The 233682-nt window shown below is 42.4% G+C and overlaps 1 protein-coding gene and 2 long non-coding RNA genes across 4 annotated transcripts; 1 reads left to right on the top strand and 2 right to left on the bottom strand.

Annotated features, from left to right (window-relative positions):
- The first annotated feature begins 19640 nt into the window (after positions 1 to 19640).
- On the top strand, positions 19641 to 227575 carry dpp10 (dipeptidyl peptidase like 10). Of its 2 annotated transcripts, none has more exons than XM_032529936.1 (26): positions 19641 to 19864; positions 130300 to 130414; positions 133395 to 133490; positions 163773 to 163867; positions 163999 to 164073; positions 181980 to 182032; positions 183423 to 183504; positions 187942 to 188062; positions 189342 to 189496; positions 192272 to 192369; positions 194398 to 194521; positions 196945 to 196983; positions 202993 to 203100; positions 207519 to 207610; positions 209055 to 209102; positions 209671 to 209792; positions 212732 to 212776; positions 217070 to 217168; positions 217255 to 217324; positions 218462 to 218656; positions 220379 to 220433; positions 220641 to 220740; positions 221892 to 221950; positions 223046 to 223118; positions 223422 to 223495; positions 226058 to 227575. In XM_032529936.1, the coding sequence occupies exons 1-26, from the start codon at positions 19802 to 19804 to the stop codon at positions 226193 to 226195; spliced, it is 2394 nt and encodes a 797-aa protein (XP_032385827.1). In that variant the 5' UTR covers positions 19641 to 19801; the 3' UTR covers positions 226196 to 227575. The 2 variants fall into 2 exon arrangements, with proteins under 2 accessions (XP_032385827.1, XP_032385826.1); XM_032529935.1 differs by lacking the exon at positions 19641 to 19864 and adding an exon at positions 106315 to 106822.
- LOC116698150 (uncharacterized) lies at positions 58780 to 69886 on the bottom strand. Its single transcript, XR_004334133.1, has 3 exons — positions 69803 to 69886; positions 64750 to 64754; positions 58780 to 58793 (listed from the first exon to the last, which is right to left on the bottom strand). It is a non-coding gene; the product is annotated as an uncharacterized LOC116698150 (long non-coding RNA).
- On the bottom strand, positions 122980 to 133303 carry LOC116698151 (uncharacterized). Its single transcript, XR_004334134.1, has 3 exons — positions 133292 to 133303; positions 132362 to 132366; positions 122980 to 123062 (listed from the first exon to the last, which is right to left on the bottom strand). It is a non-coding gene; the product is annotated as an uncharacterized LOC116698151 (long non-coding RNA).
- Positions 227576 to 233682: the final 6107 nt, after the last annotated feature.

Raw genomic sequence — 233682 nt, forward strand, 5'->3', positions numbered from 1 at the left:
TGTCTGCCACAGTGCTCTCAGTTGTTGTGCTGGCCATCTGTAAAAACAGAATATGAAAATAGAGACAAATAAATTATCAATTTGATGTAAACACTGAATAATATAAGCAATATGGACCTGTTGTTCAGACACAATCTTTAAGATTAGATACATGCAAACATGTACCAGACTTCAGATTAATCAATCAAATTCAAAATAAAGTATTTCTTACTGGCAAGCCAAGCCCTGTTTTAAAATCACACAACTCAAACACAACAGGCTTTGTGGGGACATTTTACACACAATGGAACAGTGTCTAATGGGGACCATTTTGGTCTATTTTGGTCCAAAATGTTTCACACAGTTTTTAATTCAGAAACTGACCAAATGTGTGCTGTGGGGACGTCGTCAGTGTCCAGAAAACACTGATGATTAACCATGGAACAGACCCTCCTGAAGGTTAAAATCTGCCCTAACTTGTCTACTGTACTTCCACAAACCTTCTAGAAGCATTACATTAAACTGTTGAGTGTACTACTTCATACTAGAATATATTTCACTACACTTCCTTCCTCTTCTTACATACTTAAGATGTGAAAAAAACTAAAACCTGACATAAAGAGACTGTTCTATTAAATCTGAAGTGATGAACATGAATGTACCTTTTGAGGAGCTTTGTGTTGACCAGTGACATCAATCTGATTGTCTGACAGGGGCAAAGGTCTGGATCTGTCTGCAGCAATGCTGTCCCTTTCAATGCTGGATGTCTGTAAAAACATTTATGGTGGCAGAGTTTTAGAATATGAAAATAGAGACATAAATTATCAATTTGGTGTAAAGCCCTGTCTTTAATCACACAACTCAAACACAACAGGCTTTGTGGGGACATTTTACACACAATGTAACAGTTTTGTATGGGAACCATTTTGGTCCTAAATGTTTCACACAGTTTTTATTCAGAAACTGACCAAATGTGTGCTGTGGGGACGTCGTCAGTGTCCAGAAAACACTGAAGATTAACCATAGAACAGACCCTCCTGAAGGTTAAGATCTGCCCTAACTAGTCAACTGGACTTCCACAAACCTTCTAGATGCATTACATTAAACTGTTGCGTATACTGCTTCATACTAGAGCACATTTTATTACACTTCCTTTCTCTTCTTACATACTTAAGACATGACAAATACCAAAACCTTACTTATAGAGACTATAGCATGTAATCTGCAGTGATGAACATGACTGTACACTACCTGTTATTGAGTTTTGTGTTGACCAGTGATCTCATGAATGTGATTGTCTGACAGGGGTAACATTTTGGACTTGTCTGCCACAGTGCTCTCAGTTGTTGTGCTGGCCATCTGTAAAAACAGAATATGAAAATAGAGACAAATAAATTATCAATTTGATGTAAACACTGAATAATATAAGCAATATGGACCTGTTGTTCAGACACAATCTTTAAGATTAAATACATGCAAACATGTACCAGACTTCAGATTAATCAATCAAATTCAAAATAAAGTATTTCTTACTGGCAAGCCAAGCCCTGTTTTAAAATCACACAACTCAAACACAACAGGCTTTGTGGGGACATTTTACACACAATGGAACAGTGTCTAATGGGGACCATTTTGGTCTATTTTGGTCCAAAATGTTTCACACAGTTTTTAATTCAGAAACTGACCAAATGTGTGCTGTGGGGACGTCGTCAGTGTCCAGAAAACACTGATGATTAACCATGGAACAGACCCTCCTGAAGGTTAAAATCTGCCCTAACTAGTCAACTGGACTTCCACAAACCTTCTAGAAGCATTACATTAAACTGTTGAGTGTACTACTTCATACTAGAATATATTTCACTACACTTCCTTCCTCTTCTTACATACTTAAGATGTGAAAAAAACTAAAACCTGACATAAAGAGACTTTTCTATTAAATCTGAAGTGATGAACATGAATGTACCTTTTGAGGAGCTTTGTGTTGACCAGTGACATCAATCTGATTGTCTGACAGGGGCAAAGGTCTGGATCTGTCTGCAGCAATGCTGTCCCTTTCAATGCTGGATGTCTGTAAAAACATTTATGGTGGCAGAGTTTTAGAATATGAAAATAGAGACATAAATTATCAATTTGATATGAAGCCCTGTCTTTAATCACACAATTCAAACACAACAGGCTTTGTGGGGACATTTTACACACAATGTAACAGTTTCGTATGTTAACCATTTTGGTCCAGTATGTTTCACACAGTTTTTAATTCAGAAAGTGACCAAATGTGTGCTGTGGGGACGTCGTCAGTGTCCAGAAAACACTGATGATTAACCATGGAACAGACCCTCCTGAAGGTTAAGATCTGCCCTAACTAGTCAACTGGACTTCCACAAACCTTCTAGAAGCATTACATTAAACTGTTGAGTGTACTAATTCATAATAGAGTACATCAAGCAAAATAATTCCTACCTGTTCTTAGCTACTTAAATTTCTTAAAAATATCTGATTTGCCTGCAGTCAGAACATAGCCTTAGATTGATATTGTCTCAAATATGCTATTAGCTGGGCTGCAGCACAGCAATAAAACTTACAATTATTTATTGTCTTGAATACTCACGTTTTCTTGCATCTTGTAGCCACTAGCAACCTGAGCACATTTTGGTAATACAGCTTGGACTAGAGAAAACACACAGCAACAACAAAGTTGTTACTGTAAATACATTTAACGCAACCCTCTGAGTCTTCTTTTATCTTTTTCAATAACTGTCATCCCATTTTAGCAACTCAATTCCATGAGCATGCTTTGACAGAAGCTAGCTAACTGTTAAGTTTCCTTTAATAAAACGTACATGTGACTTCCTGTGGATTTCAAATTAAAAGCCCCAAAACGGAAACTACAGTCTGTTTTCATTTTCTTGTGAATTATCACTATTTGAGATTGCCCTGTGAAATATTGTCATTTAAATTACTTAAATATTTTTTGAAGCACCTCAGTCATAAGCCTCAATTTATGTTCAAATTTAGTACTTTATACATTCACTTAAATATACCATTTACAATGAATTGTAAACAAAAGCCAAAATGAGGCCTACACTCTGCATCTACAGGATAGTTAGCCTAATCTTAACTAGCTATTATGCAAACTAATTAGAACCAATTAACCTATTTTAGCACTAAGCACAGGTTGTATTGGTTCATTGCATGCCTTCAAATATCCCAATACCACAAAAAATTCACTTACCTTCTGTTTCACTTTAGTTTCTCTGTACAATTAATTAGCCCCATTAGCTATAATCTTCTGCAAACAATCTTCCTCATCCATCATGTGAATTGTGACCTTTAAGATGAGACATCCCTTCAATAACGTCTTTTTTTAGACTTGTTGTGAAAACAAAGTCCAAAATACAGATAGGAGCCTGGTTAGTTAGCTTCACCATCAGCTAACTGATATGAGCCGGGTTAGTTAGCTTCACCGTGAGCTGACTGATAGGAGCCTGGTTAGTTAGCTTCACCGTGAGCTGACTGAGGGGAGCCTGGTTAGTTAGCTTCACCATGAGCTGACTGAGGGGACAGTTTTGTGGGGAAAAATAAGCTTGAGGCAGCAGCAAGCATGGCCCTCTCCACCTTGACAAGGGTGGAGAGGGCCATGCTTTCTGTTATGAACTGTCTTGTTGTTGGTTATGTCGGTGACCTTGTACATGATATGCCAATGTTACTTGCAGGTGTAGGCCTTATATCCCTGCCATTGAGAAGTTGTGGCTTCAGAGCACAATTACACATTTTGGATAATATAATTACTATACAGTGCTAAAAAAATCTGAGCTGACTGATAGGAGCCTGGTTAGTTAGCTTCACCGTGAGCTGACTGATAAGAGCCTGGTTAGTTAGCCTCACCGTGAGGCTATATAATTTTCCATTCCAGCAACATACGTATATTAGCTGTGCTTAGACTCTTACACTGTCAATTGTGACGGCCTCAGCTTTTGAGATCCAGAGCATACAGTGCCTTGCGAAAGTATTCGGCCCCCTTGAACTTTTCAACCTTTTGACACATTTCAGGCTTCCAACATAAAGATATACAATTTTTATTTTTTGTGAACAATCACCAACAAGTGGGACACAATTGTGAAGTGGAATGAAATCTATTGGATATGGTGCGTGCAAAATTATTCGGCCCCTTGCGTTAATACTTTGTAGAGCCACCTTTTGCTGCGATTACAGCTGCAAGTCGCTTGGGGGACGTCTCTATCAGTTTTGCACATCGAGAGACTGAAATTCTTGCCCATTCTTCCTTGCAAAACAGCTCGAGCTCAGTGAGGTTGGATGGAGAGCGTTTGTGAACAGCAGTTTTCAGTTCTTCCCACAGATTCTCGATTGGATTCAGGTCTGGACTTTGACTTGGCCATTCTAACACCTGGATACGTTTATTTGTGAACCGTTCCTTTGTAGATGTTGCTGTATGTTTGGGATCATTGTCTTGTTGGAAGATAAATCTCCGTCCCAGGTTCAGGTCTTTTGCAGACTCCAACAGGTTTTCATCCAGAATGGCTGCATCCATCTTCCCCTCAATTTTAACCATCTTCCCTGTCCCTGCTGAAGAAAAGCAGGCCCAGACCATGATGCTGCCACCACCATGTTTGACAGTGGGGATGGTGTGTTTAGGGTGATGAGTTGTGTTGCTATTACGCCAAACATATCGTTTTGCATTGTGGCAAAAAAGTTTGATTTTGGTTTCATCTGACCAGAGCACCTTCTCCCACATGTTTGGTGTGTCTCCCAGGTGGCTTGTGGCAAACTTTAGACAAGACTTTTTATGGATATCTTTGAGAAATGGATTTCTTCTTGCCACTCTTCCATGAAGGCCAGAGTTGTGCAGTGTCCGACTGATTGTTGTCCTCTGGACAGACTCTCCCACCTCAGCTGGAGATCTCTGCAGTTCATCCAGAGGGATCATGGGCCTCTTGGCTGCATCTCTGATCATCTTCTCCTTGTCTGAGCTGAAAGTTTACAGGGACGGCCAGGTCTTGGTAGATTTGCAGTGGTCTGATACTCCTTCCATTTCTAAATGATGGCTTGCACAGTGCTCCTTGGGATGTTTAAAGCTTGGGAAATCTTTTTGTATCCAAATCCGGCTTTAAACTTCTCCACACCAGTATTACGGACCTGCCTGGTGTGTTCCTTGGTCTTCATGATGCTCTCTGCGCTTTCAACAGAACCCTGGGACTATCACAGAGCAGGTGCATTTCTACAGAGACTTGATCACACACAGGTAGATTCTGTTTATCCCCATCAGTCAATTAGGACAACATTGGATCATTCAGAGATCCTCGCTGAACTTCTGGACTCTTGGAAACTTTTCAGTTTTTTATTTGCTAAAAAAGTTTAAATATCCAATAGATTTCGCTCCACTTCACAATTGTGTCCCACTTGTTGGTGATTCTTCACAAAAAATAGTTTGAAGCCTGAAATGTGTCAAAAGGTTGAAAAGTTCAAGGGGCCGAATACTTTCGCAAGGCACTGTATGCTCAGGATCTCAAAAGCTGAGGCCGTCACAACTGACAGTGTAAGAGTCTAAGCACAGCTAATATACATATATGGTTTTGGAATAGAAAATTATACTTTAGAAAGCTGCAACATCTACTGTTGTTCTTGTTCTGTGTCCATACAACTGTCTAACACGGGTTTTGTTGGTGACCTTGTACATGATATGCCAATGTTACTGCAGGTGTAGGCCTTATATCCCTGCCATGGAGAAGTTGTGGCTTTAGAGGAAAGTCACACATTTTGTATCATATAATTACCATACAGTGCTAAACAAATCAGTACATTTGGGATCCTAAAGTGGTTCTGAGTCCCTCAGGCTGGCAGGCATATACATATTTAGCTGTCAGTGGAGCTGCTTTCCCTTCGCCTGAACTACCAGCTTCTTTTCTGGTGTTAACTTAGGGAATTTGTATTGTTTTTTTATTTTTTCAAGGTATAAATCTCTTAGTGAAGATAATGTTTCACAGTGGAGGAGGAAGTGCATCTCTGCCTGACCCAGTTGGTGGTCACTGAGCCTTTATTTAGTCAGGATCTGTCTCTGGTATGGTCTTTTGAATGATTAGTTTTGTTCTGTTGTGTTGTTATGAACCAGTGCCGCCTCAAGCTTACTTTCCCCCACAAAACAGTCTGCTGTAGGTGAAGCTAACTAACCAGGCTCCCCTCAGTCAGCTCACAGTGAAGCTGACTGATAGGAGCCTGGTAAGTTAGCTTCACCGTGAGCTAATTGATAGGAGCCTGGTTAGTTAGCTTCACCATAAGCTAATTGAGGGGAGCCTGGTTAGTTAGCTTCACCATGAGCTGACTGAGGGGACAGTTTTGTGGGGAAAAATAAGCTTGAGGCAGCAGCAAGCATGGCCCTCTCCACCTTGACAAGGGTGGAGAGGGCCATGCTTTCTGTTATGAACTGTCTAGTTGTTGGTTATGTCGGTGACCTTGTACATAATATGCCAATGTTACTGCAGGTGTAGGGCCTTAACCCCTGCCTGGAGAATTTGTGGCTTCAGAGGACAGTTAAACTTTTTGGGAAATATGGATATAATTTTTTAAACAAATCTGAGCGGATGATAGGACCCCGGTTGTTGCTTCACCGGACGGGCCTGAGGGGAACCTTTTTAGGGAAAAAGAAAGCTTGAGGCACCCGGCAAGGGGTTCATCCCCCCTTTGGAGGAAGGTGCTTTTCCATACTTTCTGTAGGGGAAAAGGGTTGTGGCTCAGAGCACAGTTGTGATGGTCTATTCAATGGGGAAAAAACAGTTTTTGGGGCCCGGGATCTCAAAAGTAGGCCGCCAAAAATGCCCTTGAAAGGGAGTCTAAGCCCAGCTAATAACAAATTTTTGGGTTTTGGAATGGAAAATTATACTTTAAAAAGGGCTGAAAAAATTTTACTTTTGGGTTCTTGTCTGTTTTCCTTTAAAACTGTCAAACCCCGGGGTTTTTGTGGGTTGCCCTTTGTACATATATGCCAAGGTTTCCCTGAAGGTGTAGGGCCTTAACCCTGCCAGGAAAAAGTTTGGCTTTAGAGGAAAGTCACACATTTTGTATCATATAATTACCATACAGTGCTAAACAAATCAGTACATTTTGGGATCCTAAAGTGGTTCTGAGTCCCTCAGGCTGGCAGGCATATACATATTTACTGTCAGGGGCGCTGTTTCCCCCTTTTCCCTGAACTACCGTTTTTTTTGGTTTTAAAACGGGGGAAAATTTGTTTTGTTTTTTTTTTTTTAAAGGTATAAACTCTAGTGAAGTTTGGTTTCAAAAGTGGGGGGAGTGCATTCCCCCTGACCCATTTGGTGGCCCACGAGCCTTTATTTAGTCAGGATCTGTTCGGGTTTATGGTTTTTTAAAGATTAGTTTTTTTCTTTTGGGGTTGTTTAAACCCAATTCCCCCTCAAGCTTTTTTCCCCACAAAACAGTCTGCTGTGGAAACAAAACCGGTCCCCTCAGTCAGCTCACGGTGAACGGACTGATGGGAGCCGGGGTAAGAGTTCCCCGTGACAAAATGGGGGGAAAGGCCGGGTTTAGTTAGTTTCACCGTGACCCTGACTGAGGGGAGCCGGGTTTAGTTAGTTTCCCCGTGAGCAAATGAGGGGGGGGTTTAGTTAGCTTCCCCTTTGAGCGACTGAGGGGGCCTGGTTAGTTGTTTTCACCGGGAGCTGACGGGGGGACCCTTGGTTTTTAGTTCACCGTGAGCGGGAATGGGGGAGCGGGTAAGTTAGTTCACCGTGAGCGACTGGGGGACCCGGTTTTAGTTAGCTTCCCGGGAGCTGACTGAGAGGACCGGGGTTATTTAGCTCCCCTGGCTAAAACTGATAGGTTTTTTTGGGGGGAAAAGACAGCGGGGAGGCACCCAAAGCACGGCCCATCCCCCACCGTGTAAAGGGTTTCCTCTGCCATGCTTTCTGTTATGGAGAATTTGGGATCAGAGAAACATTTGGTGAGGGGCTATTCAATAGAGAAAAAGTTTCCCTCAGGATCTCAAAAGCTGGGGCCGCCAAAAACTGACGGTAAGAGCCCTAAGCACGCTAATATAAATTTGGCCCCAAAAAATGGAAAATTATACTTTAGAAAGCTGCAACATCTACTGTTGTTCTTGTCTGTGTCCTACAACGGGCAAAACCCTTTTTTTTGTCGTGCCCTTTGTACGATATGAAAGGTTACTCCCGGGGTAGGCCTTATACCCTCCCAGGAAAAAGTTGTGGCTTTGAGGACAGTCAAAACTTTCTGTATCAAAAAATTTAAAACCATCCCATTTGCAAACAAACCTACTTTTGGGATCCTAAAGGGGTTTGAGTCCTCAGGGGGCAGGCAATAAAATTTTTTTAGCGGCCCGTGGGGCTGCTGCCCCTTCTCCTGAACAAACACTCTTTTCTGTTTTTTAAAATTGGGGGAATTTGTATTGTTTTTTTATTTTTTCAAGGTATAAATCTCTTAGTGAAGAAATTTTTCTCAGGGGGGGGGAAATTGAACCCTCTCCCTGCCCGTTGGTGGGAAATGGCCTTTATTTAGTAAGGTTTCTGGTATGGTCTTTTGAATGTTGTTTTGTTTTGTTGGGGTTTTTATGAAACCCTGCCCCCCTAAGCTTACTTTTTTCCCCAAAAAAACGCTGCTTAGGTAACTAACCACCCCCCCTCAGTCAGTCACATGAAGGGGATGATAGGAGCCTGGGAAGTTAGCTTCACCTTTAGCTTTGATAGAGCCTGGGTTGTTAGCTTTCACCAAAGCTAAATTTAGGGGAAACCTGGTTAGTTAGCTTTCCCCTGAAAATGACTAAGGAGCCTGGTTTTGTTAGCTTCACCGTTTAGCGATGAGGGGAGCCTGGTTAGGGGGGCTTACCATAAGTTTAAATTTAGGGGGAGCCTGGTACGGTTTTCTTTACCCTAAATTAAATTTAGGGGGCCTTTTTAAGTTAGCTTTACTGTGGCTGAATGAGGGGGGCCTGGTTAGTTAGCTTTAAAACCCTGGCTGACTGGAAGGGGCCTGGGTTTTTACTTTCCCCTGGCGGATGATAGGAAAGGGGTTTTTTTTTGGGGGAAAAAAAAAACTTGAGGAGCAGCAAACCCTGGTCCCACCGTGATTAAGGTGGGCCCCTGGGCCCTGCTTTCGGTTTTTGGAGAAGTTTTTTGGATCAGGGACAGTTGTGATGGGTTAAATTTAAAGGGAGAAACAGTATGTCAGGATCTCCAAAACCCGACCCCCCACAAACTGAAAGGTAAGAGTCTAAACACAAACTAAATACCCTTTTGGGGGCCCCAAAAAGGAAAATTTTACTTTTTAAAAACGGGAACATCTCTGTTTTTTTTGGGTTGTGTCCATACAACGTTAACACGGGGTTTTTTCGGGTGACCCCTTTTACAGGGTAAAGCCCCCTTACTGCAGGGGGGGGCCTTTTATCCCCGCCATGGAGACGTTTTGGCTTCAGGGACGTCAACTTTTTTTGTGATATAAATTTCCCTACAGAAACTAAACAAATTCCCTTCAGCGGGGGGGGAAACGACCCGAGGGGGTTTTTTTGGCAGCCTTTACCTTTATGCCAATTTACCAGATGTAGGCCTTTTATTCCCGCCATTTTTTTAAAAAAATCCTTTTCCCTTAGTTTAAAAATCATTTTTATTACTTTGGGCCGGTAACTATTTGTTTGTTTTTCCCAGGAAAAAATCTCAGGGTATGTAGCACCTTGTACACAAACTTTTCCTTAACAAGCATTTCTGAAGAATGTTTTAAAGGGATTTTTTTATAAAAAAATAAAAAAACCCCCTAAATCATTCAATTTTCTGATTCATGTGACATTATAATCAAAATTATATGCCAAAGGGATGGACAGTTTTTGATATCCCAGGGAATGAAACAGATATCCCGACATCCCTTTTGGGATTTTTTTTTTTTTGTTATAAAAAGAACGAAAAAAAAACTTTTCACCCTTTCTTTTTTAATATTTTTAAAACTATCTACCCAAAAAAATATGCAACATTATTTTAATAAAAATTTATATAGCAAAAAATTTAAAATGCAAATTTCCAAAAACTTTCAAAACATTTTTTTTTTTCTTTGGTAAGAGTCGCTGAGAAAATTTTTTATTTTATATCTATTATTTTAAAAATTTTACCCTTTCACAGTACCTAAACACTGAAATAATTTTTGCTGTGAAATCCCCCTAATGAGGACCAGGAAGTGGGCGGGGGGACTAAACCCTATTTTGGGAAAATTTGTGTGTGAAAACAATGAGTGCATCCCCCTCTCAAAACCTTTAGGCGTGCTGGGAAACCACCGTTCCCCCACCACACTAAATGAAAAACATGTATTTGGGGGCAAGTTAAAATCACATAGGCACCTGTAGAATGCTTTGCATTCATTTAAAAAGGTTTCCTTTATGGGGACCGATTTTTCGTCCCCATACCGCAAGTGGTCCCCATGACGTGACTGTGTAAACAGATTCTTGTCCCCACAACGTGATGAATACCAGAACACACACTCTCTCTCATCTCCTCTCTCTCTCTCTCTCTCTCCCTTCAGGCATGACAGATTAAAGTGAACCTGAAGCTGATCAGATACCGTATCCTCGCCCCCTTTTGCATGAAATCGACTCCACACATTCACAATGAGCTAGCTGCACGGCCGATTACTTCATCCACCGATACACATCTGCAAATGGGAAGTAATCACCAGAAAGTCTAAACATGTACAAGCAACCGCCTAGAGTCATTACACCTGCATAAAATCAGCAGACCTTAATTAGCAGAGTGGATCCTGCTTCCAGTATTTCAATCCGGAGAGACTTTGTTGCAATTATGCAAAGATTTATTGTACGTATGCGTAATATGAAGCCAAGACACATCCCCCCAATGGAGCCTAGACATTGGTGATGGTGGAGAAGGAACCCAAAGACCTAATGAAGGAGCTGTCTGCTGCAAGGGGACTTAGGGTGCCAGGGTTGACAAGAGGTGGAAGGGGACTTAGGGTGCCAGGGTTGACAAGAGGTGGAAGGGGACTCAGGGTGCCGGGGTTGACTAGAGGTGGAAGGGGACTCAGGGTGCCGGGGTTGACCAGAGGTGGAAGGGGACTCAGGGTGCCGGGGTTGACCAGAGGTGGAAGGGGACTCAGGGTGCCGGGGTTGACGATGACCAGAGGGGAAGGGGACTCAGGGTGCTGGGGTGAAGATGACCAGAGGTGGAAGGGGACTCAGGGTGCCGGGTTGACTATGACCAGAGGTGGAAGGGGATTCAGGGTGCCGGTGTTGAAGATGACCAGAGGTGGAAGGGGACTCAGGGTGCCGGGGTGACCAGAGTGGAAGGGGACTCAGGGTGCCGGGGTTGACCAGAGGTGGAAGGGGACTCAGGGTGCCGGGGTTGACCAGAGGTGGAAGGGGACTCAGGGTGCCGGGGTTGACCAGAGGTGGAAGGGGACTCAGGGTGCCGGGGTTGACTATGACCAGAGGTGGAAGGGGACTCAGGGTGCCGGGGTTGACGATGACCAGAGGTGGAAGGGGACTCAGGGTGCCGGGTTGACTATGACCAGAGGTGGAAGGGGACTCAGGGTGCCGGGGTTGACCAGAGGTGGAAGGGGACTCAGGGTGCCGGGGTTGACCAGAGGGTGGAAGGGGACTCAGGGTGCCGGGGTTGACGATGACCAGAGGTGGAAGGGGACTCAGGGTGCTGGGGTTGAAGATGACCAGAGGTGGAAGGGGACTCAGGGTGCCGGGTTGACTATGACCAGAGGTGGAAGGGGACTCAGGGTGCCGGGGTTGACCAGAGGTGGAAGGGGACTCAGGGTGCCGGGGTTGACAGAGGTGAAGGGGACTCAGGGTGCCGGGGTTGACGATGACAGAGGTGGAAGGGGACTCAGGGTGCTGGGGTTGAAGATGACCAGAGGTGGAAGGGGACTCAGGGTGCCGGGTTGGACTAGACCAGAGGTGGAAGGGGATTCAGGGTGCCGGTGTTGAAGATGACCAGAGGTGGAAGGGGACTCAGGGTGCCGGGGTTGACCAGAGGTGGAAGGGGACTCAGGGTGCCGGGGTTGACCAGAGGTGGAAGGGGACTCAGGGTGCCGGGGTTGACCAGAGGTGGAAGGGGACTCAGGGTGCCGGGGTTGACTATGACCAGAGGTGGAAGGGGACTCAGGGTGCCGGGTTGACGAGACCAGAGGTGGAAGGGACTCAGGGTGCCGGGTTGACTATGACCAGAGGTGGAAGGGGACTCAGGGTGCCGGGGTTTGACCAGAGGTGGAAGGGACTCAGGGTGCCGGGGTTGACTATGACCAGAGGTGGAAGGGGACTCAGGGTGCCGGGGTTGACGATGACCAGAGGTGAAGGGGACTCAGGGTGCCGGGTTGACTATGACCAGAGGTGGAAGGGGACTCAGGGTGCCGGGGTTGACCAGAGGTGGAAAGGGACTCAGGGGTGCCGGGTTTGACCAGAGGTGGAAGGGGACTCAGGGTGCCGGGGTTGACGATGACCAGAGGTGAAGTGGACTCAGGGTGCTGGGGTTGAAGATGACCGAGGTGGAAGGGCTCAGGGTGCCGGGTTGACTATGACCAGAGGTGGAAGGGGACTCAGGGTGCCGGGGTTGACCAGAGGTGGAAGGGACTCAGGGTGCGGGTTGACTATGACCAGAGGTGGAAGGGGACTCAGGGTGCCGGGGTTGACGATGACCAGAGGTGGAAGGGATCAGGGTGCCGGGTTGACTATGACCAGAGGTGAAGGGGATCAGGGTGCCAGGGTGAGATGACCAGAGGTGGGAAGCGGACTCAGGGTGCCGGGTTTGACCAGAGTGGAAGGGGACTCAGGGTGCCGGCGTTGACTATGACCAGAGGTGGAAGGGGACTCAGGGTGCCTTGGTTGACCAGAGGTGGAAGGGGACTCAGGGTGCCTTGGTTGACCAGAGGTGGAAGGGGAGGACGAGAGTTTGCCTTAAAAGACAGCTGTCGATTTTTTAAATTTTTTAATCTGTTTATTGAGACCCTATGGGGAAATTACAATTTACACTCTGTGTCCACACTTGGTTAGTTTTACAAACAGTCCTGAACTACACACACACACTCAGGATCTATACATGCACTAATGGAGAGATGTCAGAGTGAGTGGGCTGCCAGCTGAACCAGCGCCCTGAGCGGTTGGGGGGGTACGGTGCCTTGCAAAACAGCACCTGGCAGTGCCCAGGAGGTGAAGTGTCACCAATCCACACTCCATACTCCATACTTTTGGTCCATACGGGGACTTGAACCAGTGGCCCTCCGGTTCCCAACCCAACTCCCTATGGACTGAGCTGCTGCCCCCCCAAAAATATGCTGCTGCAGGGTTTTAATATACTGCTCAATGTGGAGCTGCAAAGATTAGTGATTAGTTTTCAAAATATTAAATCACTGGAATTTTTTTTGATATTCCACTAATCGGTTTGAGTAATTTTCAAGACATTTTTATTGAATATTCTGAATAAAGGTGATTCAAGCTCTGTTAAAAATATCCAATTTTTAAAAATATTTCCTCAGTGTTCAGAAGTGAGCTCCAAAGATTATCCGATTTATCTATTAGTTGTGAACCAATAAATAAATCGTCAACTATTTAGATATTTTTAAGAAAAGAAGGTAAAATTAAAATTCTCTCCTTTTAGCCAGTTAACCTTGTGTTGTCTTCCCGTCAACTATGAAAAAGGTTATCGCTTTTTCTGACATTTTTGCCATTTTTTTAATGTTGTGGGTTCTTTTTTATGTTGTTATTTGATTATTTCTAATGTTGACATTTTCAGCTTATTTGGAAGGCCCATGTTTTGGGATGAAAAAACTGAAAATGGGTCAAATTTGACCCGAGGACAACATGAGGGTTGTATGTGATTTTTTTTTTTTTTCTTCTACTTTCTTCTCTCCTCTGTGACTGTAAACTAATATCTCTGAGGTGTGGACTAAACAAGACATTTGAGGACGACATCTTGGCCTTTGAGAAGCTCTGATCCATATATTTTTTACCATTTTCTGTCATTTAACAGAGCATCCAACTGATTGAATAATTACGAAAATAACTCACAGATTAATCAACGATAAAAATAATAATTATGGCAGTCCTAGCTGAGAAAATGAATACAAACAAATAGCATTATCTTGGGGGGGGGGGGTTCAGCCTCTTCTACAGACGTGGATATGCAGCCTCAGACACGAGCTAGTCCAGATGCATCGGACAGGTCTGCTGTTCAACATAATTCTAATGAACCCCCCCCAGATGACAGGATAACAATGCATGATGGGAAACAGATGTGCTACAATTGTTCAATTAAGCCCCAGCGTTTTGACACACAGGGTCCCTGCATGTATGACCTGCGACGTGTGGGACAAAGGAGACAAACAAAAGGATGAAAGACATTTTTTTTTTTTTTTTTTTTCATAGACAAAGAAGCAAAGCCGAAACGCCGTGACACCAGAGGGCCGCGCCGGGGTGATCTATCACCTTCTGAAGGCCACTGCAGACACATTACTCAACCCTGTCATGAAGACACATACCCCCCCCCCCCCCCCCCCCCCCCCCCCCCCCCACCCCGCGCCTGTAGAGTCCCCTCCTATCAGCGACAAGTTAGAGACTCCCCCAGCGGGTTGTAATAAGATGTGTCCTGTGTGTCATCCCATCATGATTATGGTTATATTTAGATATTACACAGCTTAGTTGAATCCTAATGTAGACTGTGGTCTGTTATTTTCTTGTTTATCACAACAATGCCATGGACGCAGCCCCTGTTCACTCCATCAATCCGCTGAAAGGGGTCCGGATAATTTCTCAGCGAGTGGCATCCCAACGTGGACGCAGTGATGCTAATGTGTTAGCTTAGCTAGCTTACATTGCAACCGGTTTAACGTTAACTCACAGGTGTGTCAACGTGCAGAAAGGAAACGAGATGAATGAGGACGTACAACGTCAACATGAAGATTCCCAAAGAAGACGATCACCGTGTCTCACTTCACCGTAATGTTCAGTTTAACGTGAATTAGAGCAGCCGTTAGCCCGCTAGCTCACTACGCCGCTTCGGCTAATGGTTCGGCCGTTTCCCGCCAGGGCGGGAAATCCGCACCCGCCACCTGCCAATGGAGGGTACTCTTTCAAAATGGCGGGTGGATTTTACAACATTCCTTGTAATGGATTGGACAGCTTTTGTCAAAAAGTACTGTTGCTAAGTAACAATAATGCTCAGTGGAGTTGCGTTACGTTACTGCTAACAAATCCCCGACATTTCCTGATTTTGCCGCTGCTTCACAATAAAAACATTCAAATACCAAAATAACGGAAGGCTTTTATTGTGAAGAACTTATAGGAAGTTAAACCGTCCATATTTCCGTCAACTCCAAACTTTTGTTGAGTGATTTTCAACGCTAGTTCATACAGCTGGGGGGACGGGACCCCCCCAGGAGCAGAGAGCCATAGAGCTGGGGGGACGGGACCCCCCCAGGAGCAGAGAGCCATAGAGCTGGGGGAGACGAGACCCCCCCAGGAGCAGAGAGTCATAGAGCTGGGGGAGACAGGACCCCCCCCAGGAGCAGAGAGCCATACAGCTGGGGGGAGGGGACCCCCCCCTGGAGCAGAGAGCCATACAGCTGGGGGGACGGGACCCCCCCCTGGAGCAGAGAGCCATACAGCTGGGGGGACGGGACCCCCCCTGGAGCAGAGAGCCATACAGCTGGGGGGACAGGACCCCCCCCTGGAGCAGAGAGCCATACAGCTGGGGGGGACGAGACCCCCCCAGGAGCAGAGAGTCATAGAGCTGGGGGAGACGGGACCCCCCCTTTGTGTCCATCTAATGAAGAATGTGTTTTTCATCCAAACCTGTGAATCTTTTATTAAGTATGACATAATAATCCTGGTTTGAGCTTGAGAAATTTGTTCAGGAGTGAAAATGTTTGGTAACCATGTTGACTGTAGATCGTCATCAACTCTGAAGATGAAAAGAAACCTTCTCCATCTCTTTACCTCTTAGAACAATGGATCCATTGTTGGTACTGCCTTAAAACCTTGGAGCTAAAATAAGTATTAATAATAAAAAATGAGGTATTGAAGCAATTTAAAAATGATAGTGCACTTTGCTTTATAGATTTGAATTTGAGTGAAACTGGGCATTTACCAGCCACTGGGGCTGGTGGGAAAAAAACCTTGATTCCTGCTGTGATTGAAATTGCAGCTGGATAATTTGGGGGGGGAGGCTGGCGTCTCCCTTAGAGATCGGGTGAGAAGCTCAGAGTAGAGTCGCTGCTCCTTCACGTCGAAAGGAGCCTGTTGAGGTGGTTCGGGCATCTGGTGAGGATGCCTCCTGGGGGGGTCCCTAGGGAGGTGGTCCAGGCACGTCCAGCTGGGAGGAGGCCTCGGGGAAGACCCAGGACTAGGTGGAGGGATGTCCAGCCTGGAGGAGGCCTCGGGGAAGACCCAGGACTAGGTGGAGGGACGTCCAGCTGGGAGGAGGCCTCGGGGAAGACCCAGGACTAGGTGGAGGGACGTCCAGCTGGGAGGTCTTGGAGAAGACCCAGGACTAGGTGGAGAGATTATCTCTCCAACCTGGCCTGGGAACGCCTCGGGACCCCCCAGTCGGAGCTGGTTGATGTGGCTCGGGAAAGGGAAGTCTGGGGTCCCCTACTGGAGCTGCTGCCCCCGAGACCTGATACAGGATAAGAGAATGAAGATGGATGGATGGACACAGAATTCCAACCGTAGACACGGAACAGACTATTTTCTTTAGCGGAAGCAATGCAATCATATTTAAACACCCAAATCCTGGTCCCCCTGTCAGGGGTTGCTATAACAACCACCTCTCTCTACATTATCTCTTCCTCATTGATGCACAGAGGGCCCGATTTAACCCTCGGTGCACGGCGTGAAGTGCATGGCACAGGAGCGTTTAGGGCGTGTCCAAATCCACGTTTGGTAGTTTAATGGCAGATAAAGGGTCCGTTCGCGTTGTGTTCATTAATTCTTAGGAGTGTTTGGGGCGGAACATGTAATAAACCCACCAGGTGTGTTTGTACCTCGGCGCATTGCTATTACGATGGCGGATTAGCACCGCTATATATTTGTTTGTAATTTTGTGCCTGTTTTGCGTGCTGCTGCACGTGCCTGTGTGTGTTACAGGCATAGTGTGTGTGTGCACCGTGCACAAGGCTAGGCTCTATTACCTTTAGAACAGGTTAGAGTGCAAAGATGAGCGCAGGTGCGTTTGCTATCTGAACTACATGGGCGCTGGACGCTCTTAAAGAAGCAGCTGGGTCCTAGACCGGGCCCATAGTGTCCTGTGTTGAATTCAGTACACACTCACTGTGTATCAGATTGGATTGTTCCTAAAGTTTGCCGTTCTAATGGCTTTCATGAAGAGGACTGAATTAATTCTCATTTTAGAAATGTAAAATGGTTTTTAACTCATTTACTGCTGGACATTGGAGCTTTACCTATGACCACAGCAATAATGCTGACACTGAAAGTTGAAAATACCACATGGCTGCATGACGACATGATGACAAAAAGAGTGAAAAAAGAGGTGGATGATATTGTATATTGTTGATATTGTGGGCCTTCAGAGGTGGGAAGAAAGCATCATTTTAAGCTGACTCTCCATCATGTGCTGCATAATTACGATGGGACCTGTGGTCAGCCTCGCGTGGGACAGGCTCCGCTGTGACGTCCGCCATCAGACCGAAGGGCAACCATCATCGATACGAGCCGAGCACTTTGTCTCGAGAATATCCGTTTGTTTCCATTATCTGACACCAACATGAATCATCATAGGAAGCTAAATTACAAAGAGAAGCACAATGGTAATAACTGTCCATTTTTAAGCACATCTAGGACTTTCTAGCCTGCTAGAGTGTGTATGTATGTTTGTGTGTGTGTGTGTGTGTGTGCGTGTGTGTGCGTGTGTGTGCGTGTGTGTGCGTGCGTGTGTGTGTTTGCATCAGCACTTATAATCTACTGTATTTATTATGCACCAAAGAGTAGTGTCAGATGATACAGATTTAAAATGGCAACGCAGTCCCATTGAGCGGGTTTGTGTGTCATATGAAAACTAAAGAACAGTTGGTTTGATTCCCTGGGACCGCAGGCTGATCACATGACAACGTTGACAGTGAGCTTTAGCCAAGATAAGGTGACTGGGAGCCCGACTCACGTGAGACCAGGTCGCCTCACTAGGTCGGTCTCACAGGCACTTATTCCAGTTCCTCCATACAAAAACTACTTTGGTCAGAAATCTTTTTTCTATCCATACACCAAGATTTGGAATAACATCTCGTATCACATCAGAACACTATCATCCATCACACATTTCAAAAAGCTCCTTCTTAACAGTTACTCTTGCACACATTGATTAATTTGCTCATGTATTGTTATTACTGGCCATACTTGTCCAGCCTACTGATATCTTGTATTAATGTCTTTGTGTATTGTTGTTGTCTAAATTTGTCTTTCCATATCGATGTCCTGTACAAATGTCTGTCCCGTCATCTAAGTACCATGTTTTATGTTTCTGCAGAACAGGAACCTGCTGAAATCCAGTTTTTAAACCGAGTCAGGCCCGTTTCTATTGTAATGTAATGTTACTTTTAGCGGTCCTATATAATAAATATGAATAAATGAATGAATGAACCATGAGGTTATGGTTGTTTCAGTGGCCGTTGCAGTTATTTTTAGCATTTTTTATTAACTTTTTTTGAATTTATTTTAACCAAGCTGACTGTCCTGTGGGGACAGCAGTTACAACACCGTCCCCCATTAGTAGTATTTCCGGGACACAAACACACGTTTTCTGGGCTTGCCCCCCCGTGTGTTGTGATTGGTCGTAGTGTTATCCAATCGCGTGCAGTGAGATTTTTAAATGCTTGCTTGGAGATGGGCGACTTTCATTAACCCATGCCGGGCCTTTTGGATCCGGGTCTGGATGTCCAGGCTACAGTACGCCATCAATATTACAAGATGTTATATTTGTGTGTGTGTGTGCTTTCAAAGTCGCAAGGCTGTGCAATTAATCCAATTTTAATCACGATTTTGGCTCGTAGCGATTACAAAAACAATGTAATAAAAAGTGATTTAGTCTTGTTTTCTGGATGAAAGAAAGGTCCTACGCTCTATAACAGCAGTTATAAACATGTGAGAGGGTTACCAAAAGTATGAAGGGAAACTTCACAGTTCAAGGTGAAATTCACTTGTTGTTTTGGCAGCAACTTTCCAAAAGTCAGTGAGTAATCATGTTAAATATTTGTGATTTCAATATAGACCAAAATAATCTTGTTTATGACTTATCCATAATGGAGCAGCCCTGGGGCCATAGAATCCATTTAATTTAATTCAATGCTTCTTATCTGATAACGTGAAAAATATTATTGTGTGTGTGTGTGTGTGTGTGTGGTGTGTGTGTGTGTGTGTGTGTGTGTGTGTGTGTGTAATGGCCTATAGGCTTTCTACATATCTGCCTGCCCTGGTGTGTTGCGCTAAGAGAAGAGAACAGTAATTAATGTTCGTGCTCGTTGACTCAGACATGAGTGTTATCGCTGAGGGGTTTCTCTCCCCTAGCCCCCCCCCCCGTCTGTAAATGTCTGCGGTCGCCCCTGGTTACCAATCATCACCGGCCATTTGTTCCCACACACACATACCATCGCGCTGCGCGAGGTACAGTAGCTGTCAGATGCGGTTGCGCGCTTAAAACGCACGGCGAACAGAGACCGAACGCACCGATCACCCCACGCTGTAGAGTTGTTGAAGGGGCTCGCGCTGCTTCTCTCCCCGGCTGTTTTTTTTTTTGTCTCACGTGGATAGGAGGACTGTTTGTGTAGGGGTCCCATGATGAACCAAACCGCCACCGTGTCGCATCAAGTCAAATGCCAGTCCACGAAGCCCATCAAGGTAAGCCAGGTGGACGTTACCCTCCGCTGGGAGGAACTTCCTTCAGTCTGATGGAGCTGTGGGTGCGCAGCAGCAGCTCCACGCAGCTCAGGACCGGAGTGCGGTTTGGGGAGCGGGTCTGCGCATTGACGCACAGCGCTCGGAGGGGGTTTGGGGACATGCATGGCAGCGTCCATCCAAAGCCCATGAAGTTGAAACAGTTTCATTGTCACATTAGGGTGAAGGAGTCCGCTGCTTCCTCTGGCCGTGTCTGGGTAGGAGGGCTCCATTTCTACACTGGCGCAGTGGCCAGATCTCATTCACATCACGTCGCGCTCCATGTTGTTGTTGTTGTTATTATTAATATTACTATTGCCTGTATGGGCTGACAGGAAATCATACCGGTTCCCTACAAACAGATCACTGGCAGTATACTTCCACCCGGTTACCTCGGTAACATATGTTGCAGTGATGGTGCATCAGTTGCTTAACTTTGCCGTGCACGGTGGAAGGAGATCGTCCTGGTTTCGACCTGTTGTTAATAAAAAGGAATCTTTAAGTGGCTGCAAAGACGCAGCAGGAGTGTGTGTGTGTGTGTGTGTGTGTGTGTGTGTGTGGGTGTGTGGTGGTGTGGACAGGTGATGTGAGATAATAAGAGGACAGGTAACGCAATTAACGTCTAACGTTTTCCATTCGAGTCTCGATCGAGAACCGTCTCCGCGCGGCAGCATCCGCATTGTCTTCATCATGTAGAGCACCTCAGCCTGAAGGAGCGCGGTGTGTGTGTGTGTGTGTGTGTGTGTGTGTGTGTGTGTGTGTGTGTGTGTGTGCGCGCGGTGGCTTCGGATGCTGTGTGTGTGTGTGTGTGCGTGTGCGCGCGTCTGCATTACGCATACTAGGTGCTTTCAATCCATTCAGCCTCTTTTTTCTTATTATTTTAAAACAACTGTTTGAATATATTTGCCTCTGTAATTTTTTTAGTTCATATTAATATTCAATATGTTTTCTTTTTTTTTAAAATGCACCAACCACCAAGGCAAATTCCTTATCAGTGTTACTTACTCTGCGATGAACCATTTTCTGGACTAGTTCTGGTCTTCTGTGTGTGTGTGTGTGTGTGTGTGTGTGTTATTGATTTTGCATCCCTCTCAGCCTCGAAGTCCCACCAGCGAAATCTAGCTTGGGGCAAACATTTCGATCCTCTCCCCCCCCATCCCAAAGGCACTGAGGTTTTTTTGGACTGTTTTTGAATTACTGGAGGTTAACTAAGGATGAAAACATGAAATTGGTCACTATGATCCCTTACTTCAGTATTTCAGGCAGTTAATGTGCAGGTGCACACTCCTCTGAGCTGCGAGTCATCAGCCGCCTGCTGTCCAGCCATGTGTGCTGGGTCCGCCTGGGTGACCCTGGTGCTGAACCAGCTCTTCATCTGTCATCTGTCTTTGTGGCGCTGATGTTCTCCGGAGCCGACCATTCAATAAAGCCTCAGAACCGGCATGGGCCGGGTTTAACATGAGGCTGCGGCGGTCACTCTGTACGTGTTTTGGTTGCAGGGCTTCATCGTGGGTTACATCCACGCTGTTCACTCTATGCCATACACGTATGTCTCAGAAATCTAACTTCGTCTTCGTCTTCAAATCTTCATCCAGACTTATTAATTGTACATTTTGTTGCAGTGTTTCCCCCTTTGTGTCATTGCTTCAGGTTAGCTAATGCTGCTTACATTGAATAACAATGATGAGTTATTAAAGGTCCCATGGTATGAAAATGTCACTTAATGAGGTTTTTTAACATTAATAGCCTGCCTAGGGACAAATGGTGATAGGTGCAAACCGAGCCCTGGGTATCCTGCTCTGCCTTTAGAGAAAATGAAAGCTCAGATGGGCCGATCTGGAGCACCTTTAACTTGTTAAAGCTGCAGCATGACCCATCCGTTTGATTTGGATTCTCCACAAACAGTTACATTGGGGGGGGAGGGTCCCGTGGGAGTTTTGGGACCGCTTCAGACCAATGAGGATCAATGAAGGTAACTAGACAAAAGAAGCTGATTGGCCTCAGCGGCCAGGGAAAAGAAAACCAGAGAGGGCAGAAATACCAGGTCTTCAGTGGTGGTATGTCACGATGTCACACAGTCTGAACACGGGAGAAAGGCAGTCTTAACTATCCTGATTGGTGGAAAATGAACGGGTGAAACAGAAGAAATACAGGTGTGTGAATGTGTGTGAATGGTTTCTGTGCTATGGAAAAGTGTTTTGAGTAGTCGGGACTAGAACAGCGCTCTATAACAACAGTCCATTTTTTTGTTGTTGACGTTTTTAGGGAAAGTGAACTTGAAGCGTCTGCTGCAGCTCAGCGTGATGGCCTTAGCCTTCAGCTCCCAGAGAACCTCAGACATCACACATCAGAGAAACAAGCAGGGATCCTAGTCAGGATTAAGTGCTTCAAAAACTCCCCGCTAATCTCTCCATGTCTGACCCCCCCGTCGTCTGGCACTGAGGTCTCAACAGCTCTGTTTTCCTCTTAAAGCTCCATTTCTGCTCATCTTCAGGTTCAAATTGTATTTTGAGGTTGGTTTCATTTTCAAAAAACACCATATTTTTGTTGTACTGCCCATTGCTGCGGATCCGGCTTTCACCCTGTGTGCTAAGGTCTCTGGTTTAGCTCAGAGTGAGACATCTCACTAGTTTTATACAGAGTGAGACATCTCACTAGTTTTATACAGGAGAATCGAGTTATACAATCTCACTAGTTTTATACAGAGAGAGACATCTCACTAGTTTTATCTACAGAGTGAGACATCTCACTAGTTTTATCTCCGGTGAGACATCTCACTAGTTTTATCTCCAGAGTGAGACATCTCACTAGTTTTATCTCCAGAGTGAGACATCTCTCTAGTTTTATCAGAGTGAGACATCTGTTTATCTCAAGTGAGATCTCTTAGTTACTCAGAGTGAGACATCTCCTAGTTTTATCTCCAGAGTGAGACATCTCTAGTTTTATACAGGGTGAGACATCTCCTAGTTTTATCTCCAGAGTGAGACATCTATCTAGTTTTATACAGAGTGAGACATCTCTCTAGTTTTATCTCCAGAGTGAGACATCTCACTAGTTTTATTCCAGAGTGAGACATCTCTCTAGTTTTATCTCCAGAGTGAGACATCTCACTAGTTTTATACAGGTGAGACATCCCTAGTTTATCTCCAGAGTGAGACATCTCACTAGTTTTATACAGAGTGAGACATCTCACTAGTTTTATCTCCAGAGTGAGACATCCCACTAGTTTTATCTACAGAGTGAGACATCTCCTAGTTTTATTCCAGAGTGAGACATCTCTCTAGTTTTATACCAGAGGAGACATCTCACTAGTTTTATACAGGGTGAGACATCTCTCTTTTATACAGGTGAGACTATCACTATTTTAGTCCGAGTGAGACATGCTCTAGTTAGTACAGAGTGAGACTCCCTATTTATACAGAGAGACATCTCTTTTTTTCTCCAGCTTTGGTCAGTCCAAGGCAAAATCAGCTGTGGGACTTCTTCTAGACCAGGGACACAACAGGGCCCACAGGGACAGGAAGAACAGGGATTCTGGTCAACTAGTGTGCGTTGGAGCAGTGTTTTGCCATTGAGAACGAGCTAGCATGCTACGGTTAGCCACCTTGTCTCTAGTGATGTAGAAACAGCTCACCTGGCACCTGGAGACAGAGGACAATCCTCTATGTGTGTAGGCTGTCTCAAACACTCCAGCTTCTCTCACTCAGCTGGTTCTGTGGGTATTTTTTTGAACATCTGAGTTGTATGTTTTCGATTTCTTTTTTGATGCCGTGTTTTTAACTCAGCCCTCACTTCTTCTACTCACTCCATTCAACAATATTTAAACCAAACTCCTGTGGAATAGCAGAAAAGATGCTTCTCTCCCTTCACATAAACAATTTCAGTAGTGATGTTGTAAATGCATGCACGCTTGTCACATTGAGATGGGTTATTTGCCCTAACTGATTCTCATCTCTTAATTTGTCTAATGTTCATGTAATTAAGTGAATTACTGCCATACATTGGCTGAAGTAGCACACGGCTTAGAGGAATAGCATGACATTTTGGGAGATATGCCTATTTGTGTATGGAAGCACCAAAGACACAAAATAACACCCCAAATCCCACAAAAAATGGATTTTTTTCATAATATGGGCACTTTAAATGCCCATTCTTTCTATCCTTGCCAAGATAAGAAATTCAATTATGACGTGGCAGCATATTTTGCGCAGGCCCTATAACTGCTGGGGTCTCGCTGAGTTTAACGAGGCAGGATGCAGCTCGGGGCTCATGTCACAAGCAGCCGTGGGAAGTGTCAGGCCCCCCCCCACACATGCAGATCGCAGCTTTGACATAGCAGGGAGCTGTGTCAGGGCTCCTAGGTCGCCAAAGAGAACATGCAGTAGTACTCAAGCTGTGCTGCAACATTGTGGATTTCCTCAGTAATTTATGCAAGTGCAAAGGACTGAGGATTAATTTTAGGATCCTGTATCAAGATGACAAGATAAAGTACATCTGAGCCTACCTCCAAGCCATTTATAGTCACTCTTAAGATTTGTGAGTGAGGAAAAAGCCTGGAAGTGAAACATTTAAGTGACATGAAGTATTTAAGCAGTGGGCAATACAGTCAGTCATTAAACCAGATGTTACTCTTGATAAAATCTCTAGCCCAGCAAGAAAGGACAGTTTCTGCACCAGCGGCCAGATGCATAAAACTCTAAAAGATTTTTGCATAATTGTTTTGGTGTACACAGATTTACAGCTGTGCATAGGCTTTCTGGTTTTTCAGCCAGTTATTCAGAACTCCCTCATCTGGGTTGTGATGTCTGAGAGGGTGCAGGGGGGGGGGTGTAAAAATGCACTCTAAGACCTTCTAATATATTCACATTAAATCCTCAACTGAGGATCTTGGAGCTGTTGGGATTCATAAATGAAAATGACTGACGTCTAGTGATGGCCAAATGAAGCTTCACCAAGCTTGTGTTGTCACTGGACGGAGCTCTTGGTTTCAGTCTACCTTCTGCTCATTGTCTGTTGCTTGCCTGTTTTTCTTGTGTGTTGACTTGTTTACTTTTTGTAGAAAATGCTGCTGTAACAAGGAAATGTAAAGCATATAAAGTAAATAAAGTATCAGCTAATCTAATCTAATCTAAGAAAAAGGCTCCGGGAGTGGAAATTCAGCGTGCTTTCACCCCTATGCTAACCAGAAGGCTAATCAGGTGGGCTCAGAAAAAAAGGAAATGTTTAAAGACGCTTCATGAAGCTTCATTTGGCCATCACTGCTGTAGTCGGTGGATCCTGATCAGCATTAAGGCGTGTGCATACCCAGACGTTTGTTTGCCGAATTTACCGGCCCGATTACATACAAAGTAAATAAGTGAGTAAGTAAACTTTATTTATAACGCACCTTTCACAGACAAGAAGGGTCACAAAGTGCTTTACTGTAAAAAACAAATAAAACAGAAACACATGAAATACTGAGCCATGTTAATAGTTAATAGCTTGTCTTAATAGACGTGTCTTGAGGTGTTTTTTAAAAGTTTCCACAGAATCCAAAGCTCTCAGAGCTAAAGGGAGTGAGTCCCAGAGCCTTGGAGCCACCACGGAAAAAGCTCGATCACCCCTGGTTTTAAAACCTGTTCTGGGGACAGTTAGAAGGTCTTGGTCTGAAGACCTCAGAGAACAAAGTCAACGCAAAGGAGCTAATAGATGCAAATTTCCAGTGGTTGGCGCAAATGCTGCGAATAGCACGATGTGAGTGCAAGTCAGTAGCATTCCTGTTATACACCTTTAAGCCTCTCTGCAGCACCACGACGCTAAACTCAGAATGGTTGTTTGCCACATAAAACTTAACAATATTGCACTAGTCCATATTGTAATCTGGATAAAATTCTGATTTTTCCTTCCGGCTCCGGGGGTTTTGATTGTCGACCACATCTTCAGTGGAAGACAAACACCTCATCAGGGAAGAAGTCTGACATCAAGCCTTCAGTTTGGCACTTTTTCTCGGATCATCACTATTTAGAAAAGCAAATTCAATGAGCTAATTGGATCCTGGTTTACCAATATTTATATGTTGAGTGTACTCTTTGTTCAGTCTTATCTGAAATATCATTAATTAGCATCTCCACATGACTACAAATGAACTGCTCTGCATGACATTGGCCAAGTGGAGCCACCATGCACCGGGTTGTCTGTCATGTAGTCTGATCTCAAAATAGAGCTTTCTTTGTCACTTGAGATATATTGGGAGTTTCAACACTGGCGTTGCTTTGATCAAGCTCAAAGAGCGCCTTACTTCAGATAAAGTACCACGGCTCAGATTAGAAAGATAAGCAATGAGGACAACGCTGAGCGGCAATCAAACTGTCTCGAATCGGGGACAAAAACAAGTCTTACATTCAAATATTCCCTGTCATGTCTGCTTCTGGAGCTTCAATGAGGTCGCTAAACGGTTTCACACACACCTGTCTGTCTTTTAAAAGTGATGGACTGCATAATCCCATCAGATATTCTGGGTATTAAACAATTTCAGGGATGCTGGCTAGATTCTGGTCAGTTCTCAGCCTCAGGTCTCTCGTGTGCTCAGTGTTGCGTGATGTGTTTGATTTTGATTTATTTTGTTTTCACAACAAAAACATTAAAACAGTGTTATATGTTTCACAAAAAAATGTGATGGACAATTGCCAAAAAAACCTCAAGGGGCTTATTAATAAGTGTCAATCTCCATAGAAACGATTACATTTAACAATTTGAAAACCATTTATATATGCGTGATGTATTTGTGGAACGGAAGGCAGAACAATGTAAAACGATGATTATTCAAAAAGACAAACTGAGATAAAACAAAAATATGCCTGGGTAAACAAAATATTGCATTCCAAAACATCTCACTTTGATTTATATTTCCCGTTGTGTGTACACCCCGGCTCGCTCAGACACACTTCTCCTCCGAGGGTTGTCCTATCGCTGGCAGGAAGACCAGGACTGTGTTTGCAATCTCTGTGCCAGCATGCGGCCCCGATAGCTCTCGTCTCTGTAACTCGGCACCCGGGACGCTCGACAACTCGGCCGGCGGGTTATTGAACCTGCGAGGCGTTCCCCTGCTCCCGAGATCTATCACATAAACAGTCTTTAAAAAGTGCTTGGGACCGGCTGGCTCTGGGAGTGATAGATTGCAGGAATCAGTCTCATAAGAAGGATTGCACCGGCTCTTGAGTCGCCGGGTCTATAAATTAAAGAGCTACGCCATCTGATCTCAATAGATCCTCCCCTACGAGTATATATCTCCCCCCCAAGCCTCGCCAAGGAGTACATGATGGATGTGTTGCTAATTTGTTTAGTGGTGGAGACGGAGCTGCCACTCATTTGCGTGAGAGTGCTTCCTCTCCTGAAGACTTATTTGTCCCTCTAAAGAAAAATGTAATGCGATATAACAAAGAAAACTCATTTATTACACTGTACATCGCACTAGTGGGTCCTCTAGACTCCTCACTTCAACATCGGGTTGATCCTGAGAACATAGTACAAGTAAGGCAGAAGCAATTAGACACTCAAACTGTCACAAGCTGGTCTCGCATTCCTAGACCTTACTCCACAGCGCTGTGGGGTAAGGTCCGGCCCATCCCAGATGCATTCTGGGATGGGAGAAAAACGCTCCGGGTTGTTTCTTTAAACCAATCACAGTTGTCTTGAGGGAGCGCTGAGGTCCAGACCAAGGAACGGGGGCTCGGCAAACTGGTCTCGGGAAGGAACTGGTTTTGGTGGGAGAGTTGCCCCCCCCCCCAAATAGAAAACGCCACAAACAATATTAAATGAAGTTAACTGTAGACACAATCCAGTGACTTGATCTACATAATTCTGCTGAATACATTGTTAAACCTGCAATTCTTACTAAAACGTCACCGTTAGAAGGTGAACGCTGTGAGAACCAAGCAGGCCTGCCTTGGTCCAGGAGCCCGAAACACTTGACGGTGTATGTTAAAAAAACAAAACAAAACGTTTGTCTTTTGCAAACACAATCACAAAGACAGATGAGTTCATTTGCATGCCGAGTTTGTGTCGTGTCATATTTTATTCAGCCTAAGCGCGCGGGGGTGCGGCGTCTGCAAATGAGAAAGCCCTGCAGAAGAAAACGCTATTTAGATGCAATTGAGTCCATTCATTAAAACTCTGTAGTGAAGTCTTTATTCATTGATGTTACTAACATTTAGGCAGAAGTTGTACCTGTCTGATCCGTAGCCGGGTCTGTGAAAGTCATGTCAGAGAGATTACGTCAGACCCAGATGGGCTTCAGAGCCCAATGTTCAGGGCAATAATTTTCTTTCAGGTGCAACTTCATTCAGAGTTAACAATCAAGTTTTTATTCAAGTGCATGATAAAAAAAAAGCTGATTATTTTGGTGATTATTGTGGCGGTATACTTAGGGGGTAGGGATGCTGGGATTAGATCAGTATATCCAATCCCCCTTGGGGTTTAGCTGCTGCTGCTGCTGGAGGTGGATGATGGATTGTGGAGCAGGACTGTGATGGGATGAAGACTGGAGGTGAAGGACTAGAGGAGGGTCGGTTACTGAAATGACACCTGACTGCAGCAGACAGGAAAAGGATTTTTAAAGTTGATTTTAAAGCAAAGATGGAAGATCGTGAGCTGGCTAAGAGAGATCGGGGCGATATCTGGTTGTAGTGCTCAGAGGGAACGCCCACAGAGTGTAAGGCAGAGAGAGAGAGATGAATGAATGAATGAGTGAGCTTCAGTAATGATAAAGATGGACCAGGTCAGCACTTAATTTGAAGGGCCACAAATAAGTAATGTTTAATTAATCATGATTACAACACTACAATTCAGTTTCTCAGCCTATGACTTTAACTACAGATTCACCAACGAAGAAGAGATGAACATCATTAATGAGTCAGAAATCCTGATAGTGCATTAATTACCATATTGTTCCTGCATTAAGTCATGCATGAGACACTATTACTTCTTGTACATTGATTGTTCATGAAGTACTAGAATTCCTGATCTTTAAGGCATGAAGTCATGATAATTCATGTACCCTTCTTATAAAGCATTACCCGTAATTGCGGGTCGTTATGAGCGGCTTGCATAATCGCCCCATATGGACGGCCTGTTTGTGAGACATCCTGTTACAGGACTGGGAACTTCTCCGTGGAGGCAGGAGGTGAGGAGGATTATGTCTGCCCCGGGGCAGCTGGTCAGAGACCTCTCGTCAGCTCGCTGACGTGGAAGTTTACTGCACCGTTATCTTTAGGAGGGAAGAGACATACCAGCTGGCAGAGTGGACTGGAGGAGAACTTCCTGGAGCGGGGTCATGGCCCCGGAGCAGCCTCCTGCAGAGAGGAACCTGCAGCCTCAGCTCTGGGTAGTTCATGTTGAGAGAACGGATCTCAGTGAGAATTCACCATTATGCACCATTATATTCCACTATTATTCTGAATATGACAATAGTCCGAATTTGATATGTAAACAACATATCCCGTCTGGATTATCTGATTTTTTGAATTTAGCATTTTCTGATTAAGAAGTGGGATATGCCGCTATTATGATGTTTAAGAAACCTTTTTTGAATACAGTGCATTCAGAGGAGTTGTTTAGTGGCGGTTGAATACGTGCTTATTGGGAAAGATCCATTGCTCGGTCTCTGGTCCTGCCTCTTGCAGCTTTCTGGAGAACAGCTCATCCAAACTTCACACTCAGCACTGCGCTTTCTAGGGTCTCTCTTAACAGCACTGGAGGGGGGGGGTCAAGATTTTTTTAAGCTATGTTTGTAGTGTTTTACATACAGTATATTACGTTATATACACCGCATGTTTTGCATAATTTTTAAGGGGGGGACAACCTCAGATGGGGTGGGTCCTGACCCCCCCGAACCCCCTGCAATTTCCACCTATGGTCTTAAACAATGCACCTGCCATAAAGTAGTTGCATCCCCTAGCAATGCTAGAGCATACGCATCGGTGATGCCCCTTTGGTGGCTATGAGTGTTCTTGCGGTCTACATTGAGGTGGTGTGGACTAACGTGGGCCTCCTGTTTGCAGGGTACCAGTTAGAGTATCTCAGCTCACCTGGGTCTGGTGTGCTCCTTAAGCTACAGTATCTCCTGTCTCTCCCCGCTCTCCCTGATGTCTCACACACACACACACACACACACACACACACTTGTCATGACCGGGCTAAAATGATCATAGCAAAGGATGAGACAACACTATTTTAAATGTATAAACAATACCAAATAAAGAATGGTATGTGGACGTCAGTGGAGTCAGTGTCGTAGGGTGTGTGTGAGTGAGTGTGTGTTGGTGTTGTAAAGTGTAAACCTAACCCTACAGTCACATTAGCTACAAGAGACCGCAACAGAGCAGCAGGCTGCCATTCATTTTCCATGGGAGTTGCCATTTGCCACGAGCAAGGCGGCGCCAAAAGAGACGAGAAGTCTATTTTATGCAAATGCTGAGAGATAGACAACGCGCCGAGGCAGGGTGACGGATGTACTTTGGTTGCTTGAATCAAAGAAAATCATTCAAGATGGTGGAAACGCATCAGGACATCATTTTTCTGCATATATGGCTTTTAATTGACTACCGGTCTTTATTTGAGGAATGACGGTAGTCATGTGGCAATATGCGTGAGCTGTGAGGATGCTTAGAGACTTATCCTCATAAAGGATAACCAACATCCAGACCTAATCATGGCTGTATAGCAGGGGTCTCAAACTCAACTTACTTGGGGGCCGCTGAAAGTAGAGTCTGGGTTTGGCTGGGCCGCATCAAGTATCCAAAAAAACCAAAACTATTTCCTCCAAACATTTGGCTTTAAGCCCCTAGATCTGATATGGTTGGTGAATTTCACAACAACAGACATCACATTGTCAAACCTCAGGCATTTGCCGCAACAAGTACTTAGCTAGCTTGACAAACGTTACGCCGCTGTCAGGAGACTACTACGGTAGCCCATAAGTGACAAGCGCAATGACAAAAAGTTTCAGAACGCGCGGGCCGCACTAACACTTAACTTTGATGTCAAGTAGGGGGCCACAAAATATCATCCCGCGGGCCGCAATTGGCCCCCGGGCCGCGAGTTTGAGACCCATGCTGTATAGGGACTCTACGAGTGCAGGCAGTGGAGAATAAGTAATAAAGAATACGTTGAACCAGTAGGGAGAAACAGGTGTTAGCATGTGTTGTCAGCTCAGTGTCACGGCAGTTAACATGGCCGGCGCCGGGCCGCCATGCAGGCCGGCGAGGGGCCGCCATGCAGGCCACCGGGGGGCCGCCATGCAGGCCGGCGAGGGGCCGCCATGCAGGCCACCGGGGGGCCGCCATGCAGGCCGGCGTGGCTCCAGATGGCTGTCTCCTGGCGCTAAAAGTAATTTATTAAGGTTTAATTCACAATGCTACTGTGAGCCTTAAAGGCTTTGACATTTCAATTTGCCTTCACTGAGCTATAGGGTGAAACATACATGCTCTTTTCTGCTTTCTTTCTTTCTTTTTTTCTTTCTTTCTTTCTTTCTTTCTTTCTTTCTTTCTTTTTTTCTTTCTTTCTTTCTTTCCATCTATGCATCTAAAAACAGAGAGGGCTTCGGTTCTAACACAAGGTGATTATAATAAAAGGGGATTGTAAAATATTACATTGAGGCCAGTCTTGAATGCCACGTGAGCCCTTTGGGAAGCATCCTGGTACATTGATCAAATCTGGAAGCCGACAGTTTATCGCCTGAAATCAAAGACCAGTAACTGCCTGGAACAGTTTTCAGATTTCTCCTGAACCCCAGCAGTGTAGAAACACTGAGACCACACGTCGTTTTCTCCTTCGGTTTGTTTCAGTCGAGAGTGTTTCTCCAAGAGCACACACACATCTCTGCTTTCCTAAAACATGGGCACAGATGGGAGCACAGGTGCCGGGTTAACCGTGACCACCACGCAACGTGAACTACAGATCATCATCACTACTAATACAACAACGTCCTTGTGTGTGTCCTGTCCAGTCTGGTCCTGTCAGTTCTGTTATCGTCCCGTCTCACTTCCCTCTGTTATCTGTCTTTCACCTTGTCGCATTTTATGTGTTATGCGTTGCACTCCTTACGTGGTGTTTTAATCCCCCCCACCCCCCCGCCCTTATATGGCTCCAGGGTCTCACTAACACAGAATCAGACCAGCTTTTTTTGCCAGGTATGAGGACACATACGAGGAATTTTACTTTGGAATTTTGTTTCTCACAATGTGCTTCCACATACAAAACAACCAAAACAATATATACACACTAATATGTACACAATTTAAACACACTCTAAACAGAAACAAAAACAATATAGAGGCATGAGTGCAATAACAATTAGTTAAATATGGCCCATAGTGCAAATGATGTTGGGATAAATAGTATTATGTTATTATATTACACTAAAAAAGGGTGAATGGTCACAGTAGGACAACAGTAAATCTACTGAAATTAAATGTAAATCTGAATGTAACATATTGTGTATATAAAAAATATTGCTTTTTACAAAATTAAAAAATTGCCCTCTCAAATAAACAAAAACAAAACCCTGTTCCACCGGATGTCCCTCATTTTATTTCATCCTTCACAGGGCTGGGACCACATCCTCACCGGCATGGTAACGCTCCCACATTAACCGCTGTATATGATATAAAGCACGTTATCCTTATTAGATCTGTTGTAGCATCTCACTGAAAATAAAATATACGCATGGTGCGTCCAGGGTTACGGCGCCATTGCGCACGTCATAGATTGCCAACGGCAACATGGTGATGTGTCACTTTGAATTTTTCTGCCGCAAGGACTCGTGGGACGGCATTTTCTTTCGTAAACGTTGCTCCAGTGCGTCCTATGATAAAGGAGGTAACAAAGGAAGCAGTGAAGCTCCTTTTCTAATCACTTAGACAACTCAAACGGCTCTCGTCATGGCAGCCAATTCAATTCAATTCAGTTTTATTTATAGTATCCATTCATAACAAGAGTTATCTCGAGACACTTTCCAGATAGAGTACTAGAGATAGAGCCACTCAACTACTTCTGGATCACTTCGCTCAGTTAGGAACCTTCCTAAGCAAATTTGACTATTTGCTATTTGCCAGAGTCTAGTTTTCAGCGGCCTTCTGACACATTCACACGTTGAATACGTGCTTATTGGGAAAGATCCATTGCTCGGTCTCTGGTCCTGCCTCTTGCAGCTTTCTGGAGAACAGCTCAGGCAAACGTCCCAGTCAACACTGCGCTTCCTTGGGCCTCTCTTAACAGCACTGGAGGGGGGGTCAAGGTGTTCTTAAGCTATGTTTGTAGTGTTTTACATACAGTACATTACGTCATATACACAGCATGTTCTGAATCATTTTTTAGGGGGGTCAACCTCAGATGGGGTGGGTCCTGACCCCCCCGAACCCCCTGCAATTTCCACCTATGGTCTTAAACAATGCACCTGCCGTAAAGTAGTTGCATCCCCTAGCAATGCTAGAGCATACGCATCGGTGATGCCCCTTTGGTGGCTATGAGTGTTCTTGCGGTCTACATTGAGGAGGTGTGGACTAACATGGACCTCCTGTTTGCAGGGTACCAGTTAGAGTAGCTCAGCTCACCTGGGTCTGGTGCGCTGAGGCTCCTTAAGCTACACTATCTCCTCTCTCTCTCTCCCTGATGTCTCACACACATTCTGCATGTTTTCTGGGATGTTTTCCGCTGTTATCCTTGGCAGAGAGGCAAGGTGTTGATTGGTACTGCACCGGGAGAATGATGTGTGGAAAAACATGTACAAGTGGTAAGAAAGCTACTGCACTGCCGTCGATGCTAAGGGACATGGGGGTTCAGTCAGTAGCACATAAAACCATAGCTGACATTTTGACAGCTTTAGAAATTAATTACTAAATGACCAATTGCATAGAACGAGTATATGTGATGGAGAATAACTGCATCCAGGCTGGTCTCATTAACCATTCGTACATAGAGCTATTAAAAGTAATGCACTGTAATTGATATGTATTCTATGCATGTATTACTGTATGAACCACATTTTCTGCAAGATCCACATAGGTGGATGGGTGGGTCGTAAAACCCAGCACTTTAAAGCTACCACTTAAGGGGACCGGTGTTTTAACCCAAACCACTATGTTTTTTTCCAGTTTCAACTAAATGTTTTGATGCCTAAACGTAGTCACTGGGTCTTTTTTTACAAATTCATTCATAACACTTTTCAATCATTTGGCAACGCCTAAAAGTTGAATCCAACACTGTTAATGAACGCTAATGTTACTCTGTTCACCGCTCCAGTGTGGTGACAGGGACACAATAATGGGAGCCGGACAAAATGAGACACCACACACACACACACACACACACACACACACACACACACACACACACACACACACGAGCTCGACCAAAACTTGAAATTGTTGCATTCTGTCTCCATCTTCAAGAAACGTCTCAAGGAAAAAAAATGTTCTTCATATTGTTGATTATTCTGTAAAAGCTACAATTTGTGCTGGGATCGTTTACCTGTTGTTTTGTTTGTTTATTATATTTTTTTGTATTTTGTATTTTTTTTTATGTATATATGTATGTGTATGTATATGTGTGCATATACATATATATATATATATATATATATATATATATATAGTGTGTACCTCATGAAATTGTGTTAAAATTTACAATAATGACATGTGAAATAAACAAACACACACTCACTCACTCACACACTCACTGACTTACTCACTCACTCACTCACTAACACACTCACACACACAGAAACGCTGGTCCAGAGTCCAGTTTGGATCGCCTGTTGGTTACCAGAGGAAGTGAGCGTGTGCAGGACACATTGGCCCTCATTTAAAAAAATGTGTGTCTGACGTTAAACAGGCGTAGGACGGGCGTCTGCCGATTCCTACGTAAAGCTCGGCATTTATCACTTTGAAGTTGAGCGTAGGCTGCAATAAAATCTCACGTCTGGTCTGACCTCGTGTACGCAAGTTTTCGAGTCAGTTTGGACTGGAGAAGGAGGAGTCATCAGCTGATCCTTTATGGCAGATCTGGCTCTTTTAGGAGACATGGATTGAATAAGGGCAGATGGCTCTGTCTTGCATCAGCGGGGGTGGGGGGGGGCACAGCAGAAAAAGTCTACAACATTGTTTCAGCCTGTGGGGTTCTGCACAACAGGAAAACAGGGCGCCATAAATGTAGTGACGGAGCCGCTGACCCGCTGCCCAGAGAACAGGGTCCAGCACAGCTCCAACTGGGGCTCTACCTAGACATCTAGGAGATCTTAGACATCTATATCTAGACAAGATACTGTTCCTCGCTTTTAAAAGGTTTAGTGTTATTTGTTTGGCAGTGATATTCAGCAAAGGAAACATGACTTGGCACAACATTTTTGTTTATTCTTCAGGTTTTTGTTTGTCTCTTGAAGTGTCGTTAATGGCCACAAGTGATCAATTTCTTTCTACCATTGACCGACATATTTGGGCTTGTTGTTCCAGCCCCTCTGCTGTCAGGAGACAGGGTCGGAGGGGGGGGTGTATAGGTACATAGGCCTACATTTAGGTCCAAGAGATTGCAATATAAGCCTGTATATTACTGTTAGGACTTCATTTCCTTCCTTCAATTCCTTCAATTCCAGTTTTCAAGCTGCCAAATAGTACACTCGTTACTGCAAATGAACCTGAGAGGTTTCAATCTCCACCTCTTCTTAGGCGGATTACTTCTCGCCATGTCGGACTTGTCTCGGTCTCGGCCACTGGTCTTGCCCAATGTGTCTTTTGGTCTGGACCAAGTCCAGCTGTCTTTATTATGTTGATAATAATATTGGAGGGAAAGTGAAACCCATTGTGATGGTCTTGAAACTGTCATCTCTCACAGGGCCCGTAGCAACACACGGCGTTGGATCAGTCGGCTTCTCGACCGCTTTGAGGTCAACTTGGTGTTTCAGGAGTCTAACACCATGGCAACGCCGTCAGCATGGTGTTTCTTCTGTCCTACGCGTTGGTCTGGTCGTAATAAGTCCGCATGGGAGCCTCAGCTTCACACTTCTAGCTTTACATGCTGCTGTCTTGCAGCGGCATTGCTTTCTGCGGTTCTGTATGTGCTTCTATATAAAGCTCATCACATGTGACTAAAGACATTAGAAGCTAACAAAACAGAGAACCATTCCACGCTAGATAATCGCTCCCCCGTCCACGTGCTCAGACAATTCCTCAGAAAACGAGCCAGTTCACGCTGCAAATGGGATTTAGCGGCGGTAATAATCTGCAGCAGCGAAACCCGACAGGTGATGCAATTTCCTGGGCCTTTGCCTTTCTTCTAATCTAGCGTAATAGGATGTGAAGCTTCACTCGTGCTTTAATCTCAGTGAACAGACCACAACTCTTTAGCATGTTCAAAGCCCAACTTGATATGTCAGGGTGCTCAGCAAATTATTTACTTGGAAAGAGATTACCGTGTGCTGAGAGGTGATGTAAGCTTAGCCCGGGATTGTTTTCGCCAGTGTTGTGCTCCTGGATGTTTCGGGGAGCTGACAGGGACACAGCACCGGCGGCTCATTGGTATTCTGGAGCCTCCCTGCCTGCCGTGCTATACTATACAATGCATAGACTTTGTGACAAAGTTGATGAAGCATGCATTTTCATCACAGTGCCGGGCCGGGGCCCCGACAGTGGAAGATGGAGGCATTGAGCAGGAGTGGAATAAAAAAGGTCTGAGTGAAGATAGCACCACACAACACACACACACACACACACACGACACACACACCAGAGGGTTATGCAATGTTTGAGAGATTGTACTACATGCCTGTTTGCTTGTATATTTTTGTACTGTATTTATACCTTATATGTCTTCTGATATATTTGCACAGACAGTCCCATGGCGGTAAACTGAGTGGGAGGATTGGCAGTGTGATATCTATATATGTAATGTGCATTTGCTCCATATTACTGATTAAGGATGACTTCTTTTGAATTAGACCAAGCATCTTACACACCGGCTCCTCATCGTACTATAGAATTAATTGTTGCCTATGTTGCCTATGGCCTGCAAAGATTAACTGATTATTTGCCAACTATCACATTGTTAGCGAGTTATTTCAAAAATATGTTTAAATAAAAAGTAAAACGTCTCTGATACCATCTAAATGTGAATCACTGATCCTCGTTTTCCACCATTTTCTGACATTTTAGAGACCAAACTACTGATCAAGATAATGATCGACAGATTAATCGACAATGAATTGTTAGTTGCAGCCCTGCAATGGCCTAAAACAAAGGTTTTCAAACAGTGGGGCGCACCCCCCCCATGGGGCGCAGGAGAGTTGTAACAAAGGGACAGGTGCAAAACAATGGGAAATTAGTTATTGTAATGTGGCCCACTGAGTATGGCCGCTCATCAGCAGCAGCAGCAGTGGCTGTGACACACAGCTCATGAACACAATTAAGGCACTTTAAAACTATTAGCTCCAAATTGCCACAATTTGCGTAGAAAAATGCTACTCCTTCTCTGCCAAATCGGAACAAAAATAAATGATACACAGTGAGAGGATATCACTCATCATCTCCAATGTAAATAAATCCTGCAAATACTGCTACTAACTGCTGAACCTGAGAATCCTCATGTTTTCACCTTATCTTCAGCATCAAAGTAATCCAGTGATACTTGTCTGGATATCCATGGGTACATTGCAGAAAGGAACTGCTAAAAGCTAATTCTAGATACTTTTATTGGTGCCAAGTTGACAAAATGGAAAGAAATACTGTACAGGCTAATAAAACGCCACAGGGTAACTCACGGAATTCTCCTCTTATCTGGATTTTGTCTGAAGGCCTTCTTAACGTGTCAGATTTTGGAAACTCCTGGTCTAAACTGCACCTTGCGTAGGTGATGAATTTAATAGGGCTGAGTATTGTTTGGATCTTTTCCGATACCAGTGCAAAAATGATACGTTTATATGATGCCAGTGCCAAAAAGGTGCCTGAACCCATACTTTTAACAAAAGGGCACAAAACAAAGGTCATTTGGTCGAAATGGTATAACTTATATCACCAGTCAATTGCTGTTCAAAGATATAAAGAAGAACCACCAGATGGCAGAAGGGTACTTTTCAACAACATTGAATGCACCAGGAGTTTACAAGGTGCAATTGAACTCACCATTACGTCCAGTGGGTGTCGGTGGCCATAGTGCAGCTAGTTTACTCTGTGTCTGTAGCTGCAGACTGTTGGACATCCCAGTGTTGGACTCCTCATCCAGTGAAATAAATAACGCTCTAAACACGTTTAGCTGTCAGCATTTGAACTGTCCCAGCCAGCTACAAGCTAACGGTAGGCTAACGTTACCTGCTGTCAACTGTAATGTTAACTAGTGTCACATGCAGTGATGCTAATGTTGCTCGTAACATCCGTTTTACAGACATCTGTGCAGGCATTTAACAAGCCCAGAAATGAGGAACCAAAATCACTTGGTCCGGTAGAGACGGGTTGTTAAAGCACCGGGTTTCGGTACTGAGCCCTAGTGATGAATATGTATTGATCAGTATACAAATATAGTCTAAGAATCTGATAACTCTGTAATTTAGTCTTCTAAGCTTTAAGAATGGTGACAACTGCCTGGGGCCGGTGCACATACACCACTCTGCCTGGGAAGAAAATCATGTTTTTGACAGAAATCTTTTTTGGGTTATTCATTTGGGGGCCTTTTAAAGGAAAGATAGGATGACTCTTCGGGTTATAAGCCTTCATGTAAAGCTGCTGCAAAATTTAGTTTGGGGGAAAAGGGGCCCCCCAGTGGGGGGGTGCTGGGGTTTGGGGGAAATGTTTACTGTAATTTTTAAGTTGGCTGAGGGGGGGTTTGGGGGGAAATGTCCCTCATTAGTCGTGGAAAGCTGTGTGTGTCCCAAAAAAAACCAAAATAAACCATTGGAAAAGGGGTTTGAAAACAGGGTTTAAATTCAGGGGTTTTTTTTAAAATTTTCAGGGGAGGGGCGGCGCAAATTTTTTTCTTCATTTATCATGTTTTTTTTCCTTTTTTTTAACGTCTGTGTTCGCTTGCATAGGGTTTTCACCCTGCCAGGCCCGGGTGGGTTTTTTTTCCTGGGGGGGATCGTGTCGGGGCTGGGGCTGCAATTTCCCATCCATCCGCAGTTGGAAAAATGTTACGTTACAGTTTTGGGCCAGTGCTTTAGTTATATTTATTAATAAGGATGGGCCCCGTCGGGGGAAAAAACTACCAAATAAAGACAAAGGGGAAAAAAAGATTCTTTTAAATTTTTTTTATGTATCAATTAAATTAACAAGATTTTATCTGAGACACTTTCCCAGAAGAGCAGGCCCCTAGACCACACTCCAAATTTACAAGGCCCCCAAAAGGTCTAGTTTTTCCTCCCGACCCGCGCAGTGCGATTTGTGCGTTTTTGGCATTTTAAAGCCCAAATTTAAAAATTTTAAAAACTTTTTTATTGCGATTTTTAAAATACCTAAAATTTTTTTTTGAATAAAACACTGACTATAAGGGGGGAAGCAATTATTATTATTATTTTTCTGTCCCTTTTTTGAAATTTTGCAGGCCAGAACTTTAAAGAAACAAAAACCCATCAAATGAAAAGAAAGTGCTTTAAAATCGGGTTTGGGGGTTCGGAAAAAAAGGCATTTTTCCCCTGTCATGGGGGTTGGGAAAGTTTTTGTTGGGTCTTTTTCTTCTTGTGTTGGCCCCTGTCCGTTTTTTTCCCCTGTGAGGGCCCCTTTTTCGTTTGTTTTCCTTTTTTTTTTTGGGTCTTGTTTGTTCTACCCTTGGGAAAAAGCTTTTTTGTCAGCCCTGATTGTCCCCCCCCGCCCGGGGATTTTGATTCCCCCTACGTTTTCCCCCTTTTTCCCCTTTACCTGGGCCCCCTTTTTGTTTAACCTCTTCTACCCCCAGACCTTAGTCGCTTCCACATGGTCAGCCCGGGGTTTCCTCCCCCTCCCCCCGGACTTTCCCGGGTGAGTTTTCCCCTGGTTATCCCTCGTATTTCCCCCCCGGGAGTTTCCCCCCCCTTTTTAATTTCCCCTTTCCCCTGGGGGTTGTTTTTTTTCGATTAAACCTTTTTTGGGGTTTTTTTGGGCCTTTTTTCTCCCCGTTTTTTGTTGGACTGAAAATAAATAAAGTTTTTTTTTGAAGCCCCCTTCCCCCCCTTCCCCTGCGATCCTCTGATTTTGGGTCCCCCTTCGTTCCCCGCAACGTTATCTCTCTTTAAGATACCAAGGTTGTAGACCTCCAGACCAGCTGAGTCTCCCGGTTGCTCAGCATTATAGACAAAAGGTAAGATGGGTTGCAAACTGTTGGTGTGGTAATGAATTATCCAATGTTTTGATGGCTGAGCTTAATTGAAAATGACAGGGCCACTAGAGACTGTTTTTTTTTCTATTCCTTGTTGCAATTTAGCTTAAGACATCAGTCAGTTATCCTCCTGGGACTCAAATGTACAGTAGTTACAGACAACAAAGGTGCGTTCTGTTGATTTACTAGTACTACTACTCAGCCGGTGAGAGCAGCTTCGTTAACTCTGAGTAAATGAAGTTGGTGATGTCATCAGGGTTGGGACTCTACAGATCGCAACAGAAAGCCCATACAGCTAAATGGGGGCATGTACTGTTAACCTTGCATGTCATCTAGATTTTCATAATATAAAGAGAGGCCCAAAGTGATGGCCAAATGAAGCTTTATGAACCATCTTCTTTACTTTCTGATGACTGTGGCAAGGAGTTTGCATCCAACGGCTTTGGAAACAGTGAGCCCCTTTTTGGCTCAGAAATAAAGAATGATTCAGAAGTTTATGCGCTTCTTTTCCCCTTCACTATCAAGATGCATAGATATATTGGTCAGGTTCTACGCGTCTGGTTTATCTGAGCACCGTGGCCCGACAGGTCTCTGGGAGCTAGTGAGCTAGGGGGGGGGTGTTGTGTGTGTGGGGAGGAGGAGGCACTGTTTTTAAAAACAAAAATTTGCGGCCCCAAAAAAAAGTAAGCTTTTTTTTTTAAATGAAAATAATTAATCCCCACTTTGTTAGTAATCGCACAAAGGACCTGTACATGCACCAATGCAGAGATGTCAGAGTGAGCTGCCAGCTGAACAGTTGGGGGGGGAATGGTGCCTTGCTAAGGAGCACCTGGCAGTGCCCAGGAGGTGAAGTGGCACCTCTCCAGACTCGACTTTTTGGTCCATATGGGGATTTCCATACACCCACTTAAATGCCCAATGACACTTAACAACATACTTTCCGTTAAATTTTTGATTTATTTTGAATTGTCATCTGTTTTAATTCTTCACATAGGCTAAATAAAGGTATTCCCACCATATATTGGTGCATAAAAGGATATCTAAACCCAGGAATTTAAGTCACTAATTATCAAAACTTCCCTTGGGAGGACACCCAGACCCCCCACTATGGGATGCCCCCCCCCCTCACTCAAAGGCAGATTCTGGCCACTACAATACATTAGACTACACCACTGAGTACTGTAACTTTATGGAAGGACAATGTTAGTGAGTCAGTCATTGGCGTGCCCCTCTAATATGAACAGTGGGTATGGATTACTGTATGGAAATAGAAATAATAACCCCGTGTCTGCCTCCTTCCCTCTGCACCCCCCGAGGGGCTTCCAGACCCCCTGCACCCTGAACATAAGCTCTATGGCGAGGGGATGAATTTTTCATATGAGAATTGTTTGCTGCATGTGTCTGAATGTTTTTTTTTTTCCCCTGAATCTGGAAAAAATCAAAACATTTCAACTTTTTTTAATGAAGTCTCCGGAGACTTATGCTGTATGTCCTGCACAGAACTGCGAGGATACATATCGATATTTAATTTTCTTTGCATAAGGCAATGAAGAGAGTTAAAATAATGGTGGGTAGATGGAAAATCATCGCCGGGTACTTGCAGATAGTGGTGTGTTGTCAGTAAAATCCATACAAAAATGGATTTGACAGAGATTTTTCAGTGTCAACATGTTGGGGCAGAGTCACTTTGAGTAGAATTGAAGTGAAAATGAGGCGCTCTGGTCACAGTGGAGTTTTCTGTGATTCTGCGATAGTCTTATAACATGAAATGTACTTCACTCCCACATCTCACTTACTCACTCACACTCACACTTTGTAACTTCAACTAAAACTCATCAAGAAGCCTTCTGTCAACCCCCCCCCCCCCCCACACACACACACACACACACGCAAATTTGTGATTTTAGAGTTGTTTGACTGATTTATTAATATTCTCTTAACATAGCTGATCAAAACAGGCGGGGGGGGGGGGGGGGAGACGCAGCTTGATAAATGTTTGGTGGAAATAAACAGACACCTGATAGGAAATGCCAACGGGAGAGATCCTGGCCGGAAAATAAAAAAATGCCTTCCTCAGCTCAGATAACACCTCAATTTGTCTCTTTTAAAGGAGCGAGAAGAATGGAGCCATACTTCCATTAAGGGGCACAACTGATTCGTTTTAATATCTTTGGAGAATAAGTGTGCCTTTGTGTCCTCTTTTCTGAATGCCAATTGCGTCTGTTGTTGCTGCCGCTCGGAGCAACAGTCAATATGGGAAGCAGGCGGGGACCGAATAGTCGCCAATAATCACTTTCCTCCTGGATTTGATTGCCAAACGCAGCAGATTGAACATGGAGAGCACCCCGAGCTGCTAACACGCGTCTTCAGTGGCTGGGAACACTGTTTAGTTCTCATTCTGCGCATATTAACACAACTGCTGACAACGACAGGATTAAATATAATAAAGACTCTCCTCCTGCATTGCAGAATATCCCATTCTTTCTTTCTTTCATTCACCGGCTCATGTGCAATTTCATCTTTGTGTGTTAGAATTATTTATGTGAGCGGCACAAATATAACAAATTAGATTCATAGACGCAGGATAAGCAAACCTTCTGTGATGGGGGATCCTTTCAGACGGGGCAGAGGGAGTACAGTAAGGTATGCATGTGCTGGGGGGGGCGGGTGACGATGTGTCACAGCTGTGTTGCTGATGTGTTTTGTGGGGGGGTTGAGCAGAGGAATCTGGTGCTGGGTAAGCCCACTGCTCATGCGTTACCTTCAGCCGGCCAGCAGACGTCAGCACCGTTCCACATGAAAACCCCGACCTGTACCGGAGGCAGAGAGCAGGGACTACAGGGAGGAGAGTTTCCACACTGGATGGAAGTAGAAAATCAATATGTGCATCTCCGAAGTGAGAGCGGCGCTGTGTGCATTCAGTCTGCAGGAGGCACAGCGGTGTGGTGACTTCATTAATTATTCATAACTATTATTTGGAGACACACTCTAATGGATCTAATTGAGCGTAGTTTTCTCCACTTAGGACAGGAGAGCTGTCAGATTCCATGTTTTGTGGCGACGTTTCTATTTCACTGCAAGTGAGAGGCAGATCTGTTAACGCTGGACAGTCAAATGTAGTTTTTTCCAATCCGGTCAGGTGTTTTGTGAAGGAGATTTCCAAACTATATTGTTAATATAGATAGTCTATACATCGGGTTAACATCACTATGCACAAACAAGCCAAAATTATAGTTTAATTTGCAGCAATTCACAATCGTCTGAAGTTTTTTTGCTTTTTCCCCACCAGTTGTCATGATTTGGCGTAACCAAAGAACAACTGCCGGGGTCATGCTGACTGAAACAGCATTCACAAGGTGCTTTGCATTGACTATTTATGGTTAAAAATGGGGGTGCACAGGGCGGGATGAGAGGCTGATTCACGTACGCACACTTGTGGGTAATCTGTGATTTCTAAAGGGAACATGGCTTACACATGTGTACACGCACGGCTTCGTTTGGCTCACGCCATTTTTGTCTTTTGGGGCGTACGCTTTTAGTAAGGATCCTACACATGGTTTTATACATGAGACCCCTGAATGTAGCGAAGTCACCGGTTCCACAGAGGAAGGTGGTGGGAGACAGCAGGAGAGGATCTACTGCACAACAAGAACATGTCACAGCGCACAATGAAAGATAATAGGAAAGCTTGTACTGTATGTAGCCATTAGATCGCACCTTGAGTTTGGTATTGCCTCTAGGTCTACACACACACATTCATACACACACATATTCACACACACACACACACACACACACACACACACACAGTCACAGACGCTGTGTTTCTGCTGGAGGATTTACCACCAGCAGGCCGGGCTAACGAGGGCCGACGCAGAGACCCCTCCTCCCAGCTTCATCATTACTCCCACCAGTCAATGCCAAAAAAAATCAATCTCTGATGCTGTGACACAGCAAGATGGAGGACCCCCCCCCCCCAATGTTTTCCCTCTGCTTTTACACAATACGACACAGCATGTCACGCAGAATGTTTGGAGTCGAGATGTAGAGTCGTGTGATGAATGAAAACAGTTATTTTCTTCCCCTCCGGCGATTTAAAGTGCGAGCATCGCTGCTTGGATATTCACGCGACCCCTCAGATTGCATCTCAAAGACGAGATGAAAATGATCCATCTTCATTTGCTGGTCTTCATATCTGCCTGGGCTGTTGCGAGCGTGTATATTCAATTGATCTGTTTATAATGTTATGAATTTATATAAGGCTCTCGCTCAGAATGAGTACCTATCGGCATTCCCCCCCGCGCTCCCATCTGCCTCTCATCTCTCACATATCACTATAATCAGCAAGTACAAGGCTGACATTCAGAGCCCTGACAGTAAAACAGTGGGGACTCCTCGGCATACTAATTCTCACAGAATATGAATATGAAACAATGCTTTGGAGCTCGTGATGCCTGGATGTGCATAATTACACAGCACAGGGGTTTTCTCACAGAGGTGCTCCATTGTCTGGAAATCGTTCTTCCTTTTGACATCCTTGTTGTATGCGGTGGTCTTTAGGAAGCAGCTCTCCCCACACACTGTGAGAGGAATTGAGAGGCATGTGCACTTAATGCAAAGAGTAAGGCTGTACTATTGTACTTTTTTATTCTTGTCATCAAAACCCACGAGAAGACCCAAACCCAAAAAAGTATACAAAAGTATTCTGTGTCTCGGAAAATGACATATCTCTGATACATCTTCTTCTGGGTATACGGCTAGCTTTGCCCTGTCTGAGAGTTAAAGAAAGTTGCCTAGGTAATATGAATAGCACCAATGGAAATGGTTTCTCTGCTGGTTGCCGGGCAACCTCAAGATGGCGGCAAGGCTCTTTAACATATGTATCATTTAATTCAATTCAATTCAATTTTATTTATAGTATCAATTCATAACAAGAGTTATCTCAAGACACTTTACAGATAGACCACACTCCAGAATTTACAAGGACCCAACAGTTCTAGTAGTTTCCTCCAGAGCAAGCAACAGTGCGACAGTGGCGAGGAAAAACTTCCTTTTAGGCAGAAACCTCGGTCAGACCCAGACCCAGGCTCTTGGTAGGTGGTGTCTGACGAGCCGGTTGGGGTTAGAATGAAGAGTGGCAATAAAAATAGAAAAAAATTAGTAGTTTGTAGAAGTTCATTGTAGTAGTTCATGGCAAAGCAGGACGCTGTGCGGCATTACTTAAATGTAGCATATGCATATATTTTATTTGTGCAGGAACAGCCTATGTTGTGTGTCTGTAAATATGAATGGTTTCTGTTTTTATATCCGTCCCAAAGGAATACTCATATCTGCACATGCTCCATACACTAATGTGTATCCTGTGTATTCTTGCTTCTCCAATTGCCTGTGTTTGAAGTTCTCATCTTGTATAAATATCAACCATCAAAGGACAGGCATTGAGTGCGGCTGCGGAGGAATTAATTACAGCATAAATAGTTGCTGGTGCACGGCAGAGAGAACCAATCAGGGTTGATTTGATCCCTGTGTTCAGCATCTGTATCTGATGATCCATGCGGCACGCTGCCTCATCAGAATAGGGACGTTGGTATGGGTTATTGATAGCCTGGTCAAAGAAACTGATATTAAATCCACTTTAGGGAAGGGAGTCATTTCATTAAAGATATTAGATTTTTCAATTAATATTTTTTTGTCTTAGGGCAAAACTAGGGCCCCTTAAATTTTTCCATATTTTTTCCTTCCTCTCCATACCCACTACTACATCCATACATCCTACTAAAAAAACCTGGCAACCGATTTTTAAACCTCTCTTTTTGATCCCATGTCTGACCACCCCCCTCTTTTGGGGGTTTTTCTTCTGTTTAAAAAAACAAAATTTGTTTTAAACCTATTGACCCCTTGCCAAAAATTGTCCTTCTTTGAAAATAAAAAATCAAAGCAACGTACCTTCACTGTGCCCCAAGATAAAGGGGCAGTCCGTGGTAGGGCCCCTAAAGACTCATCCTGCTCTGGGAACCACTGGTTTCCGGGCAGGGCTTTTAAATCCCTATAAAAATAAATTTATGATTTTTTTAAAATGAAGTTGATGGGTTCCCTGCCCTTTCCTTACAAAAAAAACCTATTCTTTTATATCAACAAAATATAATTAAAAAAATTTTTACATGCAGGTGGGGGAGGAAGTGTTATCTGCTGACCCTGAAAAAAACGGAAAGCCCAACATTAAACATCCCTGATATGCCCCATTTTACTGTCTTTGGGGTTCCATTTAAAAAATATGCCTTTTTAAATTAATTTGCATCCCTTTTTTTAAACTTCCAACGGGCCCAACCACGTTTCCGGGCCGGGAAATTTTTACCCTGGCCCGTGCCACAGATTCATCTGTATACAAGACCATATAGCGTGAAACCCATTGAAAAATCTGGTTTGAAATATTTTAAAAAAATGTAGTCTAAAATAAGGTTTTAACCATCGCTTGAAAAATTCTGTCATGAACCTCCTTGGGGGTTGGGCGCCCCCCTTTTTTTTTGGACACTTGCTTCACTTCTGTCGGATGCTGGTGTCCCTAGGCCGACCCCGGGTCCACAGTTTTTGGCGTGGGAAATCTATGTTAAAAACCCTTTGTGACCCTTAGTGCAAAAAAAGAAAGAAAAGCAGTTCCATCAGAAAAATTTTTTTATTTACATATAGTATAGCAGCATAGGTCCTGTACACCAGCCATATTTTTTAACCCGGATATTTTTGGGCCCCGCTGCTTTTTTGGCCCAAAAGGCACGCTGTGATTTTTGGAACAGAGCGAGGTCCCTGGGGTCCCTGTTGAGCATGAGCCCAAAAATCCATCTTCTCCCAAAATTTTTTCCATCCATTATTTTGAAAAAACCAAACATAAAATTTGTACGATTGCAAAAAAATTTTTAAAAAGATACTCAGTGTAAACTTTAACGGACAAGATTTCTCAAATTTTCCCCAGATCCTTTTTAAGGGAGACACAGCATCCACAGAAAAAGCTAGTGTAAACCAGTACGCAGCTGTGAGCAACCCCATTACCCCTTGCTGTTCCCCCCACTCCGCTTTAAAGATAAATGGCTAAAATGCGGTTTTCAATTTGGGTGCCTATCTTAAACCCGGGCCCAAGGATTTTGATTTTTTTGGCTTTTTTTTTATTACGTCCAAAAACAATTAAAAAAAAACCGAAAACGGATTCTTTTTTTTAACTAAACAAAACCTTTTAAAAATGATTACACAAAACCCTTTCAATGCAACAAAACAAACTCCCTGCACGCGCAAACAAAGGGCAAAATTTAAGCAATCCTTTAAAACCCCAACCCCTGGCCCCCGGGCCTTTGGGTTTTTTTTTAATGGGGAGTTTCTACTACGCCCTTTTATGATAGCAAACAAAATCAACATTTTTAAAAAACTAAGAAGGTCGCACCCAAAATGAAATTTACCCAACTCACCGGGGGGCCCAAAACATAAACCACATTGAGAACCATGGGTTTTTTGCACAAAAATTTTTTTAAACCCGAAAGACGGGGGGCAGCCAAATGCATGCCCACATAGCACAATGGGGGAAAGAGTTGAAAAAAATAAATAAAATTAGTTTTTTTACTTCACCAAACTTTTTTTTTGGGCAAACCCAAAAAAAACCCCAATTAAAAAACCCTACGAGGGAAAGAGGGTTTAAAGTTAAACCACAAACCCCCCATTACAAAAACCCAAAAACATCATTAACTGCAAAATATTTCGCTTCCCCCCTCCGACTTGGGGGCCCCGTGGGGCCCTCCCTGGCTTTCCCCCCTTCTTCTAACGGGGGAAACGGCTGCCCCAAGCGCGGGGCCCCCTACTGGGGTGGGGTTTTAACGGTTTTGGGTTTTTCAAACTGAATAAAAAATTTAAATTTTCTTTTTGTGAAAATCGGCCAGGATAATTCCCTTTTAAGTTTGTTTCAACGAAGACAAAAAAAACCGAAGTCAAGCAAAAAATACATTTTAAGCTAAAAATTTATATCACCCTTAAAAAAATTTTATGCTTTCTTTTTTTATAAATTTAAAATCATTTTTTTAGTGAATAAAACAAGGACCAAACCCTGCTACTTCTAACTCCGAAAAACCAAAAAAACCAAAAAGGGAACGTTTGGTTTTAAGGTACGGGGCAACCCCAGGGGGGCCCTTACCGTTGGTTGGGTTTTCTTAACGTTTAGAGAACGTTTTTAACCAGAGGGAAAGTTCCCTAAAAGTTGCTTTTTTGGTTTTTTGGGTTTGAACTAACCTTTAAAACCAAAAAAAAACGTTCCCCCAAATTTTCCCCAACGTTCTGTGTTTGGGGGAATGTAGTAACCCCTTAGATCGCACCTTGTTTTTGGGTTTTGCCTCTGGTCTACCACACACATTCATACACACACTATTTACAAAACACCACCCACACACCAGTCACCGACCTGTGGTTTTTGCTTGGGGGTTTACCACCACAGGCCGGGGTAACGAGGGCCGATGAGAGACCCCCCCTCCCCGCTTCATCATTACTCCCACCGGTCAATGCCAAAAAAAAAACAATCCTGATGCTGTGACACGCAAAATGGGGGCCCCCCCCCCCTGTTTTCCTCTGCTTTTACCAAAAACCACATGTCACGCAGAATGTTTTGGGTCGAGATTTGAGTCGTGTGATGAATGAAAACCTTTTTTTTTTTTCCCCCCCGGCCCATTTAAAAATGCGAAACATCCTGCTTGGGTATTCCGCGACCCCTCAGATTGCATCTCAAAGACCCAGAGAAAATTAAACCCTCTTTATTTGCTGGCTTCATATCTGCCTGGGCTTTTTTGCGAGCGGTATATTTAATTTTATCTTTTATAAATTTTTAAATTTTTATAAGGCTTCGCTCGAATGATACCTATCGGCATTCCCCCCCCCCGCCCCATCTGCCTCTCTCTTTTCACATACCCATAATCACAAATACCGGCTGCCTTCAACCCTGACAGGAAAACGGGGGACTCCTCGGCAAATAATTCTCACAAATAAGGGAAAATGAACAATGCTTTGGAAACTCTTTATGCCTGGGGTTGGGATAATTACACCCAGGGGTTTTCCCCCCAGGGGGTGGGCCCCCCCCAAAAATTTTTTTTCCCGGAAATCGTTCTTTTTTTTTGACCTCCTTGTTGTATGCGGGGGTCTTTAGAAACCGCTCCCCCCCACAAAAACTGGGAAAAGGATTTGGCATGTTCCCCTTAAAAGGGAAAGATAAGGCTGTACTTTTTTTTTTCTTTTTTTTTTTCTTTTCAAACCCAAAAACCAAGGGGAAACCCAAACCCAAAAAAAATAAAAAGTATTTTGTTCTTTGAAAATGACATATCTTGATTTCATCCCTTTTTTGGTTCCGGGTAGCTTTGCCCGGGCGAGGGGTTTAAAAAAAGTTTCCTAGGTTAAAATTTAAAAGCCCCCAAATGAAATGGTTCTCTGCTGGTTGCCGGGCAACCTCAAGATGGCGGCAAGGCTCTTTAACATATGTATCATTTAATTCAATTCAATTCAATTTTATTTATAGTATCAATTCATAACAAGAGTTATCTCAAGACACTTTACAGATAGACCACACTCCAGAATTTACAAGGACCCAACAGTTCTAGGACAACATGAGGACAACATGAAGACAACATGAGGGAAACATGAAGACAACATGAGGGCAACATGAGGGCAACATGAGGGCAACATGAAGACAACATGAGGGCAACATGAGGGCAACATGAGGGCAACATGAAGACAACATGAGGGCAACATGAGGGCAACATGAGGGCAACATGAGGGCAACATGAGGGCAACACGAAGACAACACGAAGACAACACGAGGACAACACGAGGACAACACGAGGACAACACGAAGACAACACGAAGACAACACGAAGACAACACGAAGACAACACGAAGACAACACGAGGACAACATGAGGACAACATGAGGGCAACATAAGGGCAACATGAGGGCAACACGAAGACAACACGAGGACAACACGAGGACAACACGAAGACAACACGAAGACAACATGAAGGCAACATGAGGACAACAGGAGGGCAACAGGAGGACAACATGAGGACAACATGAGGGTTAAAGTGAGTCCTATGTAATGCTAGATAATAAAAATGGCCTCCCTGCACCCAGCAGCAGTTAGACTAAAACGTCTAAGCACGGAGAACCCTTTGAAAGCAGCACTCTCTTCATTTAATCTTATTGCTCTCTAACCTGATTCCCCTTCATCCTCTCTGCCGTCCGCGGCCGGGGGAATCTAATTCACGAGAGGTCGATGACAGAATGGGGCCCGTGGTCCTGTTAAAAGGCTTTTGTGCTTTTGCCCGTGTGGAGAGATTAATGGGTAGTTAAAGCGGGACATCAAAGGAGGAGTGCAACATCGATTAGAGACAAGTTACTGAAATTGATACGAGCTCGAAGGAAAGTTATAAATGAAATCTGACAGGTTTTTTTGTTTGATCACCACAAAAACATCAGAAAACAGGATTTTAACTAAACTAAACGGCCACTGCAACAATGGGGATACATCCAGACTACAATGTATCAGGGACGGAGTTGGGCCCAGGAAGACCGGCCCACCTGTTCCGTGGTGGGGGAAATTGGATAAATGAAGCAACAGTTTAGCTCTTACTGTCCTGGAGTTTTTATTAATAGCATGCTTGGCTCAATAAATAATGTAAAGGTTAAATAATAATTCACTAAACTGTCAAGGTAACAAAGAATATTCCACTTTTTTACAAGGATAGGTTGGTAAATGAACAAAATCAGAAAGCATTTTTATGTAACCCACTCTTCATATAGAACTAATGTTTAGGCTTATAATGCTCTTTCTTACATGAAGTAACTTGAATCCCTATTGTTGACTCTGGTATCCTCTTTACCTGTCCCTGTAGTCATGCAGGTGTAGTGGTATTTGTTTACCCGTCCTACAGTGGCATATATACGCACTTTAATCCACTACAACAATCCTGGAGTTTTTATTAATAGCATGCAGGGCTCAATAAATAATGTAAAGGTTAAATAATAATTCACTAAGCTGTCAAGGTAACAAAAAATATTCCACTATTTTACAAGGATAGGTTGATAAAGTAACAAAAGCAGAAAGAAAGAAAGAAAGAAAGAAAGAAAGAAAGAAAGAAGGAATTGTAATGTCCATGCAGAGGCTGCGGTGTTAGTGTGTGGCTTACTTTTAGAGAAGATAGACGTGACATCCTCCCGATCCACGGCATCATGCTAATTATTGGTGATCCCTAATTTGTCAACCTGTTACACTATGTGTCCATCATATACCCACTGTGTTAGTTTGTGGTTTTGACAGTGTTAGGATAGGCTGTCTCCATTTGGACTGATGCATCTGCACTCACGTGTAGAAGTGCAAATTGCCAGACCACTTTTATGGCAAGTACCACCTACCTTTGTAAAATGACTAGTAGTTTATGTGCCCAGATTTTGAAATACTTTACCAACAGGACACTGTTTCTAGAAGCTGTTGCATTTGTTTAATGCTTTTGACATTTCTTTTACCTCCATTGTATTTGTGTGGATGCAGACATCCAGTATTAGATGGGTATCTAGCTATCTAACCAACAACCCTAAAGCCACAGGAAAAACTTTACAATGTTGGTAAACGGGCCAGTAATTCCCTAAATTGAAGATGTAGTTTGCTATTTAATAAATAAATAACTATCAGTCAAAACCAAAGCAGCAGAGGCAGATGATTAAAGGATCTGATGCTTCTTGCAGTCAGCACCGTTGGGGCAGTGTGGATACCGATGTTACCCGACTGGGGCCTAGGCGACTGTCCCAAAGGGTCTGGCTGGCAAGCTGCACACCTCCGAGATTTTGTAAAACGCTGATGCGGTTTCACATACCGCGTCGCAATGATTGGCTACAGCAGAGAAGAAGTCCGCTCTTGGAAAACCTTGACCACAATCAGTGTGAAGGACCAGTTATACTCTTACAAGTGGATCCTACATTTCTCATTTTGCAACTCGATGGCATCTCTTCACCTTCTCATGTCCAGGTTGTAACCCAGGCATTCGATTTGTTTTAAATCTGTAGTCTATGAGCCAAAGATAAGCCGACACCAAAAGGACCCAGATGAAATGATCAGGGTAGATCCTGCAGAGCAACAGAACGGGTTCTACAGGCTGAATAATACTCCCTATAATCAGTAAACTGAACTTCATGTTTACCATTGTTAGCGTCTCTATAATCCCTGTCCATGACTCTGTCTATCTCCTGGATAAACGGATGCAACGGCTGACAGAAGATGCCAGCTCATTTTCATTTCCATTGGAAGCATGACGCTGGAGCCTGCAGCACAGTGGAGCAGAACAACCTCCGGGGCATCATTCTGTTCTGGCAGTGGACCATTGGCTTTGGTCAAATGATGGTTCATATTTTGCTGCTATTGACCCGCCTGGGCTGCCCACAACAGCAACTCCTACCCCCCCTCCCGCCCCGCCCCGTCCCGCAGCATGACCACCCCTAGCCCAGGCATGAAATTTACCTTGGCCTGCAGGCTCTGCGCTGAGATAAGCCCAAACAGGCGCGATAAAACCCGATTCCCTGAGCACCTGAGAGGGCTGTGAGAGCGACCTTGGGGCCATGACGTCAGAGAGGTTTTATTATCGCCTCGCTGCGACAGAGCAAAGACACGCAGAGAGTCTGAACACTGCACGCCTGCCCACCTGCCCGCCATACTCTCGCATTATAAGTATTAAAATTCATGAGCTGCATTGGTTTGAATGCCAAGGTTTATGGCGGTGTTCTCCCTCTGCATAGGTCCTCGGGGATGAACACCGGGAGAGATTAGAGAAAGATGGTGCAGAGGCATACGGGATCAAGAGGGGAAAGGAGTGAGAGGCAGAGATATGGAGGATAGGAAGAGGTAAGGGAAGAATGGATGGAAATGATAGTGGAAGGAAGTAGGAGATCTCAGAATGTTGATGTGTTGGCATTTCCTCAAAACCCCAGATTACATTAAATGCCAGTCCATGTGAAATGAGTATTTCATCTAAAGGAGCAGAGCATAGCGAATATGGGATGTCTGTGGTGTTAACTTAACCCTCGTGTTGTCTCTCGTCAAAATTTAAAATCAACACTTTTGTCGACGCTTTTTATCGATGTTTTTAAACTTTTTCTCACGTTTTTGTCCCTTTTGTTTGTCTCTTTTTTGACGTTTTTAACACTGACTTATTAACTTTAGTTTTACAGTTATTTTGGGAATTTATGGTCAATAAACCTCATTTATAGGAAATTATACCTAATGTTTGAGGTAGAAAAGGAGAAGTTAAGAATTATTGAGACTAAAATTAAAGGAATGGATGTTGATGGATAATCACAGACTGGAATATGTCAACTTTTACTCACTCTAAGAAATAAATCCGTAAAATAACAGAAAAAAAGTCCTGGCAGCTCATTAACCGTAATTAAAAACAAAAACTGAAGTAAAAACTCAGAACATTTTCTATTATTTCAAATGTTATTTCACATTCTCTCAGATAAAGTCATTTTGACGCTGGTTTTAACGCTTCTTATTTACTTTTGGGCACTTTTTTTACACAACATTTTCAACGCTTTTTGTTCCACTTTTGAAGCTTTTTTGAGGCTTTTGACGCTCCCTTATCCAGGAACCTACTGGTAAAATGCAGACGGAGCACAGATAAAGTTCCCATAATGCAATCTGAAATATAAATGAACACAAATACAACTCTGAATCACTTTCAATGGACAATTTCTGTAAGAAAACACACAGTCACACAACTGTTAATAAACAGAAATTTCTTACAGTGTATTTCAAAAACACTTCAATTGGTTTTCAAATGCTATAAAATATAATAAGACGCCCTGAAAGTAATGAAAGTAGAGATTTCGACTTGGCAAAGAGCGTTGGGTGGAATCAATCGTGTTATTTTGGGGAATTAAAAAGAACATTGATATAGAAAAAGAGGTCAATTTGACCCGAGGACAACATGGGGGTTAATGGCAGGGATCACCCCTATTCCCAGTATTAGACGCTCTATGGGCCTGCCACCAGCACGAGCTACTTATTCATTTCTCTCCAGTGACCCCTGACAAGCAAAGAAAACAGGCTCGATACATCCTCCTAGGTCCTCCTGGGCCGAGGGGGGCTGCTGACAGGTAAAAACCTGACAACTGAGACGTGCACTGTGATGGATAGGAGGAAAGTGCAGGTGAGTGAGTGGGGGGAAGTGAGGTGTGCAAATAAGGAGAGAGGGATGGAGTGGAGTGAATGAGCCGACTGGCAGACTGCAAAGGCGAGGCACTGACTGAATAAGGGAATGGGACACGGCTGACTGACAGATAGAAAGAGGAAGTGGACGAGAGAGCGATTGGGTGACAGTCTTACTTAGGGAGACATCGGGTGGAGTGGGAATCACAGGAGCCATGCCGTGGAAAGACACAGGGGGGCAATGTTGCATCAAACACACACTCTACTTGTTCCTTGTAGTTTACAAGGTAACAGGTGGTTTTAACCCCTAAGTACATAGATACCACTGACCTGATCCGCTGGATCTGAATGATCTGGGACTGTCGGATGGTATTCGGGTCAAATTGACCCATTTCAAAAGAAAAATGGAACAAGTTACATTTTTTCTACCTGAAATCAGCGTCCTTTCCTTATTTCCTGTGATAAACATGTATTCCTGACTCAATTCAGAACATTATTCTGAATATTTTTTTTCCGTTGTGGATTTTTAACATGAATTATAACCTTATGACAAAAAATAAAAAACATTTCCATTTTTAATTGTGTTCTAGTAGAGACTGATGCATTCCCTGAACATATATGTCATCTCAATGGTTTGAAATTGAGATAAAGACAAAATTAATAGATTATGAAGTAACATTTTTGTTTTTAAAACCCCAAATAAGTCCCCGGTCAGTTTGACCCGAGGGACACAAAAGTGGAGACAACACCAGGGTTAAAATAAATCAAATAATAGTGAAACTCCCCCCCCCCAACTTTTCCAGCAGCACCTGATAGATTTGCCAAACCGCAAAAAACTTACACACAAATGGAAGTTTTTTGCGGTACATCAGTGTTGACCCCGGATGTGTTTAGCTGGGATGTGTGACACGCTTGCCAGGAAGTCCTCCTGGTGGTCTGACACTGTCAAGATAAACCTCTTTAAAGCACATTGTTATGCTTATTACCCCTCCACCTTGTGGGTCAAGTACAAAAAGGCGAGTTTCAATAAGCTGCGGGTCGCTTATGATGATTGTTTGCGTATTTTACTCAGGAAACCCAGGTGGTGTAGTGCAGGTGAATTGTTCCGTCATGAGTTATTAGTTTCTCTGCTTTACTGAGGAATCTGATGTGTAAATGTATCGGTCGCCTGAATTCTTCTTGTAACTGTCGTTTTACATCTGACTGACCCGAGGTCCAGTGCTTAGCGACACCAGTCCCCCTTATGGGATTACTGGTATCGCTGTCTTATTTAATTGGTCTCTGTCTTGTGTATCTGTATCTTTGTTGTTGTCATTGCGGTTTTTAATGGACCGTGAGTCTAATAATAAAGGCTATCTATAGCCTCCACACACCGTAGAGGGCTCCTACACTGGACACGGGAATTGAAGTCGTTAATACTGCTTGAACAAACTTCTGGGGGGTATTTCAGTTGAAGGACAGTCTCTTTAAAGGTGTTCTTGTAATTGGGGTTAAAGACAGTTCTGGTGGTGTATTATATAAGTAATTAAAGTTATAGCACATCTTTTTATAGCAACTTCTGGGTCATAAGCCACACTTGGAAATGTTATGAGGGTCGATAGTTCTGGCTTTGCGATCCTCCCCTACAGGTAAAATGTTCTGTTTTAAAGTTGTGATAATTAGAAAACGCTTACTTGGCTCTTGTCCCCAGAATATGTCTCTTAAGGCTGTTTAACACAGTTAATTGCGCCAATGACTGGTTGTTCCTTTCACCTTCCATCCTCCTTGTGCTTCTTTCTTCTTGTCTGTTTTCTCCTGTACTTAACAGCCGATTTCTAGCCGATTTCAACTTTTGTACAGCCTTTTAGTCACATTGTGCTGGGGAAATAGGACAATTTGAAGATCACTGACGTCAGGCTCAAACACCCTTTGTTGTCTTTTTTTCTTAATGGGTCTGTAATTTCTGTGTTAATTTAATGACCAGATCACAAACTCTGTATTGTGAAAAACTGGAACATGCTTTTTCATAACTTGATACTCAAATATGTTGTTTTGGCTCCTGTGTATAAGGGGTATTTAAATGGAAACCAAACCCAAATATTTCCATCTTCTATCACACAAAACAGTGTGAATTTGAACTATGAGTGTTTGTCCTTTGTACTCTGAGTTGGGAAGTGCGACAACTTCACAGTACCCCGAGCTCAAAATCCAACATGGCTGCCCCGTGCCTCAACAGTGGCAAAAGCTGTGGTAAGATACAGTTATTTGCACTTCTGTCTTTGTGTCTCACTTGATCATTTGTACACACAGTCCTGTCCAACTTCTATCTGTGGACATGTTACTGTTTGTATGCACAAAAACTGCATAATGCGTTGTTATTAACTGGTAATGTTAACAGTGGCTAACCTGGCTAGAGCTACCCCACAATGATTATTGGGGCGCTACAGCTAGTTAGCTTGGTTTGTAGAGCTGCTTTCCCATTTCAGTGATTCTTTACTGAATTAAACTGAGTACAGTCCGTACAACAAAATACACATGACCCAGAACAGAGAAAATGGAAAGAAACACGGAGATCAACTGTGATGACTCGTGCCATCCTTCTTTGCCAGTGTGCTAGCAGAACAGCTCTAGTCATTCACCACTTACCTCACCAAGCTTCTGGACCCCTAATGATGGCCAAATGAAGCTTTGTGAAGCTTCAAAAGCCAATTTCTGTATTTTCTGAGCCCACTAGACACGGCTCTCTGTTCAACAAAGGGTTGAAAGCACGTTAAATTGCCATTCCTTGAGCCTTGAACCAAGATTATTAAGAAAATGGTTAACGAGGCTTCCTGAAGCTTCATTTGGCTTCATCACTGGGAACCACATATTTTGTGAAACTGTGCAGATGAATTTCTCTGTGCGTCTTTCTGATGTGACAAGGCTTTTACTCAGAAAATTCACTGTGTCATTTTTTACGTCGGCTGCTTGCACGTGAAATTGCTTTCATGTACTTATGTTACATTATTTGGCGGAGGCTTTGTGGTACCACACCACAGCAGTTAAAAATTAGAGTGTAGCACTCATGGAGCCTTAAAGACTAAGGCTTTTGACAAATCTACCAATTCATTAGGAGAACACCGCTATCCCCGTGCCCACTTTAGTTTGTGGAGTGGTGTAGCCACTTAAGATCAGAGTGTTATTTCAACAGCTGAGTAAGTCCATCAGACGTTGATCTGAAATGTGTTTCTCTGGAAAGAGAGGACTGATGGGTCACAGCCCAACAGAGACGCTTTACCTTTTGAGTCTGCATGTGCCCCTAGTCTGGATCAATAGATGTACATTGCTGGGATAAAGCCTGATGTCCCCCCCCCCCCACTCGCTATCTCCGTTGTTTGGGCTTAGCGCCGTCCAGAACGGTTGTGATTGGTTACAAGAAACACAATTACTGCTTTTTTTGCCCCTGTCCTAGAATAGATGTAGGCAATGGAGCCAGACCATGCTCAGGCCATGGAGATCTGGTAATGCAGCACTGCCCTAGTCCCAACCGTTATGGCCTAAGGTGTCCTACTGCGCTGTACTGTAGGTCTCAGCTGATCAGGTGCTGGGAAAACTTTCATAAATCTGCACCCCAATTAAAGGCACGAGTAAAGGAGAGAAGCAACCCAAAGGTGATGCGATTTAAATAACTCCTTTTAATTGGCAGCGGCTCGGAGGGCTTCGCTGGCAATTATCACTAGTGACCCACAGCAATTATCACCTGCTCCCAGCAGACAAAAGGCAATTTCCGACTAATTTAGTGCTAAGCCACAGGAGTTGTGAGAGCTTGACCTTTCAGTGGTGATTTGGAGGAGGCAGGGGCACATTTCGAGGCCAAAGCGTCGTTCTAAGACTGTGACAGCCAACTGTACCATCTTGACCTTGATGTTGTGCTGAAAGCCCGGGGGACCGAGGTCGATTCAGTGTCGCATCACGTCTCTTAATCTGCTTAGTCAGGCAGATCTAATGGCAGTTTGAATTGCCTATTGTTTTCCCTGAGTGCTTGAATGTTGACTTAATCAATTGACTTTGCTGTCTGCCACCATAATATAATAAACATAATATAATATAAAAACAACATGCTGCATCACCTTTTGCTAGAGATTAGAGAAATGATCTCCTTCAGGCACACACATTATGGACACATATTTGTGCTAATAGGGTTGCAGTTATTGTCATTGGAGCCAGCCGCCATAACAAGGGCTAAATAGTGTGGACATTACATTTTTGATTAATTTGGCATCTTAATATTACAATCAGTTTAGAAAGTGAAGACATGCCATGCTGGTTTTGTGTCATGCCTTCCTCTGATGCCTGGTCAACTCAAGTCAAAACTTAAGCGGGTAAGCAGTAAACATTTGTGCGATCACAAAAATACTTGGAAGATGTAGGATAACGGGAAGCACGCTAACTTGTGACCGGGTCACCGGGTGTGCGGGGGTGCAGAGGACACTCATGGGGACAATGCAGAAGCATGATACTCTCCATCACTGGTTTCTAACCAGGGGTTCTTGCACCCCAGGGGGTACTTCTGCTGTTACCAGGGACCACGTGCAGAGACTGTGGAGCAGCTCAAATAGTTTTAAAAAATACAGATTTGATTAAAAGAATAAATCCACATATTACCAATAAGTCAACTGTAGCACAACATGTTGCAGGTCTGCACTAGTGTGTGAAAGGTTAGCAAGCAGGCACATAGGTTTAGCTAATAGTAATGAATAAATGGTAGAAATAACTAGTTAAAAGCAAAGACTTAACAGTTTGAATGAATAGCCAAAGTAATGGAGAAAACAGCTAGAAGTTGATGTAGCGAGAGGTTGAAATAGCTGAAAGTAATGGCTTAAAGTAACGTTAAAGGATAAATGGCTCAAACATTCAGCCTTTATTCCAAGTAGTAGTACTGCACCAAGGGCAACCTGCACAATTAGTTCATTTACATTTAGCATATTATTTAAGCAGTTGCACATTTTGTTTTCCCATCCTGTATATATTTATATATTTGTTCTTATATTTTATTCCTGTTGTTGTTATTAATATTATTGTATGTATACTGTATGTATATTTTTTCCTAGTATCTCATTCATATTTATATTCTGTGTTGTGTGACTAATGTGCGTGTGCTGCTGTAACAGCGTAATTTCCCATTTTTTGGGATCAATAAATATCTATCTATCTATCTATCTATCTATCTATCGATCTATCATGTCATCTATATCTATCTATCTATCACTATCATCTTCTATCTATCTATCTATCTATGTATCTCTATCTATCTATCTATCTATGTATCTATCATCTATCTATCTATCGATCGATCTATCACTTCTATCTATCTATCTATCTATCTATCTATCTATCTATCTATCTATGTATCTATCTATCTAGTCGAATCTATGTATGTGTTGATTATCGATCTATCGATCGATAATGACATCAATGTTAATTACATATCAATCGATCGCTTTATTATCTATCTATCACATCGTATCTATACATCGTTGTCATCTATTACCCACTATCTATCACTCTAGTCACTCTATACTACTACTACATATACGTAGCATAGTCATAGAATTATTCTAGCATAGTCATCTATCTGGATGTAGTGTATTCTATCTATCTATACTATCTATCTATCTGTATCTGCAATCTATCTATCTATCTATTATTCATATCTATCTATATATCTATCTCATCTATCTATCTAGTGCCAAGAAGCTGTAGCAGTTTAGTGGATTTCAGACCAAATCATCCTCAATAATGACATTTCAAATGTTGAGATATTACCAATACAAAATCGAATCTTTGGAAGCATCGTTCTCACATGTTTACACAAAAACAAAACAACATATACACACTATATATACACACTAACAATACATACTATAAACAAAACAATATAGAGGCGTGAGTGCAATGAAGAGTTCAATAAGAAAATTTAAATGTGGAGCATAGTGCAAAGGATACTGGGATAAATAGTATTATGTTATTATATTACAATATGAACATTATGGACATAGGAAATGAGAATGATGAATGAATAACAAATAATAAGTGAGATGTGAGAATGGGAATGATGAGTAAATAGTAAATAATGAATGACAATATTCACTTTTATGTAATGATGAGTGTTATACATTTGGAAGATAGATGACGGGCGGTGTGAGTGAGTTTATCTGACGGCGCTGTGGGGGGACCAAAATGGTTGGGAGCCACTGGTGTACATGACGGTCCTGGATCAAGGACAACTCCGCTGTGATGAGAGGTACGACTGTTATCTCATTTTTATGCTTCATGTGCTCAGCAGGACACGGCAGCAGGGCGATGCCCTGTAGCTTCTAAACACCACGTACCAGGGCAGGCACACTCTTAGAAAAGAGTCCAGGTTTATAAAAGAACCCGAGCCGAGCTCTGAAACGTCTGATGGTGTGTAATTGAAAAGGGCGTTCTGTGCTAGCAAAGTCTTTCATTTCACCCTAACTGGAGCCCGATGAAGAAGCTATTTTGGGCCTGCGGAGCGTGCTGAAGGTCAGCGGAGACCACGGGCTTTGATCCTGCAGAGAGATGCAGTCTGGTTTATGAATGAGCTGCTGCAGGGGTGCTTGCATCAAGGTCCCCGAAGTGGAATACAAACACCTCACAAGTACTCACGCTCATTATTGTACCATCAACTTTGTTATATATTTGTAGTTCTCCATGTCTCTCTTTGTCTCTTCTCTGTCTCTCTGTCTCTCTCTCTTTCTGTCTCTCTGTCTCTTTCTCACCCCAACCGGGGAGCCAACCGGGATAAATAACATCCCAGAGTCCGGTCTAGACCTGCTCTTTATGGAAAGACCTGGGAGATAAATACCATCCCAGAGTCCGGTCTAGACCTGCTCTTTATGGAAAGACCTGGGAGATTAATAACATCCCAGAGTCCGGTCTAGACCTGCTCTTTATGGAAAGACCTGGGAGATTAATAACATCCCAGAGTCCGGTCTAGACCTGCTCTTTATGGAAAGCGCAATGAGATAACTGTTGTAATGATTTGGCTCTATATGAATAAAATTGAATTGAATTGACTTGAATCATACCACTAGAGCAGAGATCTTCAAGAAGGGGTCCAGGACCCCTAGGGGGTCCTCAGAGTTACTGCAGGGCCACCAAATTATAATTTTTTTAAACGTCTTTAGATGATTCCAACATATTAGTAACAAATATAAATCAGCTTATGTGAAAATAAAACATTGATGATAGGTTGCCTATAGGTAAGATAGTCACTATCCATGGTTCATCCTAAGGATTCACTCTGCCACATGTTTAGCATTAAAACATTTATAAAACCAAATAAAACCGTCATTATTTTAATGATTTAGAGGCCTATGCCCTAAAATGTTGTGCAGGAAGGCCTTACATTACATTTAGCTGACACTTTTATCCAAAGTGACTTACAACCTCTATACATGTCAGAGGTCACACCACTCTGGGGCAACTAGGGTTTAAATGTCTTGCTCAGGGACTCATTGGTTGATGTATTGCTGTGGGAATTGAACCTGAGTCTCCCACACCAAAGGCATGTGTCATAATCACTGCGCCATCACCAGCCCTTTAGGCTACCCTACACGTTATTGGAGGCCCAGTTTAATAGGCAACCTCATTTTATACACTACATGGAGGGGTCCCGTCTCTCACTCCCAGGTATGGACACATGCATCTGTGAATTTAGATTGAAAAGAAAACAAATAAACAAAACCAAAGTAATATTTGAGATGAAAGAGAAATTCATAGGCAAAAGTAAAGATTTGTGTGATTTCCAGTCCTCAGACGTCAACGTGCTCCACATAAAAAAGGTATAGGAGTCGTGTGGAAGCATCCATTTGAAGTTACAGTGAGCAGAACGCATTGGGATTGTTACTTGCAGCAGATATCTTGGTTCTTGCCAGAAAACAACCTGTCACAGCACGTGCTCGAGGCGCCAGTCGTTCAGGACTGAGCGCATGTTTATGGTCCATTGCTCACGGGAAACAGTCGGCCCAGTCATCCTCTCTGTTGTGTGTGTGTGTGTGTGGTCAGCTCGGCTTGTGGGGTCTGGCTTGACTGACCAGTGATTAGGTTGTCGATTGCTTACAGTCCCAGAAGCATCAGACCATTTCACTTTAACAACGCGGTTACTGTTTTTGATGAAAAAGTTAAAAGAAATAAAAATAAAAGCTAACAATAAAAGGGAGTATATTGGCTTTTTAAAGGGGAGTCTACTCTGTGGATACATTAAACAGTCGTCAAGTCTTACAATTTGGAAGGATGCAGCACATTATTCCATTTCGCCTGTTTGTGACCTTTGCTTTCCGCTCTGCGATTCTTTAATTTGATATCTGCTATTGACACATCTGCAGTTGTCAGGGTTACATAGCTTCTCTCACACATAGCCACACATTCAACACTCCTGCGTCGAGTAACCCGCTTCTTTTCATGCTTCTCTACCTTTTCATACAGATGGAAAAGCTAAACAAAAAAAACATCTTTAATTGGTTAGAATGGATAGTATTGTGTTGACAGTCCAAAGCGGCTGCAGGAGTGTTGTGTTGTGTTTGCCTGCTCTGCTTCATGCATCTCACTCTGAGTATCTATTAGTCATAAGCTCCACTAAGCTTCCCAAGGTTTCTTGGAATATCCTGCATGGATGGTTTTCTGACATGGGCTTAATAACAGTGGCTCCGAGTGAAATATTTAACCTTTCGGGTGCACATGTTTCTGAATACGTGAGCGGAGTTCCTCCTCGAGAATCGTGTCCGTCAATCATGAGCAGGTGATGGACAGCGCTGTGTTTATTTCATTGATTAAAATCACCGGCCACGTCCCAATACTGCCAATCAGACAGCTGGAGGCAGATACAGATTCTGGGTTAGAGCCCACACTTCCTAATGTCTTGTGAGAAAGACCAACCCATTCTCACTCCCAGCTCATTAAATCCTGACGCTTGGTCGGTTTCTCTCAGATACAGACCCAAAAATCACCCTTTAGTGTCTGTACAGGACGCACCGGGGGGGCAGTTGCTCCACCACCGAGCTGTGAGATGATGAAACAGGAAATGAATGAAACTAAATTATGTTTCTTTTCCTAACCTTTATCTAAATCCTTTACTGCTTAAATTGTCTCTCATTGTCCGTAGTGTTGTACAGGAGAAACACACAATATTGGGGGGGGGGTGACATGTGGTAAATGGACTGGATACTCTCGCTTTTTCACTTCCTGCCTGAACGCCCCGTGGCTCGTGTGAAAATAGACCAGGCGTGTATCTTCAGCGTAGCGGAGAGCCGCTTCACGCAGTCTACGTGATACGCAGGTAAATGCAGCATAATCCCTTGGAAAGCTCCAGGATATCCATATACCCGCATACCCACTAAGGATGGTGGAGGCACAGCGGATGTCAAGAAAAGAGTGGCACTGGCAAGTGCACAGTTCAAAAGGCTATCAAACATATGGCAAGCCAGCGATATCAGCAGGAAGACCAAAACCTCCCTTTTCAAGAGCTTGGTCCTTTCGGTTCTGCTTTATGGATGCGAGACCTGGAAACTAACCAAGGGAGAAGAGAAGAAGATAGACATCTTCCAGACCAAATGCTTAAGGAAGATTTCAAGATTCAATGGCAACAACACGTCTCCAACAAGTCAGTTCTTGAGATGGCAGAAACAAAGAAAATCAGTGAGGAGGTAAGGAGACGGAGATGGAACTGGATCGGCCATGTGCTGAGGAAGGACAGAACGGACGACTGTGCTGTGGCCCTCGGGTGGATACCTGAAGGAAGAAGGAAAAGAGGGCCCAAAAACAACTTGGCGGCGAATGGTGGAACTAGAACGTAACGGTGCAGGCTGGAACACGTGGAATACAGCACGACGTGCAGCTGCAAACCGAACCCAGTGGAGGAGTGATGTCCAAGCCTTGTGTGCCTCCTGGCACGGAGAGAAATGATGATGATGATGCATACCCAGACCCCCACTTTGATAAAACCCCACCTTCCCCCAAAGACCCATTCTGACTCTATATATACATATATATATATAGACATTTATTGATCCTTTTGAAAATTCATCTTGCAACATACAGTTCATCAGATAGACAGACAACAGACAACACACAAGAACAGGACCACAACCCTCCCCCCCACCCTTGTACAACAACAATACACAAAACCAACTATTATATGTACCAACTATTATAAAATAGTAAAGTGCAGTGTCATTATCACCAATGTGCTATCAGTGATAAGGTGCATCATCAGTGCAGTGACTTTAATATTATACCAAAGTGTAGTATTATCACACAGATACACTATATCCACTACAATCGTTGTAACTACACCTCTGGCTTCATGCACGCGTCACGCATGCTTCTGGGAATCCGTGGTGGAATATCAAGCACTGACATTGAAGTCGCCGCCTCCAGAACACGCCCGGTGGAAAATAGGTGTTTTACATACTAACATGTTTTTAACATCACCATGTGTTGTTGTGAAACGACATCACCTAGTTTGTAACTTTTTATAACACCAGTCCAGAGTTCCCAGGACACACTGTATGACTGTATTGTTGATGTATTATTTTTGGGTTATTTTCTTCTATCCATTTGAGCCGAGTCTGGCAGCTGTGAAAATCATTTTGTGCAGTGGGGGTGGGGGGGTTACATGTTAGTGTGGATGCTTATTGATTACTCCGGGCCGAGGGTGATTAGAATCCTTCGAAGGGGAAAGACACTCACTTCAACCTTTCAGACGGTTCCCATGCTGTACATTTCAATCAGAAGTGGTCCGGTGCTGCTCGTCTGTCATGACACAACACAGCAGCTTGTATTCAACCTGACAATGACGGAGATGTGTGTGTGTGTGTGTGTGGTGGTGTGGTGTTGTGTGTGTGTGTGTGTGTGTGTGGGTTTGTGTATTGCGATAGCCCTGCTATGCCGAGATAAGCATGCCGCCTGCTGCCTCAGCTCTGATAATGTCCATCTGATACCTATCTCCGACTGCAGTCTCTCATCAATAACTTTCCGTCTGGTTTCACATGTCGGATCCTGTCGATTTGAATAATGGATTAATTTGTAATATTCTGTGGGCTAAGAAATATATTGTCAGGACCTTATGTCCATTATCGTCTGTTTGTCCAAGAAACCATTTTAAATCTTGTGCGTGAGAAGGTCTTGAGTTTGCAGTTCCACTTTACCTCCAACTACTCCACTGATCAATAACGTGGAGCTAAGGCGCCGTGACAGACCAGCAGGAGGAGAGGATGAGAGGAGGGGAGGAGAGGAGGAGAGGAGGAGGAGGAGAGGAGGGAGGAGAGGAGGCAAGGAGGATAGGAGGAGAGAGGGGAGGACTGCAGGCTAGCATACATGAACATTACACAGGTTCTGATAATCATAAACAGGCTCCGTTTTCTTTCCACTGTTTATGTACGATATTGATCAGAAGCCTTGAGGAAACAAACCTTTTTCTTTTTGCGAACACTTCACACTTCACAGTCTTTAAAGCAACAACTCCTCCAAACCACCGGCAAGGCGCTTTATGTGTACAGCACATTTCAGCAACAAGGCAATTCAAAAAAGCTTTATGTAAAACATTAAAGGGCAGTTATTGACAGGTAAAAATATACAAACAGCTAAAATGGAACAAGACAGGTATGACATAGGAGAATAAAGGTTACAGTGCAGTGGAAGAAATGAACAATTACTTAAAAAGGCAGGTCTTCAGCTCTGATCTGAAAGAACGCAGGTTTCTGGGGTTTGTTCCAGATGTGTAGTGCAAGAAAATGTAACGCTGCTCCTCCATGTTTAGTTCTGTCTTTGAGACAGATAGCAGAACTGTCCCAGACACAACGGCATAGGTTCAAATGGTCGCGGTTTTAAACACGTCGTTAACGTTTGGTTGTGTCAAGGCACAAAAACGACATTTTAAACTGTTTATGACTTGTTTATAATGTTTATGACACCTGTAAGTAAAGTGTGACCCTAAACTGCATTCTCAATTATGTTTTTTTCATCCAGATTACGTTTACATCCTTGTTCCAGCGACTAGTGAAACCGCCACAGTTTTAAATACATGTAAACAGGAATAGAAACAAAACTACTTGGTTAGATTAAGAATACATCATGGTTTGGTTAACAATACATATGTTTGTAATGTAACGTATCTGACAAACACACTTTATGTAAGTTAGTTTCGTTAGTTAAGTACATAAGGTAAGTTAACGCACGTTAAAATAAGTCAACGTTGACATTAGAAACATATTTACGACACCAATAACAATCGTAATCCGGGACAACATACCTTTCCCTCAAACCGTAATTGAGAATGCAATTTAGCTGCAAAAAGCAGTCTTCTTGACTTGAATCTTTCTTCTGGATCTTTACATTCATGTCAGCAAATGTAATATGTGTTTCACTGACCTCCATGCTGCAGTACCCTCAGGCAAGGAAGGAACCCCCAGCCCCGGTGAAGATGTCCTTTGGGCAGCTTTCCTCATTTCTGCATGTGTGTGCATTTACTTATCATGCCTTCTTTAAGTCGCTGCCAGAGTATGATTGGAAGTCACTTTGCATTGATAACTAGAGGCATAAAACACCCCTCCAACCCACATGCGTATAGACAACCAACACCTAATAGCATTATATAATGACATTAACAGACAAAACTTATGAGACCCTCATCCGGCTCAGTAGGAGATGCCGTGATTCATCCTTCAGCCTGCCCGTCTTCAATAAACAAGGACTGCGCTCGTATGAAGTAAAACATATTCTGCGTCTTCTCTGAGGCTGCAGCTCTAATTCCTCTCCAAACACAGCGACTCAGTGGAGCAGAAATTGATCAGTCTCCATTCAGTGTATTTACTGTGCTGCAACTTGATTGTCGCAGATCAATGCGTCTGCTCTTTGAGCTGAGGTCGTAGCATTTGGGCATGCAACTGTACTGTAGCCAAATGGATTTGAAATTGATATCGATCCCCTGGTTTGCCCAAGAGTTGAATTTATTCATTCAATAAGAACGGGAAAAAAATCCTGCGAAGGGGGAGCAGAGGTGGGGGTTTTCCCGTTCAGTGTGCTTGCTAAGCAAAGGGAAATCTGACGGTGGAGTTTAATGAAATCAGCCATAAAGGTAGAGACACAACGGGTTTTGCCATGTAGCACGACAATGCATCGACATGCAGTGTATCTACAGTACACCCTGGAGGACTAAGCTGGGTTTGTGCTTGTCCCCCTTAGATGCCAATAACGTAGCTTTTGATTTATAGTCCAGTTTGAAATTTCCTCTTTTGAGAACACCGCTGCACCGCTGGATGGATGTATCACGCTGTACATTGTGTCGTGTAACGTAGCCAGAGCCAAAACCAAATAGGAAGGCAGACTGTTGTGTGCCAAGGCTTCGAAGCGTGTGTCGAGTAATCCCAGAAGTTTTTCATGAAGCGTCTATCAGGGCTTGTGTCGTTTTAGACAAATAGCGTCCTCGATGACATCTGAAGCCCCGCTGCACGTCTGTACAGCGGCACTGGTTCAGGAAGGGGTTCAGATGTACAAGGTTTTATTAAACATCCATGATCTAGCCTACACGAGGACATTCACTGCCCTCTGGCAGCTTAAACCACTGACACTTTCCACTTTTAGAAAACTAAATATATTACGATAATAATTGACCCATTATTATATGATGTCCAAAGGTTGATATCCACGCGTCTGATGGGCACATTCCTATCAAGACAGATTATTTGATTGATTGATTGATTATTTATTTTCACTACAAAAACAATAAGACAGTATTATATATTACACAAAAAAGATGTGACGGATGATTGCCGAAAAACCCTCCAAGGGGCTTAATAAGTGGCAATCTCCATAAAAACAATAACATTTAACAATTTCAAAACAATTCATGTTATTATGTAAAAAACTAAAAACTAAAACAAACAAGCAAACAACAATAAAAACAAAAACAAACAAAAATCAAAATCAAAACAAACCAAAACACATTTAATTTGTATGAAACCACTTAAAATAGATTTAGAACATATTATTTCACATTATTATACAGTTATGTTATACAGTCATTATATACCTGGGGTTGGGTATTGTTTTTACGATTTTTACGATTCTGATGCGGGACAGGTACTTTAAAACGATTCCGACTCCTCAACCGATTCTTGAAAAGCTGAAAAATGACATTCAGTTGACAAAAAAACCTTGGTTTCGTGAAGACATTTTTTTTTCCAGATTTCTACAAATCAGGCACTACATACAGAAGATAATTCCCCAATTCCCTAATGAACCCCAGCCAATCCTGTTGATACGTTTTCTCGGTAACCCCACATTGAAAGGCACAATTTCTTTTTTTTACCCTTTTATCAAGGAACAACAAAATAAACCTTGAGTGGGTTTGCTAACCAGAGCCCAAAAGGAAGACATGGCTTTTTAAAAGTAGCTTTCATTTACGGTAGCTAGCCAACGGGAGATTACAGGGAAAGTGTGATACGTTTACGTTTACGTGTTTCGGAGCGACAAAGGGAAAATATTTCAGTCGACACGTCAAGTGTCTGAAATGAAGACCCAAAATATCTGTTCTAATCTGGTTTGATTCCATATTGGAAGCAAGTTTTGGTACCCAACCCTATATAAACCACCAGAAAAATACATTGCATATGAATGGATTACGTGGAAATGAGTGGATTTTTCTTCTTTTTTCCTTATTTCTTAGCCTTTACTGGTGCAAAATACATTGTGCGTCAGATGAGATCATCCGTGTTAGATCAGCCTGTTTTACATGGTGGTATAGTGAGCACACGAAGCCTGGAGGAAGGAACCCTGTGGCGGACCAGTTGGCTGCTTCATCTTGCCGTCACTTCTTAAAACTATCAAAAGAAAAGTTAAGCAAAACAACCAGCTGGTACCAAATGAAACCAAGCCGGCATTAGTGGCAGCAAAGCTTCTCTTTAATTAGTCTGTACAATCAACCAATTTCTTTTTTCCAAAGCACATGTTTGTATCAACACAGCTCCTCCCTGCACCCTGCACTCCCAGAGCTGGGCCTACAAATCCTGTTCTCACACTGGAGAAATCTCCACACAGCTAGACTACGCTTACACATGGGTGACTAGTTTCAGACATTTCAGACGGACATTTCAACCTCTCCGGTTTCAAAAATAACATTGTGCACACTTGTCACTTGTCAGAAAAGTGTTTTTCATTTACACGTACCCGCGTATGTATGCCGTCAAGAGCATTCCAAACCTGTAGGTGGCGGTGTAACGAGAAGCTCAAGCCCACGTTAGCCAATCAGAATTCGCAAAACAGCAACAAATCACTTCCTATCTCTTCTCTTCCTCACTTCCTCAGCTGTCTAAATCTTTGTTTGTCTCAGTTTACGTGCAAACTCTGGCCAGAGGTTTTAGAAAGACTTGTTTTCAGAGGTGAATTCTCTGTTTGAGTGTAAACGAAGGGCACAAACAAAGGGAAATATCTCCATTTGTCAGCATCTACATGTAAACAGGATTCATGTTGTGCTCCTCTACACCTTTTTAGGACACTTCAACAGGTAAGTCAGGACAGGAGATGGCAGATGGAAGTGACGGGTTGGGGAGTGACATGGGAGAGATGGAAATGGGGAAGGCTGATAGTTGGAATACTGTAGGACAGGGGTCGAAGAGTGGGGAAAAGCATCAGAAAGTAATGACTCAGGCAGTAGAGGAGGAACTGACAGTGACCAAAGCATTACAGTACCAGCAAGGCAGAATGAGGAACAAAAAGTAAGCGTTAAACTTTGCCAAGACAGTCCGTCGTCCATCGTTACCCTAACCCTAATTCAACTGACAAACACAATAAATGGGGTTCTGGCTGCAGTTAAAAATGTGAAGATACTTTGGCATGGTACAATGTTGGTGTTCTGCAGAGATAGTGTACAGCAAGGGAAAGCCATACGGCTGAATAAAATTCATAAAGAGTGCAATGTACCATACCTGATGACGGGACTCGAGGAGTAGTGTCGGGGATTCCTTTGGTTATGTCAATTGATCAAGTAAGGGATAATCTAGAAGGCGCTTGGAGGCCAGGCGGCTGAAAACTGATGAACATGTACTACCAAGCAAAAGCTATGTCAGAACATGAGCTATGTAGTTAGGCCTTACATTCCTCCGCTTTAAGACGTTTTAAATGCCAAAAATATGGCCATGTGGTGGGGATTTGCAAGGGCAAGCAGAGATAAATGTTCTAGTGAGCCTGAGTATGGAAATGTGAAGAAAGAGCACAGCTTAAATGTATGCTTGGTAAGCACTATAGCAGAAATAAATAACAAACAGATACACTCTTTGCAGTGCAAATATCGTAATCGGCCTGATGCCTATACCGGCGTGTGTGTGGGTGATAGAGCGAGGGAGAAGTGAGAGAGTGACAGTGATTAGCTTCGGAGCGGTACCCCTTCAGTCAATCTACTTTACTTTATCCTACCCTTGGAAGGTGGGGGAGTTATCAAAGGAAGCCCAGTGGGTTGGGATTTTTCCCCTTCAATAAAACAATAACTCAGCAGAGCGGTTTTTTATTTGTTAACATAACTTTTGTACAGAAGATATGGGAAGTTAAGGTTTGTTTCCTGGGTTCTGACCCTGTAGGGGTAGGGAAAGAGGGGGCTGAAATCTTTGGGCCCAAACAAACAATACTCCCCCCGACTGTGCATGGGGTCCCCCTTAATGAAACTGAGGGCAAAGCAATTATTAAACACCAAATGGATGTAGTATGGCAAGAATACTGGGACATCACTGATACAGGAGGACATTTGTATAAAATTCAAAGTAGCATTGGGTCAGGTAGTAGACTGGGCAGGAATAGAAGAGAAGAGGCAGTTTTACTAATCTCATGATAGGACGTACTGGCCTAAATAACACACTCGGCATGATAGGGAAACCCCCCCCACTGGGAGATGGAAACCATGTGATCAGCATGAGTCTGTGCAGCATGTAGGGGCTTCGACACAGAAAGGAAGAAACCGAGGCTAGCATTAAGAAAAGCTGGAATAAACTCTACAATAGAGACTTTACATGGGAATGAAGCGTGGGGAATGCATCATCACGATACTTATGACACAATACGATATTATTGCGCTTCTGCGATATATTGCAATTCATAACCTTTTTTCCAACTTCAAATTTTTCCCAATTTCAAACAACGTCCCCAAAAGGAAACTTATCAACATCAGTTTCATCTAAAAAAAAATGTCTCTGTTTTTACATCTCACTTCAATGTTATCGCTGCAGAACGGGACAAACTGACCAACACATACGTATATAATCTATAATAAAAGATTGATACTTGGTACCTGTGTATTGATACAGTATCGCCACTAAAAATATCGCAATACTCTGCTGTATCGCCCCCCCCCACAAAGTACTGCAGCTTTTTAAGGGTGCGTTCCAATGCATACTCAGTATCAGTGTCCACAGTCTTGCTTCTTGCTTTAATGTATTTTTATTATTTTAGAGCATTGAAATGTTACATAATGAAGTTTTTTTGAATGTTTTGGGGAAGTTAATTAATTTACAGTTAAGCTGTTTGTGGGATTTTGGTCAGAATAAATCTTTGTACTGGGAAATGGAAGGAAATTAAAACGCTTGGTCAGCCCAGTGGTGAGAAGTAGGTCAGCAAAAGTACATCAACTGAATTACTGAACTTTGAGGTACTTGTACTTTTCTTGGGTGTTTCCAATGTGTCCTACGTTCTACTTCCGCCGCAATCCTCTGTTTATTTAATTCTGAAAGTCTTATTTTCTTAAAACACGTTTGACAACATTTTCATTCAACTGGTTTTAGGAATTTAAAATATAAGGGGACATTCTTCTTCAAAAGCATCAGCCATGTTGGGTCTTCTTTCAGGGCGGTCCTACTTGTTTCTAAAATGATATTGCAACAAATTATATTGGAAATGGGATGAAATAACAAAACTAATCTAACTGTAAATCTAAAAAAAAGAGTTTCAGGAATAGGGCTGTCGAAAGTAGTTGAAATTAATTCAAACTAACATGTAATTAATTCGATTAATTCAGACCCATGTAGCGTAATGGGGGGGGGGGGGGGGGGGGGGGGGGGGGGGGGGGGGGGGAGGGGAATTCATACAACAGCGATGTGTCCACATGTGACATTTCTAACGGGTCATTACAGTGTGAATATGCCATCGTTAACCACATTTAAACAACGTTTTGAATGAATGATTCATCATTACTTAAAAAAAGATTTTGTTAATGCTGTAACTCTTCACATAAAAATTAACTCTATCTTCACCAGGATGACATTAAACCTGCCTGGGTTCAAAACTCAATTATTTGGTATATGATGAAACCCTGAAAGCGGCCACTCTGCGTAATAAGAACTTCTACGTTTGATGGTTAAAGTTTCCCACATTTATCATTTATCAGATACCACTTCGGTGATTTGATTTGAATGTGGGATTTTTAGTTGAAATGCAGTATTTATCTCAAATCTATGATACCAGTGTTCATGCATCTACTTCAGTATCAGTATATTCAGGATCTGAATACTTCTTGCAATTTCTCATTGTCGGCATTCCAATTAATTTCCATTTGCTGTCTAATTATCTATTGTATAATTTGATAACCAGAACATTTTCTGTTATTTAATGGTGTTCCTACAGTAAAAAAGCAGAACATTATCTGTGAATCTTACATAAATCTGTAAAATAACAGCAAATGTACTGGCAGCTCAGTACCTGGACTTTGTCTTGTAATTAAACCAAATAATTGGGCACAATTCCATTTAAAATTGAATTGTGACCATTTCTGTGGTTTCCTCCAAAAAGCAAAGACCAGTCTGCTCATTGCTGGCGTTTCCAAGCCGTTACCATCCGTCCCAGATCGCCTGTGTTGCTCCCTTTGGTTGCTCTGAAATCACACACCATGATGAATAATGTCTCCTTGGCGCAGTACTAAACGTGTCCTCTGCTCTAACAGTGAGATCTCTGGTGGCGATGCCCCTGTGATGATGGACCGTCTCTGCTCCAAACCACTTGATGAGATTTGGCTAAACGGGTCTCTGTGTGGCTGTTGTTCTAGGAGATAAACCCAATCCACCCTGTTGTAATCTTGGTATCTTTGGGATATAATACTGCAAATGTTAAGAAAACACACAATGTACACATACTATAGGCAGAAGACAAAGTTTAAGCTGAACTTTGGAAGCAAATAAGAGACATAAGTATTTAAATTTTAACAGCCAATGAATGCTTAATGTTGAAATATTTTACTTTGAAAACATGCATCTGAATGTATGTGGTTTGAATTAACCGTATTTAAAATAAAATACAAAATGTCTTCATTGCAATTTCAGGGGTTGAGTGGTCACACATTCAGACTTACAAGAGCCCGGTTGGTTTCCATGGCAATCATCTTTGAGTTTCAATCTTCATATTTTTTTTCAACTTTTTGGATCTGAATCTGTCCAATCGAATTTGAGCAACTTGAATCTGTTATGATTTAAATTCAGAAACTTGAATTTGTGGATTTGAATTAAAAAAAATTAAAAACCTATTATTGAATAATAAATAATCAAATTCAGTTTTTGAAATTGCAAATCAGGAAATTAAAAGATACTTAAGAGTTGAATTCAGAAGACATAATTCCCAGTACATGGTTTACAAAGTATTTGAATTTTAAGTATTTAAACGTCCTGTATTTTATATAGCGCTTTGTAGTCTTAACGGCTATTTAGCGGCTGGTAAAACTCCAGTTCTTATGTCTCTTATTCGTTCACATGTGGATATAAGCACCACATTTGGTGTGGTTATCTCTCTGGGGCCAATAATTTGAAAAATAACGTTAGCCACTTGATCTTTCAAAATGGCTGCCATTTTTCAAGATGGCTGCCATTTCCAGCATTATGGGAAAACACATATCTGTCTACTTAATTTTACCCATGGGACATGTCTCAAGGTTTTTACCTTTTAAATTGTGTGTTTTTGACCATAAGGATGTTACATACAATCTGTTTTGTGTTTGAGAGTCTTCTTGTGGTTTGAAGAGTAAATAATGTGAAAAAAACATGCATGAAACGTGACCATTTCCAAGAAAAGATTTCTTATCAAAGCCTGTCAAAGTAAAAGGGGGTTTTATGTTATTTACTTCTTGGGAGGCACATACAATTATTGGATTTGTGTTCATTGAATTCGAGTGGGTGATTATATGTATGTTCATTAAGGCCAACATTGCTAGTCCTGGCCCTTCCAGCTGCACAGTGCTGTACAGGTAAGACCAAAGAGCATTTACGTCTTTGCATCCATTGGTCAGTTGCTGACAGCTCTCTACCATCTGTGATAGCTCTGTCCAGAAGATCTGCCATAGAGCACCTTTTCTTGGTCCATCCCCACTCAGAAGGCCTTCCTAACCCTAATGTAATTGCAATACTTTAATATATAACCACCCAGCGGTCCACAGACTGGATGCAATGACCAAAATACCCACTGCGGTCCCACTGGGCTAATGATGGCTCTGTCTCTGCATCCCTCGACTCAAAACTCTAACGTCTGAAAGTAAGTAATAAATGTTCAGTCCAGTTCAATCACAATAAATTAGACCCGGGTCTGCTAAAATACTGTTCTCAATTCCTCAAGCGCAAAAAGGATATTCATCCTCCTTCAAGGAAATCAAGTGTGCACAAAGTTCTACCTGACCCCCTAGGCCAAAGGGGTAATCGATCAGGTTTCTCTGCTGAGAGGTCTCTGGGTCAGGGTGACCAGATGTCCCCGGTTTTGGTGACCTGTCCCCGGCAGGATCTGTCCCTGGTTTTCACTGTGACTGACAGACCCAATATTGGAAGGAAGGAAAGAAAACACTGACCAAACGGAGCCGATAGTCGCTCCAGACGGCCAGAGCCAGCGCTGCTCAGAGCTCAGAGAGGTTTTAGAAAGCCGTGTTTTACGATGCTAAAATCACTGATTATTCACATGCAGTTTGGTGGGTTTTAGCAATACTTTAATATATAACCACCCAGCGGTCCACAGACTGGATGCAATGACAGAAATACCCACTGGACACCGGCCGCGGTCCCACTGGGCTAATGATGGCTCTGTCTCTGCATCCCTAGACTCAAAACTCTAATGTCTGGGCACCGGGGTGATGCCGAGGCTTGTGTTTCCAAACGCCGGCGTGCCATTATCACTGCTTCCAGAGTGGCAGCGAGGCGCACACATTTAGCAGGGTGTCAAACTCGCTGGCGTCCTCCATCAAACAGCAGGGACGGGAATAAAGGCTCTGTCAAAAACACTGACAGCTGTAATATTTCACCGGGCCCTGGAAGCCGTTCAATCAGCCGAAACACAGCAAAGAGGGCTATTTCTTCTCTTTACCCCCTCCCCCTCGTATGAATATATCTGAATATTATTTGTTGGGTTATTGCCTGCATTGTTGTTGTCATTGTCGGGTCTAATTTGGAGAAAGTTAGCAGGGCAGTTTTCTTTTATGCTGCCTTTTGAGGACATTTGGAGCGAGAATGATTTCGCAGCAGAATAGATATGTTTTCTCATAAGTTTTTTTATTTTCCATTTTTAGTCATTATACTGGCTTTGATGAAGTATTTTCAATATTGGCTAATTGTTTCTGGCGCCTTCAAAGTGCGACTCCACCTTTAGCTGTGGGTGTTATCTACAAAGGTGCAGGTTTGCCAAGAGCAGTGTAGAAGGAACTTTGACACAATTTATAGCATTTGCACAGAAATACAAGGGTACAACTGCAATTTTTTCATACATTTATATTGATGTTACATTTAGGAACTGATACGATATGTAGCTGAGCTACAGTTAGTCTTTAAAGGACACCTTGGGCGTCACTTACTCTAATGTCTGGCTTGAATAGCACCTTTGGACACCTTTAACTGGGACGCTGCTGTCTCCTTCCTGAGTAGTCGGACACACGGAGGAGACATCTGGGTCAGGGTCATCGATCATTTAACCCTTGTCTGGTATTGGGGTCAAATTGACCCATTTCAAATTTTTACAAGAAGAAAAATGGTACAAGTTACATTTTTTCTACCTGAAATCAGCGTCCTTTCCTTATTTCCTGTGATAAACATGTATTCCTGACTCAATTCAGAACATAATTCTGAATATGACACTTATGTTGTTTTCATAGTGGATTTTTAACATGAATTATAACCTTATGACAAAAAAAATAAAAAACATTTCCATTTTTAATTGTGTTCTAGTAGAGACTGATGCATTCCCTGAACATATATGTCATCTCAATGGTTTGAAATTGAGATAAAGACAAAATTAATAGATTATGAAGTAACATTTTTGTTTTTAAAACCCCAAATAAGTCCCCGGTCAGTTTGACCCGAGGGACACAAAAGTGGAGACAACACCAGGGTTAAAATAAATCAAATAATAGTGAAACTCCCCCTCCCCCCCCCCCCAACTTTTCCAGCAGCACCTGATAGATTTGCCAAACCGCAAAAAACTTACACACAAATGGAAGTTTTTTGCGGTACAAACCCCACTTCCTTTTTTAATTGTCTTCTAGTAGAGACTGATGCATTCCCTAAACATATGTGTTATCTCAGCTGTTAGAAACTGAGAGAGAGACAATATTTGTTAATAGATTATGAAGTAAAATTTATTTCAGAATTGATTTTGAAACCCCAAATAAGTCCCGGGACAGCTTGACCCGAGGGACACGAGAGGGTCCCGAAGTGAAGACAACACCAGGGTTAAACGGATGTCACTCCTCAAGGTCTACCTCTTGAGATTGTAGCCAGCCATTCATCTTAAAACATATTAAATTGTCCGTGTTTCATGATCATATGGTTTATCATTCAAAAAATATAATCGGCCTCACATGGTTTTTGGGTACTTTTCCTGTTCTTTCTCTCTCCACACTTTATTATCGCTCCTTATTTTATTGTTCCTTTCTTCTGTCCTTTTGAGACTGTTATTCCTGAAAGTTGCCCACATCTACAACCGATAATTACAGTTCTAGTGGTGGCGCCCCCTAGTGGCTGCAGCAGTAACGACGCGTTTAAAACCACCTTTACGTTCAAAGCTGCGATCAACATTGGATTTTTGCCACCATTAGGGATTTAAGAAACGCTGTGGGTCATATCAGAGGGTCGGAACAAAAGACTCAATCACTAAGGATGGTTTGGAGGACTTCTTGGTCCTTATTAATTGACGCATGTAAATGTTTTTATTATATTCTTGGTATGTATTGTTGGATAATTGTAGGGAAGCCAACATGCCCCTGAAGGGATCCTGGCTTTCCTTTGCCTGCCCTGTTTTATTTAATGTCTCTTAAATGAATCATTTTTGGGTTGTACTAAATAAATCAAATCAATATGGCGGTGCCACTAGCTAACTGCTGGAAAAGTACACACTATTGACTCTGTGTACATCAATACTAATGCGTGCAACATGCATGCTACCAATCTGCCAGTGATCTGTCAGTATTTGTGGTGTCATGGAGCCATCTACCATCAAAGTGTAGTGAGGACTGGAACCATAATCTATCATTTAACACTGTCATGCTGAAGACGTGACACTGATTGAGTGGACCAGGGGAATACTGGAGCTCATTCATATGCCACTTCCCTTTTTGCATTGCATAATAGGTACATGTGTTTGTAAAAAGGCTTCCAACAACAAGGTGAATTAAAATAATTTTAAAAGGTTAAACCCCAAAATGCGAGGAGTTGTAGATAGCCTGTGGACTTTTGTGACGACCTTTAGCTCTATGGAGCTGTGTTTTAACAAGCTGGTCTCCATTTACACATTTTCCTGCCCCTGGTTTCACAGGGTTGCACTTATTGACCAACGGTGGCTGGAAGGCGAGAAGAGATATGGCCCTGCGCCAACAAAGGCAGCAAAGAAGAAGACAACTCACAAGAAAATGGATGTAAATAATGAGGGATTTAAGACGGACCTATTTTGCTTTTCCTTATTCTGTCATATATTCAAGCAACAGCACACACAGGCCACAGGCCACGGTTTGCTGTAATTATATCCCAACTGTTTTCTCTTCTCTGTTTTTCGTTTCTTACCCCCTGTTCTGTGAGGTAAAATGACTTTTTTGTCAACGTAGCTTTGAAGAGAGCAGCGATAACGGCGTTGGAAAGGGCTGTCAGACAGCGAGGTAAAGCCATGAAAGTATTCTAAATATAGCGTACACTTAAAGGGATACAATCCGGATTTCAAAACCAACTCTGTGGCATGACCACAGCTATTAGTTTGTTAGTCTTGCGTTCTTTTATCAGATGCAGAGTGATACTAGGTGTTATAAATAGTTATTATTCAGTCTCTCCAGGATTTCACGGCCTTTTTTTTTTTTTGCAGCCCTAAATGCCTGATTTTGCGGGAGCTTTTGTTAAAAATTGCAGTAACAGTTGCAATGTCGTTTGTATGTTTGTTGCAATGAACTTATGGGAGAAGTTGGATAGTCAAACTTTCTTGATCTCTGCGATTGCTCAGCATTTACGGCTATACTGTACATATGTAATCTTACATGTGGTCCTCAGTAAAAACAGGATGGAAGCCGAACGTTCGACCAGACCAGTTAAATAAAAAATGTAAGATGTTTAGTTGAGGTCAAAAAACAGGCATCAGTCAAGGGCAGGCATTGGAGATGAGGCAAACTTATCCAGTATGGGAACAGGCCAGAGATCAGGAGTCCAAGAGGCACTGAGGCTCAATAGACGATCTGATGGAAGTATATGCTACTGGGCTGATGTGGAGCTGGGAACAGGTGAGGTGGGGGGAGGAGGACAGGTGATGGGGAATGGTGGAAACACCGTGGGGTTACTGCAGGGCGGGGAGCGGCAGGATCAGAAACGACTGGAGGATTAGTACACGGCAGGGGAAAGCACACAAGGAGAATGGGAGACTAAAGGACCTGGCTGATAAGTGACAGAATGGGTTTTGGGTCCTGTTTCTAACGCTCGCAGGTGAAAACGACAAAATATTTGATCAGATGTGCCTTTGATTTAGACGCCGATGGCATTTTGCACAAGACATAACCCTACTTGTTTCACATATGCAGCCGTAGGAGTTTCCATTTAAGATCGAGGGCCCGATGTAAGCGCATGGTGTGAAGCGAATGGCAGGTGTGCGTTTAGGGCGTGTCCAAATCCAATTTTGCTAGTTTGACGTCGGAAAATACGGTCTGTGTGCCAGGCGCAGGGTTCATAATGGTTGTACTTCTGGGTGTGTGTTCTGGGCGGAACATGCAATCAACCAATCAGAGGTCCTCTCCCATTCCCTTTAAAAGCCAGGCGTGTTTGGACCTCGGCACATTGCTATTATGATGGCGGATTTGCACCGTCACATTTTTATATGTAATCTTTTGCATGTCTGTTTGCTGCAGCATGTCCCTGCGTGTGCGTGTGCGTGTGCGTGTGTGTGTGTGTGTGTGTGTGTGTGTGTGTGTGTGTGTGTGTGTGTGTGTGTGTGTGTGTGTGTTGTGTGTGTGCGCACAAGCTTAGGCACTTTTCACTAAGTCACTGTTAAAATAAAAGTGAAATGCTGCGTTTACTGACTTTAGACCAGGTTCTTGTGGTCAATGGTGCGATGACTTCCCGCTGCCTCGAGATAGGAACACACCCAGAATGCACCTGAACACACCTCACTGTAAGACCAGCACGCCCATGGGGGCCCAGATGGGCGCAGGTGCATTTGCTATTTAAACGACGTGGTCGCAAGACGGGAAATTAACAACTCTTAACATTGTGAAGACACTTGCATGTAGAAGTTAAAGTATAAATTAAAGAATAAATTTAGCATTAGTGCCTGTAAACATGACGTTTTCAATGAGATATTTGCGCACACACACACAGACACACACACACACACACACACACACACATACGCACAGATATTATTGGACTGCTGTTAATCAACTCCTTTCATCCATTAGACCAGCCGCCTGGCAGAGCATTACCGCTCTACCTCCGGCTGCCTTTACTAATTAAAGAACCTCAGTAATTGAAGTTTCTATTTTCACCTGAGCTCTCCATATGTTGGCGCTGGCGTGAATTAAAGGGTAAAGTCAAATGGCAGCCAGTTGTCACAGCTACTAGACCTTTATTTTAAAGAGAGAGTAACAGTAATGAGGTCGGATGAATGAAGCTATAGCAGAAGTCCAGGGAGGAAGGCTTTATTTCTCATGCCTCGGCACTCACCCATGCTCAAGCATTATTCAATGGGCTGTCAATTATGTTATCAGCTGGTCTCATCAGCTGGCAACATTACTGTCTTTGTCCATCCAGTAGCTCAGCAAAAAAACAACATTGGCGGCCCTGTAGCTTCCACTCCGTAACAAAGATGGCGATGCTGAGTGCGAGAAGCTCCCAGCGTCCCACATGTTGACCGCTGTGAGTGCAGCAATTGGTCCAACCAATCAGAGTAACAGATAGACCTACAACCAATCAGAGCAACGGATAGACCTACAACCAATCAGAGCAACAGATAGACCTACAACCAATCAGAGCAACGGATAGACCTACAACCAATCAGAGCAACAGATAGACCTACAACCAATCAGAGCAACTGAGTATGTGACGTATGTTGAGCAACGCATAGTTGTCAACCAAACTCACTGTTGTGGGTTGGGCTGCGTTCAACTGGCATCCAGGCTAATGCAATTTGTGACACAGCAGAATATACATATATAAACATGTTGGAGAGCCTCTGTGTGTCCCACTGTGGTTCCTGATTTATTTCCTTGAACACATATTTTAACATAGCTCTGTAATGTTGACATGGAAATGGCAGATTCATATTTTTAGTGACTTGTCATGCTGATTTGAGGATGTTCTAAACGTCTAGTTGTCCATTTAGATTTCCTGGTCGGATCAACTTCCATCCATCCATCTTCATCCACTTATCTGGTATCGGGTCACAGGGGCAGCAGCTCCAGTAGGGGACCCCAACTTTCCTTTCCCGAGCCACATCAACCAGCTCCGACTGGGGGATCCAGAGGCGTTCCCAGGCCAGGTCGGATCAACTTGTATAATAAACTGTCATTAACGTCATCAACGTGTCTCTACTGAGTGATCATAGCCTCGGCGTACGTCTGATAGCTGATGCACGAGGACAGCTGTCCTCCTTGCAGCTCTGGTCTCTCTATCCATGTTTCTCTGAGACCATGACAAAGGCAGAGAGTGGATGTGTGTTGCTACGTTGTGGATATCCGCACAATACCTTTGTCGATACACGTAAAGACACATCTGTGTCTGAACGCTTTCCCCACCCAGCTGACTGCTACTACAGGCCGGTCAGCCTGTGAAGAGGAGCGCTCGGCTTCCCACTCCCCTGATTGATTCACGGCGACGCAGCGCGGAGATTTGCAGGCAGCGCGTTCAGAGACTGTCCCCAGCGTGCAGGGAGAATCGCATTAGAAAGCGATTAATTCAATTCCATCTCTGGTGCCTCCTCAGACAAAGGTCTGCGGGAAAATAAACCATTGATCTCCCCAAGAGCAAAGATAAGCTTCATTCTTCAGGAGTTTTGTCTGAGGATTGGCACGTTGTTTACCAGCCGAAGACAAAGTACACGGTTCATTAAATGTGTGAAATCCTTTTGACGTACTCTCTGCAACCATCACACACTGTGCATGTACAGTATCCAGTGGTGGAAGAAGTATTCAGAGTGGTGCTCATGTGTGAGACATGTACTGCATACCTGAGTTGCCCTTGTTTGTCTTTTCGTGATTCAGGCTCATTGGTTAAAATGTCAAGAGCATCCGTCTCCTGAGATAACACAGCCCTGCTGAGCCTCTCAGGGCAAGGGCACCTTCATCACCATTTGTATTCTGCATCGGAAGAGAATGGCTCTAATCAAATGACATCATGGAGACGCTTTTGTCCTCTCCTGGTTCTCAGTAACTGTCAACATCATCCCAGACATGTCTGCAGCAGGACAACTAACAAGTAGAACTAAGCCCATTTTAATTCAGGTAATTGAGCCTTCACTTCAACATTGATATAGGACTAATTTAAAATTTCAAAACCTCTTTGAAACAAACTTGGAAATTGGGGTTGTGCACTTGAATTTGAAGCATGATAGTGTTTTCTCTACAATCAAATGAAAATGAAATGGAAGGTTGCATTTTAATAGTAGGCTACCAGAGTTTTTCACTTTCAATTTTATTTATAGTATCAATTCATAACAAGAGTTATCTTGAGACCCTTTACAGATAGAGGAGGTCTAGACCACACTCTATAATTTACAAGGACCCAACAGGTCTAGTAGTTTCCTCCAGAGCAAGCAACAGGGCCACAGTGAGAGAAAAACTCCTTTTAGGAAGAAACCTGGGAAGCCAGACCCAGACCCGACCAGACCCAGGCCCAGACCCAGGCCCAGCCCAGCCCAGGCCCAGACCAGCGCGAGGCGTGCGACTGGACTGTTGGGGTTAGAATGAAGAAGTGGCAATGACAGTCACCAAAAATAGTAGTTTGTAGTAGTTCTTGTATGTCAGTAACAGGGACTGTGGCATTAGCCCAGGACTAGCAGGCGTAGGGGTAGCAGGACCACAGAACGTGTAGCGGGACCATGGCACAGCTGCTACCATGATCAAGGGTGGTTTTCTGAAATAAGTCAAAATAGGTAACAGGTAACATTAGAATATTGGTTACATTCATATGGAATGCCTTACAATCTAACAGCTTTGACTAAAGACCAAGTTCCACAGCTCTAATGCTCACTACTTGAACAGTTGAACATCAGTGTTTCGTACATCTAATTTTACTGTTGTCGATACCTGTTTATTCATTTTTCTCAACATAGCTGCGCTACTGATCATTTAGGACTTAGAATTTTTTTTTTTTTGCCAAGGGCGCACACCCCGGCCCCAGATTGCTCTCTCCCCTGTCCTCATTTACAGAATGTGTGCATATGATGTATATGTATGGGTGTACGTGTGGGATATAAGCATAAAACATGCACATCTCTACATTTCTCATATTTTTTAAATGCTATCATATTTATGTATCGTATTTTAACATTATTTATAATTGTATTTTTTAGCTGCTGATCGGTTTCTATGTTTGATTTTGTGGTCTGATGCAACATAATTTCCTTCTACACTACACTTCTTAAAGTTTTTTTTAGAATGACGATAAAAATAACCTTGAATCTTGAAAAGATGTGGCTGTTGTGGGAGATTAATTCTGCTGAGAGATAAAGGAGCAAATGGTATCTTCAACATTAATAATGTCAGGTTTCAATATACAAACAAATTGAGCGAGCAAATTAGAGCCAGAAAAATAATTGTCAAAAAATAAAGATGTGACATATGAAGTCATTTTAAACACGGCCTTCAAAAAATCACACATATGCAGAAAAATAGGTCAAATTCTTTTGCAAAACAACTGAAATTACAACACATTATTCCAGCAAGACTAATAAAGAATTAGCCGAAATTCACAAATCCAGTTCCAGGTTCAGATGCCAGCTCTTATAGTGGGGGTGTAACTCATCTCTGTGCTTACCCAGGAGTTTGATTGATGTAGAAAGTTCAAACTTAGTTCACATTTTCTAAACTTTCATTGTTTGTCATCCCACACAATGTACAAAGGGCAATTGTAATTTGAAATGCGTCTTTTGGGAATCCCTCATTTTGGACACACAGCACCAAACATGCGTTTTTAAGGGAGTAGTTAAGGGGAAGAGTTTATACGCGTCCCTGGACCGGTTTGGTCCTTGCTTCGAAGACAGTGCCAGGGAAGGGCACCACAACCTTCTCAAGCTGCCAGGCCGCACTTCATACTTGCTCCGTATGGGCAACCCCCTGGTTCCTCAGCTAAGCCCCCACGGACTGAGCAACTTAGGCCCCATTTATATTAATTCCAACCCGAAACTCACCATGAGTGTTCCCTGACGTATAGAGTCCTGTAGTGTTTGGGGGAAACCACCAGACTAGTGAATCTAAAACACACTGGTGCTCTATGATGTGTCAGACCTCTGTTATTACCCATGTGAACCTACATTCAGTGCCTGCAGGTTTACAGTACAGGTGGATGGAACACGCAATTTTCTTATTCTCAGTGTCAATGACCCAGAAAACTGTCTCTTGCTTGGCAAATATCGTACCTTAACTTCCTTTGCTTGTCATCTGATAGCACTCCTCTGTGCTCTTATAACCACTCTGTGTAAAGAAGAGACTGGTAAGGAATGACTGATCTTGATCAGACATTGCCAGGCAACCTAATGGAGTAGCGGTTGGTATTTTCAGGTGAGGAATCGAGCAAAATAACACACAAGCCGTTTATTAAACATTAATTATACGTGTAATGTGGTAAAGTCTTGTGTGTCTATGCCTCAGTGTGTTTGTTTGGTTTTGCATTGTGTGTACATTGTGTCACTCTTTATGTGCAGGAGATGAAGTAGTTACGCACTGTGGTAGAGTGGTCACCTGCCAAAAGGAAGGTTGGTGGTTTGATCCCTGTCGAAGTGTCCTTGGGCAAGACACACTGCGTATGAATGTGTGTGAATGGTTCCTGAACTATGGAACAGTGCTTTGAGTAGTTGTTAAGACTAGGAAAGCGCTCTATTAGAAAATGTACATTTAAGCTAACACTGTCTGAGCTAATAGCTTTAGGTCTCTGGGTGATTTCCTGAGGCAGTGCATGAACAAAATATCATTTTCAGTGGAGCAATGTAGAGAAGAAACACTGGACAGCAGTTATATTTCTAGTACAGGACCCCAGATTAACTTTTTTTACTAGGAGAACTGCAGCCCCTAACAGAACATACAAGGGGCACAGGCATAAAGTTAAGGGGCGCACACCTTAAATTGACCTGCAACGCACATTTTCCCCATTTGAACTGTGTTACTGATACATTATTTGGCAATAAATACAGAAACTGCCATGTGCAGTAGACACAGTTCATGCTTTTTTCTGCTAAACCTAAACCATGTAAACTCCCGCAGTCTTTCCTGTGCTGTTGTCAAATTTGCAGTTCACACGTGTGCAAAATCTTGCCCTGTCTCACAAGTAGGTGCAATATGCAACCATTTTGTTGCAGTCTGGAGCCTTGCATCCCCAAAGTGCGTCTATCTACTGAGCGTTGTCCCTTTGACCCCAGTTTGATGAACTGTGATGAACACTGTGCCACAGAGATGAGTTACTGGTTATCAAACACTGTTGTTGTGTCTCCCATTAATCCTTTAATCTGGCTGATTTCATATCTCATCACTTTGTCCTCTCCCTCTATATATATGTCCTCATACACACACACACACACACACACACACACACACACACACACACACACACACACACAAGTGTGTCTCACTATCTTTGTGGGGACCAGTCATTGACATAATGTATTCCCTAATCCCTTACCCTAACCTTAACCATCAAACCTAAATGCCTAACCTTAACCCTCACCCTCACCCTCACCATAACCCTCACCCTAACCCTAACCTTAACCTTAACCCTCACCCTCACCCTAACCATAACCTAACTCTAACCCTAATCCTAAAACCAAGTCTTATTCCTCAAACAGCCCTTTAACGTTATGGGGACCAGCATTTTGTCCCCACAAAGCTGTCAGGACCCCATAAGTAAACTGTATTCCTAGTTTTTGGTCCCCACAAATGTAGTTAAACAAAGCACACACACACACACACACACACACACACACACACACACACACACACACACACACACACACACACACACACACACAGTCCGATCATGGGAGAAAACTTTGACCCTGAACACAAACTTTGCTGTACAGTGGACTATAGCAGGACAATACAGTAGCTATGACTCATATTACCGTGCGAGGTGAGGACAGCGAGGCAAAGGGACACACAGGTACTTGGATGTTTCAAAGGTCTGCTGAACTAGACTGTAATAACTGCCCTGACAGTCCATGCATGAGGTAGAGACTGCACTGTCTGACAGGCTGAACAAACAGAAGACACCGGCTATCACACCAAAGTGTACAATCTCTTACCTAAGCTCTGCTACGATCAAGGAGCCGACAAACCAACACAAACAGGAGGGAAACACACCTTAGCCCACTCTAACAGAGCTTTGACTGGAACGTCTAAGTTCACTACTGAGATGCATCGGCCTGCAGATAAACTAATGTTACCCTGCAGTGGCTGACAGAAGCCAGGGCAGAACAATGGATGCATAATCTTAAAAGATGTATCCACTGTGTGCCATATCAGAACTGCACTGAGCACAAGTGTTCACTTAGGCAATACGTCTAAGCCCTAGTCTATAATGTTCTATATTATGAACATATGATTGTGTTGATTGTTGTCAGTAACATAACTTTTGAGCACACAAGATTTAGTGGGCTGATTGTCCAAGAAAAACTACTGCAGTGTGGTCCTTTAAGACCTTTAAGAACTTGTTTTAAAAAAATGTAAAAAGTAATCTGCAGTGATAATAGCAACTGTGAAGACCAGTTGGAAAATGAGCAAACGGTAAGGTTGATGCAACCAGTTTAAATGTAGTGCTGGCTGAAATTCCAGTAAATGCATTATGTGGGTGAAAGTTAGTATGGTAGAGTGTTTAGGTAAACAGTTATATTTACAATATAATGATGTTTACATTGACACGATATTCAATTTGTACCCCTATTCTGAAAAAGCCCATATTCCTACTAAGCTGTGTGCACAGCGAATGGAAGTAAATATTCCACTAATATTGTTGTTTACATCCAGCCGTGCCAAAAATAGGATTTCTTCCCAGTTTTCTACCAGTGGAGGACTTGTTGGACCGTGCGAACGCAGCCTCCCTCTTTCGTTCCTTCGCCCAGCTTCTTTAAATAACATCGCCAAATCTTTTGTTCATTTCCAAAAACCTGTTGATATCCAAGTCTTTCATGTTTAAAAAAACCTTTTAAACCTTTCTTTTCTTTTGGCCGTGCATCTCTACCGCAGCCCTGCAAACTGATGGCCGATTGGTTAGTACAACAACCAGGAAACCAGAGTTGGTGGTAACGAGTTACATTTACTCCGTTACATTTACTCCGTTACATTCTACTTCTAGGAGTAGTTTTGAATCACTATACTTTTACTTGTACTTGAGCAGATTAGTGAAGAAGAAACCGTCTTACTCTGCTACATCAGGCTAAAATGAGCTTGTTACTTTTCTTTTTACCTCTTTGGTATTCTACGCGTCATTGTTTCCCCCCCCCGTACGTCTCATTTTAATGTTTTATTTTGACAGAGAGAGAATGGAAAGGCGCCATGGAAAAGGCGCCCTGAGCAGTTGGGGGTTCGGTGCCTTGCTCAAGAACTGTATATACTGAACTGGCACCTCTCCAGCTATCAGTCCACCGCCATACTTTGGTCCGTAGGTGGACTTGAACCGGCAACCCTCCGGTTTCCAACACAACTCCCTACTTATTAAACTGCAATATGCTGTTTACATCACCTGTATCAAACATGGACACTTTTGGGGTAATTTATGTAGGTTTTATGTATGTGTGCACGTAAATGTACTCAATTAGATCAGATTGTCTTTTCTTGTCTTAGCTGATTACTTTTGTACTTTTTGTCGCAATGGTCAGCTCATTTTTTAAAGTTAAGTATTTCAATGGGAAGCATCTTTTGTGATCACAGCACGATTCTGTCAGTCAGTCAGGTGTGAAATGAACACGAAAGACCACGGAAGAATTCTGGGTTGGGTTTAGGAAAAGGGTTTAGGTTTTAGGTAATAGAAGAAGGGGACGGTTGGGTTTAGGAAACGTGACATGCGGGACACAATCCCGGGTCTCCAGGGTGAAAGTCCTGTGTTGTTTGACCCATCCACCCCCCCCAAACCAACCTCCCTATGTGGAATTCAGGCTTTCATAGTACTTGCTAGCATAGTTGCTCTTAAATAAGATAAACGTGTCCGTGTACACCAATCTATAGTTTTAAATTTGAGCCTTTCATGGCCTGCTGCGAGACTGGGCTGAGACAGCCAGGGCTGCAGGACACTATGTCTCCTACAGTGTGTGTTATGTCCCATCAGACCTCTTATAGACACCTGTTGTTTGTCTCTCCAGTAAATAGATGGTTATTGCACATTCCTAGCTGAGTTTTTTGTAAACACTGAGTCACACACAGGTTAAGTCAGAGAGGAGATCACACATTGTGGTGTTATCGCTGTGTCTTTACGGGTAATTCAAAAACACACACACACACACACACACACACACACACATCATGCTGTTTTGTGTCTGCAGGCAACACTTTCCCAGCCATGAATGAGGAATGCAATGTAGGGCTTGGCAAAATGTATCAATATTTTACTTTTACATCAATATGAGGCTAGATATTGGCCTATATTTTGGTTATTGTAATATTGCAATATGACATGAGTATAAATATTAGGTCAAAAATATTGTGATATTGGATTTTTCTCCTTAAAGCCTAGTTCTACCACAAAAACATCCAAAGCTGAAACCCTCCTCTCAATCCTTTTCTCCACAGCCACTGATGGATTTATCAAATGTCAAGCAGCCAAATCTCTCTTCCCGCTGTGGAGAGTCCTCAGGATGAGACTATAGCGTTGCAACTGGGAGGCGGGCAGCTCGAACTGGGCTGGACGAGCAGCCAGAACGCAGCCTGTAATTTAGATTTCATTGCGATAGCGGCCCAGGTACAGCCGGGGGTGAGAGGTAGTTTGATGAGGAGGAAGATGCCGGGGAGCTGTGATGGATCACCAGGGAATCGTTGCTAGGTGGTGAGGAGGACGGCATTGAGGAGGAGACGATTGGACAGTGCCTACAGAAAACCATCATGCCCCTTTGAAATAGTCCCTTTGTTTGTCTTACAGCCTGAAATCAAGACCAATTATTTAAAATATATGTTCAAGTAACAACATTCAGGTAACCTAATAGTTCTGAAACATAATAAGAAAGTAAAACTAGAAAAACAGAGTTGGAAAAGGGATCAGTCCCATGATTTAATACTTGGTAGAGCCTCCTTTTGCTTTAATTACCACCATCAGTCTGTCTTTATTAACCTTGTGCGCCTAGATTGGGGAATATTTGCCATTCTTCCTTGCAGAATTGTTTGCGTTCAGTCAAATTTTCGTGGTGAGCGGCAATTGTCGGTGGTCTTCAAGTCCATCCACAGATTTTCAATTGGATTCAGGTCAGGGCTCTGACTTGGCCCCTCAAGGACGTTCACCTTCTTATCCTTAAGCCACTGCATAGTTTTTTGGCGGTGTGTCTAGGGTCGTTGTCGTGCTGGAAGGTGAACCACCTGCCCATGTTCAGCTGTAGTATGTAGTATTTCAGTGTACTTGGCAGCATCCATTTTCCCTTCAATCCAGACCAATCACCCAGTCCCTGCTGAAGAGAAACACCCCCACAACATAATGGTCCCAACACCATGCTTCATAGTAGGTATGGTGTGTTTGGGTGGTGTGCTGTGATTGGTTTTCACCAAACATAACGCTTCCACAGGTCCCTGATGACATTGTTTTACAAATCTTTTATTGAGTCTGTCTTTACTTTTTCATGTAAAGTTAGCAGCAAAATCATTGGGATTCAGCAGATGTCACCAGCTGATCTGTACAATAGACATGTGCTTAAAGAGGCAGAATCCATCATAGCCGATAGTTCCCACCCTCTGAATGCAGGATTTAGGATGCTGCTCTCTGGTTCCTGCTTCAGTCAGCCACCAACTAAACAAATAGATAGAAATTCTCCTTTGTCCCCTCTGCTATCGCTCTGCTTAACTCTGTATTAATAGGGAACGTCTGCACATAAGACACTGGGACTTTAACTTTTAATGTATTTATTTCCCCATCTGGTCTGATCCTGTACTTTTAATCGATGTTGTCTTTGTGGTCATGTACTGTATGCCAACTTCTTGCTACTGCAGCAAAATGAATCGCCCCTTGAGGACAAATAAAGGTCTTGGACTTGGACTTTGTGTAAAGCCGCTGAGATTGTTGTCACATGCTCAGACCGACCAATCCCTAAGTGGCCATTGGCCTCTCGGTAGCTTCCCTGATCCATTTTTTTTTTTTGTAAATCTCTTTAATTTGTCCATGGTAAATTGAGTTTTTGGTTGGTATGTTACATGTTGTATGTTGTCTTGTTTTTGGGCCCCCTATGAAAAGCTTTTAGTAGCTTATTTGGGGTTCCCCATGCCATGCGGCCTGTATATAATAATTTAACTTCATGAAATTGTGTTTGAATACACATTGATGACATGTAAAATGAAAAAAACATTGTAAGTTGAAAAGTTGATTTGATCCAGAGGACCGGAGAGGACTGGAGGGCTGGTGGAGATGACCATTAGGGACCGGACTCTGTGTTCAGTAATCACTTTGACGTCAAAAACAAGAGTTACATCATCTTTTCTATGAATCTTTAGCCTGTGACGAAGCTTAGAAATCAGAGTGGGTGGGATAAGATTACATTTTCTTAAGATAAAGCTGAAAACTGGTCAAAGCGTGTTAATATTCCAGCTGGGTATTCAGTAAGTCAAGCGAGCAGTGAGCAGCATACATTGTGATCCCACCTCTCAGTTCTTTCCTCTGATCCGTCAAGCGGCAAAGCCTAATCTATATTCCCATATGTAAATGTCTTCTTTCAGATGCTAAAGGTCTGGATGTCATCTCCTGCAGCCCAGTTCTAAATTAGATGTTGTTAAGCTGTCCTTTGGCAGCCTTATCAGCTCTATTGTCTTATTAATGAGATTCAACGTTCTATATGATTTAAACTTGACATTTCAAAGCCTTTGGACCGGCTAATCACATTTTTAGTTACATTTTTTTAAATGTGATTAAAAATAAAATTCCAGGACATGTTCCTTGGATTTAGGTTTAATTCTGCTTTCAAGCAATAACTGATGCTTGAAAAACAATTTCTGTTATTTGGCTTATTTGGAAATGGCTGATACCATTTGTTGTGCAGCTTCTATCTCCAGAAATCTGTTAATTTCTAATTTTCTCTTCTTTTAAAGCTTTTTAAGTGTATCTAAAGGTTTTTAGGATGTAATAAAAACAAGGAAAAATAAGCCGGCTAGTGTATTGCCACTTGGATTGTAATTGTATGAGAACATAATTTTTCAATGCTTTTGTAAGATGAGATTTATTTTGTGAATATTTAGTTAACAAATATATTTCCATCAGTTGTAGCGTCACAGTGTATTCTGTGTATTGATTTAACCAGGGAGCTATTTGTAGGCCTACCCTGCGTGTAATTCAGTTGTCAGGTGGGCGGAGGGATATGAGTTGATAATGAGGCATGTATGTTGAGTCTTGAGTTGTTCGGCACTGAAGGAAGTGTGATTAAAGTAATGGACCAAGTTACCGTCGAAGCTGTCTCCGTGCTCTTTCTCTACCCACGCCTCGAAAGTACTAATATGTAATCACAACTAGTTAATAGTTAACGCAAACATATACTAGCGTTACACTATTTCAATGTGCAGTAAACTAATATGTATATACTTAAAGTTATAATCTTAAGGCCAATTGAAATGCTACTCTTGGAATAATCTGTTAGACAGTTTCTGACAAACGGCACCTAATGACAAACGGTGAAAACAGGGCTTATAATTTTGGTAAAGAGGAATAAGAAGTGAAGAGTTGTCAGAAAGTGCAGTTTTTGCTGGAAAAGTACAGCGATGAGGCCGTTGTCACTCCTTTTCATTTGCCCAAGTGAAACTGACATGTTGGAGGTGTGCTGGTATCACAGTGAGAGACTGTGGCTGTAGCTCCTGATCTAACAGATCACTGTGGCAGTTTCCTCCCTTGTAATGTGGGAAAGTCATCGGTGAAGATGTTTCGAACACTGCAACATGTGGTGAGCTTAACAATAAAAGCCAACCCATGCTTCGGCAGTTGAAAGCTTTTAGTGTGAAGCAGCATTGGTTTGCGTTCACAATAACATGTATAACTCAGCGAGGGATCAGTGAGATGGAACTTTTTGAAACCCATGCGGGAGGAGGTGTAACGAAAATCTAAGGGATGAAGCGGGGGAGGCTGGGGATCAGTGGTAGAGCGATTGCCTCCCAATCGGGAGATGGCGGTTCAATCCATGGCTCTACAGTCCCATGTCAAAGTGTCCTTGAGCAAGACCCTGAACCCCGAGTTGCTTCCAATGCTGTGCACCGGTGTGTGAATGGTCAATGGTTCCTGTACTATGTCAAAGCACTTTGAGTAGTTGTTGAGACTAGAAAAGGGCTTTATAAGAACAGTCCATTTACATTTAGAGTGAGCCAGTCATGATTGCTAATAAGAAGCCCAGCAGGGGGATGTTGGACTTGAATCAGCCTGAAGCCTTCAGCCTTAATATTCTCTGTTGAAGTACAAGACTTTCTGGGAAATAAGCTTATTTGCTTTCTTGTAGACTGACACCACCCTCAGCAGACTGGTAGTGTAGCTTAGCATAAAGTCTGTAAACAGGGGGAGGCAGCTACGCCCTAAAGCTAGCTAATTCACGTTTTATCACCTTTGTTTAGTCTGTACCAGAACGACCTGTATTGGTATTAAGGGGCGTTTTGTGGCGGACTATTTCTGAATCAGAAGTGCCAATTCATCTACTAGACCTGCAATATTTTAGCAATAAGGGGCAGCAGAAATGAGTTATGAACACATAGGCAAATGTGCTTATTTACACATCCAGAAACAATCATTTATATGGAGTTGTGTTTCCAACGGATGAATTCATTCCCTTTCAGCTGTGTTGTTGCTTTCCACCAATCTGGGAGAAATATCTGGCATTTTAAGCTCATTAAAAGCTCTGGTGCTTTCATGATTTGTAACTTTAATTGGTCATTTAGAAGCAGTTGCCCCGTTGATTTGACTCGCTGCTTCTCAGGTAACAACCATCTCACCTGTTTATCAGGTTTCTCATAGCAACTACAGAATAGATAACTGCATGGTTCCTTTGAGTCAGTTACTAGCCAAGCCTTGTATGCCAAGAAAATAGTTTGAACTAACAGAAGTGTGCATGTTCTTCTCAGATGTGGAAGGAATTATAGTAGCAAACTTTTTCCACTTGGGTATAATGGGGTGTGAGAGAGAGAGAGGGAGAGAGAGAGGGAGAGAGAGAGAGACTGCAGACAATATCAGTGAGGATCAGTGTTTGCCAGAGACAGCTTACTTTAAACTACCTCAAGCTAAAACATTAACTTGCAGCTGCCTTGGGATCAGAGATAGCCCACATAGAAAACCACAAGCGGCCCTTCAGTGGGCCAGTGCAGCAGCAGGACCAGGAGCAGGACCAGGAGCCCTCTACCAGACTCCTCAGGGGGGGGGGGGTATCAGTCCACCCAGCGATGTGGAATTTAGTATGAGCTTATTTATTTAAGGCCACAAGTTAATTCCAACACATTTGTGCCTCGTCTCTTCACTGAATTTAATATTTTCCTCACTTTTTAGATGTTCCCACTCAGGATGCTTATTCAGTTAACTTTTCAGTCAGTGGAATGAGACATGTGGTGTGCGAGGATGAAGATTAATTTTGCTGATTGGCTGCTTTACTGGCATCGAGTGAATGTTTGGAGGAAATAACTGCAATAGGACATGATGAATTTAAAGGGAGGTATTAACTTGAGTTTGTCCATAAATGCATTTGCCGCAATTGACCATGGATTCATGTTAAAGGATAATAGAATATATGGCAACAGAGAAGTTAATTATCTACCTGGAAAATAGGTATTGAAATGCTCAAATAAATATTATTAATGATGTAATTCAAGGTTACTTGTGGGGTTTCACAAGGCTCCATTGTAGGCCCATTGATAATTACACACACACACACACACACACACACACACACACACACACCACACACACACACACACACACACTCTTTTGAATAATGTTAAAATGCAACTTTAAGGTTTATAACTGAATTTAAGCAAGACTAGATTACCATCTTTGCCAATCATGTAACAAAAATACAAAGCAAATTCTTAATTGTTAAAACGGAATTTTGTACAATAAGTGTGATTATGAATACTAAATTAAGCTGGAAACTACATAAATCATTTGTATCTGTGGCATTGTTTTTACTTAAAGCGCTTAAAGATTTAGTACGGCAAGCTCACGGTAAAACCAAAAGGTAAGCTGGCTCCTCTAGTACACACCGCCTTGAAGGGGAGGGGAGGAATAAATACCAGCCCCTCCATCTACAAACTGAATGTTCTTAAGCAAGCTCGGAGGACAGTGACCGTCCCGTCACATGTCCTCCACTCAGAGTAGGAGCACTTGTCCTCTGGCAGACGATGGAGAGTCTTATTGTTCCTACCTCTGTCAAACCTTTGAAACATCCTTGCTTGAGGCTGTAGAGATTGTGCAGCATTTTCAGTACATAAAATATGTGCTACGTGCAATAGATTTGTACCATGGGATGTGTGCAATGCTGTATGTGCAATCTGCTGTTGTGACTGCTCCAGTTGGTGATGTATTATTTTGCTCTTAATGGTCAAAGCAGTATTCATGTGTCCAGCTTTGGAGGCCAAAACTAACTTCCCTAACGGAACAATAAAGCGCCGAAAATGGAGATACAAGGTTTCTGCCCTACAGCGGTGAAACGTAACCTGGACAGTCGACGGATAGCTCTGTCCAACAGAAGGTGAAAGGTCAACTGAGTCTGTCTCTTTCCTTCTGTCCAACTGTCTGGCTGAAAGCCTGTGGTGGTTCCCCCCCTCAAAAGAAACAAAAACAAAACTCACCACAGTTATGTCTTATTACAACGAACGAAATGTTTTAGTTTTTTTAGTTCAATAGTTTATTTGAACATGTGAAAAAAACAACAACATTAAAAGATTTACATACATGCATTCATGCATACATATATAATTAAAATGATAGATAAATAAGGCCACTACATAATTCTTAGCACAGTCTTCCAAAATTGAAAGTCATTCAAACAAAACAAAAGAAATTTCCCATGTTCAAAAGAAGTAGGAAGATAAACAACTTATCAGGTCCAACCCCTTTCTCTACTTTTATCCTTTAGTAAATCTTATGCTTCAGTTGTTTACACATTATTATTTACACATCATATGCATATACACACACACATTTACACTTGACTGGTCGTGACTGTTATGTAAACGTTAAGATTCAGATGTCTCCCATGCATTAGAGGGAATCTGGTGTTACCTGGTGTTAATTCATACATTTGACAAAAGGGATAGTACGTACCTGGGAAAAGAATTGTTAAAACCAGAATAACATGGTTTCATTTTCAAAAAAACACCACATTGTTGTTGTATCAGAACAGAAGAATCAGCTTTATTTGCCAGGTGTGAGGACACATAAGAGGAATTTTTCTTTGGAGCATCGTTGCTCACAATGTGCTTGCACATACAAAAACAACCAAAACAAAAATATACACACTAATATATATATACACACTTATATATACATACTAATATATACACACTCCAAACAGAGACAATATAGAGGCATGAGTGAATGAAGAGTTCAATAAAAATGATCCTTGTGTTCTGCATAACCCGTGTCAGTGATTAGGATGACGTTACTCTGCCTTGGCTTTTCCATGGCGGGGGGTGGGGTGGGTTGGGGGGGGGGAGACGCCTGAAGGCTCTCAGAGCCCTTTACTCTGCAGCCAAGCTCTGCCTTCCTCTGCTGATCCATGATGCCCAGAATACAGAAACAAGCTTTGGAGAAGCAGGAATGCCGAGTGCTGCTTCACCCTTTGCCTTTGATCAGAGTGGGGGGGGGGGGCTGGAGGTTCCTCCCTGTGCAAAGACCCAGAGGCTGTATTTATTTTTAATAACGCTCTCTCTGTGTCTCCTCTAGCTGCATCCATGCATAATTTGTCTTCATCATGTGTCGGGCAGAGGCGCGGCAGCGTGTTTTTTGCTTATATTCCAAAGCGGGTTTGTTTGTAGTGGAAAAGGTTGTTGTAGAGAAATAGAGAAATATCGTTACGTATCGTATGCATGATCTTTATTTTGACTTCCTGTTTTTGGTATCATTACAACCCCTTTGCACTCCAAACTCCTAGAATACGGACATTTGGACAGTCGCTGTCAGCATCTAAAGGGTCGAAAAAGCAGTTTAGTGAGTAGTATGTCAGGCAGAAATTCTCCACAGGGATGTTTGTCGGGGGGGTGGATGGGTCAAACACTGGACTTGCACCCAGGAGACCGGGGTTCATGACCCGTGTGGCACCTTTCCTAAAGTCACTTTATCTTCTTTAACCTTCCCATTATTCCCGTGTGTCACAAAAGCGTGAGCCCACCCACGACCTTTTTCTATACCTAACTCGTTGTTTTGGTGTCTAACCTTGACTGCTGTCGCCTCATGACTCTCATCTTTTCTGGCTTTACTCCACTACCCTGGTCCATGAAAGGACCGTCATCTGGCGCTGCCTGTCTCCTTTTAGCGGCTAAACTGCGACTGGTAGACATCGTCCTGGTGCTCTGTAGCGGCTAAATAAACCAGCAACTGCTGCTCAGATGCTCCACGTCCTGCTACGTCCTGCTACGTCCTGCTACTTCCTGCTACGTCCTGTTGTGTCCTGCTATGTCCTGCTACGTCCTGCTACATCCTGCTACGTCCTGCTACGTCCTGTTGTGTCCTGCTATGTTCTGCTACGTCCTGCTACGTCCTGCTACATCCTGCTGTGCCTTGTAAAGCTGCACATTGCCCTGCTATGCCATGAACTACTACAAAGAACTGCTACAAACTACTATTTTTTGTGGCTGTTATTGCCACTCTTCATTCTAACCCCAACCGGCCGTCAGACACTGCCTACCAAGAGCCTGGGTCTGGGTCTGGGTCTGGGTCTGGGCCTGGGCCTGGGTCTGGGTCTATCCCAGGTTTCTGCCTAAAAGGAAGTTTTTCCTCTCCACTGTGGCCCTGTTGCTTGCTCTGGAGGAAACTACTAGACCTGTTGGGATCTTGTAAATTATAGAGTGTGGTCTAGACCTGCTCTATCTGGTCTAGACCTGCTCTATCTGTAAAGGGTCTCAAGATAACTCTTGTTATGAATTGATACTATAAATAAAATTGAATTGAATTGAATAGATGTTATAGTTCTATGGCGCTATAAAGTGTTCATGTTACAGCTCTTTACTTAATTTAAAAGATTGTTTTTATGTATATGCAGTGTGGTCTGATGGTGAAGAAGCACTGATCACTTGGGGGGGGGGTACATTTTGTCTCTACTGGGGATAAAAAAAATTTAGCGGAGGCAGGGACATGAAGACCAGAAAGGGGGAAATCTCATGCATCCCCCCCCCAAAAAAAACAGAAACTCCCACCCTGCATGTTAGGATTTCATTCACCTGACACGCCTCGATGATTTCAACAAGCATCACAACAGTGATAAATGAATTAGGCTGACTGCAAAATGAATGGCGTTGCCGCTGTGCACCCTGAGCTGTTTTTATAGCATATTCCATTTCAAAATAATCCTGATATGCACTTTCATTTTTTAAGTTTGCAAATGTCAAATGTGCTGTTTTCCCCCAGTGAGCCGGATTTTACTTGAAGTGATTGTCATTGTAAAATATTTCTCTCACTCCCTCGCTGTCATGATGAAAAGGGGGCATCTTCTGCTCACGTTGTGTATCTGATGTTGACGCACCCCGGGCAGATCGTTTGAAAAACTCAAATTGCGGAGCAAATCAGCCGTTTTCACGTCAATATTCATGGCACTGGGATCCTTAAATTGGTGCTGACATGCAAACACTGAGACAGAGAATTGCTCTTTTATGGATAGACTTGGCAACAGGGCAAGTAATAGATAAATCTGTGGATGGTTGATTAACGCATGTAATATAATCATCATTTTGTTTGAGGTAACAAAGCTTCCAGTTCAGCATCTCATCTTAAACTACGGCCGTCTAGGGGTTGTTTCTGCCCACCCTTTCTGACCAAGAACTGATCCACATTCTCACATAAAAGCCTTAAATCAGTCAATAAGCTCATCCCCAGGGTGTGTAGTGTAGTGTAGTGGACTGTAGTGTGTGATGTATGTTCTTCTTCTTATGTCTGTCATGTCTGTTAGAGGGACTATTTGTTTGTGTCATACGTCGGATGTCCTGTAATTTAATGCTTTGCAACTGTGCCGCAAACCCAAATGACCCACCCTAACAATCAAGTAGTCGCACGAACTGAAACTCCAAAACCTTTGTTTCTATCTGAAACAGTAGGATTTACCTTTGTTATGGATCCAGTGAAGGTGGCTCTGCAAAATAGTCTCGGCAAGGAGCTAGTTTTGGTGGAACATTTGCATCCCGCGAAATAAAACGCCACATACATATTCTTTGTAAATCTTTACAATCCTTCTCCAAAATGAACCGAGCATGTCTAGCTTGTTGTACAATTCAAATTTTCTAAAAACTTTCCATTTTCAGCGTGTGGCTCGCTACCTCAAAGGTCGTTGTTGCTTCCCGAAGAGAATGGAGTATGAGAACGGCAACACACATATGTCTTTTCCACCAAGGCTAACCAGGTGCTGGTTCTGGTTCTGGTGTTGTTGCCAGTTCGGTGCTGGTTCTACTCGCCAGTTATCTAACATGTCTTTTCCACCAAGGCAGTTCTGGTGCTGGTTTGGAGTCGGTGCCAAATATTGAACCGGTTCTTTGCTTTTCCACACAAATAAACCTGGTTCTGGGCCAAGAACACGGGTCCAACTCAGGACCAATGTAGAGCTGGTCTAGAGATAAGAACCGGTTACGTCAGGTGCTGGGGGTGCGGGTCTCGATAGGCTTTTTGTTGGGAAAATGGGACCGCCCCGGTCAAACCGGGACGTCTGTTCGGTTCTGATGGTTCATTGGTTGAAAAACACATGACATGCACACAGTAAACCTCCGACCCTCCGATCTGTGTGAAGCGCTGTCTCTGATCGTGAGCCGGTGATTCAGCCCAGCCTGCTTTAACGTAACGCCTCCGCCTTTTACTCTCACAGCGCCACGCGTGGCCTGGGTTCAACCCTCGTGGTGTCCTCCCGTTGACCATGACCTCAACCTTCCAGGTCAAAATTGAAGAAAAAAATTTTGGTGCTTTTCCAATGTTTTTGTCGCTTTTTCTGATTTGTTTGTCACTTGTTCCATGCTTGTTGGAGCCATTAGACTGATTCTAGTTTGATCCTCTTCACATGCATGTCATTTATAATCATACTGACACCTAAATTCAGATGATGCTGATTACAATTACTGTTGATCATGTTGATGTGATGTTAATGATGATGATGACGATGACGTCAGGGGGTGTTGACTCTATATTTAGACCTCACCTGAGCCAGGTGTGTGTGTGACTAGAGAGCGGAAGGACAAGCTATTTTTCGACCGCATTTTGTGAGACAAACGTTTTTTCTTTTGTTTAAAAGAAGTTTATTCATGTTGCTGTTGCAGTTATGAAATAAAGAGATGGATCATTGTGACACTATGAACGAATGCGCGTTGATTTACTGACCGCTCCTACAATGTTTTTGTCACTTTTTCTAGCTTTTGGGGCTTTTTAAAAAAACCTGAGCTGGTTTAATAACAGGGTTTTACACTTATTCTTGGAATTCATGGTCAACAAACCTCATTCATATCAAATCATACATACGTTTTTAGTTAAAAAGGCAGAAATTATGAATTATTTTGACTGGTAGTTAAGATCAGAGGACGTTGAGTGGATCTCAGATGGGTAGATGTCAAAGTTCAGTCTGGATAATGTTTTGAAATCGTTAAATATAAAATTCAAATGCTATAAGATGAAATAAAAACACCCAAAAATGCAATGAAAGAAATCATTAATGTCACCTGAAGAATGTTGTATGGAATCATCCATGTTATTTTTGGGCAATTTGGTTGAAAGAAATCCATTTTTCAGATGTAAAACACTTAGAAACGGGTCAGTTTGACCCGAGGACAACACCAGGGTTAAAGAGGATTCGCTCAAAAGGAGCTCAGCCGACCTGAAACCAGCCAGAGGACGAGGACATCTCCAAAAGAGACAGCGCGTGATGGGAGGTGTGGAGAAATCAGACCCTGCAGCGGTCCTACTGCAGGCCCTGTGGCTGGAGCTCGGCTGTATATGTAGACATGAAATCACCCAAAGATTGTCCCAATTCACTTATATATCTCATGCTAGCAGAAAACCGGCCTGCTTTGTCCCAGGTTTGTCTTGATTTTTTCTTTTTCTATTTCTTTGTGCATTCTGGAGTCAAAATGCTTACGACCCACACGTCACCGTGTAATTATTTAGTGTAGACAGGGCGTAGTTGAAATCATTATGGGGTAGTAGAAGTAATTGCAAGGGAAGAAGACAAAAGCTGAATCATTTGTATCAAATTTATTTCGAATGTATGATTTACAAAAACTGCCTTTGGGACATTAAATAAGAAGCGCTCTTTAGTGTAGTTCTGAATGGTTTTAATTAGGCCCGAGCGCCGACGGCCTGTTGAAACTGAAGGAATTAGTAGTCTTTTTTTCCCAGTAAATGAATTGCATAGTCATACACATACTCAAAAGGTCAAAAAAATTGAGGTTCGAATTAATTTTGGTGAAAATGTACGTTTTTTTAAGGTTTTGGGAATAGGCGCACACAAATAAAAAAAGATTGAGTCCCAGGAGTACGTTTAACAGACTCACAAAACTTGGTACACGTGTGTAACATGTCAAGACGGACAGAAAACGCAATTGTAGCCCCCCCCCAAACCCAACAGGAAGTCCGCCATTTTGAATTGAAAGTTCAGAGTTCAGATTTTGCCCATTTCCACATGTCGTACTTTAACGCACTCCTCCTAGAGATTTCATCCAATCAACTTCAAACTTGGTGTGTGTCATCTTAAGATGTTAAAAATGAAAAGTTATTAAAAGAAAAACTTTTCGTCATGGGGTGTGGCCGTGGCGGGGCGGCCATTTTGTGCGTTTTGCCATCGAAACAGGAAGTGGGTGTTACTCGAGCGTACGTTGTCCGATTGGCTCGAAACTGTCCACGATTCATCAGAGTCCGCCCCTGACGACATCTACACGCCGCTATTGGCTCAAAGTCATAGCGCCCCCTAGTGGCAACAGGAAGTAGGCCTGAAAGAGGACACAGGACACGTAGCTTTGTCTCCTGGGTGAAAGTCCTGTGTTGTTTGTCCCTTCCACATGCCCCAACCTTGTCTCATTACCCAGAGTTTCAGAGTTTCATACCCCCCCTGATCACATGACAGCCATTTTGGCCTCTCCTCACTGGCTCCCAGTGCAAGCTAGAGCAGATTTTAAAGTTCTTCTTTTAACATATAAGGTCTTGCATGGACCCCCCCCTTATTTATCTGAGCTTATGACACCATACACACTGACACACTCCGCTCCCTTGATGCTGGTCTCCTGCTCACTCCCCTACTAAACTTAAAATATGTTGGATGTAGAGCATTCTCCTGTCGTGCCACTCATCTGTGGAATGGCCTCCCACTCCCACTACATGTTAAAGAAGCTCACTCAGTTGACATTTCTAAATGTAGACTGAAAACTAACCTCCACTCAACATGCAACACCATCCTTCTGCGTCCTTCACTAACAAACCTTTTGCACTTTTTGTGCTATGTTGCTGGTTGTGTTTTGTTTATTATTGGTGCTTTGATGCTGCTCTATGGTTGTGTTGCCGTCTGATATACTGTATCTGTGTTCCCCTAATTGGAAAGTGCATTGAGACCATGTCTAATGGTACACTTTAAATAAGTTTAGAATTTAGAGAATAACAAAGGGTACCTTGTGCAAATAAGCTTCAGTGTGTGACGAGTTGGGAGTGCGAACGGCTTGGACACACTGTAGTCTCATCATGAATAGAAGCAGGCTGTGCATTGGGTGACCTTAAAGACTGAAAGTCCATAATGATCATATTGCTATGTATAACCTAGCTACAAATAGCCCACATTTTTGAATGTCGTATAGAGGCTGACCAATGTAGAGCCAACCTTTACCTTTAGAGGAAACAATCCGCTAAAGGTTATCAGATGTATTCATCATCCGAGCAGATCCAATGTGTGTATCACTCCCTCTTACAAACAGCCAAATGCCATCAGTCTCTCTCAGAAAGTGGCGCACGCAACCAAAGGTTAAGAGGAAATTATGCTAATGCGAGCTCTGCTAATGCACTCAACCCAGCCACGGACAATTAAACGGATTTTTCCCCCTTGATTTTCACCTCTGAACACTTTTGTTAACCTTCAAGAATGAACACTGCGTGCTGTTTGCACATTTGTTGCACAGTGTGTTTACTTTCTAATAATTTCACGTCTTTGACATTCTGAATGTACAGCAGGGCAAACATCAATATTTGAGCGTCTGTGTTTTGGCTGAAAGAGATGTTTAGTCTGCCCTCAGTGCCAATATGAAGGTCTTTAGCTGGCATTTCTCCCGACTCCTTGAAATATTTGACAGGGGATTTACTCTGGGTGGTCACTGTGTGGTGGGCTTCTACGTTCTGCTTTCTGAAACGCTAATACCCTGTTCATGTTTTAAAATGGTTCTCAGAGTCAAGGCTGGGTTACCAGTGGAGCTACTGCCCCAGGGCCCCTGGGGGCCAAAAAGGCCAAGGTTCGGTTCATGTTAGTTGGTTTTTGGTGGTATGATTGACTGCATACTTTTGTACAACATTATCTACACAGGCTGATTAATTAGCGGCTCATTTTGGGCCCTGTTTCAAAACAAATGTATTTTTGAATTCACAATTTTAGATTTAAGATATGGTGAATCCAGACCTCACAGAATCAGAGCACAGCCCTGGCAAACACGACTGTGACTGGTTTAAAGGAACGCAAACAACCCAGAGAATTTTTTTGACACCCCCTCCTATCCCAGAATGCATCTGTGGTGTAGCCAGACCTTTCCCCACAGCTGTGGAGACAGGTCCTGCAATGCGGGACTAATCGACCATGGCTGACATAAGGACAGAAGTTCTGATGAAATCTAAATGTACAAAAAATTAAAACAGTAGATGACTTATACGTATACTCCATTATATCTGAGGACGGGGGGGGGGGACAAAACCCTCTCTGGACCAGTATTTCTGTAATGTGTAGCTTTGCTAACTGAATGATAGGGTCCGCTTCTCATGAGGAGACAGCTGCAGTAGCAGAACTGAGTGGTGCCGTAGGCCGGCTCGGCCCGACTCACTTCTCGAAGTGGATTGATCACCTTGTCTACGAGATGGAGGACACAGATCGATTGGGGCCTTTATTATAATACCAGCAGGCTGGTTTGTGAGTACTGCTATGTTCCACCCTGCACTGCTGCTTACTGGGATCTGATGGCTTTTATCTTCTTTAGTCTAGAAAATTGTAAATCTGCAATTTGCCCAGGCCCTTGAGTTGCCCATATGTTGACTGCACAGTTGTCTTTTAATTGTTTTTAACCCTGTGCTTGTCGTTGTGTCTGTGACTCTAAGTTACTCAATGTCCAAAACAAATTTCTCCTCATGAGACCAATAAAAGTACTTTGACCTTTGATCTCTCCAACTGTACAGAGTAAAGCTGGAGGAACGGTGTTCATCTCACGGTAGACTTTATGTTGGCATGTCCAGTATTAGTTACCCGGCCCACATTGCCAGGAATTTGGGATTAGAAAAACCACCTAATAGAGTCCAGTTCTCAGTGTTGTATCACTTGGTTTGTTTCTTTATTCATCAGCTTGGTATGTAGCTATGGTTCAACATGTAATCCAACAGGTTCTCCAAACCACTCGATGATGTTGGGACTTTTATTCCTATTTATTCCCATTTATCCCTTAGTTCCATAAATTAGCGCCACAATGTGTGGCAGGAAATATGACCTCATATCTAAACCATGCAAACGTTGTGGTTTTAAACACATTGTTTTGAAGCCGTTGTGGTTTGGTTTGGTTTAGGCTCTGACACGTTTTTAGTTAAGTTTAGAAAAAGATTAGCCCGACCTCGTCATACTCAGATTCCAGTCAGAATATGAGTCTGATATTTGAGACATTAGGCTGTGATTATGGGGCGTGTTTCAACCCAACCAGGAAAGAAAAGGCCTCAGCACTCGATTGGATAGACCAACAACCAATCAGAGCAACAGATAGACCTACAACCAATCAGAGCAACAGATAGACCTACAACCAATCAGAGCAACAGATAGACCTACAACCAATCAGAGCAACGGATAGACCAACAACCAATCAGAGCAACGGATAGACCTACAACCAATCAGAGTAACGGATAGACCTACAACTAATCAGAGCAACAGATAGACCTACAACCAATCAGAGCAACAGATAGACCAACAACCAATCAGAGCAACGGATAGACCTACAACCAATCAGAGCAACAGATAGACCTACAACCAATCAGAGCAACAGATAGACCTACAACCAATCAGAGCAACAGATAGACTCACAACCAATCATAGCAACAGATAGACCTACAACCAATCAGAGCAACAGATAGACCTACAACCAATCAGAGCAACAGATAGACCAACAACCAATCAGAGCAATGGAGTATGTGACATATGTTGGACTTTTGATGAATCAGTGGGAAGGACGGCAAAAACATCTTTCTGATTGAAATATGACTTGATCGCGGTTCTGTGTTCTTCTTTAAAAAGGATTGTGTTGTCCATATCTTCTATAGTAGATGCAAAGGCCGAATCTACACATCTCAGTTCTCCAGTGGCAGCCATCTTTGTTGTAAATAAATTTAACCCGAGCTAAGTTCTAGAAAAAGATGGGGGTTTGGCTTAAAATCAGACGTTCACTTGCGGTTCTGCATGTGATCCAGACAGTGACGTAGCTCCGTTTGTTCTGTAAAATTTAAGGACACTGTCAACTTGTCAAACAGGACATGAGTCCCTGTCTCCTGGGTGAACGTCCTGAGTTTGTTCGACCCAGCCACCAACACAGGTTTGCAACAGGTGAGAGAAGAAACGCTTAAAGAGGATCTGGGGATCCTCCTGGAGGCCTGGGTCTTCTTCAGCACTGTTCTAACAGTAGTTGGAGATCCAGTCCCATGCTGGTTAGGTGCTGTGTTGTAGGTCTACTCATGTACTGTACTTAAGTACAATTTAAAGGTACTTGACTTAAGTATTCCTATTTTAATTATTCTTCCTTTTAACCGAATACTGGACTTCCATTTAGGCTATCAGGCTGTCAGAAACACACTGCATCCTGTTTCCACATGCACATATTTATATGCAGTTGATTTGTGACAGTTGGAGCATGTGGGAGTTATTACAGAGCCTAATAAGCTCAGGGATTCACCACAAAGGTCCCATGCAGATAGAACATAGTGATGCTTGTCTGGCTGAGACATTAAAGATGTGAGACTTCATATCCCAGCCTGCCGTTCTGTTGGTGTTGACAGTGCCTCCAGCTGTGGGCTCCTATCATCATTACAAACTCTCCTCTCTCTCTCGCTCTCTCTCTCTCTCTCTCCTCTCTCTCTCTCTCTCCTTTAATGTAATATAATAAGCCCAGCGGTAAGTTTGATGCAGCATCGTGTTCACAGGTGTCCTTCCACTGCGATACAACTGCATCTTCGCCCCTACGTATTGACTCAATCTCTTGTTATTTTACTGTTAAGCTCCTCGCTTGAGGCCAAAGTAAAAGCTTCAGTATGACTACAGGGTTTTCAGCCAGCAGCCGTCTGACTGAGCAGTGTTTAGTGCATGGTAAGAAGAAAAAGAGAAAAGGAAAAAGCAGAGGTGGCGTGGCGTGTGCGCGCCTACGCCAGATATGAGGGTGAACGTGCAGCGGGCTGTCAGCACCATGGACAGCCCCCGTCCTGCTGCAGGCGGGCTCCGGGTCTGGGCGTGATGCGGGCTTTCAGTGCGCACTGGGCTGATCACAGTGTCAGGAAAACAGGCTGCAAAGACATGACGTAGAGGGAAACCAGTCCACCCTGCCCTCTTATCATGAAGGGTTCTGTTCATCCAGCAGAAGCGACCCCCATCCTCTTCAGTTTCAGCAAAACCATCGCAAGACCACATGAATACCCCTCCTCCTCCTCCTCCTCACTGCCTCACTGAGCCAGGAAGAGAGTTCTCTATCCCTCCACTTCCTCAGCCAGACGTGAAAGAAAAGTGGCTTGGCGCTAAAATGTGAGAACACTTCGGCTCTCTCTGGGTTCGGTTAACGAGCGTGTCCGAAACTCTCCTCCCCCCCCCCCCCCCCCTTCCCTTCCCATCCCCGGGCCTGGTGGGAGCGCGCCGGCTGCGTTCGTTGGCTTCTCGTCAGACGCTCGTCCAAAGAGCTCTCAGAGATTCAGTCGTGACGGATCCGGACCTTCCCTTCAACCCGCTCCTGTTTAACATTCCGCAGTTGAAGAGACGGCGCTCTGCCCGCCGCATCCGCTCCGCTCCTCTCCTCTCCGGACTTATTCTGCACACGGAAAACGGGAATCGGACCGTTTTTAATTTCCTTTCGGATTCAAGTTTAATCGTACGAGGAGTTTACGATGACAGCCACCAAGGAGCAGCCGAATCCGAGACAGAACCAGCAGCAGCAGCAGCAGCAGGATGAGGTGGGCAATTAGCTTTTTCTAAGGACTTGATTTGCAGGTTTCTTCCACTTTATCCATGTCCATTATCTTTTTCCAGTCTGTCCGTTTGCAGTAAACTCTATAGCCTGCTCTCTGCAAGGTCAGTCCCATGATTTCATCTGATTCGCTTTAACGGCAGGGGACAGGCAGTTGTGGCCACATAGGCTACATGAAGTGAGGAACGCGTGAGTTGCTTGGCTGTCTGGTCTTCCTCGGCTCCAGCTCCGTGCAGCCTGCAGACAGACGCCGTGGCTGCAGCGAGACATGGATTCCAGTCTCTCCGCACATGCCTTTTTTTTTATAATTAAACAAATCAAGCTGGGTCAGCTGTGCGTGGAGTCGTTGTCAGGTGTCACAGACCGGGTCCCAGAGATGCTGAACGCCATGGGCACATGCCCTGCCGGGGAAGGGGACCGAGGGGAAGACTGCGCATGCAGGGCGCATTGTCATTCCGCCGGTGCCTCCTGTCAGCTGCCCTCGACACCTTCAGCAGTCGTGGAGAATCACTGGTGTATGAGGGGAAGACAGGGTGCTGTGGGCCTACGCGTGTTCTTCCTCTCACATACTGGACCCTACACTCACCATGACTCCGGACCCGCGCTCTGTCTCTAGAGGCTCCCATTAGATTGGAGGAGTTAAATCTTCCTTTGCTCAGGTGGCGTTACGCGCTGCAACGCTTCATCCAAGGGATTAAGATGGTGCTGCAACTATCCATTAATCTGACGATTTCTCCAATTAATCTAGACATGTTTAGTCTGTAAAATGATCTCAGTCTCTATTCCTTAGTCCTAGGTGATGTCTTTAAATGTTTTGTTTTGTCACTGCAAAAAAACTAATAATATTCATGATTTGTTTTATGATATAAAACAGGGAAAAGCAGAATATCTCCATATTTGAAAGGCAGGAGACAGCATTTTCTGCCACTTTTGCACCAAACTAAAATCAAAAAGATTTATTGATTATTGAAATGGTTGGCGATTATTTTTTCGTCCATCGACTAGTCGACTAGTGGACTAGTCTAGTGGACTAGTGGACTAGTTGTCGGAGCTGTGGTTTAAGGCGAGTGAGACCAGGGTCTTTGCCAGGACTGGCGTGTGTGATTTGACTTTCCCAGAATTCTGTTTGCACCAAAGCGCTGAGCCTCTATCAAAATCAATTATTGATGTCCCTTCTCCAAATGTCCTCAGTGCTGCTGAACTCACTCAGTCAGTGCTCTGCCCCATTAGACCTAGAACTGGTTCTAGGAAGGATGCAAATGCCCCGTGTTTCGCTGAGGAGGCTCCCTCTGAGAGAAATATATTCTGGGTGCTCTTAATTGAATTCAGCCCTGTAGCCGTATTATTCTAAGAAATCATAACCCAAGCCTCATAATTGAGTTTCTGGGCCTGAAATATGAGAACGCCTCCTGAGGTGGGATTGAAATAGGATCGCTCAAAGCCTCAAAGCCCAGCGGACACCGCAGCGGCCCGCAGGCTGGTTTTAAAAAGTCATGTTGTTGAGATTATGTGAGAGCGGTGTTCACGGACTTCATTAGTCGGGGTGCTGTTGTTACACACATCATCTTTTGCATCGATGCCTTTTTTATCAACTCTCTTTTTGTCTCTAAATGGATTCAATAATCTCACGGTGAATCAAGAAGACATTGCCTTTAGAAAGGTTGCTCTTTGGAGTTCTCCTTTTTAAAGAGTCCCTCACACAGATGATGTAAATGTCAACATTTAAAGATGATAAAGTCAGATGATTTGTGACTGAAAATGGCTGCACGCCAACCGCACACGCTGTGAAAGCCTTCGTAAATGTTTGATGGCTCTACGTTGGGCGGTCAGTGGAAGGTATTGCGTGATATTTCTGCAGCAGGCTCGGGTGGCGTCACATTTGCAAGCGTCGGGGGTGAGAGTGTAGTGCCTCAGCAGAGCCAAAGCTGTTACTGTCCCACGCTGAGTCGACCCCCGGTCTGTGTACACAGCCTCGCTGGCACGCTCTCAGCAGGGCTACTGTTCATCGAACTAGCATGACGATGCCGAGGGAATTACAAGAGTGGGAAACACCGAGGGAGCTTTAAACAATGGGTGGAGAAGAAAACCGAACCCAGATCTGTTTGACTATCTCCATGGTGGAGGAGCAGTAACAGTGTGTTTCTGGTGTGTGTGTGTTTTTGCTGTAGTCAAATCCGCTGGTGTTGTTTGTGGTTTAGTCACTGTAGCATGACGTGAAGATCTCGCCACACTCAGAACATGGATGGAACCGGCAAGGCTCAGATCCAAAACTCTGCAGCTGGAAGATTTCTAGTATTTCTGTCTCTACTGTCTACAACCATGACAGCCATCTTGTTTTTTTGTTTTGCACCAGTGTTCACAGCTGTGGAAGCTCACAGAAACCCACAGGAGGGGGTAACATTTTTACAAAGCCGTTCAACATGCACATGGCATGTGAGCGTTGCATTGAGATGGAATAAAAAACAATGCTAATCTTCTTTCAAAAGTAGCCCACCTCAAAATCATAGCAAGACACCAATGAAAATACACAATGGTTCCCAATTTAAATCTGTTAAAAAACGTCTGGTTGGTGATTAAACCTTCCAGTTCCAGGCCAAACATCCCTTTTTACAGGAGCTTTACACATGGATATGTTGCATTTTCCCTTTTCAAAATAACTAGGGCTATTTGGAAATGAAGCAATATTACATGTTTGAATGTAAGGATTATGATTGACCCCCCCCCCCCTTCCTTTTCCTCTTGATACACTTAAAGAGAGTCCGCTCCCCTCTGACTGGGAGCACGGAAACTGGCCAATCCCTTCCATAGCTTCTCTGAAAGAAAAGCTGAGAACAAACTGTCTCGTTTGACATTGGCTGCTCTCTCGCTGTGTCACTGCCCCCCCCCCCCCCCCATAACCACACCAGCCATAACCCCAAGTTGAGTGAGGAGCTGACCTCTCTGCGTGGCCACGACTGCTGTCAGTGTCCACACTCACCACCCGGCCAGACACAGCGTCCTCCATGCTTTGGTAATGGAGCTGTGGTGTTTGGAGGAATGGATGTCTTCCTTATTGAGAGGAAGAGGAGCGCTTTCACACGCCGGGGGGGGCCTCTGGCTCGGGGAACTGTAATTCACACTAATGGAGAAAATGTCCAGGACACTGCAGCTGGCTTCAGGTGTGGTCTCGGAGAGAGAGAGAGACAGAGAGAGGGGGCAGCGAGAAGAGAGAGAGAGAGAGAGAGAGAGAGGAGAGAGAGAGAGCACACATAGAGAGACAGAGAGAGAACAGAGAGAGACAGAGAGAGAGAGAGAGAGGAGAGAGAGACAGAGAGAGAAACATGAGAGAGAGCAGGGAGAGGAGAGAGAGAGAGACACAGCATAGAGAGACAGGAGGAGAGGAGGAGACAGAGAGAGACAGAGAGAGAGAGAGAGAGAGAGAGAGAGACAGAGACAGAGAGGCAGAGAGAGACAGAGAGAGAAGACAGACGAAGAGAGAGAGACAGAGACAGAGACAGAAGAGAGAGACATAGGAGACAGAGAGAAGAGAGAGAGAGACAGAGAGAGAAAGAGAGAGACAGAGAGACAAGACAGAGAGACAAGACAGAGAGAGAGATAGAGAGAGAGAGAAAGGACGAGCAGGGGAAGGACTGGAAAGAAGACAGGCTTGTGAAGGATAATAACTGGAAAAGAGGGAGGATGAGAGGAGAATCAACTAGAGGACAAGTAAGAGAAAGACATACAGAGTGGAGACGCTAAAGAGACAAAAAGTAGGAAGACAGGGACGTACGAGAGTGGAAACATTGGTTATACACAAGAATGCACGGAGATGTTCATGCATGTTGTTCGTCGCAGTGTTCTCCGAATCACCAGGAGGCTACAAACATAAACCATGAACGAATGAAGGAGCAGAAGAAGAAGAGTAGAGTAAAGGAGAGCAGGTTGCCTGGCAACAGTAGTAAACCCGTCCATGATAAACACTGACGTGCGGCCAAACAGGTTATTTATGTACTCTCATTATTACCATGAGGCCGTTTTTGAGTTCAACAGAACGGTCTGTCGTGTTTTTTACACTCTCCAGCAAGACGTTTCCTTTGTCAGCGAGGCGAGTTACTTTTAAAAAGTAATCAGTTACAGTTACTAGTTACTTTTCTTTTTTTCTTTCTCCTTTTGATGACACGTTGCTCAGAGACATCTGGCCGACAGCTGTTGAAGCTGAGGAGAGTGCTTCTCTTCCACATTGACGTTTTGGTCCAAACTGTCCCGTCCCTCGTGGTGAATAACACCGTTGACCTTCATGTCGTGAGCTTCCTGTCCCCCGAGCGGTGGACACGTCCCCCGAGCGGTGGACACGTCCCCCGAAGGGTTAGAAGGCGACTACAAAGTCTGAGTCATCAGTAGTGACACAGAAAGCAGTCACACCTGAGATAGCAGGAATTATATGAAGGAGCAGAAGTCAGACCTGTGTGTGTGTGTGTGTGTCCACCAAATGCATGACTCTCCCGCAGGAGACTGCTGTTCCTGTCCCGTGTGAAACCAAAACCCCGTTTAACCCTCGTGATGTCTTTGGGTCAAATCTGAGCCGTTTTAAGAGTTGTTATTTTAATATCCCCAAATAAAGGAAGTCGAAATAAAGGGTGAAAAATGTTGGAAAAGGCGGAGAAATCAATGGGGAAAAAAATCAAAAATATAAAAAAAAAAATACAAAAAACTTCATAAAAGAAACTTTGTAAAAAGCAACAAAAACGTTGAGATGAGTGAAAAAAAGGGAAGACGGCACAAGTATTAACCGACATCACGTACAGCAACTTAATGTCACTGAGCCTACTTTACGTACGTGACTTCAGTTTCATAACAAAGGTACTTCACCACGATCTTTAGCCTTGTTTCAAGTCCCGTTAACACACGCTCAAAACCGTGACTGTTTACCACTGGAAACATAAACGCAAGAATTCAGAAGAAGAAAGCAGGTTTCTTTGTAGAGTAACGTGATGTTTAGGAGACGGGGTCGAGGGAAACGCATAGGACTCTAAATCCACTCAGATGTGTCGGGTTCAGGAGAAACCACCGTCTTTTGAGGACCATCTTTAAAAATTCGGAGTGTATGTAGTCTCTGTGTGAATGTGTGTGTGTGTGTGTGTGTGTGTGTGTGTGTGTGGAAACAACTCTGTCTCCCTAAAAATCATTCTCCTACAACAAAACCTTTTTTTTTTGACATACGTGTTTGTAATTAACATCTGCGTTGGAATGAGTTTGGGGAGGTTACCATCTTTAAAACTTCTGATTTTATGTAGTCTCTGTGTAAATGTGTGTGTGTGTGTGTGTGTGTGTGTGTGTGTGTGTTGTGTGTGTGTGTGTGTGTGTTTTTCCTCCTCACTGGCTTCAAAAATATTTTAAAATTGTATCGTTGCTTCAGGGAACTTTCTCCAGTTTAAAAAAAACCCATCAGCTCTGAATAAGACCCTGTGATTTAGCCCCGGCGGCTCAGTTGAGACCCTGATGCTGGGCTCAGGGACCAGTCTGGCTCTCCAGTCCACCACGGGACTGTCTCCTGAACAACAGCGAGAACCAAAGAGACAATCAGACCAACGAGGGTCCCGGAGACGTCCGCTCTGAGGCAGCGTCTTCCTGTCTTGTGCGTTCTTTGATTCGAGGCGGAGACAGATCTGGAAACACGAGCTCTCTTCGCTCTCGTTGAGTTTTTCTTTCAACAGCTGCCTCGTGACGCGATGTCGAGCCACCAAAGCATAACGCTTCTGTGTGCACATGGATATGATAATGACAATGAATAGTTTACTCCAAACAAGACTCAAAAGTAGGGAAAACAACATAAAAGCAAGATGAGGAAACTAAATACTCAAATACTCCTGCCCTTTGTTGTGAAATGTCCATGCTTATGCACATCGTTAATTACAAAAATATCCCTTATCAATGTATTTTCTATCCATTTTTTCTTTCACTATGAAACCATAGAACCCTATAACAGAAAAAAACATGAAAATCCCAAACCTTTGCCAATCAATCAATCAATCAATCAATCAATCAAGGTACTATTCCATCATTTCCTTCATATAATCATTCATTCGTGTACCATCCTTAAGCTACTCTACATCCAGTATACACCATTTAATTTCAAATAGATACACATTAGATGTATAGATGTCTTAATAGATAGATATATGTGCAGGTGCATATTATTTGAATTGGATGAACTTAATTAATACTTAATTAATTAATATATAAGCCATTGAACTAATGGAATAATTTTCATTTTTTCCCATCCATTCATATAGCTCAGATTAATATTGACCCTGCCAGGCGTTTCCTCCCAACAGTTCATCAGATGAAGTGGAGGAGTGTTTCTGGCAAACACTCCTCCACCTCTGGGACGTTGGTAAGCAGTGAGAGCGGGGGGGATCGATGGCACTCCCCAGGGTAGATAATCAAAGGGTCATCAGAAAGGCCCGGGATATTGATAGCACTCCACAGACAGATAGCCACCACTTTTATCAATTGACCTTTCCATACTGTACTGATTGGCCACGTTTAGAGTAAACTATACAGACCTGTGCAGAGGAACTGGAGCTGGAATCTGTTGTGTCACCACAGAGTAGCATGAGCACGTCATCTGGATTCTCGCGAGATCACGCAAAAATCTGGCCAGGCGTTAGTTAAGTGCGTTTGTCGAACAACCATCTGTTCGACCAATCAGCATCTGGTGAGGAGGTACATCTAGCTATAATCCTGTGTGATGTACGGCTTATGCGAAATAAACGACAATGGCGGACTTAATAGACAGATGGTACATCCAATCACCAGCCAGGGATTTTTTTTTTAAAGTGCCTGCCAAACAGTTTCCGATGACAACGTCTCAGATAGATCGCTGTCCCTGGAGGCTAAATCATTTTTCATCATTTTTAGCCCCATAGCCAATGGGTTCTGAGATTTGGTTCATATCTGAATAGGGAGAGGGTCCTCTTCCACGGAGCCCGCCATGTTGCATCGCCATGTTTTTACAGTTCTCCAAAAACGGACAAATCAAACACCGGCTTTAGAAAAAAAATTCCCATTTTTACAGTACCGGACTGTTACTAAGGGTTTCTACATGCTTGGAAAGGGAGAAGTGGGGGAGGGGTTGCAATCTGCAACCTTACCACTAGAGGCCACTAAATCCTACACGCTGCTCCTTTTAACTGTGAGACACAGAAAGATGTACACAAGTCTGTATCTATGGCAACAACTTAGGGAAATCCTAAATAATTTGCACCAGCCATTTATTAATTTCCATAATTATGTTTTTAATTTCCCTACACAAAGGTGAGCTTCGGGTCCAGCTGTCCCTTGTGTGAGGCATACTGCTGCTTTTGGCAGTTAGGCGTCCTGCACATTGCCTGCGTGTTGGTTCTGTTGCATGGCGGCTGCGTGGCGGTTCTGCTGCATGGTGGCTGCGTGGCGGTTCTGCTGCGTGGCGGCTGCGTGGCGGTTCTGTTGCATGGCGGCTGCGTGGCGGTTCTGCTGCGTGGCGGCTGCGTGGCGGCTGCGTGGCGTTTCTGTTGCATGGCAGCTGCGTGGCGGTTCTGTTGCATGACGGCTGCGTGGCGGTTCTGCTGCGTGGCGGTTCTGCTGCATGGCGGCTGCGTGGCGGTTCTGTTGCATGGCGGCTGCGTGGCGGTTCTGTTGCATGACGGCTGCGTGGCGGTTCTGCTGCGTGGCGGTTCTGTTGCATGGCGGCTGCGTGGCGTTCTGTTGCATGACGCTGCGTGGCGGTTCTGCTGCTGGCGGTTCTGCTGCATGGCGGCTGCGTGGTCGGTTCTGTTGCATGGCGGCTGCGTGGCGGTTCTGTTGCATGACGGCTGCGTGGCGGTTCTGCTGCGTGGGCGGTTCTGTTGCATGGCGGCTGCGTGCGGTTCTGTTGCATGGCGGCTGCGTGGCGGTTCTGTTGCGTGGCGGTTCTGTTGCGTGGCGGTTCTGCTGCATGGTGGCTGCGTGGCGGCTGCGTGGCGGTTCTGTTGCATGGCGGCTGCGTGGCGGTTCTGTTGCATGGCGGCTGCGTGGCGGCTGCGTGGCGGTTCTGCTGCGTGGCGGTTCTGCTGCATGGCGGCTGCATGGTGGTTCTGCTGCATGGCGGTTCTGCTGCGTGGCGGCTACGTGGTGGTTCTGCTGCGTGGCGGCTGCGTGGCGGTTTCTGCTGCGTGGCGGCTGCGTGGCGTTCTGCTGCTGGCGGCTGCGTGGCGGCTACGTGGTGGTTCTGCTGCATGGTGGCTGCGTGGCGGTTCTGTTGCGTGGCGGTTTCTGCTGCATGTGGCTGCGTGGCGGCTGCGAGGCGGTTCTGTTGCATGGCGGCTGCGTGGCGGTTCTGTTGCATGGCGGCTGCGTGGCGGCTGCGTGGCGGTTCTGCTGCATGGCGGTTCTGCTACATGGCGGCTGCATGGTGGTTTCTGCTGCATGGCGGTTCTGCTGCGTGGCGGCTACGTGGTGGTTCTGCTGCGTGGCGGCTGCGTGGCGGTTCTGCTGCGTGGCGGCTGCGTGGCGGTTCTGCTGCGTGGCGGCTGCGTGGCGGTTCTGCTGCATGGTGGCTGTGTGGCGGTTCTGCTGCCATGGTGGCTGTGTGGCGGTTCTGCTGCGTGGCAGCTGCGTGGCGGTTCTGTTGCATGGCAGCTGCGTGGCGTTTCTGTTGCATGGCGGCTGCGTGGCGGTTCTGTTGCATGGCGGCTGCGTGGCGGCTGCGTGGCGGTTCTGTTGCATGGCGGCTGCGTGGCGGTTCTGCTGCGTGGCGGTTCTGTTGCATGGCAGCTGCGTGGCGGTTCTGTTGCATGACGGCTGCGTGGCGGTTCTGCTGCGTGGCGGTTCTGCTGCATGGCGGCTGGCGTGGCGTTTCTGTTGCATGGCGGCTGCGTGGCGGTTCTGTTGCATGACGGCTGGTGGCGGTTCTGCTGCGTGGCGGTTCTGTTGCATGGGGGCTGCGTGGCGGTTCTGTTGCATGACGGCTGCGTGGCGGTTCTGCTGCGTGGCGGTTCTGCTGCATGGCGGCTGCGTGGCGGTTCTGTTGCATGGCGGCTGCGTGGCGGTTCTGTTGCATGACGGCTGCGTGGCGGTTCTGCTGCTTTGCGGTTCTGGTTGCATGGCGGCTGCGTGGGGGTTTCTGTTGCGTGGCGGTTCTGTTGCGTGGCGGTTCTGCTGCATGGGGGCTGCGTGGCGGCTGCGTGGCGGTTGTGTTGCATGGCGGCTGCGTGGCGGTTCTGTTGCATGGCGGCTGCGTGGCGGCTGCGTGGCGGTTCTGCTGCAGGGGGTTCTGCTGCATGGCGGCTGCATGGTGGTTCTGCTGCATGGCGGTTCTGCTGCTGGCGGCTACGTGGTGGTTCTGCTGCGTGGCGGCTGCGTGGCGGTTCTGCTGCGTGGCGGCTGCGTGGCGGTTCTGCTGCGTGGCGGCTGCGTGGCGGCTACGTGGTGGTTCTCTGCATGGTGGCTGCGTGGCGGTTCTGTTGCGTGGCGGTTCTGCTGCATGGTGGCTGCGTGGCGGCTGCGTGGCGGTTCTGTTGTTGCATGGCGGCTGCGTGGCGGTTCTGTTGCATGGCGGCCTGCGTGGCGTGCTGCGTGGCGGTTCTGCTGCATGGCGGTTCTGCACTGCATGGCGGCTGCATGGTGGTTCTGCTGCATGGCGGTTCTGCTGCGTGGCGGCTACGTGGTGGTTCTGCTGCGTGGGCGGCTGCGTGGCGGTTCTGCTGCGTGGCGGCTGCGTGGCGGTTCTGCTGCGTGGCGGCTGCGTGGCGGTTTCTGCTGCATGGTGGCTGTGTGGCGGTTCTGCTGCATGGTGGCTGTGTGGCGGTTTGCTGCGTGGCAGCTGCGTGGCGGTTCTGTTGCAATGGCAGCTGCGTGGCGTTTCTGTTGCATGGCGGCTGCGTGGCGGTTCTGTTGCATGGCGGCTGCGTGGCGGCTGCGTGGCGGTTCTGTTGCATGGCGGCTGCGTGGCGGTTCTGCTGCGTGGCGGTTCTGTTGCATGGCGGCTGTGTGGCGGTTCTGTTGCATGACGGCTGCGTGGCGGTTCTGCTGCGTGGCGGTTCTGCTGCATGGTGCTGCGTGGCGGCTGCGTGGCAGTTCTGCTGCGTGGCGGTTCTGTTGCATGGCGGCTGCGTGGCGCTGCGTGGCAGTTCTGCTGCGTGGCGGCTGCGTGGTGGTTCTGCTGCATGGCGGTTCTGCTGCGTGGCGGCTGCATGGTGGTTCTGCTGCATGGCGGTTCTGCTGCGTGGCGGCTGCGTGGCGGCTACGTGGTTGTTCTGTTGCGTGGCGGCTGCGTTTTCTTTGTCTTTGCATATTTACATCTTTTCCTATTCTATCATGCCTGGAAACACAGGGGTTAACCCCTAACCCCAAATTGGGAGAAAGGGGCATCAAAGCTGATACAACTTTATGAAAAAGGAAATGTGGGAACATAGGGCCAAATTTTGAAAAAAAAATCTTAGAAATGTGGGAACATAGCGCCTAATATTCAGTGAAAAAAATCTTAGAAATGTGGGAACATAGCGCCTAATATTAAGTGAAAAAAATCTTAGAAATGTGGGAACATAAGCATGTTTCTAGAGTAGGATGCATTAACAATTACCTGCCCAGGTCAGGTCCACTTGTAAACCTTCCTCCTTCCCTCTCCACCTCTCCATCCCCACAAATACCTTCTCAACTGGCAATTTTACAGCTCAGTGCCCGCTGAATCCTCCAATGTCACTCTATAGGTATTAAAAACACCCAGCGCAGCTTTTCAATCACACAGAGGGACAATTTCCTGTCTTCACGCAGACACAGTCAACTCCATGTCGATGAGCTTCTGTCATTGCTGCTGATGTCAGGTCCGTTTTTTATTTCTCCAGATACGTGAGATTTGTTTTTGAATCATGAGGAAACAGCTACAGTCTAATCCACAGCCGGGAGTGTAATTTGCCAAAGAATGTAGTCAAAAGACGAAAGATTTGATGCCCACCATGTAAAAGACAAAACATCACATCTAAATGTGCGTCCTTAAAGTGCTCATATTGTGCTTTTTGGCTGTTTCCCTTTCCTTTGTTGTGTTATACATCGTTTTTGTGCACGTTAAATGTTGACAAGGTAAAAAAGCCAAAAGTCCCCCCCCCCCCCCCCCCAAAGGGATTTACCATCCCCACCAGAAAACATTGTTCTCAAACTGCTCCTGGATTGCTTTATCTAACACTAGTGTGTCTACTGTAGACCAGTCTTTACTTCAGAGACAAACGTGCATCACTCTGTAACACACGTTATAATGCTCACTGCTTTGCTCAGCATAGCATGCCCTAATACTCTGCTCCTGACTGGCTAGTAGTCCTTACCTAGGTACTGTCAGGGCCTCATACTCTGCTTCTGACTGGCTAGTAGTCCTTACCTAGGTACTGTCAGGACCCTCATACTCTGCTTCTGACTGGCTAGTAGTCCTTACCTAGGTACTGTCAGGCCCTCATACTCTGCTTCTGACTGGCTAGTAGTCCTTACCTAGGTACTTGTCAGGGACCCTCATACTCTGCTTCTGACTGGCTAGTAGTCCTTACTTAGGTATTGTCAGGACCCTCATACTCTGCTTCTGACTGGCTAGTAGTCCTTACCTAGGTACTGTCAGGACCTCATACTCTGCTTCTGACTGGCTAGTAGTCCTATAACCTAGGTACTGTTCATGGACCTCCATACTCGGTCGCTTCTGACTGGCTAGTAGTCCTTACCTGTCTACTGAGCATGTGCAACTCCCAACAAAGATGGAAGAGAAGAGAGATGTCTCAATCTGGAGCTAAAATAGAAAGCTCAACACACAGGGTGAAAAGAGGAGCTGCAGCAATGTGCTATACAACAAAAATGTGGTGTTTTTTGAAAATTAAGCCATGCAAACCTATTCTGATATAACCTATTGCCCTCTGCTACTGTAGGTGAAGATTAGTGTTCATGTAAACTCAAATCTAATCTAATCTAAATCTAAAACCAGAACTGAATGATCTGTTTCTTGACGCACAAATTTGCATCATTTCGGCCACATGCTAATACCAGAGTTGGGAATTAAATCTGTATGTATTAGAAGTCAAAGCCCATTATGTAAAATGCAACTTGATTTAAACACTATATACAATATAGATGCAACGTGTGGATCAATTTATCTAACACTAGTGTGTCATTGTGTTTTGAAAATAAAAGTTATATATCCCTTGCATTTTTGTAATTGGCACACACTACACTTACAGTATGTGTTATGAATAGCGTGTAAGGCATTGCTGCAGGTCATACTGTATGCAGTCGTCGACCTAGTCTAGGGTTAAACCATGAATCATGGAGAGAGAGAGAGAGAGAGAGAGAGAGAGAGAGAGAGAGAGAGAGAGAGAGAGAGAGAGAGAGAGAGAGAGAGAGAGAGATTGTTGGTTTAACTGTGCTTTGACCCTTTCTCTCAGTCTGTTTAACTCGTGGTTTGTTTGAAGGTCGGTTGGACTTCCACTGCTTTTCTCTTCACTTCTTTGTCATTTATTATTTAATGGCGTTTGAGCCATTTGAGGCCTCGGCTCAACCCGTTGAAGGCTGAGTCCGCTTGGGGGCACACTGACTGAGGGTGCCAGAGTATTTATTTGGTGCAGAGATACTTCTTCTCATAACTTTTTAATATACCAGAGGCTGTTCCATGCATATCCCAGAGGAAGGCTACAGCGTATCTAACATAACAAAGGGAATTTTTTCACTCACTTACAATTTCTACTGCATAAATGCTTTAGTTCTTCAGTTTATTCTTAAAAACAGGAGAGGATGGACACTAGAAGACCATTGCAACATTATAAAATACAATCACAACAACGCAGTTTTCAAGATTAAAATATTGTAAAATTAGACCGGGGGTTCATGTCTTATTTCACTTATATTTTTGAACCCCACCCATGGACCTTTTCCCAACCATAACCTACCATCCACTAGAAGACTCTGAAAAGACTTTGAAAAGACTAAAGTTCAAAACCATCTCGCATCTAAAAACAGTCTGTCACACAATGTCCCTGAGGTTTTAGTCCCAGACTAGAAGATTTTACCACAAAGCAAAAACCCCCAAAATACAAAACGTTTGTTTTTGCCCAAAAAGACGGGAAAAAGACTGACTTAAACCTTGGGGACGAGTTTTAGACGAACTTCAAAAAACCTTTGTGACGGATCCCCCCCCAACTCCCAAGGGTTTTCCTTCCAATTTTGAAATTTGTCTGCGACACGTGAAATCGCTAAAGGTGATGGCTAAGGTCGCCATGGTTTTTTTACCGCGGGTTGAAAGTTTTGCCAAGGGTTACCCAAGGGTAAAAGGGCGCTGAGGGGCCTTTGGGTGTCTTTTTTGACAAATGGGGTGAGAAGTTTGGGTCCAATAAATAAAAATTTTGAGGGCAAATATTTTTCACCCATGCATTATCTACTGTTTACCTCCTGTGTTGCAAATATTCAGCTTCAAAAAATATCCTATACCATTGACTGCTTTGTGGGGGAAAAGCCTTGGGTTTCTAAACCCTTTTTATGGGCCCCCGGGATAAGAGAAGGGCTCAATGACCAAACCCCCCCAGTGGCGATGTCCTTCAGGGCCAGGCTGATAATGCTAAATACAATACGATGACAACATGTAGCTAAGCCTGCTGTTTCCTGTTAGCCTCTGGATCAATTTGAGATGTTAAGCCTCGAGACCCTGGCGTGGCGTAGGCTGTGGCTGTCTATGATTCACGAGGCAGTGAGAAATGCTATTTCATGGGTAAACAAAAAATAAGCCAGTGCAGTTGGCATTATTTTTTTTTCTGCCCCCTGTCCAACCTGCTGCAATTGTTCAAATGGCTCGGCTTCTGCTGAAATGCTGCTCGTCATTTGTCACACTCTCTCCAAGGTCAGAGTCCAGGGGAGGGTAAGCTGACGGATCTATAAATAGCCCGACCACTCTCACTGTGGGCTTGTTGCATGGGCGTGCACGTCTGGGCACGAACACATGGGCCTGCACAGCGAGCCGGTGAGGAATAAGCTTATTAGTGTGAGTTGATGAGGATGGCAGGGGTCTTAATCAAACATCTCAAAGGCAACGTTGGCATTTTAATTTTACATAATGTCTCATCATTCTCCCTCTCTCCCTATGTGAACATTAGAGGCACGCCAGCAGATTAATGAGTACAGGGATGAGCTAAGAAGGGGGATGAGTAGGGGCTGGAGCATATTAGAAATATGCAACATTTTAACATTAGGGGAGACACTAAAGACAAATTCATTTGTATTTAACCTTTATTTATTCAGGGTAGGTTCACTGAGTGGCAGCCGCTCTTTTGCAGGAACGTCCTGATCACATTCACACAGTTGCACACATTCATACCTGGAGCTGCCCAGTACAACCACCGTCTGATCCACTGGAGAGGTTGGAGGTCAGGGCCTTGCTCAAGGGCACCTGAGTGGTGGTAATGAGGAAGGGACAAACGCTGCTCTTTTACTCTCTCCCCACCCAGATGTTAACCTGTCGGCCTGGGGATTAAACCGACAACCTCCCAGTGACAAGCTTGTGTCTCTAACCTTTAGGCTATCTATATATTTATATATTAGTGTGTGTGTGTAAATGTGTTTGTATGCTGTTTGTGTGTATGTATGGATAGATAGATAGCTATTTTTTTCATATGTTGCAACTTCATAATAACCATCCAGACACTGTTTATGGACAATTTACAAAGCAACTAATAACCACTGACATAGTGTTAGAAATATCTGGTACATCTATGTAATGTTTGTAGATGTTTTAAAGCTAACAAACATTTTTTAATAATTACCCGATGCCTAATGTAGTATATAAGGTACACTATAGGGTACACTGTTTACAATAAACTATGTGGTTTTATCCCTGTCTATGTATTCGGAAGGTTTTTACATCATTTCGAGTCTGTAAACGTAACATTTTATACCTAAAGACATGGGGAAAATGGATTTTCTTGTATGTCGGTTGACAGTATTTTATGATCTATGAAGTAATAAAAAGACAAATCCAAAATCCCTTCTGTTAAAAAAATGTGATTTTAATATGTTAACAAAATGAAACAAGAACTTTAAACCTGTGACCAACGTTCAGATTTGTTTTCTACACAATGTATGCAAATTCAAGTATATTTAATAAAAGTGCCATATTAGAATATTTAAAAAACATGTACCATGTAGACACATACATGTAGAAAACCCGTAATATTAAAACGGAATGTGTAATTAACTGGAATGTTTTATGGTGATATCTATTTGTTTAAATAGGTTTCCTGCTCACCTGTAGTGTCTCCCCTTAAAACAACAACAGCCGATGTCTGTCTGTCCCCCGCTGAGGTACAGGCCTAATTTACTGAGTTCTAGCTTATTATTGACGTCTCCTGCTGCTTTCAAGTGCAAAGGGAAGCCAGCAACAGAAATTACACTGAGCAACAGCAGAAAGGACATTGAACCCTAACGTGCAGAGCTGAACATGTGTGGTTTCTATGACACGCTGGTTTGTTTTGTCCATCTGAGTGGGCGGAGAATGGGACCCACAATAGTTATAAAGCTATTAAAAAAAGATGCATTTTGCTAAGAAAATGTTGTCATGGCATGAGAGCATGCAAATTCCAAAAAGCGCTGTTAGTCCATGTTCACACTTGACAGGAAAAAGTTGCCTTTTTGGTTTGAAAAAGCAACCCAGAGCATCTTTTGTTGCAGTAACAACAGCTACCGCTACAGTATCCAGGCGTGCTATGTGGTGCAGAGATCCGAAATGTCGAGAGAGGACATTGGCTCTTGCATTGATGTTGGTAGTTGACGGAGGAGGAGCATGTCGGTGGTAGACAACTTGCTACAAATCATTAGCCTGACAAGCTAGACCCACATCAAGATGTTGGGTCCAGGAACTCGCCATTCGCAGGGCTCACTCCGAGGGGCGGGATGAACGGGTGTCTTTCAGATTCCCTCTGCACGCAATAGGATAGCGCAACAGCCAACCAGAGCAACGCGGGTTGATAGATTCATCTTTTGCCGTGTCCGGTCGCCAAAACTCCGAACACGGCTCCAGGTCTACCAGAGTCGCGGCCAAAGCCGAGTCCACAGACCACTGTTCGCCAGCAGCAGCCATCTTCTTTGTTTTCAAGTTGCAGGGAATTCATACTGAACCGTGGCAACTCTGCCGTTAAGCCCGCCCACCGACTCTACACACGATGTGATTGGCCTGACTAACGTTTGGTTTTCCCAGCTCGCAAGCCAACAAAGAGCTGCAAGTTACATCATGCATCAACATTTTTAGGCTAGCAAACTACTGATTGAAAACATCCTAGACATAATCCTGCGAGACCATCAGAAAAATATGTCAAAAACACAGTTTACTCCATTGGATGTTAGACGCTACCAGCTAAAACAATACACCTAATCTTAACACGGCCTAAGTCACTACAAAAAAACCACACCTTTAATAAAGTTCACAGTACAATGCCAAATGCAGACAGATACATACGTACACTACCATCAGTACGGCATGAGCACTTTAAATACACGGTAACATTATTGTTCAGTTTTCTGTGTTTTTGTCAGTGCAATCAAGCAGGAATCAGCGCCACATCTCTCTACTTCTCTCTCTGCTCTCATATCTTTCATGTGATGATGTGAGTCATTGTTATTTTTTCATATGGAGTTGGCTTCTCCCAGTACTCGAAGGCTGTTCTTGCTATTTCAAAGACACATGATGTGATTGTCAAAAATGGCCTCTATTAGCACACAGCTAAGCCATGCGATTGCCAAGGGACTGCTTAGCAGCAATCAGGGGAGTTTTATACCACAAATGGCCTCCAGGCATTCATTATTGAAAATGTTATGCAATAATCTCACCGCGACTGACATACCGTCAGCTGAAATTCTAGACTAATAGCATGATCTTTAATGCAAATAGCACAAAACTCCTACTAGCCACTCCACTGATTCTCCACATGAAGATCATTTGACTCGTCATGGCAACACCAGTCGTAGCATGTCCTCTGAGTAACCCACCCGATGTCTTCGGGATGTCATACCATCATCACCGTTCACCCGGCCCTGCCCCTGAAATACTTCCCAAATAACCAATGCGCCCCTTTATTCTTCCGTGGTCAACTTGACTTGATGAATAATTGATCGAATTGATTGAGTGTGATGGCATTCGTTCTGGAGAGAGTCCGGAAGAATTACAGTCAGAGTAAACTTAATTAAGTGAGGCCACCAATCTTTTGTCTGGGTTGAGTAAATACATAACAACTGATGGAAGTAAAATAAAGAGAGAGGGATTTTTTACGTACTCGGGCATGTACTATTTCTTAATATACTATCAGGACACTGAGATTCAACAGAAATGACTTTAACCGTCCGTTTTGGACAGACAGTGTGAAGAAAACATGGATGAAAAAAGAGATTCTGGGAATCCGTACAAGCGCTTGTGAAACGACGATCCACAGAAACCTCGACCTACGTAACGGCATCGCTGTCCTCAGAACCAGAACGCAGAACACCTCCAGAGGCGCTGACAGAGCCTGTTCACCCAGCCCAGGTGTCAGAATTTCAATAGATACAAAGAAAAATGGAAGGGCAGCAAAAAATAGCAGTTTTTTATTTACTGATTTATGTTATTTCCCCAGCCCGCTGTAGCTCAGCTGTTTACGGCCTACAGGGAAGCTCATAGTGAATCGGCCATGATCATCAATAACTAAAATGCACCAACTACAAACCAAAATGTACCTTTAATTTGTTACTTTCCACCTCTGGCTTTAAGGATATACATTTTGACATGTGCATGGTGGGAGGTTGGTTCATGTTTAGTTCCAGTTGGGCGTCCAGTAAGCACCAGGGGTTGCTAACTATACTTAGCCTACACCATAGAAACCATTGAATTTCTATGGCCTGCGCTGACATTGTGCATTGACATTTAGACATATGCAATTAGGCCGTCACCTAGTCCATGATGTGGCATCCTGAGCACCTTGGCAGCGACTTTTGTTACCGCATATATTATAAATACAATATGCTGACAGCAGATAATTCCACACTGGTATACATTAAGAAATGGCTTGGCGTGCAACCAGTACAATACCAGTCTGTCAGATTCATGCTGTGATATTGAATATGGTTAAGTGTGATAAAAGAGACCGAGCACATTAAGGAATATGCTGTTTGCTTTCAGTCTCAGAAAGATAAAAGAACAGGCATTCTTTGCCTTATTGCCCAGCCTGTCAGGAGTTTATTTATAACTGGGGTTGTCCCTTTTGTAGCACGTATTTGCATCACCACGGAAATGAACCTACTTTAAAAAATGAATGACATGATGACAGGAAAACAATGTCTAGTAGAGGAGAAAAGATAATGCTCTTAGGGAACCAATTGGAGTTGTAGTGGGTGACTCAGGTGCTGTGTTAGTTGGGTGTTGTCAAATGTGAAGTAGAGATGACGCCAATTATATTCTTTGGACATAATGATGTGCCTCATGAAAGCATTTTAATAAAGGAGACTTTATTAAAGGTTCTTGAAACTCGTTAGCAAGTTTTAGGTTCAGGATTTGGACTGAAACAAAGCTACAATACGTTTAGTAAAAGAGCTCGTGAAGGCCTCTGCCTGTCCTCCATTCTGGACTTAGAGAGAAAAGTATCTCCTCTGGTGAGGGTCCAACAATCGTGATAAAGGATTGTCTCATTCTTTCTATTAGGGGCCCTTCCTAATAATGTTTATGGAGAGACCAAAGGAAAAAAATGAACAGGAAGGCCATTCCCATTCAGATCTAGTAGAACAATCATGGATGTACAAAGTAAAATACCGTAAGACCTGAGGCCTGTCCTACGCAGCAACACATGGTGTTAACGAGGTAACTTCAGGTTCAACCCCTATCACGACGGTAGATCACTTGTTACCGGGTTTTTGAGATGAGAGATCAACTGACCAATCAATACGTCACCGTTCTTAGAAGATCCGCTGGAGCTCAGTGTCGAGAGAGAGAGAGAGGTCCACTCATAAAGGTTTAAACATTTAGAGAGCGGTAATCCCGCTAACATTCTCTGATGGGCTTAGATGGGAAGATATAGATTTTCAGATGAGGAATTATGTATAGGTTATTTGCCGGCTTCTTGAGTTGTGTGTTGCCAATGCAACACATCGATTTGAATTTAATTTTTATGTTGTTTATTTGCTCTCACGATCACTTCCCACTACCGGGGTTGCAACTGAAATAATAGACTGCAGCAACGACGGTTTATGGAAATCACAAGTGTAATTATGGTCAGACCTTGGTTCTGACTGATGCGGATGTGATATTGATAAGCGTTGTGATTTACGCTTTTACGAGGTCGGCTAATTTTTTGCCAGCTCTCCTCCTGTTTTAGGAAGCAGCGACCGTGTTTGTGTTCTTCATATTTATGTAGAGTTAATGTAAATGAAGAATATAAATGTTTGCGATTGGTCACGCTGTGCAAACTCCGTCTCTTTTATGTGAACGCACTAGGATTGGGAAACCCTGGGATGACTGAACCAGTTATGCGGGACAACGATTGTTAGGTTTAGTGGAGCCAGGTAACTGAAATAAATCCACGGCACGTTGACCTTGCTCCGTAGTACAGGCCTCTGGATGCAGCGTTGGAGGCGGAGCCCTTTTTGTTTCTATTGGAGATGTTAGTTGGTGCATCTTGAAGGCATCATGGAACCAAGAAAAATACCCAGGTCTAAATACCAAGATCTTCCACTCTGCTTTACCACAGTGCGTCCCATAGGGTAGACCTACTAGAGTACTCCTCCGCCCTAGCTGGCTAAATCCGGTTTTAGCGCTCTATTAACTTGAACAGACATTAAATGATTTAAACGTGCGGCTCCTCTAGACTTTCCAACTGTTATCGGACCAATTTCCTCAAATTCAGATCCTGAATTTTCAGAGGTTGGGACGCTCAAAAAATGTATCTACTGAATTGCAGAAGTCTTTTTTTGGGCCAGAGGGCATCACATGATGGGCCGGGAGTTGTAACGCCCCTGTTTGGCTGCTATGTTTATTTTGCTTCCGTGCCTGGTACGACTAACCAGAAATATGGCTGCCCCTCTGACCCTTCTGCTTAGAACCCCAGAAAGTTTCTGGGGTGGTAGACTGGTAGCTGGAGAGGTGCCAGTTCATCTCCTTGGCACTGCCAAGGTGCTCTTGAGCAAGGCGCTGAACCCCCAACTGCTTGTGGTGCGTTTCCATGGGCAGCCCCCCCCCCCCCTCCCCCCTCCCCCCCTCCCCCCACTCTGACATCTCTCCATTAGTGTATGTATAGATACTGAGCATGTGTGTGTGATTGAGGCCTGTGTGTAATGTGTATAATAACAGAGTGAAACATTGTAATTTCCCTTGTGGGATTAACAAAGTATAATTCATATTAATTATACTTTTATTATTCTGAAACAAGTTGAGGAAAGTCGAGGAGGTAAAGCCAAACGAAAAGGCAGTGGAGTAATGAGACATAGAGAGCCAGCGTCTAAATAAGTCAAATTTAACAACCTCCTAATCCTTCATTCACACAAAGCCACCGCCTGATGATCGACGACTTGGTTTTGCTTGTTTTCTGTGCCCGGTGTGGCTTGGGGAATAGCGGAGCTAGCTAGCTAGTTAGCTCATTAGCCTATTGTCCGCTGGCTGGCTAGCTGGCTCGCTGGTCGTCCCTGCTTTGATGCTGAATTGGTTACAAGAAATGAGCCGAACAGTGGGCTGGGTCTAACAGACCGCTGACCCGGTGCCACTGGGTCTAACAGACCGCTGACCCGCTGGGTCTAACTGGATCTACCTGACCAGTGTCCTCACACCTCGCTGCGTCGGCCCAGCGAGCTGCATCAGACTTTACGAACCGACTGATGTGTCTTTTCACCATGACGACTAACAACAATCGCCATTTGGTTTTGTGCTAATCAAATGACCACGGCAAACGGCTCAGTGACTTTTCTGTCCATTTCATTTCTACTGGAGGGACTAATCAAAAATTCTCCCAGTGGTTCTATCATTGCTCATAATGGAGTTAATAAACTGAGGATGATGATCCAAACGTGGCTTAATGGGAAATTGGGGGAGAAAATGAGATGGAAAGAAAGTGAAACCGAGAGGGGGGGGGGGGGGGGGATCTCATGCATGGAGGCCACAAGGGCAATGTGGAGTCGCTGTCAGTTTTTCAAGGACATGTCAGCTCATTGTGGTATTAATGAAACGAGCAGTGGCCCAAGTCCTGATAATCGAGCAGTTTTAGAGTCGGGGTGGGGGGGGGCTGTGGATAATGTTACACTGCATTCATGTACACTACTATGCCACTGTAATCATAGTGACAATAAACTTCCATGAAGTCTAATGCTGCGGTGAACTCATGGCCACCTGCTACTTAGCTACAAGAAACTTAGCAGAAATAGTCGCTAAAAAAGCCCAAATTCTGTTTGACTTAGGTCGTGGTTGTCTCTGTCTGCTACTCTACGCCCTGTGGGAAAAAACTGGAAGTACTAATAATTGGGTCATGAGTCAGTATGTGGGACCTTTCTAGTCATGATGAAATGATTGGATGGAAAAGTGTGCTTTACTGCTATTAAACCACTGTGGCAAGAAGAGAAGGGATTTCAGAGAAAGTCTGACACGGATGTAATGTTAATTTTGTCACCTATCTATAATTTAGTCTTAGTCTTAGGCCATTGGTTAGTTTTAGTCATATTTAGTCATTCACATGAGTTTTTTGTTAGTCTGGTTTTAGTCAAAGTAGAACTCAGGTACAGAATCTTAGTCAAGTTTCAGTCAAAACATTTTTGTCTTTTTTTCAATAAACTATTTCTGGGAGGGCCGGGGACCATCGCCACCGAACTTAGTGGGGGGGGGGGGGATACGGATAAGTAGAGACAATTGTAGACAAAAATGAAGAGAGATTTTAGCTTAGTTTTCATTTTTAATGTTTTATAAAACATTTTAGTCTTGTCTTTTTTCGTCAACAATAATGCGTGTTAATTTAGTCTTAGTCAGCGTTTTTGGACATTGGTGCAGTCTCGTCATTGTCTCGTCTTCATCATAGAAAAAAAAGGTCGTTGACGAACATATTTAGTTTCCTCTTATCAAATTAACACTACACAGGTGCAAAGGAAGCGTCTTTGTAAAAGTGGACCTCTAATTGCCAATCGGTTTGTTTCTCCTCCCCTCCAGCGAATCAAGATGTAGTAGTGTGTTTTTGGTTAGTGATCACTGTATTTCACCTGCAGGGTTTTGTGGGTAATTGAGGCCACGAGGAGCTGCGGTGAGAAGGAATCCATAGGGGGGGAGGCTTAATTCGTCTAATCAGATGCAGCAGATGTGGTGGAAGACCCGCTAATACAAGGATTCAGAGATGGAGTTGCAGGGAAAAACTCTTCACAAACTCCCCTGGATGGCTATTTCACTGTAGATGATATCTCACAGCGTACTCTACAGTCACTCAGATCGATCAAGCCCAAATCTTTCTGCAGCCAGTTTGACCGACAGAGCCCTTGAATGCAAATGTCTGCTCTGTTCATTATCTGCCAGACATCTCTGTCTGAGGGTCACACACACACACAACGTCTAACTCAGTTGCAGAATGGGTGAACCCTTGGCCCCAGCAGAAAGCATGCATTTCCAATGGATTGCACGCATAATTCAGGGTTAGGAGAAAAGATGCTCTGGGTTGTTTGCATTTCTTTAAAACAGTGGTTCCCAAACTTTTTCAACTCAAGACCCAAAAGAGAAATTTGGTCTCTCCCCGGGACCCAAATTTACAAAAAAACACCATGAATCATGGTAACATCTACATTTCTAAACTGTGGACAAAAGACGGAACAAACCATGAATTTAAATGTATATGAAGTAGATTTATTCCATTATAAAAGTAAACAAAAACAGAAAAGGTCTCTATTCTCCTTTCTGTGTCTCACCCCTTTCTCAACTCATGTTCTTATCCCCTCCTAGGATAAGAGAAGAGAGAGAGAGAGAGACCCCCCCCCCAAAGCATCTGAGCTGAACAGACCAGTGTAGCAAATAACAACGCTCATTCACATAAGATTGATATGCGTGTTACTCTGCCATTGGCGACCCAATAAAACGGGTCTGCGACCCATTTTAGGTCCCGACCCAAAGTTTGGGAAACATTGCTTTAAACCAATCACAATCGTCTTGGGCGGTGCAAAGCTCCGGACGCAGCCACGGTGGCTCTGCAAAAACAGTCTCGAGAAGCAACTGGTTTTGGTGAAACATTTGTACCCCACAAAAGAAAACGTCACATTAAATATGGGTGCAATAAGGGAAAATAAACTATTAGGCCATGCAAACAACACCACAATATGTGATGATCATCACACACACCGCCATTTCCCTGAGCAAATACAGCTTTTTATCAAAAATCTGAGTTGGTAAACATCATGACTGTCGACCTCAAGCAATGTAAAAGAGACTAATGTGTAACCAAGCCTTTATTTCACTCTCTCCTCCATTTCTCTGTGCAGGACCTGGGTGGGGGGAACGTTCCTCAGAGGAACTGGAAAGGGATTGCCATCGCTCTGCTTGTCATCTTGGTGGTCTGCTCCCTAATCACCATGTCTGTCATCATCCTCACTCCAGGTAACACTCAGCCCTGATTGTGCTCTGCTGTCTAAGATCCTGTGATTTGCTCTGGTTCAAGAATCCCCATTTTACATCTGTTTTACATAAGCTCCTGTCCTGTGCCTGTTTACCTTCCAAGACTCCCAAATTTATTTCAATAGTCCTACAATGCATGCAGTATTGTGAAAATAACCGTGTATGATAGGTTGGATTTCTTTAGGTGGGGTTGTATGAGGTACTTCTTCATAGTCAGTGTGTTCAAACATATTTTAGACACTTACAAAAAGATCACATAAAAACTTGATTGGTTTAAGAGTATACTTTACTTATATTTATATATTAATATTATATAATATATGTTATTTTCAATGCTTTGCCTTGATGTCAGACAGCCTTTTAAGATGGAAACTGAAGCTGTAATGACACTCTCTTTGATCAAAACCAGTAATTTCACCTCACAGAACCCCAAAGTCACACAATGACACGAACAAACCAAGTGACGGAGGCGGTGGTGGAGCAGCAGCTCCTGTGTTCTGGGAGGTAAAATGAGAACACAGCAGCTCCCCAGGTGTGAACTTAAGCATGGCTGTCTGACGGGAAGGTAATGGTAAAAATATGCTAAATATAGCGTATACTTTTTGATACACGTTTTGATGTGTGTCCCAGTCCAAAGCAGTACGTTGCATAGCTCCAATCCACTCGCTATCTACTGCATGACTGTGGATACCTCATACTGTACAACATTATTATAATTAGATTAGATTAGATTAGATTCAACTTTATTGTCATTACACAGGTACAAGGCAACGAAATACAGTTTAGGTCTAACCAGAAGTGCAATAGCAGCAGGTGCAGGATATACACTGGTTTCATATCTGCAGGACATGGATAAGTAGTGAATAAATAAAGAGATGAATACTATTATAAATGTAATTTTAAGGATAGATCTCTGCTACTGATATAATATATAGATAACAAGTATTGTGAACAAGATTTACAGGTGAATATGTACTATGAATTTATATACAGATGGCTATTAATATAAACAGAATTTTTACAGATATATTTAATAAGTTAGGCTAAAATGAACAGTATAACAATGGATTTAAAGGTAGTACAAATAATGTTTGGACAGAAGCGATCCGAATTAAAGTGCAGTTGAAAGTAAGTGCATATTACAGTTAAAATAAGTTAGTTACTTCAACAAAAATCCAAGAATTATCGCCCAAGTCTACGGTTACCCTTTGTTTTGGTTTGTAGCGCCAACTTCAATTCTTATCAATGTTGTTCTGCTGATACCAAGTGAAAATAAATGCAGATTAATGTATTTTGCATTTTTAAAAATCCACAGTAGGTGGAAAACATTTTGTACTGTACACTGTATAAATCCAAATTGATGCTAGAAAAAAGCCCAATGATACACCAATGTAAAAGGATGACAGTGGACCGGCCGAGCAGCCACTCTCTCCCCTGGTGGATTCCACGGTTGGTTAGACTTTGATTGCCTCCATAAACAAACATGTTGTGTGGAGTTATCAAGGAAAGCCAATATGGCTGACATTCAAAATGACTTGGCCTTGCTACTCTGCTCACAATCAGCAGCTGTTCTTTTCAGAAGGAGCGTACACTTGGCCAGTTCTCTTTCCGCGAAAGGCATAACATTTCATAATTAAAAATGAAACATTTCCAGGGGCAACATTGGAGCAGCTTATGGATTTTCCATTCTGGTAATAATCATGTTAATGAACATAGTTTAAGCTATTCTGTAAAAAGAAATATGGTTCTGTGTGTATCATTTAGTCCCATGGATGTGTCTGTGCGTAAGAACCTTTACGTATATCTGGATTTACCATTTACATGTGCTTGGTTTGCCAAGCACATGTAAACAACCAGTTACCACTTTTCATGTTTGTCTTATTAAACATGAAAACATAGTCTTACTCCCAACTTGTCAAATACTGAGACTTGCCCTGTTGAAGCCTGTTGGGTGCTGACTCTAGCAGGAGGATAACTTGATGTAGGCAGCACTGATTGGTTAGTTTCTCTCTCTACTGACAGCACTGATTGGTTAGTTTTTTTCTCTACTGACAGACCTCCACATTTACAAACTACAGATCTACGTGCTGGAACAGACAAGGATTCTCCTTTAAGTGACATTTTGGTGGTGGGACAGACAGTTCAGTTTTAAGTGTTTTGAGATTAATCTTATTTCCAAATATATTAAAATGAACACATTCCAGCCACTGGATCAACTACTGTTCATTAAGAAAAGAAAACAGGATTATCACGGGTAAACACGTCCTGTGTGCTGCTGTAATTTAATGTGAACAAGGAAACAAATTGAAATGAAATAGGACCAGGTGTCTTCCCGCTTTAGGGTTTGGCCCAAAGTTATGTAAAGTTAGTTAATTAGTTGTTTTTTAAAGACATGTAGTAATATCCTAACCCCCTAACCCCTTAACCATTTAAGAAAGTAACCAAACTAACCAAATGCAGAGGTAAAAAGTGTGTAAAGGAATTTTTATTTCTTGTTAAAATTGATTTTCGGGGAAATTAATTCCCTGCACCACAAAGATCAAGTTGAAAAATCAAGTTGTGTGTGTTCCTTTCTATTCAGGATCACCCGCTACGACCTAAAAATGTGTTTTACATTTTTATTTTCTGCACCATTTGTCTCAGTAACTAGACCTGCACTAGCCATAACTTAAAGCTTAGTCCCTGACACATGCACACACAGCAATGTACCCTCAGGATGCGTTTTAGGCCCACTGTTATTGTGACTTTCTGTTTTTGATGCTGGATAGAAGCATCTCAATGCCAGTTCTGGAAGTGAATCCCAATGTCAGCTCATGCTGGAGATTGGTTTTTAACTGTGTGGATGCTAGAAAGCTCCACAGAAGACCCTGGAGATATCATCATACCTACTGTGTGTGGTACCCAAAGTTTATATTAAAAAAAAATGTTAGGCAACTTAGCAATTAATGGCTTGTTTTTGCAGCTGACAATCAAGCTGGAAGCAACACCAAACTGACTGTGGAGGACCTGTTCAGACCTGAGTTCCAGGTACATGACCCGGAGGCCAAATGGATCAATGGTGAGTAATCCACCACATTTACTGTACCTTCTGGGGTTCTGAGCCTTGATGTTGAGTCCTTCAGCCATGGATGGAAATGAGCATGCCGCTGAAATGGATCAATATTCATACAACCGCGGATCGGTTTTTATACATCTGTCATTGGCCTTAAAGACATTTCTGGCTCCAGGAAGGCATTAAAATCTAGTTCTTTTGACGTTCATTGTGTTTCCATCATGGATAAAGCTGTCACTGCCTGTTCAATAGGATCAACACACACGTGGCATAGTTGGATCACACCATAATTTGAGTGACAGCCTGGTAAACTGACAACATTACCTGCTCCCTTCTTCATGCTGCTATGCTTCAATTTATAGAAAACACACCTTGACTAACCCTCGACATGGATGCATCTGGATGAGTTCTGAGTGTGCTTTGCTTTTGTTGAGCAGCAGAGGGACGGCATGTCTCCTGCTTTTTAATTCAGGCTCACTAAAACGCCCAAAGAGACCGGCTGGCGTGCTTCACCCTACCTTTACCTTGCATGTAGTTATGTAAATGTAGATGTTGGGATTTATTTTCCCTCGCCTTATTTACATAGTATTGATTCCTTATTTGCCAGAAGGGGATCATATGTTATGTCTGGAAGGCTTTGGCTGGAAATAAACCGCATGAAGTGAAGTGCAAGAGAATCTGATTGTGGTTTCCCGAGGGCAAGGGGAAGATAACGATACCTCCGAGGGAAAGGATGCAGAGGCTTGTGGCGTTCCCGCATTGCTCTTCGTCTGGCTCCTTTCCTGCAGATTAGTGTGCTTGTTTTGGTTTTCCTCATCGTTGCCCATCGACTGCGTGCGTCTCGCTCCACGCCCGCGGGCAAGGGCAAGAGGCGAGGCCCGTCTGTCCTTCAATATTTCATTCCCGGGTGACATTTCTCCACTATCTTTGCAACTCCATCTCATTCCCTGAGCTGACCTCAGGCTAGACAGAGGGAGCGGCGAGGCTGTGCGATGAGGCAGTTAGAAAAGTCAGCTTCATAGTGCGGTGTGGGGATGGATGGGGCAAAATAGACCCCAGACAAATAGGAGAAGATAACAGACAGACGGGCGAGAGGAAAGATTGATCACTAGGATTTGGAGCAAAAATGAGATTTTTTTTTCCCTAAATTGGAGGCTTTGGCGGTTTTGGCTTGGCAGTCTTTCATCTCTGTCTACATTAGAGATAATATGAACGGGTTTGTCATCTAATGAATCGTCATGTGAAATAGGATTCAACAGCTTGTAGTTTATTGTATATCTTTGAAACATTAACATTTTTAATAACATGACTTTAGCTTCATTACCGAAGGAAATGTAGTGAAATAAAATTCCAGGTGTCACTCGGATTATTTATAATAATTTAATATATGAGAGGTTGTTTGTTGTTTTTTCATTGTGGAAAAATGCAACATATTTCATTTGAGTAAATATCCAGTGCCGATAGGTGTACAACGGGCCACAGAGCAGGTTAGATACTAGTTATAACACACACACACACACACACACACATACACACATGCACACACAGGCTCAGTCAGTCAGTCTTTCGCATAAATTAGCTACTGTCCTGTCAAATGGAGAGATGACATTGGGCAACATCAACATACATTTAACCCAGAAATCCTCATTTCTTGTCTGTATATGACAAAATACCGAAGAAAATGTGAAATTATTAATTTCAGGTTTGCCACATCCCACATTGCATTTAGTTGTTTTTTTGTAGTTGATGGCAGGATTGGATTCTGTAAAAAAAAAGAAAATGTAATCAGGTAATTATCACATATAAAGCATGGTCACCTTCTATTGTGTATGTGATCACGCAAAGTCATATGCGTTTCCATTTCCTGGGATGAAATTTTCCTGATCTGAACTCCTCAATGGTTATTATTTTTAGCAAGGGAGTCAAACGGCAGCTGTTTCTCTGGGGGCGCTTTTGATTTTGAACCTTGGTTATGACCATGCTTTGGAAAAGTAGTCCATTAAAAAGCAAACATTGCAGTCTGAAGGATCTGGTGTTTTCAACTGCTGTTCAGGTGGATTCATCGAGATCTATAGAACGCTTTTCAATCTATCCTATTTTCAAGTTGAAAATATCACAAGTCGCCAAAAGCATCGGAAAGGAGGATTCAACACAAACTGCAAGACTGTAGCCTCAAAAAGTAAAAGATAAAATGTGGTGTGCTACACAGCTGACGCATACATGTTGTCTTTAGAACTTGTAGTCTATACATGCAACCAGGTTTAACAAACACATTTTCCAATTTGAGTTCGACTTTTGTGCACGTCTTGCAGCTGTGCATAACACCTCCCTACTTGTATAGATAATAGTATCTCTGAAAAGCCATTATTGAGCCCTAGTTGTAAACAGCTGTTTAATCTATGTAAATGACCACATCCACTTTACCCAATTACTAGTCACTGCATGGCCTGTCAATTACCTTTTTTCACTGCAATCCCATTGTCTTTTCTATGACGAAAAGCAGATGGGTAGACTTACTAATCCTGCCACTGGTTGGGGTGTGAATTTAAACGGCAGCTCTGATCTAAACTTAGTGCAGGCATTGATATCTGCAAAAAAGAAATACGAAAAATATATCAGCAATTAGCATATAAAGCATGTCCTCCCTTTCTATATGTGATGTGCATCACGCAAAGTCATATGCTGTATTCCATTTCCTGGGATGAAATTTTCCTGATCTGAAGTCCTCAATGGTTATTATTTTTAGCAAGGGAGTCAAACGGCAGCTGTTTCTCTGGGGGCGCTTTTTGATTTTGAACTTGGTTATTGACCATGCTTTTGGAAAAGTAGTCCATTAAAAGCAGAACATTGCAATGTCTGAAGGATCTGTGGTTTTCAACTGCTGTTCAGTTGATTCATCATATCTAGTAGAACGCTTTTCAATTATTCCTTATTTTCAAGTTGAAAATAATCATCATGTACGACAAAAAGCATCGGAAAGGAGATTCCAAACACAAACTGCAGACTGTAGCCTCAAAAAGTAAAAGACAAAATGTGGTGTGCTACACAGCTGACGCATACTATGTTGTTCTTTAGAACTGTACAGTCTATACATGCGAACCAGGTTTAACAAAACACATTTCCAGATTTGAGTTCTGACTTTGTGCACGTCTATGCAGCTGTGCATACACCTCCCTACTTAGTAAGAAGTAATAGTAATCTCTGAAAAGCCATTATTGAGCCCTAGGTTGTAAAAGCTGTTTAAATCATATGTAAATGACCACTCCACTTTACCCAATTACTAGTCAGCTGCATGGCCTGTCAATTACCTTTTTTCACTGCAATCCCGTTTGTCTTTTCTATGACGTGAAAAGCAGGATGGGTGATGACGGATTAATAAATCCCTGCCGGACTGTTTGGGTGTGTAATTTAAACGAGCAGCTCGCAGCAATAAACATGTAATTATGGGAAATTAAAGTGCAGCTCAAAAGCTCTACTACTTAGATAAAGTGGGAGAGATTTGGTTTCCTGTAACAGATTGAACAACCAGCACGCTGCACATTATCTCCATCGCAGTCAGTGGCTCTCTTAATGAAATGTGCTCTGGTTTTGCTGATAATTGTAAACTGATCCAAACTAACAGTGCTGTAGTACTCAAGTCTGGACTCAACATGTTCTTCTATTCTTTCTATTGTGGTATTTGCACTCAGACGCCAAATATCCAAGGTCGTCTGGACCAAGTCCAGCACTAAATAGGAAACTTCCTCCTTCAAAACAAAACCATTGACGTGGCATGCTTTTCAGTATAAGGTACTACATGCCTGGCTGCATCATATCATCAGGTATCAATCATTTCCAATATGGCCACAGGCACGATGTCAGCGAGCACTTTGTGCTATGGATCCTTCAGGACAAGTGATAAATTCAGGAATGGGATCATGTCAATTTTTATTTCGTCACACCTGTGTTGCTGTTATTTGTTACATTTTCCATTGGCAGTCCAGAATAGTATTATTACACCATGATAAAAAACACTCAACATCTGAAATGCATAGCACATCAGCTTTCAAGTAAAATTGCTCTACTTAAAGTAAATAATACGGCCTAATTGGATTTTAAAGTGTTGTTGCTCTGCACTTGCTTTGTGATCATTACAAATAATGCAAAATTATTGTCTTACAATAGAAGATATACTGTCACTTCATCTTATAAAATATGAACAGGCAGGTACATGGTCTGGAAGAGATTCCTTTTCTCTCTCTTGGTCTTGACTGTCTCCCATTTCGACTCGGTCTTGACTCGGTCTGAACTAGTCCTGGTCTTGGACTTGGTCTTGAAAAAGGAAGTCATGACTACAGCACTGATGTACAGTTTGTAGCTGTCCAAGCTAAGCTGTTGGCTCGTCTTTTCTGTTCTAGTCCTTGCAACAGTATGTAAGAAATATCAGGGCGGCCCATAGCTCTCTGAGTAAGAGAGCTAAGAGTCCTGCAGTGGCCCGGGTTCGAGTCCCCCATCTCTCTCTCTCTCTCTCTCTCTCTCCCCCCCCCTTAACATGTCTATCCACTGTCTCTGTCTAATAAAGGGAAAAAAATAATCTTTGAAAAGAAATATCCATCCGACACTACCCCAGAATAACTTTGGATTCAGATATGTATTTACGTGGCTGCTTTACAAGCTGAACCATTTCCAGGTGAGATGTCTGCGGTGTAACTGAGTGGGTGATGGCACTCAGAGGCGGACGAGCAGTAATGCGGGGCGACATCTGCCGAAGGAGAGTCATATCTTTGGTCGAGTGTGGGCCTACTTGATGATGATGAATGCTTTCCTGCTCCGGCCTAATTACTGACACGAGCCGACTAATGGAGAGTCCCACACATCATCTGCTTCACTGCCACACTTACTGTACGGAGTGCAACATCCTGTCTGGATACATGTCTAGTACTTTTAAACCGTCATTAAACCATTTAAATATTTAAAATATCAAAATGCATTTTTTAATTTTGATTTATTTCAGTTTTTTTAATCAAAAAGCACGTTTAGCGTTGCTCATCAAGAAACAAAATAAAGTGTGAATGCTTTTTCTTTACGTAGGCCTACATAACATATCATTATGTAATAATGGATAAATAAATAATATAGGCAAACAAAAATAGACAAAAGAAAGCATATAGACTGAAGAATAGTTTTCAAAAAAAAAAATGAAGTTGTTTGCTCCATTAGATTTAACTAGCATCTGTTTATAAGAATACTAATTACACATTGAAATATAAATTTAATAGAATACAAAACAATCATTCATTGGTTGATTGAATGCCAAGATGCCAAACATGACCTAGGTCAATGTTCTTAATAATGAGAATGTTCTACTCTCTGTGTCATCGCTGACATGGTTGGGGGACGTTGGACTGTTGGACGGACAAAATAAGACACTGTACAGTATCATAAAAATTTTGAGGGACATGTATCACCGTTTATCATTACGTACGTGATTATGCAATTCATTAAGAAAGTAATTTGGAAGATTCATCAATAAGGAAAATTGTGAATTGCTGCTTTAAAACTTTGGGATTTCCCCCAAAACATGCAAAGAAGGAGTCCCCACCAGCTCCTTCTCTCTCATAGCAACGCATGCTCTTTAATTCTCAATGAATTCCCTTTTCAGCAGCCGTCGCAGTTGATTTTAGCTAGATAAGAATAGAAAAGAAGATTGTGGTTTGTGTCAAAACACCAGTCGCCTCAAGTAGTACTCCCAGGACATGAACACCTGTTTCCTGGGTCAAAATCCCCCCTTAGGACTCAAACTCCTCCCTACGAGGATCTTCACGCTCTTTTGCCTCAGCGGTCAATGTGATGCACACAGTAATAAATACATATGCATTGCAGTGCATTACTTTTACAAATGGTTCACAGTGTTAGGGCCTCCTTTATGTGGCGTGACAGGTAATACCAAGGCCATAACAAACCCAACAAGATAGCTTTTGCAGTGAGCACATGGTATTAACTGAATACAATGTAGGCACATGTATCACATTTCTTAATAAACTATGACTTATTCTCATCAGGACAGTGGCAGCTGGACAGTATCTCAGAGGGTATATTAAACTGACACTATATGTAACTATATGTATATGTGGAAGGCCAAAAATAGTTTTTTCTGGGTAATATGAGAGGGAATTAGACTTCAAATTACCCTTAAACTTAACTGTGCAGGTCTGCTGCAGCACAGGACATGAATATGATGCTTGTTCATATCGGCACCAGAGACACAGCACATGATGTCGAGGTGACCTTTGCCCCCAATGTTCCCCTCGGGTAAGCCACTTACCTCGGCACTGACACATCCCATTCCTCTCACCGCGGGGCACTATTTGGTGAGTCACTGTTTTCCTTTCACAACTTGTATTCTGAATCAAGACTCTGGCCTGCGCTGTGAGGCTCTCAGCCAGACCGCCAATGACTGGGCTGAGACCCAAGCCTCAGCTTGGTGAGGTGGGGATAAACTGACACTGCAGTTGGATGCTGGTGGGTGTCTCACGGATGTGTGGGCTTAAGATAGTGTGCACTTTCATGGGTAATGATAACTATATTAATAATAATAATAAATATTAAGCATATGGCCAGTTGGCAACGGCCGACCTGGTCCCAAGATGGGCCCACCGACCCAATCAGAGGTTACTCAAATTGGGACGCTCAGTCAAAATCAAGCACGTCGCCTTCAAACAGGATCTCTGTTGGCAGGTTTAGTCTGTACCGGACACCCCCCCCCCGGTGATCATGCTGCCCGGGGGGAGGGGTTGCTTTGTGTCCCCCCTAAAGGAAAATTCTGACCAAGGAAAAACCAGGAAAAAAATGTATAATTACACACAAAAGATAGATTGACCAGTCTTCAGTTTTATTTTTTTTTGTCAAAACAAATGGGCCGTCGAAATAAGCGCTGAAAATGTCAACATTCAAAATATCCCAAAACTTAAACAAAAAAACGATAAAACGAAAGGTAATAATGTTGTAAAAAGTGACCATGGTTGACGGGAAGACAACACAATGGTTAAAACAGATACAAATAAACATGGAGAACCAGACAGAACATACATACAGACGTCAACAGAGAGAAACAGGCTGACAGTGACAATAAAGACCAACATACTGTATGAATGACAGTAACAGCATAAATAGGCAGTATGTGTCAATATGTCATAAACTTGTGTTCTTTAAAAAGTAGTTAGCGTTGTTAGTCAGTAATTTACATTAAATGTTTAAAACTCTGTTACATAAGGTACAGCTTATATCATTTCACCATCTGTACACTAATGTAATTAATTAATCCAGGTGTCCGTGGGTGGGGCTGCGTGGGCGGGGTAATGGGGGCGGGTGGAGCTAAAGCGCCACGGTCCGCCCCTGCAAATAGAGGTTTGTCTGCCAGCAGACTTGTTCTCTTCGGCGCATAACTAATCACTCTGACACTCGGCTCAGTAGGTCCTCTCGCGTGGAGCCATCAACCCACCTTGATTTACTTTCATTTTTATAATTAGCCACATGATCGTCGCAATTAATCTCTTATTCCCCTGTCCCTCGGCGTGGTGGAGAAAAGGAACGAAAGATCAGCCGTGTTGCCGTCGTCTGCCGATGATCTGCAAAGTGCTTTGCAACATATGGATCGATAGCAGGGAGACAGTCGCTTGAAAAAAAAGTAAATCACATGCTTTTCCACCCGCATGGCTTTGCAGCATCATGCTTGGGGGTTAATTAGGAATTGCATGCTCTGGTGCCTCTCATTAATTAACATTAGACACTTCTCAAGCTGTGCTGGGAGCTACTGCTAAGGCATCAGTGCAGGGAAGACTGTGTGTGTGTGTGTGTGTGTGTGTGTGTGTGTGTGTGTGTGTGTGTGTGTGTGTGTGTGTGAGTGACATGCAAGAACAGCACACACACATGACTGTTAGAGCGTGAAGGTTGTTAATGGCTGCATGCGACAGCTTAGCAGCTCCAGAGCTGAAAGCAGCCAGACAGCTGTGAATACACGGACAGATCAACAGTTAAATGGAACTCCTCTTTCGGTTCCTCTTCCCAGGACTAAATATTCAGCTTGGAAAAGCTGCCTCATTTGCTCAGGCCTCTGATCAGCCTTACCAACGCATTCCCCATGAACTGGTTCGTATGACATTACACGAAAACCACACACCAATTTGTATGATGTCCTACCCCAAGCCGGTTCCATGACAACAGTTAGATTCAGCCATCAAAAGGTGACTGAGCCGGTTCAGTGTAGCACACTAGATGAGACTTTGATCCGGGTACAACGTCCCGCGAGCTGACAGTCCTTTCAGGGGCCGTGGCAGATGAGCCGACAGAACGCGATGACCATGCTGCAAAGACAGTTGAGTTTTGACACCAAAACGCCTTCTAAAGATTGGAAAATAGATTGTGGTTTGGATTAAAACACTACCGGGACACCAGAGGTGGACTTATCATTAGTCAAAGGTTGGCAATTGCCTCAGGCCCCAAGCTACCAAGGGCCCCGTAAAACACCTCATAAACTCATGGTTACGATTTGTTGTCTTACTTTTCACCAATTAATTATATCTCTAAACATTGATACGCTAAAGTGCTATCCGATTGTTTAATTCATGATGAGAAACTCCCCCCGGTCCCCGCTACATTGGACTATTCCATTATCCTACTGTAAACAAACGGCTCAGCAGGCTGTGAGCTGGAGGCTACAGACGGTTGAAAATGAAGCAGAAGCTGCCGAAGTGGTTCTGAAAAAAGGAAGAAGAAGAAGCGGGAAGAAAGCAGAACGTTTTTAGCAAAACTTCCAAAGGCAACAACCTTTTTAACGACGGCTACTGACAACACGAACATTACCGTTACTAAAGAGCAGCAAGAAGCCGGGGCTTGTGCTAGCAATGCTAACACTGATTAAGAGTAGTGTCAGCCCAGGCTGCTCTAGTGAAGACTGGAGAAAAGTTACAAAAACGTCTTTCTCAGATAAATAAGGACTGAAAAGGGGAGAGCGAGGGTTGTGGAGGGCCCCATGCCTGTGTTTGCCTTAGGCCTCAAAATGACTAAATCCGCCCCTGCGGGACACAAACATGCATGTCCTGGGTGAAAGTCTTTGGTTTACTCCACTCCACTGTATTTCCTCCCTACACGGACCCCAGCAGCAGTCTCTGTGTTGCATAGAGTGATAAGTACATTTTATACATATGAATGGCAGTGCATTACTTTTTGAGCTATATGTACAAAAGGTTCGTGAGAACAGCCTGACCTTACAAATGTCACACTCTTCTCCATCTTCCAAAAAAGCTAATAAGCTACTTGTTATCCTATCCTATTTTTGAGGCTCCTGACATGCCCATTATCACAGTTAGGAGCCGTGAGGGACGCTGATTAAAAAAGGGAGAGATTGTTCTCCCTGGGCTCTTTCTTACTGTTTGTGTTTTTCAGCAGCGATGTCAGACATGAATACAGACATTAGTGCATCCTAACTCTGGTGACTCAGCGCTTTTATCAAAACTACCACTTCACAATAACATGTTACATTCTGCAGGTTGGATCTTGGATGCGTCGTCGTAATATATCAACACCCAGCACGAAAAAAAGGGGACAATAGAAAATAGTAAAGCCTGGTCATGAAAGCAGAGGGGTTGATGCATAGACAGGAGGTGACGCCAAAACATCTGGATCTGCCCCTGGTGGTTGGCTGCAGTGTAGGGCTTAACCCCCCCCCCCATTTCAGTAGACTGGACATGGTCCAAACCAAAAAAACAAAGCACATGCCAAATGCATTTTTTAAAAGAAGGCTTTTGTCATTTTCGACAGCTCTGACCATGCTGATGTCTGTTCAAGTATTTGTCCTTTTTCTGACCGGTTTGGTTTTATTTGGTTATTTGATGCTATAAAAACAAGGTGAAATGTCATGTGATTGGTCTGGCAGGTGTATGGGCCGGACTTTGATACCGCGGCTCCACCGACCGATCAATACTGCTCAGACCTGTATCTGGGATATTTTGGCTTCACTTACAGTCTTCAGTGGACGGAGGAGGAGAGGTGTTGTCCATCTGTATACACAGTCCATGGAAAACAAAATGTCAGGGGGTGTACACACTAGCAATAGGTGTAGTGTGTGTGTGTGTGTCTGTGTGTGTGTGTGTGTGTGTGTGTGAGAGAGATACAGAGAGAGAGAGTGTACAACAGCTGAAAGAATTGTTTTCATCCATTTCCCACTAACACAAATCTTAACATTGGGAGGCGTGGCACACTCCTTTTATTCCCTGTTTAACTTTTAACATTATGTTGTTTAACGTTGAACCGTGATGATACCCTGCAGGACAGATATACGAGGACAAGCTACATTCAACAGGTGCCAGGTGCTACCAGTTGAACTCCCATTACACTCATTGGTCAGTTTGGTTAGTTACTAACCCATTAAAACACTAAAGTCACTCAATAAAACCAACTGACTAACCGACGGAGGCAGCGGGAGACCAGAAACTCCTGTGTTCTGAAGGTAGAACTACCCTGGTGGCTATGAAGAGAGTTAAAAAGAGAGATAAAGGCTTTAGCTCCCCCTGTGTGAACACATGGCTCTCAGACTCCTACAGATTTTTTTTTATAGGTGTCTCAAATGCATTTAGCTGCTGCATTTAGAAGCCACTAGCTAACGGTCATGTGCAGTTTAATATGATGGATGAGGGTAGCTTACCCCCCCGCATCATGTTTGGCAGGGTAGATTGTCTATTTCACCTGTAGTTCAGATAACTAATAACAACTATTGTGAAAGAGAGGCAGTTTGAAATATACCATTATTTTTATTTTACTGTGTCTTCACTGTGATGCACAAACGTGACTTTGTTAAATACTGACTGTTAGCTGGTTTACCACAATATATTAAAGTTATTTACCTTTTGTATTTTTGTGTATTTTTTATTTTTTTGTCATATGGTCCCATACCTATGGTGATGTCTTTTCACTCGTGTCTGATTGGCCCTCTGCTCGGGCGAGGTCTAATCAGCCATGATAATTAAAACCACCTGTGTGGGGGTTCATCATATTTAGGATTAAAGAAAGTTCTGACCCAATTGTTCTCTGAGCCAAAACAGACTTTCATCAAATGGATTCCACCACAGAAAGAAACTGGTCAAGCCAGCCTCCATTTTGTATTTTTACAGTTTTTTTATGTGACTGTTCATTTCTGCACCCTTACAAATACAGAAGTGTATTGCTGTAATAATAAGCCAGGGTATATCTGCCCTAAATGGCGAGCCAGTGTACCTGTTACTGGCTATTTGGTGGGATTCTAATAGAGGAGCGTATTGATTGGCTCACACCTGCCTGCAGAGAAAGACTCTCAGAGCGCATATCTCAGGCCTGCAGGGGGTTAAACCCACCAATCACAGCCCGGAACAAGTGTTTTAGATATTTTCAGACCGTCCCACCCATGTTCAGGTGCATCCTTGGCATATTGCCATCTTGAGGCAGAGGGAAGTGATCAACAAAAACCTGCTCTAAAGTCTAAATAATGCATCATTTTGTTGTTATTTTAACACTGCATTAGTAATATGTGCCTAGGCTCGTGCACACTAAGCTTTTTACAGACACAGGAAGCGCAGCAGCACACACACATGCATCTATGATTAATGAAGACACTATAAGTAAAACCCTTTTGAACCATGCGCCTGGCACACATACCCTTTTTTCCGCCGTCAAACTAGCAAAAGTGGATTTGGATGCACCTGCGCCATGGATTTCAGACCCAGTCATCTCAACAACTGGATCTTTCCGTGTGAATTATTATTTTTGTGTGTATTTTTGTGTGTGTATTATTATTATATTGTTAAATGGTAGAACTTCTCAAAAGGCTATTTTGTTTCTAGTTCTTTCATTTGTTTTACCTGTGAAATGGCTCCGTGCCTGCAGGTCCAGACATACTGGGTTCATTTTCCCTTTTTACTCTGAAACTTATCCAAAAAATAGTACAAACAAGACTTCAAAATTGCAGGTGCACCACACATTAAAGTAAAATAGTTTTGTCCAAATCCGGATGCTAAATGACTTGGAAAGGGAATAAATTCCCTTTTTGATGGAAAAAACACACAGTATTGTCCAGTCCATTCTCAGGCATGAGACACATTTAATAAGAATACGTCTGTCTCCTAAACAGGAAACCCAGTGAGCGTTGTTTGGTGAGGCAGAGGAAGATGTTCCCAAATTGAATAGATCACTGGAAAATGTTGACCAAATTACTAAAATATACATGGGCGCTGGTATGTATTAGTGTACAATGTTCAGTATACTACATCCAAATATGACATAGTAGTGACATGTAGTACTTTGTATTACATGGACGTATTATGTTCCTGTAAAACACATGGAACATTTACAGTATGTTATTGTACAGGTGGGTAATACAGTATAACATAGAGCTGAAAGGATTAGGTTAATAATCTGTTGATTAATAATTACCTTTTTTTAATCCTTACTTCATGTTTACATAACTCCTTAAGCAAAAAAAATCTCCTTTATCTTATTTTAGAATTTGAAGAAATCATCTTGTTAAAATTTGAGGGACACTGACATTTTATAGACTTAACAAATAATTACCTAGTGTGTAGGCCACGCTGATCGGTAGATAAGGAAATAATGATGTACAGCTAATATAATATAGCACAAGATGGCATGTGAGAAGTATTATTTCCTGATATTTGACATATTTGGAAAGCAGTGCTTTTAGCTGTGTTGTCTTCACAGTTTAGCGTTGCTAGACACCTGTTTGCTTGTCTCAAACCTGTCCCATCGTTGTCATGGGGGTGTCACCATGTTCCCTGATGTCAGCAGTTAATGTGGTGAGTGCAAGAAATGACGGCCAAAGCTGGAAAAATAAGACCCAAGTTGAACCACAGCAGAAATACCCATTAAACCTTGACAAGGTGTCAGAATAAGCCTCGGCTGCGGGTGCTGTTGTGACTCGCCGGCCGCTCACTTCCTGTTACCGATGTTCGCCGTCTGATGTCGGCTCTCCGCCTTTATGGCCGTCATCACAATGACTGCAGCCCTTAAACTTCACAATCCATACGGGCATGTGTGCTTTACGCCGACTGGAGGTGTCTGTAAATGGGCTTTTTATTTCCCACTGCCCTTACACACTCTGCATCATGCATCACCATGGAGATATTAATGTAACCTTTTGATCTGTCACTTTTGATAGAGAGGAAAATGTGTGAAAAGCCAGTCTCTGGTGGTGTTTTTGTTGAATTTCTATTTCGCCTGCAAGGACATACTCGTGAAAAATGATTGTTTTATTACATATTTTAAGCTTCCTGAGGGAGAGGCTGATGCCTCCTAATTCACTAAATTATCCTCTTTTTCAAAAGGATTTTTACATGCACCACTCACACACTCTTGCACATAGCAAATATGCATAAACATGTATACCCAGCACTGTAACACACACAGATACTCAAACAGTATTTCATTTTTGTCTTGTCTAAAATGTTGATTTGGCATCACTCATGGTTACTTTTGTTATCTATATATAAGTGCAGTTTAATACTACAGTTCCCAGAATTCTGGAGAGAGCAAACACTTATTGGAAAGCTATTTTGTCAGAAACACAGCGGCAAAAGCAACTTTGTATCTGGTTACAGTGCAGCCAAACAAACTCACATTGTAGGGAAGCATACGTAGGCAACCAGCAATGGAAAACTACACCGAATCCTTGGAAAAAGGCTGTTCCAGCACCCTGACCTTCACTACTCTACATAAACCATAATCTACTCTCTGTACACGTACTGAGAGCTGGCATTGGACGTAAATCATGATGTGCCAAATCGTTCAATATTGGGATAATTCCTATGGGGACACTGGGCGGGTACCCAAGCAGAAACCCTCGGTGCTGAAACATGAGGCTCAAGCAGATGTGACAAAAACTGTTTGAGTGGCCCACTTGAGGCCGGCTCCAAAAAGAAGTCCGTCCCCATAGGCCCCCATTAAATTTATTTCCAGGCATTCTTCATATTAAAGGTGCCCTGCCACACGGACTGTATTTCATAAGTTTTAACGTTCTACCATGGACTCGTGCCGTGGTTACCTTGTTTCAAGTCTTCGAGCTTGGTATAGAAAGCCTGCAGGAAGACTCTGCTCCATTTGGGCCAGTTTTTATTAATTTTCAAAAAGTTGCTTGACTCTGATTGGGTAACAGCTAGCCAATGAGAGCCCGGCTACCAGTATCCTGTACCCGGTGCAACTAGGCAAGCTCATGAATATTAATTAGCTCAGAGGAGGGAGCAGTTCATCTTCACATTCACCACAGAACACAGACACATATGGACCTAGCATATTTTAACAAACACAAGCAAAACGGTTTTATGCAGGTAGATAAGCCAGTTTGTAATTGGTTCCCGAAAAATTGTGAACTGAAGTTCTGAAGCAAGACAATTAAAAGTGCAGGTTTCCAGACCGAGCTGCAGGGCGCAGTCAAATCCCTGGCAGAGTGGGCGGGGCTTACTCAGTCTGACATTCTACAGGATGTTTATACAGAGACAGCTCTGGGAAATTTTCACTTGTGTAATCAAAGGTCTGTTTATGGTGTTCGTTGGTGTAAGCCACTCAACTCAATCGACAAGTCTCAGCAAAATGACTTCTAAGACAGAAGACCTTTGATATTAGTTTATGAAACCTTAATGGATTATTATCCAGCTGAAGCAATATTCAAGTTTGTGGAAGTTCATGCAAATGAACAACAGCAGATACTTTCATCTGAAGGACATAGGTACCTAAATGCCCATATTATGCCCGATATTGTCCTTAACATTAGTCCTGTGATGGGAACAAGCTTAAAAAATAATCAATGTCCTGCGAAATGTCACTGGAAACCCCTTAAGCAGTGGTGTCTGGTCGCAGTGTGACTCTATTCAAGATCCACTTTGCACACACACCTCGGTGCCGCTGCCCCCCTGGGTCATGAGGCCCAATGCATTATGGAGTGAGATTCATATCCCATCTATAACCTGCAGCACCCTGCACAGGGCTGTGACATTTCACTTCATTAAGTCCTCAGTACATTTGATGTTCCGCCTCGGATACAGGGCCAGTGTGAATGGACGACGGTTGACGATGAATTAAACATGGCGGGTTTAAATATAGCCTTCGTGGGACAAAGGACTCAGTATAGTATCTCATCCCCCCCCCAACCTCCTCACATCCTCTGACATCATGGCCTGTCTGACGACTCACAGAGACGCATTGAAACCCAAAATCTGATTACTATCACTAGAAAGACCAAAACCAATTATGAATTAATCAATCAACAATTATTATGTGTGTTTCCAAAGCCTCATAAGTCTTATTACTCAGTGCCAAAACATCAAAAGTAAAACACACTGTTGCTCTGGCTCACATTACATCACATCCTCCTTTACCATGAACACACACAATTTACTAGACTCAATCCCGCACATGCTGCTGTGTAAATCCCATTAGTGCACCAAACGTGTGTTACTCACAGCTGCAAATAGTCCCCAAGAAATGCACATTTTATTTCTGATTGAGTTATAAAGAACTTGTGCGCTTGTGTTGTCCGCTTTTGGGGCGGACAACATGCTCCAGGGCGGCAGATTTATGGACATAAGTCTAATTATATTTGTCTTCCTCCATTGTTGCTGGTGTAATTGTGTGTCAACATTGTGTGCTGCGACATTGTCCATGTTTCCCCAGCTCCATTACACTGTGGTACAGTCGTATGAAGCACGCATGGACACATGGTGAGAATGCATCAGGATGCAGAGTGTGATTGCTGCATTAACACCTGCCCTGACGAACCACACAATGGGTGTAAAACCAACCATAGTGCCATCCAACCAAACTAAATGAGGCAGGTGTGAAACCCTAAAACAACTGCGGTGATCTACTTGGTTTAATGAGTCTTCCACTGGCAGCCATAGTGTTAGCTGGCATACTGGACTGCTAAATAACGTGCAGACTCCTGCCCTTAGTGAATGCATGATTAACATGATAATGTGCAGCATGTCAGTGACACTTGCTTTGCAATGCAAATAACATGTGGATTATATTTTAGGCTGTAGAGTGGTCAAGGGAGAGAAATTAATAAGCGGTATAATGAACTGCAGTGACTCAGGCCCATCTTTCAGAGAGCTTTGAAGCACACTGCCTCTGGATATTCCACACACCTTGAAGCCCTGAAGCGTCTTTCAGCCATTTAAGCAAATGAAAGGTAGAGGCTGCTACGAGATACAGCGGGTACCAATTAAAGCGAGTCTGTGAAGCGAGCCGGTGCCACCTGCTCATCGGGGGTGTTGCATTCCTTACAATTTATCTAAAAACTACACATAACCGGTACACCGACCGCTGCCAGTCATCACTTCACACGCCATGCTTTCCCTGATGCACTGAACAAGAAAAGTATCTGCAAACATATATGCAGAAGATATGTGTGAGGTTACATACTGTACTGTATGTTGAGCCATTCTTATTTGTAGCACATCTCAGGGAGAATTATTTAGATCCTAAGAAGGATGAAAGGCTATATTGATAATACAACAAACATTTTCCATATTCAGTAAAGACAGCGGGGGGGCTGTCTTTACTGGGACACTTAAAAACAGAGCTGCGGTTTATTTAACAGTTCTAACAGTTTAATTATGATCATATTTTGTTTTTAATCACATATTGTTATTTCTTATTTGGTAGGCATGAAGGAAAACCTCCCAGCATGCTCCAGGGCGCACATTTATGGACATAAGTCTAATTTTATTTGTCTTCCTGCACTGTTGCTGGTGTAATTGTGCGTTAACATTGTCCATGTTTGCCCAGCTCCAGCACACTGTGGTACAGTCGTATGAAGCCCACATGGACACATGGCGAGGATGCATCAGGATGCAGCAATTGGATGTCCCTCCATCTTGAATTCCTCTTGGATGCATTTACACTTTTTCACGTTGACATGGACTTCTGCCAGAGCGGCAGGAAGTGACTGTAGTGCTCATGCTTACCTGTGTGGTTTGCTTAAAACTAACCCTGTTGGGTTAAACTGTCATGGTATCAGTAGGCTCGTTGGAGATCAAGGCGGCCGCAGGTCTGAGACCAGGCGGCGCAGTTGCTTTTCACCAACTGCAAGACCCAGCTGGACCCAGGGCATGCTGGGAAAAGCTGACCTCTCAGCTGATTTAACAGCTGATTGGTTCACAATCGACTCGACATGACGTTTTGTTTAAACCTTTTATTGATTTTGAATCGGAGGGATTTTAACTGCCATTTGCCTGATTTAAAGGCTTATTCTGTACAGAACACACGTGTTGTGTGGCTGATAGTTACGTTTAGAAGTCAGAAGTCATCTACAGTCAGTTGTTAATTAAAATCAGCAACAGATCACATGTAGAGCTATTTTTTTATTTTTTTTGAGAGTCTTAATAAAACAACTGGAGACTGTGCACAAGATGATATATGGGTCTGATAACTTTTAATAAAAAGGAATTGCACCACAGTGTTTCTGTCACTTCCTGTTCAGCCTGAAGGCGGCTGGAATCGGCAGGAAGCTGTCCGACTTCAGAGCTGTTTTTTGTCCCCCCCCCGGCTGCTGCCGCCTGCTGTCGTCCACTCTACATCATCTCGAACGAGCCTAGTGTATTGGTTTCTTCTGTATGTCTTGTCTACCCCCTAGGGGTGATTGGTAATAGCTGCACTGTAGAGTAAGAGAGGTAACAGTTGTTTTTTATTGGGCATTTCAGCTTTTAATCAATAATGTGCGCCTGCTCTACCAAACTGAGCTAACTCGGCCACTAAGTGAGGTAACAGTTAATTGTCAGAAAGAAAAACAGGAGTTCTGTTGGCATTTGGCTGTCCGCAGGATGTTACTGTATTTAGCTAGTGCCGGTGAGGTGACCCAGTGATGAAAGTCCTTGGGATAATGGAAATGTTCCTGTTGGAGCCACAGGGGAACTTCATGTTGGAGACATAACTGCTGACTGCACGGAACGATGCAGCATCCTGCAGGTGCAGGCTCCTTTGAACAGGAGGCAGAGGAGCCTTCGCTGGGACTGCTTTAGTCACGGTATTCTCAAGAGGAGCCTGTGTGATGTTCACCTGCTTTTGTTAATGTCATTGTTTTAGATGGGGGGGGACGACGATGGGGGAGATGAGAACAATGGGATCAGCAGGAGAAGCATAGCTAAAGGAGAGCAGATGAAAAACATTGCAGATATTCCACTCAGGGATTCTCTCTCTCTCTCTCTCTTTCTCTCTCTCTCTCTTTCTCTCTCTCCTTCTCTCTCTCAGACACACACACACACACACACAATCATTTCATGTTGCATAAGTGCCCAGAGCAGTAGTGCGTGCATAGCTTAATGGAAAGCAATTCCCATTTTCCTATTCCGATCTCCTTCTTAGCTTGCATGTCCAGTGGTGGAGCAGGCAGAAACCTGACGTAGTTGGAGGAGGTGCTCAGCACTAAAGAGTGGAGGCTCTTGGAACATGAAGTCTGCCTCCTTGCACCCAGAAACGATCCGCAGTGTTGAAGACAATGAAGCGTGTCTTCATTAGCATGCTGCGTGGGTGCTGGAATTAAAACGGGCCAAGATGTAGTGTCAGATAGCAGCTCCAGGAAGGACAACATTATTAGGAAACAATATTATTATTAAATGAAGTTGACTGTTGACACAATGCACTAACGTGATCTATTTAACCCTTGTGTTGTCCTCATGTCCAATTTGACCCATTTTATTTATTTTTAATACCAGGAACTTGGCTTTCTTTCAACCAAATTGCCTTAAAATAACGTGGATGCCATTCAATGTTCTTCAGATCAAATTAATGACTACTTTTTTCCAAATTTTGTGTTTTATTTAATTTTATGGCATTTTAAAAAAGTGACCAAAACCTTGGAAGAAATGACAAAAAAAGAGACAAAAAGCGCAAAAAAAGAGAAATTGATTTTGCATAATGTAAAATAAAAATTAGGCCATGAATTTAAAGAGAAAGCGTAGCAAAAAAACAGCTGAAACATCAGAAAAAACAAAAGATGATGGTTGATGGGAAGACACCACAAGGGTTAAATTAACTGACACATGGTTGCACCTCATTATCTCTTACCTGTGTGTCTCTGTGTGTACTTCGTCCACAGCGATCCCAACCAATCGGTCCCAAAATGTCCCAGTTAGAGAGAAAATACCACAAACATACTTTTATAAATCTTTACCATCATAACCCGAAACACCCAACCAGGCCTGACGTGTTGCTCGTGCCAAATATTCTTTAAAACTTGCCGTTTTCAGTGTGAAATTTTAGCTTGCTAGCTCAGATGTTGGTCTCGTGATGGACATCTGGGGAAGCACCTCAGGCTTGTACTGGGACTGTATTATCATCGATCTGGACTGGATTGGACAAGTCTAATACAGTCCTGCAGGCCAACCAATGCAGGACAAGAGTCAAGGTCAAAGTTTATTTCTATAGCACATTTACAAACAGTCGCCACTGCCCCAAAGTGCAGCACAAATATAGATAACATAAAATTAAAGCATAATAAATAACTGGAAAAACACATCTGAAACAGAATAAGCCAAAAAAACAAAAATGACAGTTAACAACAGTTAAAAACTTTGCTCAAATCAACAACCATAAAGTGTCTCAGCGTGTGTGCCAGCGCAAAAAGATGAGTTTTTAAAAGTGATTTAAAGCTCTGAGTAGAGGACGCTGCTCTAAAGTTGAGAGGAAGAGAGATCCAGAGCTTAGGACCTGCTACTGAAACAGCTCTGTCCCCTCTGGGTCTCAGTCTGGATCTAGTCTCAGTCTGGATCTGGGACAGTCTGAAAGCAACTGGTCAGCAGGAGCGGCCTGGTTTGTTTTTAACATTTCTCATGCACTGTAGGCATCACTGAAGCAGCACAGTGTTGATACTGGGACATAGTGTATAAACCCAGTGGCACACGGTGTACACAACCTCAACAAGTCAATCAGAACGATTCACAGTGGCTCAGTAAATAAGGCTCGGTAATTAATTAAATCTCTTTATTGATGATGTCTAAAAGGGTCGTGTTGCAGAGAAGGTGTTGCGATAATCTATCTCTTAATCGTCTAATAAAATCAGAGCATGTTACTCGTTTGTTTTGCTGTTGGGGGGGGGGGGGGGGGGAACGTTGAGTCAGAGGTTGAGTGATTGCAGGGGTGTGCTCTCACCGAAGGCGCTTGTCTGCTCTCGTTTCATCAATCCCAACAGGACGGCAGGTTATTGGACGCAGCTTGTGCTCAGACACCGTCCCTGGTCTCGGCTGAGACAGACCTGGTAGGTCCAGACGTTCAGAGCAATGGCATTCTGCCGTAGTGTAGGAAGACTCACTTTACCTACTTGTAGATTTAACCTAGCACTGCTCAATTGTGGAGAAAAAAAATCATTATTACAATTTTGATCAATATTGAAATCATCATCAACAAGATTACTGATAGACTTTTGGAAAGATGTCTGAACTCGTGTTATGTCTCTAACAAGTTGGCTTTGAGCTTGACCAGCTGTGGCATCTGGAGGAACTGCAGCGACTGCAGAAGCATTACGCAACCTTCGCTAAGTAATTCATTGTGTGCTATGCATATTACATTGGGCCCAGAGTTCCCACTTGGCCCTCAGACTCTGCACTCCATTGGCCGTGCATCCTCAAAATCCACTTTGCACTGTTCCCAACCCCCCACCTCTCTCTACTTATGAGACTGCAGCCAGTGGAATGAAAACCTTTAAGTGCCTGACTGCATGTGTGCTATCTGACGCAAAAGTGTATGCATTGTGTTATTTTGGACACAGCAGGAGGTTTAGTATAACACAGTTTTTGAGCCACTATTTGGCAAATAAAACTAACCAGACTTAGTGCAGAACATGGTCCAGAGGCCGGGTCCACAAAGAGAGACCTTGACTACGCTTCCCTGCAAAGGCAAAAGGCAGTGACTTTGTTGTTACATTACATTTCCGGGACATCCTTTAACATGTGTCTTGAGTCAGTTTCGTAGTTTTTTTGAGAAAGTAATGGGTCGTCTTGACAGTAACTTCTAAAAATCCAGGAGAAACCAGGAGAGAAGACCATGACACCAGTTATCGCTCTTTGACTTTGTTTTGAGTAACGGTACATGATAGCAATACAAGTACAGTAAATGACTGCAAGTAATAGTAAATCATCTGACATATAGGCCATGATAACTACATGTTATAGATGTGTTACTATATGATTTTATGATTTTGTAAATGGTGATCAGCAACAAATATTGATCATTTAGAAGTTATTTTCTCTTGCCAAAGACATTTCTTCTAATTGCCAGATTTACAGTTTCCAAACTTTAATTAATTTAGCTGGAAAACCCAAACACTTTAAAGTCATTTTTCTCAGTTCAACACTCTGGTGGAGTTTAGGTTTTTTGTCCTTTGTAGGGCAGCATGGCTGTCAGACTTCAGACGTCTAATTTCATTTATATCTTCATCACAAAGTCTAGTTATTGACTTTCAAATGCTGGGTACATGAGAATAAAGCTGATCCTGGGCCAGATTCCCCCTCCCGGTAATGGTTCTAAAGACTGAACGGGCACGTCTGTGCACACGCTAAGGAAGGGCGCTGCACAAAACGTCTATTGTGTGCCAATAAAAGTATCAAGTGGAGTGAGGTGCTTGTACCTTTATCTGTGATTTTTCACTTTGAGGATCCAGCACCCATCGTGTCTGTGTGATTTGAGCGCGTCCAGTTGTATTTCGTCTAAAGACTACGTCAGATTTGACTCTGGTGTGAGTGTTTTTACGTCCCCTGACCTGCTCCAAAGTCCATGCTGGCCATGGCTATTTCAAATCGCAAATATTAAACATGTTGAATGTTATGATCCGATATTCTGTTGTATCCTGGAGCTTATTCCGCTAATCAGCGGATCACAAAGGGAGAGAGGCGGTAGAGAAAAACAAGGAGCGCTAACAGAGCTAACAGCTAACAGAGGAAACAGAGCATTAGTTATTGTGGTGTAATTAAGAAAGTTACAAGAGACGGTTTAATGTTATATGCTTTTATTTTGAAGGTAGATGTTTTATTTGGTAATTTGATTTTTTCTGTGGGCCTTTCCTGTTGTGCTGCAATTGCCGTCATTTGGAAGAAGCACACGTAATTAACCCTCTGAGCCCGAGACACTCGCCCACGAGTAAAAAAGCACCTCTGATTCATAGTTTCATAACTTTTGAACCATACAAGCGATTTACTCACTTTCGGTTTTGTCTAAATCCTGACGATTTCATGTTTACGGAGGTCTTTTCCCTGTCTTTCTAGCCTCTTTCTATCCAGCCTGGAACTTCAGCCTCTTTGGGCTTTAAATCCACACTGTTATATCCAAGATTGATCCACTTTATGTCCATAATTCATCGTGTTTTGGCTCATTACACACACACATACACACACACACATACACACACACACACACTCACACACACACACACACACACACACACACACACACACACACATATACACATACACATACACACACACACATACACATACACACACACACACACACACACACTTCAAAGCAAAAGAAAATGCAGAGAAAAACAAAATATATTATGCTACATTCATACATGATTTCTTATTAAATTAAACCATTCTTCTGTGAACTTAAAGTATATAACTGTCTCTGCTGGCAGCTACAATAACTGTCTGAACAGTCCAAGGATTTTCAGTATTTGGGATTGACAATCTGCGTAAAATGTATTTCCTACCTAACTGCAAATAGAGCCATTTTGTCTGCACCTTTGATAACACCACTTGGAAATCTAAAATGCGTACCAGGCTAGTGAGCTACAGTATGCGTAGCAATCCTGCGGTGGAGTTTTAGTGTGTAAAGCATAGCAACCCTTTATGTGGGAGGATAGACAGCTAGACTGCCAAGGTTTCTCCAACAAGCAAGATCCACTAAAAGGTATCTGTGTGGAAAGTAGGGGGGGGGTTGGGTTCATCTTCTTAGGTAATACGGGTAATACGGGTAATACGAGTGTCTTGTGGAGAGGCGTTGTAGTTAAAAGTAGCCCATGACATCCTGAAATTTTGGTATGAAATCTGTTCCCGTGAAGCCATCGAGATCATGATCCCACCGCTCCTGGCTCCGACTCCACATCCACACACTCTGCACAGAAGCAGCAGTCGCTGCTCCACAAAAAGCCAAAATAAGACATTTGGCTTTCTTTCTCAAGGCTCACTGAGTACTGACGGGTTTAAAAGAGAAGAGGAAGACGTGGTTTCATTGGTCATGACTAATACCAGCTTACCACAAACATTAGTCTTAATTTAAACCTGTTTCTGACTAAAACAATGATTTAATTTTGATTTGCACCATATTTCTGGCTAACATGACAGGTATTAATGGTATAATCTTAAATGAAGCTATGAAGAGCTCTACGTCATGTAACATATTTACTTGCCTTAAAAATAAGACACAGAAGCTGCAGGGGAAGCATTGGGCGTGCAGTGACCATTGCTTAAACCACCAACGTTACAGAGTTAAGCGTGGCATAAAGAAGTCATGGTGTTTCATTATTCATCGGCGTGCAGACGTTGAGTATTACTTATACATTAGAGTCTTAGCTTGTTCTTTTTCTGCTACGACCATTTTCATTATTTAAGGAGACAAGTGCAGAGCAGCGCAGAGGCCTATGTTTTAAAGATCTGAGAAATTACTTCCGTTTTATCAGCTCTTAATATTCATTTATTCCTCATAGGCGTGCACCGACTTCAGGTTTAACACCACAGGGCACCGAAAGATTAAAATTACATCCAGTTTAAAATTACCTCATCGGAGATATATAGATATTTGGAGGCTAGTTTTTGCCACTGGTTCCGTTATATGTCGTTTTTTGTGATAAGTGAGCTATTTCAAGTCATTGGCTCCATACTAGATCCCTCCTAGGACTTCCCATCCCATTCCTGCAGTTGTGTGTGTGTGTGTGTGTGTGTGTGTGTGTGTGTGTGTGTGTGTGTGTGTGTGTGTGTGTGTGTGTGTCGGCTCGTGCTCACACCAACAAATTTGATGAATTTTCAAGAGACTGACCATTGATTTTGTGTCTTCTCCCGTCCCACAGGGGAAACACATATAATTGCACTCTGTAGTAACAATGAAGATATGTATACCTGTCTTTAATAAATAGATATTCTCTGGGGAAATTTGTTTTCACATTCTTTACAAGGGGCTCACAAATGTACATACATAGTACACTTACAGTAAATACAGACACCAACCTCAAAACACCTCAGACCTTTTGCAAAATGAAAAACTCTTGCAAAAACCCATATTTTGTTACCATATGAAATACACACATTTAATTTGACTTCCTTCAGTTTGAACCAGTTACACACTGCTGTTGCTTAACTAAACACTTTCAGCAATACTACATCTCAGTGCTTAGAGTACTGTAAGTACACAGAGGAAGTGCAAATATACAATAAGTTCACCAAACACTACACCAGACCAATGCTGCAGGAAAATAGCATTTATTTCTCTCTATATATCCAAGTCAACATGGAGAATCAACAACACGTGCTCCAGTGTTTATGCTGCTGCAGTAGTGTGCTAACACTGTCAGCTCAGCAAACAACAGAAAATACAGGTCACAATCACAGAAAAACAACAGACCAAAACAAAGATCTGAAAAAGTAGAGAAAATACTAGACATTATATTCTTCGCCTAGCCGGATCTGGAGAGAACATCACAGGTGATAGCCTCGTTGGCACGACAACGTGGGAAGAACCGTCTTGAATGTCGAATCCATCAAGTCCAGTTTATTTCATCCATAAATATTGAAATTGCATTGCTCAAACCCTCCGTAATACCCTTAAAACTAGAGTATAAACCTAATACAATAAATACACTATACAGTACAATACTATAGATACATACAGACAAATAAAAACTATACTATTCAAATAAAAACACGTTTAAAGTGCTTGTTGTGCTGGCTGATAGTCTGCAGTGATGGTGAGTGAGTGGGTGAGTGAGCTGAGGGTGGGGGGGGTTAGTGGCTCAGTCCCTAGGGAGTTGGGTTGGGAACCGAAGGGTCGCTGGTTCTAGTCCCCACGCGGACCAAAGTATGGTGGTGGACTGGAAGCTCGGCACTGCCGAGGTGCTCTCAAGCAAGGTGCTGAACACACACACACACACACTCTGACATCATTCCAAACCATGTGTATGATCTCTCTTGTTCTTGCGTGACTGTGGAACCCCTTCCGCCTTTTCATTCTTGACCCTCGATCCCATGTAGAAAATAATATATGTAACCTGCTGTAAAATGTCACGGGAAGGGGTCTTAAAAGTGCTGATATGACAAGCAACTGTAAAGAGATTCTCCTTTACCTGTTTACTTGTTGAAATGTCCAAATGAACACGGTCCACTAGTGTTACACAAATTTCATTTGATACATTTCTTCTTCTTTGAGCACAATCTCCGGCTCCAGGTCTTCCTCTCCTTCACCTCGGCCTCTTCCTCTTCCTCTACCTTCGTCTCCTCCTCTGTGGATTCCCCCTCTCACTCTCATTCTTCTTCTTCTTCTGACGTCTTCCATTTTGGTTGAAGGCAGATGAACTTACCTGCCGCATTTTATGAAGTGCTTGAACCTGATTGGTGTGTCTCCAATTAAACAGTCGTGTGTTTGCGCTCCTGGTGTCTGAGTTGAACCAGTTGGTTCATAGGTGGGTTTTAATTTAATTAATTAATTAATGCAAGGAACTGACAGCATGCTTAACTTCTGTGTCAAATGCGTACACGTGTGTTAAGTGTTTGCAAATCACTTATAGTATAGTTTTGCAAAAAGGGTGACGCTGACGATGTACTTACTGTTGTGCAAATATAGGCTGGTGTTGTTCTTTAATTTTAGTGTGTAAGCAAAAAAACTGTAAGACAGCAGTAGGCCGACATTGGTCTCAACCCTCTAATGCATGAATTACTTTTTAAACATGGTAAAAATGTCTTGATGTGGTTTTATTACTCCAGGATGCTTAAATAATGCAAATGCAAAAAAATATTAAAAAACAAATAAGCACAACACACTGACTAGACTTACAATTACTGAACTATATGGCCACTGAAAACATATTTCTGATACATAATCTTCCTTTAGGAACTCCTTATTTAAACCAGAAGGGTTTATTGACTATTAATGTCATTGGACCAACAGATAATTTGAGTGCGCCAACATGATTTACTTTGGAATAACTCATTTTTATTGGAGAGCAATTCATTTACATTAGTGTGTAATTAATAATTAAGTTAATGTATTAATTACATAATGGCTGGAATAACATAATATGAATACATTTTATGTTTTTGTTTTAAAATATTATTGCAAACATAGTGTTAGAGTAGCCTAAAGTTATAGTAATTCAATCTGAGCCCATTAGGCAAAATGTGCACATTTCACCTCAATATTTGCATAATGTTGCCATATGGCAACAAATTAATTTTAGCCTTTTACAGAAAAAATACAACATTTTAACTGGTTTAAATGACGAAAAAGAAAAGTTTACTTATTCCAGATAACAGTTGATTTTTTTTTTTTTTTCAAAGAAATGCTTCTAAAATTGAGAAAAACATTTAGATTTTGGCTGATCCTGGAGCTTGTGTTTAGTGTGGCACATGAAAAGGGGGGGGGGGGGGGGGGGGGGAGGACAGGATTCTGTGGGTATGTGAAGTCATCAAATGAGTACGACTTCAAAATAAAAGACCTATTTACACAATTGAACAAAAAAAACAATGCATTTTACATGGTTTATTGTGAAAAAGACTAAGAAAAAGAATTAGTTGCCATATGCAATAGAGGGTTAAATGGCTGTCTTGGTCTTCCTTCTGTCTTGTCTTACATCACTGCTTTACTGTGTTTGTGTGACAGTGAAGGTGAAGATGCAGCCGCCACATCTGATAACAGCAGGAGGGAACTTGGTGGAGCATTGTGGGAGCGTTGTGGGAGCGTTGTGGGAGCGTTGTGGGAGCGTTGTGGGAGCGTTGTGGGAGCGGGGAAACCTTTTCCTCAGAGAGGGAGCAGCACCGGCAGCTGTTTGAGATTAACCAGGGGCAGACAGCTGGGCTTAGTAAAGCTAGTCATTACTACATGAGTCTCAGTGGCATTGGATAACCCGAGACGTAGCCGTGACTCTCTCACACACACACACACACACACACACACACACACACACGCACATATACAGATAGACATACAGGGCTGTTCTCTATCTAGCTGTTTCCGTGGACATTTTTAGAAGAGAGAAACAGCTTTTTCAAGCATTCTGCGATGTGATGGAACCTTTCTCTGTCTCTACCATACAGACAGAAGATGCACGTCTCTCTGCCACTAATTGCGAAAGGCTTTAATCCACCTGAAAGCCCCCAAAATAATCAAAATAACAGGTGTGGGGTCTGTGTAGACAGTTTACCACAGGGTACACGAGGATCCGACGTATGAATTCGTAAAATTAATACTGCATGTAGAAATATTTTACAACAGCATTCTAATCCCTTACGCTACCCAAACATTGCCATGTCCTCTTCAGTATTTTCACATGCACGTGTTTCACGTTTTACTACCCAGACGTTCAATCCGGGAATTTGCTAAAAAGAAAACGGCCCCAACCCATTAGTAACTTCTCGTCATTTTGCACGAGTGCAGCCCAGTCAGGACCCGCTGGTGTAGATGTGAGTGTGAGCCGCTGTGTGTCTCTACGTGTCGGCCCTGTGATTGACAGTGGGTGACCTGTTCAGGGTGTATCTCGCATCATGCCCATAGTCAGCTGTGATTGGCTATAACTCGTATCCATGACCCTCGGGATTAAGCGGGTACAGCAAATGAAGGATAGATGAATTGACTTAGTTACATGACTCTAACTGTACTGGTGACGTGTCTTCCACTTCTTTACCAATCAGATCCTGCTGTTGTTTAAGACCACGGTTAGTCAGGCTCTGCCGCCAAACAACACCTCTCCATGTTTCCACTGTCGACTTGTTAATGTCATTACTCACTTTGATTCATGTGTGGACAACGTTATATTTACTGCTGAGGGCATGTGCCCAGACTTTGTCGCTGTTCCTTCCTGACTTTTTGGTTTCTTTCTCACTAGTCTAGCCAAACGGATGGGCATTTCTGGGATAAAGCCGACATCCATGTCCCTCCCATTCCGCTAGTTTTGGACTCCACACTACTGCACCAAGGGCAACCTGCACAATTGGTTTATTTACATTTAGCATATTATTTAAGCAGTTGCACATTTGGTTTTCCCATACTGTTTATATTCAAATTTTCTTTTCTTTTCTTTTATTCCTATTATTATTATTTAATGTATATTGTATGTATGTATATTTTTCCTAGTATTTCATTTATATTTATATTCTGTGTTGTGTGACTGATTTTGCTGCTGTAACACCGTAATTTCACATTTTTCTTGGGATCAATAAATATCTATCTCATCTATCTATCTATCTATCTATCTATCTATCTATCTATCTATCTATCTATCTATCTATCTATCTATCTATCTATCTATTTATCTATATCTATCATCTATCTATCTATCTATCTATCTATTATCTATCTATCTATCTATCTATCTATCATCTTCATGTACTTATCTATTATCTATCTATATCTATCTTATCTATCTATCTATCTATCTATCTATCTACTATCTATCTATCTATCTATATCTATTATCTATCTATCATAATCTATGTATCTATCTATCTATCTATCTATCTATCTATCTATTATCTATTCTAGTATCTATCTATCATCATATCTATCTATCTATTATCTATCTATCTATCTATCTATTATCTATCTATCTATCTATTCTATCTATCTATCTATCATCTATCTATCTATCTATCTATCTATCTATCTATTCTATCTATCTATCATCTATTATCATCATCTATTCTATCTATCTATCTATCGTATCTATCTATCATCTATCTAGATCTATCTATCATATCTATCATCTATCTTCTATCTATCTATCTATATGCTGCACAGTATTTGTGAGGACCCCGTTGCAGCATCCGGGGCTTAGGTGTATTGGTTTAAAGAAATGCAAACAAGCCCTAGTGTATTTCCCCCTGTTCCAGCATAGATAGGTGGCGTAGCCAGACCATACGCACTGGCAAAACGCTGTGGAGACTTTCTGACTTACTTGCCAAAAAATGCTATATTTACTCACAACAGTAGAACACTCCCTGAAAGATGAGCAGTTTCATATGCACGTGTACATTTGCCAACCTGATGAATAATGCAAACAGTTAAAACACAAATCAGGAGACACCTAATTAGGATGGATTTTCTGCCTGAGCCTGTGGTAATCACTGGACCTGCTGTACTGGAGAGTTTTAGGATTTGGTTTTTTCGTGCTGTAGCGTTGTTGGTAATGAAAATGTTCCATGACCAAACTATGCATAAATGAATAATTTAATTATCAAATAACCTGAAAACAAACGAGAAATATAGATTATTTCCATCGGTTTTACTGTCTTCAGTCAGCATGTTGTGTATTGCAATTGTTAATCAGTATGAAAGGTACATTTGCTAACGTCATGCTTAGTAGAAGTTGTACTTTAACCTGTGTACACATGTACAGTATGTATGTGTACATTTTAGACTCTGAGTATTTGTGCATGCTATTCGTGCTATGCCTGTGTCGACACAAAGGCATTACCGTGACAACCCCCCATACAATGACTGTTGAGTTGGGCTACTTTTCTGAACATTTGGCTCTGACACAAACCCAACAATGCCGTGTAGTCCAATCAACACAGCTCTGAACGAGAGACGTTTCCCCCGGCCGCGGCACACGGAGCGGTGTTTGGTGTGTTTTGCCCCAACGTGTCCTTCCAGGCAGCGCGGCGATGATTATGTTTAGGGCTGAGCTCAGGGTTAGCTTCCTGGAAGGCGACGTAGGAAGCACACAGAGCTCTCCTCATCAACATAGAGCACGCTGTGTTACCCAGAAGAGGAAAATGTAGCTCGTCCCTTTGTGTTGGTCTGGCGACGAAATCCAACTTTTGATTCTCACTGTTAATCAATGTGAGCGTGTGTGGCTGTCTGGTATTTACCGCGAGGAAACGAAGAGGCTTACAAAGCACGTGTTGTTAACAGCGTCTTTGCAGTTCTCAGTAGAGTCAGGACGGCAGCTTTGGGTTGCTTTGACTTTGATGTTTTTCTCTGTAATGGCTTTCTGTTCCAGGACAGCTTTCAAAATTCAATTTCCTTCCTACAGATGTTTATTGTCTTTGTCCCTCATGCTTCTTTTCCCAGACTCTGAAGTCATCTACAGAAACAGCGATGGCCACGTCATCAAGTTCAACATCCTCACAAACGAGACCGAGATTGTCCTGACGAACACAACATTTGTAAGTATAGTAGTTTGACATCCTGTATGTTAAATCATGAGGATGTCTCATGCTGGAAATGCTTCCATAATGATTGGCATTGCAGACAGTAAATCTATCTCTCTGTGTCCTTCTCTCTCTCTTACTTCCAGATAAATTTCAACGTAGCGAAGTACTCCGTCTCCCCCGATCTGAAGTATGTCCTCTTCGCTTATGATGTGAAACAGGTACGTTTCTTAAACATGAATGGGTTTGCGGTGAGAAAAGACAGACGGCATTTCAGATTTTTCACATCTCTTTTCATACAATATCATACACCCCTTTTCACCCCTTTCATACGTTGCATACGAGACTCTGCTCTTATTCCCGCTTTCTGTGTTTAACAATGTACTCACTCAGATGAATATGATGTTAACGATGGTTACGGCATCGGTGTCGGGTGAAGGTGTCGATGACAGGACAGTGTGTAGAAAGATGACAGCACATGTTAACGTGAGGTTCGACTTATTAAGCAATTGAAACAAAAGGGCAATTCAATCTGATCCTGTGGTGACATTCGCATATTCAGTTTCATTCAGAATTGCCACTTTTTTGCAATGCATTCAAGCATGCTCTTATTTTGAAAAACCACCATGCTAAATGTTGATACCAGCCAGATTCAAAAAGGATTTAAATTACCTTTAAAAAGTCTTATCTGGCAAAGTGTGTAAAGATATGGTCGCTCACCTGGCTTAGGCCTTACTGGAACATTTGCAGGTAGGAATCAGACCTGCTGCCCTTTGTTGCATGCATGTCATCCCCCCCCCCCCTCCCCTTTGCTGTTTTCAGCTGTCACCTTAAATAAAGACCACAGAAAGCCCAAAATAATAATATATATATGTATTATATATATGTACTGTTTATATAAAAGTACATCTTGTGTCAGCCCTCCACTCAACATAACTAGTTTTTACTGTTCACAGCAACTTAAGGGACAAGCAGGAACTATATATGAGACTAAGCAGACTATTGGTTTTTGAAGAGTTACACAATTTTGAGATGTCAAGATGTCATGATAAAAGCGGCCCAGCCGACTTTCCATCCCTGTCACTCACTCCTTGTGTTTTATTGTTTATGAAATGAGATTCCACAGTTATAAAGACTGCTAAAGTAGACTCTCAGGGTTGAAGATACAGTACTTCTACCTAGTGCTTGATACATTTTGACAAGGGCGTGGTTGGGGGGGGGGGGGGGGGGGGGTGCTTAAAATTCCCCCGTGGCCTGTGTGCGACAGGCAGGTCACATTCGTTCACTAATAGAGCAGCGGGGCCAGCTTGAACCGTAATTGCCAGCTTTCCATCAGAAAAGAGAAGATGTCAAATGAGATATATGCAAATTGGACCCTCCACTCTGGAAGGGATGAACTGGGAGGATTAGTGACGAGGCAATTCATCTGAACCCATTTGCTAAATTTGCATGGAAAGTTTGACGTTAAGATTTGAAACAATGCAGCGAACAGACACACGCCAGTTTAGTTTTAGCATAAACTAGGTTATGTTGCCAGTGGTCTGTTTCTAATCTAGTTTGTAAAGATGTTTTTGTGAGCCCTAATAATGGACTTAAACATGCAAACTTACGACTACAATACGGGTTTGTAACACCTTCCTTTGTAATGGATCTCGCAGGAGGAGGTATTTCAGGATGAAGCCGTTTGTAGGAAGAGTCCTCAACCAATCAGCATGTTCCTGCTTTATGGGAAGCTGCAGTTTCAGGACCGCGTTTCTAGGCATGACAGCCTAGAAACTGTCTCCTTTTAACAAATAATCAAAATACCATAACATAAATGAACCAACATACCTAATACCGAAAAAATGTGCAGCCAATTGAACCATTAAAATATGAAATATCACCAGTCCCAGCCTTGAACACTAGGTCTTAACTTGAGTCTCCTCTGACTCACTTTTAAAAGAAGCCAAAGCATAAAGAACATTGATGAATAAAGATTTTAAAATCCCCAAACCAATTTTAACCGTAGTTCCATAAGTAATATCAATGAATATGAACATTATAACAGCTAGAAAGAAACCATTCTCACTTTGTACAGTTTGTTCTTTATTAAATCAGAGTACAGCTTTGAATATGTACAGTCAACTGTTCTAATGACACCGGTGAGCAGTGAGGTGTTTAATGTATAATTCATGAAGTTTCTGCCTGTGTGGACGCTGCTGACTGCAGTGGAAACAGTGTGTCTCTTATTTATGACAAAGTATTTGTCAGAGATGCACAATGTGCTGAGCGTGTAATCCCTGCAGAGAAACACAAGAGATGGACCAAAGCTTCCTAGCGGGCAGACATCTGGTGAAAAGACTTGTATGCATCCAAAAACCACATTTCAGAGTGCAGCCCTATCTCCTAAATGTTCAATTCACATAATCTCGTTTTATAAAATACAGAATTTCATCTCTTTTCCCTGCAGTGTCTGCCCCTGACAGCTAAAATATGATTAACACATGTAACTTAAAGCACTTGGTCAATCCTCATGTTGTCCTCATGTTGTCCTCATGTTGTCCTCATGTTGTCCTCATGTTGCCCTCATGTTGTCCTCATGTTGCCCTCATGTTGTCCTCATGTTGTCCTCATGTTGTCCTCATGTTGTCCTCATGTTGCCCTCATGTTGTCCTCATGTTGCCCTCATGTTGTCCTCATGTTGTCTTCATGTTGTCCTCATGTTGTCCTCATGTTGTCCTCATGTTGTCTTAATGTTGTCATCATGTTGTCCTCATGTCTGTCCCCATGTTGCCCTCATGTTGTCCTCATATTGTCTTCATGTTGTCCTCATGTTGTCCTCATATTGTCTTCATGTTGTCCTCCTTTTGTCCTCATGTTGTCTTCATTTTGTTCTCATGTTGTCCTCATGTTGCCCTCATGTTGTCTTCATGTTGTCCCCATGTTGTCCTCATGTTTCCCTCATGTTGTTCTCATGTTGTCTTCATGTTGTCCTCATGTTGTCTTCATGTTGTCTTCACGTTGTCCTCATGTTGTCCTCATGTTGCCCTCATGTTGCCCCCATGTTGTCCTCATGTTGCCCCCATGTTGTCCTCATATTGTCCTCATGTTGTCCTCATGTTGTCCTTCCTCATGTTGTCCTATATCAATGTTCTTTTTAATTCCCCAAAATAACATGATTGATTCCAACGCTCTTTGCCAAGTACAAATCTCTACTTTCATTAATTTTGGGTCTAATTCTATTTTATAGCATTTCTGCTTTTCTAACTCAATCATTAGGTATATTTGACTATAAATGAGGTTTATTGACCATAAATTCCAAAAATAACTGGAAAACTAAAGTTAATAAGGTAGTGTTGGGAGTATAGGATGTCACACTTTCTGGATTGGCCAAGATGTGGCCGTTGACCTGGTAACAGTATGGTATGGTATGATATGGTATGGTATGGTATGTATGGTATGGTATGGTATGATATGGTATGGTATGATATGGTATGGTATGGTATGGTATGGTAGGTATGGTATGGTATGGTATGGTATGGTATGGTATGGTATGATGTGGTGTGGTGTGGTGTGGTACGGTACGGTGCGGTGTGGTGTGGTGTGGTATGATATGATATGGTATGGTGTGGTACGGTACGGTGTGGTATGGTATGGTGTGATGTGGTATGGTGGTGTGGTGTGGTGTGGTATGGTATGGTGTGGTATGGTATGGTGGGTACGTTATGGTGTGGTTGGTGTGGTATGGTATGGTGTGGTATGGTGTGGTATGGTGTGGTACGTTATGGTATGGTATGGTATGGTATGGTATGGTGTGGTGTGGTGTGGTGTGGTATGGTGTGGTGTGGTATGGTGTGGTGTGGTATGGTGTGGTACGTTATGGTGTGGTTGGTGTGGTATGGTATGGTGTGGTATGGTGTGGTATGGTGTGGTACGTTATGGTATGGTATGATATGGTGTGGTATGGTGTGGTGTGGTGTGGTGTGGTGTGGTGTGGTGTGGTATGGTATGGTATGGTATGGTGTGGTGTGGTATGGTGTGGTGTGGTATGGTGTGGTTTGGTATGGTATGATATGGTATGGTGTGGTATGGTGTGGTATGGTGTGGTAATGCGTTAGGCTGGTTTAGCATCATACTAAATACAAATCTATGGCTGTTTTCTAAAGACATTACTGCCTCTTATTGGAAAAAATGTATTCTTCCTGAGGAATTTCTTCTTTGTGACAGCTACTAGGCTGGTGTTATCAAAGGTGTTATCAAAATACCTAACACAATCAACAAAACCACACCCCCAAATTGCCAAAACTACATGTAGCAATACAAATGCTCAAATAAAACCAAACTTAAAAAGAAATTGCAGAAAAATTATATAGAAAAAAGTGGCAAGAAAAATAATTATGCAGCATCTTCCATTGTTGTATATATATAAAAAAAAAAAAAAAACGGGTGCTCACCTGTGGTCTTCATTCATAGTGCTTACTTCCTGATTGAAGTGGTAACAATTAACCATTGAGGTGTTTGGTCAGGAGGCACATATTAGCTTGTGTAGAGTCATTTTGAATGGCAGTGTTTAGAAATGGCAAACCTGTGACTTTATATTACATAAACATGCAGAGAACCATGTTCAGTGCATCCACATGGTGCCATTTGAAATTGCAAAAAGTGTGTAAAGCAGGAAATGTGTTTAGACTTTTGTAGACTTGTGCGTCAAGTAAAGTAAGTGTGTTTAAATAATTGTGATATGCATGTCCTTTTAATGTGTTAGCAATTGGAAAAAAACTGTAATTTAATCATCTAAAACAGTACAATATGCCAATATGTCCTTACCCCTGTCACTATTACTCCACACGCCGTTAAATTGATTGAAATCTGCACTTTGTCTTTTGCTATAGTTGTTAACAGCCGCGTCAGGGTATTGTTTTCACCTGTGTGTGTGTGTGTGTGTGTGTGTGTGTGTGTGTGTGTGTGTGTGTGTGTATAGTGGGATCTACCAGAGAGGTGGTTCTGAGTACTTTGTGTGATTGAGGCCAGACGTTGTCAATGCGATGGCGTCCTAACCGTGCGAGATGCAGCTGAAAAACCTTCCGGGTGTGAGGTTGAGGTCAAGACAAAGGCCACGTTTGAAACAGCGTGTGAGACGGTCTCTAGTTTTCAAGTATTGTTCTTGTGCTATAATGTGATCGGCTACATCTGTGACAGGTGACAGTGAGTCCTTTTATCAGCCAGGTGCCTCTAAGCTCACGTCCTATCATTATGTGCTAATGGGCTTTGTGAAGCATCTGACTGGAGCAGTGTTGTAGTCAAGACCACCTAAACCCAGACCAAGTCCTTATGAAGAGCTGAGTGTATTGAGACCGAGACAAGACAGAGACACTGAGGGCTTCAGACCTGGTCAAGACCAAGACCAGAACAGTGAGAGTCCCACACTGTATGACACGATAAAATGGGGACGATGCTAACCTTAGGCACTCCTCAAATTGAGCTGAAAAATACACATTCCCATTTAAACACAAATTAAGATTCTTCTTCATTCACTTGTTTCATTGCCGTAAGTGTGAATGAGAAATGCTTTAATAAAATAGTCAAAAAGCAGCTGTGGTCTGGACCGGTCTTGAAATAAAATCCAGCATCAGCGACAAGACAGAATAAAAATGCTAAAAGTAGAGACAGATTGTAGCCCGAGAGCTAATGTCCATCTGCAGTCCAACAGGCAGGATGGAGTTACAGTAAAAAAAGACAAAGGATAGTAGCATTTAGTATATAAAAACAGGAAGAAACAAAAAAAGAAAAGAAGAAAAAAGAGAAAAAACAAGACAATTCATTAGTAGAAAAATGGAAACACAAGTTAGCGGTGGTTGTACGTTTGGTTAGCTTCACCTGGCTCTTAAAGGAGCCCAAAGTGGGACGCTCCCTCATAGTTGGAGGACGTATGTCCCATAATGCACTGCCTTTAATAGAGAGTGCCTTATGGCTGAAGGAGGTTTTTCTGAGAGGAACCTCACAGTCCCCGTGTCTATATTTAATAAACTCCAGCAGTGGAGGTGGCGCCGGGCCATGAAGTACTTTATAAATTAAGCACAATGAAGAAAATTTACAATAACTATCAAAACTCAGTAAGTTATATTTCTCTAAGATATTGCAATGATGATAAGAGAAAGGTTTTGGTGTTGTGTTTTCCTGGTTTTAAAGGCTGCCTTACAGTATCCTGATGTGATTTTCTCGACTTCCCAGACCCTTTCAGCGGTTTTATTACTCGTCTTTACCCACTTCATCAATATGTCCACATTGCTGATGATTATTTAGTAAAAATCTCATTGTGGAAATATTTTGATCAAGCACCAATATGCCAAGACATTGATGCATTTGGCCTAAAATATCTTTTTGGGGGGATAATTTAATAAGCACACACCTAAGTTATTTATTCATGATATGACTTTTTGCCATGACAGCTTTATAAAAGTGTTTTTCTTTTTGTTGCTGAGACCGAGCGTTAATGTCGTTTGCTGTAATCCCCCGCTTTGATCCATGAATTGTACCGTGAGGTGTGTGCTTGCAGTTTGTGGAAACCTGTAATGAATGAGCAAAATATAACAAAGGGACCCTGGCTCTGCTCTAAAATTAGTGAACCAGTCTGCTGTTAATCTCCCGCTTTGATCCCTCGCAGGCTCTGATACGTTGTTCTATGTTTCAGTAGTGCTGGTTTCAGAAGCTACACATATACATAAGACACATAAGACATAACTGTGTATTAACAGTTTTCTGACTGTATATTTTAACAGAAATTGTCCATAGAAAGTGATTAACTGGAGTCGTATGATCGGCTGGACAGAGATGGGGGCTTAAGGTGTAGCTCCTGGCCCAAACTTGTCAAAGAGTTTTTTTTATATGTTTCCAACTTTGATATTTTACCACTTTGTGCTCGTTAGAGTTACTCGGAGCAGAATCGCTAACAAGAACAACGTACGAGGTCGGTGGCATGAAGTATGGCCTAGCATTCCAGAAGTACCTCCAAATCCAGACCATCAGTAGATTCACTACAGTTTAATTCATAGGACATATCTCACCCCTGTGAAAATGCACCACATGAAAATAATGAACAGCCCTTTATGCACTTTCAGCCCAATTAAAGCACAAGGCTCATATCTACACATGTTCTGAATGGCCAAATTCTGGATGTTGTGTACATGGAAATGTTGAATGGAGCGCTGGAAAGGACCCTGGACACTTGGCACAGCATCGCTGACTCTTTGAGGTCTTCGGGACCAAAACCTGCGCGTGTGATTGGTCCCTTGTCTTGTGTCTGTCTGTGTGTGTGTGTCTGTTTCGGCATGTGTGGTTTTGTCTCTTGTCTCTCTGTGGTTTTCGGCTCTGGGACGCATTCCACGTCTCAGTGTGTTGTTTGTAATTGTTTTGCTTTGTTCATTTTTAACTAAAAAATAAATAAAACAAATGTATCACAAAAAAAGCAAGTGATTCAAGATTCATTTCGAAATTGCAAAATGTGTGCTCCGACAACTTTAGGTGGAGGTCGGTTTGGGAGGTTAAAGAAGAGGTTTTTTTCAGGAGTTTACTAACTGAGTAGCTTTGTATGAGAACATTTCACATATGCCTAACAGTAACAGTTCTGTATTTTAACTGTATTTTGTTTAAGTTACAGGACAAAGTCCGGTTAACGAGCCACCATTACTTCTTCTTGTTATGGATTTGATTCCTAAGGGATTGAAGGGGTCTCTTGATATCGGGTGTTGGTGAAAGCTCTTTTAGCGTCACCCATCTGTAGGATTACACACAGTTATCTGACTTCATCTGTATCACGCAGCGATTAAGCCTGACAAAAGCTCCTAATCTCTGGGATTCCTGTTTATCACTGCCGACAACAGGCTCGTGTTCTTCAGCCTCGCTGACAGACATCTTGTAATTCTCTTGTCAGCACAAATCCTTGCAGCCTGGTCACTTTTTCACTCTGCATGTCATCTTATGGCGTCTTTGTGGACCAGTGCTTTCAATCCCAAGCGACGGCATTCAAATGTGGTGAGGGACATTTGTTACATTGTCTCTCTATCCCTCTCTTACTATGCATACTCTTTTTCCTTTCCCACTGTGCGACGCACTGTGTGGGTTTGACGTTGACTGATATCTCGTTGATTCAGAGTGACAGCCTCCATTGTTTGCATGTCAGGTCATAAATGGATTGTATGCTTTCATACATTCCGTATATTACAGGATGTCTGCTTGTTTTCTGGCTGCCAATTAATGCAAAAGTTAAAAATCCATTTCCTCCAATTTTTTGTCTTAAAAAAATGATGTATTTCATATTTGTATGAGATGAGTTCATGTGCCAGTGTCCCGCCTCGAGCCTAAGTAGCAGATGAAAGAGCAGACGAGCTGAGGGGGGAGACACAGATGTCATGATGAAAACAAAGGGAGAGGAGGAGACCTGGTATGTCACAAAAAGGATCCTGCTGAAAAACCAGCACCTGCGTCTCTGTATTCTGTTTGAAATGAGTGTGTTCGAACGGGGGCTGCTGCAGTGAACTGGCATACCGACTATTAGAAATCAACATGTCTCAGATTATGACAACACAATACAAACAATATGCCTTTATGATTTTGTTATTAGAGTACAACACTTTACACTGTCTCTAAAAGCCCCTGGATAGTCTTTCACATGTTTAATGCCATGTTTAATGGGGGGGGGGGCAGTAGCTCAGTCTATAGGGAGTTGGGTTGGGAACCGGAGGGTTGCTGGTTCAAGTCCCCGGACCAAAGTATGGTGGTGGACTGGTAGCTGGAGAGGTGCCAGTTCACCTCATTTCCATGGGCAGCCCCCCCCCCCCCACACTGACATCCTGATATAGGTCCTGACTGTGTGTGTGTGTGTGTGTGTGTGTGTGTGTAGTTCAGGCCTGTGTGTAATGTGTGAAATAACAACAGAGTGTAAAGTGTAGAGTTTCCCCTTGTGGGATTATAATAAAAAAAAATATTATAATCCCACAACACAGCACCAGCAACACAGTCATTCAGGTTAGACTCTAGCTTGAGTTATTCTCCGCAGATAGACACATGCACTGAGATGTTGCACTGTTCTCTGAATCACCAACTCACACACACCAAGAAGTAGTAGAGAAGAAGAGTGCAGACCTAAAGGAGAGCTGGCAACAGTAGTAAACACAGTTATGGAAAACAGACGTACCGCCAAATATTCCATTTCTCTATCTCTATTATTAACGTGACTGTCATTAATCTCCAAATTCAAAAGGACTGTCTGCCTCTAACCCTGTTAAGGACACTCTATCCATGAGGCCGGTTCTTTAGCTTCGCAAAGTGATCTCTAGCGTTTTTCAACACCCTCCAGCAAAATGCTTCTTCTTCTCTCAGTGTCTCTCTCTGACCGCTCATATGTCTGTTCCACCAAGGCGGTTCTGGTGCTGGTTTGGAGTCAGTGCCAAATATTGAACCGGTTCTTTGCTTTTCCACAAAAATGAACCTGGCTCTGGGCCGAGAACACGGGTCCACAACTTAGCGCTGGTCTAGAGATAAGAACCGGGTACGTCAGGTGCTGGGGGGCGAGTCCCGATAGGCTTTTTGTCGGGAAAATTGGGACCGCCCCGGTCAAACCGGGACGTCTGTTCACCCTAACGGTGTTATGCTTGACGCTGCTGATGTTGCCATGGCAACCCAGCAAAAGATCATAACAAACGTTAAATCATGCGAGATAATTCCCTTTCTTCTTGAACATGTCCTCGGTCCACAGCAGTCCACGGAGAGCCGTCAAGGCCCGTCGTTGAATTTGTAAAGCCAGGAGCAAAAGTATCGGTATGTAGTCCTCCATTATTGTTGATTGTCATGACGCGTTGCTCTGACAACGGAGGTACTCGCAGTCACGTTGTGACGTAGCCCTGCTCCGGCTCTCAGGCTGGGGAAGATCCAGCTGGTTCTCTAGAGAACTGGCGAGTAGAACCAGGCGAAGCTGCTCAGCCGACCATGTTGAACACAGCGCGCCCACTTGCAGAAATTCAGGGGTGCACGACCAACAACTCACAGACCCTTTAAGCTCACAATGACAGCCATGGTGACAAACACCACGGCAACCATGAACCTAGCTTTATGCCTCATGTCAACTGCGTGGTATGGGTGGACCATGGAGGTTTTTTTAAATTGAAAATTATCTAAATTTTCATATATAAACGTTTTAAAGTACTTCCATGTTGAAGAAGTAAACCTAAGTCACCTAACACACAACTACGATAATTTAACAATAAATAACACGTGAACACGTAACAACAAATAAACCTTGAGTTGGTATGGTAACCAGAGCCCAGAGGGAAAATAGGGCATTTTAAAAGTTACAGTAGCTAGCAAACGGGACATTACCGAGTAGGTGTGATATGTTTATGTTTGTTTTCGAAGCGACAGATGGAAAATATTCCAGTCGACACATCAAGTGGAACCGAAACGATGAAGCGCAATTTACGTTGTAGTCTGGTCCGATTCCTACCGGTTGCGTAGGAACCGGGTTTGGGTACCCAACGGCTCTCTCTGGTCTACAGTGTTTTAACTCTTCCTTCTACTATAAGAGTTGTTTGCTTCGACCTCGACACCAACACAAGAACCAGGTCCATCCCAAACTTTTGCTAATGGAAAATCTAAAAAGAGCAACTAGACAGATGGAGATGGGCGTCAACAGCAATCTTCCAGTTCTTTCTTTCTTTTTTATCTTTTCTTCACGTTTTGGCCAGCTCAAAGCAGAGAGTGGAGCAGGTTCAGCCTTTTGAAGTGTGTTGTTTTCTTCTTTGAGTGCAACCCTGGACCGTGACGTGGATTTGAAGTAGTTCTTTCTCCTGCAACCCGGCTGATGTGTTTCTCTGCACAGTCTCCAAATGGGCCTGTTGTAATGGGAAGCTAGCGCGGCATCGCAAACACGAAGGAGCAAAAGTTCAAAGCTTTATACCTGTAACTTTACCTTGTGGCAACGTCGCCATGGCAACAAGAGGGTCCAGCGTCAGCCATGGCTTTGTTGTTCTCCGATCGCCATTAGGCCTGACATGTTTTCCACAGATCCATCCGGGGAGTCACTCCCACGAGGATATCGATTTTCTCTTTGCTTATTGTGGGCTGATGCCAAGCAGGGGGGGTTGGGGGGGGGGGGGGACTCCGTTACACTGCCTCTGTCATGACAGTCCCATGCCACTCTTTACGTGTCTACGCTGTTTTTTTTCTCTTTGTGTTACTAAGATGTCATACCCTAATATCTCCTGGGACACTACCTGCTCTAAAGCTTTCCAATGCTTTGTACTTCAATTGTAAGCTGCTTTTAATTTAGTATTTTTTATTTTCTCCCACTTGCCTATTGAATGTTTTAATTATCTATTTGTATAGCTTTACTTTGCATACTCATATACATTTTCCAAAATGTTATGAATAATCTATGATGTGCTAAAGTGGATGAAGAGGAGACTTTATTGATCCGCTGGTGAAATTCACAAACTAGCTGCCACGTCCAACTTCAGGTGTTATTTTGGTGAAAGTAACTCAAAAGTAATGCAAAAGTAGTGAATGCATCACAATTGAAAGACAGTAATATTGTAATATAATTAATTACTCAAAAATGACAGTAACTATAATATATTATAATTTGGAAGTTGCCCCACTGGGTATGAGTAGCTCACCTGTGTAGACAGGCTCCGGTCCTTTCAGGGCTTTGTAAGTCAAAAGAACTTTAAAAATATATAACATTTAATTCAACTAAAATATGCATCATAGCCTATGTCACTCTATGGTCCATCATTCAAAGACCTTTAACGCCATAAAAATTACAACAAACATCAATGATATAATGAATGGTTCTAATATAACTCTTAGTAATTATTAGTAATGGATAATTTCAACTCAATAGACAGAGTTCATTACAATGCTTAAATATAATTTTGCAAATCCAGACAGATTTAAAAAAATATTTCATGGGTCCAAATGAATGTAACTGGTTACACATAAGATATATACATATTCATAAATATATACATACATACATACATACATACATACATACATACATACATACATATATACATACATACACATACATACATATATACATATTACATACATACATACATACATACATACATACATACATATATATATATATACATACATACACATACATACATACATACATACATACATACATACATACTATATATACATACATACATAATATATACCATACAAAAAACACTAATTTATCCTAACTAAGTCTTATTAGCAGCAACTTTATCATTCAACATATCAAAATTATAAACCATTGACAAAGTCTTATTATCTAATTGCAAATACAAATTTATTTACATTACACTAATGATAAAAAATAAGTAAAGTACTTTAAAATAACTATGAAATAAAGTGTAATTAACTAGCAATTTACCATTTATCAATGATGGTTATTTTGAGGTGTTACCCACTAAATTAGAGCCCGGTTGTCACATTATCGGGGGGGGGGGGGGGGGGGGGTTGCTTTCAAAGACCAAAACTTGTAGTATTATTAACATTTTGTTATATTGGCCCTTGTGCTTATGGTTTGTGACATTATATTCATCTCCACAGCCATTGTTTACGTCAGTGTGGAAAATGTCACAACATGTCGTGTTCATCACCGAGGGGCGACAAAGGTCACCCATGTGAGCCCTGCACCTCATTTAATGCAGCAGTGCTGAAAAATTCATTTGAGAGCTCATTTGGGGCACGAGGAGATTTTTTTCAATTCCAGGGCCGAGAACTAGGAGGTTTGGGCATGTCAGAGTCTGACAAATGAGCCTGAGCACCTCGGAGAACGACTTGGTAATCCCAGTCTCCGTTCTCCACAACACAGAGATGTTTTAATACCAGCCTGCACGTTTCTACTGAACACACTCCACCCCTGTGTCACCTGCAGTACATTCAGCATGCACGGAGACCCTACCTCCTTCATGAAGTTGATATGAGTCACTGTGACTCCTCTTCTCTCCAAACAGTCATTTACATTCACTATTTACGAGAGTGGAGTTAGGTATGTTCCAGCTTGTTGTTATGGGCTGTTCATTGGTGCTTAGGCTGGAATCCAAAGCGTTATTGTAGTCATTGTATAATGTCTTTATAACATCAATAAGCCTCATTAACATCTTTTTAGTTTCTTAAACTAGTATTTTGGAGAAAAAGATACTAATATACTGTGTTCTCTGTGGGAGTACTGGAACATAAACCGCCTATCCTACGTTTTAGTTCATTCATCAGATGTACATAAGTACTGTAGATAGTTATTTAATGCAAACTCCTGACAGGAATATCTGGCTCTTTAGCTCGTAAATGCTCCACAGTGTGTATGTTAGTGTGGCTAACTTTGGGTAACAGTGGGTTCTTAACCTGTTTAAAAACACTTGAAAATATATGCTTTTCTCGCCTAAATTTTTACCCCCAAAACAGTACTGCAGTTTCCACATGCTTTGGCCCTCTGGGATGACCCTGAGGTCGTTGGGAAGTTAACACTCTCAATTTTTAGTTTCTAGTGTCAGTGTGACACTAGGCCTTACTGACACAGAGCTACAGAGGTTAGAACACAGAATCTCTATTTCCGTCCAAGTAAATCATCTGAAAAATTAATAAAAAGCACTACTGTAAGCATATTACATGGGCTACATACAAAAATAGTGCCCTAGCCACATATCTCAACTTAGAACAGAAAAAAATCCAGAAAAAAATGACTTATAAAATGGATTTTATATGAATGTATTTCTACAGATATGTCTTTGCGTTTTTCTTATTTCTTATTTCTAAAAAAGCCCAAAAAGTGCAAAACACAATACTTCTGAAATACAAAAACACATCTACATCACTCACACACATACATGAAAGAACTGCATGCATACATTTATAGGAATAGAAAACGATGCAATGAGCAGGCTGTTCACATGAACCTGTGCATACTGTATACTGGAGCTACAAAAAGTACTGTAATTTTTATGTATTTCACGTTTTTACTACTGACTTTCAAGCGGGTTGGGGGGGAGAGAGTTCATGTCTTGGAAGAAGTTAGGGGCGAAACTCAAGACTTTGACCCAGGAAATGGGTGTTCATGTCCCGGGAGAACTATTTAAGGGGACCAGTGTTTGAACCCAAAATAACAACCTTTTTTCTAATCGTGTGCCTAAACCCGACCTGTGCTCGGTCATCTTTGTCAACTAAACTGCACCGTACCCGTCTCACGGTCATCCTTTCTGGGACAAATGTAACTATAAATGCCACTAAACTGCTAACATTTTATAGGATATCCTAACAAATGTTGTGCATGAATTTTCATACATTATCATACGAACCCCATTGTGAGATTACGTTGCTATGGGAGGTGGGATTGAACCGACACAGCGAAGCTGTGAGGCAAAAAGCCAAAACAATGAACTGAAAGATGCAAAAAAACGATATCTGTAGAGCCGAGGGGTACTGCAGAATCAGGGGAATAATCATCTGTGCGAACAACACCTTTTCACATTACACATAGTCATCATAAAAATATAGATTTGACAGTAGCTGCTTAGGTAATTTCTACATTTCTTACCATCTGAGGTCCTGCAGTCACTTTGCCATCTGCTGTAGTGCCTCTCTGAGAGCCACTGGCCTGGTACCAACACTGGCTAAATCCTTTTTTTTCCAGTGAATATAATTACAGAAACATTTCCATCCTCTGACTGCAAACCAGGTAACTTTACCGTCCCTGGGTTGACGTGTTTACATGCCTAAAAGAAATCAAATGTACCCATAGGCAACTTTTACAGCACAACGTTGGTGACACCTGGATAGAAATGCCTGGTGAACGATCCTCCCGGGGCAATCCGTGGAATCAAAAAAAGAAAAGAACATTAAATGAAACATGACCAGCTGCCACTGACATGTCTGCCTCTCATATAGATACAGGCGGGGCTGTAGGACTCGAGTCCGGTCTTGGACTTACTCGAGACCGTTTTTTCTATAGTCTCGGACTTGTCTCGGACTCGTTAGTATTTGGACTCGGACTTGTCTCGGTCTCGGCCACTGGTCTTGGCCCAATATGGCTTTTGGTCTGGACCGAGTCCAGGTGTCTTTCTTATGTAGATAATAATATTGGAGGGAAAGGGAAACCCAAAATGATTGTCTTGATACTGTCATGCATAGGACTTTTTTTCCTATCCTGAACTCGGTCTTGACTCGGACTCAAACCTCTTTGGACTCGGTCTTGACTCAGACTCAAACCTTTTTGGACTCGGTCTTGTCTTGGACTTGAACCTCTTTGGACTCGGTCTTGTCTTGGACTCGAACCTTTTTGGACTCGGTCTTGTCTTGGACTCAAACCTCTTTGGACTCGGTCTTGACTTGGACTCGACTAGTCCTGGTCTTGCACTTGTCTTTGACTCAACAAAGGTGGTCTTGACTACAGGCCTGGATACGGGATCGAGGTTCATCCCACACAGTAAAGGCTGACTGGGTCTTTATCAGCTAACGTGACTTTATATGACCAGACATGGTTTTGTTAACAAAGACACAAGTCAAACATGCTCATATACAGCATGATGGCTGCAAAGCCTTGGGAACTCGGTTGGTTTGATCACATCAATCTAACAAATTAATTATTTTTTAGGCTTTATTTGAAAGGATAGCTGTAGACAGGAAAGCGAGGGGGTGGTAAGGTATGAGCCTTAGTACCGGTGAGCTACTTAACCAAGTGAGCTCCTAGGGCGAACAATGGCCCCATCTTGGAAATTTCTTTTTTTATTGCAGGTACCCATACAGTAAATCTCACTTTATATTGAAAGAAATATGCTGGAATTTACCTGTGGGTTTGAAAGTTTTTTGGGGTTTGACAAGGTGTGTCATGCGTAGTGAAATATAAGTTCCATTAGGTGTGTGATAAGCGTTGTCTGGAGGATGGGCAGCAGTCATGGTAGCAGCATAACACACTTGTAAGATAACATAAAACCTTCCATGGTGTTGGAGCCTATGGCTGACACCGGCGATGTGTACCAGGGAGCACTCAGAGCTCTCATTTGGGCCATTGGGTTGCACAATACGTCTTTCTGTAACAGCCTCAGTAAAATGAAAAGGGGCTGATGGGTGTTTCTGTCTGTTCCTGTTTGGTGGGCCACGCCTGCCTTGATAGGGCTGTTAATGATCTGCCTAGTATTTCTTGGATTTATGTTAATTTGGGATGATTCTGCAGCTGACATTTAATGTGGAGTGACAATGCAGGAAGCAGTGTACCCATCTCGCACAAACAGTATGGGTGTGGGGGGGTTTTGATATAATGTGAGTGATTAGTGTTCATGTCCTGTCATAAAACACCCATATTCTGCTCATTTTCAGGTTCATAATTGTATTTTGAGGTTTTACCAGAATAGGTTTACATGGTTTCATTTTCAAAAAACACCATCATTTTGTCATACTGTGTACTGTGTTGAAGCACCAGAGACACAAAATAACCCCAAATCCACAAGTTTAAAAAGTGTTTTAAAGGAACCGAAATCCGTTTTCATAGCATCTTTACAGGGAGTAATGAATCATTAAACGTTCATTTCAGATACATTATGAAAATTATATTATGATGTTTCATGATTATCCTTTTAGTTTTCATCCAGATAAAATCAGGAAGATGTAAGGGGAAATGCGGTTCCTCGCTCAATGGCATTCTATATTAAGGTGAAAGTGCACTTAGTCGACACAGAAAAAGAAATCAGTAAGATTTAAAGTGATTCTTTCGAAAGAGGAATACTTTCTATTATTCATTATTGCCTTTTAAAACAGCCAGTAATGCAGAAGTTAGAAAAATTTAATTTATTCCTCTGCATTCTTAAAACACATCAACACAGCTTTTGCATAAACATGCTTATGGCCTTTTCTGCTCATTAACAGCAATTAAGATGATTGCAGCTTGCCAGGGAACCATGGGCGGCTAGACACCGGAATGAAGATGTTTAGTCAGATGTTGGGGCCTGCCAGCGTTCCTGGAGTGACAAAATGCAATCAATCAATTCAATCCAAGTACAGCACATACGTACAGTTGAGTACAGACGAAATGTTACAACTGGATTTTCGCGCGGTATTCTAGAACATAGAAGTCTGCAAACAAACCCTGCGTCCTCCAGAGAGTTAATAATAATTTATACTGTTTAATGAACCCCAGTGGGGACAATTTCAAATAACATTCTACACACAGGCCTGAAATGCACACACATGCTCAGGACCTATTCATGCACAAATGGAGAGATGTCGGGGGGGGGGCTGCCAGTGCTGGACCAGCACCCTGGCGCGGTTGGGGGGGGGGGTTCAGTGCCTTGCTCAAGGGCACCTGCCAGTGCCCAGGAGGTGAAGTGTCATCTCTCCAGCTACCAGTCCACACTCTGTACTTTGGTCCATACAGGGACTTGAACCAGCAACCCTCTGGTTCCCAACCCAACTCCCTACGGACTGAGCTGCTGCCCCCCCCCAAACCCTGCTGTCCCCTCCGTGCCCAGGTATTAGAGACAGAAAATGTTGTCATTTAATGCACAGATTGTCCTCATGACACACTTTAAGTTACTCATTCCGCAGGCAGCTTTCACCCATTGTCAGTACATCTCCTCCTGTAATGTATTCTCTGCTTTGTATCCAAGCTCAATACACGAGTGTCATCTTCTTGATAAAATGCTAAAAATATGGCCCAAAAATGTCTGTGGCTGATCACCAGCCACGGTCAGAGGTCTATTATCATGTCAGCCGCGGCTTCTCCGGTGGGGGGGTTCAGACAGCTTTAAATGCCCCCCTCTGTCACTTTGAATGCCTCTCTCTCTCTCTCTCTCTCTCTCTCTCTCTCTCGCCCTGTCTCTACCCATTCCTCCCGGGCTTTCAGCACAGAGGCGTTTGCCTCGATGATGGGTTTCTCAGATGGAATTAAATGTCTCGTCCCACAGCTGTCACCCATGCAAATTGCATTGTCTACAGATTCTATCACTGAGAACAGCCAGCAGTCTGTTTTGTTTGATGCCTTCTTCCTTTTTATTTTTTTCCCTGTCCTTGATGTCATTATCCGTGGCGCTTGCTGCGTCTCTCGTTAATGTTTCAGGCAGTCATCTTTTAATCTCTCTCTCTCTCTCTCTCTCTCTGTCTGCAGGTTTACCGCCACTCCTACATGGCCTCCTACAGTATCTACAATATTCACACACGGTAAGTGCTTGGTTCTCCTCAGCAGCTGCTGTCAACACAGTACCACACAGACGCTGTCGGAAAAGGCTAATGTGATGAAAGTATTGTGATCACCACCTACATGTTGTGACACACATGAGGAAAAGATGTTTCTCAGTTAGTCTCAGTTAGTCTCCTTTCACCCGCTGCAGTCCTGTACGAGGGTTAGGTACTGGTTAGATTTCTAAAACATACATGTGGTGGATGGATTTGTGCAGAATGGAAGGGTCCCATGTCTGTGCTACAGTAGGGTCAAAGTCTGACATTGTGGGCCCACTAAGGCCTCTAGAAAAGACTTCAGATACAGTATTACGGGACCACTAAGACCTATATAAAAGAGACTTCAGATACAATATTAGGGACCACTAAGGTCTATATAAAGAGACTTCAGATGTAGTATTAGGGACCACTAAGGTCTATATAAAAGAGACTTCAGATACAGTATTAGGGGACCACTAAGGTCTATATAAAAGAGACTTCAGATACAGTATTAGGGGACCACTAAGACCTATATAAAAGAGACTTCAGATACAGTATTAGGGACCACTAAGGTCTATATAAAGAGACTTCAGATACAGTATTAGGGGACCACTAAGGTCTATATAAAAGAGACTTCAGATACAGTATTAGGGACCACTAAGGTCTATATAAAAGAGACTTCAGATACAGTATTAGGGGACCACTAAGACCTATATAAAAGAGACTTCAGATACAGTATTAGGGACCACTAAGGTCTATATAAAGAGACTTCAGATGTAGTATTAGGGACCACTAAGGTCTATATAAAAGAGACTTCAGATACAGTATTAGGGACCACTAAGGTCTATATAAAAGAGACTTCAGATACAGTATTAGGGGACCACTAAGGTCTATATAAAGAGACTTCAGATACAGTATTAGGGGACCACTAAGGTCTATATAAAGAGACTTCAGATACAGGATTAGGGGACCACTAAGGTCTATATAAAGAGACTTCAGATACAGTATTAGGGGACCACTAAGGTCTATATAAAAGCATCCAAAAAGCAGCATGTTATAGGATTTTTAACAATTACAATAATCTAGAGCATTTTTCAAAATCCATGTTATCATGTTTTTACAACAATTATTATACATCTATTTGGTGTAAAGAAATCTGTTGGTAGGTAGAACAGGAACAAAACATTGTTAAAAAGAATGTTCAAAGGAGGTTTGAGCTCAAATAAAATCCGGAAAAGGCTCTCAGATAAAAGTCTGTTTTAGTACTGGACTTAAAGGTGACTCAGCTGAGCTGATATCCTCAAGCAGATCCCTCCCCAGTCTCGGTGGCCTGAATGCAAACACTGTGCAGCCTTTATGTTTGTTAAGACATTGCTTTTTGTCGTTTCTTTAGGGAGGTTTGGGAGTTGGACCCTCCTGAGGTGGTGAACTCGGTGCTGCAGTACGCTGCGTGGGGGGTGCAAGGCCAACAGCTGGTGAGGACACAGAAAAACCTCCACAGCCTCCCTGCCTCTCAGCACTGCATCACTTTTTTTTGCTTTTAAGGGTTGACATGGATGTATTCTACATCAATGATTATTCATTTCCAGTATTACTCGGCCGAATATCCGTCACGTTCCGGTCTTTGTGTTGGCGTTCTAACCTCCGGTGGATTTCTGAGGACTATGGTTACCTGGTCCTCAGATCTCTGCAGGGTAAATCCAGACAGCTAGCTAGACTATCTGTCCAATCTGGTTACCTGGTCCTCAGATCTCTGCAGAGTAAATCCAGACAGCTAGCTAGACTATCTGTCCAATCTGAGGACTATGGTGACCTGGTCCTCAGATCTCTGCAGGGTAAATCCAGACAGCTAGCTAGACTATCTGTCCAATCTGAGGACTATGGTGACCTAGTCCTCAGATCTCTGCAGGGTAAATCCAGACAGGTAGCTAGACTATCTGTCCAATCTGAGGACTATGGTTACCTGGTCCTCAGATCTCTGCAGGGTAAATCCAGACAGCTAGCTAGACCTTCTGTCCAATCAGAGTCTCTGTTGATGACTAAAACTACTTTTAATGTCAACATGTTGCACCAAAACTACTTCTTTCTCGATGATGTTTCCCAGAGGCACCGTTGCTCCGTCCGGTGCTTAGTGCCACCCACCACAATTGTGATTGGTTTAAAGAAATGCCAAGGAACCAGAGCACGTTTTCCTCCCATCCCAGAATGCTGTGTGGACTAGCCAGACCCTCCTCCTCCGCGCTCTGAACACTCATTTACTTATTTGTGTCTTATACCTGCGGAAGCTGCGGTAAATAAGATATGAAAGCATGTTTATTTCACGATACAAGGTTTCAAGGTTACTGTGAAGTAATTAAAACCTATTCCATTGATGTTTGACTGCAATTACTTACCAAGACAACACATTGTATCAGCAGCAAGTACACATGAGCTTGCTTTCCTTTCATGTATTTAATGGGCAAACACAGTTTATAATGTAGTCTTCGCTCCAGCTTTGTTGCTGAGTCCCACAGTCTTTATCTGCCGTACAAATGACAGATTTATCTCCAGCTCCAGGCCTGGGTGACGTGTGTGTCCCTGCGTGTATCGCATGTGTATTTAAACTGTGGTTTTAGTGGCATGCTTTTAATTCACAACGCCCTGCTCCACTCATTATGTACTCAGGTTTTGAGGGAATCTAATTAGATCCACATTTTCTCCCATCATACCTTCTGTATGTATCTACTCCAGACAGATGGGGAAGCCTAAAACATGGTGGAGCTGCTTGCTTTGTCCATATTTGCAAATTTCAGCATGTAATATTTGAGCATAAATCAAACACAACTCCATTAGAAAGTAATTATGGTAATAAGGAGGTGAGAGCTTCAAAGCTGGGAAGGTTTTCCGGCTCTCGAGTGGCGTGGCAGCATCATTAGCAAGAAGTGCGTCTTCGGAAGCAATGGCATGTGTTTTTAGAAAGTGTGTAAGTGTCTCGTCGCAGTTCTCTGGGAATTTTTGTATTCTCATTGGGACGCCAGGAGGTTACGTGTGGAAAATGAATCAGGGTTGTATGTCCCCCACGTTCAAATCAATGTATTACTAGATTAAATTAGATTAGATTATGCTTTATTCATCCCATAGCGGGGAAATTCCCTTGTTGCAGCAGCATTTTCTACAATAAAAGCAACACAACCCACAAGTAAACAAGTAAAAAAAGGCAAACAGTAGAGAATGAGCAGAAGGTAGACTGAAGTAACGTGGCGTCTAATAAAGGTTTTGTAAAGTAAAGCGCGGTTGCCATAGTACAAAAAAACAACATTGCAGTGTAGTAAGTGACGTTACAATTAAATTGAATATGTAATTAAAGTATAAAGCAAAAGCAGGTAACCATAATATAAGTTATATTCACCTTTGACCATAAATAATACTGAAAAAGTAAATACTTGTAATGGAAAAGTATAAATACAGATAATAAAGATATACAGAGAGTGTGTGGAGTAAATAAAAAATAAATAATACTAATACTATAATGTTGTCATGGATTTAGTGAGTAGCATTGTTGGCTACAACTCGATCCCCACTCCCTAACCCGTATTAGTTTCTATTGGGAAATCAACACATTAAAAGTTTGCCGAATCAGCTATTAACGATTAATGTTTGCAATGCCTCCTCGATATACAAAAAAACTATTCCTGGATTAATGTGATACCGAAGAAACCTAAAATAAATAACATAATGCTCAGGCAACTTCTGTAGTTATAAGGAGCTTTTTTCCAATGATTTCTAAGCGGATTTATAGACGTGTAATTATGATGGGGATAATGGGGATAATAAAGAGATACTGAGAGAGTGGAAGTCACACGTAATCTAAAAATATGTTTTATTTCTGTGCGTTCAGACTCGACTGAGTTATGACTCATTTTATATGCGTGACGCGGCGTTAAGACCAAGCGTATTAATGGGACTACATTGCCTCATTGTTTCTAAAACCTCTGATGTAAATCATAATTGTGGTAATGTTGCTGCTCCTGTCTTTTTAATCCACCTTTATTTTCTGTCAGCTGTAACCCTTTTAAGTTGTTTAAGTCTTTTTACTCCAGAAATTCTGTCTTAGGGAAACTACGACAGGCAGGCCACAGACAGGTTATGGAAACTAAAATTGTTTTTGAGAGCTTGACTAATGCATTGTGGGTTTTGAGCTCTCCATACTACTCTCTATAGCAAGCTTTATCCATGTTAGTAAAAGACATGATCAAAGCTTTGAGATTTTCATGTTACATTTAGAGTGATGAGGTCTTCTCAAATGTACATAGTAATTTAAAAATGTACAAATATAGTTGGCACGGATCTACTTTCCATTGACTAAACACAATGTTTTATTCAAAGTTATTTGGTTTCATTACTGTTTAGACTAAAAGTCTTCTAGAGGTAGTGAAATAAATCTCAATAAATGTCTGTGGGGATAACTTATCTGTTTTCCCAGGCCCAGATCTCCAAATCAAACTTGCTTAATTTGATCAAACCTGCAGCAATAAAACCTCAAATGGCCGACTACGCTCACTCCACAGTCGTGGTAATGAACCCTCCCGGTTCGGAAGAGTCTGCTGTTAGATAATCATTTCTCCAGACTGATGATTTTTCGTGATGCCTTCCAGCCAGACAGCAGAAGGCCCTGCTGACAGTGCAGAGAGAGAATGCTAACACGTTGTTATGTAAGATCACATAAGGCCACAGAAAGATTATTACACTATGGTCTGTGTGACATCAGCAGATGTTTGTTTGACAAGTTTGATTGTTTTTTTGTGATGTGTTTCAGCTTAGTTTTTAGTCTTTTTTCTGCAGTATCAAAGTAATCCAGTGATATTTGTCTGTACACCCATGGGCTCGCTGCAAACAGCTACTTGTAATAGCTAATTTAGCAGATGTTTAAAGACATGGGAACTGTAGCATGATTATCCCCCAAATAGAAAAGCAAAAAATCATAACACAAGTGACAAAATCCTTTTATATGACCTGTTTCTATGTGTTATGCACTATCAATATATAGTTTTTTGCTCAGAATGTCCCATCAACATGGTGCTGTCCTGTCATATACACATATTTACTGTGTGATGAAAAGCCTGCGACGTACATGCAAGAAAGCCAAACTATTTTTAATAGGAGCGTGGGTAGGGTGCCTTGGGTTGTGCAGTTGCATTTGAGATGGAGAATTCTGGAGGTTTCTGGTTTTGCAACCCAGCTCGTCAAATAGTGACACATGGTCAAAGGGTCTTAGCGTCAGGTACCAATGCACAATGCACCCTTTAGTGTCTGTAGACAACGCACCAAGCTTAGCAGTAGCTGGAAGATAACGTAGTATGAAGAGCAACAATTGTAGGGAGTAGTGTGGGGCGGTGCAGGAATCACACAACACAGGACCTTCACCCAAGAGATATGGGTTTGAGTCCTGGGTTTTAACGCCACCCACAATCTTTCCCTAACCATAACTAAGCGGTTTTACCCTGCATGTTAACAAATGATGCCAAATTGGTCCCGGCCCTAAAGGAGACTTTTGCATCAAAAACGAATGCCAAAAGCAACTGACCTGTTTTTGACGAGCGGAGAGTGACACTGCGTTGGGTTATGAGATTGTAATTTACTGCGGAGGCCTTTGGGGGAGTAGCAGCTTCACTTCCACAAATAGTTTCCAGTACATTAGAGTTAATGACTTGATGGCTTGATCGACAATGCTTTGCATCTTTAATTCTACAAGAATAGTTTGGATGCTTGAGCCCAAACTGATTTAATAGAATTGTTAATCCAGTGGATGTGTGCTGAAGATGTGACGCCGGAAATCTGGCACATCCTTGGAACCTTTTCAGCATTTCTCCACTCCTTACCATGTGATGTAACATTTCATTTGTGACTGTGTGTGCTTTCTCTCTACTCTCTAGATCTACATATTTGAAAATAACATCTACTACCAGTCAGATGTCAAGAGTAACTCCCTTAGGCTGACATCCTCAGGGAAAGAAGGGATCATCTTCAATGGGATTGCTGACTGGCTCTATGAAGGTACACATCAGCGTCTCCACTACCTTTAAAATCAGCGTAAGGACAAAACCAGTCAGAGCATGCAGTGTTTAGCTCTGTTCCTGGGAGCTGTTTGAAAAAACCATGCCAGGATCTAAGTGACAATCAGTAACTGGATGTCAAATAATGATGTGTTGAGTATCATTCTGTGTCATTGCAAAGATACAGATGATATAGATGATATATTGCACTTTGTAGTCAAAGTGGTGGCAGACTGTCCCATTAAACCGTAACTGCCCATGTTGAGAAGCATTACCTTATGAAAGGCAGTGATTAAATATTGATGTTTGTTTTAGTGCAGATATCTCCCAGCTGGGTGAGAGGAGTCGTTTAATGTGTCATAAGGAAACACAACACACTGCAAGCTGTTGGCGACTCTGGTCAATCTCTCAGGAGAAAAGATTATTCTGTAAATCTTAAAAAGACAAGCGACGCACATAACTGCACTGTTGTTTTGTCTCCATTTTCCCGTTCATTCTTAATTATATTTCTGAAGTATAATAATGTGATGGTTGAGCCCAAAATTAGAACTTTGGAAAGAAAAACATTTCTTTAACTGCATCTATTTATTTTCCACTTCAGTGTTTTCTTGTGTCTGTATTTGATGAGTTTATTTGTGTATAGCTATATACTGAAAGAGATTATACCGTATACCTTTAAACATTTATTATAACTTGCATTCAACAAGATATAAATAGTAACTTATATTACTACCAATGTAAAACAGATCAGTATAATTAGCTGAATGAGTGACATGTTAAAGATGTTGCTAAAGCCATTTCATAAGATTGACATTTTTGCAAATAGTCAGTGTTAACAAAAATAAATAATCATTTCAGGGAGATTCATGCTTTTAGTACTATTTATCAACTTTATTGTTTAAACCATCTACATTTCAACCTCAATAATAAGATTCATTCATAATGTAATGTCAATAACAGATAGAAATGTCCACACAGAGTAACACATTAGCTCCTAAATTAGAAGTACAGTGTACACGGCTGAAGTATATTGGGATTTAAAGCTGCGCTATGTAGAGTTTAAACATTCCCCACTTTGGCACCCCCAGTTGTTGTGTCAAAAATGCTGTAATCCCATTAAAGTTCTACACATAGCTAGGCTAGCTTTAAGCATCCATGGGCAGATCATATATTAAGTTATTCTGTGTTGTGAAATGGTAACAATTGTACCTTTTGATCCCTAACTTGCAAGATTGATTTGATAAAGGAATGTAGGTCACCCTGTGTCTCCTTCCAAACAGAGGAGATCCTGCAGACCCATGTGGCCCACTGGTGGTCGCCTGACGGAGAGAGGTTGGCCTTCCTGGTCCTCAACGATAGTCTGGTGCCCAACATGGCTTTACCTCGCTTCACCGGCATGACATACCCCAAAGGAAAGCAGTATCCATACCCTAAGGTATTTAGAAGACACACCTATCACAATTGCACTGCACAGTGTACACACTGGACCATTATGCTTCCAGGCAGATATGAAGAAGAAGAAGATATCTGTTGTCATTTTCGCTCGCCATTTTGGAACACATGCTTGGTTGCTTGATTTTTAAGAATGAGATGAGAGGATCCATGTTCTATTTTGTACGTGCAACACGCTCAAACAGGTTTTCCTAATGCCTCTGCAAATTGAGACACTGAGATCTTTACACTCAACGTCCAATTAGGAGGTGAGTACTGTTAAGGAAAAACTCAGGAGCAGCACAACTCATTAACATACTGTATGTGAAGAAGATCCAGGAGACCTTGATGACTTACACAGGAGCCTTTAATGAACTCTCACATGAGGAGACAATGAAGCAGGCAGTACAGTTTAACCCCGTCATGTTATTGTGCAGTGTTGTCCCAACTCTGTGGAGTTCCTGTCTTCCTGAAGGTGAATTTAAAACCATGCCGGAGGCGTTACGTTTAGCTGAACCTTAAGGAAAGATGTTGCAGACGCCTAGCACAGATGCTAAAGCCTAGATCAGCATACCTCTCTCTCTGGAAATATGCCGAAGTGTGTCTGGCCCACCAACCTCCAAAAGAAACTGTCCTAACACAAAACATTCCCTTATCATGGAGATGCCTAGCTTCCTGAATCTGTAGAGACGTAATTATAGATGAATAGGTTTGGATATTAGAGACAAATACTGTATTCTCGTCCCCTGACCTGTGACCTTTGAATGACCTGATGTTATCTAAGGTTCCCTTTGTCTTCCACAACATGGTGTTTCTGGAAACTCCACCACAACTACCATACACTATGAATCACCAGGGCACCCTCTGTTCATATCTTTATTTCACTTACCCACTGTAGAGCCCAGATCTACACTGGCGATGTATAGCCTCCCTCCAGTGTTGCTAGGTAACAGGGCTGTAGTACTCGAGTCTGGTCTTGCATTTGAGTCCGGACCCAAGACCGTTTTTCTGTGGTCTCGGACTTGTCTCCAACTCGCTAGTATTTGGACTCGGACTTGTCTCGGTCTCGGCCTCTGGTCTTGGCCAATATGGCTTCTGGTCTGGACCGAGTCCAGGTGTCTTTATTATGTTGATAATAATATTGGAGGGAAAGTGAAACCCAAAATGATTGTCTTGATACTGTCATGCATAAGACCTTTATTCTGTCCTGGACTCGGTCTTGACTTGGACTCGAACCATTTTGGACTTGGTCTTGACTTGGACTCGACCAGTCCTCGTCTTAGACTTGTCTTGGACTCGACTAAGGTGGTCTTGACCACAGCCCTGCTAGGTGATGTCTCTGACCTGGGAAGGCCAGCCTGTTTCCCTCTTGACTCTGGTCTTTATATAAAGCTAGGCTATTCTGTAAATAAAGCACATACTGTACATAAGATATTGATTTTCTCATCTCATTCTCAGAAAGAAAGCAAAAGACGTATTTCCCAAAATGCGGAAGTTTAGTTTATTACATTTGTCTATTTGTGTAAGAACAACACAAAACCTTATTCTGATGCAAAGAGAGGAGATGTGTTGTGCATCATCTGCAGACCCTGGCCAGGTAGACTCTTGTAAAACACTAAATTACTTTATTGAAATTGTGCTTTTGTGCCTTTCTATGTGTAACTTAACTACACAGGCCTGTCGGTCTGCCAATTAAAGGGTGTTTTTACTCAGACTATTTTTTACCAGTTGTCTTCCAACAAAACATATTCATATAGTGAAGCCAAATACAGCTGAACAAGGCCGGAGTGTAGTCCCATCCGCCCTATACTAAATTTATTTTCAAAACATAGGCTATTGCACAAACTACAATATGTGTGATTGGTGGTTTATTTTTTATTATTCCCCCCCCATACTGTATTGTAACACTTTGATACCACAGTTTTACATTTTCAACGCAGTTTGAAATCGGCGAGCTAAAAGGAAAAAAGCGACTGTGTGTAGAGCTGCCACGCTCCACCAGTGATCCGTCCTACAGGGAGACCGTACGCTTTAAAAGAGACAGGAACTAATCTTCCCAGAATGCAACGCACCACACTGATCACACACACAACACAGGCAACACACAAAGTAGTTGGCAAGCTTCAATAGCTCAGCCCGTCTTTGATTGAAAGCAGCACCTGTTGTTCTGTCTCCAGATCTTTCCACAGGGCGCAGTGGGCATCGGCACCAGTCATTTTAGGAAAACACAGGAAATCAAAGCAGAATGAGATTTTACAGGCGGAGAGAAAAAGAAAACCAGAAAGAATCCCAAATGAACTTGTAGAATTAAGGAAACATCATACGACACTGATCCCATGCTCTTTTAACACCGGTGCCGTCAGCTCTATCTCCACAGCTCTGCGGAGGAAGGTCTGGCTACTCCATACACATATATTTATTTTTTAAATTATTTTTTAATTTCACCTTTATTTAACCAAGTTGGCCGTTGAGAGCAGGATCTCATTTGCAACTTTGTCCTGGCCAAGAAAAGCATAAGCGTGCAAGACAATATAAGGTTTCACATTCAATACTGTACAAAAATACAGAAATAATAATAAAATGTATAGGCTACATAAAGTACAGATCAAGTAGGCATTACAAAGCTGGCGTCAAATGAGGTGTAAGTAAGGAATGATGATGGATATGCGAAATGACAACAATAATAACAAGTCACCCTTGCCGTTTGGATGGTGTTGAAGAAAGCATTTGATGATGTGAGGCTTTCGTCTAAAGTCTGGACTGTTGATTGTGCACGCAGGCTGGCCAACCCAACCCGGCGGTGAAGCTCTACGTGGTCAATCTTTACGGGCCGACGCACACGCTGGAGCTCATGCCTCCAGAAACACTCAAGCTACGGTGAGACTTCTCCATCAGGGATGCTTTTGACATTTGAAAATTCAGATGATAATTGTCGCTCACAAGACACTGGGCACCTTTCATTGGTAAATCAGGGACCCTGCAGCTTGTTACAGTAGCTTTAACTTTCACTTTGAATGAGGATAGCTAATAAACTGAAGGACAAACTAAATCCAACAATTCTCAGCAATACAACTATTGTATTTTATGATCATTTTATAATGAGTGCAGCTTCATTTTTCATTTCAGCACGTTTCAGAAAAACTTGTTATAACCATCATGTTTTATGAGATTGCAGCACTGTATGCCAGGACGTAATCGTATGGCTGTTAAGGAATCTCTTGAGATGTTATGTATTTAAATTACCTGGATGTCAACAGGACTTCTTCCTCTTCCATCTCTTTGCACCACATGGAGAAATGTGTGTGATTGGGTTGGGCTGAGTCTCGGAACCACCTCTCAAACTAGAAGCTGAGGCGTTAACCTGCATCTTTGGTTTAATTACCAACTGTTGTTCGTCTTCAGTCATTTTATTTACTACTGATCTGCTCATTAACACCCGTTACACCTCTGACGGCCCACTGGCCAACCTTCAAAGGCTACAGCAGGCTCTGTGGGAAGCTAGTGAAGATATCATATGGTATGATATGGTATGGGCAATATTGATATTGTAATATGAGACCAGATATTTTCTTGGATTTTGGATATCGTCATGTCGTTATATGGTTGCTGGCTTTAAAGGCTGCATTATAGTGCATTATTAGTTATTTACTAGCTGTTTTGTTAGTTGCCTTTAACCACTAAGTTGGCAATGGCCATTTCATTCATACAGCACCTTTCATAACACAGACGCCTAAAGTGCTTTGTGCTTTTAGTTATTACATCCACATTACTGAATGTATCCAAAATCTCAGTGGGTAAATATTTTGAGAAAGCACCAGTTGTCAAGCTTAGGATATATCAATATCAAGGTGTTTGGTCAAAAATATTGTGATATTTAATTTGCCAGATTTTGGCAATGAAAAAACTGGCATGGACATTTTCACAGGAGTCTTTTTATCTCTCACCTCAAGATATCTGAATGAGAATGGACTCTATGGTTACCCACAAGTCCCCTCTTCCTGCATTGTATGGTAATTAGTGATTTCTAAATGAAGCCTCGTTAGGCATTTTCAGTTACGCTTTACTTGAAGGTATCTACATAAGAGTGACATAACGTGTCATAAACATGTATCACATAACGCTTCTTTTAGTAAGTGCCATTTGGTTTTGTCATGACAAGTTATGGTTAGGGTCGTGGGTCATGTGTCATGACTGACACATGACGCTGTCATGTCACTTATGGAGATACCTTCAAGTAAAGTGTTACAGCATTTTCTTTATTTTCCGAGCCCACTAGGTGGCGCTCTCGGTCAACAAAGAGTTGAAAGTTCACAGACTTGCCATTCCTTGAGCCTTTTGCTATAAACCAAGAGTGCCATCATTGGGTCAACAAACACAACTAATGGTCCATGAAGCCTCATTTTGAAATCACCAAAGCTAATTCCATACTGCATGCATTGTTTTGCATCATTTGTGTTATGTCCACCTAAACTAAATTGGTGTATTTGTGCATTTCTGCATACTTGGGTCCTACACACTGTTGGAATTGCATAACTTGGGTATGACTGGAAAGCTGAGGCTCTTGTTGATTCAACAAGGCAATTTCTAAACAGTTTCCTGAACCAGTAGTGCTCTGATTCTGACATAAATCTCCAAATGTTGAAATGTTTTGACACCAAATCATAGCACGGGTTTTTCTATGGTCCTCTAACATCTCAAAGTAATCCTCCAGTTGGCAGCTTTCAGATGATTTATACCACCTCTCTGTGGAGTATACTCTTCACCTGATCTGTGATCTTCTTTTTGTGCACATGTTACTTAGAGTTTGATTCATGACTTTTATAACAATCAATTATTCTTGACAGTATTGTTGATTGTTGATACAACTTGGAATAACCAGTTGTGTAATTGTGATGTTTTTCATAGGGAACATTATGTGATCATGGTGAAGTGGATCAGTAAGACCAAGACGTCTGTCCGGTGGTTGAACCGGGCCCAGAACATCTCCATCCTGACTGTGTGTGACACCACCACTGGAGCCTGCGTCACGGTGTGTGTGTGTGTCAGTCTGTGTCCTTGGCTACAGTAGGAAAGTTTAAAGGTGTTTGTGTGTATTTAAGTATTATCTAATCTGGGAATCTATTGTGGGTTCAATTCATTATTTAATTTTGCATCATAGTGCTCCAGATTTATACTTCATTTACTTCACTTTTCAATTTTATTCATAGTATTAAATCATAACAAGAGTTATCTCAGAACCTTTACAGATAGGATAGGTCTAGACCACACTATAATTTACATAGACCCAAAATTTCCAGTAATTCCCTTGTCATGTGCTCTTTGCGAAGTTTATATTTGATAAAGCCTAGTACCAGTCATTGGTTTATTATATCTGATTTGGTTCCCAAGGTTATGTTCCTGTTTGGCACACGTGTACTTTAGTTATTTCACGCGCACTTATGCACTTCATGAGTCATTTAAAATCTTTTTCTGCTTCATATCCTCCTTTCTTGCTATGTGCTTTGTTCAATACATCTTCAAGAAGATCCAAGTAGTATTAGCATCTATACGTCTTGTCAGACAGATAGTACATGTGCCTTTAGAAGTGTTTTTAATGTATTTTGAGACACACATGAACCTTTTCAGCACTTCAGCATTACCTTGAGCTTTCAACCACAGTCAATTATATTCCTTACACTTTTGCTCCTGTGTTTTTAGACAGGCTCTAAGATCACACCTCCCTTTAAAATGGAGAAGTCACAGAATGAAAATATTTCTTGTAGCATTGAGACTGTCTCTTGTGTTTATACATGCACGTGATTGGCATGCATGTAAGTAACTAACCGACAAAGGTAAAATAAAAAGTGATGTCTCATGTTTCTCTTCATGAATCATGATGCATTTATCTCATTTACCCGATAGCATATTAGCTGCTGTTAACATTCTGTTAACAAGTATTACAAAGTATGAAAAGCAAAGTGTGGGATTTAGCTGCTAGAATGTTGGCTATATGAATAAATCCCAGACACACCTGCTCTATCTAATCTAATTTAAGGTTGCTGAGCAATGATTGGACAATCGTGTTTGAGGGCGGGGTTTAGTGAACAGCCAGTGGTGTACAGTCCTGAGCTCAGTGCCGTGGAGACACAGAAACACAGAGACAGTAGAAAACGCTTTCTAAAGTTACTGTGACTGAGCAGCCAATGGGATCTCATCAGATAAGCGTATGATCGACACACCACTTTTTGGCATGTTTTGTGTGTCATGTAACACATTTTAAGATTGTGTCATTTGACGCCTCTCATTCACAACTCGTCCTATGGGCTTTCAAAACCCCGTCTACATCACATTTTTACGCGCCAAACTATGACGCTTCACGACGGTTGCGGTTTTGTGAATTCAAACAAAACTTAAGCTTTTGAAGGTAATTATGTTTGGGAAAAACATCAGAGTTTGGTTTAAAGTAAAGACGTAAGTTGCATTATCAACGTAAGTAATTCAAATCAATGGTTAAGTTAACATAACTCGTTTTAGAGGGGACAGGAACACGGGTCTCCTAGGTCAAAGTCCTGTTTGTTGGTTTGCAGGACCCGTCCACCTCCGCTTGCATCTGCCTAAACACACTCCTCAGTCTTTATACCACGTCTCCTTACTTCCAGAGTAGTTGCTCTGAGCGTGAAGGCTTCAAAATGGAAGCCTGGTTCGAATACATGGTGTAAAATGACACATGGAAAGCAAAATAAGCATTGTAATACCACACAAACTTGCTTAACAAATTGATAAGTTATTTACAAACTATGTCATGAGACCTGGCTGGACCAACTGTAGAATATCCCTTACTTGTTAGCTAGAGTCAATCACAACTAACCTTTTAATTAGACCCAAGTCCCCAAATCGCTTGGATACGAAAACATGCAAACGAGCTCCTCTCTGCAACTTCTTGGAAATCCCCTTAACTTTAGCATCTATTAAACTAGTCAATGTCAGAGGAAAACTTTGCTAAAATCTCCTTCCAGATTATCTCTGTATTTGAATGTGAATTTGCAGTGTTGAACTACTGTTGAACTGTGGGACTCTCAGGCCGCTCTTTCAGTCCTGGGCTTCCTGATTTGGGGTGATTTGCACGAACAAATGCCGCCGAGCCAAGAGGCAGCTTAGCTCAGGCCTGGTCCCAGAGCCCGGCCTCCTCTGCCAGAACTTTGGTTCCCGCTCTTGCATGTTGGTCTGAAACCATGGCTCAGAGTGGGAATGCTGTTCCCCAGTGCCCTGTTTAAATAAACGGCAAAATACGGGGTCTATTATGTTTATGTGACAGTCTGGAAAAATGCTACGCAGGTGTTTAAACTTAATATTTTACAAACCATTCTGCTGATGACAAAAAACATCTATTTTGTGAGAAAGAATGTGATTTCACTTTGTTCCCTGTTTGAAAACCTCTGAGCAGCTAACATTTTGAACTGATATCTTTTTCAGAGACATGAAGAGAGCTCTGAGCTGTGGCTTTCCAAGCAGGTAAAGTGCTCTCCGTTCCATGTGTCATGGTCCATACTGTAAGTTAGTACTGTGAGTTCAACAGTGTGGTTCTGGATGTAAAACCATTCGATTTCTCCATTAGAGTCTCGATTAATACCCCCACTCCCTTTACCATCCGAGGTAGACTGACCACGAGCTGTGAGATTGTGAAACTGGGGTATCTGCTCCTATAGAAGCTTGAAGTCTATGTGAAGTCAACCTTGAGAAGTACTACACCACCCACAATCCTCAGAGTAACAACGATGGCTCTGATTGGTGGAAATGGAAATGTTTCCATGGAAACGTTTACCAAACCTGCGAACAGCTACAGCTCTAAGAAATAAATCCATAAAGTAACACAGATGATGCGAAATTCAAATAATCTTAAAGCTATAGTGCGTAGTTTCTGTCGCCCCATGATGAGTTCTAACCAATGACGGCGCGTCCACATGATACAAGCCTTCTGTGACCCCTCTCCACACAGTTGCTAGGATAAAAAAAAATGGACTCTTCAGAAGAGGTTGTTATCTTCAATTGAGTTTCTGAGCAGCCATACTAAGAAATACAGACAGAGTTGTGTGGAGCTAGTCTTAATTAGCTTTGTAGCTACTCATATGGCAACGGCTTACATGTAACAGAGGTTTATTAATATCATAACGTTACGCACTAAAGCGTAATCATCAATACAACTGTGAATCATATGCTATGGACCTTTCTGTTAAAATATACAGTCAGACAACTGTTCATACACAGATATGTCTTAGAGTGTAGTGAGCTGATATCATTGAAGTGTTTCTGTACACAGTATTGTACCTTTACCTTTTTCAAAATGTTATTTTCTGCCAAAAAACGTGTTTTATGGTCAAGATCAGGCATGGGTCGGTTCCTATTTTCTAGGTATACCGCATTTTGAAAAAGTTGCAGTCTCAAAACCACTCAAACATTCCTAAGGTATTTTTTCAAGAGTTGTCGAGGACAGAAAGTGCAAACATTCAAAAATAAAATACTGTGTGTTCAGTGGGGAAAAAAAGTCGTTTTTACCCAGACATTTCAAAACAATACATTTTAAAGCTGCAACTGCAAAAACCACAATACAGTGAAACTGTGATACTTTTTGCTGATGGTCATAGTACCGTCAGAATATTATAATAATTGGCTTGGTTCCATGCCTAAACTCTTTTTATAGGCATTTAATAAAACGCCAGTGGAGACATTGAGTGGGAAAAATCACTTCTGGAACCAGAGCCGTCCAAAAAGCGGGCGGTCACTGTTGAGCTCTGTACTTAATATTTTGGAAAACATGTGCTCCAGTGCTGTAGATTCACTTGATGTCAATGATGTTTTTTTAAATTGTGTGACAAAAGGACTACTTCACCAATTTTACACTTCATCTCCACGTATTTCTACAAACAACCGGCTCCATACTTCTAAGCTGGATCATGAAGGAAGGCTCTATTCATCCCCAAAATCCCACCCCAGATGATGCAAGGACTCCTCGGCCCCTTGAGTCTTTCTCTCCAGCAGATGAAACCCTAACCTGTGACTTCTTCATCACCTGTTGGATTTCGGGGCGAAGAATAGAGCCTTCCTTGGAGACGCTGAAGTGCATTGGGTGTACATAACTGAACCCAGCTGCCACTTGAATCAGTGCTTCCATGCAATGTATAAGCCTCATCCAGGAAATCTTCCAAAATCGCAACAAGTATTGAGCTTGTTACGTTTTCAACCTGGCATCTAATCAAAAGCCAGCAAGGCTGAAACCTGACACTGTACCACTAGTTTCATTTATATATGACTCTATTCATTTATTTATTTCCAAAGCAGAGAGTTCGGTTTACACTCATAAAACCTATTTGTATTTGCTTGGGAAGCAGGAGAGGCCGAGGAGAGAAGGTCTCTAGCAGGATTTGATCATGTAGCCCTGCAGCTGTTCATGTTGGGCTGTAGCTCTGACTAATTTAAGCACCTGACAATCTTGGCACACATAGTCTTTGTTCAGGTGCTAATCTGAGATATGCTCATTTACTGACTGTGAGGTTGTGTCAGTACAGAGAGAAGGCCTTTGTGTGTGTGTGTGTGAGTGTGTGTTGGTGTGTGTGTGCGCGTGTGTCTAAATGTAAACCACTCAGTTATGTATCTCCTCAGTGCTCAGCAGGAATACGTGCAAAGTTTGGCTTCCACCTGGCATAACTAATGAATTTAATGTTATCTAAAGATGTCTAGTTCTTTGATTTTCTGTAGGTTAAGTTGAGTGGTGTTACCTCAGTAGCAAAGAAGCAATACATCAAAGGAAAATACTCCTGTATTACTATACTATATGTAGTACTGTACTAAGTCCTGTGTCCAAAATGTTACTTACATTTTACTTTAAAATCATGTAAATCTCATTAATGGAATGAACAGTTCTGATGGTAACACTTTGTATGATGGTGCACATATTCCTCATTAACTAATTGCTTACTGGTATGCATTTTAGCAGCATACTGGCTCCTTATTAGCACCCCCAAACAGAATCTGGAGACTTATTTGTAGTTTTTTCAGCATAAAAATCTGCGGGTTTGAGTTAACTAGCTTTCTGTTTAGTACGTTGACATTCTGAGTTATATTTAAAAAACTATTTAAATCTGATTCATTTGGCCCTGCTTATTAGTCATTATAAAGCATGCTTATGCAGCATGAGCATACATCTACTAGGCCATTAACTGACGGGTTTCCCCCAAAAACCTGGTTATTGGGTTGATGGTAAGTAAGGTCAATGTTCATCATGATGTATGATCTTAATATTTTTGGCTCAGCATGGGATTTCTTCTGTAATAAAACACAAAACTATGAGTGTTAATAATGTCCAAATAACGTTACCTAGCTTGTGTGGTAGCTTATCTAATAGCTTGATGGATGGTTAGTTAGCTAATTTGCTAATTCCACCCAACATGCTTTCACTGGTTATAGGAAATAAGCCAGCTGGCGAGTTAGCTGGTTAGCTAGCTGGCTAGTTAGCTAGCTTTTTTGCTTGGAGGTTCAGTTCTCAGTTCAGCATTATCAGTATAACTCAACAGAATCATTTCATCCAATGTTTGAAGTGGATATTAAGCAACGTCAGTCTATTTACTGGAGTTCTACACACAGTATATCCTTTACAACTGTATCATTTTGGCTATATTGTTAAATTATATTTACGCTTATGAATATACATGCTTATGAGCAAGTAGTTAATGATAAAGATGTGTACCTTTATGTAAAGTGTTACCATACTCATTATCTGGACAGGGTTGCCCCTGTCACTGTTATATTTTATGTTGAATATCACTAGATTATTAATGTGTAACCAGAATTTCAGTCTTGTTTTTCCACGAGGTGGAGCTAATTTTTGGTGTTTTGGTATTTAATTTGCAGCAACAGTGTGTCATGTTTATGCATATGATAAATTATCATCTTTATCCTCATGTTACGTCCCGCAGTGCTAGGGGTATCAGGACTTAAAACCAGAATGTAATTGGTATTTGGATATGTATTTAGGAATTAGGCAAAATAGAACAACAGAGTTTACAAATGGAAAAAATGGGCCGATGAGTGGTGTGGAAATCTAAAACACAATATAACAAAAATAGATCCTCAAAAGGAAGACTATTACGACAAGTATAAGAAACAAAAGGATAAAAAAAAAATCCTGTCTAACTTAATTACTTGGAAAAACACAAAACACGATACTCACAGCACCCCTGCACACTTTGTACAAAGTCAAAGCTGTTAGATGCACGAAGGATATCGGTTTTTAAATCTCAACCCTGGCCCACTTGCTCACACTCTCAAACATCGTGTCAACCAAATGTGGTCTGGCAGCGGCCCTAGGCTGCATCAATCAGGCTGTTTAACCCAGAAGCTTCATTGCCTTCATTGGCCCAGCCTGCCTCGCATCTCAGATACAGCACAATCAGTTAAACACACACGAGGGTGCCGAAGGCGAGCGTAACAAATCTGACATGCACCTCCGAGTGCTGTAAGGCCAACAACAAAGCAAGTGTCTCTTTCTCCATAGTAGAATAGTTAATTGATGTTTGTTGAACTTGATAGAAAAATAGCACACTAGGTGATCTACTCCCTCTGCATCTTCCTGTGGTTTGAACAATCTGGCGACGTCTGGAGCCACGAGCCCGGGGCCGAGACACAGGAGCACCTTGAGACTGTCAAATGTAATCTGACAGTGTGAAGACCACACAAACTCCACCTTAGGGCTCAATGAACGAGTTAGTGGCTGAGCAATAGTCAGCAAGATCAGCCGTATGGAAGGTACTTTCTCCACACTGGCTTTATCGTTGTCACTTACCACTCTTCTGAAACAACGTTGTAGTGTTGGATCCTCTCTCCGTGTGTTTGCTGGAGGTGAAACTGAACTGGAAGCATCGACTGTCTGGACCCTCTCAGGCAGAGATTACACAGCGGTCGACTTCTCCGCTTCCTCACGCTCAGTCCCACCTGGAAACATTGGCATAAGGATGCATTTTGGTTCCCCCCCCCCCCCCCCCCCCCCGTTCCAACTGTTACTGTCAGGCAGATTGTACAGATCTATCAGGGCAAAAAAAACATATTTAAAAATCATTTTTTATCCGACTGCAATAATTAAAATCGATGCTGCTAAAAACCTCGAGATCTCAAGTTTGAAAATCCAACAAACAATAAGGATAACCTTAGCAGCTAGCTAGCTAGCTAGCTAACCTTAGCAGCTAGCTGCAGTAATTGACATCAACAGTCAACGTTCATAATAACACTTCACATTGGCATGTACTAATTAGTAATGCTTATAAAAATAAACGATGGATGTATTTAGACAACCAAGGAGATGTCATCATTATGTCAATGGATGTGCTTACACTACTGGGAGTGATTACACTACGTTAGGCTGCTGGTCCACTTACGTCTGTGTGTGTGTGTGTGTGTGTGTGTGTGTGTGTGTGTGTGTGTGTGTGTGTGTGTGTGGTGTGTGTGTGTGTGTGTGTGTGGTTACCTAATGTTTACATCTCTTTGGTTGTCTAAATACATCCATTGTTTATTTTTATAAGCATTACTAATTAATAAATGCCAACATGAAGTGTTATTATGAACATTATTGTTGACTGTTGTCAATTACTGTAGCTAGCTACTAATTACTGTAGCTAGCTACTAATTACTGTAGCTAGCTACTAATTACTGTAGCTAGCTACTAATTACTGCAGCTAGCTACTAATTACTGCAGCTAGCTACTAATTACTGTAGCTAGCTACTAAAGTTAGCCTTAATATTTGTTGGATTTTTAAACGTGAGATCTCAAGTTTAATGTTTTGTTTTTTTAATTTATTTTCCTTGTTTTTTCTCCCTCCATGTCACCTCCGGGGCTCCGTAAAAAAAGAATGGGAAGGATGTAGAAGTAAAAAGATGTAGAAGTAAAAAGTAGCGGACAATTTAAATACACAAGTAAAGTACATGTACCTCAGAACCGGGGAACATGGGAGCAGCCTGCTGTCCCTCAGAGCCACAGAGGACAGTATGCATTTTGTACTCCCTATTGATGTTTGTGTGGAACACCAGTGCAGTACAACACATGCATAAATGTACCTTTTTTATTTCTAACCACAGTTGTAGGGTTTCAGGAGGTTGTAAATGGTGCCCTTTTCTCTCTGCGGGTCATGCTAACCACCCATTCCACTTCCTGTAAAAGGGTTCAAACACTCAGTGCAACAGCCTTCTGAACAGTAGCAAAATAGACTTTTATTCATATGAAAAATGTGTGGATTATTACTTTCAGGCTGAAAACATCGTAGAGGCCATATGCACATCACTCATCATTTTAATCCATTTATTCATGCTGTTGATGTCAAGTGTAAACATATTACAAGTGAAAAATCAGACAAGGTTGGAAAACCAGCTTCCTGTCTATTGTTTACACCCCACGTTTAATAGGAATGTCTTCATTGATTCATTCTGATGTGGCTAGGTGATAGACGCTTCCAGTTCATCCATCTTTGCTTTCTGCAGAACCAAGAACCGGTGTTCTCCAAAGATGGCAGCCGATTCTTCCTGACTGTCCCGGTCAAACAAGGAGGACGTGGAGAGTTTCATCACATCGCCATGTTCACCACACAGGTGAAGGTCCAGTTCATACTCACTTCCCATTACGTTGATGCAGCCACAGTTTGCACACCCAAAGGATTACATTTTATTTATAGTATCAATTCATAACAAGAGTTATCTCGCATCTGAACTTTTATCTACCAAGGCCTGCAATGACTTTGCATCCTTCTTCAAAGACAAAATTCAGAAGATTAGACAAACAGTCAGTGCCTCCATATCAAGTTCAGGATATGTGTTGTCACAGTGTTCAAACAAAACTATTTCCAATATGACAGAATTTCATTTAATCAACCATAAAAACCTGGAGGACATTATACAACATCTGAAATCCTCCTCCTGTTGCCTTGATATTCTACCAACGGGTGTTTTCAAAAATGTTTCGACTTGTTTGGCTTCTGATCTTCTACAGATTTTGAACACGTCTCTTCTTTCAGGAATCTTTCCACAGGCCCTGAAAACTGCAGTAATCAAGCCACTCTTAAAAAAGAACAATCTAGACACATCAATAATGAGCAACTATAGGCCAATATCAAACCTTCCGTTTTTAAGTAAAATCATTGAAAAAGCTGTTTTTCTACAACTTAGCCATTTCCTGTCACTAAACAACAGTTTTGATACCTTTCAGTCGGGTTTCCGACCACACCACAGCACTGAGATTGCTCTCGTCAAAGTCTTTAATGACATCCACCTTAACACAGGTAGTGGCAAAATTTCAATCTTAGTATTACTTGATCTCAGTGCTGCATTTGACACGGTCGACCACGACATATTACTAGACCGATTGGAAAACTGGGTAGGACTTTCTGGCTCAGTACTAAACTGGTTTGAATCCTACTTACAGAATAGGGATTACTTTGTGTCAATAGGTAATTATGCATCTGAGCGTACAAATATGACGTGTGGAGTTCCCCAAGGCTCTATTCTGGGGCCTCCTCTGTTTAACATCTACATGCTCCCACTGGCCCAGATTATGGAGAACAACAAAATAAGTTACCATAGTTATGGGGACGACACACAAATTTACATAACCTTATCGCCAGGGAACTATAGTCCAATACAAAAACTGACTAAGTGCATCGAACAAATTAACGACTTGATGTGTCAGAACTTTCTGAAATTAAATGAAGGAAAAACTGAGGTGGTTGTTTTTGGAGCCAAAGAGGGACGATTAAAAGTCTGCGCTCAGCTTCAAACAACAATGTTAAAAACAACAGACAAAGCCAGAAATCTTGGTGTAGTCATGGACTCAGACCTGAATTTTAACAGCCACATTATGACAATTACAAAGTCAGCCTACTATCACCTTAAGAGTATATCAAGGGTTAAAGGACTTATGTGTCAACAGGACTTGGAAAAACTGGTCCATGCTTTCATCTTCAGTAGACTTGACTACTGTAACGGGGTCTTTACAGGTCTCCCTAAAAAATCAATCAGACAGCTACAGCTGATTCAGAACGCTGCTGCTTGGGTCCTCACTAAGACCAAGAGACTGGATCACATCACTCCAGTCCTCACTAAGACCAAGAGACTGGATCACATCACTCCAGTTCTGAAGTCTTTACACTGGCTTCCTGTGTCTCAAAGAATTGATTTCAAAGTACTCTTGCTAGTTTATAAATCCCTTAACGGTTTAGGTCCAAAATACATTTCTGATCTGCTACTACACTATGACCCCCCCAGACCTCTCAGGTCATCTGGGACAGGTCTACTTTCTGTCCCCAGAGTCAGAACTAAACAGGGTGAAGCAGCTTTCAGTTTCTATGCTCCTCATATCTGGAATAAACTCCCAGAAACCTGCAGATCCGCTGCTACTCTCAGTTCTTTTAAATCAAGGCTGAAGACCTTTCTTTTTGATGCTGCCTTTCTTTAAATGAATGCTCATTTCTTTAAATTTCTTATGCTGCACTGTAACTTTTATTCTTGTGTTTTATGTGTCTATTTGTTTTTAACTGTCTATTCATGTGTTTTACCGGTTTTTAATGCTGCCTTGCCTTGCCTTGTCTCGAGACACTTTACAGATGGAGGAGGTCTAGACCACACTCCAGAATTTACAAGGACCCAACAGGTCTAGTAGTTTCCTCCAGAGCAAGCAACAGTGTGACAGTGGCGAGGAAAAACTTCCTTTTAGTAAGAAACCTGGGACAGACCCAGACCCAGACCCAGGCCCAGACCCAGACCCAGGACCCAGACCCAGGCTTTTGGTAGGCGGTGTCTGACGACCGGTTGGGGTTGAAATGAAGAGTGGCAATAACAGTCACAAAAAAATAGTAGTTTGTAGTAGTTCTTTGTAGATCATGGCATAGCAGGGCACTGTGCAGCATTACACGGCACAGCAGGACGTAGCAGGACGTAGCAGGACGTAGCAGGACGTAGCAGGACACAGCAGGACGTAGCAGGACGTAGCAGGACGTAGCTGGGCACAGCAGAGCGTAGCAGGATGTAACATGGCATCGCAGAATGTGTAGCGGGACCATGGCGACAGCTGCTACCATGATCTAAAATTACTCATAGCAGTCCTTATTTGTCATGCTGTTGTTGAACCAATTTTTAGATCTCGCCATAATCAAGAAATTTCTTGCCGATGGTATGGGCCCAATAAAAAGAGCCAGTTCTCATCAAGACAGATACTTTGACGTCCCCATGTGTATCTGCGTGTTGGATTTAATGTTGGTAGAGAGAGATGAAGAGTGATATTTAAAGGCAGGTTGATAGTTTCTCTGCTGTTTTTAGCAGACAGGCTCTTCAGATTGTATTCCAATTATTGAAACACATTCCCGATATTAAAAAGCTTGCTTTAGTTGTTGGATGAGTGCCTGTGTAGGTCATTATGAATTCGTCAGACCTGATTTATTTTTCTACAATGTATGAAGTAAACACTAAAGTGCCAATATGTCTTCATATTTCAGTGATAACATTGTATTTGGATTAATCAAAACGACAAACTGATAATTTATATGATTGTTATCTGACCTATCACTTCTATGATTACGGTTTGGGTTAGGGTTGAAACATAGCGTCCATGATGGGCGCGAGGGGCACAGCTTGGTTATTTAAAAGGAAATTAAAATGAATAAAAGTCTTTAAAAAGAGCTTAATGGAGCCACGCAGCAGGTAGGTCAGCTGGAGTTATTTAACTTTCAAAAAAGTCCCCACATCTGCTACAATGACTTCCCCAGACAAATAAAATGACAATTGATTTATACAAAGATAAATAACAATTAAATAGTATAATAATGGTAATTTATTCACAATAAAGATTTTACAATTGCCCACCGTATATAACCAGGAGAAGTGGCTCACTTAGAACAAGATATGACACACGCCAGCAACAGCATATTAAACATAGTTTGCAGTATTTCACAGTCATCTTGAAAAAGAATAATCAAGTGTTTTGCACCCCCAACAAGCCTCTCAAGCTCACTCCCTAAAGGTGTGTTCCCACTGATTGAAAAGCAGATTTTGCCTGGAGTGTTTGTCCAGTCTGTGTTAATTTGCTCTAAACAGCCAATGTACTGTCTGTCGCTATGGCAACTATTGTTATTTGTACACGTGTGTGCATGCGTGTGCACGTGAATGTTTAGTGGTTTACCTCTTGTTGCTGTACATCTATTAATTCCAACAGCCTCTAGGCTAGAAAACAATTGAGCAAACATGAATAAGAGAACATTTTCAACGCAAATTGCATCGCCAACACTGAGTCAGGGACTTTTTGCAATCAGATGATATTTCTTTCATCTTGCAGTCACATCGTATCTCTAACTCGCTTCGTTTTCAGTCTGAACACACCTTTAGGGTTTTGGCAGAATCATAACAACCAGTGGTGGAAATGGACAGATTTTACTATGGAAACCTACATGGGAAACATTGAACTATGAATTTTAACGTTATTTTGGATCATTATTCACACATTTGTGACATAACATCCAACTTTGTGTGTGTGTTGGGTGTGTGTGTGTGTTGGGTGTGTGTGTGTGTTTGGGGGGGTTAGGCGCTACTACCTGCATCCCTTTCTGCAGTCAGGCATCTAACATTACGTGATGGATGTTCACTCTCTCTCTCAATATTGGACATTTAAAAAATGGGGGAACGAAGTCAATTCATAAACACTGCAACACGAGTAAAATGGCTACAAAAAAAACAATGACTCTTTTTTTTGAATCTGAAAGGGAACACTGTTCTTTAACAACCTTTACTCCTGGATCAGCGGTCCAAGGCGTTTTCCCCCTTTTCCACCACAGTTATGCTGAAATGTCAGTATTCACATGAATTCACAAAGTTTGCGTTCTACACATAACGCATCATTTAAACACCTGGGCCATTGATGTTGCTGCGTTTCTGGTACTGACAGTTATAAATACACAGCACACAACCTGACCTGAGCATGCAGAAGCAACACATGACCTGTACTCATCTTCTTTTGTTTGTCTTAGTTCAGAGCAGATCAAAATGAAGTCCGACATCTCACCTCGGGGAACTGGGAGGTGACCCGGATCATTGCCTATGATGAGAACACTGACAACCTGTAAGTCTACATTCAGTACACTATGATAAACACAGCTTTAGACCACTGTTTCTGTCAGGCTCCACGTCATCTATTCTTCAAGGAAATGGTGTGGAGTCATAACAAACCCAGTGTTCTCCCATCAAGGAGAAACACAAGAAGACAGATACAGAAGTCATATACTCTGAGAGGCATTTGAGATCTTATTATGAATAATTAAAATGAAAATCATTGGTTAAATGTAATTTTCCCATTACAGGGCGCTTTCACACCTATAGGTCGATGGGAAGTTGCATGTTTCATTTGGTTGGGTTAGCGCTCACAAACGTTCACACTGCACTTTGTCAAAAGTTTCTAGTGGACAGAATATTGTCTGGTCTCTTTAATAATGTAGAGATACCAAATTTATAATGTCTTGGGTTTTCAAGTTCTGCTTCAATGTTTCTAATATTTTAGAAGAAGGTGAACAATGTGAGCAGCTGACAGACAGCGGGAGAAAGAAAGAGCCACAGGCATCCAGCGTTCTGTGGTTTTCTTAGGTTATGGAAATGGAAGTTATCGTCCCTTAAATCAAACATAAGTCTGCAAATTGTGTGCAAGGTTGAAATGTCAGACTAGTAAATGCACGTTTTTTTTGCTTCACCTCCTCAATTTGGGTCACATTGCATTGTCACCTGAGGTGAACTGAGCTCTAGAGCATTTGAGACCGAGAACTCTGGTCTGCACCAGAGTTTGAACGAGCTTTCACCCCTCCCCAAACCAACCGGACCATCTGATGAAAGGCTCCAGGTTTTGGTTTAACCCTTGTCTGGTATTCGGGTCGAACTGACCCATTTCAACCTTTTACAAGAAGAAAAATGGAACAAGTTACATTTCTTCTACCTGAAAATCATCGTCCTTTCCTTATTTCCTGTGATAAACATGTATTTCTGACTCAATACAGAACATTATACCTGATATGATGATTATGTTATTTCCATAGTGGATTTTTAACATGAATTATAACCTTATGACACAAAACAAACCCCACTTCCATGTTTAATAGTGTGCTAGTAGAGACTGATGCATTCCCTGAACATAGATGTTATCTCAGCTGTTTGAAATTGAGATAAAGACAATATTTGTCAATAGATTATGAAGTACGATTTTATTTCAGAATTGGTTTTGAAAAACCCCAAATAAGTCCCGGGTCAGTTTGACCCGAGGGACACGGGAGGGTCCCGGAGTGAAGACAACACCAGGGTTAAACGGACCAAACAAAACCTTAAAGGGAAATAATCCTAATGCATGAGCTAGAATCTCCTGTTAAATGAAACTACAGCAAACACTAAATTGTGTTTGTTCCTCTTTACTCCACCACCCTCGTACTGCACCCACCAGGGAGTTGCTGATGAGATGTTTGCATTCAGAGATAATGAAGTCCAGGGTTTGATTTAGCGTGTCTGTTTGCTCTTATTGTTTTCAGTTATTTTCTCAGCACGGAGGGCTCGCCACGACGACGTCAGCTCTTCAGGTTGGTTTTGACCAAGTTATCATGCAGCTGTTTGGCTTAACCCTGGTAATGTGTTGGGAAGCTGCCCAAACCGGTTGTGTTAGCGGGTCACATGACTCGTGATTTACTCAAAAACAATGATTATGATCCAATATTGTTTTTCACCTCATAGCTAACTTATTATGTATTCATATGCACATCAACACTGTTTTGTTTTAATCTTCTTGTTTACATTATCATTTAAATTCACTTATTAGATTTCATCAGTATTTACTTTACATCTTCTCTGTATTGCTTTATAGTAACAACCATTGTATTAACAGTGAATACACGCTGGTTTATTAATCTTTTAATTAGCTACAATGAATTTATCTTGCTAACCGTTACTGTCTGTCATATATCTTCTGTGTATGTCCCGTTTTTGGTCTATAAAATGACAGAAAATAGTGAAAACGGCAGCATACAGCAAATCCTCATATTGGAGAAGCCGCATCCAGGAAATGCACATGAAAACCACAATAAAAAAAGAAGTAATTCCAGCATTTGGCTCCATATTTTACTCAAAAAGTGTTGTACTTTCTCTCTGCAGTGTTAAGACGGTGGGTCTGTTCCCGCGTCGGTGTTTGACATGTGAGCTTAACAAAGCCTACTGTCTGTACTTCGATGCTGACATCAACCCCACAAACCAGCACATTATCCTCCACTGTAAAGGTAGGCCGTCACTCTTCCTCATTTAAGGCTTTCCTTGTGTCTGCTTTGAAACTCCTGGTCAAGTTAGAGCTGGTCTAGATCCTTGACGTTCCACTTCCGGGATTGCTCTGGTGGATTTCTGAGGACTCTGGTTACCTGGTCCTCAGGTCTCTGCAGGGTAAATCCAGACAGCTAGCTAGAATATCTGTCCAATCTGAGGACTATGGTTACCTGGTCCTCAGTTCTCTGCAGGGTAAATCCAGACAGCTAGCTAGACTATCTGTCCAATCTGAGGACTATGGTTACCTGGTCCTCAGATCTCTGCAGGGTAAATCCAGACAGCTAGCTAGACTATCTGTCCAATCTGAGGACTATGGTTACCTGGTCCTCAGTCTCTGCAGGGTAATCCAGACAGCTAGCTAGACTATCTGTCCAATCTGAGGACTATGGTTACCTGGTCCTGAGTCTCTGCAGGGTAAATCCAGACAGCTAGCTAGACTATCTGTCCAATCTGAGGACTATGGTTACGTGGTCCTCAGATCTCTGCAGGGTAGATCCAGACAGCTAGCTAGACTATCTGTCCCACACGTTTCTGGTTGCACGGTACTCAGTGGTTCCTTCCAGGTTATTTTTCAGAGGCATCTGGACTCTGTCTGAGCTGAGTCACAGTAGTGGTCACTTCCCAAATATCTTTGTGTCTGCAGTAAAGGAGTATACATTCCAATTTGTGTTACAGATGTTAGATTTCCATGGCATACGTCATTCATGGTATACATAAAGATGATAGACACATGTGGTCATTGAAACACACAGGCGTGCACTAAACTTAGCTTTTACCTTTCAGTTAAACTATGTGTAGATGGTTGCAGGAAACAGATTCAAGGATTATGTGAAATTGGGAGCTATGCTGTGTGTGTTGTGTTCCTAATTTATTCAGCCATGTTCTGTCTGAGATCATCTGGCAGATGTCAGGGTCTGTCTGTTGTAATCTGTCCCCCTCCACTCTGTTGTGCATAATTAGTTTTAGGTAGCGTCGTTGGTCAGAGAGGAGCTTATTTAATGGAGGGTAACTCTTAATGTTGTTTGTGATTTCAGTTTATCTGAAGCAGGTGAGAGTCCGGCATGCTCAGAAGCATTTGCGCTCTGGCGTGGTGATTTATTGAACAATAACACTGTTTTTCCCTGTTTGTCTTTTCCCAAAAGCAATAAAAAAGAATTATGGAGACAGCTTGTTGTCTTTCGGAGGGCCAAGGTCACATAAACCAAGCGCCTGGGTCTGGGCCTGTCCCAGGTTTCTTCCTAAAAGGAGTTTTTCCTCGCCACTGTCGCACTGTTGCTTGCTCTGTAGGAAACTACTAGAACTGTTGGGTCCTTGCAAATTCTGGAGTGTGGACTATCTGTAAAGTGTCTTGAGATAACGCTTGTTATGAATTGATACTATAAATAAAATTGAATTGAAAAATTTAATTGAATTAAACCCGACAAAGTTTGTCCGGACACTTGTTTTCATCAGGAGCTACAAAAGCCTTTAAATTCCACTCATAAAATACTGAAATCAGGTACAGGCACACAGTGAAAGCGTTTCTCTGTGTGATACAAGTGAGTGTAGAAGCACGCAAAGTAGGGTGACCAGACGTCCCCGGTTTTGGTGACTTGTCCCCGGCTGGATCTGTCCCCGGAAATGTCCCCGGTTTTTACTGTGACTGACAGACCCAAAAGAAAGAAAGAAAACATTAACCAAAGTCCTTTTAGGAAAGGATGACCAGACGTCCCCGGTTTCCGGGGACAGTCCCCAGTTTAGGTGACCTGTCCCCGGCTGGATCTGTCCCTGGATCTGTCCCCGGTTTTCCCTGTGACTGACAGACCCGATATTGGAATTAAAGAAAGAAAACATTGACCAAACGGAGCCGATAGTCGCTCCAGGCAGCCAGAGCCAGCGGTGCTCAGAGAGGTTTTAGAAGCCGTGTTTTACGATGCTAAAATCCTGATTATTTACATGGAGTCTGGTGGGTTTAGCAAACGTAATTTCACGGACTTTTATGTTTTAAAAAAGGATCTTAATCTTTAACAGAAAGGTCGACCTCCTTAGAAATCCTTGCCATAATGTTGTCAGACACTTAGAATATTAATCCGAGCCTGTTAGCTGCAACACGAGCTGGACAATTATCCCATTAACTTCCGTTGTAGCTGGTTTTCTGCTGACGACTGCAGAGATCTCGTTTAATACTGCGTCAATGTCAAAGGAAAATATTTCCTCAATAGTTATTATTGTATCCGATACTCAATGAGTGCTCAGCCCCTAATGAGAACAGCTCTAGGTCTAGTGTCCCCGTTTTAAGTTTTACAAAAATAAAAATATGACGTGTTTTGGAGGTATATATACGCTTCTGAGCTAAAAATGTCCCCAGATTTTGTCTGAGAATTTACCTTAATGCAAAGGCCAAAGCTAATGCAGTCTACCAGCAGCAAGTCCAGAGAGTAAATAAAGCCCAAGCAGCGGTTTGTGTTTCAGTACGAGGACAGCAGAGCAGGAGCATTGTGGGTTTTGAAGCCTCCAAGGTAGCAAATTAGCCGCAGCGGAGCTATTCAGCAAACCTGCCACCTCACTGACCTCTCTGGCTAATTATTTTTTACAAAAGGACGTTAAAAGGATGTGTAAAAAAACAAAAGGACTTAATGTGACAGTCTAAGGTTGTTAGCGAGGCAACGTGAGTGACCTTTAACCCTGACCCTAACTGATGCAGGTTAAGTGAGCAGTAAAATCGGGTAAACAAGACAGCCTGCATTCGACGTTTGTGTAGCAAGAATACTTCTATTGGCAATGTTTGAAGAAGTTTTTACTCAATAATTTAAAAATGTCCTTCACTATCTGCATAGCAAACATCACCCTGCACTGAGAAGTATTTGTTAATAAAATTAAAGTTTAATTTACACTCACGTGCTTTTGCATTTCCTTTCAGGTCCTGGAGCCCCTACTGTGATCTTACACAGCCTCAATAACTCAAGTAAGGGATCCACTTAGTCTTGTGGGTATGACGGGTATGTGGGGACCATCTTATGTCAGGAACACAATGTTTCACGACATGTAACGACTGTATGTCAGACTAGACAAACATAGTGCCATGCAGTCTTGGTCTGGCCACACCAGCCCCCGACCGATTAACACGTACTGTCGTCAAGGTCATAGGTCGTTGGGGAGATGTGGGACAACTACGGCTGGTGGCTGTCGTTTCCACGCTTCCCATTCATTGTCTATGTGAGCATTCCTCATCCTCATTTGCATGAAGTTGAATCCAGGCTACTTTATGCAAATGAGGAGCGGCCGGCTCAGCTCAACGCCTCTCAGTAACTAAACTGACCGTCGATCTGAACTGCATAGCCTGTCTCTCTATTTTAAGAAACACATTGTGGTGAACTATTGTGGTAAAATAAGAGATCGCCCTCCAAACTCTCTCAGCACTCTCTCGTCCTATTAGAAAGAACACTCTTCTGTGCACTCTTTGGTGCTATTGGTGGAGGGCACTCTCTCCTCCTATTTGTCAAGGAACATGTTGTAGAATATGTCACGATAAGCGAAAAAAGACAAAACATAATGGCATGCTAGATTTTCTATGACACCTCAGATTGCTGATCTTTGATTATGTCCCACTACAAGAGGTAAAGACGCATGTCAGTCGGTCCCGACCCTCAAAATCGGGTCTGCCACGTCTGTCGGGTCTGTTGTGTCCAAATCAAGCTGAATGTGTGTAGTCTGATCATTAAAGGCGACTCATGATGGTCACTACAGGGTCATACTTCCATTTGTCTTCTACTTGAACGTGTTTTCATGCTTCAATGTTAAAAAAGCATTATTTTTTCATACTTCTCTCTGAATGTACTTATATTCAACCTCAGTCCTAAAGGATTCGTTTTAGCTCCTGTATCTTTAAGCCCCCCACCCCCCCCCCCCCGATACTTTTACTGGTTATGCTTTATAATGAAAAAAGACAATCTTACTTCTTACAATATGGGACCTTTAAAAGGATAATTCCATAATTTCAACCTGGTGTGTTTCCCGTAATTGTGTATCTTTGACATTGTGGCTCTAAGGGTCAACGTTGCACTTGCTAACTCAGCTTTAGAAATGTGGGTAAAAGAGAACTTTTCCCTATAAACATGATTGAGTCATTTCAAACTGTTGTCTCGGACTATGGCTGGAAGTAATTGTCGGTACACGATCCGTCCTGCCTGCACGATCCGTTCTGCGCATGTGCACTATGTTCGCGCATGTGCAGATGATGTCATGAAGAACGTGGATTTACGACACTGCTTGATCTGTTCCCATAGACAGTTAAAGAAAGTCTGTTAGCCTCCACCGGAAAGCTAACGTTAGTTTAGCTAACAGCTAATTCGGCTAACCGCTAGCTGAGACAGCATGTAAAATACCCTCAAAACTTAAAGTTACCGTTTAAATATATAACAGCTGTTACGTCAGCTCTACTTGTGCTCATTTAAAATACAATCAGTCCATACTCATCTTTATTGTTACTGTAAAGTCTTAATTTAGATGGAGCTGCTTTTCCCGCTGTTTAGTTTGAGTAACATTATTTTAGCTGAATCAAGCTGTCAGCTAGCGGTTAGCCGAATTAGCTGTTAGCTAAACTAGCGTCGTTAGCTTTCCGGTGGAGGCTAACAGCAGACCGCTACTGTGGACCAGATCGTGCAGTGCCGTAAATCCTCGTACATCAGGATTATCATCTTGGCGTGCGCGAACATGTTGCACATGCGCAGAACGGATCGTGTACCGACAGTAATCACAAAACAGGTTACCTGAAACGGGCGTTATGGCTCTGGCTACTGTGTGTTAGCAGGTCAAGCTGCTAAAACAACTTTTATAGAAGACGTGTTTTTGGGTAGGGTCAGGGACTTTGAAACTAAAATAAACTAAAACTACTTGTCACCTTATCGCACATGGAACGTCCAATTTGTCTCTTTTGTTTTTGAGTATAAATGACTTTTGTGATTGCATTGATGGGGTTGCTGAAGCCAAGATCTGAGTCCATATTAAAATTATTAGTCAAGACAAATCTCGAATGGGGGGTTGATAAGTTTTCCTTTTTGAAACTGGCATTAGGTCTGAGCCAACAGCATTTAGGGTTGATTCTGGTCTACAAATCTGTATTTCTTCCTTCTTTTCACAGGGCCTCTTCTTGTTATTCATACCTGTGTGTCTATCAGTAGATTTCTCCCTCGAAAAATTTAACAGCTGTGCTGCAGAAAAGAAAGCAATTTGCCCAGGGTTATTTGGATAGGCGCTCCATCCACAGCTGGGAACTCAAGGCCCCTGGCGGTTTCATAATGAGGCGTCTATTGATTTTTGGTTTTCCATTAGAAGTGCTGGATGAATTCCATTTCATTTAGCTGCTTCTCAGATGGCTTGAATGGGAAAAATGGCCGTACCAGAGGGTCATTGTTTATTACATGTGGAGGGGCGCCTCCAAAACAAACAAGCTGCTGGGTGTAAAATGCCTTTTAGAAGTGGAACCTTTCATCCAAATTTAACAGTATTTACCAAATTACCATCATTTTGATGGTTTGAATTAGGGTCAGCAGAAAGTTATGAGTTTGTTCTCTTCTCCCAAATCACAAGCTATGTACAACTTTTACTTTTACTTCATATTCAGATTCTAGTCAGAATATGAGTCTGATATTTGAAACATTAGGCTGTGATTATGGGGCGTGTTTCAACCAAACCAGGAAATAAAATGCCTCAGCACTCAATTGGATAGACCAACAACCAGTCAAAGCAACAGAGCAACATAGACCTCACCAATCAGAGCAACGATAACAACAACCAATCAAGCAACGATACCACAACCAATCAAAGCAACAGATAGACCTACGACCAATCAGAGCAACGGATAGACCAACAACCAATCAGAGCAACGTATAGACCTACAACCAATCAGAGCAACGGATAGACCAACAACCAATCAGAGCAACGGATAGACCAACAACCAATCAGAGCAACGGATAGACCTACAACCAATCAGAGCAACGGATAGACCAACAACCAATCAGAGCAACGGATAGACCTACAACCAATCAGAGCAACGGATAGACCAACAACCAATCAGAGCAACGGATAGACCTACAACCAATCAGAGCAACGGATAGACCAACAACCTATCAGAGCAACAGATAGACCTACAACCAATCAGAGCAACAGATAGACCTACAACAATCATAGCAACAGATACACCAACAACCAATCAGAGCAACGTATAGACCTACAACCAATCAGAGCAACGGATAGACCAACAACCAATCAGAGCAACGTATAGACCTACAACCAATCAGAGCAACGGATAGATCAACAACCAATCAGAGCAACGGATAGACCTACAACCAATCAGAGCAACAGATAGACCTACAACCAATCAGAGCAACGGATAGATCAACAACCAATCAGAGCAACGGATAGACCTACAACCAATCAGAGCAACAGATAGACCTACAACCAATCAGAGCAACGGAGTACGTGACGTAGTGTATGTTGAACCTTTGCCGAATCCCATTAGAAGGACAACAAAAACATCTTTCTGATCAATAAATGCCTCAATTGCGGTTCCTTGTTCCTGTTTAAAAATGAATGTGCTGTCCATATCTTCTATAATAGACGTAATGGAGGAATCTACCCAACTCAATTCTCCTGTGGCAGCCATTTTTGTTTTAAATGAATTCAACCCAAGTGCTCTTTGGTGACGTGGTTGATTACGTTACTGTTGATCATCACCATCATAGTATAAAAATGGTCCAAACAGCTCTAGTTCGAGAATAGTTGCTCCACAGCGGATCAAGTCCAAACCGAACTTCCTGACCTCAAATGTCGTGGGCGGGGCTAAGTTCAGCTGACATTCAACCTAGGTTTTACTATTTTTTGTCAGTGAGTTACAAATCCCAAAATGTGATTTACTATAAAGATTGCCTATTTCATATTACAATCTCATCACGTATTGCAATTTAGTACTTCCTCTTTCACATGCAACAGTTAAACTGCAGAGAGATGGAACCCGGGAATGTATTCATCTCACCGAACCATTTAAATTGACCACAGAATGAAACAATGTCAGAAACTATCCATGATACTCAGATCTCATCCGTCTTACCTACACCTTCCATCTCATCCCATTATACCCCAGGCTCCAAAGACAAGGCCTCATGTTAATGTGGGTCATTTGTATGCAGCGACACCTTGATTATTGGCAGCAATGTTTGGGCTCCATCATTCGTTTAACACATTTTCTTCATCATTACAGATTACTACATCCTTGGGAACAACTCTTTGCTGAAGGCGGCCTTAAATTGGAAAAGGATCCAGATGACTGACTTTAGAACGGTTCCGATAGAACATTTTGGTGAGAATTATGTATTGGTTTCTATACTATCACTGTGAATTACAGATAAATTGGTCATGCAATTTATTTCTCTTTTCTTTTTCCAGATTTACCGTTGAAGATCTCCTATCCACCAGACTTCTCTGAGTCCCGCCACTATGGACTGCTGTTGCTGATGTACGTACTATTTCTAATGGTACAATATGCCGCAGAATATGTCAGAACCGCATACTCATAAATTCTAGGGGTGTCACAATTTCAATTTTAAAGAAGTAAGATCGGATTTTTCTCTCCGCCTACTTGCCCATTCGATATAGTTCCAAACAATGGAAATGTATGTTTGTTGGCAGTTTTTTTTTTTATGTTTGTCTTCAGTGGGAAACTGTGTCCTTGGGGCTGAATGAAAGTGGATTGACATTTTTGAAAGACGGATTGCTGGTTTTCGTCACTAATGTGATTTGTTGACAGTAGGAAAGATAACAGCCTTATCCCAACACGTTCTCCCTCCGATCTCGTAAAACACGGACGCTTGGTCAGGTGCCTTTGTTGTTGTTATTGATGCTAAAAGTCTCCTTTAGCGTCTTATCTTAACGTGCTCGGTCGGGACTATTGGCGTCCATTTTGACGCTGTTACGGTAAGGAAAAAGTCGTGCGTGGGGTTACGTTTCTGTGACTTGCGGGAATAATGTGACGGTAAAAGAACAAAGCGACTTTAGGAAATCGCGGTCTTCTGGGTGAAAGTCCTGTGTTTGACCCATCCACCGACCAACATCCCTACATGGAATTTCTTCCTGACATACTACTCACTAAACCCCGTCTACATACTGCTGTCCCCAGCACGTTCTACCAACACGCTGAAGGACATCTTTTTCGTCCCTTTAGACTGTCCAAATGTTGAAAAGGGGTTGCTTGTCCTTTCAAATTAAAGTAACTAAGCAATCATGAGTTACATTATATAAAGTGATGGCCAAATGAAGCTTCATGAAGTTTCATGAAACCTTCTTCTTTATTTTCTGAGCCCACCCTCTGTTGAAGGCACGCTAACTTGCCAATCCTTGAGCGTTTTTCTTTAAACCAGAGCGTCATTTACTGATTTTAGAAAACTCATAAAATGGTTCAGAAAGCTTCTTGAAGTTTTACCTGGCCATCACTCGTTGTTTACAAAGATCAACCGTAAATTGAGCTACTGGAATAGCTCTTTTTTAACAAATCTTCCAAAAAAAAACAAAAATAGACCTATTGATTGATCGCTTTCAGCTCCAGCATTTTTATTCTGTGAGGTTTCTTCATGTGAGTGTTCTGTGCTGTGTCCAGTGACAGCGCCCCCGGTGGCCAGGCGGTGTCGGACCTCTTCTCTCTGAGCTGGGACTCTGTGCTGGTCAGCTCGGACAGCGTCATCGTGGCTCGTCTGGACGGCCGGGGCAGCGGCTTCCAGGGTCAGAGGGTCCTGCACGACGTCCACCAGAGACTGGGGACCGTGGATGTTCAGGACCAGATCGCAGCAGTAGAGTACGTTAGCAAATTAGTTTTTTTCTCTACATATATAACAGAATCCTCATAAAAACACATGCAAATCCCCTGAAGGATAGCTTCATAATTGCTACATACACTCACCTATAGGATTATTAGGAACACCATACCAATACTGTGTTTGACCCCCTTTCGCCTTCAGAACTGCCTTAATTTTACATGGCATTGATTCAACAAGGTGCTGAAAGCATTCTTTAGAAATGTCGGCTCATATTGAGAGGATAGCATCTTGCAGTTGATGGAGATTTGTGGGATGCATATCCAGGGCACGAAGCTCCCGTTCCACCACATCCCAGAGATGCTCTATTGGGTTGAGATCTGGTGACAGTTGGAGTCATTTTAGTCCAGTGAACTCATCGTCATGTTCAAGAAACCAGTTTGAAATGATCGGAGCTTTGTGACATGGTGCATTATCCTGCTGGAAGATGCTATCCTCTCAATATGAGCCAACATTTCTAAAGAATGCTTTCAGCACCTTGTTGAATCAATGCCACATAGAATTAAGACAGTTCTGAAGGTGAAAGGGGGTCAAACACAGTATTAGTATGGTGTTCCTCATAATCCTTTAGGTGAGTGTACATACTGATGAACCTGATGTTTTGGAGTGACTGTACAGCACAGCACCGGTCAGGATGAACAATGTGATTGGAAACAATATGCATAATGGAAAACATGGTGGTTTTATGTCTTATCATGTTGCAGCTGCTGCTTTCTTCTTTGCTGTTATCTCCAAACAGACACTCGATTGAAACGTACATAGTTTTTTTCATTCCTTGGAGGTCCAAACAAGAGGACTAAAGCTGGCTTTTGTTTGCAGTCTCTTTTCATGCATCTTAATTGTCTGCACTTGTCAATGTGCTGCTACATTCCCCTTGTTACACCTTTCCTCTGCTGTGATGTCCCCCTGCTGCAAAGGTTTCTCCGTGCTGCAGCTGGTTTTCTTTTCATTTCCAGCCAATTATCAGCCAATTTCCTATTATTTCATAGGTTATGCGTTGTTCAATTAATTTGTTAACTGCGACTCTATATATTAAAGGCGTCACACAAATTAAATTTACTTTTACAGATTGTACAGTACAATCCTACACCGGCTTTTGTAGAAAACTGTATTACTGAGAGGTTTTCCCAATGGGGCAGGTGTAGGTTAAACTCCTCACACACCACAAATAACATAACATCGTCACATGATCGCTTGAGAGATGCTCTTAAAGGTTATTTAACACTTTGCTGTAGGTAGGAGTGAGTCATTCAATAAATGTGTCTTTATCAATTGTAACAGAGAGCGTTTTTACTCCGAAGTTGGCTCTTTAGACTACATTTAAACTACTGCACTAACCTCGAGCTACAGCGGAGTATAGCAGAGATGGGAGTCACCTTCATTTAAAAAACAAACCCCTCTCATCATAATACCTTTGCTCATTTGCATTAATTAGCAAACATTACAGATGTTGGATATCACCAGATGATTTGCACACACTGATTCCCCTTAATTCCACCAGATGCGATTGCTGAAAGACTTATGACACAACTTCCCAAATTTAAGTTCAAATATACAGCCAACAAAGTGAATTAAAAGTATTAACAAATCATGAAATGAAATAAGATTATTCGTGGATGCCCTATAACATTCTGTTCTTTTAGAATCCGATAACGTGAATGTGGATGTGTTTTGCTCATTCATGGTATGTGTTTTTATTTCAGATTCATGATGAAATTTTCATATATTGATCGGACACGGATAGCAGTGTTTGGAAAGGTGAGCCATCCCTGTCTATAGTTAGACATAAAGTCAAATCATGCTCACTCAATTTTTTCCATTAACACATTACATCACCAATAATATAATTGCTGTTATGTTACATGTTCTTTTGCCTTTTTTATTCCACTAAAGCAGGTCTCCTTTTTTTTCTTTGCAAGTATCAGGAGGTTGAATTTCCATAACTGTTTGTGTGTGTCTGCTCAGGGTTATGGAGCGTACCTCACATTGATGATGCTCAAGTCTACTGACAGCCTCTTCAAATGTGCATGTGCGATGTCACCTGTGACGGACTGGAAACTCTATGGTGAGTACAGAGTCCCTCCATCAATCCTGCATCGTGTTTGTGTTGAATTGACACTCTACTCTCTTTCATTTAGAGAAATGAATGGCATGTTTAAACTAAAGATTTTCTGTCTCACCCCTGCCATAACAGTGAGGTAAATCTATGGAGTGGTAAAATAACAGACAAAGCTTCCAGGCCTGAAAAGTGAAGCAAATGCTGAAGTGCCTTAAACCTGCATTCTGACTCATTTCCAGCAGGGGGCGACTCCAGTGGCTCCAAAGAGAAGTCTGTTTCTATAGAAGTCCATGAGAAAATGAACCTATTCCTTTCTTGATTTATTACCTCAGTAAACACGTTTATGGCCTCAGTTACTGGTTTCAGGTTGTCTTCATTACAGCATGATGTTCATTGTTTAAATTATGGTCCCATTTATTTAAAAACGTTTCATCTCCGGGATTGGCCAGAAATGTGTCCCTCACTTCAGCCGGATGTGAGTTTTCTTCCACTTTCTTTGTGTTGGCGTTCTAACCTCCGGTGGATTTCTGAGGTCTATGGTTACCTGGTCCTCAGATCTCTGCAGGGTAAATCCAGACAGCTAGCTAGACTATCTGTCCAATCTGAGGACTATGGTTACCTGGTCCTCAGATCTCTGCAGGGTAAATCCAGACAGCTAGCTAGACTATCTGTCCAATCTGAGGACTATGGTTACCTGGTTCTCAGGTCTCTGCAGGGTAAATCCAGACAGCTAGCTAGACTATCTGTCCAATCTGAGGACTATGGTTACCTGGTTCTCAGGTCTCTGCAGGGTAAATCCAGACAGCTAGCTAGACTAACTGTCCAATCTGAGGACTATGGTTACCTGGTCCCCTCCTCTTACTGAGCGCTGTGGAGGAAGGTCTGGCAATGTGAGACCACTGCTGCTACCTCCGCTATATTACATTCTATTGGTGAATCTCAGCTTTTAGCACTACATCTAAAGACCATACTAAAGAGCGTTCTATACTAGTCTTAAGAATACACAGAGGACACACACACAAGATGTTATTTTCTCCTCCCTGGAAGCATTTTATTTGGGCTCAGGATGACAGGAACTCCACTTTGGAGAGGTAATAAGAAGCAGCTACTGTCTACCGGTGACACTGTTAACACTGGATCACTTCTCATTTCCACAGCATCAGCGTTCTCCGAGCGATACCTTGGCATGCCATTACGGGATGACAGCAGATATCAGGTTTGTGTTTACTACCTCTCTCCACCCCCACACTTGTTTGCGGTTGATCTTTGAAAGCGGCTTGCCGAGACATCAGTGACACACCTCCAGTTAAGCTCCCACAGTTACTGAATGCTGCTATCAAAGGCAGAGGCGGCGATGCTTCACCTCATCCTGTGTTTTTTTCATGCTCCGTAGGATTTTGTCACCCATCTCTCTTTGGTAACTGTGTTCACCGGATGTCAGATTACATACCAGAGGCTTTTTATAAGGGTTGCCTGGCTCTCTCAGGTCTCCTGCACAGACAAGATGTTTAGCTACGGTATCAGAGGGGTTTTCCACAGCGATAGGAAAGAGGCAGGAAGTGTTTTTTCAAGCACATCAAATTCACTGCTTTCAGTATACTGCAGCTTTGCATTTCCTATCTGCAGACTTGGGCTTCATCAAAACTACTACATTTTGGTTTAAAAACTAATATATTTTGCTACGCTCACAGCCAGAGTCCACACTCCTCCAGCACTGACAAGCCCCTAAAACTAAGACATTTTTAAACACTGCTGCCCCCGTTTTGGTTTAAAAACTCTGGGGTTGCTATGTAGTGTGGAGGGGAACAAACGGAGACCTTTGGAAACGTCAGTTAGGTTGGCTTACATACCTTTCAGTAACAGCTCCACCTGGTTGTCAGTTCAAGCCAATGAATCCCTGCTCCTACTTTTCATAATTGTTGTACTTTTTCCAAAGTATTTTCCGGATTTTCAACATATACATCTATGATTTTCAACCTGCAGAGTAACTTCTGACCATCTGCTTCCTGTTTGCATCAGCATGCATGTGCCCAGTGTATGCGAATGGTCATGTGACATGTGTTGTCGGACGTGTTAATATGGATGGAGAGTAGTTCTGCTACATGAGCTAAAACGCTTGTGTGGACAACACATAGCATTTTGTCTTTGTTTGATATCTTTTTCCTCACAATTTGAATCTGACTGTGGTTGTGAATGCATGTAATCAAGATATAATGCAAACAGCTTTCATTCGATCAAACTTCTTTTTTTTATTGCTTTCTTTAATGCCAGTTAGCATATCTATCTTTCTATTATTTCTGATTCCTCACAGTTTTCCAGTGTGCTGCAGAACGTCCAAGCGCTGAGGGAGCAGACACTGATGCTAGTGCACGGCACAGCAGACGGTAAGAGAAAATGAATTGTGATAGAATGAAAATACTGTATCTGTAATGTATCTCTGCTGAGCACGATTCTTGGAACATAATGAGTCAAATGTTTTTTTACTGAAAGATAAAAGCAAAAATTGTCTATCTAATATCTAGATTGATGCTGGGATTTCCAGAGGATAACATTCACTGCTTAACCATGCATGTCTTGTTTGTTGAGTTATTTTTGATCTGAATCTGATTGTCTTTTCTTTTTCCCAGTTAGAAATCAGTTTAAATCTTGCTGACATGTTCTTTTTTTTTTGTTGTTTTTTTCCCCAGCCAACATCCACTTCCAGCATACTGCTGAGCTCATCAAGAACCTTGTGAAAGTTGGAGCAAACTACTCAATGCAGGTGAGTATCGCAGAGGCAACATTACCATGGCACATCCTATAAACTGCACTTTTGCAAAACAGGACAATGCCACACATGCAAAATAATGTGTAAAATACATTTTTAAGCCTAGTTCGGACCAAAGATTCACAATGAGACTTGCAACTACCTACAATGTGCAATGTTCTAAAACTTACAGGCTTACACCACTTAGACAGTGTATCATCTCTACAAAATATAAGACAAATAGAAAGATTTAACAAAATACGGAGCAGTCAAAGTTGGAAGGGGTTTGTTCGGCCTCTCCCACCCCCCCATTAAATTGACAGTGTTCAATCGGCCCAGTCTAACGCCTGGACCAGAGCTCCGTTTTGCGCGTTCTTCAGATGTGAGCACCAGGCCGGCCCGTGTAACGGCTGAGGGCCATACTGTCACCTGTTATAATACGCCCGCCTGTAACTGACATCTAAAATTGAAATATGACCCCCGGCTGGTTTGTGATGGACTGGCCATTCGGGAAATTGCCCAAACCTCCCGTTGGCCAGTCCATTGTGGGTACAGATTGTGTGCACACTTTTTGTAATGACCTTGTTACAAGCTCATAAAGTCGTGCCCCAGAAGCACAATAGAAAACAGATGTTACCTTGGCTGAATTACATCCTCTGGCATTTATTGAAGACGAGAGATGCAGCCTTGAAAGAAATCTATTTGGTCTACAGATTTGGGCAACTGCTATATAAGGGTCTCTCAAACAAAGCTATAAGCAATCCATGAAGGCCAACGCAAATGTATTCATTAAACAGGCTAAAGGAAACCATAAAAGGCTCTGGAGAGTCATTAAAATGTACTGTAAAGAACATCCAGAGTGTGGAGCAAGAGAACTTAAGATAAATGGGATCCCTCAAAATGAGAGCCTTGTGGTTGCAAATTATTTATTAACGAATTCCACGTTCCTGTTGTTGTAATTAATGATGCAATTGCATAAGCCTACATTTTGAATTTATTTAATTGGTCTTTTTTAGTTTTTTTAATGTTTTTTGTGTTTTTGTGTTTGTATGTATGCTGTTGTACTGCTGCCGGTCTTGGCCAGGACACTCTTGAAAAAGAGAGTTTTATTCTCAATGAGTCTCTACCTGGTTAAATAAACTTACTTTTTTTTTTAAATAAAAGAAAATATAGTTAAATAAAATGACTTTATTCCAGGCACGGCTGCAGGAATTCAATTTTGGGCCAAAGTCATTTTGGCTGGCCCTTTTAACTACAAAAGTTAACACTGTTTGCCTTCCTTTGAATGTTTTTGACTGGTAGTCTCACTAAAACAGAAATGACTGATATGCTGTGGAAAGCAAATAACACGCCTGGTTGACTATGACACTCTTTAAATAATTTTAATACTGAGATAGCTCATTACTTACCCACAACAGTTAGTATTTATTACATGCTGAACATTGCAAAAGCCATGCAAAATAGATAGATAGATAGATAGATAGATAGATAGATAGATAGATAGATAGATAGATAGATAGATAGATAGATAGATAGATAGATAATACTTTATTCATCCCACGATGGGAAAATTCCCTTGTGACAGCAGCAGTATTTCCACAGTAAAAACAAACCAACAAACAAACAACAAACAAGCAACAGGCAAACAACAGATAATGTGCAAAAAGTACTGAATGAATGGCATAATATAAAAAGTGAGGTGGCAATAGTATGAAAAATATTGCAATGTAAGTAAGTAAGTCACGGGCAGTTAAATTGAATATAACATTATGTAATTAAATAATATAACAAAAGTAAGTAACCATGATCTAAATTGACCTTGATATAATTAACATTACAAAAGTACTTTCTCTATGGGGTCCAGAGGACAGTCCAGGACAGAGCTCGCTCTCCTGATCAGTCTATTGAGTCTGCTCCTGTCCCGGTCCGAGCTGCCCCCCTTCCAGCAGACCACAGAGTTTGTTCCTGTCCCGGTCTGAGCTGCCCCCCCCTCCAGCAGACCACAGCATAAAGGATGGCAGAGGCCCCCACAGAGTCATAAAAAGTCCTGAGGAGAGTCCTGCACACTCTAAAGGACCTGAGTCTCCTCAGCAGATGGACTCTGGTCCTTCTTGTAAAGTGCATGGGTGTTATCATGCACCCCCACAAGGCCATGTCTGCTTTATTCTTATCAAAGTCAAAAGTAAAAGACGGTTGAATGCGTTGATGTTCATGTCCCTGTGTTCTGAAATAGTGTAAGTCCAGTATACAAAAAAGATGATAAATCTTTCAGATCGCTCCCAGTATGTTTTGGGTAAATAACATATTGTCATCGCCGAAGGCCTGTATGGGAGTCCCGCAAGGCTCCATACTAGAGCCATTGTTAGTTTGTACCTCAATGATTACCCATCTGTGTGAAATGATGGATCCTACACTTTTGTTATTAAGCATATGAAGAAGATGGGCACAGCTCACCTGGACCCTTTAACTGTAAAAGCTAGCACATGTCCCACATCCCATCTGCCTCCCATCCCCCTGAGCCTCCTCTGTATGTCTTCAAACCTCTGTCCACTAATTTACTCATGTTTTACCCACCAGATCTACCCAGATGAGGGACATTTCTTGTCTCAGCAGAGTCGCCAGCACCTCTACGCGACACTGACCAGCTTCTACAGGGATTGTCTTAAGGAGGAGTTACTACCGGTGCCTGATGAGGAAGAGGAAGAGGAGGAGTAGGCGTTGACGGTCAGACCTTGGGCAGAGCTTAAAGAACTTCTGTCAAGGATCTGTCAAGGTCTTTCACATTTGGACAAAGTGTTTGGTGGGACATGGACACTGGGTTAGAGCTGCTGTGTGTGTATGTGTGTATGTATGCGCGTGTAAATGTGTGTGTGGGTGTGTAAATGTGTTAAAAACTTAACTGAAGGACACAACAGTGACGCCAGGACTCGAGGCGGGACTTGCCCTCTAGCATAAAGTCATTTCGGTTTTGGGACGCTCTGTTTCTTGGCACAGCGCACAGAAGACTGCCGCCATCTTTTGCAGGCTCATCCACAAGTGCATGGTTCTTTTGTCTCTCGCAGCTTCACTCACATTACCCAAGTTAGCGTCCTTCGTGGTAGCACTTGGGAGGAAATGAACACAGATGTACACTTTAGATCGCACCTCTCTTTTGGTTGTTGTATTGTTGCACACGGAAATGTTCCAGTCAGCTGTGAAAAAACGTTAAGTCACGCGAGGTTACCACAACAGAGACGATCCTGAATAAGTGCTATTTCCTGATGAAACCCTCCGCCATCGCCCGCCCTAAATGAAAACAGTCTTCATAAGCCACACTTTCTTGGACAAGGGTCTTGCGTAGACATGTACAATGCCTTATGAGGTTCAACATACTGTAATATAACTTGCTGGCAGTGGTAGTCGTCCATTTGCAGTGTCATGTTAACCTATGTCAACTCAGGTACACAAGACACAGCACTGCAGTCAGTTTAGTATCAGTTACAACACATTGTCATGAATAAGTTATGAATTATATATGAAGATAATGGATATAGGCCATACAGTCATTTCAGTTTAAGGCTACACTGCAAATTCTTTCAAATATGTCATTAAACTTGTTTTGTTTTTTAAATCTCTGAAAGGGAGTGAGATGATTTTTCAAGAGCTTTCTTGAAATCAAGACACATTTTCCTTATTTCTGGATATTCTGTTATTTCAAGAAAATAATAATTAACTGCAGTGGATACTAATGAAAATGTGTGTACTAAGATGGACAATTTTACAGTGTCAGTAAGGTGTTTGCATGTCTACAGGGAATGTGTCAAGTGTTGTCACATTTTGTACAGTACAATACAGCAGAGTGTGTACATAAATATATTTTTGAGATGTCAGATCTCATAGATAGTTTAGTCTATGGGGATGGATTGATTTGACCTGGATGTCTTGTACATTTTCTTTGTTTTTTTTTTCCTTTTAGCTGTTGATTTTCTTCTTAGGATGGATTTTGTAATGCTTGTTCTTGTTCTTTTTGCTGTTTTAAAAGGGAAAGGGCAGGGTTGAGCTGTTGGGGTAATTGTGGTTGTCCTATAGTGATGATTATAAATAAACAAAAAGACTGAAAAACAATGAATTTTGCTGGTAGAGCACACCTTAGAGCAGAGAACCACGTCAGCTACATCTGTTTGCAGTATTGATTGTCTGAGATTTTAATTTAATATTGTACAGTATGTGTTTCTTTACCTCACATTAACCCTCGTGTTGTCTTCCCGTCAAAATTGAAAATCAACACTTTTAATCAAGGTTTTTAACATTTTTTACTTTTTTTCCCTTTTTTTCAATGTTTGTCACTTGTTTTTGATGTTTAACACTACGTTACACTAACTAACTGTGTTTTTACCAGTACACTGGGACTAGATAATCCCATACAAGCATTGAAAAGTGATTCCAAATTATTGTAATGAATACAGTTTGATTAGGTCTGTGCACTAAAACGATAACGTGTGACTAGTGGTCTCCTGAATCTGGTGGTGTTTTTGGTTTGACCCTTGTGTCGTCTTCCCGTCAAAATTGAAAACCAACACTTTTGATTATGCTTTATATCAATCTTTTTTAGTTTTTCTTATGTTTTTGTCCTTTTTTGACGCTTTTTTTTCCATGTTTGTCACTTTTTTTAACGTTTTCAACACTATGTTTTACACTATCTTATTAACTTTAGTTTTACAGTTATTTTAGGAATTTGTGGTAAATAAACCTCATTTATAGGAAATTAAACCTAATGTTTGAGTCAGAAAAGCAGAAATTAGGAATTATTGAGACTAAAATTAAAGGAATGGATGTTGATGATAATCACAGACTGGAATATGTCAACTTTTACTCAATACTATTTCAAAACACTTCCTTTGTTTTACAATGTTATAAAATAGAATAAGACCCCAAATTTATGAAAGTAGAGATTTGTACTTGGCAAAGAGCGTTGGAATCAATCATGTTATTTTGGGGAATTAAAAAGAACATTGATATAGGACAACATGAGGACAACATGAGGACAACATGAGGACAACATGAGGACAACATGAGGACAACATGAGGGCAACATGAGGACAACATGAGGACAACATGAGGACAACATGAGGACAACATGAGGGCAACATGAGGGTTAACCAGTGCAGGTATTCTGTCATGGCCTTAGGACATGGAAATTAAAATATGTTTGTATCGAGTTATCTGCCTCAACACTGCCTGTATGCGTTCATCATCAGGGCCTGCACTCGATGGCCGAGCAGATGTTAACTCTGCTGAGGGACCGAAACTCTTAAATCTGAAAGATCTACAGTCGTCAGCCCAGATGTGCCTCTTCTCAACACTCTGACATTTTAATTTTTTCAGTTTCTGTTGTGTTTTGAGAGAAAAAATCAAACTCATTTTAGTAGCAGTAGTAGCAGAGAGAGGGAACAACACACAGCAAAGGGCCGCAGGTCGGAGTTGAACCCTGGACCGCTGCTTCGAGGAGCAGACCTCTACATAGGGGTACCTGGTCTACCAGCTGAGCTCTCTGGGCGTTAGATGTAAAAGTTAGATGTATTGTTGTTTGAAGCTTAGTAAAAAAATGACCTCCGATCTTCAGTTCACTGTGAGCGGGATATCATTTTCTCTTACACTTCCCACAATTTTTACTCTTCATGCAGAAGGAACGCGGATCCAGCACTGCCCAGGAGCCGCTGGATCGACTCCCATAGAAACTGCCAGTTTTCTAACCCACTCCAGTTCTCACACTTGTGACACCGCAAATCTAAAACGGACACAGACTGTTCAGCAGCGTTTCCTCTCTCATAATAATAGTTTGGCAGTTGGACTCGTTTTTTTTATTGGGAAGCAGGGGTTTGAGTCGAAATCAACTGTCACACAGCAGTTATCATCACCATGGCAACCTTTGACTGCAGCTGGAGGCACACAGCTAATTGAGATGAGCTCATTAGTGCACGAAAATGTCAACATTTCAAGACTTTTTCATGTTTTTCCCTGCTTATTCACACCCTAGAAACTTCACTCCAACCTTACAGTGTTCCACATCTTGCACACATCATGGGCATTATTCAATTTTTCACCAGCGGATCAATAAAGTCTTTATCAACTTAAATACATCACAGATGGTTCATAATATTTTTCATAATTAATACGAATGTGCAACATAACTACAGCTATAAAAGTAGACAATTATACATCACTGTTGAACCATCAGCACTTCTTTTTTAGATTATTTTTTGGGGCTTTTCGGCCTTTATTTTTTGACGGGACTGTTAGGAGAGAAAGGGGGGCAGACATGGTCACAGGTCAGATTTGAACCCCGGACCTCTGTGTCGAGGCATAAACCCTCTCAGTACACGTGCCCCTGCTCTACCGGTGATCCAACCTGGCCACGCCCATCGGCACTTTTAAATCAAGACTGGGAATGTCATGTCAGCACAACGGCAAACAATGCAACGCACAGCTGGAACGCTGTCTGGTTTAACAGTTTATTTCAGCATAGAAATGTGTCAGTGCGTATTACAGACTCATACGCAGTTCGACGGAATCAGGCAAGTGCAGAAGTGAAAGTAGAACAGGATCATATGGTCAGAAAGGGATCGGCTTTGCTACATACGCAAGGAACAACACGTTGATCATACGGTGTTACAGTAGTCGCTGTACAGAATACACTGGTATTAATAAAAGCTAAGTTTCTCCATTTTCTTGCACATTTAAAACCCTTTTCACAATTTGGGATGTTAAACGATTCATGAAACTGTGAGTAATCCAGTGTTATTATGATAAGAACATACTTCCATAAATCCAGCATTAAAAATCTGATCTCCCTAAAATCTAAAATTCTTTAATATACTTAATAGACATGGACTTTCAGCAGGACCGAAGCCTAAAGAGACCACACGAGCCTCCACGAGCCCCCCCTTCTTAGAGTTATAACTCAGATTAATAATGGGAATACACAATACATCAGTGAATCTGCTTAGAAATCATAGAAAAAAAAGGCGCTTCAGAACTTGTAAGTAATTCAGTGGTTGTTGTCTGTCCATCCGTTGGAAAAAGTAACCGCTAATAGCTAAATCCCCATTATTTTAATGCCGCCAACTTGCCAAAATATGAACAAATATTGGCAAGAAAAATAGGGCTCACAGTACATTTGATGGTGTGTGCAGGCTCTTGCTCTCCTGATGGCGTTCATCGTGTGTGTGTTAGCATGCTTCCATCTATCAGATCAGCTTTGACTTTGATTTCACATAAAAATGTCAACTTTCCCTCTGAGTTGCTCTTCACGCATACACACATTTTGAAGTGGGATTTAACCCTTGTGTTGTCTTCCCGTTAACCATGAACAGCTTTTGGGGCTTTTTAAAAAAAACCTGAGCTGGTTTAATAACAGGTTTTACACTTCTTCTTGGAATTCATGGTCAACAAACCTCATTTATATCAAATTATATATACATTTTTTGTTAAAAAGGCAGAAATAATTAATAATTTTGATAAATAGTTAAGATCAGAGGATGTTGAGTGGATCTCAGATGGGTAGATGTCAAAGTTTAGTCCGGATAATGTTCGGAAACCATTAAAAAAAAAGAATTCAAATGCTATAGGATTAAATAAAACACCCAAAAAAATTGAATGAAAGTAATTTTTGGGTAATTTGGTTGAAAGAAATCCATATTTCGGATATAAGACACTTTGAAACGGGTCAGTTTGACCCGAGGACGACACAAGGGTTAAATTACGAAAGGATCAGCGAGTTCTCTGAAAAACTCCACGTTGTTACCCGAGGTGGGGGTGAAAAATACCAACTTACCCTCTCCAGACGGGGTTTATCTCACTGACTGACCAGCGCAGGTATTCCTAAATGGTAACCCTGTCTTCATATGCTTTTGTATCTAAGTGACTAAATGGAACAATGTTTTTTGTAAGTGGTCCATCGTTAACCGCTCTCATTTGGTTGAAATAAGACCCTTAACCCTTGGATGGTATTGGGGTCAAATCGACCCATTACAACCTTTTACAAGAAGAAAAATGGCAAAAGTTCCATGTTTTCTACCTGAAATCAACAGCCTTTCCTTATTTCCTGTGATAAACATGTATTCCTGACTCAGAACATTATTCTGGATATGACACTTGTGTATTTTCCATAGTGGATTTTTAACATGAATTATAACCTTATGACACAAAATGAACCCCACTTCCATTTTTAATTGTCTTCTAGTAGAGACTGATGCATTCCCTGAACATAGATGTCATCTCAATTGTTGGAAATTGAGATAAAGACAATATTTGCTAATAGATTATAGATTGTTTTTAACCCTCTATTGCATGAATTATTTTTTGAACATGGTAAACAATGTCTTGATGTGTTTTTATGACTCCAGGTTGCTTAAATAATGCAATCGTAAAAAAAAAAAAATAAAGGGGCACGCATTGTGGAAAGTGCAAGAAATCCATTATTTGGTTAAAAATAAGCCTTTATTGAAAAAATTCCAAACAAGTCAACTTATACGCCTATGGCAACTAATTAATTTTAGCCTTTTACAGAACAATTTTAACTGGTTTAAGTGATTCAAATTAAAAGTGTACTCACCCCAGATAACAGATCATTTTTTTTTTCAAAGAAATGCTTCCAAAATTGAGGAAAAAAATGACAACATTTTGGATCTGTAAATTTAGTGTGGTACATGCACGGAAAAGGGGGGGGGGGGGGGGGGACAGGATTTCATGGTTATGTGAAGTCATGAAATTAACAACACTTCAAAAGTTACTTCAAAATACCTATTACACAATTAAACAGAAAACATTTTTTTTGTTGCATTTTTGCCATATGGCAACACCATGCAATAGAGGGTTAAAACCCCAAATAAGTCCCGGATCAGTTTGACCAGAGGGACACGAAGGGGGTCCCGAAGTGAAGCCTAGACAAGGGTTAAAGGTTAATTCACCTTCTTTTTCACTGTTTTTCACGTGAAAATAAGAAGAAGATAAGTGATAAACCGATCGAGGTTCCACCTGCTGGACGGGATTAAAGTCAACATATGGCAATTTGTTATTTAGTCTAATGAGGAATCACTCAACCATTACTGGAGACGCAGGTTTCCATGGTAATCCTCGGTGTTTACATTATTTAATCTTCACTATGTAATTAGACCTTATGGCAGATGTGAGGTGTGAAAACAGGGACGCCTGTAATGAGGTAAAGGCACCTGCAATAAACTCGTTAGGGATATGATCTCCATGGTGAAGTTAAATTGTTCCTTTTGCAGCAAATAGAAATATTCACAGTTGATTACAGCAGTCAGAGCATTAAATTAGGAAATGGAAAAATACAAGTTTCTTTAAATTCCCTGACATTTGTACTCAGTATATAATAAAAACATTACAAACAATAGGTATAATCTGAAGCATTGGAATACAGCGACAATACAATCATCTTTTCAAATCCATAGCCTGATAATCAACGCGATGCTGCGGATCTCACATGCTGACCAGGGTCGGGTCCCAAAACCCACGCAACCCAACCAGGACTAGAACCGGAACTAGACGCACATTTCGGTTCCTCATTGCGGTTCCACTTAATGTGTCGACTGAAATGTTTTTTTTTTTAAATGATTGATTATTAATTATTATCGCTTTTTCCCACATTTTTGTCACTTTTTGAATGTTGTGGGTGCTGTTTTTATGTTTTTGGTCTTTCTTTCCAATTAAATTACTTTTAATATTTTTAATTTTTTTTTAAAAATTTTAGCGCTTATTTCCACAGACCGATTTTTTTTGACAACGTTTTTTAACTGAAAACGGGTCAATTTGACCCAAGGACAACATGAGGGTTAACGTGTCGACTGAAATATTTTCCTAAAAACCTACGCAACAAAATAGGAATCAAACCGGACCAGATACACATTTCGGTTCCTCGTTGCAGTTCCATAAAAACCATTAAAAAAAAAAAAAAATTATCAAAATTATTATCGCTTTTTTTCCACATTTTTGTCACTTTTTTAATGTTGTGGGTGCTTTTCTTTATGTTCCATTTTCGGTGACAACATTTTTTTGTCACCGAAAATGGACCGTCGAAATAAGCGCTGAAAATGTCGACATAAAAAATATTTTAATTGGAAAGAAAGACCATAAACATAAAGAAAAGCACCCACAACATTAAAAAAGTAGACAAAAATGTGAAAAAAAGCAATTCATAATTT

Source organism: Etheostoma spectabile, chromosome 11, assembly GCF_008692095.1.
Source record: "Etheostoma spectabile isolate EspeVRDwgs_2016 chromosome 11, UIUC_Espe_1.0, whole genome shotgun sequence".
NCBI lineage: Eukaryota > Metazoa > Chordata > Actinopteri > Perciformes > Percidae > Etheostoma > Etheostoma spectabile.

What these genes read in the sequence shown, in the direction of transcription:
- dpp10 (XM_032529935.1), top strand. Translation starts at nt 106,757, where the DNA reads ATGACAGCCACCAAGGAGCAGCCGAATCCGAGACAGAACCAGCAGCAG. An exon ending in TGTCATCATCCTCACTCCAG is followed by an intron (nt 130,415 to 133,394) that starts GTAACACTCAGC and finishes TTGTTTTTGCAG; the next exon opens with CTGACAATCAAGCTGGAAGC. An exon ending in TCCTGACGAACACAACATTT is followed by an intron (nt 163,868 to 163,998) that starts GTAAGTATAGTA and finishes TCTTACTTCCAG; the next exon opens with ATAAATTTCAACGTAGCGAA.